The sequence below is a fragment of the Balaenoptera borealis genome (genome assembly GCF_965194805.1).
Source record: "Balaenoptera borealis genome assembly, chromosome: 8".
In the NCBI taxonomy this organism is placed as follows: Eukaryota; Metazoa; Chordata; class Mammalia; order Artiodactyla; family Balaenopteridae; genus Balaenoptera; species Balaenoptera borealis.
This window is the reverse complement of record NC_138865.1, coordinates 99,777,836-100,048,480: the sequence shown is the minus strand read 5'-3', so window position 1 is coordinate 100,048,480 and position 270,645 is coordinate 99,777,836. Positions and strand designations below refer to the sequence as shown.

Here is a 270,645-nt window from a genome sequence, read left to right as displayed (position 1 = left end):
TCTCTGCCTCACCGGTCAGCAGACAGTGGTTCAGAAATGCCACATGGATTGCCCTCTCCAGAAAATTCCTGGGAAGTCAAAGGGATATTCTGGAGTTCTATTTTTACAAATGGATTTAATGTCTGATTAAATATTAGGATGGCAATTAGAGATGCATCAATATTCTGGGAACATATACCTTGTAAAATTGGGAGGGACTCTTAAAATGTTTATTCAATGAATGAATGAATTATATTAACTACCTACTGTTTGCTGAACATTCAGCAGGGATCAATGGAGCAAGAAACAATGTCTGGTGATAGAGTGAATATTATACAATAACATTAATAATTAACTAAATTATAATCTGGAGAGATACATTGTACTGTGAAATTATATAAGAACTGAGCCTGACCTAGTCTGAGGGCTCAAGAAATGCATCTCTGAGAAGACGCTAGTGAGGCTTAAACCCTGCAGGATAAGTAAATCCAGACAACTAAACTCGGGAGGTCTGGGAGTGGACCATAACAGGTAGTGGGAGAAGAACGTGGAAATGACCCAGAACATGAAGGATGTGATGTGATGGAAAGAAAGCGGGTCAGTGTGTTTGGAGTATAGAAAGTGAGGGTAAAACCTACAGAGGCAGGTAGAGGAGGTCATTCAGGATCTTGTATATTTCAGTAAGCACTTCATTCTAAGAGCAGGAATAACTCATGGGAATGTAGATCACAAATAAAGCTATAAAAGTGAATCAGCTATGCTAAGGGGAGAGTGTAGAAGGACAGGAAGCCCTAGAACTGAGCCATGAAACATCCCACCCTTTAAAATTCAGTAGAAGATAAAGAGCCAGAGAAAGAGATTGACAAGGAGCAGCTAGCGAGATAGAAAAAAAACTGATAGAGTGTCACAAAAGGGAAGGGAAGGGAAGGGAGCGTTTCCAGAAGGAGAGCCTACTTTCCAGGACTGTTCTGAATGCTACCGAGAGGTCGAGTAAGAAGGAACGGAAAGGTTTCCATTGAATTTAGCAACATAGAAGTAATTAATGACGTTGGCAAAGGGTAGTCTCAGGAAACAGTGGAGAATGAGGTGAGAAATCAGAGTGGTATAGAGAGATGGAAGAGTGAATAAGAGGTGTGAAAATGGAGACAGTATGGAAATATGATTCTCTCAAGAAGAGTGACTATGAAGGGATAGAGAAAGTTAAGCAGCTGGAGGGAGAGGTTGGATGAAGACAGAATTGATTTTTCATTTACTTTGAAGGTGTGCTGTGAAGGATCCTGTAGAAAGAAAGAGGTTAAAGACACAGGAGAGAAAAGAGATAATAGACAATTCACGGTCTCAAGGAAACCAGGTGGATAGGATCTTGTAGTAGAAGATGATGAGGAAGAGATAAGTAGGGAAATTTTTGGAAGGAATGGCAAAGAGTTTACTGAGCCCTCATCTGATGACTTCTATCATCTCTATCAAGTAGAAGATGAGGTCGGAGAAGATTTAAAACAGTTACTCTGGAGAAGAAGAGAACACACTGCTGAGATTGTTCAGTATAGAGTCATACTGATTCTCATATACCCTGGTGTAATTTTCTTTCTCTACCAATTCTCAGCTTTCCACATAACAGATGTTGAATTGTTAGGTTTATTTGGGGGATGGGGGAAGGAAAGGGTATTTGTCAGTGATACATTAACCCAAGGAAACAGCATTCCAGAAGAGAGAATGAAGTGTAATGATAGGAAGCAAAGTGGATGTATTGAGTTAGAGATAGTCAATAAACCAGTGATGATACTGGCAGGACAAAGAAGGTAGGAAATGGACAATGGGAGCAAGCAATGAAAAGGGTGAATTCAGGGATGGGGGTAGGTTTAAACCAGTTTAGGAGTTCATATTGGGAACACAGCCCATGACCCAGGGCCATTTTGCTTATGTGTAGTTAAGCTCATTTCTCAGAGTGGAGACCAGCTCTGTAGCTGTTGCTATTCACACGAGGGGCAATGAGATTGTAACAGTGTAGATGGAGAGAAAAGGACAGATTTAGGACAAGTATGGAAAGGTGAATCAGAAGGATTTGTTCATAAAGACAGATTTCCAACTGGAAAAACTGAGTGAATATAGAAAATGGAGTATTGTATGCTAGCAGGAATTTCCAACAGGTATATGTATATCTTATATATCTCAGGATGCTGTTTGGGTCCCAAAACAAAATAGATGGCCAAATCAAACAGACTACAGGAAGATGTACAAAGGTGTAAGGTATTGGGAAACTACAAGAATTAGTGTGGAAACTGTAAACCACTAACAGTCGCCCTTTGCCATTTCTAGGCCTAAGGGTTTAAAGGGCAGAAAAACATTTACTGGAACCTAGAGGCAGAGATGACTCTGTTGAGAGAGAGCTTCCTAATAGGAGCGAAGACCTTTGGTTGAGGGATTCCGCCAGCTCGTGAGAGTGCCTTTGATTTCTGCAGATTCTCACCATTAGCCAAACCCAACAGGAAACAAGAGGGCAAGAAAGTCCATTGGTAGAATTCAAAGAAGTCAGTTTCCACAGCCACAGAACAGGGGAGAAATTGGTCTGGAGAACAAATGGAAGGACACCCCAGGAGGCCTCTTTAGGAATTCCAGCTTCACCTGGAGCACAAATGAGATGACAGATAAGAGAGGCATACCAGTATTCCCATTCGTTGTAACAATTTCTTTTTGAATCATTCAATCATTATGTCATACTTCACCCACCTCTCTAATTGTTCCCAAAGATTGATTACACTGCTTCTATATCAACCACTATTTGCCCCTTTGAAATACATCTTCGATACTACAGTGTGTTACAGGGGCTTTTCCAGACTATGGGTCTACTTCTCTGGCTTTTCTAGACTATGGAACAAAAGTATTCTCTGAGGCCTCTAACCTGTTCATATCCCTGAATTTAGCACTTCTTCCTGGTTCATCGAACCCCTCTGGCAGCATCAAGAGATCAGTCTGAAAATCCAATGCAAAATTCTAATATGGTTACAGTTCAAAGACTCTGAAGTTCCTACATCTGGCTTAAATAGCACTGAGGGAAGAAGTCCTCCACCCTGCCTACTGGGAATGCCAATTTCATCAGCCACCTGCTAGAGAAATGTTTGGAGCTGCCATTACTCTCCAGGTTTCGTCAACCTTGCCTCAATCTTCTGCCACAGGCTGTTCAGCCCCTTAATGCTGCTGCCAGTGGGATTTTCAAGTAATTAAAAAAATTGTCCACTACACGCCTATTAGAATGGCCAAAATCTGGAGCACTGACAACACCAAATGCTTGGGAGGATGTGGAGCAACAGGAACTCACATCCATTGTTGATGGGAATGCAAAATGGTACAGCCATTTCAGAAGACAGTTTGTGGTTTCTTACAAAACTAAACATACTCTTACCATCTGATCCAGCAATGGCACTCCCTGGTATTTACCCAAAGGAGTTGAAAACTTATGTCCACACAAAAATTTGCACACAGATGATTATAGCAGCTCTATTCATAATTGTCAAAACTCGGAAGCAACCAAGTTGTTCTTCAGTAGGTGAGTGGATAAATAAACTGTGGTACATCCAAATGATGGAATATTATTCAGTGCTAAAAAGAAATGAGCTATCAAGTCATGAAAAGACATGGAGGAAACATAAATGCATATTACTAAGAGAAAGAAGTCAATCTGAAATGGCTACATATTGTATGATCCAACTATATGACATTCTAGAAAAGGCACAGCTATAGAGATGGTAAAAAGATCAGTGGTTTTGAGGGGCAGGGAAAGGAGGGAAAAGATGAGTAGGCAGAGCACAGAGGAATTTTAGGGCAGTGAAAATACTCTGTATGATATAATCATGATGGATATATGTCATTATACATCTGTCCAAACCCATATAATGTATGACACCAAGATTGAACCCTAAGGTAAACTATGAACTTCGGATCATCATGATGTGTCAGTGTAAGCATCCTTGCTAAAAAACATACCATTCTGGTGAGTGATGTTGATAATGAGACAGGTATGCATGGGTGGGGCAGGGGGTGTATGGGAAATCTCTGGACCTCCTTCTCAATTTTGTTGTAAACCTAAAACTGCTTTAAAAATATAAAGTCTTTTTTAAAAAAGAATTTATGTAAAGAGTCAAGTACAATGATAGTATTCATGCTTTTATAAAAGTTTTATTATAAATATTGAAAAATTATGACAACTACAGATGTCCTTTTATGACCAAGAACTAGTCATAAAAACATCTTTGCAAGGAAGGCATTATACTCTATAGTGAAGTTGTTTTGTTTTGTTTTGTTTTAATTCAGTATTTGAAATTCCTCCTATGGTTGTGTGAGTTTTGGTAGGAGGAAAGTCTATGCTGTCCCCACAAAAGCTAAGAAAAGTGAACACTTACTCTTGTGAACCTGCTAGCTGGGTATGGTAAGTGACCTAAGCTCAGACAATCAGACGCCTTTGCCGGGACTGTGAATCTGGAGCAAGTGTCACAAAGAAAGAGGTAGTTAGAATTCATGCCAGTGGTGGTGGCATCAAGTGTTCAGTGGCAGTGGTGCCAAGGGCAGCATGCGCCCATAGCAGTGCCTTAGCAGTATCCAATGTCTAGCGATGGTGGTGCCAGTGCCCAGCGTTCAGCTGCAGAGCTGTGTCATCCTGACCTGGCTGTTCCTCTGTTGAGATCATGGCCCAAGTGCTTGCCACCTTAGGTTCCTGCCTGGCTCTTCAGTGTTCCCCAGGATTCCATAAGCTACCCAATATCCTTCCCCCAAGTTCCCTTTCTCCTAAATAAACCAGTCATTTGTTGTTGATTTCAACAATAAATGTCTATTTTGCAGAAAAGAAAATTAAAGCTTTGAAAGGTTGAAAATGTGTCCAAAGTTTCTTTTGTTTTTTTTTTTTTTTTTAATTATTTATTTATTTATTTACTTATTTATTTTTGGCTGTGTTGGGTCTTCGTTTCTGTGCGAGGGGCTTTCTCTAGTTGCGGCAAGCGGGGGCCACTCTTCATCGCGGTGCGCGGGCCTCTCACTATCGCAGCCTCTCTTGTTGTGGAGCACAGGCTCTAGATGCGCAGGCTCAGTAGTTGTGGCTCACGGGTCCAGTCGCTCCGCGGCATGTGGGATCTTCCCAGACCAGGGCTCGAACCCGCGTCCCCTGCATTAGCAGGCAGATTCTCAACCACTGCGCCACCAGGGAAGCCCTGTCCAAAGTTTTATAACTAGTAAATGATGGAGGCAGAATTCTAATACAGGTCTGTCTGGCTTCTAAATATGATTCCCACCCATCCCAGCCCCCAAACCACTGCATCTACAATGCGGATACAGTATACGCTTCATACGATAGGTGGGTGTTTTCATGGCCAAACAAGCGTAGAGGTTGAACTAGTCAAGGTAAGTGGTGATTTTATCTTCTCTGATGAATACAAACTGAGAAATCAGGGAAATAGCAAACATGGTTATACAGTAACTCTGGAAGAAGGATGGGGATGGCAAATGCTGTCCCAAGATCACATTGGACATGTCCTGCCGTATGGAGGTGAGTCATCTGGGGTTCTTTACAAATTGGTGTGAACAGTCATAGTAAGCAGGCTGGTTTAGAAGGTGACCCAAGATGTATACATGACTACAGATGAGATCAGTCAGGTTTTTGGTGGAACTTAGCCAATAAACTTGGGAGGCAGGTAAGTACATGCTTCCTCCCCTTTGGGACCAAAACTAACTTCCTCAGCAGGCAAAACTTAAATATTCCCGAACTTCTAGGAGACCAGACGGTTCATGCAGGGCTTTCCTCCTAGTCACTGCTTCCCTTCTACTTCCTGGTGCCTATTAAAACCAAACCAAACCAACCAACCAACAAACCCCAAAACCTCAGTACTTACTGCCTTCAAACTTAATCTCATCCTGCAAAGTATTCCAGTTTTCTATGGAGATGCAGGAGGTAATGACTTATCTGTAAGAGCCAGAGATGATAGCATCAGGAATGACTGGCCCTAGAAACCTGGAGTTTCTCCACCGAATTACTATCATTTGTGTTCACCCATTGCTTTTTGCCACTCACAGGACTGTGAATGGGAGACTTAATTATTGGATTTTAACTACTTAGCCTACTGTCATCAATATTGACTATGAATTTCTTGTGCGTCTACCTATCTTGGTGTATGAGTGAAACCAAGGGCAATTATCAGTTAGTTAGCCATTAATAAATAATAAACTGTGACCTGCCTTCACTGGATCAAGCTTGCTTTAATTTGGTTTTTTACAAAAACTCCCATTTCCTCCAAGCCTCACGTAGCCTAAACAACGAGATGTTTGCCCAAGTTGTTTTTTTGGAAACTTGGAGTCAGCTGTGTCCCGTTTGCGCTTAAGCCAGAGAAAACTGGTTGGGACCACTGACCCTCCAACTGGGCATGCGCGGGTGTCCGCTCAGTGACCTTTTGACGTCAGCGGGCCAGGAGCTCCACCCTCAGAACATGCTGGTGCCACTTTTCTGGAGGTGCGGCCAGTGAAGAAGCCGGTAGCTTAGTTGCGCCTGTGCAGAACTAGAAGTGCCTCAGCTGTTTATTATCTCCAATCACTTTTCCCCACTTTCCCCACGCCCCAGCTTTATCCCATAAATATCCCGAGCCCTTCAACTTTGCCAACGCGGATTTGAGATTCGTTCACCCGTTTCCTCGTTTGGCTGCCTCGTGAATAAACCCTTTCTCTGCTGCAAACTTTGGCATCTCAGGGTCTGGCTTGCTGCACCCCCGGTGAGTGAACCTGGTTCGGTGACATTAACACCTAAGATGTCAGGCAAGTAAGTGTACAAACGATGGAGAGGTTTGGGCGTTTGTTTTCTTCTTAGTGTATAGAAGCGTGTATTTCCCCCTCCACCGGGACCTCAGTTTTACATTAATCCTATGTATGTACCCTTAGTTCAGGTAATCTTGCTTAGAGCTAGAGATCTAGACCCTAAAGGAGAACTACCTGTAATAGTGTTTCATTTACTCCTAACGGCAGTTTGTGAAGAAGAAAAAGAGCAAGGCACAGTTTTAGCAGAACTGTTGCCCCCCGAGATAATGTGTGGTCTCTACATTTAAGGTAAACCCAGTGAAATTCCAGTAGTATTTTTGGAAGTAGGAGAACTGATTTTAGGATGCATATATGGAAACTAAATAAAAAAAATGATCAAGGAAAGTTGTTGAAAAAATAGACTAACAAGGGGTAATTTGCCTAGCAAATGTTGAAACACATTGTAAAAGCTATAATAATTAAAATAGTGTAGTACTAGGCTATAAATAGATCAATGGAAATTGAATAAATGATAGATGACATTTTAAATCAGTGGGAAAAGATAACTTCTATCAACTGGGTAGCCATCTAAAAAATTAATTATATATATATACCTCATAGATTACACCAAAGTAAAAAATTATGTATGTTCCTCATATATTACACCAAAGTAAAATTCTAAAACAATTAAAAGTAGTAGAAGAACGCATGAAAAAAATACATGTGTATATTCTTGTGGGAAAAGTCATATGATACAAAACCTACAAGTCATATAAGGATGAATACATTGGACTACATAAAGTTTTCACGTCTACCTTGGAAAACATATTGCCAAAAGGCAAATATCAAAAAGGAAAAAGATAAAAACTTCCAAAGCTAATAGATATCTCAGTATGTATCTTACTTGAATTTTCCTCAGCATATGACAATATTGGCCAGTTGTTTTTACTCGAAGTTCTTTTTCACTTGGCTTTTCTGCATAGTGCTCTTTCTTGTTATTTTTTGTTGTCACCCTCATAAAACCGTTTCTTTCCCATGTAGAATTAAAATTTTTTTTTTCCCCAACATTAAGTCCTTGGCATTCCTCTTTTGCACACACATTCTAAGAGTGGTTTTAGCCATTTTACAGCATTAGACAACATCTATACATGTATGAATCCTACACCTGTATCTTTGAATTAAATCTCTCTTTTGGAGACACCTGCATATGTGGTCACCTTCCTGGCTGCCCCACAGCAACTGAAACTTGACAGTTGAGATATAATATTTTTAATCTTAAAACCATTTAATATTCAACTAGAATTAACAGTGAGATCAGAGAGGACAGAAAACCTTCAAACTTTGCTTTTTCTCCTCATCACTGCAAGGGGCTCTTTAAGATGAAAATGTCATTTACAGACCATATCTCCATAATGGCTTTCTACTGTTCTCATTTGAGCTAAAATAGTTCTGGAAACCCACATATCTCCAGAAACTAGACCTAGTTCCAAACTCGTAAGTGAAGGTGCCAGTGGGAAAGTTGGAGAAAACGTGTTTCCTCTTATTGGTGAGTTCTATGAAGGCAAGTATTTTAGAATAGTGACTGACGTATGAAATGTGTTTAATAAATAAGAGTTGAACATAAATTAATAATTTTTTCAAGTTGATGTGGCTCTAAATTACCTGTAAAACGTGATTTTCAATGTTAAAGTTTCCTTAGAGTAAGTTAGTTACAGACCAAGAGCTAGTCCTGTACAGCTGTCTGTATCTTTAAGTAAGACAGTCTCGGTTGTTTGTCCCCTATATGCCCCAATCCCTGTATGGTAGTGGGAAGTTATTTTGGGGAGTTGTGGGAGACAGCTTGGGAAGGTGTTATGATTTCAGAGCTGATTAAATCTGATACAAAACCTTTTCCCAAAGCTCTCAAGACCTGGAGTCTAAATTTCTACCGACCAAAAGATCTGTCTTCATTTAAATGAATCCAAGATCCTAGTAACAGAGGAAATTGGTCCAAAGTCCCTACAGCATCAGTATGTCCAATACTAAACTCATCATCTTCCCTGAAATGTGGGAATTCCTTTATCTCTTGTTTCAGTCAATATCACCATCTTCTACTCAGCTTCTCAAGCCATTAAGCTGTGAATCATCCCTGACACCCTTTTTTCCCCCTTAACCTTAAATTGAATGTGAATCTTATCAGATTTACATTCTGAAGGCCTTTCTAGTTTGTCCCTTTCTCAATGCCCTCACTGCCTTACTTTAAGCCCTCTTTAATTTATTGTCTGTTCGCTACAGCAGCCCCCTAATGGGTCTGCCAATCATTTCTCTCCACCAATGTCAGAGTTCCTTCTAGTATACAAATTTGGCCACTTTGTTCTCCTGCCCAGAATGTTTTATGGCTTCCCACTGTTTTGGGGGTAAACTCCACACTCCCTAGCATGGCAAACCTCTGTTCACCTCTCCTCCCTCTTCTCTCATCCTCCCTTCCTCACACTCTTTGAGGAGTAACTGTAGTGCCTTGAAATCACCACATTCTTTCTGGCCTCTCTGCCTTTTAACATGGCTTCCTTTCTGCTGAAATGTTACTCTTCTGCTTTTTTTTTCTAGCCAATCACGGCTTGTCCTTCAAGATTCCACCTGGTTCTTACCTCCCTAAGAAGCCTCGTTTGATGCCTCGACCTAGGTAGGATGCCCTCTTCTTTGTTCTCATCAGTGCTCCGACCCTGTGCTCCCGTCTCTCTATATCACCACACACTGTACAATAGGATTCTTACCTGCTCTTGAGTGTGAGCTTATCGAAGGCTGAGTTTTGTATCTTTTATCTTTGTGATTCCTGTGCCTAGCAGAGTTCCTGACGTATTGTACCCCTGGTAACTATTTTATGATGAGAGAGGAATAAATGAAACAATATCCTCCTTTCTCCCTAGGAATTTTAGGCCTTGGCGGTGGATTCTTTTGACATGGGACTGAAGCATTAAAAGGGATTCCCTTGGCTTACTTTCATAGGTTGTATTTTTTTCCTTTCCTCCAGAGGAGCATTTGGAGTGTTAGGTCATGCAGAATTGCCTTTTGCAGCTTGGGGAAATGTTGGTTTGAAGGCATACTCAACACTGGAGAAAAAACAGGACTGGAGTCATAGGGCTGGATGCTTGAAGTCTATGCTTTTGGTAGAGAAGAAAGATAATCTATGTTACTGTATTTACCCAGATCATTAGGGAAAAAAATGGCAGGCAGGAATTCTGGGCATATCCTGTGTGCAGGGAAAGAGTGAATTTGATTTGGGCATTCTCTGGCCTTTATCATTTGGGAACCTGAGGGTAGTGGTAAGCAAATGTCCTCCTTCAGTTCCTCTTGTAATAAAACTAGTACCTGAGTGCTCTGTAAGCTGCCCCTCTGTGTTGTCATCTCTTCTGCTTTCCTCAATCTTAAACTTCATCCAGAGTTTCCTGAGACAGAGAGGCACAGGGAAGACCATAAACCATCATTTAAGCCCCTTACAAGGCTGACAGAGTCATCCCTGTTTCTCACCACCTGTCTCCTTCCTTCTTCCTCATCATCATAACTGGTGTGTTCCAGATTCCTACCACATATTCCTCAAAAACATTAGATCTATTTTCAGGGGACTGTGGAAAAGATTGGAAAACCCTGAACTAGACCACCTCCAAAGGAAACATCCCATTTTAAGAGCTTTATTTCTCAATTTAGTTCCAACCATCAGCACTGTTTACATATTCTTACCATGCTTTAGAGACGTACAATTCAATTCAGTTCAACAGGTCATTGCGAGGCCTCATGCCAGGCACTGGAATCCAAAAGAAACATCGACAACTGCTTCCACTAGGCCATGTGGCATTGTAAGGAGAGAAGCTCTTGGCAGGGCTGGGAGCACTGCCCGAACAGTGGGGGAGTGTTTTGACAGCCTCTTAGATAGGCCCCAAACGTGGAATGCCCTTTTGTAATCCCCTTTCCTTGAGTGTGGTCTGGATTTAATGACTCACTTCTAATGAATAAAACACAGCAGAAGCAATGGTATGTCACCTCCGATATTAGGTTGTAAAAAGACTGCTCCTTCATCTGGGATATTAGAACATCAGGACTTGGTGAGGTAGTCCTTCAAAAGTGATGTTCAGGGTTTTAGATTGAATACCTGGATGGACGGGGTGTCATTTACTAAGATGCTGAAGACTGGATTTTTTTTAGAAAGGGAAAAAAAAAAACAGCTTAAGAAGGAAAATGTTCTTAACCATGATTTTGGTTCTGGATGTGAAGTTTGAGAAGTCTGTGTGACACACAAATAAAAATGTCTGCTAAACAGGTTAGATTTAGGGCTGAAGCTCAGAAGAAAAGCTTGGGCTTCCATGTAAATTCGGGAGTTTTCAGCATGTTGATGTTGTTTAATCATAAGACAGCAGAGATCGTCATGGAAAAGTGTAGCTGGAGCAAATTTGAGACCCCAGGACTGAGCTCTTAGGAATGCCAACTTTTAGAGGCTGTACTGAGAAGAGTAAGTTAATAAGGCAGAAGAGAGTGAGAAACAATTGCCAGACAAGTTGGAAAAGCAGGTGTGTGCATTCTTGTGGGAAGAAGGAAACTCCTCAAGCAGGAGGGAGTGGTTAATTCGGTCAAATGCTGCTGAGGGGTGGTGGAGTTTAGGGATGGGAGGTGTCCATCTGATTTCGCCACATGGTGGTTGGTGGTGACCTTGTCAGGAATATTTCAAACACGCACGGTTAAGGGCTAACGTGAGCACGGAAGAAAATCGCAGACCACAATTCACATGCTGAATTCTTAGATCTCTGTGTTTATTAAATTTCAGTTTGATTTAATTTGATTTATGAAATCCTCATTTCCAAAAACGAAAGCATAATATATTTGAACTGTTGACACCATAGTGAAAGTAGCTTTGTCATTTGCTTGCCGAAATTGCTAGCTTTCATTTTTGCCAGGTGACTAAACAATGAGAAAACGAATATAGTCAGCACTCCCTTCTCCTTGCCTGGCAATAGTTGCTAGTTGCACACACAGACTATGACAGTGCTTCTTTATATGGTTGAATTCAGTCATCTTAAACAGATTGGACAAGGTGCTAGATACATCTTCTAGCATTTTCTATAAACAGCGCAGTACCCTTATAGTGACGTGCTGGATAAATAAGGGCTCAGGAAGTGTGTACTAATGGCCAAATGGCCTGGAAAGAATTTTCCAGTTTTGAAAGACATACCATCTCAGGGACAGAGAAGGCTTCATTTAGCCCCTCAACAGCTTAGCAGGACCAAATAACGCTCAGAAGATTACGCTGCACACTGAATCAGTATGACAGGGTCAGTGTATTCACAGCCTGTTTTTGCACTGATCTCTTTGAGCTGTTGCAAGGATTAGTAAATGCGGTTTTTGCATAACTCTGACACCCTCAGGAGATTTAATTTAATAAAAATATAAACCCACGGATAAGTCTTATTTTGTAATGTCCCGGTAATCACCAGGATTAGGGTAGGCAGACCAACCAGCCATACCTCTGGCCCTTTTGCAAAGCCTGGATGTGTGTGGCCTATGGGCCAGAGGACAGGTTGCTTTTGGTTAGCCCAGGGCAAGGGCCAGACTGAACTGTGCAGACTAGGGAAAGTTCTGGAGATTTTGAGTAGCGGTTTACATAGGGCTTTAGAAATTATTACAGTACATACTCAAGGAGACATTTTCTGTGATTTTCTAGCTTTGCGAGTGAAGTAATATTTTTGAGATGTTTCTTTGTCAGTGGTCTAATAAAACTGTTTTTAGTTGTACTTCTCTGAATTAGGAAATATTTGAAGACTGCAATAGTCTGATGTGATTTTTAGGCACTCTTTGTTTGCTGACATTTTCTTTTTAAAAATCTTTTTCTGTTTTTAACCATTCATAGTAAAAAATATATAAGAAAAAGAAAACAATCATAAAACATTAAGAACAATAAAAAACAGTAGTCAATCATTTAATAGTAGTGTCCAGACTTAGCAAACAAACATTATTGCCATGTTTGTACATTTATTTCTCAACTTCTTTCATGTTACACATAGAATATATGTTAAAGTTTGAAGAACACTGCACATTGGTTTGTGTACATTTCTACCAACATTGATTATTACGGATTTTATTCTAACTTACAGATATACTATTAATACCATCTGTGCAATCGTTCACCCATTTTAGTTATTTCCAATTCCTAACCTTAGAAGTAAAATATCAGCACCTCATCCATTCTTGTTCATGTGATCCTCTGACCGTTAGATAAATATAGGAACGGAATTACTGAGTGTAAGTATGTGAATATTTATGAAGCCCTTGATATATGTTTCCAAATTTCCTTCCAGATATTTTTACCAGTGTCACCAATTTTCACTCTATCATGATATCATTTTTGAACTATCTATGATAATTTTTTTCTTCCAGTTTTGTTGAGGTATAGTTTACATACAGCACTGTGTAAGTTTAAGGTGTACAGCAGAGTGATTTGACTTACGTACACCATGAAATGATTATCACAATAAGTTTAGTGAACATTCATCATTTCATACAAATGAAAGGAAAACAATTTTTTTTCCTTATGATGAGAACTCAAGATTTACTGTCTTAACAACATTCGTATAGAACATAACAGCAGTGTTAATTATATTAATCATGCTGTACATGTCATCCCTAGTACTTATTTATGTTATAACTGGAAGTTCGTACCTTTTGACCACCTTGATCCAATTCCCTCTCCCCCACCCCTGCCTCTGGTAAGCACAAATCTGTTCTTCTTTTCCATAAGATTTTTTTGTTTGCTTGTTTGTTTTTGAAGAATAATTGACCTACAACACTACATTAGTTCCTGGTGCACAGCAAAGTGATTCGCTATTTCTATACATTGCAAGATGATCACGAAGCTAATGCTAGTTAGCATCTGTCACCGTACAAAGATATTACGTTATTGTTGACTGTATTCCCCACACTGTACATTTCGTACCCATGACTCATGTATTTTGTAGCTGGAAGTTTGTACCTCTTAATCTCCCTCACCTATTTTTCTCATCCCCCCACTCCCCTCCCCTCTGGCAACCATCTGTTTGTTCTCTGTATCTATGACTCTGTTTCCGTTTCGTTATGTTTGTTCATTTGTTTTTTACATTCCACATGTAAGTGAAATCATATAATCTTTGGCTTTCTGTCTGTGATAATTTGATGGGTAAAATAGGTATCTTGTGTTGTTTTATGTGTGAAATGTAACCTTTTGCAATATGTGTATTGGCTGTTAATACTTCTTCTATTGTAAATAATGTGAGCTTGTTCTTAGTCTCTTTTTCCTCTAAGATGCTTGTCTTTTTCTTATTTAATTTATAAGATCTGTATATATTAAGAACTTAAAGTATTATATGCATTGTCGATCTATTCCTCATTTATTCAGTTTGCCTTTTATGACTGAAAAAATTTTTTTAAATTTTTATAAAACTTAAATCTATCAGACTTTTTCCTTGTGCCCGCTACCCAGGCCCTGCTTTTATGTTTATAAAAGCTCTCTGGATTCCAAGAAAAGATAATAACAACCTACATTCTTTTCTAGACCAACTAAGAGTTTATTATCTTTATATTAAATTTTTCAGTCAATCCAGAATTTTCCTTAGCATCATGGAAAGTAGAAATATGACATTATTTTTTAAAGTATCAATTATTAAATAATCTCTTTATTAACTAATCCATGTATTAAATAATCTCCATTTATTAAATTAAATTTAATAATTGATCAGATAATAAATAATAATCTCCATTTATTAAAAAGTAATCTCTTATTTATCCCATTTACCTGAGATCTCATCTTTTTAGTGTATTAAATTCTTGAGGACAATAAGATGGTAAGGAAGGGAAAGGCAAAAAGGAATTACCTTGAAGGGTGACTAAGATGATTGCACGGAGCACTATGTTAAACATATTCTGGAACAACTTTAGCATCAGAATGGAGTGCCATGATTGATTACTAAGGACTCCCATGAGCACATATGTGAGGGGGTAACAGGAAAGATGCTTTATATTTGTACATTGTGTTTCATTGATGTCTATCTATTCTTCACCCACTATCATATATGTAGCTTCATGCACCTAATATATGTATATGTATATAAAGAATATATATAGCAAAAAATTATAGAATTATAATTTATATAAAATTATAGAAATATAATTATAATTTATAATAAAAATTATAGAATTACTATGAGAAATTGGCAAATCCACAGCCATTATAGAACCATTTCAACCATTGTGGAAGATTTTAACACACCTCTTTGTAATTGATAATTCAAGTGGAAAAATTGTAGGTTTTTTCCAGTTTTATTGAGATATAATTGACAAATTGTAATCTATTTAAAGTATATAACGTGATGATTTGATATGTGTATACATTGTGAAATGATTTCCACTACCAAGGTAATTAACGTATCCATCCCTTCGCATAGTTACCTTTTTTTTTTTTTTTCTGATGAGGAAGCGTAAGACTTACTCTCTTAGTACATTTCAAGTATGCAATACAGCATTGTTAACTGTGGTCATCATGCTGTACATTAGATCCTCGGAACTTACTCATCTTATAACTAAAAGTTTGTACTGTTTTACCAACCTCTCCCCATTTTTTCCACCCCCACAAATACAGTGTTTGTCTTTCTCTGTCTCACTTACTTTGCTTACCGTAATGTCCTCCAGGTTCATCCAGGTTGTCAAAAATGTCTGTATTTCCTTCTTTTTTTTTTAATTGACAAGCTGGAATTTATTAAAATTAAAGCCTGCTCTGCAAAAGACAATGTTTTTTAGGGCAGTGAAAATATTATGTATTATATTATAATGATGGATACATGTCATTATACATTTGTCCAAATCCTTGGTCCACAGCACCAAGAGTGAACCCTAAGGTAAACTGTGGACTTTGGGTGATTATGATTCGTCAATATCGATTCATCCTTGTTAAAGAATGTATCATTCTGGTGAGTGATGTTGGTAATGGGGGAAGTTATGCGCATGTAGGGACAGAAGGTATTTGGAAAATCTCTTTACCTTCTTCTCAATTTTGATGTAAACCACAAACTGCTCTAAAAAATAGTCTTAAAAAAAAGATGGTAATGAAACTTTCTCATGGAGTGATGAAGTTAAAAGGGGATGATGTATTTTGTGAACAAGGGCAATATCTAGCTCATAATAAACTAGCATTCATAATTGTTAATTCCTTTCCCCAGCTTTATTCTCCAAATAGGATGAACAAGCATTGTACCAGTTCTCTTTTCTAGTTTACTAATTCTATATTCCAGGTATAATGAAATGTATAAGTGATGAACATTAATGTTCACATATTTCAAAAAAAGAGTGCAAATTATTTTACAATTAGCATGGTATAAAATAGATTAATGGAAGAATACTATAAATAATAAAGCTTCCTCTAATTTCACTACCTAAAAAAAAAAAGACAATGTCAAGATAATGAGAAGACAAGCCACAAAGTGTTAGAAAATATTTGCAAAGGACACATCTGACGAAGGACTGCTACCCAAAATACACAAAGAGCTCCTAAAACTCAATGACAAGAAAACAAACAACCCAATCCAAAGGTGGGCCAAAGACCCTAACAGACACCTCAGCAAAGAGGATACACAGATGGCAAATTAAGCATATGAATAATCTGTTTTACATAATATGTTTTCAGAGAAATGCAAGTTAAAACAACAGTGAGATGCCACTACACACCTATTAAAATGTCCTAAGTCCTGGACACTGACAGCACCAAATGCTGGCAAGGATTCCTTCTTCTTTTAAGGCTGAATAATGTTCCATTGTACGTGTATACCACATTTTCTTTATCGACTCATCCGTTGATGGATACTTAAATTGTTTCCATATGTTGACTATTTTGAATAATGCTGCGATGAACATGGGAGTACAGATATCTCTCTGAGATTATGATTTCATTTCTTTTGGGTAAATACCCAGAAGTGGGACTGCTGGATCATAAGGTAGTTCTATTTTGAATATTTTGAGGAACCTCCACAGTGGCTGCACCAATTTATATTCTTACCAACGGTGAAAAATGGTTCTGTTTTCTCCACATCCTTGTCAGAACTTGCTATTGCTTGGTTTTGGCTGATAGCCATTTTAATAGGTAGGAGGTGATATCTGATTGTGGTTTTGATTTGCATTTCCCAGATGGCTAGTGATGTTGAGCACATTTTTATGTACCTGTTAGCCATTTGTATGTCTTCTTTGGAAAAGTGTCTACTCAGTTCCTCCTCCAATTTTTCAATTTGTTGGCTTTTTTTTTTTTAATTTATTTTATTTATCTTTGGCTGCATTGGGTCTTTGCTGCTGTGTGCGGGCTTTCTCTAGTTGCGGCGAGCGGGGGCTACTCTTTGTTGGGCTGCATGGGCTTCTCATTGCGGTGGCTTCTCTTGTTGCGGAGCATGGGCTCTAGGCGCATGGGCTTCAGTAGTTGTGGCACGCGGGCTCAGTAGTTGCGGCGCACAGGCTCTAGAGCGCAGGCTCAGTAGTTATGGCGCATGGACTTAGTTGCTCCGAGGCACGTGGGATCTTCCCAGACCAGGGCTCGAACCCGTGTCCTCTACATTGGCAGGCAGATTCTTAACCACTATGCCACCAGGGAAGCCCCGTTTGTTTGTTTTTACTGAGTTGTATGAGTTCTTGATATATTTTGGATATTAACCCCTTATCAGATATATGATTTGCAGATATTTTCTCCCATTCAGTAGGTTGCCTTCCCATTTTGTTGTTGGTTTCCTTTGCTGTGCAGAAGCTTTTTAGTTTGATGTAGTCCCACTTATTTATTTTTGCTTTTATTGCCTTTACTTTTGGTGTCAAATCTAAAAAATCACTGTCAAGATGGATGTCAAGGAGATTTTCTCCCATGTTTTCCTCTACGAGTTTTACCGTTTCAGGTCATTCATTTAAGTCTTACTCCACTTTGGGTTGATTTCTGTGTATGTTGTAAGACAGATGTCTAATTTCATTCTCTTGCATGAGAATATCCAATTTTCCCAACACCATTTATTGAAGAAACTATCCTTCCCTCATTGTGTTTTCATGTCTCCTTTCTCAAAAATTATAGTTGACTATATGTATATGGATTTATTTCTTATCTGTCTATCACCGGTGGATCGGCCGTTTCCTCAGTTCTTGCCCTCTTGAGGGAAAGAATTCAGTTGAGAGGCATAGAGCATTTTTAAGCAGCCAGAGTTTTATTAAGCAGAGCAAAAGTACAGTCCCGAGAAAGGATGAGAATGGGCTGTTGGAAACCAGAAGCAGCCCTGCAGTGGGGTAGGGTTGGGTTTTTTTTTAGAGTGGTGGCCCCTCCCTGTGTCCTGTGTCATTTGACTGACAAGTTGATTGACCCCTTGAGGTTATGTAACTTTTCTCCTAGTGTCCAGGCGCTTACCCATAAGCACCCAAGTGAAACCCACAGGGGGCGGCAGGGGGGCAAAAACTGCAATGCTAGTTCATTGCAAATATGGTGCATGCCCCATAGTGTTTATCAGTAAAGCGTTTAAAACAAATGAATACAATAATGATTACCTCTGTTCTTACAGAATTTTGTGTGCTTATTGTGTTCTTCTTCTTTCCTTACTAAATTTTATAAAATATCCACCTTGAGTATTGTCCGTAATTCATTGTTACAGAGGTGGTCGTCCCAAAAACTCAGAAATGAGGATAATACAGCTGCCATTAGAGTTAAGCTCTGTCGCCCATGCACAGTGGATCAGTACATAGACACAAAACATCATGAGAAGATAAAGTGAATTCTAGGCTGGAAGGGCTTGAGTATGACTTGTTTCAATATATCCACATATTTAATAATAAAGGATTTTTTAATCAAAAAGATGGTCTGCTAAACCATGGGAGCATAAATAAATATCTTCAGAGATTAGTATTGATGTTACTCATCCTAATAATTCCCAGGGAAATTGAGTTTTAGCAATCAGGCTTTCAATTTTTCTTGGAATTATGCTTTGAAAGAAACTATTAAGATCTAACTCTGCTTGAGTGATTACTGTGCCAGTCAGTGTTTCAAGTATTTTCCATCTATTATCTTATTTAATCCTCATTAGAATGCTGTGAGGCAGGCACTATCAGTGTCCTCCCTTATCGTAAGATAAGGGATCTTATTCTGTAATTTGCTCAGGCTCCCATAGTTATTAAGAGGCAGAGCCAGAATTTCAATCTGGGGAGCCTGAATCCAGCACCTGTGCTCTTAGCCACTACTCCAGGCAGCTTCTGGATGAACATTCATTTAACAAATATGTACTGAATGCTTGCAGAGGTGCCAGGTGCTGTGGTTGGTACTGAAAACCTGGTGGGACTCAAAACAAACATGATGCCCGCTCTCCTGGAACTTAGAGTCTGCAGGTAGACAGGACTTGAAGCAACAAATAAGTATATAAGTACAAATCGAGGTAAGTGCTATAAAGAGAAATTACAGAGTGCTCTGGAGTGTACAGTGGGGACCCTTTCTTAGATAAGAAGACCAGAAAAGGTCTCTCTAAGAAAGTGATAATTAAGCTAAGATTAGATGGATTAGTAAAAGTTAATGAAGAATGGGGGAAGAATGTACCAGGCTTTGGGAAGAGCATGGCAGAGTGTTTCTAATCCCCTTAACAAGACCTCATAGGGATATGGACATATCAGGCCCTCATTGCCATTAAAAATCAACTTCCCCCTGTCCCTTTGTTCTGACTTTATGTTCACTAAACAATCTTGTTATAATTTGGCTTCACATAGAGTTTAACGATAAGAAGAGAGTGCACTGATAGGCAGACTTATAGTATTTTGGTTATTATGAGAGTCCTTTCTCCTTGTAAATTAATAAATTCACATTTATATCAGTCTTCAGTACATTCTCCTCTTGTTGCCTAATTTGTCAGCCTCAGACCCTGAGCCTTCACAGCAAAAGCCCAAAACCTCAAATGGAATGATCTAGAGTCCACGTTGAGTTCCTGCCCAGCTTCCTGCCTCTCCTTTGACAATTCAAATGTATATATCTTGTCTCTCTCATTGTGAAGTTTTGTTAATATTCAATATTTGGTAAAGTAAAAGAAAGATGAATGCTTTAAGAAAAAAAAAGAAGAAAGTGGGTCCATGATCCATGATTATCCTGATTAGTTTTACTGAAGAGAAAATCCATCTGGGAAATGGTCTGAATGAAATCATGTTTTGAATATTTAGAGAATAAAACAAACACCATCTTGTCTTAGCAGTCATGTGCTGAGTGAGTAATGCTGGTATTCTTTTACGAGATTGTTTGAGTATAAAGCTGTAGTAAACCGTGCTAGTAAGTGTTTCTCCACTATAAGCCTGGAAACGAGACTTACTCATAATATTTATTTCTTCTCCAGAGTGCTTTTACAGACCTGAAACATCTGAACTAACAAAAGGCCTCCAACTTATAATATAACACAGCTGCTCTGAGGATTGCGTGCGCGCATATGTGTGTGCACGATGTATTTATTCATTTATGTGCCCTCTGGAGCAAGGGCAAGTTCAGTCCAACTGGAATTCGAAGTGTCTTTTACTGGGCATTTGTTAGACGTCAAAAGTTGGCTCACGTCTAAAGCATCTTCCAGGCAGGGTGCAGCTGAGAGCCATAAAAGACGAGATTGTATATTGCTTAGGAGCTGTGAGGGTGATGGGTAGCTCTTCCACAGTGGACAATTCGTTTTTCTAATGATAAATGCAGAATAGGGCATTCATTAGAAAGAAATGGGAATTATATAGAAACTGTTATCCAAAGCTATGTTTATATACTTTATTTGCTGTTAGTAATTATTTACATTGTTAGCCTCTAACACACGCACTATGCTTTTAGCAGAATAAACAGAAATGGTTATCAGCCCCATAATCTAGCTCTTTCTTCACATTTGTCCTCCCAAATGGGTTGAACAAAGTGTGAGAGATCTTAGATGTTACCAATTTAGGAACAACCTAGAGGTTCTAAGAAAAGTTTTCTTCTTGTCTTTTCTATCTCTTTCCCAAACCTGTTCGTTCATTTCACAAACTCCACTTGACCTTGGGGATCCAGTGACGGGTAACTATCAGGGAGTTCACAGTCTGGCTAGGGAGATGCTATGAGTGCATGGACAATGATGGAAGAGTACAATAGGTGTGAGAGAGGCATGTTTAGAGCCCTGTGGGGGGGGGGCACTCTGGGTGCTGATGTGGGTCCCGCAATGGTGAGGCCGGTCTGAGATGACCGCCACAGAGAGGAGAGCATTTGAGCTGAGCCGCTGTTAACTAGGTAAATGTGAGAGCAGGGAGAGAAGTAGAGCTCAAGGGAAACCACCTGTCCACGATGTGTGGGGTATGAGAGAAATGTGCTACTTCTTTTCTCGCCTAATTCATTTTTGCCTCATACCTTTTTATGAATGCCAAGAGAAAGCAATGAGACAGGAACGCAAAGGAAGAGGTGAAATAAAAAGAACAAACGCAGATCTCGTTGCCATCTGTGGGAAGGTAGCTACTTGACAACAGATGTTTAATATTTCTCTTCCCAGTGGCTAGTGAAATCAGCCAAGAAATGGAGAAACAGCTACATTCATATAGGAAACCAGGGAAGGGTACCATCCAAATGCTAGAATTTCTTTTCATTACAGGGCACATGGGATCTGCTTAAAGAAGGTTAATCAGGATTGACTTGCAAACTCTTGCCTTAGAAATTAGAGGCTTTCAAAAATTAAGAAGAAATTGTGAATGCCATAAATATACATTAGTTTATATGGTCTAGGGCTTGAGTTGGAAATGAACCATCAGATCATAAGAAAACCCTCCTCCTCGAGGGTCTTGGGCAGCTGCTCCTCGCCAGATTCACTGGTATAAGTGCCTTGGGGGAATCCAGCCAGATTTGAGAGTTGGTAAGCTGAGAGGTCTGAGCCCTGGATGGCTTTGTCAAGCCACTGGCTGCTGGCAAAGGTGATATTGGAAAACTTTTGCCTAAGCCCAGGGCGCTAACTGTTCAGAGTGCTAAAATGGGGGTAGGTGGAGGTGGGGAACAGTCTTCTGTAGGTGGCACATTTACATCAGGTTTCCGTGGCTTATGCTGCGCCAGGAAAGATGTGGTATCTGACATGTAAGTTTTGAGAGAGAGAGAGATGAGATTTACTTCAGAAATGAGACTTACCTGCCAAGGCTGCCCAATGCCCTAGGTCCCTCTGCACTCAGTTTGGGCTACTGGATCAAGGAGCTGGAGACCAGCCTTCCTTATGAAGACCCAAGTGACCTTTAGGGAGATCCAGGGGGCGCTGTAAGCACCGTATTACTGGGGAGATATACCAGGACCCGATCAAAAGAAAGAGTAAAGAAAAAATATTCCTTTCACAAAAAGTGGAAAAAAAAACAGACCTTACGCATTAGACTTTTAAGAACAAATTATTGCAGAAAACAGAAACAGATTTTTATAAGTAACAAATATTCAAAATGTTAAAATTTCAGGTATAGAAATCCATTGCTGATATATTATATTTGTGTTTGTGGGGTTTTTTTCTTTTGTTTTGTTTCACTACCCAACACCCAGACTCCCTCCCCTCCCAGTCTCAACAGTCTTGCTAAGGAGTCAAGGCCCAGCCTTACATAAAGAAGCCCAAGTTTCCAGATTCTCCCCCACTTGCCTCCAAACCCGGGTGGGCACACGACCAGGATCAGCCAATCAGATGTTCCTGACCACTACTTCCAGTCTTAAGTGAGTCAGCAAAAGCCAAAGTCACGTGAGAATCATTCACTGACATGGCGCAGGGCAGCCATGGTAGAGGGTAGAGGTGCTGGTGCCAAGACGTCACCAGAGCCCAACTGCTCCTGGGGCATGGCCTTGACGTAGTGCCTCCTGCCTAACTTTCCTTGGTTTTTACCCATTTTTCAAGTTCGATTCACTAGCCTTTCCGTTGATTCTGTGAGCTTCACAATATTCTTCCAGTAATTGCTTTTCTGCCTAAATTAAGCAGAGCTGGTGTTAACTGATGGCATCTAATACAACAGTTAGGAAATTTTTTTTTTAAAACAAAGCTTTGCCTGAAGAAGAGGTCCATTTGCACCCTCACATGGCCTTTAGGGTTTTCACAAATATAAAAAAGTGAAAACTTTCTTTTTTTTATTGAAGTATAGTTGATTTACGATGTTGTGTTAGTTTCTGGTGTACAGCGAGGTGATTCAGTTATATATTTATATTCTTTTTCATATTCTTTTGTATTATGGTTTATTACAGGATACTGAATATAATTCCCTGTGCTATACAGTAGGACCTTGTTGTTTATCCATTCTATATATAATAGTTTGCATCTGCTAATCCCAAACTCCCAATCCATCCCTCCCCTCCCCGCCCCTGCCTTGGCAACTGCATGTCTGTTCTTTACATCTGTGATTCTGTTTCTGTTTCGTAGATAAGTTCATTTGTGTCATATTTTAGATTCCACATATAAGTGATATCATATGGTATTTGTCTTTCTCTTTCTGACTTACTTCACTTAATATGATAATCTCTAGGTCCATCCATGTAACTGCAAATGGCATTATTTCAGTTCTTTTTTGTGGCTGAGTAGTATTCCATTGTAGTATTCCATTGTATACTATGGCTGAGTAGTATTCCATAGTATTCCATCTTCTTTATCCATTCATCTGTTGATGGACATCGAGGTTGTTTCCACATCTTAACTATTGTAAGTAGTGCTGCTATGAACATAGGGGTGCATGTATCATTGCGAATTATAGTTTTGTCTGGATATTTGCCCAGGAGTAGGATTGCTGGATCATATGGCAACTCTATTTTTAGTTGTTTGAGGAACCTCCTTACTGTTTTCCATAGTGGCTGCACCAAGTTATATTCTGGACAACAGTGTAGGAGGGTTCCCTTGAAAACTTCTTGTTATAACCCACGAAGTTCAGTACTGGGATCTCCCCCAAGGTGATGTCCTACTGGTGTTTTGCTCAGCTACCCTGTATTGTTCGTGCCCATCCTGATCGATGTCTCACTACCCACAAACACATCTCCTGGATCATAGCTGCTCTCCCAACATGTTCTTTGGTATCAGCCACGTTCTGCACTCTTAGTAGGTGCTATATTCCTCTTACCTGGCTGGCAATCCTAGTTCCAATAGTTTTCGTCACCATGACTTAAATGCTAGGCCCTGTGCTACACCTCGCAGCTCAATCAGGTTAAAAATGCAACCTAATTAACTGTGTGGAACAAGCAGATCTAAATTCTGTCTTTGAATGCAAGCCAGTCTCTCACAAATGGGTGTCATAAAAGCTGTAGCAAGATCTTCTCATGGCTCAAAGAGAGACATGCCTGATTTATGATTTCTTGATAGCACTTAACATTTTATTTGGATTTAGAGATAACTCTAGACACATCAGTCAAGCAAGCTGTTTTCAAATCTTTCCTCTCAGCTGTTCCTGGTGCCAGATTGTCTAACAAATAGAGGCACAAACAGATGTAATTTGTGACTGGTGGAGACCATTCTCGGTCGTGCGGCAGGCCAGCTGGGAGCACAGGCCACGGTCCAGTCCGTGCCTGACTCACAGGCATGCACAATGTGTAGAGATCACACTTACAAAATGATAAAAGTTTATTGCAGAAAGTTAATTAATGTTTGCTTGCAAAACTTGATAGCCAAAAATGGTATTTTATTATAACATGTATTCATACGATGAATTGTGCAAGGTAGAACCTCCCTTACCTGATTAAAAAAAAATATGAAGCCATCGTAACTGAAAAAGAGAACTTTGGCAAAAGAATCAACGGTATATAATTGACAGTCCAGAGACATGACTGTGTGTATATGTAATATGTATGTAAACACACAGATACATGTATATATGCATATATACATAACATCTATATGTGGGGGGGGGGGTTATTGTTTCCCTCAGTTGCTTTACTGCATGTGGCAAAGATCACCAGTCCAGTCTCGTAATGCCAAAGAAACTCAGCATCCCCACACCACACGTCACCACTACCACCTGCCCCCCATCCCTGGGGGAAAAAAAAAGACCAAATAAAAGGACCCGGAGTCGGGACAACAGGGGCAAGCCCCTCAGTACGTGATCTGGTACATCAAGAGCAGCCCCTGGACCCCAGGAACCATCAGGCAGCTGTGGGGGACACATCCCAGCACACGATGGAGGAGGTCTCGGGTGCCTGGGACACCTTGGTCACCACGGGCATGCAGTAGATGCTAACCAGGTGGTCTGTCCCAACACTCACCCACCCCTGGCGGAGGGAAGAGAAGTTGAGACGAAGGATGGTGCTGTCCTTACACCCCACCGTGTACTTCGGGCTCCCACAGATGTGCTGCAGCTACCGCTGGCTATTGGCTGTGCCCACCAGTACCCGGTCCTCTCGGAGGCGGGGTACAGGCTCATTATCTGAGACATGAATTGGTATTCCTGGGGCTCCCCGGCTGTCCCTGGGTCTCAGCGCCGCTGGCAGGAGTCCAGACTGTCAGGTCTGGCTGTTCTGGTCTTTGACAACGATGGTCTTGGTTCCGTTAGGGTGACCCGGCAGGGCCCTGACCACGCCCTGGTCCTGCAGCTCCCAGATCCTGACGGTCGGTGAAGCCACGTGTACATATTTGGTAGTAAATGAGAAGGTTATTACAATTTTGTGCGTAATAAGGATTATTCAAAAAAGGTGTGCCAAGGTGTTTTCTTAATTATTTGGAAAAGAAATCTTCACTTTACATCATGTTCATAAGCTAATTTCAAATAGATTTAAATAACAAAAAGCCAAAGTACATAAGAGCTGGATGAAAATATAGATAAATCTGAATGATCTTAGCATGGGGATAGATTTTCTAAGAATAAAAGCAATGTAAGGAACAAAGGAAAGCAGCAATAAATTTGACTTTACAAAAATTAAACTATTTTATATTATTTAAAAAACCATATCATTAAGAAACAAATTACTGGAATTCAAAGATTCGATAAATAGTATCTGTCTCCCCCGTCCAACTTCTGAACCAATTGAAATATAAAAGAGATAAGTCAATAGACAGAGGCCAAAATATCACCTTTATTATTATCAAGCTCATGTTGGAGAATGTTGCCGAACAGTGACAGACGGGTGAGTTTGCTACCATAGAGCCCCTGAGTTAGGCTTATGTACCCGTCAACTCACAGGCAGCCTTGGAGCAACCCAAGCGTTCACATTAGGGGTCTGCGCCTGTTGAACTTACGACATGAGAAAGCAGAATAGAACTTGTCCCTCTTGTCTCACTGGGAGGAAGTTTGCTCTCAAATTAGAAAACACTTGAAAAGGGTACTGAGCTGTGTATGCACAGATTTTGCTCCCAAACTCAGCAATTGGATCATGATGCTGCTTCTCCCTCGAAAAGAAGTGATAACAAGGTCAGAATATGTCCAGGAATCTCATGCACGTAGAATTCACACATAGACATCAGGAATGAGGCAGGACCATTCTCTACCTAAGACAAATTAAGGGTAAATATTTGTTACAGAAATTGCATTGATTACTAACTATAGTGTGCAAAGAGTTCATATAAACTAATAAGAAAAAAATTCCAACCTGAATTTCAACAAAGGACATGAACAAATCAGAGAATTACAAAAACCTAACAGCATGAAAATTCTCAAGCTAATCAGTATTCAACAAAATAACAAATAGTAAATGTTAATGTGTATATGAGATTTCTTAGAGTTATCATTCCACCTTGGAGAGAAAAGCAGGGTCCATTAGCTTCTGTGCAACTGGTATTGTGATAATGAAGTACAAGCAATGGCCGTGTACCAATCAGCCACTGGTGACTGCAAGAATGATTTAATTCCTGATGTTATTAAGGTCTATCTTATCAAAGAGTTAAATCAAATGCACCAGTAAGAATTGGTTCCCCATTTCTAAATAGCAAGTTGTAGGAGAATGTTAGTCAATGGGCAGCATGTAATACACATGCTCCTACCTCCAGCCCTAACTTGTTTTGCTTCCATCTGTATGGTGGATGATGCAACGATAGGACATTAGCTCAGGGCTAGAAGGACAGACAGTGTAGTGGGAGAGGAGTGGATGGGATGGTAGAAAGTGGGGCTGGTGTGGTTGAGGGGTGTGTGCAGTCAGGATATAGACACAGTTTGTTGAGATAACGTATCAGACAGAACATGATTCCTTGACTCCTTGGCCAGTCACATTTACCCAGGGAAAATACCCCGATTTGAATTTCTGCGAAAAACATTAGGACCTAAATAGAATAAAATATGTCATTGTTTGCCTTTCAAATTGGGAAGTTATACTTTCTAAGGATGATTGTTGCTATTGATGACATAGACCAATATTCTCCTACACAGATGGTGGTTGTATAAATTAATGGGAAATTTTTATCCAGAGCTTTATAAAGATAATACATTTTGACTCACTAATTTCATGTTCAGGACTCTATCCAATGCAGAGATTAAAAGACATTTACATCTATGTTATACACAATAGCCCAAAAAAGTAGAAATGATCTAATGGCCCCCAAAAGGAAATCTTTTGAAATTATAGGATTTTTGTAGAATGTAATATTATGCAAAAATATTAAAAATCGTGTTTTCAGAAATTCAGCCTATTAGATTTTATCCGTTATTAAGTTTTAAAATGTAAGAATAAAATTTGCCATTTATAGTTGGCTTGCAACATGCATATATGTAGCAGGAGGAAATACACTGAAATGTTAAGATTTTTTTTTCATAGGCAGAATTACAAATGATTATTTCTCCATACTTTTTTTTTTTTTTTTTTTAAATACTGGGTTTTATAGTTGACATTTATTTATTTATTTATTTGGCTGTGTTGGGTCTTCGTTTCTGTGCGAGGGCTTTCTCTAGTTGCGGCAAGTGGGGGCCACTCTTCATCGCGGTGCGCGGGCCTCTCACTGTCGTGGCCTCTCTTGTTGCGGAGCACAGGCTCCAGACGTGCAGGCTCAGTAGTTGTGGCTCACGGGCCTAGTTGCTCCGCGGCATGTGGGATCTTCCCAGACCAGGGCTCGAACCCGTGTCCCCTGCATTAGCAGGCAGATTCTCAACCACTGCGCCACCAGGGAAGCCCACTCCATACTTTTTTGACTCCTTAAATTACCCACCATAATTTTGTATTACCTTTTTAAAAAATTTATTTTATTGATGTATAGTTTATTTACAATGTTGTATTAATTTCTGCTGTATTACTTTTAAATATACATATGCATTACAAATTCATAAACACAATTTTCATATTTGTACTCATTTTTGTAGCTATACTTAACAAGACTCTTTAGATAATTCTATATATTATTCACGAGCTTATCAGTTCTATGTGTCTCAGAATCATCTTGTGAATTTTGATTCATTTTTCGATGGAGTTAAATATTTTTCTTCTTTTCGAGAAGGGTACATAGGAGGTGTGTTTGCTGAGGCCTTGTATAATCAAAGAATATCTACTGAAGGCTCTCGGGTAAAAGGCAATGGATTTGACTGTAGACTTTTCTTCAGTGTTGTCTGACATCCAATATTACATAGAAGTTTGAGGTAAATCTAATTTTTGTGTCATTCAAAGTTACCTGTTTTGTTTTATTTTGTTTTTGCCTAGTTACTCTAACAGAATTTCATTTCATTATCATCAAAATTCAAAAACCTTTGGCTCCATTGGTCACTAATTTTACCCCTAAGAGAGAGGCTTGTTTTAATTTGAGGGTCAGTGTCACTTGGAATATGGGAAGTTTGGTACATCCTTGGTGGATGTACCAAGGCTCTCAGATGTATACTTTCCCTAAGATCACACAAATCTCAGGGCAGTTGACAGAGCTAGGGCTTCAGCTCTGCAGGTGAAATGGTAGATGTTCACTCTGACTTGTTTAGTAATCATTCATAAAAAACTATCATGTGTAACCCATGGGTGCTTCTTTTTAAATCCTACGTTAGCTGCTCTTAATCATACGCAGATACTTTAGTGAAAAGACTTCTAGACTCAGGATCAGGATAATAGGATCTAAGGCATCACAAAGCATTGCGGACCAGGTGTGAACCATGGCTGTGCAAACCAATCTTTTGATTTTGCAAATGTAATTCCTGCCAAGTGGGTTACACTGCCTTTGCTCTGTCAATATAGCTGCCCCTCCCACCCCCAGCCCATAGAAGGATCCTGTATTTCCTAGGCCATACTAGCAGACAGGTAGAAGTACGGCAATTTGTCAAGAAATAAGCAACATTTTCTGCTTTCAACTTCATCCCCTCCTGTGGCATCAGGTCTTTTCTGGACTCTGTCATGTTCATTGCAAGTCCCCAGGGGGTGGGGAGGGGGCGTGCACTTGAATTCACAACTGAGTCCTGACCTGCTCCATCTCTGCTTCTGTCTTGCTCTTTGGCGCCAGCCCCTTCCATTGGCATCTTGCCAAGCCTGTTGTAAGTGCGCTTCATCACTGTCCTTCCATTGCTCACTATAATACTGTCGCCAGGCCTGCCAAAGGGACCGTCTTCTAATACTCCCGAAGCTGTGGAAACAACCTCCACTGTGGTTGCCCAGGTGCTGCCACCAGGCACCAGCAGTCTTGTGCCGTACACCATCATCCTACAAAGTCGTAAATAAAATCATCACTTGCAGTTTTTGCTCGCAGGCCTCTCTCTCTCTGGCTTGGTTGTGGAAATAAAACCACTAACTCAGATGTTTTTGTTGTGTGGGTTTGGATCCTGGTTATCTTACCTTGGGCAATAACTTAATCTCTCTGTTCCTCATTTCTAAAATGTTACAGTAATAATACAATAACGATAATAATAATACCTACTTCATGTAGATGTTTTGATGAGTTAAATACACCTATCCTGAAAACCCTGTCAGAGTGAATGCCATTATTTTTAAAAATCCGTTGATTTACATGAGAAATACTCTATTCCAGTTAGGCAGCTCCCTAAACATTAAGTGCATAAGAGATAGTCACATCCTCTTTTAAAGCATTTATATTATGGAATTCAAATTCTATTAATTTATAATATGGAATGACATAGACCTGTGGGACAGTTTGAAGGAACCCATTGAAAAAACAGGAAACATTATGAGTAAAATGTTTAAAGCTACTGAAAAGATCAAACTTTTCAACCACTTGAGAAGCATCTCTTAACTGATATGTTAATAATATACAATTGATACATTAATTAGGGAGTACACCAAGTATAATTTGATTTTTTTTAAACAGACAACTGAAATAGGGTAGAGGGCTTTCTTTAAGCTAAAATGCAAAATCCACACTAAAAATATGAGTTATAAGCTTTAATGCATCAAATAATATAATGATAAAACGTAAAAAGAAAAAACAAATGTGAGTAAAGAGAAACATAATTGTTGAAAATTTTAGCATCTCTTCTCCATGAGAAATCAAATGGTCAAAAATAAATAACATATAGAGAATTAGAGAAATATAACAGGATTGTAAAATTTGAATTCTAGAGCATACAAATATAGACTAAGCCTTTTCGTAACCCCTGGGGACATTTATTAAAATTAATTATAAAATAATACTCAAAACAAGTTAATAAACTTTACAAAGAAGAAATATATTCTTTCTAAAATAAAATAATGCTCTCTTAAATAACTCTTGGGTTAATGGTATTGGGATATTTTGTGACAATGATAACCTTAATGTATACAGAGTGCTTACAGAATAAGCAGAGAAATCATGACTTACTCTATTTTTAAAAAGGGGTAAAAGACCTGAATACAAATTTCACAAAAATCAAGCAGATCATAAACCTATTAGAAGTTACAAATATTTAATAAAAGACAGACATTTGCTTTAAAGTTAACTTTTGTTCCCATTTTGAAGCAAATACTTTTTAATATTATATTCAGTGTATGTAAATCAAAGCAAAAAGGAGTGTGTAAATTAGTATAGCCTTTCTTGTGACCAATTTGAAAACAGTGCTTTAAACATATAGATATATTTTGAAACAGAAGTTGTTCTTCTAAAAATTTATCCTGTTGGGAGACAATTAAGTATGTGATGCTTATAACTAAGGAATTAGGCACAAGGATGTTCACGACAGTGTTATTTATGAGAATAAGGAATTGGAAGTAGCCTAAGTTTCAGACAACATGTTATTAGTTAAGCAAATTATGATATAGTTTTATAGGCAGAAAAAATCATGTTGCTGAGAAAGATGACATAGCAATTTGTTTATAATACATTATTCATTTAAAAAACCTAGTCACTAAGCTCTTGTGGGATATATTCCATTTTTGTTTCCATGTGACCATAAAACCTGGCGCTGCACTAAAATATTCATAGTGAATTTACCTGTTATTTATCTGATTTTAAAATTTCTTCCATCTGCTTAACTTTATTTTCTCATTATTCTTCAATACACTTGTGTAATGAAAAAATAGTGACTGTTAATAGTTTTAAAAAGTCACATCTCCAAATTTTAGTTCATCTGGAATTGGTTCCTCAAGTTAGCAGTGCCATCTGCTGATCGTCTTGGGAGTGTTTCCTCAGAACAACACCACCAGCAAAATGTTTAGAACTTAGGGAAGGCGGTAGTTATCAAAATTAAACATTATAAAATTTTAAGAAAAAGAGGGATATATAAGGAAAAATCTTGTGGAATTTCCTTAATGTAGCATATATATGGTACCGTTAAAACAGTTTTCAGAATCTGAATTATGAACTTTATCATTCTTTTATCCCTTCATTTTATTTATAGTTTTATCATCTTTAATTTATATTCATCCCTTTTCATAGAAGTAATCAAAGAGAGAATATGAATTCCAGCCAAGCGTAGCTGCTAGCCAGCAACTTGTAATGAGCAATAGTTCCAAGGCTCAAGTTAAAGTCATAAATGGGAAAATGAATCAGGTCAGAAGTTGGGGTAAAATAAACACGAAACAAGCAAGGGAAAATTGTTTACAATATGGTAGTAAAACTAATGTGTTCTTGGACCTCTTTTATATGGTGGAGTGAGCACCTGACACAAAGATAGGCCCAATAGCTTAGAGGAAGCAAGAAAGAGATGATATTATAATACAGCTTATGTTTTTCCATTTTGCCCAAAAGGATATAATAAAAGATTTGTCAAATGTCTTCTCAATTCCAGATACATTATATTCACATAATTCCCAAATCTACCCATACTTTCAAAAAAAAGGAGTCTAGCTAACCTGATAGTACTTCTTCACAAGGAACCCACGTTCAACCTGAGCTTCATCTGAGTAACTCCAAACGACCTCTTAAATAACCATCCTAGAACACTATTTAGGCTCAAAGTCAAAATTGCTATAGTTATCTTACATAATCCATCTTTCACATTGTGAAAATTTCAACAGGATTTACCCATTTGCAATATCCTCGCAACTGTTCCATGTCTCTTTGGTATCTCAAAGATCATTAGTAGTGATTCCAGTATCTCAGTAGCAATTCTTTTTGGAGCACAGGCTTGAAGACTTAGATATGTCTTTCCTGTGAAGCGTCTCATGCAACTTTGTAGGATTTTTTTTTTTTTTGCTTTAAAAAATACTCATTTTTGAAGTTACTTTTAATTGACAATAATATATTAAAATCTACCACTTAAAATAAAATTGGGGGAACTTAGGGAAGCTAAAGCAATGGCAGGGAAGCTAAAGCAAAGGAAACTATCACACAGTGTTCCAAACTGAATTAAGTATTCTCAAACAAGTATTTGGAAATATTTTTTTTAAGATTTATTTATGTATTTTTGTCTGCGTCAGGTCTTAGTTGCGGCACGTGGGATTTTCATTGAGGCATTCAGTAAATTCAAATCTCCCAACATATCCTCTTAAGAAAAGTCAGAACAACAAGAACAAATAAAACTATGCAAAATTCTAGTAGTAGAGAACATCCAGACTTCCAATTACTTGTAAAACTGGAAAAATCAAAACAAAATACTAGTGAACTACTCACATTCCTGACAGAAGTGTCCACGGAGAGCAAAAGCAGTCTATTAAAAACTGCATGAAAGAAGAGGGAAACTGGCAGTGGGCCTAAGGTTAATCTCGAAATTACTTCCAGAGAAAGAAAACCAAACCTAAGTGTAAAAATATTGAAAAAGAGTACTGATCTCATGGAAGGGACTGAGAAATGTACAGAGGATGCAAGGAGGCAATTAGAAAAGAGTGTTTGCGGGGATGTAGGGGTTAAACAGATGGGAGAAACACAACTTGGAAAATTCAGAGTGAATGAGAAAAAAAAGCGAGAGAGGGAAATTTGAGATCTTGAAAACAAAAGGAAATTAAAATATCAAAGAGCACATAATCATTCTCCTTACCCCCTACAGAAAAAACAAAAGCCATCTAGAGAGAAGTTATATTTTGCTCTACAGCCTGAAGAAGATAAGTTTGAATTAAGAATCTGGTAATCTACCCCAAGCAGGGATACAGTCTTTGTCTGTATAGATTACTATTAAAATAAAGCAAATGAAAATCAAAACAGTTTTCTAATGAACTTTCCCTTAAACAGAAGAAAAGCAAAGGAAAAGGAAACTATCACACAATGTTCCAAACTGAATTAAGTATTGTCAAACAAGTATTTGGGATTTTTCTTTTAAAGATTTACTTACTATTTATTTAGTTTATTTATTTTTGGCTGCGTCAGGTCTTAGTTGCAGCACGCGGGATCTTCGTTGAGGCATGCAGGATCTTTGTTGTGGTGCAAAGGCTTCTCTCTGGTGTGGCATGCAGGCTCCAGGGTGCGTGAGCTCTGTAGTTTGCAGCACGCAGGCTCTCTAGTTGAGGCATGCAAGCTCAGTAGTTATGGCACGTGGGCTTAGTTGCCCCGCAGCATGTGGGATCCTAGTTCCCCAACCAGGAATCGAACCCACAGTCCCTGCATTGTAAGGCAGATTCTTTACCACTGGACCACCAGGGAAGTCCCTTGGGAATTTTTAAAACAGCATTTTGCATCAAAAATTCAAAAGTCAAGAATAAGAAGAAATGAAATAGGAGTTGATTGAATTCAGTGGGGGAGGAGGGAATCATGGAAGAAAAAATACGAGTGAAAAATTAATAAAGTGCAATGAATAAAAGTAAGAAAACAACCATGGGAATGAAAAAATAGAGTTTTTAAAAGGCCAAAGAAAAGTGATTTAAATGGTATTCAAGCAAAAAAGAACTAATTTATGTATTATTGGAGTTTCAGAAGGAGAAAAATTAAACAGAACTAATACTAAAATGTATAATCTAAGTAAAGTTTCTAGAAATAAACAAAACCCATATTTACATATTGAAATGATCTACCAGGTACCAGGGAAAATTGACCTACAATGATCAATGCTGTGACATATTCTAGTAAAACTATTAGACTTTAAAGATGAAGAAAAAAATTCTCAGGGCCATCAGGTTAAAAAAAAAAGTCACAAGGACAAAATTAGACTAGCATCAAATTTCTTAGAAAAACATACATAAAGCAAGGCATCAATGAAGCAGAGTTTTCAAATCCTTTCAGGAAAGGATGTGCAAACCAAGAATTTTATAAAGCCAAGTTGTCTTTGATAGCAATGCTTTAAATATGCAAGAGATCAGGACATTCTGTACTCAGTAGCCTTTCTTGAGGAATTCACTAGAGAATGAGCATCTTCTAACCAAGATCTGACTGCTGAAACCAGAATAAAAGACTATTGGTATACATTTCATACATTCAGTTGTATATAGATCTAAGTAAGACTATAGTACTATAAAAATGAGGACAATGGTGGTAAAATAATGTTATACACAATATCAGTTATGTGTTGTATCTTTTACAAGTATAAATAACACAACCAACATATCAGAGGAGAATGGAGAACAAAAGAGGAAAGTAGAATAATTTTACTAATTTTTTTATACATATAGTGAACAGGTGAGAATTAATGGATACCAGAATAAAACAACAGAGTATTGAGTAAAAGTTTAAATAAGGAAACAGGACTAAGGGTGTTAAAAAATATATAAGGATAAAGTTAATCACTTTGTAAATAGCAAAGTTTAAAAGGTAGAAGAGCAAAACATATCTATAGTGTGTAGAAAAAACTCAGCAAATATAACATAATAATAATTATAAAATAAAATAATATGATAGACTTGAGACCACAAATATCAGACTTATGGTAAGACAGATCTTAAGGATATATAAAGCTTCAGACTCTGATAATAGAGTGTACCTACTTAAGGGCACATGGAAGTCATGAGAATTGATCATATAGAATGTCACAAAGAAAAGATCAATAAGTACCATGAATAAGAAATAGTATACATTTATCACAAAGCCAAAAAATGAAAAATTATTAACAATAAATAAATAAATGTATGTCCAACTGGCAATTTAAAAGCCTTCCATTAAACAATTTCTGCTTAATGGGTGAAAGGGGAAATACAAATTACAGAATTATTGAAAACCAGTGACAAAACACTGTATTCCAGTCTTTTGAAGATATTTAAAGTACTGGTGAGAGGAAAACTCAAAACCTTAAACACTTTCATGAATAAAAATGAAAGAATGAAGATAAATGAATTGAATGGCCAGCTCAAAATGCAAAAACAAACCAAAAATAAAAACAAAGAAAAAAATAAAGGTAAACAACAAAATAAACCAAAGAAATAAATAATCAAAGATATAGTAAGGGTAAAAGCAGGAATTGTTGAGGTTCAGAATAGAAAACAATAAATCTAATTCACAAATAAAGTCCTTATTTTGAGGTGAAATAAAACAATAGACAAAATACCCCTAACTTAAGAGAGAAAGTAAAAAATGAAGAATTGAGTGAAAACAAAATGAAGCAGAAGCAATTACAAATCCTAAGAGACTGCTTTATAGACTTCTATACAAATAAAATTTTAAAACCTTGATAAAATGGATAATTTCCTAAGGAAATTGTATTAGTTTCCTAGGAGTGCCATAACGAAGTACCACAAACCTGTCTTAAAACAATTTCTCACTATGTTCTTGGTTCGCTTTTCTTGTAACAAGAATGGAAAGCATCCCAGTTTGGCTGTTTTCTTTTATTTTTGTGCCTGTATCTCCATAAAATTTTTGGAAGTGTTTAGAAAATTATATTAAAGTATATGTTGAAGTTTAAGGCACATTAGGTTAAAGGCCTCATGAAGAATAAGGAGAGTTGGGACATTTTTGGTTATAGATTCTTATGATAACAACCACACCACAGATAAAATCACTGTTAGTAGCTTAGAGTATATTCTTTCAGACATTTATGTGTGCATATATGTAACATATACACACACACTCACAATACATCCATGCACATCCATTTCTAAAAACGGAAAAAAATACTTTTTTGTATTTTAATTCACAAAATGTCCTGTAATTTTAACTTGTTATTTTATGGACTTGTAACAAGCAAATAAATACTTAAAGAAAACATAATTTTAATTAGTGACTATTATTGCATTTTATGATGTCACTGTAATTTATATAACACATCTCCTCTTAATGGACATTTATTTCAGTTTACTTATTCTTTTTAAATGCTTCACTGTTATAAAAATGCTTTGGTGAGAAAATATTCTTAGGATTAGTTCTAAAAATAATTTTTCTTTTATAATGTTCCCAATATATTATTAACTGAAAACAAGTTGCAAAATTACAGTGAAGTAAAAAGTAGAAAAATTACACAATTGTTAAATAAACCCAAGAGCTTATGAAAACATCAATAAAATACACAAAATTCTAATAATCTAATTGATAATAAGAAAAACACAAGTATTATTACGAAGGATAAATGGGACATACATATTACAGAAAAGGAAGAAATAACGTTTAAGTAAGAGACATAAAGTAAGAGACTATGATTCAAGATGATAGATTGTAGGTGAGCAAAAAATGGAAACAATCACACCACCTAGAGGTATGGTGGCAGACTAGGAAGGAATTTAGAGACTTCCTTGGCTAAAACTGAAAGGAAATTCCAGAAGAACTATAATAACAAGGGAAGGTAAACATTTAGAGAAGTCATCTAGAAGATAAATCAGTTGGAGATCGTTATCTAAAACCCCAGGATGAGGCCTGAAGCACAGGAGATCTGGCAGTTAGCTCCTAGCCAATGTCAAAAACTCCATTTTTTTGGAAACAAAAGTTTTCTCCTGCATCTACTCTAGTAACCGGTTGAATTCAGGATATAACTCTCACAGACCAGGGCAATACAAAAATACAGTTCTGTAGTTCACCCGATTGCAGAACTGATATTTGTAATGGTATTTGCTGCTAAGTTAACATTTTTCTATAGTACTACTTTTAGATTACATGTAAATTTAGCGTCCCAGGCTGCTCACAGGGTATGTCATTTATGTGAACCCTCATGCCTAATAGCACATGGCAAAACTATCACCTACTTTTTATAGTAACAAGAGGCCAGAGCTATTTCTAATAAAACAGTTGCAGTTGTCGTCGTCATTGACACCACTATTTCTTACAAGGAGTTTTATGTGATGACACAAATGAAAAATCTCTATAAACTGTGAACATACAAATGTTAGTGTTTATTGACACCACCTATTACTACTGCTGAAGTTTAACCTGCAAATGGGAAGAGATGGGTAATGCATTTGATCTTGGGGATTTAGTCTTGATCCACCAAGGTAATATTTCAGAGAACAAATACAAAACTGTCCACGAAAAATACCAAGTCCCCAAACCTGAACATTCATACTCCTCTCAAATAAGGATCTGAAAATGAAATGCAGAAAATGAAGTCTTTCAGAGTTTAGCCTTTGAGCCACTGGAGGGCAGCAGAGACAGGATTTTAATACACAAACTTCATTTAACATTCATTGACCAGTTCATAGATTTATTTGTTTAACAGTTAATGAGTGCTCACTATGTGCAAGGCATTTACCTTTTATTGTGACTAAAGTCATATGTGAACTTTTTCATTAATTATTTCTATCATGATAGAACATTTCACAGACATTTCTAGTTGAATCCCTACTGTATCTAGTATGGATTAAAATCTACATATTTTTGCATAGTACAATTGAGAAGCCATAAAATTATAGAATTTTAAAGGTAGCAAGAAAGTCACAGATCACCCATATTACTAATGTGTCTTTTGTACAATGTAATTATCTTTCCTGTTCTTTCCTGTGTGTAAAATATTTATTGGTTTCCTTTTTGACCTGCCCATTGTCAATGTTTAGGAAAACATGGGAGAGTAAAAAATGTAAGTAAAAGTCAACCAGAAATAACTATTGTTAGTGCAATTCCTTCTTACCCTGCTTTAAAAAGAAACAAAAAAGAGAAAAAATTTAAGTTGATTTTGGAGTTGCTTTGTATTTTGACTCATCATAATACATCAAAGCAAGATTAAGCCACTTAATCTTCTCAGTCGGGAAGACGGGGGCATTACTGATTTCAGTACAAAACACTTAATAATAAATTAAAATTAAAACGTGAAAAAGGAGACTGTGCTTAAGTGTGTGCATTTACCATCAAATATTTCAATCCACGTAGTCAAGTAGTGAGACCAAGGATAATTTCCCTTACTTCACACACATGCCACTGTAAAATGGCCTCACCAAAATAAATGGGAAAAATGTATTTCAATTTTCCGTTTACTCATTCAGCCAATTATCACCAAGGCCCTATTTCACGTAACGAGATTTCCAGAGCAAACAATTGTCCTTGAGGGGTAGCCAGTCCAGTAGAAGAGGCAGACAAGTGAATAACTTGCTGTGTTAGGTGCTAAAAGGTGGAAGGCATGGCATGTTAAATGTGGTTCATAAGAGACACACCTGATGGAGAGAGCTCAGGTGTAGAGTATTTGACTGCATAAGAGGCTCACCCGACCAGGCTTTATTCCTTAGAGAAGTTTTAGCCAAGAAGATATTTAGGCCAGAAACTAAAAAGCAAGGAAAAAGAGTCAGAAAAGGAGAGGAAGAAAATTATCTGGGCAGTGGAAATGCATGCAAAGGCCTGACTTCTGTGAATGCTTAGTCGTTCAGTGTGGCCGGAGGGCAAGGGCGAGCGCAAGGCCAGAGAGGTAGCAAGCGTGAAACCATCAAGTTTCTGTAAACCACATTAAGGAGTTTGAACTTTATTATATAATATAATTTTAACTTTACAAAGTTAATTCTGGTTAGTATGTGGAAAATGGACCAGAGAAGAAAATACAGGAGGAAGGGAGTCCAGTTCTATCTATAAGATGATGAATCAATTTCATTTAAAATTATTTAGAAAATTATTGATTCATTACAGAAACTTGTATAGAATCTAGACACAGCAGGTGTTTGATGTATATTGAATAATGATTGAAAGGTTGAATGTATTTGTAAACAATTGAACATCCATATTTAGACTTCCCCGAGGAAACTGTTGGCCTATTGCTATTTCTTCTACCACAATTTCAACATCACTGTTTTAATACCACTTATTTCTATTTCTAAATCAATATCAGACTTGAGTTGTACACAGTGCAAAAGTGAGCCACTTAATCTTCCATTACTGCTGTCCCAAACTGGAAAAGTCAGATTTTTTTTTTTTTTAATTTATAAAGGTTTTACTCTTTTTTTTTTAAATTTATTTATTTATTTATTTGTTTGTTTGTTTATTTATTTTTATTTATTTATGGCTGTGCTGGGTCTTCGTTTCTGTGAGAGGGCTTTCTCTAGTTGCGGCAAGCGGGAGCCACTCTTCATCGCGGTGCGCGGGCCTCTCACTGTCGCGGCCTCTCTTGTTGCGGAGCACAGGCTCCAGACGCGCAGGCTCAGCAATTGTGGCTCATGGGCCTAGTCGCTCCGCGGCATGTGGGATCTTCCCAGACCAGGGCTCGAACCCGTATCCCCTGCATTAGCAAGCAGATTCTCAACCACTGCGCCACCAGGGAAGCCCGAAAAGTCTGATTTTTATCTAAACGTGTGCTTTAATTTCATCGAGGAAGAGTCTATTTACTTTATCGGATTTCTTTTACTGGTATTATTGCTTCAGTCCATCAATGTCCCTTGGAGAATTTATTTTGGTAATCTAGTCATCTGTTAAATGTTTATCTATAAAATGAATGAGAGTATATGGAAATTCATCATATTTAATGGTACAGATTATAAAACCAGATCTGCATATTTTAAAGAAAAATTATTGCACAAGTTGTGTACATAGCACATAAAATACTGTTTCCTCAGGCACAACATGGTCATAAGGTCAGAGGGAAAATCAGAAGGGAAGTGTCTGATTGTGACAAAAATTATGCAGCTCTCTGTTTCTTGAGCAATTTGTCTGCTATTTGTTAAGAAACAAGCTAGGAGGAATGGAAATTCTTTTTCCAATTTATTTCCTTTACGAAACTTTCATGGAGGTATTTCAAGACTGCAGAGTCTGGGAATGAAATTTTTAAAGCATGACAAAGTATTATAGAAGCAGACGGTGCTAAAGGATTTTTTTAAATGTGGAGGAAAAATTACATAAAAACAAGACAGTGAAGTCAAGGAAACATTTGAGTCATCTACAGCTATTAATGTTTTAGTTTGATCGTTTGATATCTGTGATGTTCACTTGAAATTGCTTAAATATAAGCCTTTCCAAATTTTTCTTTTGAATTGCAAGTTAGTTGTAATACACTCAGAAAAACAGAAAGGGAAAGAAATTTAGCAAATAGCATTCCTAAAGTAATTTTTAAAGATCAAAATCAGTTTCCACATATAATTATCAAAAACACACGACATCTCCAAGACCCAGATGGCTTGAGTAAAAATATTAATGCTTTCTAAGCCAAAAGTTACAAACTTACAAAGGTGAAACATTTTGCATTGTATATGTAAATACATTAAAAGATAGTCCATCATTTTAAATTCACAAAAATATATTTGAAAAGGCCTTAAAATAATTATAAAACCACTGCTGAGATAAGTAGATGTTATTCTTCCTACTCATATATGCAGAAGATGGTGATTAATGAGTGAAAACACCACATGGATCAAAGAATGTAGGCGCTTCTGAATTTCACATGGATAAATTAATACCAGTGATTATTATGGGGTGGTGAGAAACGTCGGAAGGTAATGTTTTGGGGAGGTGAACGATGGGAGAGAAATGGATAGGGAGAGAGATTGAAGGATTTTTGAGGATGATAACTTCATTTGGACATGTTGAGTTTGAAATGCCCATGGAAACCTGGATGGATGGATCCAGGTTGTACGTGATTGAACAAGTTGAGTTTGGAGGGAGGTCTGGACTGGAAATGGAGATTCGCATGGCATGAATACTTGAGAGTGGATGAGGTCACCAAGGAGAATATGTAGAGATGAAAGTATGTGGCCAAAACCAGGAATATGCATAAAAGAAGCTTTTAAAAAATGATGGAAGGAGAAGGCAGAAGCCTAGAAAACTAAAAAGAGAAAGCAGATGATCACAGTGTGAGCAGTTTCCACTACCTATTGACATTAATTTTTCATTACCCATTGACATTCATGACAAACATTTACCAAATAAGTTTGGACGTGTCGGTCTTTACCAAAATTGTGTTCTTTTCTTCACAACCTTGCAGTGAACATTTTAAAGTGGTAATTTTCTAGCTAGTTTCATATTCAGCATGAAACCAGGATGAATGGAAAACAAAGTACGCAGGTCTACAACATAAAATAAGGTTCAGTTTATAACCCACGTAGCAGGTTCTTGGGAAAACCCAAAGATAAGAAGGAAGCCAAATGGCAACGTTGGAGCTATGTCAGGGAGATGACAGTTCTGGTCAGAATGGCTGGTGGAAGTCTAACGTGGTCTCCGGCTAGCCGCCCCTAGTTTCCCCTGTCCAGAGTTCCCATTAAAATATTGACAAAACCCAGACAATAGTGACAATCCAAAATAACAAACAGTAAAAATTAATATTAAGAGAGTGTTGCTAGAATCTGGAAGAAATTTTTAGTAATTATTGGGCCAATGAACGTAAATTTGTTTTTAAAAAATGGTTTGTGTTCTACATGTTCTTCACTGCATGAAACCAATCTGTTCCTTTCTGGGAACAGTCTTTGGGGCTCTTGGGAGCTACCTGAAGTCTCAGCTCCTTCATTAGTAAAATCTTTTTATTGGGATTTGTTTGGATGAAATGAGCTAATGCAGACTAATTGCTTATCAGAGTGCTTGGTACAAAACAATTAATAAATAGTAGCTCCAAAATGGATCCTCTCCCAAGTTGGCAAAAAATACTGATTAAAGCAAAAAAGAATGAACATTCCAAATAACAAACACTGATAATGAATATTGACAGACAGCCGGTTGCCAGAATCTGGGAGGAATTTTCACTAATCACTAACCTGAATGTAAGTCCATTTTTTTAAACATTTATTTATTTTTGTTTATGATTTTTGGCTGTGTTGGGTCTTCGTTGCTGCACGTGGACTTTCTCTAGTTGTGGCGAGTGGGGGCTACTCTTCGTTTGCGGTGTGCGGGCTTCTCTTTGCTGTGGCTTCTCTTGTTGCAGAGCACGGGCTCTAGAGTGCATGGGCTTCAGTAGATGCGGCGCGTGGGCTCAGTAGTTGTGGCTTGCGAGCTCTAGAGTGCAGGCTCAGTAGTTGTGGAGTACGGGCTTAGTTGTTCCGCAGCATGTGGGATCTTCCCGGACCAGGGCTCGAACCTGTGTCCCGTGCATTGGCAGGCGGATTCTTAACCAATACGCCACAGGGAAGCCCTGAAACTCCTTTTTTTTAAAAAAAATTAATTAATTAATTATTTATTTATTTTATTTTTGGCTGTGTTGGGTCTTCGTTTCTGTGCGAGGGCTTTTTCTAGCTGTGGCAAGAGGGGGCCACTCTTCATCGCAGTGCGCGGGCCTCTCACTATCGCGGCCTCTCTTGTTGTGGAGCACAGGCTCCAGACGCGCAGGCTCAGTAGTTGTGGCTCACAGGCCTAGTTGCTCTGCAGCATGTGGGATCTTCCCAGACCAGGGCTCGAACCTGTGTCCCCTACATTGGCAGGCGGATTCTCAACCACTACGCCACTAGGGAAGCCCGAAACTCCATTTTTAAAGTGTCTTTTTTTCCTCATTCTTCAACTCATGACACAAAGCTATTTATTATCATCATCACCACATTTATAACTCATGACATGCCAAGTACTGTGGGGGCTCTAGGGATCCTTACCCATTAGTCATCCTCAAGGCATCTGGAATCTATGGAAATGGTATGCAAAATTCTGAATTTTTCTGGAGAGAGGATCCATAGCTTTCATAAGCTTCTCAAAGCATTTTGTGCTCCCCCCGACCCAAACAGACTAAGAAACAGTCTAGTAAAAACTTCTCGTTTTACAGAGCCCAAATGGGCTGTCACCACATCATGCCATGTTCACTTGTGTTAGTCACCACCCATAGCTTCTTATGCCTTCAGATATGAGCTCTCAGATTGGCGAGAATAATTCTAATTTGGAAGAAACAAATGTACATATTACTGATTTTATTATTTTTTACTAAAATCTGCTAAATAAGTTATTCCTAATTTTGGAAGATGACCTTATCAAATTCTTTAATATTTTCTGATATTTTCTCTCTCTTGTCATTTTTCATATCTGTCACTTCCTTTAAAACCTAGCATCTTAAATCTAGGGTTTAGCTCTCACACTAAAGTGCCATTTTGTTTGGTTATTTGCATATTGTCTTAGAATTTGGAAATGTCACATTCTGATGTTTCAAAAAATTCAGGAGTTTTTGAAACTGAAGCCATTGCTTTAACGTGTGTATGAGTGCTTGATGGGAACCAAATGTTCTCTCTCCACCTTATCATAAGACCCTCATCACCCAAGGCATAGAAAGAAAGTACTAAACAAACTTCAGAAACTGATTTGTCATTTGTGTAAAAATGGATAAGCACTTGCAAAGTAAAAAGAGTATAAAAATTATTAACCCTAAGTTTAAGCCTAGAAATTAAAAAATATAAGGTGGTCAGCAGAAACAAAATTGTTATATTAGAACTCTTTTGTGGAAATTACCCCCAAAACAATTATTCATGACCCTGGTGTTTCCAATTCTTACTCTAACAGGCAATTTTCAGACACTGATTTTTTTTTTTTTTTTTACAAACTACCATTAAAGTTATATTATTATTTCAAGATTCTTGGCATTTGGTTTTCCCTTCCAAATGAACTTACTTGATAGTGGATCATCAGAAAACTGTCAGGCCTTAATAGAGATCGTGTTATATTTTAGAGGGGCTAGTTGTACATTTTCAAGTTCAACAAAAGGCACTTACAGTCACATAACCTTGTCACCCCAGGTAAGAAAATTGGGAAGCTCCACCAGTATGTTAGCAAACCAGTTACATCACAAACAGAGTCTTTATGTGTTCTTCTTAGTTTTCAGAACAGAGTCAAATCTGAGACTGGTTATTATATACTTAAAAGCAGAAATGTGAGTTAGTAGTTTACTTTTACATTCTTGGTTAGGACTGATCGTTTGCACTTGCAAAAAAAAAAGATGTAAAAACTGAACATTATTTTTTAAATATCACCAGAAAAAAAACTATATATGTATTGATATAATGCTGATAGGATTCTATAATAGAGGACAGACATGATGCTAAATGAAAGAAGCCAAACACAGAAGACCACATATTGTGTGATCCCATTTGTCTGAAATGTTCCGAGTAGGCAAGTTATAGAGATAGAAAGTCAATGAGTGATCGCCTGGAGCTGGGAGAGTAAGGGAGATGGGGAGAGACTACCCATGGGTATGGGGTTTGTATTTGGAATGATGAAAATGTTCTAAAATTAGATTAGGCTGATGGTTGCACAACTCTGTAAATATACTAAAAACCGTTGAATTGTACACTTTAAATAGATGAACTTTATGGTGAGTAAATTATATCTCAATAAAGCTGTTAAAAACAAATATTCATTCAATACTGTTTTTTCTGGAGGTGGCATTCTTGAACATTAGACACTTTTGCCTTAAAAATACTCAGGGTAATTTTGAATTTCGCATTATATGACATTATCCATTTCAGGGGTAAGTTCTCAAAGATCACGAAATTTTTCTCATGTATCTGTATAATGATACTGAAATTACTGTTGAAAACTTCCTTCAGATCGGTGCTTTGGTACTAAATTTTTTTCTCACTCTTTTCACGGAATCATATTTATTTAATGAATATTCTTAATAGTTGACTTCCTGTACTCTAATCTTTTGCTGTAAAAGTATGGTCCAGGGATCAGCAACATTGGTATCACCTGAGAGCATATTAGAAATGCAGAATCTTAGGTCCGATCCCACACCTACTAAAGCAGGCCTGCCTTTTCACAGACTCCTGGGCACAGAAAAGTGATTCTGATGCAAAGGAAAGTGCTCTGAAGCAGCGGTTCTCAAAGTAAGGCCTCCAGGACAACATCATCAGCTTCAGCTGGGAATTCATTAGACACGGAAAGTCTCAGGCCCCCATCCAAACCAACTGAATCAGAAACTCTAGCCATCGATATTTTATCAAACTCTCCCAGGGATTCTGATCCTGCTGAAATTTCCTACACGATAGAGCCCCTTTGGTGCACAGTACAGTCACCCGGGGAAATTTTTTAAATCTTGGTGCCCAGGCTGCAACTCATACAAGTTAAATCAGTCTTTGTGGATGGGATCTATGTATCAGTATTCTAAAAAAAATTTCTCAGGTGATTCCAATGGGTACTCAAATTTGAAAACCAGTGTTCTAAAGGAGAAGAACTAAGCACATTCATGTTATTGGTTACCCCAACTGGCTACAGTTCTCAGAGTCACTTTAAGCTATGGGATGACATTACGTTTTATCTGAAAATAATTGATCTGTCACAGGAGAGTATTTTTCATTCTTCATTCCTCTCACACTCCATTTTTTTCCCTTCACTTAATCTAATATAAATCCTCTAGTGACAGTGACGCTACAAGTGTGGGAAACATTTCAAAGTGAAAATCAAGCCCTAGCTTTTACACTCCTAGCTACTTAAGGGAAACAAGAGAACAAAAAGAAAAATACCTGTTTAGAGAAGGGGCAGAGCATAAAGAAAGAGGTAATTATGTGAAAGAGGGGATGGTAAGCAGGGCCTGCTGCTGCCAAAAGGGAAGAGGTGAGTAGGAGTTATATTTGCTTAGAAAGCAAGATGAGCCCTTGCCGATTCTGGTTCTGAAAAACAAACGGAAACAAAGATGGGGCAAGGGCTCAGCTCAGAGAGGCGTTGGTGGCAGCATTCAGGTGTTTCTGCAAAGGTGAGGAATCACTTCAATGAGAAATTGGTCAACATGTAACCAGGAGGAAAAGTCCAGTTTTGTTGAGACCATAAACACCATGTCCTGCTGGTCTTAAGGGAAGGTCTTGGATGAGAGTTAACATTCCCAGGGAGTGTGCGAGAGGAACGAGGCCCAGCTCTGGTGGTTTAAAGAAATCCATATTAATTATGGGGGGTGGCTCTTGGGAAGTTCAAACATTATAACTTCTTGGCTTAACTGTTGAATCTCTTGCACACTCCATTGCTTTTGTATTCTCTCAAAATGTTGCCAGGAATGCACCTTGTCACGCCTGTCAAGATGCTGGCAAATGCTGCCTGGAAGTATATATTTGTCCCTCACAGGCAATGTTAGTTTGGGAACACCACTCCAAAATTGTAAGAAATGGGTAAAAACTACTTCATCACTTTCAGACAGAGTTGAGAACTATGCTTTTGATGTGTGTGTTTTCCATTTTATAAACGAACAAAAACTAACTGGAAACCTGACAAGAGAGGAAGGACCCTAGATGTTAATTCATAAACCATAAATCTACAGACATAAGCTGTAAAAAAACATATTGAGTTCTCCCTTAAATTACAATGAAGAGCTGGAGTAGATGTACTTTTAGGGTCCTAACCTTGCAACAGTTACTGGAGCAAATAACAGTTAGTTCCTCTGAGGACTCTGTTGGTCCTTAAAAGCAGGAAATAAAGCTCATGAGAAAAGCCACATACTACTGAAAACTAGGTGATTTGAGGAGGAGTGTTGCTGGATGAAGACAGCCCCTTGACAGAGGGTTTGGCCATGTAGAGAGTAGCAGGCAAGTGCTTTGAACCTTCCTGAATGTGCACTAATACAGAGTACACACATGCTGCTGAGAAAGTTTTGGCAGAGGGCAGTGGGGACAGGGGCTCCTAAGAGAGGCTAATCAGATTCTTCAAATTTTTCTGCAAAACCTAAGCTATCCAAGTTTCCTAAAGATTGTATTAATTCTCCTCTCAATATAGATATTCTGGGAAGGGGAGAGGGATGGAATTAGAGGTTTATAGCAAAAAGGGTGGACTAATGAAACAATGACCAAGATTCAGGACTAAGCTTTGATGGTAGCTGGAGTTATGGAGATGAGAACTCAGCCTGAGGCTGGAGAAACAGCATACTGGGAGCAGGCAGTGGTCCTGAATAAAGCCTGGAGAGTCTCCTGAGATAGATACCTCTATTCCCCCCAGATTTAGTTTGGGTGACTTTTGGTAGTTTGTAGTTTTCAAAGAATTGGTCCATCTCATAAAAGTTGTTGAATTTGTGTGATAGACTTGTTTGTAGTATTCCTATGTTGTCCTTGTAATGTGTGTGCGGTCTGTAGTGATATCTCTCCTTTTAGTCCTGATATTGGTAATTTGAATCTTTTCTTCCCCCATGGTCTGTCTGGTTAGTTTTAATCAGAGAACCATTCCTTGGTTTCATTGATTTTTCCCTACTGTTTTTCTGTTTTCCACTTCATTTATTTCTGTTTATTTAGGGAGTATACTCCCCTAATAATGCATTCATTATTTTCTTCCTTCTACTTGTTTTGGGTTGAATTTGTTCTTTACTAGTCTCTTAATATGAGGTTAGAAAATCAACTTGAGACCATCCTTCTTTTAAAATACAAGCATTTAATGCTATAAATTTCGCTCTAAATACTGCTTTAACCACATTCCATAAATTATGATATGATGTATTTTCATTTTCATTCAGTTAAGAATATTTTCTAATTTCCCTTGAGATTTTTTCTTTGGTCCATGGGTTGTTTCATTTCCAAATGTTTGGGGCTTCTCCAGATGTTTCTCTGTTTAATTTCTGATTTCTAGTTTAATTCCATTATAGTGAGCACATACTTCATATGGTTTCAATTCTTGTAAATTGATTAAGGCTCATTTTATGGCTCACGATATCATCTATCTTGGTGAGTGTTCTATGAACACTTGAAAAGAATATGTATTCTGCTCTAATTGTACAGAGTGTTCTATAAATGGCAATTAGTGTTGCTTAAGTCTTCTATATCCTTGCTGATTTTCTATCAAGTTCTTCTATTAATTACTGACTAGAGATATCTCCCACTATATTTGTTAATTTGTCTATTTATTCTTTCTTCTTTCAGTTCTGTCAGTTTTTGCTTCATGTAGTTTGATGTCTGTTGTTAGGAGCATACACATTTAGGATTATTATATCTTCTTCTAGAATTCACCCCTTTATCAGTATTTAATGTCCTTTGCTATCCCTGATAATATTTCCCTGTTCTAAAGTCTACTCTGACTGTGATAATATAGCCACTGAGGTATCCTTTTGATTGGTAATTTCATAGTGTATCTCTTACCTTCCTTTTACTTTTATCAATTACTATATTTACATTTAAAATGGGTTAACATATAATTGAGTCCTTTTGAAAATCTAACCTAAAAGTCTCTGTCTTCTTATTGAAACATGTGGAAATTTAGAAGCCTTACATCCACATAGGTTCCTTATATCACTTTCTTTATATTATAGTTGTAATTCATATTCATATACTCACATTAAAAATACCATCAGACAATGTTGTAATTTTTGCATTTGATAGTTATACTTATTTGAAGAGAATGTGTAACAGGAGAAAAATTGTCTATTTACCTTGATATTTACCTTTTCTGTTGCGCCTCCTTTATTTCTGGAGTTACATTTTACCCCTTGTATCATTTTTCTCCATCTTTAAGAGCGTCCTTCAGCATTTTTTTTAGAGCAGGTATGGTGGTTTCTAGTTCTTCTAATTTTCCATCAGCTGAAAATGTCTTTATTTTGCTATTATTCCTGAGGGACATTTCATTGGCTATTGAATTTGAGGTTGACAATTCCTTTCTTTGAGCTCTTGAATGTTATTTAACTACTTTGGCCTCCATGATTTTTGATGAGAAATCCTTAGTTATTCAAACTGTTGTTTCCCTGTATGTAATATGTGATTTGTCTCTGACTGCTATATGTATAATTTATATATGTGTGTATATATATAGATAGATAGATATAGATTTAAAAATACATATAATTTAATCTTTGGTTTTTGATAGTTTGATTATGATGTGTCTGGGCATTTTTCTTTTTTAGTTTGTCCTGTGATGGGTCTCAGAACTTCTTGAATCTGTACATTTATGTCTTTTACTATATTTAAGAAGTGTTCACCTGTTATTTCTTAAAAATATATATATATATTTGCACCAATCTATTTTTTCTCTCTTCTGGGACTCTAATGACACAAAGTTAGAACTTTGATACTGTCCCACAGGTACCAGAGATTTTGTTCTTTTTCCCCCCTAATCTTTTTTTGACTCTTTGTTCTTCAGATTGGCTAATTTCTATTTATCTATTTTCAAGTTCACTGAATATTTCCTTTGTCATCATCATCCCCTTCTGCCATTGAGCCCATCCAGTAATTTTTTTTTTTTAATTTCAGATATTGCATTTTTCAGTTTTTAAATTTCTATTTGGTTCATTTTTACAGTTTCTCTGCTCAAAACTTCTTTTTTTATACATTTTTAGAGTGTTCACCTTTACCTTATGGGACATGTTTATAATAGCTGTTTTAATATCTTTGTCTGATAATTCAGATATCTAGACAGTCTTGGGGTTTGCATTTGTTGATTGTCTCTTCCTGATAAAAAGTGATCAGATTCTTCTTTTTTCCGTTTTTTTTTTTGAAGTACTTTTGAGATGTATCCTGGACATTTTGAATATTATACTGTGAGATTCTAGGTCGTGTTAAAATCCTCTGGATTTTAGAGGAGACACCAATTTCTTGTCTTCTGTTTTGTTTTAACAGTGAATAAACCCAGTTAGGTTGAGACCACACATTCTGTCTCTCCTTCTGTGGCAAGTCTAATGTAAGTTCAATTTTCAAAGCCCTTTCTGTGCTGTTTAGGTCTGCTCCACACACACACCTCATATGGGTTAGTCTAGAATAATGGATACAGGTTTATATTGTAGTCTAGTTCTCAAAGCTTTGGTTCTTTGTGTCTGTCCCTGAATTTGCAGCTCATGACTGAGGACTTGTCTCAGTTCATACACAGAATTGGAGGATCTCTTTCTCCAGATCTCTTCTCCCTAGAATTTCCCCTACACACTCTGTCCCTTATGGTTCCTTTCCCTGGTTTTTGGACCAGAAAGCCAGAGTTTCTTTCAAGTTGTACAGTCCATGCTACTGAGATGGCCATCAGGATGAAGTAGCAAGAGAAAACATAGGGGGAAAATAATGGTGATTCCCTCCAAAGTCTTTGAACCACAGGGGCCCTTTTATTTGCTCTTCTAGTCAGATACATGAGTTTTCTTTATGGGCTTTAGGTGCCCACATTGCTGCTGCCATAGTAAATTACCCTAAAATGCAGTGGCTTAACACAACAAACATTTCGTATCTGACATTTTCTATTCATATCTGACATTTCGTATCTGACATTCGTATCTGACATTTCCAGGTGTTGCTAAGCTGGGTTATCTGGCTCAAAGTGTCTTGCAAAAAACTACAGCCACGATGTTGCCCAGGGCTACGGTCATCTTAGGGCTTGACAGTGGCGGCTCTGCTTCCACACTCACTCATATGGCTGTTGAAAGGCTTCAGAAGCCCCACTTCGAAGCATACTACTTGGCTGTTGACAGACTGCAGGCACTTGTTGGCTCTTGGCCAGAGACATCAGTTCCCTGCCCTGTGGGCCTCTCCATCAGGCATCTCACGACATGGCAACTGGCTTTCCTCAGAGCAAGAGAGGGGGAGAGTGAGCAAAATGGAAAACAGAGTCTTTTGTAACTTAATCTTGAAAGTGACATCCCAACATTTTTGCCATATTTTATTGTTGGAAGTCAGTCATTAAGGACAACCCACATTCAAGGGGAAAGAATTACAAAGACACGAATATCAGGAGGCAAGGGGTCATTAGAGGCCGTTTCAAAGGTTGTCTACCACACTTTCTTAAATCAAATGCCCAGTGTGCCCAGATTTTTTTAAATTGCAGTATAATTGACTTACACCATTAGTTTCAGGTGTATAGCATAGTGACTCAATATTTTTCTAGATTATACTCCATGTAAAGTTATTATAAAATATTGGCTATATTCCCATGTGTACATTATATCCTTATAACTTATTTATTTTATATCTATTTGTCTATATCTCTTAATCCCCTTCACCTATCTTCTCCCCTCTAGTTAGTTTTCTATATCTGTGAATCTGTTTCTGTTTTGTTATATTTATTCATTTTATTTTTTAGATTCTGCATATAAGTGAAAACATACAGTATTTGTCTTTTTCTGTCTGACTTATTTCACTAAGCATAATACCCTCCAGGTCCATCCATGTTATTGCAAATGGCAGAAATTCATTCTTTTGTATGGCTGAGTAGTATTCCGTTGTGTGTGTGTGTGTGTGTGTGTGTGTGTGTGTGTGTGTGTGTGTGTGTGTATTACAACCATTCATCTGTTGATAGATACTTAGGTTGCTTCCATATCTTGTCTATTATAAATAATGTTGCTGTGAACATTGGGGCAAATATATCTTTCTGTATTAGTGTTTTCATTTTTTTCAGATATATACCTAGGTGTGGAATTTCTGGATCATATGGTAGTTCTATCTTTAACATTTTGAGGAACCTCCATACTGTTTTCCATAGTTGCTGTAACAATTTACATTCCCACCAACAGTGTATGAGGGTTCCCTCCCTTTTCCCCACATCATAACCACCACTTGTTATTTCTGGTCTTTTTGATGATAGCCATTCTGACAGGTGTGAGATGATATCTCATTGTAGTTTTAATTTGCATCTCCCTGATGATTAGTGATATTGAGCATCTTTTCATATGCCTGTTGGCCATCTGTATATGTCTTTGGGAAAATGCCTATTCAGCTCTTCTGCCCATTTTTTAATCGGGTTGTTAGTTTTTTTGATATGGAGTTGTATGAGTTCTTTATACATTTTGGATATTAACCCCTTATCAGATATGTCGTTTGAAAATGTCTTCTCTTATTCAGTAGGTTGCCTTTTTGTTTTGTTGATGGTTTCCTTCACTGTGCAAAAGTTTTTAAGTTTGCTGAGGTCCCATTTGCTTATTTTTGCTTTTGTTTCTCTTCCCTAAGGAGACATACCCAAAAATATGTTTCTAAGACCTACGTCACTGAGTGTACTGCCTATGTTTTCTTCTAGGAGTATTATGGTTTCAAGTCTGAAGATATAATATACTCTTAAAAATCATGCACACCAGCATGATTTTTAAGACTATATTATGTCTTTAAGCTTTTTCCATACGACACGGAAAAATATAAAATGCCGTCACATGTTTTGTTTTCTTTCTTTCCTGGCAAACATAGATTCCATCTGAGTTCAATAGAAATTAAGGATGTTGAAAAATGCAAGGCAGATCTAGAAAGAGCCAAGGATATGGAAAATTAATGTGGGTATGTTTGGTGCATCATTTTAATGCTAGAATGGTTTTCTAGTCTGAATATTGTTAGGCAAATTAAGTATAAGAAACATCTGGCTGGAGGAAAACAATGCACAAGTTAACAGGATAAACAGAAATTAGTGGAGTATGTTGCTTCATTTTAAACTGTGCAAGTTTGCAAACACTGTAAGTCTGAGATCACATCACATTCCACAAGGGATAAATTATGCCACTGCAAATTGTTTCTTTATAAAGTAGTGAAATAAGGGAGAAGTTCCTATTTTTTAGACTTTACATCAGCTGAAGACCCACTGAATATATTAAAGCTCTCTGAAGAGTTAGAATTCTCAAGTATGAGACTGGCAAGTTGAAGAGCAGGTAGGAGATTCCCAAAAGTGACAGATTCGCTTCTAATATTGAGTGGCAGAATGTATTTTCCAAAGAGGTCCACAATAATATTTTTCTTCCACATGATCTTCTGCCATGTGATCTCGCTACTCCCCTATCAAGAGGTAGAGTCTATTTCTCTACCCTCTCAACATATAATGAATGAAATAAGAATTGATAGTTATTGTTCTACCTAAGATAAACATTATTACATATTTGTATGTTTCCTTTTATCATGGTTTTCTATGTGCATATTTTTTAAAACAATTCACATGACACCAGTGGGTTTTTTGCCTCCCCCATCCCAATTTAACAGGATGTACTGAGTATTTTTATAGCATTAAATTTTTTGAAACTATAAGCATAATGACTAAATTTTCTTTTTATGTATTTAATATGCTTCATCTAACCATTCTCTTATTTTTTAAAATTAATTAATTAATTAATTTATTTTTGGCCGCGTTGGGTCTTCATTGCTGCAGGCGGGCTTTCTCTAGTTGCGGTGAGCGGGGGCTACTCTTCGTTGCAGGCTTCTCATTGCGGTAGCTTCTCTTGTTGCAAAGCATGGGCTCTAGGTGCGTGGGCTTCAGTAGTTGTGGCATGCGGGCTCAGTAGTTGTGGCTCACGGGCTCTAGAGCACAGGCTGAGTAGTTGTGGCGCAGGGGCTTAGTTGCTCTGCAGCATGTGGGATCTTCCTGGACCAGGGCTCGAACCCTTGTCCCCTGCATTGGCAGGCGGATTCTTAACCATTGCGCCACCAGGGAAGTTCCCATTCTCTTATTATTATACGTTAAGATTATTTCCAATGTTCCCAACATTTTACTTTTAAAATTAGTACCGTAAATTCCAGCCTTGTACATAAATGTGTGCACTTGTCTCTGATTTTCTCCTTAGAAAGGATTCCTAGCTAAAGGATATGATCATTATCATACCTTTAAAAAAATCATATTATTGAATTAGGCTGCCAAAGCCTAGCCATGTAGAGTAGCTCCACTTTCATTAAACTTCAGGAATGGCAAATACATTCCATTGGAGTACCAGCATCAATTAGTTAGTAGTGGTGACTTGGTATTCCTTGATGGGAAGGACTGCAAGACCACATCTGGGTCCATCAGCAGAGAATGCTAAGATAAATTAGTGGTGTTTAACCTCAACGAGGGATTGAAGAATGGAAGCACATGTGCTTTGTTTCTGCTAACCCAGCCTTAGCCACTTCCAGGGTAGAATATATATTCATTAATTTTTGCCAACATGAAATGCAGAAAAAAAAAAGTTTCTTGTTTCTGTTATAATGCATATTTCCATAATTATAAATGTGGTTCAATAGTTATTCATATGCTTGGTGTCCATCTGAGTTTATTCTTCTCAGAATTGCTTTTCCATTACCCTTTGTCTATATTTTCAGTTGTCTTGCTAATGTAGAGTTAACGAGAATGCTTTTTATACATCAGGATGATAAAATTTTTTCTGCCATTTTCCAGTTTGTCATTGTTCTTTTAATTTGTTTATGATATTTTATGATGATAAGAGTGTTCATTGCTATGTGGTCAAATTAATGTTTCTCTTTGTGATTTCTTCCTTCGTTTACATGATTAAAACCTTCCACACACTACAATCTTATAAATGTTCATCTGTATATTCTTCTGGTTTCTTTATGATTTAATTCATATTTGTCTCTTTAATCCATCAGAAATCTAATATCCTCCTCCTAAGACATTTCAAAGAGAGACAGACTAAAGAAGGAGATAAAAAAGACTGAGTAAGGAAATATCAAGCAAATTAAAAACAGTGATATTGATAATGATCATGATAATATAGTTGTAGTAAAGCTGAGGTGCCATCCAGACATAGTAAAATTCAAGGTAAATATAATAAATGAATAAAGCTGATTTTATGTTGTTGAAGTTATGAAGTTAGCTTGTTAATGAGTATTTATTCACAGAGAATATAACTATTACAAACATTTATGCATAAAATTTAATATATCACAAAAATATAAAGCAAACCCTAAAAACATAAGTAAAAAGTGTCAAAAAATGACTGTACCAGATTTTAACATACTTTCAGTCTTGAACAGATGGAACAGATTAAAGTGAATGCGGATATGGAGTATTTGAATAATGTATACAATAAAGTTGATTTATAAGATAGAAGAATTTATATCTTACAATCAAAAATGCTTATTTTTTTTCCAAAATTTAATGTATGTTTTACTGTATCCTAAGAAATTTCAATAAGAACAAAAAATGTACAGTCCTGTTCTCAGACCTCAATGAAATAAACTTGAAAATTAGTTTAAAAATAGTTTAACAAAACATACAAACACTCAGAGTTAAAATAATAACAAAATAAAATAAAATAAATTTCCCACTTCAATAATTTATGGGCCAACGAGGCAATAAAAGTCTAATTATATGTTGTTTAGAGAACAATAATGACACTACACATGAGACTGAGCTAAAGTGATACTCAGTGGAAATGATATCTGCAAGAGCTCTATTTAAAAAACAGAATAAATGAAAATAAAGAAAGGACTCAAGTTAAGGAACTACAAAAAAAATTATTCAGGATAAAAGCGTAAATTAATGTATCAAAAAGCAGAGTCCAAGTGTTTGTTCTCTAAAAGGCACCACAAAATAGATAAAATGTTTGTGAGAGTAATCAAGAGAAAAAAAGTCAAATTACCAATATATAACAATGGAAAGAAACTAATACCATACATACGGAGGAGAATATAATAATTGAAAATGTGTGCTACTTAAATCTTTACGTTGATAAATTTTAAGTCTACATTTAAATTAAGAACAATTGCCTAACAGAATGTAAATTACTAAGACTTTCTTAAGAAGAAGTATAAAAATTTAAATGAACAGATAACCTTGGAAGAGTAATGAAGGAAAATAAAATTGTTATTCAAATATAAAGTAATGGTACTAGTTCTAAGTAAGATGGTGTAAATACATTCCACCCTGTCTAATGACAACTATAAAATCTATAGGGTGTGTGGAGCCACTATTTGAGGACTCAGAAAGTTAACGGTAGCAGGTAGCTTGGGGAAGAAGACCAGAATTTAAAATACCACTGAACCAGCAGTGAGTTTACCATTTTCTTCCCCGTCTAGGATCCTCTGGGCCTCCGTGCATTAGTCTGAAGCCCACAGGTAGGCACAGGTGCAGAAGAGTGGGAAAGAGAGAGTGTGTGTTTGTTTTTCCTCTCCCTGTTTTTGTACAGTATTTCCCAAATCTCAGGCAATGTCTTGGCAGCAGCAGTGATAGCAGAGGCTGCAAAGCAACAGCAGGACCCAAAACTTGGAGGAAGAACCTTCCTCTCTTATCAGTGGATTTGTAAACTCAGGAGGATGGGGCAGAACCGCACTGTCCTCCTGCCATTTGGCCCAAATGCAAAACATAGTCACAGAAGTAAACAGGAGAGTGAGGCAACTAAAGTCTCAGTTTTTCGGGGCAAAGGACTGAAAAGGGGGAACCCCCAGAAAAGTGGAATGTAATGGGGGAGATCATGAGGAGCCGATGGCTTGGGAACTTCTGAGCTGCCCACGCATGTATCTGATCTTAGTTAGTAGCTGAACTATAAAAGAGAACACCACCCGGATCCCAGATTGACCACGGGGCTCATACACAGGAAAAATCTCAATAGCATTGCAAAAACTTTGAAATCTGAACTAACACTGGAGCCAGCTCCCACAGAAGGATGGTTGGATCTTGTGACCAGAACCTCCCTTGGTTAACTTCCAGCTCAAAAAAAAAAAAAAAAAAAAAAAAAAATCAATACTTTCTATAGGACTTCAATAAGACCCAGAATTTCATAACATAATATTCAAAATACTCTGGAAACAATTCAATTTGCCCTCCAAAAAAAAAAAAAAAACTCACAACTTGTGTGGGAAAAGACAATGCCAGCTGACAGATATTGGAATTATATCACAAAGCAGCTATCATACAAATGCTTCAACAAGCAATTATAAACTCTCTTGAACAAATGGAGAAATAGAAATGTTCTTCCAACAAATAGAAGATATAAAGAATCAAATTAAAATTGTAGAACTGAAAAATAAAATAACTGAAATTTAAAATTTGCTGAATGGGCTCAATAGTGGACTCAAGATGACAGAGAAAGAGGAGGACTATCAATCTAGAATTATATATATTATATATATATTATATATCTGTACCCACACAAATATATGTGTACACACACACAGACACACAGTACCAGGTGCTGCGTGGGATGCAGAACCACTAGAACTGATACATTTCTATTGTGAATGAGCAGTGGTACACGCACCACTCTGAAAAACATTTTGGCAGTTTCTTAAAACATTAAACATACTTTACCATATGATTTAGTAATCCTATCTCTGGGTATTTATTCTAAGTCAATAAAAATATAAGTTCATATAAACACCTGTACACAAACTTAGATGAATTTCAAAGTTATTTTGCTGAGTGAAAAAAGCTAGTCTCAGAAAATTACATACTGTATAATTCCGTTTATATGATTCTTGAAAAGACAAAACTGTAGTGATGGAGAACAGATCAGTGGGTTGCCAGGGATTAGGAGTGAGAGGAGGGGGTAACTGCAAAGGGAGTTTTTTGGAGTGATGGAACTGTTTTGTAGCCTGATTGTGGGTATGGTTACATGAATCTGTATATGTGTTTGAATTCATGGAACTGTACACCCACAAAAAGTTAATTTTACTGCATGATAATTTAAAAATAAATTTTATAAAGTAACTATAGTTATAGCTGCCTCCAGATGGGAGTGGTGGTGTCATAATTTGTCAACAGGAAATTAATTATCTTTAGTGATCTCTTTGTATTCCACACACTTGTGGGAGAAAGAAAAGAGATAAAGATAAAAAGAATATGCCTTTTAAAAACTTCTATGATTATTATTATTTGTTTTTAGCAGAGCAACCTCAAGAATTACGGTGAAAATCACAAATGGAGTTTGGTTCAAGCCTTGACCTTGGATATAATATCTAGAAACATAAATGATGCTATTTTACTTTTTACAGGTTGAAGATGATGAAAGATGAACACACTATGCTGCTACTTCTAAGTGGACATGAGCGCTGGTCCTGTCACTGAATATAAAGAGTCCTTCAATGCGTGTCCTTCTGGAAGAGAGCACCTTTGGAAGGCTGGTTCACAAATTCAAGACCACAGGCAATGTTTTGGGCACACTGTTTTGTGGATGACTGTTTCTGAAGAGGTAAAAGAAATGGTCACTGTGGACATAATAGCCAGCTCAAAGAGCATTCTAGAAACTGGGGGTACTTTTCAGTACCACATGAAAAATTCTCAATCCATGTGCCTTTCACCAGTTCAAGATGTAAGTCCTACAAAGTTTAGCTGAGGATAATCCCAATTGTTGTTTGGAAATGTGCTCAAGGCGCTCAGATCTCCTGGATAAGAATGCCAAAGACTGAGACCAAGCTACTTTTTATGTAAAAGGGTAGGCAACAGTAGATGCAGTGCTGGGTCAGGAGACAATCAAGAAAACCCACGCTGTACTTCAGCCACTCAAACGCAAGGCAAAGGTGATGGTGTGGTGTGACCTGTGGAAAGCACGTGTCTTGGGACCATTTTTCTTTGAAGTAACGTGTCTGAAAAGATGTATTTTATCATGTAAAGTAACCAGTTAATGCCGGCATATGACAGGCTTGGGGAAGGGTGCCAGGAGTGGTTCCAACAGGCTGGCACACTCAGCACCCCATTAAGCCAGAAGGTGAGGGATTGGTTGGATAATTTCCAAAACTGGTTTGGCTGACATGGTTGTGTGGAGGAAACTGCCAGATCTGAACCCCCTTGATTCCTTCCTCCGGGGTTTGTTAAAGGCTCAGGTTTTGTCCACAGAAATCAGAGACCAAAATTATCCGAGGCAGTGCACTGTACGTACAAATGCAGGGATGGACACACGTGCTGTGTTAATTACCACCTTCACTGCAAGCTTGTGCTGCTAGCAAGGGACGACACGTTAAACACACCATGCACTGCAATGTAATAGCAATAAACCATTTTTACTTCCAGACTTTATGGCCACCTCATATAGCTCTATTTCTTCACCCATAAAAATGGAGTACCCACTATATTTCAGGATTTAGGGCAGGATTGAATGAAATAAGACACATAAAATGATATGTATTTAAAATTTTTTATCTGTATCTAGTGTTATAACATTTATTTATGCTTACTACTTTTTAATTGTTTCCAGTGTCCCCTGCTAAGACTTTTCCATCATGAACTCCATCTTCAGATAATTCTACTTAAAGAAACAATCTGTGCAGGGGAGAATGTCTTTGTTAAATTCACAACTGAGAGTCTTATAAAATACAGTCACAAGGTGGCATCTTCCTACTGTCCCTACTGCCTGTCGCTGTGATTCACTAACACTGTGTGATAGATTTTAAAACAAAACGAGACACTATGCCCAACATGCATGGAAACTGAAACTTTTCCTGCCTCTGCTTCCACTTACTGGCCTTGATTCTTGACATCTCAGAAGGACCTTTGCCGGCACCACTCTCTGCTTTCTTCCTCACTTCCCCTTCTATCTCTCCCCCCCTACAAATCTGTCCTGTCTTTTTACAGCACCTGCTTTAATGCAGGAAGGTGGTTGCAGTGAAGGGTGGGGTGAAGGTGGGTGTCCTTTACACAAGTCCCATTGGATAGACAGGGATTGAGGTTCAGTTTCTTGTTGATCAGGGTGCCGGTGGTGAGAAAAATATAAGGCATCCCCCATCCCTTACACCACCAACACACTTTTTTTTTTTTTTCCACGTATGTCTTTATGTCATGAGATGAATCCCAGGTAGTTTCTTCTCAGTCTGGCTCCATGTTGTCATTTCAGTACCTTTAGGTTGCTTCTCAGTCTTAGTCTTTGCTATAGTGAAAGTTTTTTTTTTTTAATTGAAGTACAGTCGATTTACAACGTTGTGTTAATTACTGCTGTACAGCAAAGTGATTGTTATACACACACACATATATATATACATGTTCTTTTTTTATATCCTTTTCCATTATGGTTTATCATAGGATACTGAATATAGTTCTCTATGCTATATGGTAGGACCTTGTTGTTTATCCATTCTATATATAAAAGCTCACATCTGCTCACCCCAACCTCCCACTCCATCCCTCCCCTAACCCCCTTCCCCTTGGCAACCACCAGTCTGTTCTCTATGTCCGTGAGTCTGTTTCTGTTTCATAGATAAGTTCATTTGTGTCGTATTTTAGATTCCACATGTAAGTGATATCATATGGTATTTGTCTTTCTCTTTCTGACTTACATCCCTATAGTGAAAGTTTATCTTTTTTTGTGTCTGTTATTTATTGTCCTATAGGCCAGGGTTTCTGAACCTCAGCACTGCTGACGGGTTGGGCTGAATGATTCTTTATTGTGGAGGCTGTCCCATGCATCGTAGGATGTTTAGTTGCATCCCTGCCTCTACACTAGATGCCAGTAGCACTGTTCCCCCCACAGATACCTCCAAACATTGCCTAATGTTCCCTGGTGATGGGGATGGCGAAGTCAGTGGGGTGCAGAATCACCCCATGGAGAACCACTGCTTTAGACCAGAGAGTTTAATACACTAGAGAGCTCTGGGGAGCAGTGCCAAGCTTGGAGCAGCAGTCTTAATAATGTACAGGCAAGATTTCTCTAAGTCTCCAACTCCTTACCACTGGGACAGTTAACATAGGCCTGACTGTTCAACCCACTGGAAATACACAATGCCAGAGTATGTTGGCCTTATGCTCTCACTGCTAGGGCATGTGTCAGAATTATCCAGGGAGCTTTAAATGCACCTAGATCCACAGCAGAATATCGTTACTTCATCAATACTTTGAAAACAAGGCATTTATTAGAACAGTGGATAGGTGATGTTATTTAACGTGGTCACGAAAAAGTACACGTATTACTATATGACAAATTCAGTTTTAAAGAACATTTTGTTAACTGTATTTTAGTATAATTGGGTTTTTTTGTGCCAAAAGGACAAAAATTCCAAGAAGAGCTGGGATGAAAAATGTAGAAAAGAAGAATTTAATCAAATGCCCACAGCTGCTCAATTACAAACTCCTGCTAGAGTCAGCCACTGCTACGTAATTCATCACGGTTATATGTAATATAGCAGGCATCAGGTGAATTTACTATCCCAAACTGAAGATCAGAAAGTCCTTGCAGAAACTGATTTATAACTTTCCTATAGGAACCTCCTCAATTTTAGGGCAGACTAAACTTCCCAGGGTTTTGTCTCTACTTTGCTTTTTGAACTCAACTGTCTTCCCAATTCAGGTGACTCAATATGGTAATTATTTGCTCTGTTCACTAAATATTTCTACTTTCTGCTTTCTAGGACTATGGTAGGATTGTACTTCCCGACCTTTGGAATTGGACATGGCCATGCATCTTTTTTTGGCCAATGAAATGAAGCAGAAGTGATGTGTGTCACTTTTGGGGGGTAGTGAGTAATTCACTATGTATGTCCTCTTTTCTCTGCCATAGCATTTATGAAAGCATATTTTGAGAGGATAGCTTCCATGGCTACAGGTTTGAGTTTATTATACAGGATCAAGTTCAGCTGAATGTAACAGGAAAACTCAATTAAAAGGGGTAGATAGGCAGTCTGAGATGACTGTGGTGGTTTTGCTCTGTGATGTCTGCAGGGACCCAGGCTCGTTCTAGATTACTACTCAGCTGTCGCTATAATGTGACCATTCTTCTCATGATCCAAGATGGCTGCTAGAGGTCTGACACCATATTCATGTTCCAGGCAGAAAATGGAATAAGGGATGAAAGGAGACAACCAACAAAAGAAGCAGCTGTCTTTTAAAGAGGTTTTCTGGAAGCTGCCACACAGAACCAGGATTTATATATCATTACCCAGATCCTAGCTTCATGGCCGCATTCATCTGTAAGGGAGGCTGGGATATGTAATCTTTATTTTGGGTACCTTTGTGCCCAGCTAAAACTCAAGAGCTCTATTGCCGTTCAAGAAGGGGAGACCAGATATGGTAGGTAGGTGACAGGAGTCTCTGCCACAGTGAGCATATGACCTAAGTTAGGACAATTATAATGGCCCATCCCCTTCATCACAGTGCTGGGCTAAGGAATGGGCATATAACCCATGCTTGCTTCAGTGGAGTCTTTCTTTAGGGTCATGGGGGTGGTGGTTTTTCTTGATTTTTTTTTTTTTAGCTTGAGCTTAGGGGGAAGAGTCTTTCCTTCTCAGGTCATAAATCCAAAGCCAGAAACTTAATCCAACATGCAAAGAGAAGCAGAAGAGAGAGGAAAATGGAAGACTTACGTAGTTCTTGATTTCCTTTTCCAAGCCTTTTTGAGACCAGTCCACCACTGCCTTTTGTCCAGTTCAGTTACTGAGCGAAGCAATCCCTTCTTGTTTACAGCAAGGAGAAGTTGGGTGCCTATTGCTTGCAACCAGAAAGTCCTAAAGCAATCGTCTACATCCCTGGGTTTCTTTGGGAGCATATGAGCAAATACACATAGTAGTTGCCATGGTGCCTGGCACATAAAGGTCCTAAAATGTTAGCTCTTAATGATGTATTTGAAATAACACCGAGTAGATGAAATTTGGACAGACTTTCTCTTTTTTTAAAGTCTCAGCTCAAATGAGGTCTTGCTTATTCCCGGGGAAGATTGAGAACTTTCTCTTCTTGCTCTTTCTTCTCCATCCTTGAAATCGTCCTACTGCTCTGTAATTGTTTGCAAGTCTGTGTTCTCTTCTGATATCCTTTGAACTTCTGGAAGACTGGAACTGAGTCTTATTCAGCTTTAAATCCTCAGTATCTAATATTCTGGCACGGTAGATGGTCAAATGGAAAAATCCTAGAAAAATGAGGATTTGAAGAGTATTTATGGTTAAATGTGGCAATAGTAGCAATCAGCATTTGTAGAGTACATGCTATAGTCTAAGCACTAGCCTAAGAACTTTGTTTTTATGATTATATCCTCACAATAACCTCTAATATGCTATTATTATTACTCCATTTTACAGATGAGCAAACTAATGTCAAGGTCATACAACTACTGAATGGCAGAGCCAAGACTTCATTCTGGGCAAACAGACTCCAAGAGCCCTAACATTTCAACCAATATACTGTGAAGGTATTTCATTAAATATAGATGGAATTAAATCATCTGATATTAGAGACAAAGGAAACTCTGAGATCATTGAATTCCATCATGAAACAGATGTGGAAATTGAAGCCAAGAGTTGGAAGTGTCTTGGTTCAGGGGATTTATATAATTGCAGAGGCATATCTACACAGGGCTCCTGACTCCTAGCTAGAATCATTTTTGCAAAGTTTACTCCACCTCTTATGCAAAGTTTACTCCTTCTTTGCACTTGCACCATCCCTTTCGAGGTTTTGTTTTGGAAAAACTACCCCCAGGTGGCAACTTGTGTTTCAAAGTAGCTATGTGCCAGGTACCATTCAAAGCCAAGGAAATAGCCCTCTATGGGTCTCACCTGTTGAAACAGACCACCGGGTACATGAAAGAGGACTGGGGAAAAGGGACCCTTGCTCATCATCAGATTTCAGCTCAAACTTCATGTCCTCTGCAAAGGCTTCCCTGGTCTTCTAAGGTCAAATCTATCTGCCTAAGATCTGCTTCATAGCCTTAGCATGGTCAGCTGTAATTATATACATTATTTGTGAAATATCTGGTTAATGGTCACGTCACTTGTTACCCTATAAGTTCCTTGGGGACAAGATCTATGTCAATTTGTGTTCCTCCTTATATTCCAGGTGTCCTGGCACACAGTAGGTGCTCAAAAATATTTGTTGAATGAATGAAGGAGTGACCAAATGGATGAATAAATAAATGCATGAATGCAGCACCATGACAAATCATCCCTATGGGCTGCATAGGGGTAGATGCAGCCCCTATATGGTGTGATCTGAGGCGACCCTCAAGAGGACACACTCACACACACCACTGACCAGAAAGCCCCACCAGGAAAGTCAAATAAACATCCACTTGGTGAGGGCTTTGAGGAACCGGAGGGGGAAAAAGAGACACAAAAGGTGAGCAAGCAGTTTTCAAAGGATGCTTTCAACTCCCTGGCCAGTCCGTGTGTTTCCTCTACGAAGTGTTTCCAATTACTGTGGCACTCTCGGTATCTGGATCCATCTCCAGTGAATTCCTCTGCAGCTCCTGCCAGACATATGGGATCAATCAGGGCTTCGGCGCTGGTGCGCTTGCTGCGGGAATGTTGACAGCCTGACAGACGCGGGGTTCTGGTGTCATGGAATCTCCGAGAGTCTTTGGCTTGAACTCGGGAGGAGAATGAGAAGGGGGAGGAGAGAGATAGAGGCAGAGATAGAGGAAGGAGAGGGGAGAGGGAGAGAGAGAGATAGGAGGGAGAGAAGGAGGGAAGCGGGAGATTTTTCTTGACTGCCCCCTTTCCTTCAAACATTTTATAGGCTTCAGGGAGAGCGAGGAGGAGGAGAGAGGGGAGAGAAAAGACGAGAGCGAGAGGGGTAGCGAGCGCGCGCCGTTCCATCCCTTGTCCCCGGGCTGCCGGAGGAGGTTGGACTCTGTCCCCAGTGTCAGATGAGAGGGCGCTGAGGCTCGCGGCCGCCGTCCCGTGCCCCGCGCCCCGCGCCGCGCACGCCCCTCGGCGAGCCCGGCGGCTGAGCATCTCTCCGCGCCGGGCCGACGCCTGCGCCCCGGGCGGCCGCTCCGTCTCCAGCGCAATGTGGGCGCGCCTGGCCTTTTGTTGCTGGGGTCTGGCGCTCGTTTCGGGCTGGGCGACCTTTCAGCAGCTGTCTCCGTCTCGCAATTTCAGCTTCCGCCTCTTCCCCGAGGCCGCACCCGAGACCCCGGGGCGGCTGCCCGCGCCGCCCGCGCCCGGCGAGGACGCGGCGGCGGCGGAGAGCAAAGTGGAGCGGCTGGGCCAGGCTTTCCGGCGACGCGTGCGGCGGCTGCGGGAGCTCAGCGAGCGCCTGGAGCTTGTCTTCCTGGTGGACGAGTCGTCCAGCGTGGGCCAAGCCAACTTCCTCAGCGAGCTCAAGTTCGTCCGTAAGCTGCTGTCCGACTTCCCCGTGGTGCCCACGGCCACGCGCGTGGCCATCGTGACCTTCTCGTCCAAGAACAACGTGGTGCCGCGCGTCGATTACATCTCCTCCCGCCGCGCGCACCAGCACAAGTGCGCGCTGCTCAGCCGCGAGATCCCGGCCATCACCTACCGCGGTGGCGGCACCTACACCAAGGGCGCCTTCCAGCAAGCCGCGGTAAGGTGCCCGCCCCTCCCGGCCCCGGCCCCGGCCCCAGCCCGCGCCCCGGCCCTGCCCACCCCCCGCTGCCTGTCCGGCTCAAAGCCGGGCTCAGCCTAGGGCAAGCCACAGCACCCTGAGTCAAGCGTCCCCATCCCCAAAGTCAGAATCATACCTACCCTTCTATTGTTGGTGGGTGGGGTCCCTTGGGATGTTGGATTTTAAAGGCTTAAGAAGATGTCAGACTCCTTATTAAGTGGTCTTTGAGGACCCTCTTAGGAAGAGGTCCTTGAGATGCTCTTCACAATTCACGCTCGTAGGGACAAACCATGGCCAAACTGGAACAGGTGAGTACGTTTTATGAAGTGTCTCTAAAGGTAAGAGGTGAAGTGACCTGAACATTTCCCCAATTCTCTGGTACGTGATTTTATGCTTTCAACATGAATTTCGTTGCTCTGAGTCCTTTACAAGATTCTTAGCACCTGGAAGAGGAAGTCAGTTTAAGATTCTGGACTTTTACTTTTCCAAAATTTAACTTTTTCTGATTACAATGTGACACATATTCAGTTGAAGAAAATTTGGAGCATATAGAAATGTCAGACACATGATAGCAAGCCAATTTTTGTGAAATGAATGAAATCAGAGGAGGAAAAGGGGGGGGGGAAGAAGCCTCTAATCCCATCACCCTTATAAAGCCACTGTTTACATGTTGTTGAACATTTGCCCAGGATGCACATCTGCACATACTTTAAACCAAACTGGTGTCTTGCTCTTTTGTAGCCTACATTTTTCATTTGTTATATCCTGAAATGATCTACATCATTATATATGTAGTATAATATAGTTATTATATACCTACCTAACTCGCATACTAGTCTAATGGGTGCATATACTATGATCTATTTTACCTGTCACCAGTTGTTGGACACTTAGGTTTTTCTTGTCATGGTAAACACAAATATTTATGGACCCCTTTGATTACTTCTGTAGGAAGAATTTCTGTACAGTTGCTGAATTAAAGATACAGACATTTGTAAACTACTTGATACATATTTCCAGTTCTCCCTTGGAGGCTTGTATAGATTTACATTCCCACCAGCAGAGTTATCACAGCAGTAAGTTTGCCACATGGTCACCAATAACATGCACTCATATTTTTAATGTCTTTGCCAATTTGGTAGGTGAATAGAGGTATCATTTTAGCAAATTCAATTGTTTTAGTTTTACTGGGGAATGAACATTTTCTGATACATTTACTGGGCATTTGTATTTTTCCTTTGATAATTACCTGGTCATAATTTTTGCCCATTTTGCAATTATGGTGTGTGTTTGTTGGTTTATTTTAATGATTTGTAAAAGCTCTTTACATAGTAAGACTGGTAACTCTTTTTCATACATGCTGCAAATGTTTCTCCAGTTCACTGCCTTTTACTTTTCTTTATCACAGTGTTGTTAGATGGATGATTTAAATTTGTATATAGCCAAATCCATCAAACTTTGTCTTTAAGATCCTACATTTGCTTATATTCTTAGAATGGCTTTCTCATTTCCCAAATCAGAGAAATATTTTCCCATCTAACAGTTTTATCTATCAGGAGCTTGTTTTAGTGTATGGTATGACAAAGATGTCTAACTTTATTTTTTAATAAATAGTTAACCAGTTGTCCCAGCATCATTTGTTTACTAGCCATTCATCCTTTTCCAATTTAATTGAATGCCACTTTTATCATACACTAAAAGCTTATGGGTATTTGATCTCCTCCTGGCTTTCTATGAATTTTTTATTATCCTGGATGATAGGATAGTCCATCCTATTATCTATCTATTATTTTTAAGCTTTCAAAAAGTAATTTAATTATTATAACCTTACAATATATTTAAATATCTGGTAATGCAAATTCTCCTTTTTCTTATCTTTTCTCTTTAAATCAGTTCTTATATATTTATAACTTAATATGAATTTTTAATTCACTTTCACATATTCCAAATGAAACCAGCCAGGATTTTGATTTCAATATAGAAAATATAGAATTAAATTGGGGATTATTTACATTTTATAATAATAGTCCTTCCAAGTCAAAAATATGGTATGTCCATTTATAACCAGTTCTTTTTGTATCCTTCAGTAAAGTCGTAGATTTCTAGTAATTAAGTCCTGCATATATTTTTCAAATTTAGACCTAAATGTATTCTATTCAATACTGCTATCATGAATAGCATCTTTTCAAATTAAATTTTAAACGTTTAAAATTTTACTTTTTAAAAATTTTAAAAATTTTATTGAAGTATAGTCAATTTACAGTGTTGTGTTAATTTCTGCTGTACATCAAAGTGACTTATATACAAAGTTATACATATATATCCTTTTTCATATTTTTTGCATTATGGTTTATCACAAGATATTGAATATAGTTCCCTGTGCTATACAGTAGGACCTCGTTGTTTATCCATCCTATATATACTAGTTTGCATTTGCTAATTGCAAACTCCCAATCCTTCCCTTCCCCACTCCCCCTCCCCCTCAGCAACCACAGTCTGTTCTCTATGTCTGTGAGTCTGTTTCTGTTTCATAGATATGTTCATTTGTGTTGTATTTTAGATTCCACATATAAGTGATGTCACATGGTATTTGTCTTTCTCTTTCTGACTTCGCTTAGTATGATAATCTCTAGGTCCATCCATGTTGCCGCAAATGGCATTATTTCATTCTTTTTTATGGCTGAGTAATAGTCCATCTATTTAGGTCTTATTCCCACTTTTTGATTGGGTTGTTTGTTTTTTTGTTATTGAGTAGTATGAGCTGTTAGACAATTATTCTTTTTTTAAATTAATTAATTAATTAATTAATTTATGTCTGTGTTGGGTCTTCATTTCTGTGCAAGGGCTTTCTCTAGTTGTGGCAAGCGGGGGCCACTCTTCATCGTGGTGCACGGACCTCTCACTATCGCGGCCTCTCTTGTTGCAGAGCACAGGCTCCAGACGCGCAGGCTCAGTAATTTTGGCTCACGGGCCCAGCTGTTCCGCGGCATGTGGGATCTTCCCAGACCAGGGCTCGAACCCGTGTCCCCTGCATTGGCAGGCAGATTCTCAACCACTGCGCCACCAGGGAAGCCCCTAGACAATTATTCTTGATGTAAAGAAACGTTGATTTTTTAAACATGACTTATGTATCTGAATTCTTGTCAAAGTCTCTTTGATTCATTTTTTAAAAATACATTTTATTTTACTGATAGTGTTTATTGTAGAAGATCAAATAATCAGAAAATTTTTCTGTAAATACACTGTAATATTTTGGTGCATATCCTTCTTTTTGCAGTTGTCAAGGTAGTAGGTATGTTTTCATACGTATATCATGCATAAATAATGTTTACTCAAAAAAGGATTGTATTGTATGTTCTCGTCTTTAACTTGACTTTTCCATCATATTTTGCAGTCTTCTTTTCATAATAAGAAATACACTTCTACTTTATCATTTTTCATGGTCACACAGTATTCCATTACAGGATGTGCTTTTATTTTTATCACGTAATTACCTATTATTGTATATTTAGGCTGTTACAGACAATACTGTGTGAGCAAATCTTTGCTCATATTTCTAATAATTTCCTTAATACAAATTTCTGAAGTGGTAGGTATTATTCCTTCAAAGAGGATGCCTATTTTTTAAGGCCTTTGATACGTGTGCCAAGTGGCTCTGTAGAAAATGGGTACCAAATTGCATGCCTACATGTAGTGCCTGGGTCCGTATATAGGACACGGCCAACACAGGTTAGTATCATTTGAACATGACACTCCTAATTTATATGTGAAAAGTAGAATCCTATTTTTTTTTTTTTTTTTTTTGGCTGCGTTGGGTCTTCGTTGCTGCGCGTGGGCTTTTCTGTAGTTGCGGTGAGCAGGGGCTACTCTTCATTGCTGTGCGTGGGCTTCTCATTGCAGTGGCTTCTCTTGCTGCAGAGCACGGGCTCTAGGCACGTGGGCTTCAGTAGTTGTGGCACATGGGCTCAGTAGTTGTGGCTTGTGGGTTCTAGAGCGCAGGCTCAGTAGTTGTGGCTCAGGGGCTTAGTTGCTCCGTGGCATGTGGGATCTTCCTAGACCAGGATCAAACCTATGTCCCCTGCATTGGCAGGCGGATTCTTAACCACTGTGCCACCAGAGAACTCCCTAGAATCCCATTTTATATTGCATTTCCTCACTAGTGAGGCTGAACACCTTTTTCATGTACTGTTGGCCATATATAGCTCTTTTTTTGAATACCTCTTAAAATATTTTGGGATTATTATCCATTTTTCATTTGAGGGTGCTTCTTTTTCTTAGTGATTTGTAAATGCATTTTAAATATTAATGATATTAACCCTCCTGCTGCCAAGTCTGCGGCAAGTATTTTTTTCTCTGTGTTTCACTTGCCTTTGAATTTTGTTTATGATGCTAGCATCTACCATTTTATCAATCTGTTGAATCTACTTTTAATTTGTGCTTTTTTTCCCTTTCCTATGAAGTTTGAAAGGCTTTTGGCTTTAAGAGACAAAAGAACTCCCTAAAGATATCCTCTCTTAATTGAAGTAGTTACGCCAGGCAGGGTTCAGTTTTGTAGACTCAGTCCTCTGTTGGCCTCCACTCCGAGTTCTCATGAGGTCCCAGAGGCTGGCCTTATTCCTCATGTCACTGCCCACTCCATCAGGGAAGAAGCCCTCTGCATCAGGGAAAAACTTGCCATAGACCAGCTCCTCTGTTTGGCTTGGCCAGGTCTGCCCAGGGCCTCTCAGTACTGTTGATCCAAATCAGTTCAATGGGTAATGAGTTGAGTATGAACTGCTTTCCTCAAGACCTACTCTGTCTTCAGCTTTCTCCTTCCAAATACTACATCCTGTCTTGGAAAGTGGAATTGCCAATAGGGGTCCCAGTGCCTTTCTTCAGTCTGGGTCCGTTTGTAATCTAACAAGCAGAAATTTCTCAAAAGTTTGTTTTAACTGAACTTTCCCTTTATTTTCCTTTTCTCATTTTGGTTGGGTTATGAGAAGGTACAGCAGAGGGTCAGCTGGACTCAGTTCCTGTCTAACCTGGAAACCTACATGTCTGTATTGTAACTTTGCCAAGCCTCTGATGAGTATGCTTAGGTATAATTAAAATATGATATTTATGGAGAAAGTTGATAGAAGATGACCGCTGTTTAGAAATGGCATTAGTAGAAGTTTGAATGGGAATTTTGGCAAAGAGATCAAGCAAGCCTGTTTTATCACAGGATTAGTTTGAAAATGATAAACTGTGTGGTTCTGTTTGGAAATTTAGACATTTCTTCATGGATGAAACAGTTCATCAGATTCCCATGTGTGCGTAGAATGGTAATATTGGAACTGATTGTGATCTGGCCTTTATGTGAAACTGAAAATCATGGGGACATTTTTGAGGTTACTCATTACTTTCCCCAGAAAACTGAGTTTTTCAAACCTTTTCCATTTGACACTGAATGACCTCACAGCTGTCCACAGCCACAAACACAGGCAGACAAATATGCAAACACATAGATACACACTTGCAAGTACATGGCTACCCCCCCCCCCCCAATTCAGACATCTTCTCCTCTTATGTAAAATTTCAAGATAGAGAATTTCCTTTACCAACGTGAAATTTGCTGTTATCTCTCAGCACATATGATTGACGAAACAAAAAGGGTAACAGTGTTGCTTCATTTTTTATAGGGTGTCAGAATTGTACCGCTTGATGGGGGGAGTATATGCACAGACACACTTTATTTGAATGGATGAACTGCAGTGTAGATGTTTTCTTTTGGGGCACCATCCCCGACTGTCATCAAAGAGTATAGGGCAAAAGCAGTGAAATCTGTAGTTAGTACAGTTCCCTCCAGAGACACAATCAATAGAATGGGGGAAAGATTTAGCACCTTGAACTTAATTACATGAAAGCCTTTGACAAAACAAACGAAAAGCTCTTCAGCTTTTCCTTTCCAAGAGATGACTTTCACAGTGACCTTTCTTTTGGTTTTTCTCCCTGCCATGTATTTATAAATTGCCTTTCCTAAAGTGCATATTTTGGATTGGCCCCTCTATGAATGCAGAACTCTTCAACTCCTAAGCATTTCACATCATAATAAAATCAGAGCCCCTCATCCCACTTCACTTTTGCTAAATCTCTCTTACACAAACATAGCATGGAGCTTCCTTTGGAAAAAACTACTGCTTTCTTTATTGTTCCAGAGTTCCAGAAATATGATCCGATGGTGGGGAACGTGCTGCCTTGCCAAAAATCTGAGCTTTAGGTGTGGCCCGAAGACTGGGAAGAGACAGGTGGAGACTCTTCCTAGCTTCAAGGGAAGGGCATCGTCGTTATGTGTCCTCGCTGCTACACGTTCACACCTTTACCTTTTAAGTGTTCTGATAAAACCTGGAGTTGTGTGAGATGCCACCAGATTAAAACCCTGATGAATAAAATTAAGGCTATTTTATTTCTATACAATGAGCCAATAATAGCCTATGCAGCAGTCTTTCTGATGGCCCAGATGCTGAAGGAATAAGCAAAGTTTGGGTTCTCCTTCCCTGTTGGAAGAGGTAGAGGGGAGTCATACAATCTGCAGTGGATTCAGCTGTTCCAAACTCAGAGCATGATTTAGATGTCAAGAATTACTCACCGTTGAAGGAGCTAAGTTCTTTTTTGATGCTGGAAAGATGATCTTTCTACATACACCTCTGGAAGTGTTCTCTCTTTTGTGCTTCTTAAACTTTAAAACAATTCTCATGTTGCCTTGGTCTTCTGTAGGCAGTTCTTTTGTAATCCCATCTGTCCTTTAGAAGTGTGAATGAAGGAATGAATGAATGAATGAATCCTCAGTGCAGAAAATAGATCCAGACCTCTTGTATATTTCCCAGGCAAAGATGGTACTGAAATTTATTTGGAGAGAGAGCAAATAATTGTCAAATATTGAATTCTAATTTCTTCTTAGTCTGGTATCTGTGTATTTTATTTATTAGTTTTGTTATGCCCAGCATACAGGACACTGTGATATGTATTAAGAGGGTGCACGTATGCTACTGTTAAAGACACTTATCCCTGTTGGCTGCCAGTATTATATGATGTTTGGTTGAAATCCATCATGAGGGTACTTGGTCAAAGACGGACTGCTTAAACACAGAGGAATGGCAGACTGCTCTGTCCTACTTCACTTCTGTGGTCAGAGGATAGAAAAGCCTTCCCCAGTGTCCTCTTGGTACAATGTGCTAGAGAGGATTTCTCTTAACAGCAACCATGAAGTAGAATTATTAAATGTATTCATTCTTGACCAGATACACCTTTAATTTGTAAAGTGATCTGTGATTTATGAAGCACTTTCATGTTATGATTTTCCAGAATCAAGTTTTACAGAAAAGGCCTGGATACTAGGAGAGGTTAGGTAACTAAATGGTACTCACAGGGCTGAATAAATGCCAAAGGTAGAGTCAATCCAGTGTCCGAATTGTCATCTGGTCTTTCTCCTCCCCACCGCCCCTCACCCCACCCACATCTTACTGTATTACCTCCATTTGTTGAGTTGTATCAAAAGCCAGGGAGAAGTAGGGAATTCCATCTCCAGAGCTTCTAAAGGGTTACATAAGATATAATGCCAATCTAACCCAGAAGACAAAAACCATGGCTTTAAGGCCACAGTCATTCCATGGGTGCTTTTCAATTGGCCCTTAATGTGTGTGATATATATATGGCCTATGTGTGTGTGTGCAGGTGCATATATATGTGTGTGTGTGTGTATGTATTTGTGTATTTTAAAATATATATGTATAGTTAATGTATGTTTTAATTTTGGCAGGCATTTTAAAATCAGGAGATAGCATTTTTTAAAAATCTGAGTTTGGGGCTTACTTTTTTTTTTTTTAACATCTTTATTGGAGTATAATTGCTTTACAATGGTGTGCCAGTTTCCGCCCTACAACAAAGTGAATCAGCTATACATTTACATATATCCCCATATCTCCTCCCTCTTGTGTCTCCCTCCCACCCTCCCTATCCCACCCCTCTAGGTGATCTAGAGAGACCGAGCTGATCTCCCTGTGCTATGCGGCTGCTTCCCACTAGCTATCTGTTTTACATTTGGTAGTGTGTATATGTCCATGTGGGGCCTACTCTTGACAGATCGGGGTGTGTAACAATTCTGGGTGTGATTTCTCTCAACTCCTCAGCATCCCCACCTGGCACTTAGAGTTTCATTTTGTGATCCTTGATTGTGTTCCACGCTCTAACAGGGACCAATCATTGGCAGAGCCTGAGATAGTATAAGCCCTTCTAGTTTGTCCTCTGAGCTTCCTTTTTAACCCAATATATTAGCTAAGATTAAATTTAGCTGGATGTAGTAGAAAAATCTAAAGTACCACTAGCTTAAACATGATAAACAGTTGTGTCTCTCTCAAATTAAGTCTTGAGTAGAAAAGTCAGAGCTAATATGGCAGCTGTCTGATGTCTTCAGGGACCCAGAGTCCTCTCTTTCAGACCTCTGTTCTATCATCTTCGGGTCACCTCATGGTCCAAGATAGCTGTTGGAGCTCCTACCATCAGGGGCTCATTCCAGGAGGCAAGAAAGGATAAAGACAGTCATATTGCTGTTTAAGAAGACTCTGTAGCAATTCACACAATAGTTCCACGTAGATCTCACTGAGGGGGACTTGGTCTATATCCCATCCTTAGTTTTACAGAGTTTTGTTACTGAAGAGGAAGGAGAGTGTGGATACTGAGGAAGTGATGAGTGGTCTTTACCAAACCAGTGTGTCAGGAAGAGTGTATGTCTAACCAGAGAAACATCTGGAAATCCCATTTCATTTCTTCCTCAAATGGCCCAGCTCAAGATGGAAGAGTCAGGCCTTGCCTAACTAAAAAATACCTTTGTCCTTGTGCTAGATCATGCTTTTGTTTTAGAAAAACTATCAAAGTTCCTGAGCAATCTATTTAAATTTTGGCAACAGAAACTTCCTATGTTAGTTTCCCAGAAGCTTCTAAATAATATGGCATTCACTCCCAAATAAAAGATTATACTGAGAGTGATGGGGGGAAAAAATGCATCCCACAAAATATAATCAATATTTTATTATCAGTTAGTAAATCCAAATGAACCTTTCTCAGGAAAACATGGTTCTTCTTTGGCTCTTCAGAGGAAGCTGTCAGGTTAAGAGACTTCTACATTAAAAGGAATTTCCTGTTCTGTATTATCTCTGCTTTTCCCGTAGATTTTTAACACTATTCTCTAAATCTCCCCCGGCCATATGAAGAATGTATTTCTGGCATAGAATCTGCTTACATACAGTAACCTGCTTTGGTTTGGAGGCCAATTGTGGATAGGAAACATTCTGTGAGATGTTGTAGCCCATGAATGTTGTTACAACACTTCATTTGAAATGAATGGTAGTGAGAAGGAACTGAGATATGCAGTGCGTTAGTAGGTGCATTTTCTTATCAATCTTGATGAAAAGATTTTTTAAATAGTCATCTTCTTTGCTATCTGCCTTTGTCATTAGGTCATTCAACCAGTTGCGTTTTATTTGTGTAAAGTGTCAAGCAATAACAGTGTTTCAAATTCAGAGCATTCTTTCTTTCTAGTTGCAGTGAACCTGAAAACTATAAACTTGAGGAGCGAGTCTAGTTGCTACATATGTTGCAATAGTGATGGCTACCTTGTTTTGTGTGAATAGATGTCATTCAAAATTAAGGACAAAACTTCCTGCAAGAGTAATAGAGAAAAAAATTTTAAAGAAAGTTCTTAGCAGGGTTTATTACAAAGATTGAATCATTTACAGAGTAAAATCAGTTTACTTAGTAAATTTACTTAGTCATTTACTAAGTAGAGTCCAAGTTGGATATTTTTCCAGGTGTAAGTTACCGCTAGAGTGTATAAAATATATTTTGAGGTACGTGAGTTCAATGCACTATTTTCTTAATTCCCTCTGAAACGCTCCTGATAGCCTTCATTGTTTAATGCCCATCCTACTGCACCTGGTTATAGGATATACTGGTTGCTAATGTAAAATATAGTTTTATAAAATATCAAAGGTGATCTTTAAAATGTATATATGTGTATATGGTTAAAATACATACACTTCTAATTTTCTCAGATATGAACTCTCTCAAATTTCCACTAGTTCCACCTCCAAACTTACATGCATCTGTATTTAACCATACTTCCTCACCTTTATTAGAGTAAGGGTCTCTTCCCGCAGCCAAGGAAGACCTTCTACCGAATATTTCTCCTTCTTTCTTCTATCTTCAAGGTCTTCCTCTTAATAGCCTCCTTTCTCTTAATGTAGAGCATTCACAATACATCTGTGTATTTAAAATTGGGAGCATGTTTCCAGAATAATATGGTAAATTGTCAGTATGTTTGCAGTCTTAAAAGTATAAATAGTAAAACTAAATTACCCATCAAGGAGCGTCTCATAAGAAATAATACAAGAAACACACAAAGATTCCTGTAAAAGGATGTTCATCCCATCATTCCTTGGAATAGGAATTTAGAAACAATTTGGCTATGGTTTGGGAGGGCTTAATAAATGACACCTTTCTTCACCTCTTCTGAGTACTAAATCGGTTGAATTATAATACAACAGAGAAGTCAGGTGGAGAATCAAGCATGCCCGCATCTCCTGCTTAATGCAGGCTTAGGTGCACAGCAACCTAATACTGAATCTCTAAATTAGATTGACTTGCATCCCCCGGAACAGGCAGTGCTGGGCACATGGAGCCTATCTCTATAAACCACAGACGGGCAGCCCAAGGCCAAAGAAAAGGGGAGAGGGAGGAGATGAGGAAGCCTTCCTCCCCAGGGGCAGGGTGAGAATGGGGGTGTCGGGGGACCAGAGGATAACTCTGATGGCTGACACTCCACCCAGAAACTAGAGGCAGCAACAACCAAGTTCCAAGGTTAACAAAATAAAAACACATCCACAGTGAAATATATTCAGTAAAATCATATCTTTAAAGACTATTTAATGACATCGTAAATTGGCCAAATAGCATATTAAATGAGCCAAAACTCTCTGTGTGTTTACCATCACTGTATAAAACTGTATATATAAAAGTCCAATTTCATAAAATATATGCACTCAGGAAAACAACTGGGAAGAAAAATTTCAAAATGTTAACAGTAGTTATCTATAGGCAGTATATTTACCTGTTTAAATAAATCCATTTCTTCTGCCTTTGAAAATCTAGTTATAACGAACATGTATTATTTACTAGGAAGTGAAATATTATTGCTCACCTGGGTACAGATGATTGAAGACATGCCTTTGGGGCATCTGGAGGCATAGCCTGAAGCGGTTGGTCTCAAGTATAAAATCCTTTTGAATCTCAGCTTTTATCTAAATTGTCATGAGAACTTTGTATACTATCCCACAAAACAGCTCTGCTTTAAGAAATAAAATAATGCTTTAGCTGATTATCAGGAAATCGAGGTGAAACAATTCCAACTTTTTTTTTTTTTTCCCCCCGAATGCCAAATGCTGTTGTACGGAGTCCATCAGGACTGGAGAATTGTCCTGGGTTGAAAGCACTGACCCTACAGATCCTCTTATGCCCTCCAGCTGTCCCTTTCCTCCCTCCTAGCGTCACATTGCGTCTTGAGGATCCAAACTCCCATAAAAATCTGCACGCAGATGACAGTGGTTGTTTCACCACTTGGCAAGCTCCCTGTGGGTATTCATTCAGGAGAGGAGCCCTGATGGCTGGCCACAGTGTGACACAGAGGAGAGCATTGAGGCTGCAGATGGTGGAAACAACTGACTCCATCACCTTGCTGAGAGGCTGGGGAACGTGACCTTCCTTTGGCTGCTCGCACGTGGAGAGGGAGGCCGACCCACTGCCCTGTCAGTCCCTCTTACTCTCACTGATCAAAGACATTCTCATAGCAGAAAGGTATTCTCTAACCCGTTAATATCGTCACACGTACATGAAATAATTGCCTCAAAGGACCCATTTTCCACAATCCATTCTTCTCTAGCTCTCAAGGTTCATTTTGTTTTGCGTGTGTGCTTTTTGTCCTGTGCGGAAACAGGCAGCCTATTTGCCTGCTGTTGTTGGTGGAGAGGGTTCAGGCACATTCAGCTGTGTTGTTTGATAGTGTATTTTGATAATGGTACCTCTGTCAACTTGGCTCACTCATCTTGACCTGCACCAATCAAGTCATATCTGCAAATAAGCCCTCATTGTCTTAACCCTATTTTATAGGCTTTACCTTTCCAGATGAATCTGCAGTTGACTTAGAAAAAGTTAAGCAATTTTTATTTGCTTGTTTGTGTTTTTCACAGCACTGTTTCTAGCCAAGATTTCTCTCTTTTTAGTCACAATTTCCTTCAAAATATGCATGCTTGGCTTTTAAATGTTGCTCCCAAAGTGGTGATTTCAGGCAGTTATTGTTGGAAGTTTCTAGCAATAAAGATACCAAAGTTTAGGCTATTTGTAGCTAATCAGTAGTAAAAATCTGCATTTTAAGTACTCATCGGCAGCAGGGCGTGATGTAGGACTTTCACTGTGGTCTCAGATTTGGCACTGGGACCTGTGGCTTAAACTAATGAGCGCTGAATATTCCACATTTTAAAGAGCGCCACCAACAACTTTGATACATTCCCTCAGAGGAAATGGACGGATACTGTGCAGAGTGGGCCCTACACCATCAGCCGTCCCGCTCAGCCCCCGCCTGGCACCCTACTCTAGTTTATACCATCAGAGGGCTGAGAAACAAGGGAAAAACTGAGACCCAGAAACAGAGCAGGCATTGGGATCTTTGCCTTTGGGGAGAGCAGAGTTCCTACTGAAAGGCTGATCTCTCCTGGCCCTCGTAGAGGACTCTCCCCTTCCAACAGCTAAGTGAAGGGGAGACCAGCATTCTCTGTACTGGTTGGAAATTTACTTGGGCAGAAGCCTTGATCTGCTCCTGTGCCGATTGAATGGAGACAAAGCAAGCCAGAGACAGAGCCAGTGTCTCCGTTTGGGCTCTGCCTGAAGCGGAACTGAGATGAGGATTCGAGTGCAAGTAGCTTGTTTGGGAGGTAAACAAACCTAGTAAACATTGCTAGGAGAGTCAGGATGTGAGACGGGAAGGGAACCAACAATTACAGGAAAGGTAATTTGTGCTTAATCCCACTAGGAGCCGGGGGTGGAATTCAAGCCTTTGAATGAGCACAGCAGAGAGGGATCTGGGGGCATTTATAGACCTACTCTCATCAGTCACTGTTGAGGGCCGCTCTCTGGAGAGCATTAATTCTCTGCCACTCTCACCTCCCCTGCAAGTGAATAGAGTGGTCTCCAAAGGAAGCCCTCAGACAAAGAGATACAGATGCTGGGATATGGGCCGGGGGCGTTATTGACAGGGGCGAGTGTTGCAGGCAGAAAGGGGCCTCAGAGGAACAGCCTGCCCTGCTAACATTTGGCAAAGCAAGGGTGCGTGACTTTTCCATAGGGGAAAGAGAACAAGGAAAAGAACTGGGCTTGCGTCACTTTATTGCCTGCTAAACAGACAACTGGCATAGGGAGAAGTTACTGGGTGTACTACCAGAGGTGGGATCTGAACATGGGCCAGAGATTGTCAGTCCACAAACACAGGAAGCACCAATGACTTTTTCTCTATCACCTTTCACTTTTTCCTCTTTTGAAATTTCCTGTTTCTCCTGTGGTTTCAAGGTATGAGGCCCAATATCAGAATCTAGGGGGCAGAGGTAGCTGAAGTCCCAGCACTACAGTTCTTTTCGGAAATTTTGCAGAGTAATCTGTATTCACCTATTTGATATTTTCCCAAATGTGGGGAAATACTGGCGGGAGTTACCTAATTATGTTGGGAAATTACAGGGAAACATGGTACATACTCTTTTGTAGCACTTGTTGTCTGGGTGATGTCTGTCTACCCTCTGCTTGTTGAGGACAGAGATCACATCTTATTTGACTTTATATCTCCTGTAGGACCTAGAAAATGATATTTATTATAACCTTAGTATTCAATATTTTTAACTTTAGTATATCAAAGATAGTATTGTGCTTCTATGATTTCTAACTAAAACAAGGATGGCTGTGACATCTTCTTAAAGGAATATCCAGTGGATGCTTGGCTTCTTAAATGATAGGTTATAATAATTTTAGCAAATTCACCCTTTAGACCACTTTTCCCAGGGGAGAAATATAAAGTGCTGAGTAGAATCTTAGGCGTGAATTCTTACCTTTTTCCCCTAAATCTGGTCCAGGAGGCAAACCCCACAGCACCTCTAGAGAGAACATCCAATGAGTTCAAAAGAGAACGTGCAGGCATCTGAGGTTTTAAATTCATGTCTTCTCTCCATATCACTGTCAGCACCGCCCTTTAACCACTTCTGTAATGGCATCCTCACAACAGGACAGGTTCAAGTGGTTCTTTTTCTGTTCCTCTACCTGGGGCATCATCACCCCCTTCTCGGCTCAGGTGGAATTGTATGGGTTTTGGTTATAGAGTCATAATTTTCCCTAATCCCCTGACGTATCTTGTCAGCCTTCACAAATATGATGACTTATTTTCATTCACCACTTCAAATGAAATATTGGTTTCATTGTCATTGGTTTACCTACTTGATGGATATATTCTAGCAACACGTTAAAAGTTTCTTTTACGAATAATGGTAGTGAGTAACTGCTAATTGTCAGGTCCCACACTAAGTACTCCCCCTATATGAATTCATTAAACCCTTGCAACAGAAAAGTGTCCTCAGTTAGGTTGTTATTATTATTTCCCGAGTACGGATGAGGAAACTGAGACACAGAGAACGTAAGTAACTTGACCGAAGTGACACTGCTGATAAGTCAAGGTGTACTGGATTTCAAATCCAGGCAGTCTGGGCCAAAGTCTAAACTTTTAACCCCCATGTAATACTGCCTCTGTGCTCTATTAGAGGATCCAGTAAGCGCAAGACCCACTGATACATACTCAGCAATGAAGTTCATTGCAAAGACGAGGCAGAGAGGGCAGCCGTGAGGGGGACTTGAGTATGTGGGTGCCCACGCAGAAGACCAAGTAGAACAGACACAGGACTAAGAGGAGGGAACATTTGGGGAATGTCATTTGAGTGGACACTCTGTAAAGCATCTGATAATCCCAAGTGATGATCTTTAGCCCCCATCCCCTTCACCCCCACTCAGTACAGGGAATTGCCTCTCAGATGCCATTTTTTAAAAATTTATTTTATTGAAGTGTAGTTGATTTACAATGTTGTATTAATTTCTGCTGTACAGCGAAGTGATTCAGTTATGCATATATATACCTTCTTTTCATATTCTTTTCCATTATGGCTTATTACAGGACATGGAATACAGTTCCCTGTGCTATACAGTAGGACCTTGTTGTTTATGCCATTTTTATACAGTATAATTACACTGGCCAGCGTCTCCCACCTCGGGTATCTTAACAGATGTCTCCACCAATCCTTGCAGAGACCAAGCCACTGAAGCAGTGGGAGATTGTATCTCCTGTTTGCAACACATCTGCCTCTGTCCTCTTTATTTATCTACTTTTCTGAGTTTTTCAGTTCCTCTAATCCAAGGTCAACACTCAGCCTCACATCTTTTGTTGAAATGAAAATGTGACTCAAGCAAAATTACTATTTTTTAGTCCTAGGTACTTCTCGTCCATGTCTCAAAATGTCATACAGTGTAAACTTAAGTTTATAAATTTACATGCCAAACCTCGGTATAAAACTTGGTCTTCCAACTAAATTCAGTTTATCCTGATCTGGGATACTCAGTGTTCCCCTGCATCATAACATTCCTGTTTTTATATATGCCACTCCATTTCACAAAAGAAAAATATCTCCATTATGGCTATTTTAGTATTTTCTTCAGATAAGAAAATCTCACTTTAGCAATCGGCTCCATGATCCTCAATGCTTAGAAAAATCTTTCTTCAAGTACCTTAGGTAATGAACTAGATTCATTTATATATCCAGTGCATATTTAAGGAACACTGTCACTGTTCTAGGTGTAAGCATGTATTTAAATGATAAGAATTGTTTAATTCACTAGAGACTGTATTATAGTAATTTTAAAAGTCAGCATGTTTGAATGATGATGGATGTAAATATTACTACAGTCATTGATTGATAATTTAAGTATATACATATAATAAGTCTTCTAATCTGTGCAAACTCAACCCTAAATTGTTTGGGGTCTAATTTCAGTTTTTTTAAAAAACATGATACACAGAATCTTTTGCCCTATAATGGCAATTAATATAGTCATTCATAGAAACTAAAATACAAAACAAAACAAAGGAAACAAAAGGAAAACAAAATAAACTTCCAAGTGTCATTTATTTGGAATGCTAATAAATGTCACAATTAAATGTGGTTTTTGATAAATTTAGGATAATTATAACAACATACACAATAAGTTCATGAACTGAGAACCTCCACTCAACCTCCACCCTCTTTGAATCTCCCCTGTGTCAGTACACTTGATTTGAAATACATCCGGCTTTTTGAAAAGTTGTGTTGTTCCTGAATCCCAAATATTTACAATATAATGGTTAGATTCTCTGTGTCTTGTATATTCTAAACTCCTGCTAAACTTTTCCTTCAGAGTTACTATTGAAATACCTGGTAAGAAGACATAGTTTCTTTCCTGACAGCTTTGAATCATCAATAATGTGTTTCTCTACCAAACATAAAACAGATAGCTAGTGGGAAGCAGCCGCATAGCACAGGGAGATCAGCTCGGTGCTTTGTGACCACCTAGAGGGGTGGGATAGGGAGGGTGGGAGGGAGAAGCAAGAGGGAGGAGATATGGGGATATATGTATATGTATAACTGATTCACTTTGTTATAAAGCAGAAACTAACACACCATTGTAAAGCAATTATACTCCAATAAAGATGTTAAAAAAAATAATAATATAAATAAATAAATACAAAGAAAAAAAAATAATGTGTTTCTACTTTCTCAGTTATATTTTTACACTTGAATTCTTCCAGTCTATACACCATGTTTCCTAACATTTGGTGCTTTTTTGGAAGGACAGTTTGACCTGATAAGTTTCCAAAGCAGTTTTTCTGCTGGATAAGTCTAGGCATAGCATTAAATTCTTCCCTTCTGTTGTAGCTCATTTCTTCTGTGGTCCATGTCAATCAACAACCATTTTCCCCAAGAGCCACACCCATCCTCCTTCTCAATCGTTTGCCCACCTGTAGAGGTTGTCCCATTCTGGATGGACTGAGGGTGGTGATCCAGTAGTTGAGATGGATCATTTATATTCTGTCTCCTGGAAATTTGGACTCAGGCACAGAGAGCTCTGAGAGAGTAGAATTTTTTTCCCAGTGGGTAGGGAATAGAGGTAGGACTATACAAGGGAACCAGAGGAATCCCATCAGTGTGAGGAGGAGTTTGCATGTGTTTCTTTAAAAATAACTTTTGCTTCTTTTCCTTATTTAAATAATAGACCAATTAATAGTTTTAGGTGAAACAAAAATATAACTATTCTAGTTTTTGTTTTTTACTCTTTTTTTCTATGTGTGAGTACATATATAATTATGTATAAATATGTAGTAAAAGTATGTTTTTTAAGTTTTATTTTTAAAGCTTCATATTGAAAATTTCCCCATACAATAAAATTCTCCTGAAATTACCCTTCAAGTTTATCACAATTGAATTTTTAAATATTACCAGTCAGTTGTCGCTACAGAACTTTGCAATTAAAACATTTACCCTTGTGCGTACCTCTTTCTCAACATCTCTCAGTATTTCCTTTTTATTTAATTCTGTTTCATCGGAAATTTTTGGATTATTCATTTCCATTCCTTGCCTCATCATATTAGCTAGACTTTCCACATAGAAGTGATGGGACAGTCTAGCTTTGTTATTAAATTTAATGAGACTGTTTCAAGCATGTTTTTGCCCATTGGTTTACAATAGCTCTTTCTGTCATATTAAGGAAGTGCCCCTGTATTCTTTGCCTAAGTCATTTGTAAAACCGTATACTGATACCCAAGTATCATTTGAGGTTACTTTCTCCTTTGACCACTTGATGTGAAGCACCTGAGCAGACTCCCTAATACCTTTGACTTTATGGGCTGCTACTCGGTCATACTGTATAGACATTTAACATGTTAGCTGAAATCATTTTATAAATGGATTGATAACAATATTAATCATAAATTTGAATTTTATTTTATTATTTTGTTGTAAATTAGCAGTTTGAGTGACATGTCGTTTAGCCTTCTTTCATTGTCATTTGGATTCCGATGACTTCACTTTTTGCTCTCCAGATTTTCTTTATTCCTGGCATGTTTCTAGAACGGATGGTGGAACTTGGCATTATTGGAAGACTGTTTGGTCTTTTGCATGTTTATTCTGTTGTTTTTTTACAGTCTGGATTAAGTCTGCTACTCATCAACTCCCGTGCACATCATTTCCCAATTTGATGTACTGTTCCAGTGGGTCCACTTCAGAATGTTTTGTGTCTTGTGTTTAATAACTAAAGCATGTACGTGGGTGGAGAAACTCTGTGACCATAAATCTGAGATTAAGTTTTTTTTCGACCCTCTGGTTCTTTTCTGATTTGGCTAGACTGTAAAAAATAGCCCAAATGTTACTCAAGCCAACATTCTTTTTTCATTCTAGAATTTCAGTCTAGAAAGCCTGAGTAAATGCTTAAAATAAATAAGACATACTAAATATAATTGATTTGATATTACAATATAAATAGGAAAGCTGAGTTACTGCAGAATACTCTTTCCAGTTGTACTTTTGTCATTGTTTTACTTCTTGCTTGTTTGTTTTTAGTGAATGTTTCTGTTGTATCATCAAGTAGTACGATTAAAAATCCCTAGCACAATGCTTGGTATATAATAGAAGCTCAATATAGGTTTGGTGAAATAAGTTTAAATATAACATTTATAAGATTTTTTCATTTCACAATTGCATAACGAGATTACTGCAACAAAAGTTTTGGCCTAGAATTTATTAGTTTATTCTGCATGTTGGACACATATCTAATGAAAATTAAGGCATTTACTTGTTTATTCTTTCATCCACTTATTTCATAGTTATTTTTTGATCTTCACTAGAATAAAAATATGAGTCAACCTTGCCATTGAGTATCTTGCTAGCTTGGGATATGGCCAGATATGTAAGTGTCAACTATAAGTATGATGGGGTTGGTGTGTAGTGGGGGGCATTGAGGTGGATTTAATACTTGGGAAAGTTTCAATGAGGAGATGAACTTTGATCTGGATTTTGAAGAACTGGTAAAAGTGGAGGTAGACATAGTGGGAGATAAGAAAGAGTTGTTAATTTCCAGGTAGAGCAAACAGAAGGAAAGCATGGTGTGTTTCAAAACCTCTGAATAGAATGGTGTAGGGAGCATATGGTGTAAGAAGTAGGTTGGGGAAGTAGGAGATAGGGATGGAATAAGGGATGTGACTGGAAGTGTTATTTAGGACGAGGTGATAAAAGGGCTTGTAAAGAAATTTAGGCTTTATTTTGTAGATGGAGGGGAAATCGTGGAAATTTTAAACATGATTAGATCAGTATTTCAGAAAGATAAGTTGGATGGCAGGTCAGACAATGGATTTGAAAGAAGAGCAGCTTCAGCTAGAGATGCTTAAAACAACTGGTGTTTTTCAATAATCCAGACAGAACCAATATCCTGTACCTAAACCAAGGCTGGGGCAATACAATCGTGAGACTCGTAGATAGTTCAGAGGTGAAATGTATAGGTCTGGATCGGTTACTGAAGGTGATAGATTAGAAAGAAGGCATCAGATTACTACGAGATTGCAGATTTATAAGGTGGGATAGATTATGGTACCATAGTTGACCTGTTTTAAAAACAGAACGAAGGAAACCTTACTTGTGCATGGTGAGGATAAATTGAGTTTGAGGGACATATGGCACATTTAGGCAGAGGTGTCCACTGGGCTGCTGGAACTTCACATTGGGAGTTTGAGTTTATTTGGCATAGATTTAGGAGTCATTAGTTTATAGGTGAGACTCAAAGTTCTGAGTTCACGTGACGTTTCGTAGAGGAAGAATAGATGAAGGAGAAAGAGAAAATTTGGAAATGATATAAAAGGACAAAATAGAGGTAAATAAAACCCTGTAAATATACTACCAAGAGATAGTCAACATTTTGAGGTACATGCTGTTAGTCATACTCATACACACGTGCACATACATGTAGTATTGAATACATTTACACACACATGCACACTAATGTAAAAAAATCATTGTTTTTGGTTACCTACTTTTTACATTTAATATTATTCAGTATTATTATTATAAGGATATTTCATGATTGCCCTGTAATTTATTTAACCAGTAACCTATTGTTGCAATTTTATATTGTTTCCATTTTCTATTTTACAAATTATTCTAGGATATTCATCCTTTTGATCACTTTTTATGTGTATCCATGGTTATTTCCTTAAGATATTCTTAGATGTAGAATTGTAGTTCAAATCACATGAAATTTTTGAGGCTATGGTCACTTTGTCACACTGCACTCCCAAATATTAACAGTCCAGGTGGCATTTCCAGTAGAGGTAACTGTTTCCCCACATATTTTACAACTTTTACCTTAAAAAAAAAACTTTGACCATTTGAGAAGTGAAAAAATAGTATTTCTATTATTGAACTTACATTATTTTGGTTGTTAGTGAAGTTAAATGTTTTTCATATTTTCTGACAAATAGAATTCCTTTTTTTTTGTCTTTGTTTTGTTCAAACATCTATGTTTCTGTTGTTTTTCTCATTCTTTTCCTTTAGAGATATGTAAGAGTTCTTTATATTTTAAGGACCTTAATACTCTATTTGACAAGCATGATGAATATATTTTCCAGTTTGTCCCTTGCTTTCTAATTTTGATTTTTTGAGACAGAGCAGAAACTTTAAGGAATGCAGTACTAATTATGGTTTTGTCTTATTGCCGTGGCTAGAAATTGCAAAAGGATTTTAAGTAAGAGTGAAAATACTTAGAATTGCTGATTTGCTCCTTATCTAATTGGGAATTATGCTGAGTCTTCACAGTTGAGCATGATTTTGCAGTGTTGCTTTGAGATAGATACTCTATCATATTACTGAGTATCTTTTTATTTCTAATTTTCATTCATAAAAAAGCAAAACTTAATTTTATTGAATGCCTTTTTAGTACTTGGATTATTATTTTCTTTTAATTGGCACAACGATTGTGTTGTGTTATAGCAAAAGACAATTTTAATCTACTTTTGCATATGAGGAATGAACCTTATTGAATAAAGGAGAAAGATTTTTGGATCTTATTTTTTTATTTAGATTCACATTATTTTTATTTTTTATTGAAATATGGTTGATTTACAGTGTTTCAGGTGTACAGCAAAGTGATTCAGTTTTATATATATATATATATATATATATATATATATATATATATATATATATTTATTCTTTTTCAGATTCTTTTCCATTATAGGTTATTACAAGATATTGAATATAGTTCCCTGTGCTATACAGTAGGACCTTGTTGTTCACCGATTTTGTATATAGTCGTTTGTATCTGCTAGTCCCAAACTCGTAATTTATTCTTCCCCCCTTTCCACTTTGGTAACCATAAGTTTGTTTTCTATGTCTGTGAGTCTATTTCTGTTTTGTAAATAAGTTCATTTGTATCATTTTTTTAGATTTCACATGTAAGTGATATCGTATGATATTTGTCTTTCTCTGTTTTGAATATCATTTGAATTCAGTTTGGGAGTATTTATTTGGGATTGTGCATTTATGTTTATAAATGAGGTTAGTCAGCAGCTTTTTACTATAAATTTGTACTAATAAACTTTTTAAGTTTGGATTTCTGACATTTTATCTCACTACCACCAAGGTGTATTTCTGTCTTTCATTGCCTTTTTGGTTTCCTGGAATTTTTTCTTCTTATCCAGTCCCTCTCCTCCTGCACATCTCTGTTTTCTTCTTAGCCTGCTCTCTTTCTGTGGCTTTCAGTTTCTGTTTTCATAGACGCTATGGCTTTCTAAATCCTAGTGATGCAAGTACCATTCTATTGCATTACTTTCTTCTTATTTCAGTATTAAATTCTGTATTCTTCCAAATCTTCAAGTTGATTTTGCAGTTCTTGAGTTGACAGAATATTTTTATGGGCCTGCTTAGACTTTCTGTGTTTTTCCCTCCAGGGACAAGGCTATATCTAGTTTGATCTGCATGGTCCAGTATGGTAGACACTAGCTAGATGTGGCTATTTAAATTTAAATTAATTAAAATTACACATAGTTATGAATTCACTTCCTTAGTTGCAATAGCTTCCTTTCATGTGTTCAGTAGCCACATGTGCCTAGAGGCTACTCTATTGAACAGAGCAGATAACATGTCACTTATCACAGAAAGTTCTATTGGACAATGCTTACTTAGACCCTCTGTTTCCAGACACAGTGTGTGGTTTATTTTTAACCCTCTTCACTGATCACTTGGGTAGGTTTTCGATTTGTTTTATCAATAATAATAATAGCAAATGTTATAGCCATGTATTCCAACACTAATTTTACCCACTTGTTGATTGTTTGCTGCAAACACTTTCACTGGATATACCATTTCATTCATGGGTGAGGAAAAAGGAAGACACAAAACTCCTATCTGGCTTCTTTGAAATTTTTTTGCTAAATAAAGTAAAGATAGAATGTAAGGTACAGATAAAGTTTAGGAATTCACTGTGAAAAACAGAACTAAATCCTAGAAAGCATTTATTATGTGCACTTACCATAGGTAAATAAAACACTGAAATGGTGATGAGAAATGAAGTAAACAAAGGACTGAAAGGAAAACAAAACTGGCTGAGAAGCTAAAGGGAATAAAGAGAAAACTGTGTGAAACAAAGAAGTATTGTAAAAAGAAAAATAAATGCAATGCCAGGATTAATTCTCTTTTTTTTAAGGTGACAATTTTTAGGCGATTTTTAAGGTGCTTTTTTTTTTTTTTTAAATTAATTAATTAATTTATTTATTATTTTTGGCTGTGTTGGGTCTTCGTTTCTGTGCGAGGGCTTTCTCTAGTTGTGGCAAGCGGGGGCCACTCTTCATCGCGGTGCGCGGGCCTCTCACTATCGTGGTCTCTCTTGTTGCGGAGCACAGGCTCCAGACGCGCAGGCTCAGTAGTTGTGGCTCACGGGCCTAGTTGCTCTGCAGCATGTGGGATCTTCCCAGACCAGGGCTCAAACCCGTGTCCCCTGCATTGGCAGGCAGACTCTCAACCACTGCGCCACCAGGGAAGCCCTAAGGTGCTTTTTTTAAATAGGAACTATAGTCGATTTACAATGTTGTGTTAGTTTCTGGTATACAACAAAGTGATTCTGTTATATATCTATTCTTTTTCAGATTCTCTTCCATTATAGGTTATTACAAGTTGTTGAATATAGTTCCCTGTGCTATACAGTAGGTCCTTGTTGTTTATCTGTTTTATATATAGTAGTGTGTATATTTTAATCCCAAACTCCTAATTTATCCCTTCCCCCCTCCCCTTTGGTAACCATAAGTTTGTTTTCTATGTGTGTGAGTCTGTTTCTGTTTTGTAAATAAATACATTTGTATCATGTTTTTAGATCCCACATATAAGTGATATCATATGGTATTTGTCTTTCTCTGTCTCCTTACTTCACTTAGTATATAATCTCTAGGTCCAGGATTAATTCTTAATTGGAAGTAGAAGGGAAGAGAAACACTGTGTAAAACCAGTGATATGGAAGAAAAGCTTGAGACATTTCCACCCAATTCGGAAGGAAGTAGAATGAGATAAAAATGAAAAAAGAATAGAATATGTCCAGAAAATGATGAACCAACAGATGAATATATATATATATATTCATCTGAATATATAAGAATATGAATATATTCTTTTCCCAGATATACTAGTCACAAATGTAAAGCAATAAACATTCCTTGAACTGAAGAATATTTGAGTATTCAAATTAAAAATATTAACTAAATAGCAGATGAAGCTTGGTGAAATTTTGGAATTTGAAGAATGAGGAAAGTATTACAAGTAGCTTATTGTGTCTCTTTTTAAATTGAAGTATAGTTGATTTACAATGTTGTATTAATTTCTGCTGTGCAGCAAAACTATTCAGTTATACATATATATATACATATTCTTTTAAAAATTCTTTTCCATTATGGTTTATCACAGGATATTGAATATACTTCCCTGTGCTATTCAGTAGGACCTTGTTGTTTATCCATTCTATATATAATGGTTTGCATCTGCTAACCCCAAACTTCCAGTCCATCCCTCCCCCACCCCTCATCCCCCTTGGCAACCACAAGTCTGTTCTCTGTGTCTGTGAGTCTGTTTCTGTTTCATAGATAGGTTCACTTGTGTTGTATTTTAGATTCCACATATAAGTGATATCCTGTGGTATTTGTCTTTCTCTTTCTGACTTACTTTGCTTAGTATGATAATCTCTTGGTCCATCCATGTTGCTACAAATGGCATTATTTCATTCTTTTTTATGGCTGAGTAGTATTCCATTGTATGTGATATATACACACCACATCTTCTTTGTCCATTCATCTATTGATGGACATTTAGATTGTTTCCATGTCTTGGCTATTGTAGATAGTGCTGCTGTGAAGATACGGATGCATGTATCTTTTTGAATTATAGTTTTGTCTGGAAATATGCCCAGGAGTGGGATTGCTTGATCATATGGCAACTCTATTTTTAGTTTTTTGAGGAATATCCATACTGTTTTCCATAGTGGCTGTACCAACTTACATTCCCTATGGTGAATTGTTTGTACTTAATGTTCCCTAACATGAAAAAAAACATTTGTGGGAAACAAGTTGAAACACTGGCATAATTCACTAGTTTTCTGCCTCCTGGAGGAAAGTGGCTCTGATAGAGTCACAATAGGTATCAGTTCACAAAATCAAAAATGTTAAAAGATGACTTATGAGTTTCTGTAGTTACTATCCTCATTCGAAGTTGTCCACAGTGGGTAATTGCAGCTAAGGTTGTGCTGAGGTTGGTATTATATCTACATGTAGTTTAATTAATGGAGCCCAAGGGCAAATATTGTCCCTATGTCAGCTTTCTTGTAACCTCTGTTTTTCTTTCAAGATCATTTTTCAAAACAGTTCCCTTGTGGCCTGACTTGGAGGGTGTGGGGAGGGGGATTGCAGTCTTGTGTAATGGTGATGGATCTCGGGTGTTAGAACAATGTTACACAACCCTGCATTTTTATCATTCTAATGACTCTTACTGGACAAGGGGAGCTTACTCCTCTGCCAGATATTTATACAAGCTAATCAGAGGCTTGATGCAATACAGATGGTGATAACCTTTTGCTATACAAAGTTCATGTCAAGTTTTTTGTTGGCCACAAAGGGTTTGCCTCATTCAGTATTCTGGACCAAAAAATTCTATTTCTTAAATGCCTTTCAAAGGATTGCAGATGATGTAAACTATTTCAGGAACAGTAAGAGGAGAATCAAGAGTTGGTCCTCTACCACATTCCACCAACATTACCACAGCTCTATTTACTTCTTAGATCTGTGGGATGAAAAAAATGTTTTTATTGAATTATGTTCTTATTCAAGTATGATGAAGCACAGAGATTGGGGGAGGGGGGTAGATTATTTTCAGTAAATTATCCATTCCCTGCTCTATCCTTAAAGTGCATTCCAAACCCAGATCTTGTGTAATTCTTTGCTTGGACTACTAGTCCTGCTATTCTTCTTACTATTTTAAGCTTAATATATTGTCTTGCCAACAGATATAATGGTTCCTGTAAATACTCAGTAGTTCTCTGCAAGAAGAGAAGAAAAATAGAATCACAGCTTAAAGTGTTTTGTACATAATGAGTAGTACAACCAGAAATCTCTGCAAATCCTAACCTGGATGTTAAGGAATGTTATTGACAGGAGTGAAGATTAATATTCCAAAATGGTATTTGTTTGTGTCTGAAGGACAATAAAGGCACAAAAAGAAAACTTAATCTTTTTTTGTGCAAAACTATACAACATACAGCACACACACACATTCTGTATATTCCCACTGCTCACTTAAGACCAACATACTCAAGCAACTCTCCAGTGTATCCTAGAGTTTATCCGCTCTAGATTTCTAGATGTGGAATTGCTGGATCAAATGGTTAGATAGAAAAAAAAAATTAATGAAGAATTTGATAAGCTGACTCTCAAGCTCAATTGGAAAGGAGAATGTTCAAGGTTAACTACAAACATTTTAAAAGAGAAAATAAAAGGATGTTAGAGTTTCCCTACCAGATATGAAAAAAAATACTATGACGGTATGGTAACCAAACTATGTGGCGTTGGCCATGAATCAGCAAGTAAGTCAGTAAAACAGAATGAAGAGACTTTAACCAGGGAAGAAAATTGCTTATGAAGTTGGATAAAAGTAAAGGGAGTATCTATTTCACATCAAAGAAAAATGTATGGATTTAATAATTTTTAAAAAACAGAAGTATTAAAGAAAATAATATTTTAATAGACTTGGGGAGGGGAAGCTTTCTAAAGCAGTATACAAGAAGAGAGAGAGATAAGGGTGACTCCAAGGTTTTTGGCCTGAGCACTGGCTGCATTATGGGCTGCTATTTATTGGCTAATATTTATTGAGTGTGTACTGTTTCCCAAGTGCTGTGCTAAACTTTGAGAATTAAGAATTGAAGAACTAGACAAAAATATCTGCCTTCAAGGAAGTTACATGTGGGGAGAAGACTAGGTTTCTGTCTGAAGTTGTCCTTGCCTTTGTCACCTCGGAATATCTTTGAGCTGTGTTGCAAAGAGGTTGAATCAAGTGACCGCCTTCTCTCTCCCCCTGCCCTTCATCTCTAGCCTTTGCCTCTCCCTCTAAATAAGGTGGGGTTGTCGGAGTTCCAAAAGACTTTTTTCTACCTGTTTTCCAAGATATCACAAGGTTCCATCAGTAAGAGAAGCTGTGTTTGTAAAAAAAGAACATATTTCACTATCTGCCAATTAAGATATTTTAAAAATTCTTTATTTTTCTAATACTAACTGTCATTTCTATTTTGAGGCTCCAATCCACCCGATGAGAGAAAACTCCATCCAGGTACTTCCAAGCAAATTCAAAATCAGAAATTTCTCAAGTGCTTCACTTTTGAAAACTGAGCCACCTTCAGGAATGTTTCCCTCTTCCGTTTCTCCCTCTAGTTGAGTCTAAACTTTGGAGCTTCTGCAAAGCTGCAGCAAGGGAGTGGATGTCCACCTCTCAGCTCTGACATTCCCTGCATGTCCATCATCTGGAATTGTCTCAGTTCTCTCATCAGTGGTCATGATGATCATCCTTGGTCATCTGCATATGGTTTTGTCAGCTTTGCCACCCTTGGTGCAGCAATCTCCTGGGGCTTCCAGGATTTCTTCATGTTGCTATTGCCTGAGAGAGACATAGCTCTCATGGTCCATGCTGTCAGCCACTCCCACATCCTTAATATTGCAAAACTCCCTAGGAGTCTTCATATTGCACCAACTCTCTCTCCTAAGCCTCTCCAGGAATACACAAGACTCATCAGGTCTTGTACTTCCCACTCCCCTTGAACATCCCACATAGTTATATTCTATTGCCCCATGTCACTGTGACCAGCAGCACTTCTGTGGGACTTACCATTATCCCAAATATCCACATGGAAAGAGGACTCATGGATCCCTCTACCCATCCCTATAAAGGAATGTCAGTCATCGCTCCTACAGTGACTGAGTTGGGGGGTGTGGAGGGATTGGTGTAGAGCACAGCGCCTCACAGCAACATCTAAAATCTCTCCTTCTCCCCTAACTCCTCTTTCTCTCCCTCTCCTCAGAGGTTCTTTTTTTTATTATTTTTTTAGTTTTTAAACAATTTTTAAAGGTTACACTCCATTTACAGTTATTACAAAATATTGGCTATATTCCCCATGTTGTACAATACATCCTTGTAGCCTATCTTGTACCCAATAGTTTGTACTTCCCACTCCCTCACCCGTATATTGTCCCTCCCCTCTCTCTCCCCACTGGTAACCACTGGTTTGTTCTCTATATTTATGAGTCTGCTTCTTTTTTGTTATATTCACTAGTTTGTTGTACATTTTAGATTCCACATAATAAGTGATACTATACAGTATTTGTCTTTCTCTGTCTGACTTACTTCACTTAGCATAATGCCCTCCAAATCCATCCATATTACTGCAAATGGCAAAATTTCGTTCTTTTTTATGGATGAGTAGTATTCCATTGTGTATATACCACATCCTCTTTATCCATTCATCTTTTGATGGACACTTAGGTTGCTTCCATATCTTGGCATTTGTAAATAATGCTGCTGTGAACGTTGGTGTTCAGGTATCTTTTCAAATTAGTGTTCTTGTTTTCTTCAGATATATACCCAGGAGTGGGATTGCTGGGTCATATGTAATTCTATTTTTAGATTTTTGAGCAACCTCCATACTGTTCTCCACAGTGGCTGTACCAATTTATATTCCCACCAACAATGTACAAGGGTTCCCTTTTCTCCACATCATCACCAGCATTAGTTACTTCTGTTCTTTTTGATGATAGCCATTCAGAGGTTCTTTTCTTGTCTGGAGTGAGGAAATATCTCACATGTACCAAGTATTCATCCCAGATCTTCTTGTCATTCATCAAGAGGGTGGCTTTTTAAGCTTTAAGAGCCATTAGTATCTCATGTTATTCTGCCACATACACCTGCCCTCCGTTCCTGTCTTCAGTACGGTCCTTCCACACTGTTTGTTTTCCTTTATTTCACTTGGTTTTCGAGAAGAAGTGGAATGAAGTGTTTGAATACCTTTTCTCAAATTGCTGTCTTTCCACATGTTTTCCAGAGTAACTTTCAGTTTAATTTAATTGTCTTTAAATTCGGATTTAACAACTTTATCTTTAGCTCACAAACTCTGAAACTAATTGGCAGGAATTATTGAATTAGAATAAATACCTATTATATACTAATGAAATATGCTTGCTACAGACATGAATCTTATGAGAGAATCTGGGTCTTATAGCTGAGCCTGTCCCCTAAAATGAATTGAGGCAAAGTTATTTTTAAAATCATAATATCTCCTTTTAACTTTAACAGAATGTAGGTTACAATGTTGCTCTTCTTCTGAATGTAGTATTTCTTGAATCATTGCTTAAGAAACATTGGATTCCTTCTACGAACTTGCCAGAAAATATACCCTGGTGCTTCTTTACCTTTCCTACCCATTTCTAATGAAAAGCAACAACAGCAAATTTAATTATAAGCCAGACTCACCATTGGATCTCTTGTGCCTTTACAGTATGACATTACAAAGCTTAGTGGCAATGAATATACACTTTTTTTTAAAAAAAGGTTTCATCTTTTTCCTTTTATCTATAGAGAAGGAACAGCATATAACATTATAGAGGATAACTCACTTGTCCTAAAACAGTAAAGCCGAATTGTCAAATTGAGTGAATCAGTATTTTCTCATGAAGATAGGACACCACCAAAAAAACAGCTGATTTTGTGCTAATACTGGGTGGTCCAAAAAAGATGAAGTATTGAATCAATTCTCCAATTTTGGAGGAGCAGTGGAAAAACAAATAGAGGAGGCAAGTGAGTCATTATTAACTCTGGAAAAGACATGTTCTGTTAAATTTTCTTCTCGTCCAGCTTTTAGTGTATGATCATGAGGTGGTTCAGCTAGGTAGGTAAGTGGGTAGCTAGCTAAATATGATAGGAAGTAGATACATAAGACTCAGATTTGGTCCATATTTTGAGCCTGAAAATCAATACAAATAGTTTAACAATAATTGATAATATTAATACAAATTCATTCCATAAACTTTTTTTTTTTTGGCTGTGCTGGGTCTTTGTTGCGGCGCGTGGGCTCTTCATTGCGGTGCGCAGGCTTCTCTAGTTGCGGTGTGCGGGCTTAGTTGCCTCACAGCATGTGGGATCTTCGTTCCCTGACCAGGGATTGAACCTGCATCCCCTGCATTGGGAGGTGGATTCTTTACACTGGACCACCAGGGAAGTCCCCATAAACATTTGTTGCTCTCAATTAGCAAGCTCTATGGCGATGATGATGATGATACATTTTAAATGCTTTTGAGGTTTATTGTGGTTCTTTGAGAAGACCATTGTAGGCTCTCCTCTGTGCCTGTTTGTGTTTTACCCTCACTGATCAGTGTTCCATTCCTCACTCTTGTGAAATGTTAATGATCTTCACAAGCACTCCCTTACCTAATAAGGGAGGCACAGAGTAGGCCAACACGATACATACTCATTCTAACTTGCCCTATTTCATTACAGCAAATTCTTCGTCATTCTAGAGAAAACTCAACAAAAGTTATATTTCTCATTACGGATGGATATTCCAACGGGGGAGATCCAAGACCCATTGCAGCATCACTGCGAGATTTTGGAGTGGAAATCTTCACTTTTGGCATATGGCAAGGAAACATTCGAGAACTGAATGACATGGCTTCCACCCCAAAGGAGGAGCACTGCTACCTGCTCCACAGTTTTGAAGAATTTGAGGCTTTAGCCCGCCGAGCGTTGCATGAAGGTAATGGAAGCCTACTGGCATAACGCAGTGCCTTTAAACAGGGTTTCCTTCTTGCTGATTTCTTGAAACCCACTGTGGGGATAATACCAAGCCCTATGAGGTCTTCGCTGGGCGTGATGCCCATGTGTTCTTTGTGTATTATGAGCTGCGTTGAACTTCATAAGTAGAGATGACATTCTGGCCTTGCAACAGGAGTATTTGTTTTGTTTTGTTTTTTAATAACTGTGATATATTTTCACTAAAATATCCATATGCTCCCACCTGGAACCATTAGAATCAGTGGAATGAACTGAGGTGTGTTTTGAGGCCACCACACGGAGTCGGAAGCCTTGACTTACATCTCATCTTCAGTTATCTGGAAGGATGAAGTAAACATTCAGAGACATGCTTAGTGAATCTCACCAGAATGTTTCCAGAATATACATGAAGATTATAGGGACAATAAATACTTAACACATACTTCTTGACCTGACAGTTTGAGTATAGATATGCTTATGGATAAACTGAAGAGCAGTGACAGCGACAGGGAATAGCATCAGTAAATCCATTCATTAGAGTTCTTTGTGCACCATTTATAAGGATGTTTAGTTGGGTGACTTAAGTCACATGAACTTCCAGGTGTAGTATGGGCATGTATCTTGCAGTGATCCAGGAGAGAAAGTGCAGATTGGGAGGAGGAGATGGGGATCTAGCCTCAGACCAAAGCCATGGAGCAAATTAGGCTTGATCTTTGCAGGTATCCACATGAAAGATTCAGTTTGATGGGCAAATCATGGCAACATGAGGTTTCCTCACAATTAGTGATGTTCAAAATAAGTGGGTCAGCCTTACTGTAGTTCCAACAGAAGAGTTTAGAGCAGCATCTCAGGCTACCTATGGATAGAGCAAAAATTCCCAATTAGTCAACCTACTAACTGGGTGGCTTTGGGCAAATTATTTAACTTTTGCACTCCCTAGATTTCTTGTTAATAGAATAGGGTACAAGAATAGTACCTACTTCATAGGCCTATTCCAAGGATTAAATGGATTAATACATATAAAGTGATTAGAAAAGTCACTGAGAGCTTATTATACTAAGCTCTCAATAACTGTCCATTGGCTATTACCTTAGCCAATTTATCTAACATCTATGAGCTTCAGTTTCCTCTACTTTTAAAATAGAGATATTATAACATGTACCGAATAGCTTTGTCAGGAGGATTAAATAAAATATTTAAATTTCACCAGCACAGTGTTTGGCATATGACGGAAGTTCAGTAACTGGGGATTTTTTTGTTTCTCCTTTTCTCTGGGAAAAGTGATATGCTGAGTAGGAAGACAGAGGGGCTGTTGCACTAGATGGGATTATGAAATTGTGGGTGTTATTAGCTGTGTCGTAGAGGACTCATTTCCAGTCCTACCAACCTTCTGTCTTGTAGGATGGGGGCCTTCTGCCCAATGCAAGTTGAGTCAGAAACTGGATGGGACAGAGTCTTCAAGGAAAGGATTTTGGTTACCCTATCACAACAGAGTTTTGGAAGACATCACTTTAATTACAAAATACTAAAATCTAAAATGTGTAATATTCTAATCAAGTTTCCAGGTTCCATAAGAAAAAATCCTGTTTTTACTGAAGAGAAACGATGGGGGCAAAGGAAGTGAACCTCATTTCTCCTGCCTCCATGTTCTCTGAAGCAACTTTCTTTTTTTATATATAGTTTTTTATTTTTATACAATTTTTAAAGGTTACTTCCAATTTACAGTTATTACAAAATATTGCCTGTATTCCCTGTGTTGTACAATACATCCTTGAGCCCATCTTATACCCAAGAGTTTGTACCTTCCACTCCCTCACCCCCATACTGCCCCTCCCCTCACTGGTAACCACTAGTTTGTTCTCTCTATCTGTGGTCTGCAGAAACTACTTTCAATTTGGATGGATCCACTTTTGGTCTCAAGGCTGTCCATGTTTGTGGCCATTCTCAATAGATGTAGGTTCCAGAATAATAGCTTTCCACATATGCAGCTTGTTCACTTGTCTCTCTCCCCGACCTAAATGCCAGTGCATCGGTCTTATAGCTATGTTTTTCTTGCTCCCTCAACTGCCAAATAAACCTGTGTCTCAGAGCTAAGTCCAAGATGCCCATGTTGCAGACCTTGTACCCACACCAGTCTATTAGATGGGGCTTTAATAGGGTACTTGGTTGTACAAGTCTCTTTCTCTTAGGGCTGGGGTCTTCCCTTTATGTTGTCCCTGTCTATTGTTCAGGGTCTTAATGCATAGAGACAGATGTTCCATAACTGAGGCCATCACCAATCTCCTTTCTGAATATTCAATGGCAGTTCATGTGTCTTGCTGAAACTCACTCATTTGAGTTTCTACTGTGGGCCTATCACTGTATCTGGGCCTAGAACTGTGGACCTAGTGCTGGAATTTAGGCTAAGACTTTTGAACTTCCTCAGCAGGGTAAATGGAACTTACTGTGTGCCTGATTCTAGGCCATCATTCCTGATAAGCCATAGTCAACCTTACCCTGCCCCGTTAAGTCACTTTCAGAACAGGACAGCTCTGCCTGTGTTGTTGAATTCCCAGCATGGCTCACTTCAGAGCATGGCTCAAATAATCTGTATGGTCTCCTTTTACATAAGTGAAAATTTATTTAAAATTGAGAGAGAAACTAGATCCTGGTTCTATTATTCAACTTGTGTGGTGCCATTGTTTCAGTTTTTAATCAAATCATTATAGAAGTAATGGTATTCTTAAATCAGTAACTCACCATCAGCCCCCTTTGACAGCAGTCAAGATTGCAGCTTTATTTATTTATCTGAACAAGGATTCTAGAAATCTGGTTACTGCTGCCTGACCTCATGCTGGTGTGGAAGCCAGGGGACTGACCTGGAGAACCGACTACATTACTTCCTGCTGCATCTGGAGATTCCTCGCTGAAACTACTTAATTTCTGCCTGACCCTGCCTGGCCTTGAGAACTTATGATGAGGTCCCAGACTGAAATAGCTTAACCAGCTGAATCAAATTCCCAGTCTGTGGTCCTGCAAATCACACACCTTCATATTTGGATGGGAGTGGGGAGCAGTTGGGAATTTGACGGAAATGAAAAGATATTTTCTCTGTCTTGAGCTTCAATTGTGGTAATGAGAGAATGTAACATTCAACTGCTTATTCATTTTTTTTAATGACCCCCTGTCATATGTGCTTGGTAGATCTGCCTTCTGGGAGTTTTATTCAAGAGGATATGTCCCATTGCTCATATCTGTGTGAAGCCGGCAAAGACTGCTGTGACCAGATGGCAAGCTGCAAATGTGGGACACACACAGGTCAATTTGAGTGCATCTGTGAGAAGGGGTATTACGGGAAAGGTCTACAGTACGAATGCACAGGTGAGTGCCCGGTCTGTGTGTAACTGTATCAGTTGTCTGTTCCTGTGCAGGAATCAGTCCACATACTCAGTGGGTAAACACTAAGTATTTGGTACTGCTCATGAGTCTGTGGATTGGTTGGGCAGCACTTTTGGTCTCAGCTGTGTTGGCTCAAGCATTTGTCGTTGGCTGTGAGTAGGGTTGGCTGCTCCGCTGATCTTACCTGAGTTCTCTCACCTGTTTGGGGATCAGCTAGCTGGAGGCTGGTCTAAAATGGCTTGTCTAGGACTACTAGGTTGTCTTTTATATGGCCTCTCAGACCCCATGAAGCCAGCCCAGCCTTGTTTACATGGTAGGGGCAGAGCTCCAAGAGGAAGAATGGCCTCTTGAAGCCTAGGTTCAGATCCAGGAAGGGGGAAGATTTGGGGCCTTTTATTTGTAATCAGTCAATAGCCAAATCGCCAAAATATGCCTCAGCCTCTGTAAGAGATTGCAGCCAGTGGGATTCTGGTCCTCAGGCCACATGTAACTTGTAGGATCGTCACCAAAAAAATGTAACTGATGGTCTTTTAGCTCTTCACAAGTCTCCACGAAGGGACATTAGAAAGCTCTAAAAGTGACATCACTTCAAAATGGAATTCACTTCTTCGACATTTATAATTTTATCTCCTCTAGGTTTTCTTACCACAGGATCTTCATGTTTTTTTTTTTTTTGATCTTCATGTTTTTAATACTATATTAGAAAGACAAGAAGAACAACTTAGGATTCTTGGGTTCTAAATTATATTTTAGCTGTTTTAAAAAAATAAATTATATTTTAGGAAATATCAAATATGTAGAAGTACTATATGGTTTTTCTGTGATAGCATTTTGTTTGCTCTGTTTTACTTAAAAGGTAACCCGTTTTTTAGAACTTACAACTCTTCCATGGTTTGCTGTTTGGGAAAAATGTATTCCCATGGAAATTAATACCCACCAGGAGAATTTTGGGGCAGTAGGTTTACTTTATACTGTCCGGTGTGGTCTTTCACTCCTCGTTTCACATGAACATTATTTCATTCTGCTATTTGGAAGGTAGGTGGGTCTGCTCTATAACACAGAAATGTGGTTCTCCCAGGGGTGAACCTCCCAGGTCTTTGACCTGACCTGCTTTCTCTCTTTTCTTCTCCTAGTGGGACATTTCTTCTCATGTTCTTCTTTTACTCACTTTTACTTTGTTTTTTAAATTGAAGTATAGTTGATTTACGGTGTTGCGTTAGTTTCTGCTGTACAGCAAAGTGGTTCAGTTATACATATATATACATTCTTTTTTTATGTTCTTTTCCATTATGGTTTCTCACAGGATACTGAATATAGTTTCCTGTGCTATACGGTAGGACCTTGTTGATCTATGCTGTATATAATCGTTGGCATGTGCTAATCCCAGCCTCTGACACTTGCTTTCATTCTTGCTGCTCCTCATCTCCCTTCCCTCGATTTCTCCTCCCCCCACCACTGGCCCTGATCCCAGCTGGCGGACATCCTTCCTGGGTCCGAGCATCCCATGCTCGCCCAGCAGAATCATTCCTTTCTTGGCCCTGCTCCCACTCCATCAAGCAGGATTTCTCATTTAAGCAGAAAAAAAAGGGAGGGTGGGATCTGCCCAACTGCCTCTGAGTTGGCCAAATGCCTCCCCTTGAATCTTCCCACACTTTCATGAACAGCCCAGCTTGGCACTCTTCCCCGACGCCCCCTCCTTCCCTCTCCCGTCCAAGCCCACCGAACAGAGGCAGAAGCTCTCGTTTTCTTTGCTGCATGCCGTAGTCAGCATGTCTGCTTTCCGTGTGGTCCTAGACTGAGCTCGTGGCCAACAAGCCACTGTTGTGCGGCCCCAACAGCCTCAGCCGTGCTGTACCCAGCCTGCACCGCTCCCGGACACTGTCATCTTGCGTCCCAGGGGATAAGCTGCAGGAAGAGAGGGGGGCGGTTCACAAACCCACTGCCCCCAGTTACCCAGGTCGCTGTGGCTGCTACCAGTCGTGCATTCCAGGCAGAGAGGCACAGCCGTCCGTCTGTAAAATGTACACAGTTGGGTGGGCCTGTCAGTGGAGCTGCAGTAGAGGGGACAACAGCACTTTGGCTGCTGGTTCCAGCCAAGAACACCAAGCACAAAAGGATTCGTTTTTCCATCCCTTCTCTTAAATTAGTAAGCCTTCCTTACGTGCAGGATTGCAGTTAGATCCAGTTCATTTATGTAAATGTTTTTGTTTTTTTTTTTTTTGGCCGTGCCACACAGCACGTGGGATCTTAGTTCCCCGAGCAGAGATCCAACCCGCACTCCCTGCAGTGGAAGCACAGAGTCTTAACCACTGGACCACCAGGGAAGTCCCTGATATAAATGTTGATATCATCATCTTCAATATTTGTTTCTCAGGGGTTAGAGAAAGTGGTATTGGAACTCTGAGCTGTGATTTTCACACTTTCGGGAGGCAGTGTTCATCGCTGGCTTCTCCTGCATGGTACCAGCTAAGAGAAAATAAGTAAATTATAGCCTTCCGATGACATGAAAGACTCGTTACTAGACTCTTATCTTTTGGAAAGGCAGAAAGAAATATTTGCTCTAAATCACTCAATACTGAAAACCTAGCAGCTGTGAGCCCCTTTTAAAATCCATTTAGCTGACAAATGTCCCTGAGCACTTTCTCTGTGCCAGTGGTTCAGTGATTCAATGTGCAGGTGTTCAGTGGTGAACAGACAGACATGGTGCCTACCTTCTTAGAACTTACAATCTAACTACACAAATCAATTTGTAATCACAGACTGTGAAGTGCAGTATGAAGAAGGGACTCCAGAGAAGGTTAGACTAATATTGTACTCTCTAAACCAAGATCTGAAGGATGACTAGAAGATAGTTATTTTGTTGCTTCAGGAGAGGATGTTACCTTTCATTAAGAAGAGTTGGCATTCTGGGTATTTATCCTCATTGTAGAAACAATGCCTTTCCGAAGCAAATCATTTCTCTTTCGAGCCAAAAGAAACGTTAGGGATTATCTGCTCTAAACCCTTCATTCTACAAGAGGAAATTGAGGTCTCAGGGAAAGACGAGTATTTTGCTCAAGATGGCATATCCCACCATCAAATCAGCAGGACCAGGAAGGGACCCAGGACACTTTTCTCTAAATCCTGTTTTCAAGGTATCAAACTGCTTATTTTGCACTTTTGAAAAAAGCTTCTTGGGTACATTGTTTTTTGGAGACCATAAACACTGAACTGAAAGTGTTTAAAAATGCAGAAGGGTCTAGCTAAAATTCAGCCTCTGACATAAACTATGTGGCTTTGGATGATTAATTCTTTCTGATTCTCAGTTTCTTCTGTAAAATGGGCTTAATAATGGTATAGTTTTATGTGTATATATATGTATAGTTTTAAGTATATATATATTTTTGGTATAGTTTTATGTATATATATACACATACATATATGTATATAGAAGTGTACCTATAGATATGTGTGTGTGTATACAGTCATGTATATATGCGTAGATAGATGATTGGGTAATTGAGAGAATATACTTAGAATGCTTAGGACAATATCTGGCACATCAATTCTTGATCAATGGTAGCTTTTATTATTAATCATTATTGTGAGATAATATAAATATTATGAGAAAGCTAATGAATGAACATTAAAATAATTATCTCAAGAATGAGATACTTGAAGACAAGCGATACCATCTATTTTGTAAATTCCACTCTTCTGGGCTAGACTAGTGGCCCTAACCTGAGGAATTGTGCTATGGGGAGGATAAGGAAGATCCCTGCATGCAGGTGAATACCATCAAGAAGCTTTGCCGCTACTAAAGGTGGATACCATATTGACATGATGAGTATCCAGTGAAAATCAAGAATCCTGTGTGAGAAAAGGTGGTGGGATAATGTGCCATTGGATTTTGAAGTAGAGGTTGTTTGCTTGATTAGGGAAAAGTTATATGCTGAGGCAAATTGTATTTGTTAATTTCATAGAAAAGTAGAATACTAAAGCTAGCTGTAAGGGTTTTTCTCACAATTCACTTGGGAAATGAGGAAACTGCATCCCATATAGGAAGTGTTTTTTTTTTTTTTTGGTTGTAAATCAGTACTTTATGAAAGGCTGTTGATATTTTGTTTTTGTTTTTGTTTTTAAAAAAAAACCTACATAACTCGCTTTTATTTACTGGAGGTATTTTGTATAATTCAGAAGTTCAGGTATGGGACTTTAATACTACATGAGCAGGTTTCAAGGGCTGAGAAAACATCCTGCTAGGATTAGTTATTGAACTTAAGGGAAGAGGACTAAAAAACTGTGGAATCTAATGAAAGGGAGTCGCTTCCAATTTCTAGCTCTAGGATTACTTTCCTCATTCTTCACATTTAACATAGACATTTGGAAGTGGTGATGATGCTGATGACAGCAGTAATAACTGATGACGATGATGATAATAATAATAATAGCTAATATTTGAGTAGCACTTACTACATCCCAGACACCATTTCAATCATCGATATATATTAACTCATGTAATGGTCACAATAACTCTCTGGAGTATTGTGAGACAAGGAAACAAAGTCTGAGAGGTAAAGTAACTGGTCCAGGGTCACACAGCTAATAGAGCTGATTTATGAACCCAAGTTTTCTGGCTCTGGAGTCTACCATCTAGCCATAGAGATAGACATTCAACAAATAAACACAATTGAAAATATAATTTCAAATTCTGTTAAGTATCAGTTTGATCCTTATGAGATCATCAATATTTGATTACTTTCAACCCACAAGGTAGCAGCTTCATGCAGCTCAACGTAATATTAGGCAGGAAAAGAAGAGAATGAGTTATATAAACCCAATCATGCCACACCCCTGCTTACAGTTTTTTAATTATGACTCATTTGTGCAATAAACTTCAAGCTCTTTAGCAGAGCATTAAGGTTGTATGATTTGACCTATCTTTACCCTTTGACCTAAAAGCTGGAGCTAGTTATAGTTTCCCCCAAATACCACTCTATTTCATTCCTCAGACATTTCTTCATGCTTCTGCAGGTTCCCTTTCCCACCACACCCAACTATTCGCTTTTTTTTTTTTAAACATTTTTATTGGAGTATAATTGCTTTACAATGATGTGTTAATTTCTGCTGTATAACAAAGTGAATCAGCTATACATATACATATATCCCCATATCTCCTTCCTCTTGCGTCTCCCTCCCACCCTCCCTATCCCACCCCTCTAGGTGGACACAAAGCACAGAGCTGATCTCCCTGTGCTGTGCGGCTGCTTCCCACTAGCTATCTATTTTACATTTGGTCCAACCATTTGCTTTGTTCCTGCTTCATCAGACTAGTGATTTAATGGGCAGTGATTTTCTAGCTCATTCTGTATCCCCACTGCCTGCCTTCAGAGCCCATCAAGGAAAAGGATATGGGCTTCCCTGGTGGTGCAGTGGTTGAGAATCTGCCTGCCAATGCAGGGGACACGAGTTCGAGCCCTGGTCCAGGAAGATCCCACATGACGCGGAGCAACTAAGCCCGTGCACCACAACTACTGAGCCTGCACTCTGGAGCCCACGAGACACAACTACTGAAGCCCGCACGCCTAGAGCCCGCGCTCTGCAACAAGAGAAGCCACCGCAGTGAGAAGCCCATGCACTGAAACGAAGAGTAGACCCCCTCGCCGCAACTAGAGAAAGCCCGCGCAGCAAGGAAGACGCAATGCAGCCATAAACAAACAAATAAATTTATTTTAAAAAAAAGGAAAAGAAAACGGATGTAGATAAGAGGCCAGGTTTAATACCAGAATCTTAAATGGACGAGAACTCATTATTGAAATCTTAGGCAATTGCCTGGTTTCCACCTCTGCCTTGGGCACCACAGGGTCCTTAGCACAAAGGCATGTGGTAAGACATTTTTAAGAATGTACTCAATTTGTTTGAATGCAAAATATTTACATTTGGTTAAATTTTGTCAGCAATAAATCAAATAGAGTATGGTTAATTCACTAGATGAGTCATTTTGACATGGCTAGATCATCATAATCAGTTGTGAATAGCCAGTGAACTCCTGTTGTAAATCCAAGCAGTTGCAGCTGTTCTGAATTTCGCCTGAAGGGATTTGAGAGACACAGAGACAATAGACATCTTGAGACACTGCTTTGCAGGCATTGACTCCATTTCAGTGAGTTTGGAATGATTAGCAGATTTAAAATTATAACTGGATGAAGGTCAAGGCTGAGGAACAGATAATGAGGCAAAGCCCCGGTTATATTATTTTTCATTAAAGGAGGATACACAATAGAAATGGTAACAATGGAAGATTTATGTGGGAATATCTTATTACACATGTAAATATATACACACAGTTCCCCACCCCCACCCTGCACACACCTGCGTACTCACACACACACACACACACACACGCACACACGCACATTTTCCTGTCTAACATTTTGGAAAGAGAAAGGACAGAAAGCTCTAGAAATTCTTGAATAGAAACCAGAACATTTGGAAATCTTGTTCTCTGAGCAGAACGTAGCTGGTTTTTTTCCCCAAAAAACATCCCCAGCGGTGCCTAATAATGGATTTGTAAGGTGTAAGGAATTTGTACAGTGTATCCCTATTCGCTTTTTTATGAGGGAATATTGCTGGCGTGTTGACCCTGGTTCCCATCAGCTTGAGGAGGATGGGTCACTGCTGCCTGCCCTGGGCTAGTTTGTTCAGTTTGCCACTGAATGTGGTAGGTATTCAGTCCTGATGGTGCATTTTCCAGTCTATCATAATTTTTATAACAGGAAAATGCATATCATTAGACCGTAGGTGTGAAACATCACCAAACTCCAAAGCCAGAATATTGTATTTCAGTGCAGTCATTGTATTCTTCAGCTCTGTACCTTCTGTTTGGTACTTGACTATATTTTCTGTTTCTTTGTTGAAGTTCTCACTGTATTCAGTCTTCTCCCAAGTTTGGTGAGCATCTTTATGACCATGACTTTGAACTCTTTATCAGGTGAATTACTTATCTCTATTTAATTAAGGTTTTTTCCTGAGGTTTTGTCTTGTTCTTTTGTTTGGAACAGCCGTTTCTTCATTCTCCTTGACTCTCCGCGTTGCTTTCTGTGCATTAGATAAAACAGACACCTCTCTCAGTCTTGAAGGAGCGGCCCCGTGTAGGAGATGACCCTTATCGTTCACCCTTCCCCTAGCTCTTGGTTGTCTCTTGAACCTTTGGGATTGTCCACGCAGCCTATTTTACTTTTAATTTATTTTCGTTGAGGCTGTGCCAGGACCTGTCAGTGTCCCAAAGGGGAGGATCTCAGTCAGCACCTAGATTCAGGCTGTTTGGAATTCACACCTTCGGGTAGCAGCTTTTAAAGTATGCAGGTATTTAAAGTATGCGATATATACGGTCCTCTGGGACCGCAAGTGTAAAAGACCTGTTGGCTGCCAGAGCCGGGTGATCTGGAGGTGTACCCTGGGTGGCAGTCACAAAAACTGGGGCTCCAGATGAGTGTATAAAGTCCTTTCCAGGAGGTATCAGGAAGGTGTGGCATGGCAGAGAGAACATGCGTAGATGGCACCCAACTGCCTGGGTTCCCTGAGAGCACCTCCGTGGGCCTCTATTTGCTTGGCAAAGCTGAAGCCACCCCTCAGGCTCCAGAAGAAGAAAATAGGCCTCTTTCACAGAAGCAGGGGGGCGGTGGTTGGTTTCAGTCTATTGTCTGTGCAGTGCCCTGGTGGGGAGTAGCCTGCCTGGAACTGTCTCTCCGATCGTTCCAGGGGACCCAAGAACACTAGCCGCCCCCCAGCCCCGGCCTCCAGAGCCAGGCAATCCAGGGACATCTCCTGGGAGGCAGTCGCAAAAACCAGGGCACCAGACACGTGGGAAAGCCCCCCTCTGGGAGATATTGGCGTTTCGGAGCATGGCCAGGGAGAGCATGAAGATAGCACCTCCTCTTGGAGATCTCTGGAAAGGATCGTAGTTAGCACTTACGCGTGTGTTTAATTAGAAACCTGGCCCTCAGGCTGCAGCTGTGATGATTTGCTAACTGGCCACTTTCACAGAGAGTCTGAGCTCCTGTGTCTGTTGCCTCTTCCTGTCTCTTGGGGGCGGAAGCTGTTTAAGAACTCTTTCTCCATTGGTTACGTCCTGCGGGACCCACAAGCATAAGCCCTGCCGGCCTCCAGAGCCAGGCAATCAAGGGACATCTCCTGGGAGGCAGTCGCAAAAGCCAGGGCACCAGCCAGGTGTGAAAGCTCCCCTTCGGGAGATACTATGGCTCTAGAGCACAGCAGAGGGAGAGAGTATAGATGGCATCTGCTGGAAACAGAAGAAGAAGAAAAAAAGATGCTACCCGCTGGCTAGAGTGAAGAAGAGGAAGGGGGTGAAGATGGTGTCCGCCAGCCAGCAGGCCCCTAGGTGTGTGCTAAACTCAGATGCTTTAAGATGAGCAAATGAGCTTGAATCACATCAAGTCTGGATGCCCCCTGGACCCACTGCCTCTGCGCTGAGCCCTGGGGCAGGTGAGTCATGAAAGAGCCCATTAAGAGGCGTTTCTCAGTTCCTTATGGTCTGTGGGTCTCGCGAACTGGAGCCCTGTTGATTTTCAAAGCTAGATGTTTTGGGGTCTCTTCTCTCAGATGCAGGTCTTACAAGTTGGGTGCTCACGGTGGGGTTCAAACTCCTCCCGCCTCAGGGAGCAGCTTCGGGTTTTGAGTTCTCTCTGGATTGTGGGTGGCCACGCTGTGATGGGGTTTGTGGCTAGGTTGTGTCCCAGCCCCTCCTGCCTGTTTCGACGTGGGCCTTCTGTCATTTGCGCAATGTGTAGGGGTCGCTCAGACAGCTTTTAGTTTTTTTCAGAGGACGTTGTCCCATATGTAGCTGCAGATTCAGTGTGTCGGGGGAGGTGGTGAGCCCAGGATCCTCCTCCATCACCATCTTGAACGGAACCTCTCAAAGTCAGAATGTTGTTTCCTTTAGAGATACTCATAAGTATACCCAATATTTTAAAATTGTCAAAAGAAGGATTATGACCAATTTCTGCTTCTCACTGTAAAATCTTCCTCTCTCCCTACTTCTTTTCCCCAGCCCCATTATAAGTAACTCTTTCCAATAACAATGAAAAGGAGACAAAGGGAAAACAATTAACATCTGTGAAATCAGTAATCTTCAAATGTGTTTGCTCAGGTAACCCCTAAAGACTGAAAACCCACGTGCCCCTCATTGATTTTTAAGAGGCCCCGTAAACTTTTCAACGGGGTTCGTAAAGATGGCATTTCTATAGTACTGTATTGATGTTTTGAAATAAAACTGTTGCAGCACTATTAAATGTACCCACCGAAATCTAAGTACTACAGCAAATTTGATTCCTTCTAGTAGTATCCATTGATGAACAAGCACCTTTTTAAAAAAAGTTTTATTGAGGTATAGTTGATACAATGTTGTGTTAGTTTCAGGTGTGCAGCAAAGTGATTCGGTTTTATATATATATATATTTTTTCTTTTTCAGATTCTGTTTCCCATATAGGTTATCACAAAATATTGAGTGTAGTTCCCTGTGCTATACAGTAGGTCCTTGTTGGTTATCTATTTTATATACAGTAATGTGTATATGTTAATCCCAAACTCCTAATTTATCCCTCCTCCCCCCCTTGCCCCTTTGGTAAACATAAGTTTGTTTTCTATGTCTGCAAGCGCCTTTTTTTAATGCCGAAACTTTGCATGTTTTCTTAGGTCTCTTTACTCCACTTCTACCACATAATTCTATTCTTTTTTTTTTATAGTTCTTTTTTAAAAAATATTTATTGTATTTATTTATTTGGTTGCGCTGGGTCTTAAGTTGCAGCAGGCAGGCTCCTTAGTTGCGGCTCACGGGCTCCTTAGTTGTGGCTCGCCAGCTCCTTAGTTGTGGCATGCAAACTTTTAGTTGCGGCATGCATGTGGGATCTAGTTCCCTGACCAGGGATTGAACCCAGGCCCCCTGCATTGGGAGAGTGGAGTCTTAACCACTGTGCCACCAGGGGGAAGTCCCCACATAATTCTCTTCTAATGCAACATATTTTTATGTCCTAAAGCCTTTTATTGATTGCAAAATTCTACTTCTCTACTACAAAAATTGTTGATATCAATTGAAATTTTTACATTTTCTGTGACCAAAATTGCTAACAGATTGAGTTATTATTGCAGTTGTTACTTGTCTATAACTTGTCAAACATTATTACACATTTTGATACTTGTTACATATAAAAAGTAAGATACTATTGGAGATTCATCTCTTAATCAGATGGGTTGTTCATTAATTCATGGACCCATGGATTTCTGTTGTTCACTATTAGAATAAGAGAGTGTTGTACAGCATTCATTTCAGTGCTGTTTTTCATTTTTATAGGTTTTAGTGCTGAAAACCTTCTTCATACAAATATGTAGATGGCACTTGAAAGAGTTGTGTTAAATTGATGTCACTCAGTTCTTGGAGTTCCTCCTGAGTTACATGCCAAAAATAACATGAGTTATCTATTGTCAAAAAAGGATTGTAAATGATCTCTCAGCTGACAATTCCCTTAGGTCCTCTTTCAATTTTATTGAAACTAAGGAATTGGAAAACTTTTCACCAGCAAAAGGAGTTTTTAACCCATCATTCCAATCATTCACTTTCTCAAATTTCTGGGAAGCGCCCCCAAAGACTAGAACTTTACCAGGACTTATTAAAAGACTACCTGTTACTATTTCATTTGGAAGCATTTTGTTTAAAGTTGATTTTGGGAAAAACAAAATAGTATGAATTTTAATAAACTTTTTTAAAAAATAAATTTATTTTTGAAATTTATATATTTTTGGCTGCGTTGGGCCTTTGTTGCTGCGCGCGGGCTTTCTCTAGTTGCGGTTTGCGGGGGCTACTCTTTGTTGCAGTGCGTGGGCTTCTCATTACGGTGGCTTCTCTTGTTACGGAGCACAGGCTCTAGGCGTGCAGTCTTCAGTAGTTGTGACACGCAGGCTCAGTAGTTGTGGCGCACAGGCTTAGTTGCTCTGCGGTATGTGGGATCTTCCCGGACCAGGGCTCAAACCTGTGTCCCCTGCATTGGCAGGTGGATTCTTAACTACTGCACCACCAGGGAAGTCCCTGAATTTTAATAAACTTTTAACAATTCAATAGTCTTTGATAAAATTATTTTACCCTAAAATGTGCATTAATATCTTCTTATCAAAATCTTGGAGCCATAGATTTAGCTTATTTAATTTCTGCACAAATATCTACCATATCACCTATTTGTGAAAATGTTTCTCACAGTCAAACCTATCCTCCAAATCAGATTTATTTTCTGAGAGAAAAAGGCCTAAATAAGCCAATGCACATTCCAGTGGCAATCATATTACTTTAGAATTCTACAATTGATAAACGAGGCAGAGAGCCTGCCCTGAATTTGTCATCTGGGTGAAATAAGCTGCTGCCACCTTCAATATTTCTTACGGACATTTTCTTCCTTGCTTTGCCCTCATGCAACTCTTCTAAAGAAGTGGCATGTGCTTTGACAGTAGTCAGGGGGTTGAAAAGGAAAGGCGGTAAATGAACGATGCCTTCCGTCCCCCGTCCCCACCCTACAATGTATCTGAATTCAAAACATCCCAGAAGTGAGCCAAAATACTCCATTTCCAATGTCAAGAAATATTGAAAGATACTTAACTGAAATATGTGAAAGACTAGAAAAGTTTCTTAGAGGACCTGCTTATTGTGCCTTAATCTGAAGGGTCTCCAGATACCAAGATTTTGACTTGTGCTGGAGATTTATTGCCTTGGGGCAATGCATCAAGATTTAGAAGGGGTGAAAAGTACACATTTCTTTTGAAAAATGAACAAAGGGCAATTGTGTAAAGGTGCCGTAGATGCTTTCTCTGGCACATCAGTTTAGCTAAGAGGACAAAGGAATGTTGAGGTCCTGGAAATTGGCTCTCTAAAATGAGTCATGCCACATCCACACGCATCTTGCAAAGTCTTTGCCCGCTTATGTGCCTCTTTGGCAGAAGAGGAAACAGTGTGAAAGGATTTTTAAGTTTTCCTAATGGCATTCATCTCTAAAGAAGTTAGTGAGCAGACCCAGCTCTCTCGGAGCCCAGAATCCGCGCTGTCTCTGCGCCATTTTATTGCCTCCAGTGATTCCATAGCACTCGTTGCACCGTCCTTATCCATCAAGGAAATGATCCAGAAATATTTTGCTGCTCTTTCCAGACTACCTTTAAAATAAACAGTTGCTTCTCAGCTGTAGCTTAGCATCTCAAGTGTTTGGTTCCATGGACTCTGCATGGAGTTGGTGCTTACTAAATATGAGATGATTAGCCAAGTTTGGATGGTAGCCAAGGTTAGCAATTTGAAAATGATAGCCCAAGCTAGAGAAAAATCAGGCTCAGTAAAATGATGGGCGCCGTGAGTGGGCGAAAGGCTGGTAATGCCGAGATACATGATTCAATCCTTATACAACCTTGTAAATCCATAAATAAATCTATAAATAAATAGTTATGGATTACAGTTAGTGGCATGAATGCTAGTGATGAATCCTAGTTCTGTCACTTCCTCACTGTGTTTTTCTGGGCAAGTTCTTTGACCTCTGTGGGCCTTAGTTTCTTAGTCTATGAAATGGGGTTAATACCAGTAGGATTGTTATAAAAAGGCAGTGAGATAATATGTGTGAAAAGCTTGCTATGGTGCTTGGCATATAGTAAGTCCTTGATTAATTTAAATTGTTACGCTCTACCAGTGGTGGTTCTCAACAAGGAGAGATTTTGCCCCCTTGGGGACATTTGGCAACGTCTGAAGATGTTATTGGTTGTCACAGTGGAAGGAGCTATTGTCATCTAGTGGCCAGAGGCCAGGGAAGCTGCTAAATAGCCTACGATACACCAAACAGCTGTGACAAGTTCCAAACGTCACCCTCTACTGAGGATGAGACACCTGCTCTATATTGACAAACTGAATTAATGCTTTAACGTAAGATTCAGAAAACATTACTGTGTCTCTGTTTAAAGTTTGAGAATAAATATCAAAGCCATGAGACTCTACTAGGCTTAAATGATCTCTTGGGTATGAACATTGCAGCATCTTATGCTCTGGCCACCCCAGGGTGCTGGTGGCCGCTCAGACACTGCAAGCTCTTTCACGGCTCCACACTTGTGCATTTTTGTCCTCCTTTGCTTAGAATATTCCACATTTTGTCTGTCTGTTCAGTTCTTACCTATCCATCAGGATTCGTAACAAACTCACTTCTCTTATGAAACTTTCCCTTTCATTCCTTCTTGCCCTGGCACAGATAGATCTAGATTTTTTGGTTCTCATAAATATCTTTTTTTTCTGTTAACATTTACCACACAGCATCATCATTTTTGTTAGGTTTCTTCCTCCTCTGGTGTTCTATGAATCCCTTTAGGGCAGGATTATGTCTATGTCTCTCTCTCTCCCTTTCTCTGTTTTCATCGCCTCTGCTACATGGCCATGAACTTAGAGTAAGCCTTAATAAACTTTGAGTGAATGAATGAATGAGTAAATAAATAAAGCAAATTTCTTGTTTAGATATTAGAATACAGCATATGGAAACTCTGCTTGGTTCCCAACTTCCTGAGAATTTTCCATTCCTTTTTTAGAGAAATGAAGGTGAACAAGTCTACTGACCCTTAGAAGCACTGGCTTAGAATCAAAGTCAGCCATCTGGAAGGCCGAGTTCAACAGTAGGAAGTGGCTAATCACACATTTATCTCTTTCATGTTATCTAGTTACTGAGATTATTTTCCAAATTTTGTTCTAAAACCACGGTATTTTGTGTGTGTGTATGTGTTTGTATGTATGTGTAAAGCTATTTACACATATTGATGATTGATGGTTTGGGGTAGTGTTTTAATTCATATCACAGTCAAGACAGCATTCCAGGATATTGTGGGTTTTTACCATTTAAACAATCATTTAACAAATATAAAACAAACCATTATCACTATATGCAGCATAGTGTTAGTGGTTGGGAAATTTTTCATAAAACCTTGAAATGTATAGATTTTGTCAAAATATGGAAGCAGTTGTATTAAAATAAGTCATAAACTATAGAATAAGTTATGAGACAAAAGTAATCAAATACACATTATGCGTGAAACGTGAAATATGTAAAGACATAACCATAAAGATTAATAGGGCAAGGTTACTCTTTTTCACCATCAATATTTAATATGTTAAACAAAAAAAAAGAGCCGTTTTACTATTTTCATATGATGTTATTGTTAACCTAGAAAAACCAGTAGAATTAATAGACTTGTAAGGTAGCAAGATAAAGACTTCAAATCAATGAAACATTAAGTTTTAAAAATGTGATGAAATCCCATTTACAATAATAAGGGAAAAATGTGTTTCCTAAGATTAATTTGAAAGAGAAATGTGTGACCCTCATTAGGAACCGTAAAATTTCAAAGAAACTGATATATGAGTAAGAGGGTCAATTTGTGAATTTCTGCAGGAGGAATACCCTCTCCGGTCTTGCTAATACCACGCATACTCTTCATCATATTCTGTTCCATGTATAAAGCAATGGTTAGGTATGAAGAAATATCCCTGACCTCCAACCAACTGCACCTCTGTAGTGACGCAGATACCCCAGGCTCCAAGATACAGTTTCTCTATATTGCATGTTTCTGGATACACCTTGAAATTTTGCTTCTCTGCCTTTTGCTTTTTAAATTTTTATTACATGTTTTCTTTTGAGATAATATTGTCACGTGCAGTTTTAAGAACTAATACAGAGAGGTCCCCTATACCATTTTCCTAGTTTTTCTCAATGGTATCATTTTGCAAAACTACAGTAGAATATCACAATCAGGATATTGACATTGATACAGACAAGATATAGAACAGCTCTACCACCACGAGAATCTATAACATGCTTTTTTAGAACAACAAACACTTCCCTCCTACCCTTGGCTGCCCCTACTTTAACCTCTTGAAACCTCTAATCTGTCCTCCATTTCTACAATTTTGTGATTTCACGAGTGTTAGATAAACATTCCTCCAGCAGAGGAGGAGGGATGAGGAGCACTGCCAGGTGAACATAGAAATCCAGGTTCCTCATTTTGCCCTGTTGATTGACACTGATGTGTATGTGTGTGGTGAGGGGATCCTCATTACTGCTGGATGTGGATGGAAGTCCATGCTCTTTGTTAAGCCTTCACTGATACCACCCTGGATGGAAGGGGTAGGGATGCCTGATGATTGCTCCCCATGTGGCCTCCGCTGACACTGCAAGGAAGGAAGCTCTTTACTGCTTGGTGGTGGTGCAAGTCCTCACTCTCCACTGAACCTACTCCGAGACACCACTCCAGTGGGGCGGGGAGGGACCCCTTGGTACTTCTGGGTGAGTATGGAAGAGAGACATCATCCTCGCCTCTGTGTTCTTCATTGGCATGAAAGACCCATCTCTCTACTTGGCCTTCTCCCATACCAACTCTGGCAGAGGTGTGGGAGTGCTTTTCTAGAGCTTTGCAAGAGTGGAAGTCTAGGCTCTCCACTTGGCCTCTGCCTGGTATGGCTGGGCTTGGGTCACAGGTCTTTTTCTGTGGAGTTTGGCTAGAATAGAGGAGTCAATTGTTGACTGTCCACAAGTGTTCCATCTTGCTAGACTGCCCTTTTCTTCATCCTTTGGCTGAGAGAACTGTATTTTGTTGTTTTGGGGTTTTTTTGTCCATCCCCATTGGTGTTTTTGGGGATGCCAGCTTCTTCAGGTATATGTCTAGGATACATGAGGAAAAAGGAAGTGCAAGGAACTGACTACCATGTTGTTCTTTGAATCTCAAGGTCCCTAGTTGGTCTGCCTTCTTATCAGTTCATTTCTTGTTTATTTTATATATAACGTCTGGGGGTTTTAGTTGTACTTTAGCAGAAGGACTAAGGAAAAATACATCTACTCCATCTTCCCAGAAAAATGTTCCTCTGCTTTTTGTGTGCATCATTTCTTCTCTGTTGACAGGTTTTTCCATGATGGTTGTATCAATCCAACAGTGATATTGTTCTTTATGTGTTATGTCTTTAGGGTCACTCTTTGTAGAAGTGGTGATGTCAGTTTTTCTCATATCTTATGCCTGATGATGACTTTTATTTCTGGAAAACCAAAAGTAACCAAAAAGACAATGGAAAAAAAATGGTTAATGGCCAATCAATAAAGGATAACAATTTTAGCAAGAATTATGGAGAAAAAGACATTAAAGCAATTAAGCAAAAAAAAAAAAAAAAAGCATTAATTAACTATAGCTCAAAGTTCTTAAATCATCCTTATGTATAGAGGTAGATGGGGGTGAGTGAATCTTTCCATGTGTTTGAGAATGAAATGTTATTCACATTCAAAATCATTCTCCAAAAGGCATCCAAAGTGATCTTTTCACACACCCTAACTTAACATGTTGTCATTGTTCTCATTGTCTTAAGAATAAACTCCTAGCTTTTGAAAGTGACCTGTCCAGCCCCAGTGGTTCTGGCACTCACCTTTCTAAGCCTCACCCCTCTGTCCTCCAGCCAGTGTGAACTCTTATATTTTCAGGATTGCCCTCTCTTGCCTCTGGGTCTGCACATGTTGTTCCCTCTGTCCGGAATGCTATCACCCTGTTTCTACACCCCTCTCCTCACTTCTATGCTTGGTCTTGGTCTCACCTCTGAAATCACTTTGACCAACAGAGCTTTCCTGACCACCCCACCCCTGCCTCAAGTCTGGATAACATCCCTCTCATGTGTTGTCACGTAACATGGTACTTTGCCCCTTTTTAATCCTCTGTTGAAGACCACAGGCAAAGTTCTGTCTTATCCTTCTGTCTATCCCAAGTATCCCATTACCTGTCATATCCTTTTCATCCCTACAGAGGGTGAAGACATTTTAGTTTTACAACTACTTGGCTATAAACTTGATCACCCATGCATTGTGATGGAAAAACAGTTCTCCAATTGGTTACATCAAGTAGAGAAGGTCAGACAGTGTCACAACCCGTAGTAATTAGTAGAATTCTCATCCGAGGATTCTCCCTTGATGCTTTGCACCACACCCTCCTTTAAGGGATGAACTGGGAGAAAGGTGGTGAGGTGGTGAAATTTAACGTGTCGAAAGCATTGTAATTGCCAAAGTAAAATACTTGCAATTTTATTTACACACAGATTATTCAGAAAATAATCCAAACATTTGAATATGGGAATATGGAAGGGAAAAATTGACTAGATGAGTAGAGTATTTCAAGGTGCAGTAGAGGAGACCACACAGATCATCAGAATGAATGAATGCCAGGCAGAACGGGTCACTCTGAATCGGGTTTTATGGAAACTACAGAAGGAAATCATTTAAATCTGTCCACTGACTCCTTTAATATTTATCGAATTATCTTTTAGGTACTTCAGAAGATATGATTCTTGCACAGTACTTGCCTTAAAGTAGCTTAATATAAAGTAGAGCTATAATTACTGCAAACAAGTCAGAATGTGTGCCATGAACCAAGAATTATGGTTAATCCAGTTCTAAGCAACTGAGATTGAATAAAAATAAAAAAGATGTGACATATGTGATATGCAAAATGCTATGGCTGTTCAAAAAATATTTATTATTAGTTATGGAGATGATGGGATTTGAACTGGGTTTGAAAGATAGAATGAGGACAGTTAGAAATAGGGGTACTGTTGTGGACAATGAAAAGTACAGGCTTGTGATGGGGACTGAAGTTAGCTTGTATGGGTGGGTAAGTAGCCAAAATCTATGGGGAAAAGTGGGATTCATGGAAAGAATGGTAAGGAGCAGTGCACTAGATTGTACTGGGACTTGAATTCCAGGCTACAGAGATGGCCTTTGGTCAATTGGCAACTGTAAGCCATTGAAGATTTTTGAGCAGGAAAGTGGCATGATGAAAGACATGTTACAGGAATATTAATTCAGCATCTGTGGCAGAAATCACGGAATCTGAAGTAACCTAGAACAAGAGATGTATGTATAGAGGTTACAGATCAATCAAGTCATAAAATAATAAGGTCCTAAATTAGCACAGCAACCAATGGGCATAGAAACTGATATTATCCATATTACCAAGCCCTCAAAGACCTTAAAGTCTTATTGAACTGAGGTAGAAGAGATGAGGAAAGAAAAATATCAAAGGCAACTATGGCCTGAGACTTTACTCAAAACTTACCACTCTTTATATGACCCAAAGGGAAACAAATTTGACAACAAACACCAAACTATACTCAGAATCTTTCTCCTTTCTGACTGCTAAAGTCAAGTGTTACCAGATCCAGCATGTGCCATTTCTCTTGTTCCTTAGGCCAGGCTAATTCATCAGATATGCATCAGTACAGTTGTAAAAATTGTTAAAATTTTGAAATACAAATGTATTGGTTGGTAAATAGCTGCTGTCCCCAAGTCCCTAAATGTCCCCTTACTGATCTCACCCTCTCTCCAGCCTCACTGGTCTATCCCACAATCCAGCACCTACAGAGGTAACATCTGGCAGATTAGTGGGCATGCAGAACTCTGCTTGATGCTACAGCTCATGTCTGCTCTCATTGATCAGTGATCATGCCATTATGGTAACATTTTATTTATTTATTTATTTTTAGTACTCTTTATTTATTTATTTTTGTTTATCTTTGGCTGTGTCGGGTCTTAGTTGTGGCACGCGGGATCTTCATTGAGGCGTGCAGGATCTTTCGTTGCAGCGTGCAGGCTCTTGGTTGTGGCACGTGGGCTTCTCTCTAGTCATGGCGTGTGGGTTTTTCTCTCTCTAGTTGTGGCGCGCAGGCTCCAGGGCACGTGGGCTCTGTAGTTTGCAGCATGCAGGCTCTCTAGTTGAGGCACGCGAGCTCAGTAGTTGCGGCACACAGGCTTAGTTGCCTCACAGCATGTGGGATCTTAGTTCCCTGACCAGGGATCGAACCCGCGTCCCCTGCCTTATAAGGCTGATTCTTTACCACTGGACCACCAGGGAAGTCCCTCTGGTAACATTTTAAATATTACCCCTACCAGGGATAGAGTTTTCTCCCAGAAGTTTCTCAAGTTCCGTAAGAAAATAGACTTCTCTTGGGCCTACACATGTCTGAATCTCAGAGATAGATTCACCCTAGATTCGAGTTGAAAATCTGTTGCATTGGAATTCATGGGACTTCACATTTAAATAATGATTAATTGGTAATTTTAAAAACTCATGAGAGTACAGTAAGATATATACTTTTATTCCTGATAATGGGAATATACAATAACTTGACAGTAGGCTAATGAAAAGTTAATATTATTTTGCCTAAGGAAAAAAAATGTTAATGGGTGAAAGATATAAGGGAAAAAGATGATTATAGGAACCTTGTTTTTAATTGTAAAAAATTGGAATCAACCTAAGTATTAAACATTAAAAGAATAGTTAAACCAGAGTAGTCAAGCTTATGGTAAATTTTATTTTCTTCTTTATACAATTCTGAGTTATTAGCTATTTTAGAAGGAATAAATAAGTTGAAGATAATTCTAAAATCTCCACAGGCCTTTCCTAAAAGTGCTTGTCCGTGAAGTTTTAATTGTAAAACTCGGGATGATCTCACATTTCTCACCCAGACAGTAAACACCTTAAGACAATTAAGAGTTTTCAGGGAATTCCCTGGTGGTCCAGGGGCCCGGGTTTGATCCCTGGTCGGGGAACTAAGATCCCACAAGCCGCGTGGCACAGCCAAAAAAAAAAAAGAGAGAACACAGAGTTTTCAACTAAAAAGACTTTGCCTAAGTGTTCTATACTCAGCCAGGTTATATTTGTGTGTAATATATGTGTTTATGTGTGATATATGTATTTATGTCTATATGTGTATGTATGTGTGTACACATATATTCTTAACATATGACGCTTACTTCACTGATGCATCTTCTTTTGGGCACAGTCTTTTGAGAGTTTTGTCCTTTCTTTTTTGATAGACTCATCCTAATCCATCAGTAATTTCCTTTCTAGTTGGAGCAGATGTTTACATTTGAAACATGGTGTCCTGCAGCTTGGGTGCTATTTGCTGCTCTGGCACCACACAGTTGCCTACATTCACAATTTTGCCCAAATAGTCTGTATTCCAGCCAGATGAGCTAACCAATCACAGGGAGGTTGGCAGGATGCTAATACATTTTACACAGATTCAGATGTGCAGAATCCAGGTCAGTTAAAAGTCTCCTCTTCTAATTCCTTGATGAAAATAGAAAGAATCTTGTCTGTCTACTAAAAAGAAAGTCCCTCATATGTATACCTAGGTCCTTGTCTTGTACTTGTGACAAGGATTGACTTAGCCTCGGGGAAAGCTGGTTCTTTTCTAGTGCAGTGGACCCCTGTGCTCAAAATCCTAGCACAACTATTTGTAGGAACAGATTCCTTATTCAGAATGAATCCATAAAGTTGAGAAGAACCATGATATTGTAATAATAAAGAGCCTTTTTGGGGGGCCCAGATAACTTGTTTGATGTCCTACCCAGGGCTTTTGATTTGCACAACTCCTGGGTCCCATTATCATCTACATGCATGGGCACACTTGGAGTTGTGTACTTCACAGCCTGAATGCAGCTGATGCAACTTCCCTAAAACTATGTTCTTTAAAGAGTTTCATTAACCTTTAAAGGTGAATTGTGCAAAGAACAGAGGCTCTTAGTATTTATAGAGATTTTTAAAACATTAATCTTTGATTATGTATAAGAAGGAATTTTGTAAAGTATACGTTACTGTATAATAAATATTATTAACTAAAATAGTCATCTAAAGGATTGATATTTAGAGAACAGAGACTTCTTTATATTCTACAAATTCCAAACTGGTTGATATTTTTATTTACTTGAGTCAAAAAATTGTGTTGGCAGTTGAAGAAAAATCTAATGTTAGCACATGATAATGTCAAGAATCACAGTTCCAATAATAGTAGCTGATAACTGCTAAGATGTTTCTGAAAAGAGAAAGTGCTTATTTTAACAACAACAAGAAGAGCAATTAAGAAACATTATTTGGTACATTTCCAGGAAGGGAATCATTTCATATGATAAAGAAAAAAATTATACCCTAGCCCTTTACCATCACTTGTGGAACTTTTTCAAACCACAGTTAATTTCATCTTTTCAACTTTTGCTTGGTTTTAGATGAGGAATTTTCCCCCTTGGGAATCAAAGAAGTTGATTACACCTCTCCCACTAGAGTTGTGCAATGCCTTTAAATAGTTCTCCTGAAGTCTGTTTTCCATTACCATTATGAATTTCACAATACATTTCCAAATGTAGTTTTGGATATTTTTATCCAAAACACTGTTCTCCAATGTTGTAAATTCTTGATTACTCAAAAGGTTTTGGAGAGTAATGGTGTAAGATTAGCTCCTTTTTATGTAATATTTTTTTTAAATAAATTATAAAATCTGTAGATAAAATCTGACTGTTCATATGAAAAGTTTATTTAACTTTTTAGTATTATTCTATTTATAGAATCATCAAATGTTAGCATTGGAAAGGTCATAGCCATCATTAAATGTAACCTCTGTATTTTGTAGGAAAATTTAAAAAAAAATCACTTGCCAGTGACCCCGTAGCTTGTTAGTGGAGCAGCCAAGATAGCAGCTCAGTTGTCTTGACTTCTAGTCTAACGTCCTTTCACTCCGCCCTGTTGTTAGTCCCTCCGGCTTTGGTCCTTCCTCCACACTAACCCATCCTCCACTTCCAATAGAGCTTGTTTTCTCCTGCCCTCCTTTGACTGAGTGACTGCTGGTTCAGGCAATGGGATGGGCAATGGCTGGGTCAGATGACTGGAAGACTCCCTGAACTTACAAGAGTGTGTTCCCCATGGAGAGAAAGAGGCAAGTGCGTATGTTACACACAGTGTGATATGTGCCAGAGCAGAGGTGGGGGTAACGTGCTCTGGGGCACAGAAATGAAGTTAACAGTATCTGTCTGAAAAAGTTAGAGAAGCTTTGAAGAACAAGTTAGTCTTGAAGGATACTGGAGGTTCATTTAGAGAAAGGAAAGCATATGCCAAGGCAGAAGCTAAGTGGAAGATAGGAAAGGGAAAGAGAGGGAGATAATATTTACCAAGCTCTAAAGCATCTACTGGGCACAACAAGCCATAAAAGAAGTATAACTGTCTCTTTTATAGTTGAGAAAATTACGAGTTGGGGACATTATTCTAACATTTACTGAATGCCAACTACGTGCCTGGCGTTGTTGCTTTACTCACATTATTTCAATTAATCCTAACAACAAATTTATAAGGCAAGTACTACTAATATTACACGCGAAGAAACAAAGTCTCAGAAAAATTAAGTAAATTGGTCAAACTCCCAAGTCCAGTAAACTGAGGTGGGGGAGGTGTGGTGCAAAACTAGTCTGTGCTTGATTCTGAAGCAGCTTCTGATCACGATATGGAGTTCACTGGTTCATTGTAGCAGACAGGCAGGAAAGTTATAGATGGATCAAAGAATTACTGAGAAACCCAAAAGAACTTTTTGGCCAACCCAATAGATCAGAGTAAAGACAGGGGGCCTCATCCTGTTGTTGCAGTTTTTGGTAGAAAGTGCTTTGATCACATTTATATTTTAGAAAGATGTTCAGACAGCAACATCTAAGATGGATTAAAGAGTAGAGATGAAGGTTGAGAGAACCAGTGAAAGGACTTTGTAAAAACCTGGAAGAGAGGTAATGAGTTCCTGTCTAAGATAAGAGCGATGCAGATGGAGGGATAGGCGAAATGCAGAGGGTTTTTAAGGAGTAAAACCCAAACAACATGATTTCAATTTGGATATTGAAGGAGATGGAGGGAGAAGTAGGAATCAAAGTGATCTCTGAAGTCAGAGAACCAATAACTGTGAAATGAAATACAGCATTTGAGACAATGACTTTCTTTTATGTATAATTTTTATTTACTTTTAATGTTTTTGCACAATACCTATTCAGTATAACAAAACAAAATGTAAATCAGCAAAAATAAACAAACTTGGAAGCCTCATAATTCTACCATGAATATATGACATGTATTCATAACATTATAGAATTTTACGCATTCATTAGCCAGAAGATCATACAATACATATGGTGTTTGAAACATGCTTTTTTTTTTTACACTCAACTACACAATTTGATTGACCTTCCATGTCAAGAATTCCATTTTTATGGCTAATATACCGTTTGATGGATTTGTCATAAGAATTTAACAAACCCCCCATCTCTTGACATTTGTCTTGGTTTCCAGTGCTGTGTAATGACAGACAATAATTATACATACTTATATGTGTAGGTAAAAAATGTTTCCTTTCACTTGGACAAATTATTAGAAATGAAATGCTATATCAAAGGGAAAGCTCCACTTGAGGCTTTTGGTGTCTACCCTCAGGTTGCCCTACAGAGTGGGAGAGAGCCTGTTTGCCCACATGCCTGCCAACAATGGGTACTAACATCCATTAAAAATGTTTCCAAAGTAAAACGTCATCAATTTGCATTTTTCATTATAAGTGAGGTTAGACAGTGTATCCTACGATTATAGGTCATTTTCATTTCTTCTTTAGTAAATTTCCAGCTTTTGTTCTTTGTCAACTTTTCTATTGAAGTATTCCTATCTTTTTCATATATTAGAAAATGCTCTTTATGTGTTAAGCTTTTATTTCTCCCTAAGGTAGTAATTTGTTTGCTTCCTGAAAATTTTTTGAAATATTTAACATATATTTTTACATCCAACTATCTTTAACCTGTATCTCTGGCTTGTTTTTAAGTTTATATCTTATCAGCAGGGTTAAATTAACCCATTACTATTATTGATGATAACTGATATATTTGGTTTTATTTCCATTACCTTAGTTAAGGACATTTTGTTATAAATTCTTTCTGCTATTTATCTTCTTGTTCTGTTTTTCTTTTTTTAATTTTTAAAAATTTTTAACTTTTTTTTTTTTTACGGTAGGTCCTTGTTGGTTATCTATTTTAAATATAGCAGTGTGTACATGTCAGTCCCAAACTCCCAGTCTATCCCTTCCCCCTACCTTTCCCCCCTGGTAACCATAAGTTCATTCTCTAAGTCTGTGAGTCTGTTTCTGTTATGTAAATAAGTTCATTTGTATCATTTTTTTTAGATTCTGCATATAAGCGATATCATATGATATTTGTCTTTCTCTGTCTGACTTATTTCACTTAGTATGATAATCTCCAGGTCCATCCATGTTGCTATAAATGGCATTATTTCGTTCTTTTTAATGGCTGAGTAATATTCCATTGTACATATGTACCACGTCTTCTTTATCCATTCATCTGTTGATGGACATTTAGGTTGCATCCATGTCTTGGCTATTGTAAACAGTGCTGCAATGAACATTGGGGTGCATGTATCCTTTCGAACCATGTTTTTCTCCAGATAAATGCCCAGGAGTGGGATTGCTGGATCATATGGTAACTCTGTTTTTAGTTTTTTAAGAAACCGCCATACTGTTCTCCATAGTGGCTGTACCAATTTACATTCCCACCAACAGTGTAGGAGGGTTCCCTTTTCTCCACACCCTCTCCAGCATTTACTGTCCATTTGATGATGGCCATTCTGACTGGTGTGAGGTAATCTCACTGTAGTTTTGATTTGCATTTCTCTAATAATTAGTGATGTTGAGCATCTTTTCTTGTCCCTCTTGGCCATCTGTATATCTTCTTAGGAGAAATGTCTATTTAGGTCTTCTGACCATTTTTTGATTGGGTTGTTTGATTTTTGGATATTGAGCCACTTGAGCTGTTTGTAAATTTTGGAGACTAATCCCTTGTCAGTCACATCATTTGCGAATACTTTCTTCCGTTCTGTGGGTTGTCTTTTTGTTTTGTTGTGGTTTCCTTTGCTGTGCAAAAGCTTTCAAGCTTTTAATTTGGTCCCATTTGTTTATTTTTGTTTTTACTTCCATTACTCTGGGAGACAGATCGAAAACGATATTGCTGTGATTTATGTCAAATAGTGTTCTGCCTGTGTTTTTCTCTAAGAGTTTTATACTATCTGGTCTTACATTTAGGGCTTTTGAGTTTATTTTTATGTATAGTGTTAAAGAATGTTCTAGTTTTGTTTTTTTACATGTAGCTGTTCAGTTTTCCCAGCACCGTTTATTGAAGAGACTGTCTTTTCTCCATTGTAGTCTTGCCTCCTTTGTCGTAGATTAAATGACCATAGGTGCGTGGGTTTATTTCTGGCTTTCTGTCCTGTTCCATTGGTCTATATTTCTGTTTTTGTGCCAGTACCATTGCTGTTTTGATGACTGTGGCTTTGTAGTATAATCTGAAGTCAGGGAGCCTGATTCCTCCAGCTCTGTTTTTCTTTGTCAAGATTGCTTTGGCTATTTGGGGTCTTTTGTGTCTCTATGCAAATTTTAAGATTTTTGGATCTAGTTCTGTGAAAAATGCCATTGGTAATTTGATAGGGATTGCATTGAATCTGTAGATTGCCTTGGGTAGTACAGTCATTTTAACAATATTGATTCTTCCAATCCAAGAACATGGTATATGTTTCCATCTGTTTGTGTCGTCTTCAGTTTCTTTCATCAGCATCGTATAGTTTTCAGAGTACAAGTCTTTTATCTCCTTAGGTAGGTTTATCCTAGGTATTTTATTGTTTTTGATGCAATGGTAAATAGGATTTTAAAAAAAATTTCTCTTTCTGATCTTCTGTTGTTAGTGTATAGAAATGCAACAGATTTCTGTATATTAATTTTGTATCCTGCAACTTTACCAAATTCATTGATGAGCTCTAGTAATTTTCTGGTAGCATTTTTAGGATTTTCTATGTATAGTATCATGTCATCTGCAAACAGTGACAGTTTTATGTCTTCTTTTCCAATTTGGATTCCTTTTATTTCTTTTTCTTCTCTGATTGCCATGGCTAGGACTTCCAAAACTATGTTGAATAAAAGTGGTGAGAGTGGACATCCTTGTCTTGTTCCTGATCTTAGAGGAAATGCTTTCAGCTTTTCACCACTGAGTATGATGTTAGCTGTAGGTTTGTCATATATGGCCTTTATTATGTTGAGGTATGTTCCCTCTGTGCCCATTTTCTGGAGAGTTTTTATCATAAATGGGGGTTGAATTTTGTCAAAAGCTTTTTCTGCATCTGTTGAGATGATCATATGGTTTTTATTTTTCAATTTGTTGATGTGGTATAGCACATTGTTTGATTTGCGGATATCGAAAAATCCTTGCATCCCTGGGATAAATCCCACTCACTCATGGTGTATGATCCTTTTAATGTATTGTTGGATTTGGATTGCTGGTATTTCGTTGAGGATTTCGGCGTCTATATTCATCAGTGATATTGGCCTATAATTTTCTTTTTTTGTGGTATCTTTATCTAGTTTTGGTATCAGGGTGATGGTGGCCTCATAGAATGAGTTCAGGAGTGTTCCTTCCTCTGCAGTTTTTTGGAATAGTTTCAGAAGGATAGGTGTTAACTCTTCTCTAAATGTTTGATAGAATTCACCTGTGAAGCCATCTGGTCCTAGACTTTTGCTTGTTGGGAGTTTTTTAATCACGGTTTCAATTTCAGTACTTGTGGTTGGTCTGTTCATATTTTCTGTTGCTTCCTGGTTCAGTCTTGGGAGATTGTACATTTCTAAGAATTTGTCCATTTCTTCTAAGTTGTCCATTTTATTGGCATACAGTTGCTTGTAGTAGTCTCTTATGATCCTTTGTATTTCTGTGTTGTCCCTTGTAACTTCTCCTTTTTCATTCCTAATTTTATTGATTTGAGCCCTCTCCTTTTTTTTTTCTTGATGAGTCTTGCTAAAGGTTTATCCATTTTGTTTATCTTTTCAAAGAACCAGCTTTTAGTTTCATTGATCATTTCTACTGTTTTCTTGCTCTCTAATCCATTTATTTCTGCTCTGATCTTTATAATTTCTTCCCCTCTGCTAACTTTGGGTTTTGTTTGTTCTTCTTTCTCTAGTTGCTTTAGGTGTAAGGTTAGGTTGTTTATTTGTGATTTTTCTTGTTTCCTGAGGTAAGATTGTATTGCTATGGACTTGCCTCTTTGAACTGCTTTTGCTGCATCCCATGGGTTTTTGGATCATTGTGATTTTTGTTTTCATTTGTCTCTAGGTATTTTTTGATTTCCTCTTGGATTTCTTCAGTGATCCATTGGTTGTTTAGTAGCTATGTTTTTCTACCTTTGTTATTTGGGTTTTTTTCTCTTCCACTGATTTGGAGGTTATGCATTCTTTTTCTATTCATAGTTATGTGAATTTTTTGTGTACAAATTTGAGCCTATGTTTTTCTTTCAGTTTTTTCATATTGATTTGTATGAAAGGAAATGAGAGCTTTATCTTTTCCTCTTCCCAACCATCCCCTGTTTCCCTCAGACTTTAAACGTTTTTTCTTTATAATATGTAAAGATTATTATATTTTTCCCTTAGATCATATGTCTTTCTTTTTAAGGAGGGGCTTTATTTGCTATTTAATAATTTTTACAATTATTTTAGCAAGATACTTAGCAATATATGGTATGTTCCACTACTTTCTTAATCTCAAGCAATTTATTGAATACCAGTTTTTTTCCTCATACTTGAGTTCTTTATGTTGATTTCTTTTCAATCAGTGAAATACATCTTGATTTCCAGAAGTCATGCACATTCTCAAATGTCTTTCTCTTCCCTCATATTTACCAGTAGCTTGCCCAGATATAGAGTTTTGGGTTCATAATATTTTTTCCAAATAGCTGTGTATCTTATTTCATTCTTTTTTCATGGCATTTGTTTCTGCACAGGAGAAATGAAATGTCAATTTGATTTTCCCATTTATTCTGTTTTTCTTTCCTAGACACTTGTCATACTTTTCCTTTGTTTTGGGTGTTAATCACTTTTTATTAATTTTGCTGGGAACTTGATGAGTTTTTATTGCTCTGAAACTTCAAGTAAGGAATATTTTCTTGCATTAATATCACAGCTTTTACTTGTGTTGTTCTGGAATTTTCTGGCTTCTTTTTACTGCCTCCAACAACAGCTTTAATCTTGCTGTTACAGTTTATGTTTTCTTTTCCATTTGTGTATTTATCTTAATCATTTTCTCCTATAGCTGCTGCCTTCTGTTCAAAGGATACAGTGTTGTCTTGCATCTTCTTGAAGATCTGTGCCAATATTTACTGAACTTTTTATAAAAAAGGAATATTCAGAAATATGAATAATTCAATAATAATTCAATATTTAATGCTATGATGCTTTGAAGTAATGTTCCCTTTTTTTCTGCTGAAGTATTTTTCATAAGTCACACATCATTATAACTTTCCTACAAATGTTTCTCTCATTCTTAAATAGCTACAGCTTTATCAATTCTGGAATTTTCTACTATATACATGGGAAAATGTTCTCTTCTGTTTTTAAATATAATCAAGAATGTTAGAAGCATGCTTTTTTTCTAAAAATTACATTATATTACGAGTCTTCTCTCTCAATAATGATTTCTTCTGTTTTTAGCATATTTTAGTGTTAAAACAAGGACTTTTGCATCCAAGAGACCTGGGTTTGAGACATAGAACCTGTAGTGGTAAAGAACATGGCCTCTGGATCCCAATTCTCTTGGTTCAAACCCCAGCTTTGTCACTTACTGTGTAACTTTGGCAAGTTAGTTAACCTCTTAGTGCCTTAGTTTTCTCATCTGTAAAATGAGATTAATAATATTTGTTACTTCATAGGTTCTTAAATGGATAAACAGATAATATTTATAAAATATGTAGAACAGTCCCTGGGACATAGTGAATGCTATGTAAATATCTGCTTTAAAATTCCAGCTCTAATCTTCATCTCAATTTTGTTGTAAACCTAAAAAAAAAGTCTTTAAAAAAGATAAACAAGCCAGAGCTTGTCTACCTAGAAACAGGCCTTAAACAAATGACAATAGGAAGAAGAAAGGAGTGTACTACCATTTAAAAATATTTGACTTACTAATTGCAAACAAGATAAATGTGATTTTGAATTTCAGCATAAAAATGTAATAAACCAATGTTAAATGCTAAAAAAATCTCCTAGCGCTATCACCTGTTAACTGAGTAACTTTAGTCAAATCATCAAATTACTCTAAGCCTCCATTCTCTCTTTAAAATGGACACAATACTAATAAAAATAATGTACCTATTAATAAAAATATTAGTAATTATTAATACTACTTATTAATACTGTGAGGATTAAAGGAGATAATTTATATCAAATATCACCACATAAGTGCACATTACTTGGTTGCTACTATTTTTTTAAATAATCTAATGCATACTTGACTACACTACATTTATTTGGCTTTATTAAGCATTGCAAGTCTCTTTATTCCACAATTTCTCTGTTATTGAATTCTTAATTGTGAGTTACTTTACAGATGTGTAACTCCAGGGAGAGTAAATACAGATTCAAAGCTGCATTGTCAGTGCAGAGGGAAGATAAGAAGCAAGGTCAATCAGGTCCTGCTTTTCATCTTTTTTTTTTTTTTTTTCTTGAGCCTGGGAAAAGCAGGGTCTGTGATTCTTTTTTCTTCAAAAGGCTTATTTCCCGTCAGTAGGATCATTTCCCTCAAGCCCTTTACTTTCTCCTCACCCTTTGTCCAGTGCTTTGAACTGAAACAAGGGGCCCAGTGCTTTTTGCATATCTACAGTTATTCTATTCTGCTGCGAGTGAGTGTTGGGGGACACAGTGGGGGAGGTGCAGCTGCACAGGTTGGGGGGGTTGATGGAATATGGGGTATACTGTCTTTAGCAAGATTTTTTTACGCATTGAGTATCATTGATTCCTTTTAGTCCCTTTACGTACATTGCTGTTTTGAATTTTCCCATAAATAAGCCCAGCCATATCATGCCATGATGTGTTGTGATTGTAACTAATTGTGGGACATCAAAGAGGCCACTTCATTACCTGCAAATAGCCAACTATATCACTCTTTTAAAAAAATCTTGGTTTCTCTCCTTGCTTGAATTATACGATTATTTCTATGAAAAGCTATTGTTTGGGATTTTCCCCCCTAATCAGTTTCCAAAATGTTGTTAACTGTCCATTGATGTACCCCACATAAAATGGGCTTCCCTGGCTTACCCACAGCTTGCCCATCCGGGACATACAAACCAGAAGGTTCACCAGGAGGAATCAGCACTTGCCTTCCATGTCCTGATGAAAATCACACTTCTCCACCTGGAAGTACTTCCCCTGAAGACTGTGTCTGCAAGGAGGGGTACCGGGCATCTGGCCAGACCTGCAAAGGTAAGGATCCCACCACTGGCAGAGAGGAAATATAAAAGCTGATCTCTTTTAGGGAAGTAATGCCGGTGTTTTCATCCAATTAATTGGGCATGGTCTTTAATATTCCTTCCTCTAATCTTATTTGGGGGGAATTCTTTGTTTTTATTATCTAGCATTCCTTATCACTGAACATATCCATATCTTGCTCCAGAGAAAGGAGATCTGAGACTCCACAAGTAATGTGACTATGAAAACAGCTTTAGTATCGGAAAAGATCTAAAATGAATCTAAGAGAGAGAAGTCACAAATTTAACAGCAAATTTGAATAACAAATGAGCTAGTTTGGGCTCTGGTGATGTTTAAGTCCATTTAAAGAAAATATTTTTATAAGTAAAGTACTTTGATATTATTCATATCAAAAATTAAAAATATTTAATTAGCCAAAGCTGTGGCTCTTGGGATTTGTGGCAGACGTGCTTTGCTGGACTTATTTGTTCTTTATTTTATGCCACTCTAACTGAGAAGGAAAATAGCTAATGACATATGAAGGTCAAGAACTAGAAAATTTCGTATCCACATAGATATCAAGATTTTAAAATTTCTAAGCTTAAACCATAATATTTAGTCTGTTTTTAAACTTAACTGGAAGCAAATACCTAATAAGCATGAGCCAGAAGTGTTCTTCTTCCAAATGTGCACTTATGAATTCATATGCAGTAAATGGGAATGCTGTTGATAATTTAGCTCTGTGTATACAATGTCCTCTTGACCAGAAAAGAAAAAGCGGGGGGAGGATGCTTTATGGACAGAGACTCACTTTGCTTTTTACTCTTATCCCTGTAAATGTTAGTTGTCCGCTGCCCTGCCCTGAAGCCTCCTGAAAATGGTTACTTTATCCAGAACACTTGCAACAGCCACTTCAATGCAGCCTGTGGGGTCCGATGTCACCCCGGGTTCGACCTCGTGGGAAGCAGCATCTTCCTGTGTCTGCCCGATGGTTCGTGGTCCGGTTCTGAGAGCTCCTGCAGAGGTATGCAGACTGCCAGTTCACATTGTTTATTGATTGTCTTGCTCGACATCCTCAACTTAAACTCTAATGGACTAGTAGATTCTTTGTTTCTTTTGATTTCATAGACCATAGACCACAGAAAGAGAAAAAATTATAGGAGGTTTGAAGTCAGAACTGCTAAGTTCAGTTGACCACATCATCATAAACTATGCCCTTTGTGTTTCTTTTATGAACAAGCAAAGGAAAAGCCTGCCTGGGAAAGAAATGGACAGGTTACCTTAAACCTCAGATTTCAAGCAACCAAGACAGGGTCCAGGGAAAGTTTGGGGATGATCAGTGTGCGGCTTTGATGTCTACTTTGATTGTAGAACTCCAAGGACCACACCAGTATCCTGTGACAAGAGTAGTTAGCCAATGTATACATCCCCAGCCTTCACTTTGAGTAGACAGCATGCCAATAGAAAGTGGGAGTTTGCTAAAGTGAGATCCCAAAGAGCCTCATCAGGCCAACAGAAAAGGGGGCAGTACCATAGGTAGAACCTGAGGCTCTCACATCAGATACAGAGAAACAACAAGCAAAATTGAGAGTACCTTAATTCACTTCCACTCTTGCCGTCCCCAAGACCTACTTTCCTACTTCTTACGACCACTGCATGGCCAGCTACCTGGGGTTTCACAAATTGGGTTGAAAGAGAAGGCTCTCTAAGAAGAGAGGGGAACAAGCCAAAGGACTTGAGAATCCCTGCCCATGAAGCTTCTGAATACAGTATTCCCCCCCCTCACCTCGGGTTGCCAGATGAAATACAGGACACCCGTTTAGATTCAAATTTTAGATAAACAACAAATAACTTTTTAGTACAATATAAGTAAGTCCCATACAAGATTAGAGACCTTCTTATACAAAAAATTATTTGTTGCTTTTCTGAAATTCAGATTTAACTGGATATCCTCATTTGTTTGTTTTTATGCTAAATCTGGCAACATTACCCCCAACACATCCCCTAGGCGTCCTTTGGCAATACAGTTTGCTGAGGCTTTGACTGCTCCAAGACCCTGTATCACCCAGCTCACTGGAGTAGGGTAAGAAGTTCTGTCTTCTAGTCTTCTCTTGGCTCCCACACCCATAAGGGAAGCCAACCTACTCACAACTTCAAGGTCATTTGTGAACCCCAGGAGACATTCACTGTTTGCATTCATCGGCTACCAATACTGAACTCATCTATGAATATGAATTTGCTTAAATCAGGTCCCAGTCCAGACCCTTATCTCTACTTACAAAAAGAGAAGGAATCAGCAAATTGAACAAAGGAGACCTGAAAGAAGAGGGGAGAAAAATGGAATCACTGAGATGCAAAGGCAATTACATTGGTAAAATAAGATTAGGATTCCAAGAAATGGGAGAAATCTGAGAGGAGAAAGATATCTTAGGGAGAAGAAAAAGGTTGCTGACACCATGAACAGACATAGTCAAAAGCCAGATTAATAAGTTAGAAAATCAACGCTAGAAATCCTTCTGAAAGTAGAGCAACATTTGAAAGATTAGAAAAAAGATGAAAGAATAAAATGACACGAGAATAGTCACAGGAAATAGACTCTTCACAGATTAGGAATCCAGCGAGAGAATGGAGTGGAGGAGAGGCACTAATAGAAGATCAAAGAATATAACCACAAGCTGAAATCTGGAAAATACACATGACTGAAATCTTTGATAGTCAACTTAAAATCACTTACTGAGTGCCAGAAAACAAATTATTGAAAACAGATCCATGTCTGGAAATAATCTTATTGAAACTTCTGAAAGCCCTGGAAAAATTAGAAAATGGGGCCTGTTTCACAGTTAGAAATAATATTACCTATAAAGGAAAGGGAATCAGACTTGCCTTGAGCCCATTATTAGCCATTCTAAATATTAGAAGATAAGAGTATGTTTCCTGAATTCTGAAAGAAAAGAATTAGACCCTAGGTTTCTAAACTCCGGCAAGCTATTGTTTATGTGGGAAAGCAAAGCAAAGACATTCTTAGTCATACAGTCTCAAATGGTAAAAAGCCTATTACTGGAAAGGTTGATCATGGGAACCTCTTAGAAATATTCCTGTAAAGTTACATAGTTATTAAGTTCTTTGTAAAACCTCTACCCCTTCTTCCAAATACCTCATGGCGGAAGGTAGAAAACATGACATTTTAACTTTCCACTTACTGACCTTCCAAAGAAGAGTGAGAAAATCAGGCAGACAACCCCTTTAGGATAAGGTCTGGCCCCTGCCTCTTTAACTCTCTACAGTCTCCATCCTGAGCCTCGAACCCTACACTAAAGCCTTAAGAAATGGCCATGCCCTCTCAGGAAGCCATCCGTTTGCAAGTTGTTTCAACAGCCATGATTGTCCAGTCATTCCTTTGGTCCCTGTGTATAAGCCCTCCCTGTCGCTGACCTTCTCAGCTGGATTGAGATGACCCCTAACCTCTGTATGTGCATCCACAAACCTGTCCTGCCCTCATTCTAGCCCCTGTGCTTTGTGTGTCAGGGTCAGTCAGGGAAGCCCAGGAAATACACCATCTGTGCTATGGGATAAGGAACTTATTTTAAGAATCAGACTTTACACGATTTTGGAAGGAGCTGGGAAGTGGAAGGTCCAGGAGAGAAATTGGAGCATTGGAGGAGTTACTACCGGTTCAGTCTGAGAATGCAAGCCCACCCAGCTGCTGAAGTGGAACCACAAGGGAGAAGTGTGTTGGGAAGTCTAAGAGAAGCTTTATCTCTGTGTAACCATGCCCTGACGCTCTACAGCCAAGAACCCAGCAGTGAGCTTGGGGCCACTTTGGGTCAAACAGGGTCAGCAATTGGGATGTGGGGTGGAGGTGACCAAAGACAAGCTGGAACCTACTGTGCATGTCTGCATTTGTCCATCACTGATTCTGCCTGCAGTGATCACTGCCTCTCTTCCGCCTTCCAAAATCAAGTGCAGGTTCTTCTTTTGATCAACCCTAAACTGGCCCACAATAAGGGGATTCTGACAGTGTTTCCCAGCTTAACCAACTTGTTACAATACAAACCACTGTACTTACTTTAATTAATTAACTTGTCGATCACCTCTGCTAGTCTGTGAGCTCATTATGAGCACAGAATGTATCTTCCCCCACCCCAGCTAATCCTTGGTTATATTTCTGGTAAATGATATGGATAAGTACATTGACAAATAGATACACTGACAGTCTGCTTGTGTCACTTCCCATTATGCAGTCCCATTTTTAAAAAGCAGGCTTGTTGTCTTTTATGCAATTTGCATTGATGTCCCCGTATGAGTAAAATAACTTTAATCAAAATAAGAGCGATGCTCCAGGATGTGAACTTTTCTAAGCTCCCTTGAATTTCACCTCCAAAAAACTACTCCCTAACTTACCAGTGAACAAAGTTGTCCTGAATGAAGGTACTAAGTCAGGCTCTTCCTCTGGCTCCTCATGAATTGTTTTGGTTACAGGCATACTTCGTTTTACTGAGCTTTGCTTTATTTTGCTTTGCTGACGTTGCAGTTTTTACAAATTGAAGGTTTGTATTGATAGCAACCCCACGTTGTCAGATGATGGTTAGCATTTTTCAGCAGTAAACTATTTTTAAGTAATGGATGTATATTGGTTTTTAGAATAATTCTAATTTGCACACTTAATAGACTACAGTATAGTGTAAACATAACTTTTGTATGCACTGGGAAACCAAAAAAATCGTGGGACTTGCTTTACTGCAATAGTCACTGTATTTGGTGGTCTGGAACCGAGCCTGCAATATCTCTGAGGTCTGCCTGTACTTGAGGTATTCTTCTATGAAACATATACCATAATTCCTTAATTCAAAAACACTTTTTCCCCACATCTTAACATCCTAAAACTGAGATGTACCTCAACAACCATGGCGTTAAATCCTTTCACAGACATTATTGTTTCTTTATTCGCAGCTTATAAAATAACGTTGTGCCTTACAATTGGGGCGTCTGGGATTCGGTGAAATATGGCAGTTATGTGGGAATTCATTTCTGTTTCAGGAAGGGTAGTATGGAGAAAGTAGCATTTTACAGATCTAATTTAAATCTAATTATAAAGACAGAGGATAAGTTTATTTTTTTCTTGAAAATCTTTCTAAAAGTGAGGCAGAAATGAAAGACCAGTGTAAAATATAAAACCTTTTACAAATTCCATGTTACATCCTAAATGTTTTGTAGTGTTAAATAATAACTAATAGGCTTGATTCTTATTCCTCCTATACATTCTTCATTAAAACACTTACACTCTGAATTTTATCTGAATTACACATTCCTTTCTAAACTAGTACGGATTCCTTTGTGGTTTCTCAATGATAACCGGCTAAACCACAACATGAAAGTAAAGTAAATTTTGTGATAGTATTTTTCCTGAGAAAAACGTTCAGGCAACAGTGAGAACCCTACATTTAACATCAGATTTATTTTATTTTCAGTATAGAAGCTGTCAAAATTGGGAGAGTGACAGAAGTGTAAATCTGAGAAAAAAATCTGAGTCTTCCCATTGAGAACCAGATCAAGTTCTCACATTGTCTGCTACCTAGTAGACCATTCTCTTGAAAGACTAAATTGCTGTTTTCTAAAAAGACTAAATAAATATTTAAGGATTGCTTTAACATGAATGTCAGTCAAAAGTTTATTGCAGAGTTGTTCAGCTTATTGAAATAAAAATATTTTTGAAGTTGAAACTCATAAATAAGCATGTTCCTGTCAAAAATGATAAAAATGGTCATTCTTGGTTGAAAAGGAGTATAAAATGTTTAAGAACTAAATAGGAATTATTACATATGCTTTGTTTTCCCTGAGGAGCAATGAAAGTTGATTAAAACCAACACTTGAGAAGCAATGTAATTTACATGTGTATGAAACACCAGCTCTAATTTACTATCAGTTCCCTTGAGAGATGCTGCAAGTTCATTTCGTCTGAAGTTGGAAAGCTGGAGTCATTTCAGCAGTTTATTGGATCAAAAGCGGTTGTTTAATATGGTTTTCTAGATTTTCTATATCTTGATCATAGTAATTTGTCTCATTCACTTTTAATCCTACCTGGCTCTTGGCATTGTGCTACGCCTGATGAGTGCCCTCAAGAAAAGTCAAAATATGGGAGGCAAAATATTTCTACACCCTTGATGGATACACTCAGTAAAGATTCTACTTACATGGTGGACACACTCAATAAAAATCAAAACATGGAAGGCAAAATAATTCTACTCATTTGTCATTAATAGTTGACTTTGGTCCAAACTATCCCAGTGATTGAAAGGCGAGGGCTTATGGTTTAACTTCTAATCTAATTCTTGAGTTTTCTCTAAGGAGTAATCAATCCTAAATGAATATTTCATGCACCCAATATTTATGTTCTGCCAACTAATATAATTTGAATGGGTTCCTTCAGAGTAGATTCTGTGAAACCGCGACTTCAGTTGAATATGCACTGAATATTTTACCCCAACTTCCTTTCCTATTATTTTAAAGTTAAGCTTTCATCATGAGTAACTGCATGCTTCATATGAAAAATTGGCAAATGCATAAAAGAAGGCAAAAGACATCTTACCCAGAGTCTCAACAAAGTTCTTGAGTCCCAAATGATTTTGTTCAAAAATATTTAGAGCTTGCTCTGTTGTCTTGTGGCCTTTAGTGTTGCAGGAGTGTTATCTGAGAGAAAAGTGAGATTTGTTCTTTGGCAGGGGTTGTTTTTGCTTTTTGTACAATGCCTGATGCTTATTGGATTATATCTGTAAACTATTAAATTGAATATCCACGCCCATCTGTTGGCATATTCAACAAGAATCCACTCTCTTGTGCTCTCCATATCTCTGTTTATGACCAGGATGTACGTGCCATCTGACTGAAAGGGTGCACGGCCATGGGTCTGTGCAGCCCCCCACCTCTCCCTTCCCTTCCCTGCACTCTCCTTTCCCCATCCTCTTCCATGTCTCCCCCTCCCCTCCTCTTCCTCTCTATCGCCTGCCTTTCTCCTCCCCTTCTCTTCCCTTTCTTCTCCCCTCTCCTTATTCTCCCCCTTTCTTTCCTCCTTTACTGTCCTTCCTCCTTCTCCTGATTTGAAATCCTGATTGGAGTGGGTCTAAGCTAGAACTGGAGAAAAAGAAGTGTAGAAAGAGCATAAACTCTTTAGAGATAATTTTACCTAAAGAAGAACACATAATAGATTGGAGGCTCCAGTAGGGTATAGAATTTGATGGAGTTGAAGCTCTTGAGGGAATAATCTAGGAAGATAGGAGGTCGTTGTTAGAGGAGGGTGCTTGGACTGGTGCTGGCAAGGTCTAGAGGATAAGGCAGTGGAGGGGAGGCTGAAATAAGGTGAAGGATGTGGTTATTGGTGAAGAAGAGGTGAGGAATATGACTCTGGGGTATTGGAATGATCATCTACATAGATCATGAAATCACCAGCTTGAGTGTGTGTGTGTGTGGGTGTGTGTGTGCGTGTGTGCGCATGTGCCAGAGAGAGAAAGAGAGAGAGAGAAATATAAAATCATTAAAGAATGAGAAGTGGCCAAAAGGTCAGCAGGCAACTGGGGAGCGGGGTGGGGGAGGGGGAAGGGACGTTCTTCCTCCCTCCAGGAAGCTGGAGGTGTTTAGGAAGAAGAAAGAGAATGATCTGGGAAGGCAATAAGAGCAGGTCCTGTCTATAAGAGACAATAAGATTTTTTACGAGGATGAGAAAGTAAGGAAAAGTTCATAAGAGAAGTTTAGGATAGGACGGGATTTATTGAGGACTGATCATGTATTCCAGAGGGCAGGTGCATGAGTTTGTGAGTTAGATTTGGATCAGAACTGTGTGGGGATGACCCTGGTAGATGAAGCGATTGTCATGAACAAGAATATAGGGCCTGACGGAATTGACTGAGCTGTACTCTAAGGCACTTTATGGGATTTGGGTGGGCTAGGCGGTGGTAGACTCTTGCCGGAACTCAGAGCACAGATGTCATTTGGGAGCCTGCAGGAGCAGTCCGAGTACCTTCCTGTAGATTCTCAGTTCTCTGGACAACCCATGGCACTTCTGCTGCTGGTGGTGCTGAGGCTGGCTGAGGCACAGGGCCCTTTCCAGCCTCCAGAGCTTAGTAAATACTCTTCTAGCTCCTTTTTCATGGTGGTTTCAAAGTCAATAGAGAAAGGAAGTATATCACCAGTTGTAACCTGGTCACTTCTCAGACCAGGGGAATGTGATCCGGGCTCACACGCTCTACCCCTGAGCAAGGTTGGAGCACACACAAATCCCATGAGCTGAAAGAGGCGAAAGAGCTTCCCCTGGAAAATTAACAAAGGGAAAATGAATGGATGCTGGGCAGAGGGAATTAGGGTTTGCATATACCTACTGGTATCAGTGACCCAAATAACTAGGTCATAAGCCAATTAAGGGTTTGTTTTTCTCTAACCTGAAAGGACAGAAGTAGGTAATCCAAAGCTGCTGTGATAGCTCACTGTCATCAGAGACCCAGGCTTCTTTTATTTTTTTGCTCTACCATCTTAGTGCATGAGACTTACCCTGTAATATGCTGGGGCCCTATCCTTCATGTCTGTATTTCAGGACAAAGAAGGAGGAAGAGGGGAAGGCAAAAAAGTACTCTCTCAACTGAGACAGTCCCCACTCTAAAGCTTTTCCAGAAGTCCCATACAACCTTAGCGTATATGTCACTGGCTCTCATTTGTTCTGATGGAGGTGGAGAATTGTTATCTTCTAGCTGTGCATGTTACTATGCTGAATAAAACTGGGAAGAGTGGTTATTGGGTGGGCAACTAGCAGTCTCTGCCACAGCAGCAAAAACAAACAAAACAATGATAATGCATAAGTCAATATTATCATCATGAGCTAGGATTTGCAGGAAGCGTCTGGGAAGAAAGGGGTGAAAAAGCTAAAAGGACCAGAATTGTGGCTAGAGTAGAATGCTGGAGTTCAAGATTGCAGAGGCTGAGCAGCTGTCAAGAGTCTGGGATCATTAAAAAGCCCAGGATATGCCCATGATGTCTGAAAACTGAATTGAACCTGATCTCCGTCCTGGAAAAGACCCCTTCCTTTTGTTAGAACGTAGCCTGGAGAATCACAGCAAAGGCCCAGCTGAGGGCTGCAGGGACCTCCCTTTGTAAACCATTCCCAATCTCCAGCCATCATTGTCCATTTAGGGCCAGACTCCTTAAACAGCTTAAGTTTCGCACCTATAGGCAGAGGTGGAGCACAGCGATGTGGTTTAGGCCATGCATTTGATGAAACATAGGCTTTTAATTATCCCATTCTAACTCCAAATATAATGGTGTGTTATTCACTGTTTGTAATGTGTAGGCCTTATTAAATTTATAATTATTATCTTTGTCCTCATTGAGTAGAATATGATCTAATTGTTTTCATTTCACATAGTGAGAACATGCCCTCGTCTCCGCCAACCCAAACATGGCCGCCTCAGCTGTTCTACCGGGGAACTGTCCTATAGGACAGTGTGTTTGGTCACCTGTGATGAAGGGTACAGACTAGAAGGAAGTGCTAGGCTTACCTGCCAAGTAAACGCCCAGTGGGATGGGCTAGAACCCCGGTGTGTGGGTAAGTTCTTAGAAGGCATGGTGCCTTCGATGGGTCATTTCTCTTGCTCTCTGGTTTCTCCTGTTTTCTGTGAAGACCTAGAACTAAAAACCGACTCATTATGGGTATAAATACACGTCCATATGTATAGGTATATGGCGCTGTAGATACACGAACAAATATGTGGTTTTATTCCCCTCCACTGGTAAAACGACTTCTCACCACAATCCAGTTTTCCGAATCCCTAAAGTTTACAGCTTCCAATGGTAATGATTTTTGTTTTAATTGGGGCAAATTTGGATGGATTTCTTTAACAGCAAATGCTGTGCAATTCCCTCAATTTTTAAAACACAATTTACCTTTACCTTGTTGATGAAAGGACAAAATTATGAACCAGTGAATGTTAAGATGGGCCGTAAAATTCTTTCATCAGAAGATTTTCTGCCTTGTCCTTCACTAAGAGTTGTGACATCTCATGCCTGAAATTGGGTCCAGAATGAATAAACTCAGTAGCTCTTCCAGTTTGCTGCATCTTATACACTGCTGAAACATTAACAATGGTAATAACGATGATGATGAACTGATAATAACTACCATTAGTGAACCCTTACTATGTGTCAGATACAGTATACCTGGGAGTGCTAACAGGTATGTCATTAAATAACCAACTTCCAAAATAGGAAGAAGAACTATATGTAGGAAATAAATTGAGGTATTCCAGAATCCTAGATGGGAAAACTAGGTACTATAACTATCTCTATTCTTTATAAATTGATTTACAGGTTTATTCTAGTATAATCTAGTATTGGATCCAGGGCTGATAATAAGGGAGGGTGTCACCAGAAAGGATATTGGGCTTTACTGAGGGGTTCAATAACTGTCCTAGAGTTGACCCTCATGGTGCAGGCTCAGAAAACTTATAGGGGGGGTATTAAATATTTAAATAATAATTTAATAATAAAAATAACAAGTAAAGTTTATTAACAATGAGATACTTGTCATGACTACTGAAAGACATAGGCCTGACAGGCATTATATTTCCCTGGAGGCAGAAGCTACAAGGATTCCCAAACCACAAACAGACTTAGTTGGCATAAAACCAAAACAAAGGGAGCTAGCTTCTCCAGATAGTTCACAGAATTAAATGAAGATGATGGATCTATCCACCATAAAAAGGCTGCTTTGGCAATGGAACATTAAATCTCAATAAATCCCTTTAGTTGGAACGTTGTCTCCCAAGATTAGAATTTGTATCTAGATATTAATGGTTACTCCTGAGAATCATCTATTTCACTGGCTCCATGGATGAGCAGCTTTTCTTGTGAGGGACCCAGTCTTTTATTAAAAATGTAATACATTTAATAAGGTTACTCTGGAGTTATTCTTTAAAGAATTTAAATTTAATTATTAAGTTTAACTTAAAATTTTAAAATTCTTCAAACTTTAAGAATTCTCTTTAAAATTATTGTGCACATCTCTGTAACGATTTAAAGTATATGTCAATCTTGGTAGATTTGAAGTATAACCATCAAAAGGAAATTATATCCTTATTTACAATTTATTGGGGAGCAACTCACCGTAGCCCTCAAATTCTGACAATAACCATAATTACTATGAAATTTTCCACTTAAAAAATTGATAGACATGAATGGAAAGCGTATTGAAGAATAGTTGCAAAACAGGAAAATTTTGAACATGAGGTACACTGAGGGAGAACTTATTCTCGCCATCATAAGACAGATTATGAACCCACAGTGATTAAAATGGTACATTAATGGCACAAGGATGCACAGAACAATGGAAGCAAACATGGCTCAGAAACAAACATTATTTTTTGTAGAAGAATATAATATTCAATAAGGGAAATTATAGGGAAATCAATGGGGGAAAGAAGCTTATCTAAAAATTAGTCAGTTTTGACTCACCTCATTTTTAAAAATCTCTAAGTTAATTTAACTAATTAATTAAATGAGGCAAATTAAGCAGTGAAATGTAAGAAATAATATGGGGAAAATATGGATTTTAATGGAGAAGAACTTCATAAAAATAAAAAGGACAATAGATTTGAATACATAAAGATGTAAATTTCTGTACTTCAAATGAATTCTCTGCATTATTAAAATGCAAACAAGAAAAAGTTATTTGAAACACATAAAAAAAAAGTCAATGTCCTTAACATTTTCTGACATATGAAACTAGACCAAAACACAAAAATGTGAAGACTCCAATACAAAGAGAGATAAAGGAAATGAATTAAATGAACAAAGGAGACATTTTAAAAAATACAATTAAAAAATAAACAATGAAATTGAGAAAATTCTAGAACCAAAGTTATGAGATATGGGTTAAATTATACACTGATAAAATTTCACAGATATAAATATTTTCATTATTAAACAGGAAGAATGAAAATAACTAAACATTAAATTCAAAAGCTAGGAAAATAATGATTGTAAGAGAAGTTGAAAGAAGTACATAATAATAATAAAGGAAGATGAATTATAAAAGGAGATGGAATGCAGTAGAGTGGATAAGAGGAAAATCTTTGATTAAAGTAATAAAATAAATTTTAAAAAGAAGAAAGAAAAATGCAAAACTAGAATTTTTCCAGGAAGCTATCACAAAGGAATATATAAGGTCTGAGGTTTTTATTTTATTTTTTTAAAATATATTTATTATTTTTGGCTGCGCTGGGTCTTCGTTGCTGCGCACGGGCTTTCTCTAGTTGTGGCGAGAGGGGGCTACTCTTCATTGCTGTGCGTGGGCTTCTCATTGCTGTGGCTTCTCTTGTTGCGGAGCACGAGCTCTAGGCACGTGGGTTTCAGTAGCTGTGGCACGTGGGCTCAGTAGTTGTGGCTTACGGGCTCTAGAGCGCAGGCTCAGTAATTGTGGCGCACGGGCTTAGCTGCTCCGCAGCATGTGGGGTCTTCCTGGACCAGGGCTCGAACCCGCGTCCCCTGCATTGGCAGGCGGATTCTTAACCACTGTGCCACCAGGGAAGTCCCAGAGGTCTGAGGTTTTTAGAAGAATAATAAGATACCATACAATACATTTATTATGCATGATTTTCTAAGAAAATGAAAATTATTAAATGAATCAAGGAAAAAAGTAGAAAAGCAAGTATATAGTTACCTATGGGTAATTTACAAAGAAATGGAAGTGTTATCAGAGTTTAATTACTCCTCCCCAAATGACTGAGGGATCAGTGAAACTCTTTCAAACTTTTAAAAAGCAGTAATTCTCATACCATGTAATTTGGCCCAATTAGTGGAAAGTTAATCAGTTCATACTATCAAACTATTATTATTCTATTGCCAACCTGACAACTTTTACCAAGAAAAAAAAAAAAAAGATAGAAAACTACGACAGCAAATATACTAACAATCCACATTCAAAAGAATGGTCTGCCAAAACGAGTAAAGGTTTATCCTAGGAATGTAAGGAGGGTTTAAAATTAGGTACTCTATCAACATAATAAATTACTTCATTATAAAAAAATAGGAAAAATTCATATGGTTGCTCAGTATAAAAGTGTTTTATTATCATTTAAAACACATTTTTGATAGAACTCTAAGAAACTCATTTTGATTACTGACATAATAAAAAATTCCATCTTAAATCTGCATCCACTTATGGAAACAATGTAGACAGTCTTACTAAATCTGGAAAAACAAAAGGATTCCAGAATCATCCGTATTATTTAGCATTGTTCTCTAAGCTTTAGCTCTTGTAATAAATCATAAGGTTAGAGCTTAAGAGGATTCAGAATCATCATTTGTAAACTACGTGTCTACCTCCAAAAAAGAATGAACCTACTAAAAGACTGAGAGTTCATTAAAGTCATAAGAATATCAAATAAACAACTCTTCTATATAAATGATAAACAGAATATATAGAGAAAAATCACATTCAAAAGTTCTATAGAAAATATAAAATATATAAGAATAACCTTAAACAGAAATGTGTGGAACCTGTGTTACACAAACTACAAAATTACTGAAAGACAAAAAGAACACCTTAATGTTTTTATAAAATTTTATCAAAATGTAAGTTCTCTCCAAATATATGTATATGTAAAATGCAATGTCATCCAATAGCCCAAAAAGGTTGTTCTTTTTTGCCCCCTTTTTGGAGTTGGGGATTGACTCCAGGATTCATCTGGAAGAATGTGTAGGCAAAACTCACTGAAATAAGATTGAAAGGGAAGAGTAATAAAGAGTAGTAAAAAGAAAGTAGCTCTACCGGGTTTTAAAATATATACTAAAACTGCAAAAATGAAGAGTGTGCAAGAATTGCCATCAGATCAATGGGACTGAATACATTCCAAAACTTATGAGTTTCACGTATTATTAGGGAAGCATCATAGCTCAGTTGAGAAGATAAGATTTATTCAACTGATAATATAGGAAAATTGGCTAGCTCCTTGGGAAAAACAAAATGAAATTTTCATATGTTTTTAATACACACCAGACACTGACATAAATTCTTCATAGTTTTAAAAATATAAATTAAAAATAAAACCATTAAAAGCTAGAAGAGAGTATAGTTAATATATGTAAGTGAATATTAACCCATCTTAGAATGTATTAGGCATAAAAGCAATGGGAAAAGATTTTCCATTAGATTAGAAAAGATTAGATTAGACTATATAAAAACTAAAGACATTCATTCAAAAGGTCATAAACAATAAGAAAGAGAATATTAACAGGGAATAAAATCTTCAACAGTTATGACAGCTAAAATAATAATTTTCTTAATTTATAAACAGCCATACCTAAATAAACGATTTAGAGTCCCATATAGTTGTTATATTTGAACCACAAATTTGGCTCTGATTTTCCTCTTGGTCAAAGCAAAATAGGAAGTCTGGGCAACCACGTGGTACATACTGTGCAAAAATAAAGAAACATGCCAATTTCTCAGGAAAATTTGCTTTTGCTGACAGAGAGGTTTGAAAGCAGTCATTTCAGGGAGGAGGCATGGTTGTGGAATATTTTAGGAGCACACAGGTTCTGCTACTTACCCATCGGGTAGCCTCAGGAAAGATAACTATGAGAGCTACTATTATGTTCCAGCACTCTTGTTTGTAAGTGGGAATAATAACAACAGCCCTTACTGCATATGTTTAAATGAGTCTATCCTTGTAAAGCACTTAGAATAATGCCTGGCATATCACATGGGAAATACAGACTAAAGACACCAGCAGTGCTCCCAGTAGAATCACTACTACAACAAACAAATGCGTATATGGGGTCCTGTGTGTGTGTGTGACACACACACAGACACACACCCTGCATTAAGTCCTAGTCTGATTTTCCATTCTATCTCCAGTCTACCTAATTCTACCTAATTCATCTGCTGTTCTTCATCTGTGCTGAAAATAACATCATTAAGAGTCAAGGCCCTAATTATGACACAGTGATTCTAGGGAGAGTATAAAAACTATTCTCATTATGTGCTTGCTTAAAGATGGCACAAAAAAATTCATAAAATGGAGACTGATTGCTGAATTATCACTTATTCCATGAAAGATAGAATCTAATTCACTATTTTATACTTTGTAGCCATAATGTAATATTCTGCAAACTGAATGAAGGTGCTCTAAGCAAATGATAAAAGTCACAGTCGGCATTGATTTAAGTACTAGTTAGAAATCTTTCAAGATTTTGATGCACCGGCAAAATACCATGAGGTAACTAAAGAGATATGGTTGAGCATTATTTACAATACAGCATTTGTTTAGTGTCACATACAGACCTCATTTAGTGACTTATGTCAGTCCCACAGCAGACCAATTGTATTTTTCTCTAGTAAAGCGAATCTGTGACATTTGCAATTTGTGGGAACGCAAATAACATTTTCTTGCTCTCCTACAATAGAGCGCCACTGCTCCACCTTTCAGAAGCCCAAAGGTGTCATCGTGTCACCCCCCAACTGTGGCAAGCATCCAGCCAAACCTGGGACGATTTGTCAGCTAAGTTGCCACCAAGGATTCATTTTATCAGGAGGCAGAGAAGAAGTGAGGTGTACCACCTCCGGAAAATGGAGTGCCAAAGTTCAGACAGCTGCTTGTGAAGGTAGGTCCATACAATGGTCAGTTTAAAAACCAAATTCTATATAATGACACATTGGTGCAGTGTGGGACTGTCCCTCTTTGCAACTTTTGCTGCAAATCTATGGTAAAAGGATAGATGTAACCCTAAAAAATGCTATGAAGATGTCTGTTATAAAATCATGGGCTCACAAAATCCATTTTCAATATACCAGGCAATAATAGAAGAAATAGAAAACTAAGGATGATATTAGAGCTGGAAGTCAGGCTAAGTTTTCCATTGGGAGTTGAAGATCTTTGGGAAATTTCTGGTTCCTATAAAGCAGGTGAGATTAAAATAATTTTTTTTTAAAATGCAAGTCATCAGCCCTTTGAAACCTGCATCTCAGTACATTCACAAGAGAACATTGCCATCTTCCTAGCAACAAGAGCCGACTGCTATGAAAAGGAGCTATTGAGAGCAAGAAAGGGTTCTTAGAAGTAAAAATATAAATATCTCTAAGAGAAGGGCCAAAAAGTGGAGTGGATGTTGTTGAAAACAATATTAGTGATTTGACGAAGCAAACTGAGAATTCCTTCAGAATGGAGAACTGATAAACAAGGAACTTGAATATCCCAATGGATCAAGCCCAAAAGATGGAAGTTAAGAGATACCCGTGATAAATCGAGAAACCCCAGTAAAGAGTTCCAGAAGCAGAGAGAGGATAAGGGATGGAGGAGAAGAATTTCCTACCAGTAGAAGAAAGTTTCCCTGAGCTTCAGAAAGGCTTGAATTTTTTGATCAAAATAGCCTCAGACCTTGTTTATCTATTTTATATAAAGTAGTATATATCTGTTAACCCCAAGCTCTTAACCTGTCCCTTCTCCCCAACAACAAGGTCCTACCGAGTAGCTTAGGGAACTATATTCAATATCTTGTAATAACCTATAATGGAAAAATATATATACATATATATGTGTATATATATGTATGTATGTATAACTGAATCACTTTGCTGTACACCTGAAACTAACGCAACATTGTAAATCAACTATACTTCAATAAAAAATAAAGTACCATTACCAGAGACATAGAGTTTATTGATCCATGTTCAAGAAAACAGTGAGTAATGTGACTCCAAAAAAAAAACATAGGGGCTTCCCTGGTGGCTCAGGGGTTGGGAGTCCGCTTGCTAATGCAGGGGACACGGGTTCAAGCCCTGGTCCAGGAGGATCCCACATGCCGCGGAGCAGCTAGGCCAGTGCGCCACAACTACTGAGCCTGTGCTCTAGAGCCTGCGCTCCACAACTACTGAGCCTGCGTGCCACAACTACTGAAGCCCGCATACTGCAATACTGAAGCCTGCGTGCCTAGAGCCTGTGCTCCGCAAGAGGAGAGGCCACCGCAATGAAAGGTCCGTGCACCGCAACGAAGAGTAGCCCCTGCTTGCCACAACTAGAGAAAGCCCACGTGCAGCAACAAAGACCCAACTCAGTCAAAAATAAATAAATTAATTAAAAAAAAATAGCCTCTGAATGTTGGGCAGGCATACTTTCACTACTCCCGGTGAAATTTCCAAGGTCCAAAGTTAAGGAGAAAATCTGAAGTTTCCAGAGAGAAAAGAGAAATTTCACAAAGGAAATAAGGATCAGACTCACACTACACTTCTCATTTATAACTCTAAATGCCAGAAGGAAATGTAGCAGTGTTCTAAGAATACAGAGGGAAAATAGATATAAACTTTAAATTCCAAATCCATTCAAGCTAATATTCAAGTGTAAAGGAAAAATAAAATACTGCTTTAGATTTTAAGAGTTAATATGCTAATGCATCTTTGTGGGGAAAAATCGTCTAAGTATTAGCCCCTCTGAGAAAAGGAAAATATAAATTGAATAAAATTTTAAAGAAACAAGAAAGTGATCTTGTTAGATCAATTCGGATATATTCAGCTGCAAGTTACGGAAGACCTAATTTAACGTAACGTAAGAGGATTTATTATACCATGTAATAAGAACTTAGCTCTACGGTGACTGATGTGGCTATGTGGAATGTTACCACATCTAATTCAGTATCTGTACTGCAGAGTTTCACACTGCAAAAAATATCACTGGCTTTAATTTGTTGTTTGTTTTGCCAGTACATTTTAGCACACTAATTAATTCCACTTGACAGCATTGTTTTGCAGTGCACTTCCTTCCTGCCACAGTCAACATTCATTTTTTCTGTCTCTTTATTTCATTCCAAAAATATTTATCAAACTCCTGTTATATGCCAGGAACTATATAATACAATGGGACAAGAGATATCCTGGCATTCAAAGAACTTAAATTCTTTGGGGGGAGAAAATATAATTTCAAAATGGCAAAACGAGTTATGGTTGGGAAGGACAGAGGGCCATGGGAACTTCTGCAGTGAGCACCTAAAATGGACCAGTGGGGTCAGAGAAGCTTCCTGAGGAGCTTGTGTCTAAGCTGAGAATTAAAGGACAAGTAGGGGTTACCTGGGTACAGGGGGAAGAGAGCATTGATTCAGGCAAATAAAAGAACATGGACAAAGACCCAGGTATAAGAAGAACCATGGTGCTCTCGTGGGACTGAGGGTATTCGATGTGGAGACTGAGTTCTGGTAGGGGATTTGTCAGAGAGGAGGCAAAGAGGGGAGCAGGTACCAGTTCAGGAAGGGCTTCGAAAGTCATCCTGAGATACATTATCCTGAAGGCAGTTGTAAATTCCATATCAGTCAGGAATTGGGATGTAAAAAGCGAGTCACAGAGTATTAATATCTTTTTACCTCTCTCTTAGACGACTTAGAATTACACATTGATATGTTAACTGATTTGTTTATTTTCTGAATCAGACGTGGAAGCTCCTCAAATCACCTGTCCTGCGGACATAGAGGCTGAGACTCAGGAACAGCAAGACTCTGCTAATATCACTTGGCAAATCCCAACAGCTAAAGACAACTCTGGGGAAAAGGTAAGGTTTGAGCAAATATTTGCATCCTTTGTCAGATGGATTCTAAATGCACTGCAAATATGTGTGCTGTTGAAAACTTACTAATACTCTAATGATAGTGCTCTCTCTAGCTGTACTCCTAAATGTTAATGCCCCATCCGATAGAAGAATGATCAGCCTTGAATTTTTCATTAGAAATTTCAGATGAAAATCTAAAAACGGAAACCCTTCATTCTGCGGATCCGTTGGCTGAGAATTCTTTGCCCCTTCCTAGGCTCTGAAGATCTTTTAAGAAAAAGAAAGATGGGGAATCAATCTTAGTTCCTATTTTTAACCATATGTTTTAAAATATGATCCTGAAATGATTGCCTATTGGCCAATCTGAAGAAGATAACGTCAGTGTTTCTTACTCAGCTTTTTTAAAACCAGCGTTATTCAGAACACAGTATTTTAGTATTGTATATACAGTAGCTTGAGATAATTATCCATCAGATGCTAGGAAAGGAATTAGGAATTTAACACCCTCTTAAATCTATACTTTTACTGTTCACATACATGAAGATGCCCTTAAATAGTATATAGTTTTTACACCTGCATGTAAATATGTATGTAAGTTGTGTCATTCAAGGACATGTGCCATTCAAGGACACACAAACAAACACACACAATATGTTCTGATAATTGTGTTGAATAAACACAATATACTTTAAAAAATCAAGATAACTTTTTTAAAGTGTATTATTAAATATAGTCATCACTCTGTATATTACATCTCCAGGACTTATTTATTTTATAAGTGGAAGTTTGTACATTTTGTCCACCTTCACCCATTTTGAGCACCCCCATACCCCTCTTCTGGCAACCACCAAACTGTTCTCTGTATCTGTGATCCTTTTTTTTTTCCTGCCACTTATTAGCGAGATCATATGGTATTTATCTTTAGGTAACCAAAGACAAGGTAACTTTTAAATCTGATTTTAAAAGTGTAAATGTAAATTATAGTACTTACTGTACTGTAGCTGATGTGTGCATTGAGTGCTCCCTCGTGTGTAGTTTCCACATTCTATTAAGAGGCCCATGAAAACATGCATTACCATCATTATCATCATCATCCTGGTCATTGTCATCAAATACTAAGAAGAGTGCAGGGACATACTTCAGGATCCATGAGAATTTAGACTAAATGTAGCATCTGTGTGTTGAAGTATTTTTTAAAAATACAATGGAAAAAACCAATGGATTTGACCTCCAAAGTATTTCTCAATTTTTTAAAATAAATTTATTTTTTTAATTATTTATTTTTGGCTGCGTTGGGTCTTCGTTGCTGTGCGCAGGCTTTCTCTAGTTGTGGAGAGTGGGGGCTACTCTCCGTTGTGGGCGGGCTTCTCCTTATGGTGGCTTCTCTTGTTGTGGAGCATGGGCTCTAGGTGCACAGGCTTCAGTAGTTGTGGCGCCTGGGCTCAGTAGTTGTGGCTTGTGGACTCTAGAGCGCAGGCTCAGTAGTTGTGGCACACGGGCTTAGTTGCTCCACAGCATGTGGGATCTTTCCACACCAGAGATCGAACCCACGTCCCCTGCATTGGCAGGTGGATTCTTAACTACTGTGCCACCAGGGAAGTCCCTCAATTTGTATTTTTAATAGTTCTCTAGCAAACTAGAGAAAAATGCTTCAAATATGTCAAATGTTAGAATGTTTATTATATCACATATTAATATAAATTTATCTTTATCACATTATAATTTTCAAATGGACTGAAAAGGCAAACATATGGTTCAAAAAGGGAAGAATATATCTATATCATGCAATCATATGAGAATTTAATCTTATCATAAGACATTAAGAAACTGCAAATTAAAACAATGACCTCATGCCATATTTTTGATTTACCTAAAGGTAATGATATTTAATATAGATCAGAGAACTTTGAATGGGAACTTTGACAATGATACTATCAAATACTAACAATGGGAATGCAAATGTTTACCATGATCTGGGAAGTAAATTTTGTATTATCTGTCAATAAAATGCTAATGACTTTGAGGTTAACAATTCTGTTTCTGGAAATTTATTATAAGTACGTAATAAAAATATTTTAAAATTATCTGTACAAAACTCTTCATCGTAGTGCTGCTTACAACATTAAAATTTGGGACCAATTTAAATGTCCTTGAATAGATTTTTCTTTTAAAAAATTGCCATGTATTTATTATATAGGTTATAAAGGTATTTAAGAGTCATAAGTTCTAAAAACTATGTAAGAGCATAAAAAATGTTTTAAGATATTATGTTTAATAAAAAAGGAACAACATTTCATATGTATCCCAACTCTATAAACTATATAGATAAATAGTCTAGAAAGAAGTATACCAAAGGCTATGTCTGATTTTTTTTTTCCTTTTTGCTATACATAAAATATTGTGTCTTTTTGACTTCACTTTGCTAATAATATATAAAACAAAAAATAATAAAAGTACTATTAATATTAACTTTAACTTTCCAAATATTTCTCTCCAATAGGTGTCAATCCACGTTCATCCAGCTTTTACCCCACCTTATCTTTTCCCAATTGGAGATGTTGCTGTCACGTACACAGCAACTGACCTATCCAGCAACCAAGCCAGCTGCACTTTCCATATCAAGGTTATTGGTAAGTCTTCAAATTACTTGGGTAGGTTTGTGAAAATAATCCAGTACCCCCAAAGACTTTGCTTCTCCTTTATCTTCAACAACTCCTTTCTCACTGATTCTTCCTTCTGTCATTGAAGCCTACTGAAGCCACTTCCTCTTTGAAACCTACGTACCCTTTAATTATCACTCTATCTCTTTGACCCCGTCCTATATGTGAGCCTTTTGAAAAGTTCCCAATGGTTGCCATCTCTTTTGGCTTAACTGCCATTTATTCTCAAAGTCACTCAAGTCTGGCTTCTGTCTCCTTCACTCATAGAAACTACTTTCATCAAGGTTATGGTGATCTCTAGAGCTAATCCTACTGCACACTTTTCAGTCCTTATTTGACATGTTTCCATAGATTTTACATTATTAACAATGCTCTCTTTATCAAAACTGCCTCCTTCCGTAGCTTCTCTGATACCAGTCTTTCTGGGATTTTTCCCCCATTATTCTCATTTTTCCTCCTTGATTGCTTTTTTAGGCTTCTCTTCCTCAGACCAACTCTCAAGTGTGGATCATCCCCAGGATTCCGGCCTTGGCCCTCTTCTCTTTCTTTCTCTCTAGTTTTCCTGGTAATTTTGTTAACTGACAGCTCCCAGATTTCTATCTCCAGCTCAGATTTCTCTTCTGAAATTCAGAGCAATATATAATACTGCCTACCGACTTTCCCATGTGGATGCCCCACAGGCACTTCAAACTCACCCAAACCTAAAATATTTCTTAGCTTAGAAAATGGAGTGAAGACCTAGCTACCATTGCAGAAATCTGGAAGTCATTCTTGATTCCTCTCCCTCCATCACCAACATCCAATACCTCATCAGGTTCTACTGGTTTCACCTCCTTAATATCTCTGAAATCTGTCCCAGTCTCTCCATCCTCACATCCCACTGCTATACATCACTCCTTCTTTTTTATTTTACTTTATTTTTTTGGTTTGGTTTACTCCATCATCTCCCAGTTGGTGTTTGTGCTTTCAATCAATTCAGTAGATACCAGATACCCACCAGCAAGACTTAAGACGTGGAGAGTATTTGAAGTGGTCTGTAGCACTCAAGAGCACAGACTCTGAACCCAAACCACTTGACTCCATAGCCAGCTCTCCCACTTAAGGCAGTGTAACCAGTCACCTCTCTGTGCCTCAGTTTCTTCATCCAGAAATAGAATTAATAAATATATTACCTTATAGGGTTATTGTGAGATTTTTTGATTAGTTAAGATATACAAACTGCTCAAGGTAGTGCCTGACACATTAAGCTCTGTGTAAATATACTAACATTTTTGTATTTTGGTCTCAGATATATTTTTAATGTTTATTTTAAAATTCAGTACATTAAATTCATTTTATTTTAAGACTTTTACATAACCTCTTGAAATAACTAATGTGTATCAAACTGGCTTCTTACCCTAGAAATGATAGGTTTTGGTGAAAGTAGATAAAAAGACTCATATAAAAGTCAGTCTAGTTCATGTCATAGTGCTTAGTTGTTTTTAATTGCTTTTTCAAGGTTGTTTTAAGCATGAACTTTTATCAGTCACATGAAAAATATGTTGGGTTTGTTTTTATGGCGCTGTGATTTTAACCATGAAAATGTGATTCGAGAGTTTGCCAAGTTTCATTTTTTACAATGAAGAGTCAGCATGATGAAATGTAAAAAGTGTGCTCGAGTGCCTAGCTAGACACTAGCTGAATTTTCAAATTATGAAAGAGAGAGAGGAAATGGGAGGGAGGAGGGGACAGGAGAAGGAGGGGGAAAGAGAGAGTGGGGGAGAAAGGGAGGGGGAGAGAGAGACACAGAAAATATTCCAAAGCCTACATTTTCTTGTTTTCCTCAGATGACGGGGGTGTTGGTGTCTTCATGATAAATGAGAGGAAATAGGAACGCTTTTGCTTAACATTCCGCAGAGTGCTGCCTCACTTGCTTTGAAAGGACTTTCTCTCCCTCTTGGAGACAATGCATCTGCTGGTACCTCCAATTCTTTGACAGTCATTGGCCTCGTCTTGTCTTACTGCTCTCCTGTCCCTGAACTTCAACTTTAAACTGTTTGGCTAAAATCAGATAAATTTAGAAAATCTTGGAACTATTTCATTTGCAATTTCTTTTGGGAAAATAATAAATACTGTTGGATTTGTAAATTTAACTATGAATTGGCTTGATTCAGCATTCTCAAAGTGCACTGACCTCCTGCGAGCATTCCTTCATTCTTTTCTTTATTCAGCAACTTTTTCTGAGCATCTGTTATGGGCCAGGTGCCGTGCTAGGCCGTGGAGACCTAACTGTGAGCAAAAGAGGCTCCATTGCTGGTTGACAGAGTTTACAGCCTAGGAAAGTAGTAACCCAAAGATCCTGTACTAAGGAAATGACAAACATGAGGAAAAGAGAAAAACTGAACATTTATTCATAAGACTTAGCTTAAAACAAAAATCTGTATATTCTCCAGAGGTAGAGCTCGTTTAATTTCAGAATTATATGTTTCCATATGTCACTGATAGTATATCATCCTAGTCTTGAGGCCTATGACTATAATTTACCAGCTTAATGACCTAAGGCAAGTCTCTTAAATTTGCCTGGTTTAAGTTTCCTTACCTATATAATTAGAAAAGTAGTATTCGTCCAGTCTCCCTCAAAGGCATGTTATTACAGACAGAAGGACATTTCAAAAGTGTAAACATTAATAGTTATGTTAAAATTTCCTCCTTTACACCTTCTTTATTGTCCTTTACTGACATCTAAAAATTCCACCACATTCCGTCAGAGCTTTGAAACCTGGCTCATCCGCGCCGCCACCTCAAACCCCTCCTTCAGTGTAGATTACAGTGCCCAGCAACAGACTCACAGTTCTTTCATTTCTACCATGGCTTTCACCCCCTCTCCACTGTAGCCCCCCATTCCCATGTCCACACCCTGTTCTTTGTCTTTACCTGGAATTTATCAACCTTAGGAATCTTAGACTCTGGTGTCCCATCTGTGGACATAACCTCCTGGCCTTCCAACAATACAGCATCCTCACTTACATCTTCGTATTCTACAGCATGACTCGGATCTCTGCCCATTGGTCCTTCCATTTAGCATCTATCAGCCTTTCCATTAAGAGGAGGATCGTGGGAGTGATCCCAGTGAAATGACTGCTTTGGTCATTTCACGCCTTCCGATTATCTGGGAAGGTTTTCTACACTTCTAGGTGGATCAGCTCAACTACCAGTGGCAAAACTCACAAATTAAATGCTCTCCGTATCCTGAATTTGCCTTTCATACTGCGGTACTCATGGTGATTGTAGCAATCTGGTATTTCTTCTTCAACAGGCAGAGGGACGTATAGCAAGAATCAGCTTTTTCTTTTGATGTTGAGGTCATGGATGAAACATACCTCATCATCAAAGGGACCCCAGGGCCAGCCTTGTGTCTAACAAGGTCAAGGTTCTCTGTCAGCACAAGTAGACTTCAGTTCTCTCTCGCAACCTTCCTCATCGGTTTTGAACATCAATTGTGACTTCATTCTCTGATTTCATGTTCTTTAGATGTAGAACCACCTAGCATAGACTGGTGCAGATCCCCACCTCCAGTCCAGGTCTCCGAGAAGGAGCATGCTGCCACCTGGGATGAGCCTCAGTTCTCGGACAACTCAGGTGAGAACGCAGAGGTTGTGTTGTCAGTATGTTACCGCCGAATTATGCTTTATTTTAAAAAGCTTTTAAAAAGATAAAAGAGAAATGAAAAGCAAATTACATCTAAATAGAAGGAATAATTATATAAGGTAATACGTTTTAATGCTAGGATAATTATATATAATTTAACATTATTAATCTTACCTATCCATGGCTTTTCCTTTCATTCAGTATTCAGTGGACATTATTAAACGTGTACAAGATGTTTTATTTGAAAGTGTTCTAATAAATTCATTGAGTCTCTAAGCTTCCAGTGTCCTAAAGACATAAACTATGCATCCTATTGGTAAATCTAATGCAGTTCTCTGTTTTCATACTCAGTTCTTAAACATTTGTCAAAAAAGTTATAAAAATTCATGGGAAAACAGAAAAAAATGAGCTAATATAGCTGAAGTTCACTTTAAAGCTTTGACCAAAACCCCCAAAACAATAAGAATGCAAGTGAAATAGATTTCTTAATTAAATTTCCAGTATTCACAGAGACTGACCTATTCAAGGAAAATAATTTATTTAGTAAGAATACCTTAATTTAATAGGTTTTGAGTCAACAATTTCTGTGTTATAGCATAAGATTATATCTTTTATTTTCTACTAGCGGCCAAATCAGTACAAATAGAATGCCCAGCTGGTTTGTATAAATAGAAAATGAAAATTCAAATCAAATAAAGTGACTGCACACAATAACCCCCAAATTGGATTCCTTCTTTCCCCTTCTTTCCTTTCTAGGGGCTGTGTTGGCCATCACCAGAAGTCATACACCAGGAGACCTTTTCCCTCACGGGGAGACGGTAGTGCGGTACACAGCCACTGATCCCTCAGGCAATAACAGAACATGTGACATCCACATTATCATAAAAGGTATACTCTGCATAAGCCTCCAAAAATCTAGTTGAACTTGATATATGTAATCGCTGTTGCACTCTATTTTGTGAAAGAAAATAGGCTATGAGCAGTAGATGTTTAAAGTTAGAATACTGACAGATTTTATCGAGATTTCTGATGATTATTCCTTCACTTCATGGTAAATAGAAATATTGTCTTCCGAGGTAGTCTTTAATTAATGACTTACTAACATTTTTTTCCAAAGTTGTAAAGTATTGTTGTCATGATACTATTTTGAATGCTTGAGGAGACAGATTCAGAAAATGTATTTCCTATGTAATGTTATCTGGTTTTCATTTTTCTTAAAGGAATGCCAAAAAATAACTCGCAAATCAGAAGTACTTTATCTTTTCATAAAATATGCACAGTTACACATAGGTAATTAATTACCCATAATTACACATAGGTACAGTTTTTTAACTATACCCACCTAGGAATCAAAAAGCAGACTTTGCAACAATCCCACACTAAGGATTTACTGTGAGAGTTTTTCTAGGAGTAGTGGCGGACAGGAGGAATCCTTTTCAAAATTCAGCTTAGACTCCTGGATTTTAATTTGTATTTCTTATACCACTGTATATGAGTAATACAATTTTTTTTACACAGGTTCCCCCTGTGAAGTTCCATTTACACCTGTAAATGGGGATTTTATATGTACTCAAGATAGTGCTGGAGTTAACTGCACATTAAGTTGCTTAGAGGGCTATGATTTCACAGAAGGGTCTACTGACAAGTATTATTGTGCTTATGAAGATGGTATCTGGAAACCACCATATTCCACTGAATGGCCAGACTGTGCTAGTAAGTTCTAATTATTTTCTGGACTCCTTTCATATGTGTGAATATGTATTTGTCTGCCTATGTGTATAAATTTCTAAACATTAAAGGGAAAAATTGCTTCAATATAGGGATTAGGTTTGGTGAGTGGAAAATGGTGCCGTGAATTTGAAGCGTTTGCAGATAAGAGAAATGCTTGTCCCTTGACTTAAGATATTAGCCCCCCAGAGTCTTGCTATTCATCGGATTGCTATAGGATAAGACTCAGTTTATGGCAAAACCATCTTGGCGCTCTCATTTTTATTTACCAGAATTATCCGAAGAGACTTGTCAGCATGTCATTCTTGACTTGTAAACTTCAACTTATAAAGTATAGTCTTAGAGTCTTTAGAAGAGCTTATGTTTAAAGTAAGAGCCAATATACGTGATGTAGTGAGAGATCAGTCGCATTCTCTTTAGAAGTGATTTAGATTTAGAGCTATTCTGTAATCTTATATATTATTATAAAAATAACCCAATATCCTTGTCTAGTGTAAATAATATTTTCTGGAGTGAATCTTTGATCTAGTACTGTAGATGAAGTTTAAATGCCAATGTCTTAGAAGAAGAGTAAAGCCCACTTACTTGAGCTATTTTTTTCCCCAAATTTGGGAAGCAAATAAAAGTGATATCACTCACCTCTATCAAAGATTTAGACAGTAGGATTTTAATGGTGACGCTATTAGGAGACATCGTCTCTGAATATTCCAAGACATCTTGCTGAGTCTAAATTCTAAGCTTCTGATCCAAGGAAAAATTTATCTTTGTGAAATTACACTTTCAAGAAATAGAATTTCACATAATATTCAGAAAATTTTCAATGTCTATTGGTTGAAAATATAATAAACATATAAGTTATAAGTTTACATAAATATAAATTATAATATCTTTGATGCAGCTAGGATTTTTCAAAGATTCCCAGGAATATAATGAGGAGAATTTTTATATCTCTTTTTCTCTTAAATGCTCCTTTTTTTATATGATTGGAAGGTAAAGAATAATATATCAAAGCAAACTTATCACCGGGTAACTGGGTACAGAGCTGCTCGGCTCATGGTTTATTATGATCAGTTAATGCCTGGAAACGTTCCTTAACTGTCATCTTTTGTTTTTATAACAGTCCCACAAATCATGTCAGGATTAAAATACCAAGTTACAGTTAATTGCACAGAAAATTAAATCGTTGTTTTGAAAACACTAACCAACTGGAGCTGTTTTTTCCAACATTTTCCAGTAAAACGTTTTGCAAATCATGGGTTCAAGTCCTTTGAGATGCTGTACAAAGCAACTCGTTGTGATGACACGGATCTGTTGAAGAAGTTTTCTGAAGCATTTGAGACCACCCTGGGGAAAATGGTATGTCAGTAGCATTCCTTTGTTGCTTGCCATATTTGAAAGGATACTTGCTGTTGAGTTTTTTGTAACCTCTCTGGGTCACCTGCAACAAAAATTCTTTGTCCTGATGATTCCCTTCTTCTTTGTGACCCAAACTTGCTCCTCATATTTAGAATTATTCATAGGTTTTTGGACTTCTGGAGTGAATTATATGTAAATCTGTGTTAAAGCACTTTGAATTTTTTAAAACACTCCAAGTCAGCAAGGAAAGCTTAGGGTCCATGTGGTTTGAGAATGTCTGCTTTGTTATTTAAAGTATGACAAAAATGCCATTGTAGACTATATTTCTTTTATGATGAGGAGATCATTGAACATTTAAAGGATTTTCTTTTTCATGCGTTTTTGTTTAGGACTCTTTCAGTGATTCCAGGAAAGCAAAACAATGTATTTAACTGTGTTGAATGTCTTGAAGGCAGGAAATGATGACATATATATATATATATATATATATATATTTGTATCCGTAACAGAGTTGAGTGGCTTAGATTTTGGATAGATTCTGAAAGTAGATGTAGTAGTAGTAGTAGATTTGATACAGAGTGTGAGAGAAAGAGAGGCATCAAGGAGGCGGAGTGTACAGAAGCATAGATACAGGGGTGAGTCCACATGGTGATGTAAGTGTGTGAAGGAAGGGTCTTTTGTGACTATTTGATCTGTGAAAAAAGATGCGGAATGATCAGCCTGGAGTGTGGATGGGGAGGAGTTGCTGGAGGTTTGAGAAAACAGAACATGGTATAAAATAATTTTCTAGGAGAGCATAAATGAATATACTAGGGAAATGTAGTAGGATTGGCAGTAAGCAGCATTGTGTTTTCTCCTAAGCTATAGTTGAGGATGTGGGCGCTAATGTGGAGAAAGCAGAGCAATGAATTTAACCAGGGTTAAAGGTTCTCCAGGCAAACAAATTGAGGAGGGTGCACGCACGGGAGTAATTCATGGCGGTAGACCATGGGATCCAAGATGGGCAAACAAGGAAGTGGAGACATCAGGAGCTGAGAGACAGTGAGGAGGTGGGTAGCATCAGTGGATTATAGATTCTGATGAAGTCAAAGAATTGTTGGATTCTTGGGAGTAGGAGAAGGTGCAGTTACTGGTAACGACGAGGTCTGAGGGTATGATCGTGAGACATACCCTCAAGTGTATGTCTCATGTATGTCAAGTGACAAAGTAGAGCTGGAAGACGGAAGAGGAAGTGAGACTCTAAGGTGATAGAAGGATCAGCTGGGTGGATGCAGAAATCACCGAGGGCTGTGACAGGGACGGTTACCAAGCGTTCTCGGAATGAGAGGGTAACTCAGAGTGGGGGAGGGCTGTAGGTGATGGCCACAAGGAGGGTCAGTGTGTGGTATAGTTGACTGCAGGAACTTCAAAACTCTGAGGCTTCAAGGAGGTTCATGGGAGCGTGATCTGGAAACATCAATAAAGAGTGAGGAGGACACTTCCTCCATGCCCACCACCTAAGAAAACTAGGAAGTCAGGTTTCATTGAGAGCAAAAATGAAGAGAATATAAAGAGAGGAGGTTAAAAATAATAATAATAATAATAATAATAGGAGATTGGCTGATTACTGACTGTGCATTTCAGAGGGCATCAAGGAGGGTTTTGAGGACTTGGAGAAGGGTGGGAGATAGGGTCAGAGAAAAGGGATCTAAAGAGCCATTAATAAAATGTTGTAGATCAACTGCACTTCAATTTAAAAAAAGCCAAATGGGGTGAAAGTTAAGAGACAAGAGATAATCCCAAGAGTCCTGGGTTTCTTGCGGTAAGTGATACAAACCGCAAGAAAAGGCATGAGGCTAATCCTGGTGGTCCACAGGCACTTAGAGGAGGTAGGGGAGGGCATGGAGGAGGGTCAGGAACCTTTTTAAGAACAGACAGAGCTCTAGGGCCCTCCCCTCCCTCCTGCTGATGGAGATGTGAAGGCCAGAGGAGCAAAGGGCTTATCCAAGGCACACCCAGATGTGAAGTATATTTTGTCCTCTTCATTTTTTATTTGCAGGTCCCATCATTTTGTAGTGATGCTGATGACATTGACTGCAGACTGGAGGACCTGACCAAAAAATACTGCCTCGAATATAATTATGAGTATGAAAATGGCTTTGCAATTGGTAATGAAATTATTTAGTGTGGGTAGTTGGCAAAACTGATCTGCAGACTAAGAAAATCATTCCAGAAGAGTGGGGCAAACTGGAAAAATGATCTTTCATTCATTTATTCATCAAGTATTTTAGGATGACTGGATAACTTGATACTGTGCTTAATGATCTTTATAAATATATTACATTTGGGGTATCAAATGAATTCTTTCAAAATATTAGCCAAAATGCCTCAGGATGATAAAAACTAAGAAAACTAAGTCACATTATGATTGTAAAATTCAAGTATTCATATGAGATCTTAGAAGAGAATAGTAATAACTATAAAGTACTAACAGCAATTTTTATATGGAATTTAACTTAAATTGCAAGTAAGCCATTTATTCAAGTCTAATATACCTTCAAGTGGAATTCTGATGTTTTCTTCATGTAGAGTCTGAACACTTTTTTCTTGTTTTTTTTTTTTTTTGAGATATAATTGACATATAACTTTTATTAAAGCTACTCCAAAGTGTGCTATGTGATTTTTTTTGGCTGGTCCATCTGGCCATTTAGCTTACTGTCTTCAGATTTCTAGATTTCAATTGTGTCTCTCAATTAACAAAATTGTCCTTTCCAGTAATTATTTTTATTTCATTCTTATAAAACTGTCCAGAACTTGCAGAGTAATGTTTTAAAATGTAATAGTGATAACAAAATAGTGTTGTGTTTAAAGCACATGAACTCTACAAGCAACTAGTAAGGTCCGAATCCTGGCTTCCCCACCAACTAGGTGTGTGGTCTTGAGCCCAAGTTCTCAAACCACTCTGTGCCTCCATTTTCTCACCTGTAAATTGGGTGTATAAGAGTACTGAACTCATAGAGCCATTGTAAGGATTGAATGAGGAAGTACAAGTATAAATAAAGTGCTTAGAAGGTTGAGATAGTATTAATTCACATGACAGCAGACATCCTTTTTGTTTCTGACACTAGTCATGTTTTTAGTGATTCAGCATTGAGTGATGTTGAATGTTGCTTTAGATTTTTAAATTAAAAAATATTATTTGTGCATATATGTTTATTGCAAAAATTTGAAAAATGCTAAAGAACAAAGAATGATATTGAGATAACCTGCAATCCCAGAAATAATTCTGTTAATATATTAATGAATATGTAACCGTACGTGCATATGTATGCTGACCCATACTATTTTGTAAACGTGAATTTTTAGGTTAGATTTTATTCAGGACATTTTTATGTCATAAATATTATACTTCAATACAATTTTAATGTCTACATATTATTTTATCAGTTTGCCATAATTTATATAAACAATTTCCTATTGTTAGGCTTTAGGTTGTTTTCCAATTTTAACTATTATGTACAACTTCTCAGTGAACATATTGGACATTAAAATTTTAGACAGAAAAACACAAGGTGACATTGGCAGGGGAGCTGGCAGTGGCACATCTAGAATAACAATGCCTCTTCTGTCACACATGACCCAGGTTTCCCTCAACCCCCAGATTGTTGAGGTAGGTTGCAGGGGTGCAGGGATACACACAGAGGGAGTCAGTTGTCATCATGATGCTTTGAGATGGGTGATGTTTGTCATCCTAGAAGGATCCAGATGGCATGTGGTACAAGTGATCCTAAGAGACAACCCTTCCTCCTTGAGTGTCCTCACAACAGAGTCACAAGATCAGCGTAATAGTTATAACACCTTGGCAAGTCATAATGTATGGAAAATAAAGGGCCAATAAATATATTAAAATTGTTTGATCTTATAATAATCATGTAATTCAAATGAAAACTAAAATGAGATGCCATTTTTGACCTGTCAGATTAACGAATTTGAATAAGAATCATAATACCCAGAGTTGGCAAGGGTGTCAGGAGAAAAAAATCATATTCCTATATTGTGTGTAGAGGAGACATTGAAGGGCATTTGACGATATGTATCTAAAGGATTAAAAATGCTCGGACCCAGAAATTCCACTTCTAAGGATATTTCTCAAGATAAAAGTCATGCTAATGTACAAACATGTACCACATTTTATAAATTCTAAGATGTACACTTTTCATTTGGACATCTGTGAAATTGGGATGTGTCTTCTCATTGATGGTGTCTTATACTTTATGAAATAGTGTATGTACAAGGATGTTCTAAAATTTTGAAATAACCTAAGAGTCTGAAGATAGAAACCTGCTTAGTTTCTAGTATAGCTATAGAAGAGAATATTATGAAAACGTTTGACACAGAAATATTATAATATATTTTTGAAAAAATTTGAAAAACAATTACCAAATAATATACATATAGTATGATCTCGTTTTGTTAAAAGTGCGGTACGTTTATTTTTATTCTAGCTATATATATATATATATATATATATATATATATATATGCATAAATGTGTATGTGTGTGTTTATATATTCATAGAAAAAATTCTTGTCTAAAATGTTATGGTCATTATTTCTATGTGATGGAATTATAAGTAATCTTTTATATTTTTCTCTTTGCTAATCTGTTTTTTTTTTCCTATCAACGTAATGGCTACATGACACTTGTGGGACAAATGTTTAAGTGAAAAACAAAAATATTGATCCCAGTTCTTTTTAATGGCCCGAAACATGAATTAAGTTAAAAAAAAAAAAAAAACCTCAAAAACCAACTTACTTAAGTGGACAAGCCTGTATAAATAGAATTTGATGTTTAAAGCACCTAACTAAGCAACAACAGTATGCCTAGATCAATATTAATATCATTTACTATCACTGAGGTTTTAGAATGAGTCAAATATGAGCTAGATAGTTTGCATAAATTAGTTCAATTATTCCACAGGCAAACCTATGAGGAAAGCACAATTATCTCAGTGTAGACACAAAGAAACTAAGATTCAGAGAGATGAAAGGAGCTTGACTAAGATTGTGCAGCCGTACAACATATATGAGAAGCCATCACAACGATATGGAGGGCATCTAAAGAATCACGTGCAGCCACGCTGCCTCCAGCGTAGTTTCCTAACTACGCAATCATTTAACTTACATGCTGCCCTCAGAAACTACCCCCACCTTTGAAATATAATGCAGATATGCAGATATTTGAACAGTCTTCACAAAAGGAAATCTGTTTACATGCATTAAGTTTATAACGCTGATATAAAAAAGCAAGAATGGAGCAAACCCTGAAGGGAAATAGGAATTGATTAAAATCTGTACCTCCTCCCATTTCCTCCAAAGTTAAGGTAATTTATTATTAGGTCAAGGATAGAATGTTTTAAATGCCTATATAGCTCTACAGAGATTTTGCTTTATACTTTTTACGGAATTCATTGGCAATCTAAACTTAACATGAAGCGCCTGAAGCTACAATATGGTATTACAGACGAAACCTCGTATATGGTATATTATGGGCAATTTAAGCAATGATCAAGGACAGTTTGATTTGTGGCCTAACATTAGAACCTAAACGCTGATAAAGGTGCAAGTGTAACTTCTTTTGTCTCTCTGCCCCAACTGTCCAGGACCTGGCGGCTGGGCTGCAGCTAACAGGCTGGATTACTCTTACGATGACTTCCTGGACACTGTGCGAGAAACACCCACGGGCGCTGGCAAAGCCAGATCTTCACGGATTAAAAGAAGTGCCCCATTATCTGACCACAAAATTAAGTTAATTTTTAACATCACAGGTAAGGATAGACTATCTATTTGAAAAGGTTAATATAGCGGGGAATTCTTGGTTGGAGACCTGTTTTTCAGATTTTCTATTTGTTATCATTATTAGGAAATGACCCTGGCACTGAAAATTAGGGCAAGCACAATCAACCAAGTTTCGTCACTTTTTTCTTAATATCACAGATGTATTTTATAGTTCCCATAGCAACAAGCCCCCTGCTTTGTGCTCATCTTGACATGATGAACTACGGTGTGTTTTTAAAAAGCGAGAGTTTGCAGGAATTTAATATGTAATCATGAAGAACTCCACAAAAGGGTGATGTAGATCCAGCATAGGAGAGAAAGATTAAAACCAATCGTGTTGTTCTTAATATTCTCCAGGTACTAGTTGCTCAGTAAGTGGTGTTTAAGTTTCAGTTTATTTTTCCTGGAAGATTTTTTTTTTTTTTTAAATAAACAATTTTATTTATTTATTTATTTATTTAAAGAGTGGTAACTATTTTTTTTAATTTATTTATTTTTGGCTGTGTTGGGTCTTCATTTCTGTGCAAGGGCTTTCTCTAGTTGTGGCGAGTGGGGGCCACTCTTCATCGCGGTGCACGGGCCTCTCACCGTCGCGGCCTCTCTTGTTGCGGAGCACAGGCTCCAGACGCACAGGCTCAGTAGTTGTGGCTCACGGGCCTAGTTGCTCCATGGCATATGGGATCTTCCCAGACCAGGGCTCGAACCCGTGTCCCCTGCATTGGCAGGCAGACTCTCAACCACTGCGCCACCAGGGAAGCCCCCTGGAAGATTTTTAATACGCTATTTCTCTTTGGTAAAAACTCACTACAAATGGCTTCCTGCAGCACCATGTGTGTGTGTTATGTTTTCTCTTGTTTCGTTTTTATCTCAGCTAGTGTGCCCTTACCCGATGAAAGAAATGATACCCTTGAATTGGAAAATCAGCAACGACTCATTAAGACGTTGGAAACTATCACAAATCGACTGAAAAGGACCCTTACTAAGGAGCCCATGTATTCCTTTCATCTTGCATCTGAAATGCTTGTAGCTGACAGCAATTCCTTAGAAACCGAAAAGGCTTTCCTCTTCTGCAGACCAGGCTCCATGCTGAGAGGGCGTATGTGTGGTAAGACTTCTCCCTGTAATCAAAAATATTCGGTGCCTATTGGGTCAAATGACATGGATAGAGTCGTTTTACAACTCTAAAGGGATATTGTGATGAAAGCTACATTTTCTTATTGTTACATGCTTAGTGTCTCAAAAGTCTAGATAACCACTATTGGTCACGACAAGAAAATTATTTTAGGTGAGCGACTCAAATCTTAGTTTTATTTATAGATCTTTAGACCTCACAGCTTTCAGCAGAAACTCATACTTTCTGACCGCTCATGTGTGCTGGCTGAGCCCGTCTCATGTGTTTAATCCTGTTTAGCTACTGTACGAGATACCATTCTTATTAAGTACATTTTATACATGAGAAAACTGAAGCCAGGGAGGCTAAGAACTTACCCAGTAAGTCTTACCGTTTAAGACAGTAAGTGTTGTAGCTGAGATTCCCACCCAGTCAGCCAACATGAAATTCACATAGCATAAACTGAACCATTTTAAAGTATACAGTTCAGGGACTTCCCTGGTGGCGCAGTGGTTAAGAATCCGCCTGCCAATGCAGGGGACACGGGTTCGATCCCTGGTCTGGGAAGATCCCACATGCCGCAGATCAACTAAGCCCATGCGCCACAACTACTGAGCCTGTGCTCTAGAGCCCGCAAGCCACCACTACTGAACCCACATGCCACAACTACTGAAGCCCACGTGCCTAGAGCCCGTGCTCCGCAACAAGAGAAGCCACCGCATTGAGAAGCCCGCGCACAGCAAAGAGTAGCCCCCACTCGCTGCAACTAGAGGAAGCCCGTGCACAGCAACAAAGACCCAACACAGCCAAAAATAAATAAATAAAATAAATAAATTTATTTTAAAAAGTATACAGTTCAGTGGTATTTAGTACAATCGCAATGTCATTCAACTGTCACCTCTATCACAATTCCAGAACATTTTCATCACCCCCAAAGGAGACCTCAGACCCATTAAACTTCCATTCCCCATTCTCCCTCCCCTGAGTCCCTTAGCTTTTACCCCTATTTTAGACTGTCACTATCTGGATCAGTTCCAGTCTCTTTCCCAAATAAGTCATTATTTATAGATGGTGGGATCTCCTCTAACCAAACTCTGTACGCTCAATGGAACCCACTGACATGAGTCTTCTGTTAACCTCTCTGTAGGTTGGGGCTCTTGTGTCCTGGTCGGAAAACCTTCCTCAACAGTTCTTACTGCTATTCCCAGAGCTCAGTTGAGTTTTTCACAGTGTGATAAACCCAGCCCATCAAAAGCACATTAACGTTGTCTTTCTGAGCCTCCTCTTGTTTTTTCTCAACTTGTGAGTGAAAATCAGGAATTGCCTTGGCCAACATTTTGCATTTCTCAGTGTGGTCTTCAGACTACCTGTGTCAGCATACCCTGAAGTGCTTTCAAAATGCAGCTTGATTAAGGCCCCATCCCAAAACGGATGCATCTGACCCCTTGGGGTCAGGGCATTGGAATCTGAAATTTAATAAGTTGCCAGGTAATTCTTACATACCTTAACACCTCAGAATCACCCAAGTGATTCTTTCAGGTGTCCTCTCTATAAAAATACTAACTTCGATAGCAGGCTTTCAGTGAATTTAACATCCCACTTTGGTCTCAGAAATTCTGCACTCCAGGCCTCCAAATAGTAGACCAAATCTTCCAGGAAGGAAGGTTCTAAAATTGTCCTGTTTCCTCGGAGCCTTTGGGTCTGAGGATGCCTCAGACTTGCCTTCAGTGGGCAGTAACTCCTGCAATCAGAGACAAGGGTTGACTTAAGTCACTTGTTTTAGGCTCACCACCTTTGCCTGTTTTTATTTCTAGAAATAATGCTATAACGGACACTCAATTTCGTAAGGGAAACCATTCAGAAGAACAGCTATGAAATCATTTTTAATATCTCAAAGCCCCAAATTAACCTAAATATTCATTGTTTTATCTTCTTCTTCCATGAACTGTGTGTTTCCAGAATAATCTGGTTTATTAGAGCTTTAACCCACACTTCAAAGCCCCCATCATATAAACACTAAGCTTGGTCAACAAGAATTTGCATTTTCTCAAAAAAAAAAAAAGAGTCTACTGTTGGTTTAGAGGAATACATTTCTGGAAGGTTTATCATGTGAGTAAGCCTCTGGCAGTAAAATTTAACCCATAAACAATAGTATCTGGAAGCAGGCTTTATTACTCTCATGCCTTAGGGAAAAAGCACATTCCATACTATATTCAGTGTTTCCTGCTTGTTTTCTCTTCAGTTAATTGCCCTTTGGGAACCTACTATTCTCTGGAGAATTCTGTCTGTGAAAGCTGCTTGATGGGTTCCTATCAAGATGAAGAAGGGCAGCTTGAGTGCAAACCCTGTCCAACTGGAACTTACACTGAATATCTCCATTCAAGAAGCAGCTCGGAATGTAAAGGTAGGGGCTTAGTGCTCATTTTAACCAGAAGCCTAAATTTTGTTTCCAGTTATAAAATCTCAATGGCAAATAGGATGAAATACGAGCATTACCAAAAGCAATTTCATTAATTGCTTTTTTCTTTCTTTTAATTGCAAACTGTTACTCACTTTAGAGAAGTCCATTTATCTTTCCTTTTGCAGCAGTCCATTGCTCTAGGTCAAACTCCACTGTCAAGAACTCTAATCCACATTCATCAGTTAACCTGGGTGTTTTATAGTGAATCTCACTTTAATTGGTGGAAAGGACTTTCATGGCTCTTAGCAAGCATTAGGCTGCTTTTTGTTAGAATAATATTTGATATGATGAGATTCACTCTCCATTTACTTGGAAATGAATAACTACAGGCCCATATGCACCTATTCTTGCTACTGAAGTATCCAGTCCTTTCAAAATATTGTTACTGTTATTCTCAATGAACATTCCTGATGGAAACATTTCCTTTCACATTTAAAGTTACAGTAAGACACACCTGAAAGAAGGAATTGCAAAATTGTTCCTCCTTGCCTGTTGTTGCCAATGCAGGTGTGGGTACTTCATGACACATGTAAACTTGAGAGCAGCGCTAGGTGATTGCAAATGCACTAAAAATGTTAGCAGCGCTGAAAATGAGAGTCATCCGGAGGAGAAGGGCAGAAGGAAAGGACAGTGCACTGGGAATTGGGGAATCTGGCCTTAAGCCCGCTCTACTACAAAACCATTGCTATGAGTTTGGGAAAGTTGCTTAATTAACTTCTCTGGGCCTGATGCTAAGACTACTTTTACTTCTTCTCTGCCAACCCTCACATGAAATGGTGTCTGTAGGGAGGACGAGGTAAGAGGGCCAGTTCTTATTTAGAGTGAAAAAGGTGCCAGCCTAGTCATGAGACTCTAGCTTAATCGGGGGTTTTGTTTCAGTCACTCAAGAGAACAGTGTACAAGCTGAGAACTTGTACAAAAACAAGCTTCCCCGTGACAGCTTGATCTTATGAGAGTGACTTTCTGAGATGCAGATTTCTAACTTCACCCAAAAACTGTTTGTCGACATTTTCTACGTGTCAAACACCGTGCTAGGTCATAATACAAGTCACTGGAAATGAGCCTAAGACTTAGTATACAGAAGTATGGGGAGTCTAAAATATAACATGTATGCTTGGAGTTCTTCGTGACCCTCATTCTATCCTAAATAAATTCAAATGTGGAAAATCCTATTGTACACAGTGCTAATTTTGTATAGCTGATGTCATCGTTATTAACCATGTTACATTTTTCGTTTTAGCTCAGTGTAAACAAGGCACCTACTCATCAAATGGGCTTGAGACCTGCGAATCTTGTCCACTGGGCAGCTATCAGCCAGCATTTGGTTCCCAGGGATGCCTCGTATGTCCAGAAAATACTTCAACTGTGAAGAGAGGAGCCGTGGACATTTCTGCTTGTGGAGGTTAAGTCTTAGACATTGCTTTTTTTTTTTAAGCCTCCTAGGTTCTATGCATGGAGGAGTGGAATCTTTTCAGCAAAACCATATGTCTACTGCATGCAAAGAATGTAAATAACTGTCTCTTCATAGAGAGTTTCCTTCTATTCGGCCAGTCAATACTTAAGTGTAAACACCCATAATATAAACACTGTGCTGGTACCGTTAGGAACACACAAGAAGCACAAGACTTGGTCCCAGCCCTCAACATTTGTAACCATGTGGCCACATGATATGATAGAAATACATCTCAACTAGGAACTTAGATTCCTCGGGTATAAAATGAGGTCTTATCTAATGTTCCTTGAAACTCTAAAAATACCACCTCTGAATTGTAACGTTCATTCCCTACAGTTTGAAGATTTTCATGAGTGATTATCCACTCTGGCTGCATACTAGAATCATTGCACATTTACATCAGTATTTTAAAAATACTGAAACCCAATCTCTGCCCCCCCCAGATATTCTGATTTAAGTTTTCTGGTTTTCTTCTGAAGTTCCCCCAGGTGATTCTAAAGTATGACTAATTTTGGTTCTCAAATGTCACCATGGAGAGTTTGTTAAAACACAGAGTGCTGGGCCCCAGCCCCAGAGTTTTTAATTCAGCAGGTCAGGTGTGGGGCCTGAGAATTTGCATTTCTAACTAATTCTCAAGTGATGCTGATTCTGCTTGGTCCAGGGACCACACATTGAGAACCACTGGTTTAAATAGAAATATAAAGATTAGAGTTCTATTTTTCCAGTAGTTCTAACATCCCTACCAAGTACAGTTTTCCAGCAGTGAAAAAACTGGAAGCCATAAACAAAAGTAAAAGATGAAAACTTAGAATGACGGTGAAACTAGGTCTGACAGTCAAGGTCAGTCTATTGCCAGAAACTCCAATAAACTGCAATGACTTTGCAAATTCAGTGGAACTTTGCAAAAAATAAAAAGTTGTTGGCCTCCCTCTGCTACATCACTGGGAACAGAACAAGCATGCCTGGCTAAAAGATGACTTTTTAAAAAAATTGTGTGTCCTCCCCATTCTTTTTTTTTTTTTTTTTCCCTTGATCTAGTTTCTTTTTTTTTAATCAGTCATCAGTTTTATACACATCAGTGTATACATGTCAATCCCAATCGCCCAATTCAGCACACCACCATCCCCAGCCCACCGCGGTTTTCCCCCCTTGGTGTCCAGACGTCTGTTCTCTACATCTGTGTCTCAACTTCTGCCCTGCAAACCGGTTCATCTGTACCATTTTTCTAGGTTCCACATACATGCGTTAATATACGATATTTGTTTTTCTCTTTCTGACTTACTTCACTCTGTATGACAGTCTCCCCATTCTTAATACCCTTATTGAAAAACCTAAGGTCTATGGCAATCTGAAAGTTTAAACTCTTCCCTTACTGATGAGTGATGTTTTTAAGAAGCCAGTCTGCTGGTTCCCCATTCCCTCAAGCTACACACACACACACACACACACACATCCCATGCTCATTGCACCCCAATCATATATACATCTGCATCCAGTTAGAGGCTGAGATTCCTAGAAAACAAATGCTTAGGCTGTTTGAGTGTAGTGGTGGGGAGAGGACGGGGAGTGTCCAGCATTGCATCCTGGGAGTCGTAGTCCTCATAACTTAAGTGCTACAGGAAATACATACTATGAGTAATAGGTTTTATATGCTCCATCGGTTTGAATCTCAGAATTTCACAGTAGATGAAAGCCTCTGAGACTTGAGGAATTGGGCGAGCAGTGTTCATCAACCTAATGTTTCACTGATGAGAAGAGAATTTAACTAGGACCTATTTGAAACTCATAAACCATGTGTGTTGTGTAATACCAGCTGTGGATTTTTTTTTTTTAATTAAAAGTCAAACAAAACCTCACATTATGGTTGAAAGAGATCTGCCAAAGACTCTATTATTTTGTCAGTATACAAGCTAACTATGGAAGAAAGTCTGCAGGGAAAAATCCGCGCCCCCCCCCCGCCCCTCCCTCTCCCTCCCGTCTCCCTCTCTCCCTCCCTCCCTCCCTCCTTCCTTCCTTCCTTCCTTCCTTCCAACCACAAAAGCAACTAGGATTTTTACGGTGAAACAAGTTCATATTTGACAAATTTTTATCCTTTAACTTTCCAAATAAGCCTTGAGGTTTTCTAATACCAAATTACTGCAATTAAGTAATTATAATTCCCAGAAAATCTCTAAACTTCTGGTAACTGTTCCATTTCTCCTAATATTCCTAGCATATGTTTAACCACAGTCTACTTGTCCTGAGTAGGAATTGGTAATATTTGGTAATGACACTTTCCCCTGAGGTGCTGGATAAACACCATTTTACTTTTACTTTAAATTTAAATGTGTGTGACTTCTAAAACAGTCCCTTATATATTTTCCTTAGTTTTCAGCCAACCCCTTTTCTCTCCCTCTCTCCCCCTCCCCTTCTTACTTTCTCTCCTTCTCCTCTTCTCTCTTTCTGTACTGATTTATGTTTTATGGGCATGTTGTACAGTTTATCTTATTTTTTGCTGACATATCACTTTTTGCCTTCTTTGGCCTGTTGAACTTAAAATATTAATAAATATAGCAGTTCTCTTTAAGTATATTACTATGTTAGCATAATGTAACATTCTTTATACATTTCACCTATTGTCACTTATTAGGATATTAAATAGTCTTGAGTCCTTGGTTACAGAAGAGTCTGAAATTTTCCATTTTTTAAAAATGATTTTTATCAAAATAATTAATCCCACAAATGAGTTTTTGGTGATGGTGTTGTTTACATATGGTCCCAACAGAAGGAAAGATTATTTGTGGAACAGGATGGTAACACTTCTTAGCCCAACCCTGTAGGATGAAGTTAAAAGGAGGCTCAGAATACAAGGCTTTGACTTCTGGCTTTGTCATAGGAAACCAATGGCTCCAAGGCTGTATTTATTCCTTTACACTATCAGGGGACAGACATGTGAGGTTACATTTTTCCCTGGTCATTTCAGTGCTTTATTTTTAATTCTATTTTTGATATCCCTTTTGGCATATTTGGATACTTCTTTTCTCTTTCTCTACAGTAGAAGAGGTGAGAAGAATTTTGTTCCATTTGTCTTGATTTAGAAACCACAGTTTCTCTGGCCAAGGTTCAGAATGAAACTTTCTCACATCTTTTCTTATGACATTAGTCCATTAGGAACTGTGTCATGTGTGTATGCATGTGTGTGTATTTAATACTGTACTGTGTACTAGATAGTGCTATTATTATGTATATGTGTATGTTTATACATTCATATATGTGTGTGTATGTATATGTGTGTGTGTATATATATATATGTACTGCATATATAAATTATATATTAAATGCTGATTATTCACTCTTGGAAAGTATATTTGTGATGACAACTGTCTGCCCTTGGAACGTAATTTAAACTAATTTCCACATGAAAGTTTATTTTACACTTTCTAGGTCAAAAAGCAAAGTATAGCCATCACAACACCATGTTTGCTATTTTGAGATGCTAATTGGCTTATTGATTTTTAATCTTAAGATTTTATTATTACTATATCTTAGTATAATTTTTGACAATTATAGTATAATTATGTGCTACAACTGACAGTATAATTCTGTCAGTTTTTAGGGGCACAGTCTTTTTTTCTTTTTAAGGGTAAGATTGTACTGAAAAAAGTTATATGGAAAAAAACAGTTTAATTCATTATAGCATCTTTGGTTTAAGTGGCAGCATTTATATTTCTAGCATATCATGCACATTCATAGATATCCTCTCAAACAGAAAATTTATACTTTGATCAGTGGAAGATTTATGCTTCCAATTAACTAATTAGCTATTTGGAAGGTACCTTTTCCAAATAGACAATCATTTTTGGAAACTTGGGAATCAGAAAACCCATTTTAAACTCCTATAGGTTTATAATATGTTTGTGCAAAGCCCTGTCTACATCTAGTTAACAGAGTAGATTATTTTATTCTTGGTGAAACAAAGATACTTGTAGTTTAAAACTCTCCTTGAATATAGCAAATGTAGCCACCAGAAATTTTTTTTTCTAAATATGCATTAATATCTATGTTATCTTCTGTCATCTCTTGATTCAATTCTCTACTTTTTGTCAGTTGGGTACGTAAAAGAGCTCTTTTGCAAAAGATTTGCCTAGCTGTTTTTGCTTAAGAAATTTGATAAAAGCGTCTTGAGATTACGACAGATGTGTTGTCATTTACTTAATGTTTATTGTCATACCAATAAAAAAGAGATGCCATCACTTGGAGTATCCTGCTCCCTTGAGCCTCAAGTGTATCTCTAAAATTTTCAACTATATTGGTAATTATTTCTGCTATACTAATTTTTATTATCAAGAATCCAAAACCTAAATGATAAGTATGCTGATATCCTGAGTAGCTGTTTCCCTGTGTCCTGTCTCCTATACTTAATTTTATGCAGACGAGTCTTAATAGTTTTAGTAGTTTTCAGCATTTATAATGGTTTTAGGGCTCACCCAAATGACTCCAGATCACACACTCTGCCTGAATTTGTCTATGGATCACAGTCTAAAACCCCAACCCAAGGATTTAGTCATGGGTACTCTACCCCACTATCCCTCTGCCAAATGTAACCAAAATTTATGTTTGGGGCTGTTTTCTTATATTCCACCAAATCTTGGCAAGAGAATTTCCAATTTGGTTAAAAGATAATATTCAACTGCATGTTGTTTACGAAAAGCATGTCTAACCCAAAATGACATTAAAAGTTTTAAAAATAAAAGACCCCCCAATAAATAATAGACAACTCTACAGGGGAAATAAAAATTTCTGCCAATGGGACTGTAAATTACATTATTTAAAGATTTGGGCATGACATATTTATGGCTTTAAATTGTCATATCTTTAGCTCTAACTACTCAACTACTCAAAGTCAAATGTTATCCCAAGGAAGTAATCAGAGCTATATTAAAAAATTTATATAGAAAATTTCACATCAGCATTATTTATAATAGCAAACTAGTAGAAACAACCTGAGTGTTCCATAGGAGAGGAAATGTGAGATCAATTATGGTCTGCCAATGAGATGTAATATTTTTCATTTATTAAACACCATGTTACTGAATGATTTGGGGAATGATTTGCTTATGATACAAAGTTAAGTGGAAAAATCATAACACAGTATTATATGGCCAATTCTGATTTTTACTGAGTTGCTGTGTGTTGTTGTGTTGTTAAAGATGGAAAGGAAACAACAAAACATTTATCTAGGTGATAAAATGGTCTGGGTATTAAGTAAGTGCAAGAGAAAATATTAGCAATGCGATAGCTTTCTTATAACCAAAGGTTAATGCACTTCTTTTAGAGGTAGGGTATACTGCTCTGAAGCACCAATGATTTGTTCTTACTTTTGCAGTGCCTTGTCCAGTAGGAGAGTTCTCTCGTTCTGGGTTAATGCCCTGTTATCCATGTCCTCAAGACTACTACCAACCCAACCCAGGGAAGTCCTTCTGCTTATCTTGTCCCTTTTATGGAACTACAACCATCACTGGTGCCAGATCCATCACAGATTGTTCCAGTAAGATGATATACTTCACTTCTCATGTAATCCTGTGTTGGAGACTTTTGTTCATCTCTGTGGTAGCTTCGATTCTGAATATTACTATTTTCAGTGCCTTTGGGTGTCTGGATGTGTTAAACTATCCTTTTGAAGGTCTTTTTGATGACAGTGACTCAAAGGTTCTTATTTTGGGAATGTCGAACTTGATAAATTCCAAATTTCTAAAAGTCTAGAATTTAATGACATAATTCCATCCATCTCTATGCTCTCTTTATATTACTGAAACAAAATATATGTGGCTTTACCCACTCTGAGAATCAGAATCTTGACCATGGTATTTAAATAGAGTCTGCTCCTAGAGAACAGACTTGCGGTTGCCAAGGGGGAGGGGGTTTTGGAGGAGGGGTGGAGTGGGAGGCTGAGATTAACAGATGTCAGCTGTTATATATAGAATGGACAAACAAGGCCCTACTGTATAGCACAGGGAACTATATTCAATATCCTATGATAAACCGTAATGGAAAAGAATTTTTAAAAAGAATGTATATATTTGTATAACTGAATCACTTTGCTGTACAGCAGAAATTAGCAGTAAAACAACTATACTTCAATTTTAAAAAAGAAACAGAAAAAAATAAATAGAGTCTGTTTATTGGCAATATCTACTACACACAAATACGTTTTTCAGTTGTTTTCCCATTAATTTTATTAGGTTTTAGTTCAACTTTCTCAGCAGCAGAGGAAAGTATAGTGCCTGTTGCTTCTCCTGGACACATCAAAAAGAAGTATGAAGTCAGCAGTCAGGCAAGTCCATTTTATATTTATAAAATTTTCTCTAATGGAATGCTTGGAAAACAATTTGTCATTGTACATGTCCCACAGAGGAAAACTACCAGAGTTGAAACTTCAAGTAATCAAGGCTCATGAATATTATCAATGAATAATTACATTTGCCTATGACTTATAAAATGAACTTGCCAAAAATGCAACATTGGAAGTTCTAAGTACCAGAAATGGGAATTGTTCCCAGCAATGTCTGGCACAGAGAATTGTAGATGTGGCGCGTCTTTTGATTTGCTAATAATTAACATGTACCATGTACCATGAGCATAACCCATCATTTGAGTAAGAGCGTTTGGATTAACCAAAGCCCTTTTCCGATTAGCAGGAAGAGTTACTCAACTTTCATGAAAGTTATTTAAATATTTTGCCAGCAAAAATAAAAATCATTTATTGGAGTAAGTTGTGGGTTTTTAAAAAAATAGGAAACATAACTCATAAAACTTTTCCATTTATTTTTTTGAAGACGAGTTAAGAATCATTCTTTTGGGTGATTCAGCCATGACTCTGAATGCACCTTGCCCAATGTCATAATAAATTCCTTGGCTTTAAGTATTTTTAAGGAGGATAATGAAGTTATATTTCTTATTTTAACTTCCTACATCCAAACATACTCACTTATAAGGGCTTCATAAGTCATATTTGAAACTGCATGTAATGGACACAGACATATTAGAATCCACTGGCTTACTTTTAAAAATGATGCACAGATACCACTTCCAGAGATTCCTGATTTAGCTGGTCTGGGTTGGGGCCTGTCCTTAGAATACTTTTTAAAATGCCTTAAATGGAGCCAGCATTTAGCAACACTGCCTGGGTTTATCAGAACATCACTCAAGAATAATATATAGCATTTGTGCCCATATATGGCAGGTACCAGCGTTATGCAGGCAGCCGTCCAGCTGGACTCACCTGGAAACCGAAACCTGATGTAAACCTTCTAACTCCCTACTCAGAATTGCTTTGAAACAAATAGTGTTTTGTCTCTGATAAATTTCTTTTCTGCCACTGGTAGGTTTTCCATGAATGTTTCTTAAACCCCTGCCACAGTGGTGGAACCTGCCAACAACTTGGGCGTGGTTATGTGTGTCTGTGTCCAACTGGATATACAGGTAACACAGGAATGCAAATTTTCATGTGTTTTTCATACAGTATCATTGTGACTTGCGGTATCAAACTTTGAAACATTAAAAATAAACACCATAAGATACATTAGACTGTATAATTGCACAAAAGTTTGGTTGAACAAGACAAACCAATAAGTGAAAAAAGCATACATATCTTACGAATGACAGTTTTCTTTGCACATTTTGGGGGAAGAATAAAGAATCATCTTCTCTATGAAAAGTCACATCATAACTCACGATTTAAATTGGAATACGGTTCCAGAGGCCATGTCCAAGGTTGCATTCTAACACAAATTAAATGCATGACACTCAACATAGAACAGATTGTCCAGCATAAACATTTTTAAACAAACTCCAGTTTCTCTCATTTGCTTCACATGAATGGAAGTTCTTATGAATGGCCATGATTTGTTGCTTTATTTCTTTCTGGAAGCTGTGCTTAGAAAAACAGCGTGGCTTTGAACTTGATTATGTAGGAATTATGTAAGAATTATGTTTTCTTGCAGTTTGGTTCAAATCCAGCTCAGTCCAGAAATATAATTTTTGAGGAGAAATGAACTATATCTTAAAAAATTGCAGTTTATTTAAAATAATTTCCTGTTTTCTTCCAGAAATGCAGTTTTTACATTTTTTTTTCGAGTTTTATGCCACCAACATGAAGTGTTTTTAATGAGAAAGTGGTATTTAAATAATTCATCACAAAATAAGCAAAAGAGAAGTTGGAAAACAAAATACAGAATGTTGTCATTCCACTTATTTCAACATGTGCATATGTGCATGTGTGTGTGTTTCAATTCTTATAAAAATTTTTGTCCCGACATTCCACAAGAAATAATGAACTTGTCCTAGAATTTTATAAATGAGAGGTGGTTGAGAAAAGCATAATATAGGACAGTGATTCTCAAATTTTGACGTGCATCAGAATCATCTGGAGGACTTCTTAAAACACAGATTGCTGGACCCCAATCCCAGAACTTCTGATTCAGTAGGTCTAGGGAAGTTGTGAGAATTTGCATTTCTATCATATTCCCAGGGGATTACTCATGCTGTTGGTCCAGGGACCACACTTTGAGACCCCCTGGTGTAGAAGAACCTGGGTTTCGGCAGAGCTAGCCCATAGAAAGCCTGTGTGCACCCTATGGGAAGGTGCACCCCATTCTAGGATACCTGACATATGAGCTGAGATCTGGCAGGATTTAGTCCCGCCCCCACTTCCTCCGCCAAGTGGCCTTGGTAGCAAGTATATATGACTCTGTATTTTTCACTTTGGAATTAAACTAATTCCTGGCTCTATTTTATGCTTCCAGATTTCCCTTTTTCCCCCTCTACTTCTAACTTAGGATCTTTTGCTATCTTTTATGTATCCTTATAAGGATACCTTAAAGCTGTTTAGAGAGAGGTAATACCTTCATTAAATACTTAACTAGATGGTAGCTCTTAACAAATATTGCCCTTTCCTTCACCACCACCACTCCCTATAAATTCAGATTATTGGGATAATTATGTTTAAATGATCATGGTTCTGTCTCTGTTAATCCGCTCTTTGACTGACCTTCAGTGTCTGGTTTGCATTTTAGGCTTAAAATGTGAAACAGACATTGATGAATGCAGCTCACTGCCATGCTACAACAATGGAATTTGTAAAGACCGAGTTGGGGAGTTCATTTGTGAATGCCCATCTGGTTACACAGGTAAGGGGAAAGTTTCTCGTTCTTAGAATATTAACCCTGGAATCCTTAAAATAATGAGTTACCACCTCACACCTGTTAGAATGGCTATTATCAAAATATAAATGTCCATCAGCGGAGGAATGGATAAAGAAGATGTGGGGGGGAGGTGTGTACACACACACACACACACACACACACACACACACACACACACACAAAATGGAATATTAGCCATGAAAAAGAATGAAGTAATGCTATTTGCAGCGACATGGATAGACCTAGAGATTATTGTACTAAGTGAAGTAAGTCAGAAAGAGAAAGACAGATATCATATGATATTGCTTATATGTGGGATCTAAAAAATATGGTACAAATGAACCTATTTACAAAACAGAAATAGAGTCACAGATGTAGAAAACAAACTTACGGTTACCAAAGGGAAAAGGAGGGGGAGGGATAAATTGGGAGATTGGGATTGACTTATAAACACTACTATATTTAAAATAGATAACTAATAAGGACCTACTGTATAGCACAGGGAACTCTACTCAATACTCTGTAATGACCTATATGGGAATAGAATCTAAAAAGAGTGGATATATGTATAACTGATTCACTTTGCTGTACAGTAGAAACTTACACAATGTTGTAAATCAACTATACTCCAATAAAAATTAATTAAAAATTAAGAAAGATAAGAGATAACAGTGCTGGCAAGGACATGGAGAAAAGGGGACCATTGTGAGCTGTTGGTGGGAATGTAAATTGGTGCAGCCATTATGGAAAACAGCATGGAGGTTCCTCAAAAAATTAAAAATAGAATTACCATACAATCCAGCATTCCCTCATCTGGGTATGCATCCAAAGGAAATGAAATCACTATCTCAAAGAGATATCTGTATTTTCATGTTCATTGCAGCATTATTCACAATAGCCAATGGCCAAGATATGGAAACAAGCTAAATATAAATCAAGGGATGAATGGATAAAGAAAATGTGAGATAGGTAGGTAGGTAGATAGATAGATACATACATACATAGATACATATAGATACATAGATAGATAAATAGATATCATATATATAATATATATTGGAATATTATTCAGCAAATAATTGTATTTGGCAAAGAGCAAAATTTTTCACAAACATGTTAGCCATGATTTCCAATCGTTTTGCTCTTACACCTGAACAACTTGCTTGAAAACCGATTAGTCTTAAATTCCTTTCAGTTTTCTCCAGCTCAAATATTCTGTGATTCTTTGCAGGTCAACTCTGTGAAGAAAACATAAATGAGTGTAGCTCCAGTCCTTGTTCAAATAAAGGAACTTGTGTTGATGGCTTGGCTGGTTATCGCTGCACGTGTGTGAAAGGATACATGGGTAAGATGTTTCCATTCTTCCTAGTTGTCATAGAGTTCTGTAAAGCACCAGAAATCATTACATTTACGAACATTACATATATATATATATATATATATATGTATGTATGTATATATATATGTAATATTATATAAGTTAATATTAATTTTCTGATTTTACAACTGTGCTGTGATTTCATAAGAGAGAGTCCTTATTTTTGAGGAAATTCACACTGAAGTATTTAGGGGTAAAAGGGCATCATTTCTACAATTTACTCTAAAACAGTTCAGAAAAAATAATATGTTCCTGTACATGTGTGTATATATATGTGTGTATAGAGACAGAAAGAGAGAGAGAAGACATGAGTTTATATGCTAAGACAAACACTCAAGAAGGAACTGGAGTTACATTATATATAAAATCATATTGCGAATGGATGCTAAATAATAGAGTTAAAATATCTATCTATCTACACTTAACTGATAAAGAAGAAGTCTAAAACAGAAAATGATCAGTGAAGAAAAGAGGCAAGGTCAAAGAAACAGAGGAATATATTGAACTAAATTTGCTAGTTCCATTTTTTAACATTATCTCAATTAGATATTCATTGCTAATGTTAGTTTCAGAAAGAGGTAAGATTGAAAGAGCAGATTTTCAAAAACACAGTCCTAAAATGATTTAGAAAAGCCAGAGCTTGTTGAAGAATGGCTCTGAAACCAGTTTGGCAGGCCAGTGGCTCTGCAGCCTCCATTCCCATCCTTTAGAAGCAGCATGCTCTAAGGAGTCGGCACCTTGATCCCAGTTTTCCCAAGGGGTTAACATGTGGGCTTGTTCTCGTCCTCATCCATCCCCAGGCCTACACTGTGAAACAGAAGTCAATGAATGCCAGTCAAACCCATGCTTAAATAATGCAGTCTGTGAAGATCAGCTTGGGGGGTTCTTGTGCAAGTGCCCACCTGGATTTTTGGGCAGCCGGTGTGAAATAAACATGGATGAGTGTTTCAGCCAACCGTGCAAAAATGGAGCTACCTGCAAGGATGGTGCCAATAGCTTCAGGTAAAAGACTAAGTCTGGCTCCTTTCGCTATTATTATTATTATCTGAACTGTTCAGTCATTCTGCAGTCTTTACAGAGTATTACTTTGAATTCCAAATCAGCCCTTCACAAATCCTAGCCCAAGGATAAGCTATGGTAGAATCGGTCTACCACCTGATGTTCTGATTTCCTAAGTCTTGGGTGAAGTCTATAATTTTAAAATAGACAACCTGTATGTTTTAAGTTCCCCAGTGATTCTGATGCACAGCCAGACTTGGAAACCACTGCTCTATACTTGGGAAGTCATAAAAGATGAAAGGGGGGCTTCCCTGGTGGCGCAGGGGTTGAGAATCTGCCTGCTAATGCAGGGGACACGGGTTCGAGCCCTGGTCTGGGAGGATCCCACATGCCGCGGAGCAACTAAGCCCGTGAGCCACAACTACTGAGCCTGCGCGTCTGGAGCCTGTGCCCCGCAGCAAGAGAGGCCGCGATAGTGAGAGGCCCGCGCACCGCGATGAAGAGTGGCCCCCGCTTGCCACAACTAGAGAAAGCCCTCGCACAGAAACGAAGACCAAACACAGCCATAAATAAACAAACAAATAAATAAATAAATAAAATTTAAAAAAAAAAAAAAAAGATGAAAGGAAGCACATTTATTCAGAAGCAAATACAGAGGCACTGTACAAAACCCAGTTTTAAATGTTTTATATTTTAGCTGGAGTTTTCCCACTAGCTGAAATAGGAATTGTGCAATTCTACTGTCACAGCGCCATTCTACATTCTATAACCATGGTTTTCAAACTTTTATTTTTTAGTTTAGTAACCCTCGTTTCAGGAGAAATCTGAGTGTAAACAAATAAAACAATAAAAGCTAAACTTTTGGGGTTGAAAATAGTGGTGTTTTGGGGGAGAAAGACTCTGTCTTCCTGAGGCAGCTCTTAGGGAGCCAGTAGAAAACAGTTTGAAAACCAACACTTTTTTTTTTTTATTACTATCAAGTCTGCCCTATTCCATCCCCTTCCTCTTGCAGGATCTGTGGCTTCTGCAGTGCAAAAGACAGACTGGTCTTGCTTGCAAAATTTTAGGAAACTTTATTGCCCTCAACAAGCAACTGGTTCTGTAAGTTTTCAAAAGTTAAAAGCAAAAAAAAAAAAAAAAAAATTCTACCCCAGTTGCAACATTTCCCAGTACTTTTCCGGTTCAGCCCCCTTCCATTACCGTCCCCTAACAGAGCTAGGATACTATCTGGAAGAAATAGGAAGCCAGTTCTGCCAGTGAGACTTTCACTCTTAATACGGAAATGAGGTCTTAGCAGGGTAGCATCATCTTTTCATAGGCTTTTTTATATCTTCTGGCATACAGCCCCTAACCATAGGCAATGAGAAATTTCCAGATGAACAGCAAGAGTTCCAAACTCTCCCCAGGGTCCAAAACAATTGATGCATACCAAATTTGTCTAATCCTAACTAGAGGAAAGGTGAAGGTAAACCCTCCTAATTCAAAAGGAATGTTAGTTGCCACCAAAGTGAATCTGTTTCATAGACAAAGATATTGAACTGCCATAATGATATCACACATGTACATATAAAGATGAGTGAAATTCTAGCCAAAATAGATTTACCCTCAACTACACAGAACTCCATGAAGATGCACGCCAATTGCAACTGAGATTTTCTTTTAAACCCCCAAATACCATTTATTCATATTATTGCCAGTATCAGAGAGGTCCCCATATAAACATGCTGGTAACAATATTAACTACATTTATTGGGCAGTTCCTTTTTAATTAAAAATATTTCAGACATACAGAAAATTACAAAGAATAATAAAAGTCATACACTCATCACAGTAATTATCAAACCTTAGCCTTTTGCCGTATTTGATTTATATCTTTTGTTTTTAAAACATCAGATTCTAAAGATAGATTTGGAGTCCCTCCAAATATGCACACATACACACGCACATGCACAACACCCACACATATTCCTCTTCTTCCCCAATAGTAATCACTGTCCTGAAGTTGGTTTATATCTTTCTCATTCAGACTTTGTGTTTTACTACGTATATGCCTTCATAAACAGTATATAGTATAGTTCTACACGTTACGTTAAGTGGTATCATATCATATGTATATATATCCTTTTGTATTTTGGGTTTTGTTTTTTCACTCAGCACTCTGTATTTTCAAGACTGATATATTTGGCTCTAGTTTGCTCACTTCACCTGCTGATTAGTATTCCACTGAATGATTATACCGTGGTTTATTTTCCCATTCGCTTCTCCGTGAGCGTGTAGAATGATGCTGTTGTGAACATTTGTTATGTGTGTCCTTGTGCACCTGGGCAGTAATCTCCTAGAGTTCACACTAGAAATGGACATACAGGGCTCTGGGAATACAAACTCTCCACTTCCCTTGACATTGCCAAATGGTAGTTCTAGTCACTGAGATTTCCCACTTCATGACACCTTTGTCAGCATTTGACATCATTAGATGTGTTCTCCATTCTGAGGGGTTTAAATCGTTTGTTGCATAACTCAGAGACTGTATGGCATACTGATTAAGAATAAGCCACTAGACTGAGGTCAAAGTCCTCTTCCACCACTTAGTAAAAAGAGGACTCAGGCAAATTAACCTCTCTGAGCCACGGTTTACTCATCTGTAAAGTACCTCATTGTTATAAAGATTGGATTAACATATGTGGATTTTTGTTTCTTCTAGCACTTCTGTGGGGAGAGAAATTCCCAATGTATGAATAATACTTCACCTTGACCAGAACTGCTTTATACTCTATTTTTGCTACTACAATATCTCAAATATACGTTGTCTTAAATAGGTTTATTTGAATGAACTAAAAAAAGTAACAGTTAAAGCACTGTTTTAATGTGGAAAATATGTTTCAGCATTTCAGGGTTTTTTAAAAATTCAATTTAGTTAAACTGAAAAAAAAGAAAAACAAAAAGGATTCACCTATTTCTCCCACCTCCCACCCCCTGTCTCTGGCTTATGTTCTATAAGCTTGGTGTGTGTGTACACATATATTTAGATTCCACATATAAGAGAGATCATAATAGCACTTCAGCTTTTCAGAGTCTTTTGAGACAATGTTGTCATTGGAGACTGCTTCTAACGCCCTTTCTGCAACTATTCTGTTACAATATTTTGTTTTCTTTCAGGTGCCAGTGTGCAGTGGGCTTCACAGGGCCACACTGTGATTTGAACATCAACGAATGTCAGTCTAACCCCTGTAGAAATCAGGCCACCTGTGTGGATGAATTAAACTCATACAGTTGTAAATGTCAGCCAGGATTTTCAGGCAGCAGGTGTGAAACAGGTATATATGAACTTAATGTTATTAGTAACGATACTAACAATAATGATATAATAACAGTGTCAATGTTTACCTGCACCGAGCACCACCTATATACCAAAAACTATGCGAAGCATTTTGTACTCATTCTTCACAGCCACCCACTAGACTGGTTCATGTTATCTCCAGTAACACAGGAGGCTGAAGCTTAGAGATGTAAGGGAGAAATGGAGAAAATCGAATTTAGCAGAACTCTTCATGTTCTGCGTGTTTAGAAAGGATGCTTTGATAAGTCAGTTGATTTAGAAGGTCAGAATCCATGGATATGTTTGAGAGTCAATGCTAAACTGCTTTCTCAGAGCACTGGAGTCTTTCAGCTGTAGGACTTTTGTTCTGTTGAGTGGGATATGCCGGATTGGGGCTCATAAAATGGAGAAGAGCCAGAGCCCTGAGCAGGGATGGAGGGTTGCCCTTGCAGTGACCCCCTCCTTCTCTCCTGCAGTATCAGTCACTCCACACATGTGCTTAGAGTCTCTCATCTTTAATGACTCCCCAACCCCACCTCTCCTTCCAACTATTCCCTGTTTCTCAGCTTCCTTTCACTGCTGAGTGCGTTTCCTGTCTTAGATACTCACTGATGATTTTATTTGAAAGAATTTGTTAGGGACTGGCGGTCCAGTGGTTAAGCCTTTGGCCTCCAACACAGGGGGTGTGGGTTCGACCCCTGGTTGGGGAGCTAAGATCCCACATGCCTCATGGGCAAACAAAACAAAACAGAAAACAGAAACAATATTGTAACAGATTCAATAAAGCCTTTAAAAATGGTCCACATCAAAAAAGTCTTTAAAAAAAACAATTTGTTAAGAAGAAAACAGACTTCACAGATGCAGAGAACAAACTAGTGATTACCAGTGGGAAGAGGGAAGAGGGGAGGGGTAAGTTGGGCATAGGGGATTAAGAGGTACAAACTACTATGTATAAAATAAATAAGCTACAAGTGTAAGCATAGGGAAGTTAGCCAATATTTTATAATAACTATAAATGGAGTATAACCTATAAAAATTTTGAATCACTATGTTGTACACCTGAAACTTATGTAATATTGTAAATCAACTATATCTCAATAAAAAATAATAGTAATAAAAGACATACAAAATACAAAAGGAATATGTTATATATTTTGTAAACAATATGTATTTATTTTGAAACTGCTTCTCAGATCGTCATATTTACTGAAATGAGCTTCTTTGACAATAGTATTGCTTACTTCCTGCTTACCTTAGACAATTGAAAAATGCCTCACAAGTGCCTCATGATTTTCTTTTTATTGAAATATAGTTGATTTACAGTGTTTTGTTAGTTTCTGGTATATACAAAGTGATTCAGTTATATATATTCTTTTTCATATTCTTTTCCCTACAGTATATTACAAGATATTGAATATAGTTCCCTGTGCTATATAGTAGGACCTTGTTGTTTATCTATTTTATTTATAGTAGTTTGTATCTCCTAATCCCAAACTCCTAATTTATTCCTCCCCCCCCTTCCCGTTTGGTAACTATAAGTTTGTTTTCTGTGTCTGTGAATCTGTTTCTGTTTTGCAAATAAGTTCATTTGTATCATTTCTTAGATTCCACATATAAGTGATATCATATGATATTTGTCTTTCTCTGTATGACTTACTTCACTTAGTATGATAATCTCTAGGTCCATCCATGTTGCTGCAAATGGCATTGTTTCATTTGTTTTCATGGCTGAGTAGTATTCCACTTTATATTTATATATATATATATATATACATGCCACATCTTCTTTATCCATTCATCTGTTGATGGACATTTAGGTTGCTTCCATGTCTTGGCTATTGTAAATAGTGCTGCTGTGAACATCGGGGTGCATCTATCTTTTAAAATTAGAGTTTTCTCCAGATATATGCCCAGTAGTGGGATTGCTGGATCATATGGTAATTCTATTTTTACTTTTTTGAGGAACCTCCATACTGTTTTCCATAGTAGCTGCACCAATTTACATTCCCAACAGTACAGGAGGGTTCCCTTTTCTCCACACCGTCTCCAACATTTATTATTTGTAGACTTTTTAATGATGGCTCTTCTAACTGGTGTGAGGTGATACCTCATGGTAGTTTTGATTTACATTTCTCTAATAGTCAGCGATGTTGAATATCTTTTCACGTGTCTATTGGCCATGTGTATGTGTGCTCATACTTTCTTATTTGTTGCAGAACAGTCTGCAGGTTTTAACCTGGATTTTGAAGTTTCCGGCATCTATGGTTACGTCATGCTGGATGGTGTACTTCCATCCCTCCGTGCTGTAACCTGCACGTTCTGGATGAAATCCTCTGACACCACCAACTATGGGACGCCAATCTCCTATGCACTTGAGAATGGCAGTGACAATACCTTCCTTCTAACCGATTATAATGGGTAAGCAGAGGTGTCAGGAAGGCTGTGCTAGGACTTATCCTGGCACCAAGTTAGAACTGACAAGGGGGTTGGAGTGGTGGTGGGGGGCGGTCAGGTGTTCCAGCAGAACAGCAGGGTGACAGTAATCAAACAGAGCATCTGGACAAGTCCTATAAGAAGGCAGAGTTGCAGTGGTAATGCCTTATACATGTATTGTATTTTGCTATTTGCTAAGTGTTTTCATATGTATTATTTCATTTGAGCTTCACAATGACTTGAGGAACTGACGCCCCTTAAAAGGTAAAATGAAGTTTCAGAGAAGCTAAATGCTTTGCCCCCAAATCTCACACCCTGGGAGTGGCAGAGTTAAGTGTCAAACTCTGACTTTTCAGACCAGTGCTCCTTTATTTACATATCAGAGCGGCCAAGAGTCAAGAGATTTCAGTGGCACTGTTGACCCCTGGGAGACACTTGTATTGAATACGAATCCGTCTGTAATCTCAGGTGTGCAAGATGACGTTCCTTTATGTCTTTTTGGATCAATTCATTCCAAATGCAGAACCCCATCCCTCTGGGAAAGTCAGCCCTGGTTGTTTCTCTGATTTCTTTCTACTGACTGCTTCTCCTGTCTTAGATGGTGACAGATCATCTAAAACCCACAGAGTTTTGCTAAAGAGCCACAGACTCAGGCAGGACTCCCGCCATTGGTCATCTGTCTACCCTGCTGACCACTGAGCTATCCACTGCCTCAGCCTCTGTGGTCCTTGCAGAACTACTGCTCTTCGCCACATGTGGAGTCCTTGTCAAGGCTGAGAGTTTATGCCTTCAGTCTAGAGAGATTCTGTGGTGTACCACATGGCCTTTTCCTCCCAGATCCGCCCAAATTTGTGGCCTTTTGCTAGTGAGCAGGTTGCAGCCTTCAGGGACCCACTGAGCTCTCTTTCCTCTCATCAATCCATGAGATTCTCACTATTCTGGTGGAAATCTTCCCGTCCTCAAACCCCGTTCTTCTTAATGGACTTGAACGTTCAGAAGCAAAATCCAAAAAATTTGCAAAATCCTCCCCTGAGGCAGGATGTATAGAAAGAGAAAACCTGTTGCCTGCTTGAATTGGGGGAGGAAAGTGGGAAAACACAGAGGGGAAACGATTCATGTTTTATCAATAAAAATATTTTTTCATAAACATCTTTGAATAGGGGCTCAGAAGATGCTGGGAGAGTTATTCAATGAATTCTTAACCTTCTTTATCAATTTTCCCTAGTCTTTTCTTTTTCTCCATGTGCTTTTGAAGATATTTTACTTTTAACTGCTTGTTAACTTTGACAGTCCTCTAAGTGACATGGTTGTTAGAAACCTCTTGTGTCTGGTCACCTCCGTTTAGTTCCAATTATTCTTTTCTTTGGATCGATATACTTCGCCTGCCATGTGACTGTTTTGGCAACAGAAAGAAAGGATTGACTTCCTATGAGATCTCTGAAGTCTGTTCTGAGGTGTAGGAACATGCATCCTAGAGGAAGGAAACCAGACTGACATTTACATAACTCTCATTCCTTCCATTCTTGACTCAGTCTCTCCAGAATAGACAGTTGGTGAATTATCTCAAGTTGGACTGACTTCTTTCAGCTCATCCTAAGACTTTTTCCTACCCCTCAGTGTTTCACACAAACCAGTTTTCCGTGAGCTACAGTAAAGAGTAATTAGTAATCAAATCTGCTTCTATGAAACATGGCTGAAATGGAGAAAAAGAAGTAACGGTTTTACCCGAAGTGCTTTACCCACAAAAAAGGAAAAGAAGGAAAAAAAGAAAGATAGTAACATGCCCCACAGATGGGATTATGACATAGGACTGATGACTGTATCCCCTGGAATCTTTCTGCAGCTGGGTTCTTTATGTGAATGGCAAGGAAAAAATAACAGACTGTCCCTCGGTGAATGACGGCAGTTGGCATCATATTGCAATCACTTGGACGAGTGCTGATGGAGCCTGGAAAGTCTACATCGATGGGAAATTATCTGACGGTGGTATGGGCCTCTCTGTTGGTTCGCCCATCCCTGGTATGTCTTAGCAAAAGGAATATAATTCCATTTGATGCTAGAGGCGGTGGTGCTTTGATGAACATCAACTTTGCTAAGTTATCTCTCCCATTTACCACCCTCTGATTATCCTGACTGTGAATTATTAGAAGCTTTTCCTAGGTGAGCTGTGTGACTCTGTAAGAAATGCCTTTGGGATGTACATTAAGACTACCAAGATGCGTGCTGAAGTAACAGTGGGTGGTTACTAAACTATCTTCCAAGGAGGAGATTAATTGCTGGTGTTTTTTTTGTTGGTTGGTTTTGTTTGTTGTTTTTATTTTAGGTTTGGTTCGTGATCAGTATGCAGAGTATACAAGTAGATCCAGAATACAGGCTGGGGCCCTGCTAATAGCTATCCATCTTTTAGGCCCTTCTTCTGATAGAACTCAAACTCTCTTCTAAAAATACTTTTAAACAAATATTTAGAGAGTTTTGTTTGAAGGAATGCAAAAGTATTAAATGTTCCAGTGTTCTCAGCCTTGTACCTGGCAATAAGCCTGCACTATCTAGGTCCTTCTGTGACGTATGTCATATGAGGGGGAATGGCTGGAGGTTCCCTGTAGTAAATAAGGAAACATTAAAAGTGTTTCTGCAGGAAGTGGCATTATCCTGTGAAGTGGGGTGGTGGCTCCTTTTTGTGTTTAATTTAGAGTATTCTTGTTTTTAACTCTCCCTTCTCTGGGTGGTAGGATTGCAGGTGGCTTTTATTTTTCTTCTTTATTCTTTTCTGATATTTTCATAATGAGCATTTATTTCATTGATGGTAAAAAAAAAAAAAAAGGAATATTTCTATCTCAAAAAAAAAGGAATACTTCTATCTCAAAAAAAAAAATTACATCCTAATAGAAGAGTGAAAAGTAAGTTAAAGGAATAGGAAAATAAAACAAGGGAACTATAATAGTAGCCACCCAAGGAGAGGGTTGTCTGACCATAACAATAAGAATGAATTACAGTCCATAAATATTGCAGAGCTCCAACTGACAGACCCTAGTGAATGACTGACTACAGTTTAGGTGACCAGATTTATTGAAGAGTCTGTTGGCTGAGATAGGAATTCTCTCAGGAAAGGACAATTATCAGAGCAGGAATCAGGGGTGGGGGAAGATTCTGTATTTGGTTTTAGGCATATTGAGTTTGAATTTAATCCCAGGAATATGTGCAGCTACAAACATAGGTTGATACCACTTTATATCAAATTGAGAGTTGCTTTTTAGTGGTAAGATATGCTTGGCAAGGATTCAGCATGGTGAATGTTCTTATAGAGTCCTGAAGAGTGTGAAAATTGATCCAGACTTTCTGGGAAACAATTCAGAAACTTTCATCAACAACCTTAGAGAAACCCTTTGCACGCAACCAACACTTCACTAACAGGAATCAATCAAAAGGAAAGAATCAATGATCTGAACAAATATCTATGTATCAATATATTTATCTCAATGTTATCTTAGTACCAAACCTGGAAACAACCCCAATACCCAATAAGGAGTGGTTGTTAGTTAATGAAGAAAATTATCGATTGTTGCGCATTCACGTGATAAAATAGCTATTAAAACTCATGAAATGAGAACATGTTCAAGAAGAAAAGCAAGCTTCCAACATCACATGTAGTAGGCTCCTGTGTTTTGTGTTTCAAAATCTCTCTCACACACCCATACTAAAGAAAATAATTAAAAGAATATAGAACCTAGAAAGAAATACACAAAACTGTTAAATGATTGTTTCTGGGTAGAAGGAATTCTTTATACTTTTCTTTTTTCAAATTTCCTTCTACGTGTATGTATTAATTTTAATGATTAATTTTGTAAGAAAGAGATGTAGGTTGGGAAATCATGAATGAGGGCTCTATAGACATGGATTGGCAGGAGTGAGGTCAGATAGCAGGAACAGCTGAAGGAAGAAGAAAGGAGGCTAGGGTGGAATCCTGGACGCATCAGAGTCTAAGAGGCAGGCAGAGAAGGGAGACTGAGAATGAGCAGAAAGGTTCAGGGAGAACCAGGAGAGGATACTGTCATGGAAACCAAGTGGAATCAGTCGGGCTCCTGGCAGGAAACACACAAGGAGGGTAGCTGAAGCGTTTCATGAAGAGATTGTTTGCAAAGGTGTGGGCATGCTTGAGAACCAAGATGTGGTAGTAAAACACACCATGACTAGCAACAATGGAAAATCACAAGAGATGGACACGAATTGACAAGGATGGGGAGTTGTCGCCAGAAAGCAGGCAAACCTGCAGTGATGGGGAGAAATCACCCAGCGGGAGCAATGATGTGAGAGAGAGGAAAGCAACCCCTACCATCTGTTGCCTGGGAGAAAGGTATCCGGGAAGTTAAACTTCTCTCTCATCCCACTTTCTTACCTCTAATTGGTCTTTCCATTAGCCAAACGGAAGCCAGAGGACCGAGGAAACCAGGTGGTGTAGTCCATAGGTGTCAACCTAGGGGACACAAAGCAGAGCGGAGAACGGGGGAGGGTAGTTCTGGAGGGGCAAACACAGACCATCAAGTATGCCAGGAAGGGCAGTTTAATAGAATGAAATGGTTAATAGAAACAGGGGATATAGAGAAGTCACCAGAGGTGAATATTGAAGAGTTCCCATTAGATTTTGCAATTAGGTGGTCACTGGAATGTTCCTTGGAATTGATGATAGAACTTTAATCATTGTAAGCTGAAGAATAAAAAGATGAAGAGCAGCTACTGGTCATCTGTCACGGAGGGTAATTTCCTAGAACAAAGGAGGCGAAATAGGACTTAGCTATTCTGTTGACATAAAATATTATATGCTTATATATGTATATATCTAGTTTTATAGTTAAATATATATAAATCCAATATAATATTCGAAATCCTCTTTGACCATTTTTTAAGTTGGTATATAAAATATTGAATTCATCTTACTGATAAATCGTGCAGCAAATGTAGATAATTTAGCTTTTCAATAACTTTCCCGGATACATTTATATAGGCTGTGCCTTCATTAAGTTATCATTTTAGAAATAACAATCAGGCCAGTTTTCCTCCTTTTTTCTCTCCTTTCTCTTTAGGTGGTGGTGCATTAGTTCTTGGGCAAGAACAAGACAAAAAAGGAGAGGGATTCAACCCAGCGGAGTCTTTTGTGGGCTCCATAAGCCAGCTCAACCTCTGGGACTATGTCCTGTCTCCACAGCAGGTCAATTCCATTTTCAGTGTATGACAGTAATGAGATGCAAAGGTACCAAACTGGTACAAATGTGCACAGCCTAACGATGCCATATCTTATTGACACCTCTGAGTTTCCAGAACTTACCACCGATATCATTTGATGTTATGGTCGTAGACTAAGCCAGGCAGAGATTATCTACAGTAACTTTCAGTGAATCTCCTTTTCAGTCTCTTGGTGATGTTTTACAATTTTATTGGACATGATTGTTTCATAAAATCTTGTGGTTTCTGAGCTAGAAAGAATCATAGAGAAGACTACTTCCAATCCCTCTGACTAAAGAAGCAGAAATTTAGGGCTGGCGCAAGATTACACGCAAAGAGTAACAGCTGGGCTAGTGGTTAAAGCCAGTCTGCAGTCCAATGGCCTGGGTTCAAATTCCAGTTTTACCACGAACGCACTCTGATGATTTTGAACGTGTTACCCCATCTCTCTAAGCTTTAGTTTTCTAATCTATGAAAGATAAACAAATAGAACTGCATACTGGAGTTTGGCAGGATGGAACAAAATCCTGCATGTAAGATAGAGACGCTGTTTGGCACATAGTAAGAGCCTGATAAATGTTTGCTCTTATTATTATAGTGGCAGAACTTGCCTAAACCTCAGCTTTCTCAACTCCAGATGAGAGATAGAAGACAGGAGACTGGAAAGGGAGAACCCCTATAACACCTGAACACACTGCAAAGTTTTAGACAAGAAATTCTATAGGTAGAATTTCAGAATTCCAGTTACAAGGAAATATTTGGGAAAAGGAATGATGGGGTGGAGGAGAGAGAGGGAAGGAAGAGAATTGTCCTTTGCCCCTGAAATCACACTACATCCAAAAGTCTGCTTCCCACCACTGCCCTCCACACTTCTGTGAAGGTTTTCAGTAGGAGATACAATAACTCTGTCTTCGTGAAAAAAGTGAGGTTTATCTAAAGATGTGTTTTTAAACTTTCAGGTGAAATCGCTGGCTTCCTCATGCCCAGAGGAACTCAGTAAAGGAAATGTGCTAGCCTGGCCTGATTTCCTGTCAGGAATTGTGGGGAGAGTGAAGATCGATTCCAAGAGCTTATTCTGTTCTGGTTAGTTTCCTTCTTCCATAGACTCTGCTGTCTCTTGACTACTCTGGGATTTTCTAGCAAAAGGAGACATTTGATTCTCTATTGGTCAAATAGTATATGTCTGTCAGTTTCTTGTTTACCTAGTAATTCATTTTACCCTACCTTCATCCGAAGGATCTATTATTTTTTAATAGTTAAATACATTCTGAGTAACAGGGTACAAAATAATTGTGCAGGAAACTTAAACAAAGGTAAAATAAGATAAGGAAAATAGAATGAGAGGAGGGATATAGTTAATTTTTTAAATGCCCCCCGAAGTCCCATCCTCCTGTTTGAGATGGGGTACTCTCTCGGCTCTGTACTTCCTAGCTGTCATCTAGGGGCAGGTGGCACAGAGAGAAAAGAAATGGATGTTATGACCCACATACTGAATAGTCAAACTCTGAATGATCAAAAATGCCTCCTAAAATTCAGTGTATTTAAACAAGTTTCCGAAGGTATCCTAGAATTCATGGTTTTTGATAACTCATAAGAACATTTTATTAATTCTAAAATACTATTTTTTCCTTAAAAAATATTCAGCAGACTTCTGCTGGAAGAGGGAAAGTTGTTTGTTGACTCCAATAGTTTTTTTTTTTCCAGAAATTTTGCCTGCCAGTGATCTGGTTACATGTCATCTTGTTTTAATATCAATAGAGTGGCGCTCAAACGCTGGTACAACATATGATTTGAAACCCTTAACTTGGTGCTGCTGCCACTGTGTTACTGACAAGCTCTGAACCTGCATTCTCTGCCCTCAGATTGCCCACCTTTAGAAGGATCAGTACCTCATCTGCGAACTGCATCAGGAGACGTAAAGCCAGGCTCCAAAATCAGTCTGTTCTGTGATCCAGGCTTCCAGATGGTCGGGAACCCCGTGCAGTATTGCCTGAATCAAGGACAGTGGACACAGCCACTGCCCCTCTGTGAACGTGAGCTGCCTTCATTGAAGGCGTTTCAGTAAATTCTTGAAAAATGCTGGAACCCTAAGAACACTTCTCAGGAATGCTAGATAAAAGTGAAATACTGCATATGCATAGTAGCCAATATAGCAGATATTCACTGAATACTTCCCTTGTGTAATGAAGTGTGCTGGGCACCATGAGGGAGGTGGGAGATGAGGATCCAAAGAGCCCACCACCTGTGAAGGCACCCAGGTGACCCAAGGAACTGGATGGAGGGAAAGACAGGTGTGAGGGCTGGAGCCCAAAGGGAGATGAGTCACTGCTGGGTGGGAAAACAGGAATAGATCTCTTAAGTTGGATACACCCAGTCATTCATTTATTCAACAATTTTGAAAGTACCTAGTGTGAGTGTGTGCTAGACACTGAGCTAAGTTCTGGAGATGCAGCAGTTGGGGAAAAAAGTCTCTCTTCTTTTGGAGTTTACATTGTAGTAGGAGAGGCAGAAAGTAACAAGTAAATATAATATTATTTATTTATAGTAAATAAGAACAGCAAGGGCCAGAAGTAAAGGCTCTGAAGAAAACTAAAGCAGGATAGGGAGATAAAAGTGAGAGGGTGGGGTGGAAGCAGGACTGCTGTTGTAGATAGGGTGATCAGAGAAGTTCCTCCAGTGCATCTCTTTCCACCTGATATGTCATATATATATCTATCTGTTTCTTGTGTCTCTTCTCTGACTAGATAGTACACTTTATAAGGCAGGGATTTTGTCTGTTTGGTTCATTACTGCAACCTCAGCATCAGGACAGTGTGTAGCAGGTAGCAGGCTCTCCATAAATATTTTTTTAAATGAATGAATTGCATGCCTACTGTGAGCCAGACGCTCTGGGCACAGGTATGGCTGTAGCCTGTCACCACTCCTAAGCATTCTCAGTCTAATGTTTGTGTGCAATGAAAAGTTCATGCTTAACTCAACTACAAGTTTAATATAAGTAAAATGGGACTTCCCTGGTGGCGCAGTGGTTGAGAATCCGCCTGCCAATGCAGGGGCCACGGGTTCGAGCCCTGGTCCGGGAAGATCCCACATGCCGCGGAGCAACTAAGCCCGTGCGCCACAACTACTGAGCCTGCGCTCTAGAGCCCGCGAGCCACAACTACTGAGCCCACATGCCACAACTACTGAGCCCGCGCGCTTAGAGCCCGTGCTCCACAACAAGAGAAGCCACTGCAACGAGAAACCCATGCACCCCAACGAAGAGTAGCCCCCGCTCACCACAACTAGAGAAAGCCCGCACGCAGTAATGAAGACCCAGTGCAGCCAAAAATAAAATAAATAAATAAATTTATAAAAAAAAATAATAAATATAAGTAAAATGTTCATTGAGTATGTTGCTCCTAATGTAGTTGTCACATTACAGGCATTAGCTGTGGGGTGCCACCCCCTTTGGAGAATGGCTTTTATTCAGCCGAGGACTTCCATGCTGGCAGCACAGTGACCTACCAGTGCAACAATGGCTACTATTTGTTGGGTGATTCAAGGATGTTCTGTACAGATAATGGGAGCTGGAATGGCATTTCACCATCGTGTCTCGGTGAGATAAATCTTGGCAATTACTGTGTGCATTTAATTACTGCATGCATTTAATTACTGTGTGCATTTACTCTAACTCTGTGGGAGACAATTATCCCAAATTCCTGAGGCTTTTATGGCATGCCTTTGTTAATTTCATCTCATCCTAGTGCGCTCTGGGCAAGCCATAGTGACAAAGCAGCTATCCATAGACATGCCAAACATGTTTTAAATTTTTACCAGGCTCAATGTTAAGAATATTTATTTCTGTTCTACTTATTCACCTATAAACTGGGGAAATAATAGCTTTTATTGTAGATCTGCAGTGTGATTATGACTATCATATCTAAATTTCATAAAAATATATATCAATATATAGTGTGATGCATTAAATGATATGTAATGATTTAAAAGTAAAATCAAGTGTTTGCTACATAAGACAGATCCATCAACTTTACTATCTGTAAACTGTCTTCATTTTAGATGTTGATGAATGTGCAGTTGGGTCAGATTGCAGTGAGCACGCTTCCTGCCTGAATACAAATGGATCCTACATCTGCTCGTGTGTCCCACCCTACACAGGAGATGGTAAAAACTGTGCAGGTAACTAGGCTATGTGTAATTGGGAAGTCTATTTCAATTTTTTAGTTCAAGTATATATTGTAAATGTATGTTATTTAAAAGTAAGACGAATTTTTAACTTCAAGGGGGAGATGGAAAAGAAAAACCACCTTTAAAAGGATACATAAGCAGAGAAAGACAAATATTATATGATATTACTTATATGTGGAATCTAAAAAAATGTTACAAATGAACTTATTTACAAAACAGAAATAGACTCACAGACAGAAAACAAACTTATGGTTACCAAAGAGGAAAGCAGGGGGAGGGATAAATTGGGAGTTTGGGATTAACAGATACACACTGCTGTATATAAAATAGATAAGTAACAAGGACCTACTGTACAGCACAGGGAACTATATTCAATATCTTGTAATAACCTATAATGGAAAAGAATCTGAAAAAGAATGGATATATATATATATATGTATAAGTGAATCACTTTGCTGTACATGTAAAACTAACACAGCATTGTAAATCAACTATACTTCAATAAAAAAAATTTTTTAATGATACATAAGCAACAATTAAAGGTGCTTTAAACTAGCATTGTGCTTTTGCTAACTTCCCAATTTCTGAAAAAAGAAACTGAGATCCAGCTTTATCACCAGACTGTTTAAGAAATATCTACATAATAGAAGAATAATAGAGTGGATTTAGAAATATAAGCAATGGCCTCTACTGCCTCAGTCAGAGCAAATAGGATGCTTCATCACCTCTTCACCTTCAGTATCTTTCCTCTGCCTCAGGCACACAAAATTATATCATTGAAAAAACACAGACAATCCTGCCTTACACATCTCTATGTTTTGTGATAACCCTTATATATCTTTCTACATTAGTTATGAGAAAGCAACTACCAGAAAACAATTAGACAGAAATTAAAGAGGAATTCTCAAAATCAATCTTATAATTGCTTTTACTTTTTGCAAGGGTTTCAGTTAAGGTCCTTGGCTTATAAGCCAAAAGGATCTTCAGAAAGATTAAATCAGTATATCTTCCCTTTTTGAGAATTTAAGTATTTATTCACTCCTCTTGTTCAGCTCTAGCCCTAAATCTCCCTTTAACTTTTTTCCTTCCCTAGAAGTAGTGACTGACCCCAGATCGACACATAGGAGGCTTAGGATCTGTAGGCTGTTTGGAAGGGGCGGCTGAGAACTTCTCCTAAATGTGCTTTGGAACAGCCTTCACATCAGCTTGAGAGAAGGTCCATTGCTCTTAAAAAGTGGGTATGAGGTTGGGAGAAGGAGGAAGAGCTGAAGCCCTTATGAGCCATGCCCAGGCACCACCACTGCTTCCTCGATAAACAGCTTCCTTTTGGGACTGATAAATTTAGTTTCTTTTTCTTATACATTGCTGTTTCAAAATGCTGTTTTTAAAACGCCTATTAAATGTATGTTCTGGTCTAATCGGCTAGTGTGTCCCTGGACTTCATGCCTTTCCCTTCAAAAGCTTTTTTTTTCTCCTCAGGATTTAACTGGTACCTTAACTGTAGTGGAATTCTTTTGCTATGAGACCTTGCATGGTTGTGTGAAAGCCACCTATTGACCCACAAAAACTGTTTCTCTCTTTCAAGAACCTATAAAATGCAAGGCTCCAGGAAATCCAGAAAACGGCCACTCTTCCGGGGAGATCTATACTGTGGGTGCTGAAGTCACATTTTCATGTGATGAAGGACACCAGCTGATGGGGGTAGCCAAAATAACATGTTTGGAGTCTGGAGAATGGAGTCATCTAATACCGTCTTGTGAACGTATGTTGAGTAAATTCCCCCATGTTTATGGTGTTTGGCAATTCTAGAAAGTCAAGGTGGAGAAATGCCAAGTGTTATGTTGTCTCAGTGTTCTCTGTATTTAAAGCCCAGTATCGGGCTTTTATTTAAATGTGACCAAAAACCTAGAGCTGCCCTTGAGCTTTTAGAGATTTTTACACATACTGGCTAAGAAAAGCAATGCCTTTTGCTTCTCCTCCCTTAAGCCGTTTCCTGTGGTGCACCAGCTGGCCCAGAAAATGGTGGCATTGATGGATCTTCATTTACCTATGGCAGTAAAGTAACATATAGGTGAGTGTCTAAGATTAACACTGCATTGTAGAGTTTGTTGATTACACGCTGGTAGTGATAGAATACTGGAAGAAAAGACAAAGAGTAATCCCAGAGGATGTTTTCAAATTAATATGGAATTAGTTGAATTACATGTTTGGGTTTGGACCCAGAGCTCCAGCTTATAGCCAAAAATATTCATTAGCTTGCAGGGCCTTCTTCCATGGCATCCTAGAGACTCATTCTAGACAGGACCACTCTCAAACCAAGAATTTTCTGTTTGCCAGAAGCAGACTCACAGACATAGAAAACAGACTTGTGGTTGCCAAGGGGAAGGCGGGTGGGGGAGGGAAGGATTGGGAGTTTGGGATAGTAGATGCAAACTATTATATAGAGAATGGATAAACAACAAGGTCCTACTGTATAGCACAGAGATCTGTATTCAATATCCTGTGATAAACCGTGATGGAAAAGAATATGAAAAAAGTATGTATATACATACGTATAACCGAATCACTGTGCTGTACAGCAGAAATTGACACAACGTTGTAAATCAACTCCAATAAAATAAATTCTAAAAAAAGAATTTTCTGTTTGCAGCTACTAATCCATGACACAAACTGGAGACAAGCCAAATCCTAAATCCGTCCTTCTATTTATCACCCAGCAGGATCCCTGTGAGCAAGATGCATAGTATTCAACCCTGAAAAAATTTTTTCAAAGCATTATTTCAGTAGGAAAAGAAAGTGCTCTACAATATGTGTAAATTCTTGATCTTTTTGGAAGTTTTGGCACAGATAAACTTATGCAAAATAAGACATTCTGTTCTGTCATTTTCTTTTCTCTTCATTAGGTGTAACAAAGGATATACTCTGGAGGGTGAGAAGGAATCATCCTGCCTTGCTAGCAGTTCTTGGAGTCATTCTCCTCCCTTGTGTGAACTGGTCAAGTGTTCCAGCCCCGAAGACATAAATAATGGGAAATATATTTTGAGTGGGCTTACCTATCTTTCTACTGCATCGTATTCGTGTGAGAATGGATACAGGTACAGTCCTAGACACCAGCCAAGCTTCCTACAATACCCTGTTCCTCATTATTTACTCAGTGGGTTTCACTTGCATGTGACTGGCTGGCTTGAAATACAAGTTTTTAAATGAAAAAGATATTCTCAAATGTGTGTGCTTCTTGAGGCTCAGCCTATAGTAAATGCCCAGGGAAATATTCCATCTAATTTTGACTCTGGGACCTCTAATTCAATGTTATAAACATTCAGACATTAAACAGGAAAGCAAAAAATGTTTATGAAGCATAACACAACACCTAATAAAATGCTTTAGTGATGGATATTTTGGCAAATGAAATATTGCATAGGATGTCGTAAAAATCATGTCAAGATAAGGACCAGGGTCTTTAATACTGTTAAGAGGTTAATTTGATTAATGGGGTGTGTGTGTGTGTGTTCAAAAAGAAGGGACAGTATCTCTGGTGGTCCTGTAGTTAAGACTTCACCTTCCAGTGCCGCGGGTGTGGGTTCAATCCCTGGTCAAGGAACTAAAGAATTTGTTAATATTGTAACAAATTCAATAAAGATTTTAAAAATGGTCCACATCAAAAAAATCTTTAAAAAAAAAAAAAAAAAGGGCTTCCCTGGTGGCACAGTGATTAAGAATCCGCCTGCCAATGCAGGGGACACAGGTTCAAGCCCGGGTCTGGGAAGATCCCACATGCCGCAGGGCAACTAAGCCTGTGCGCCACAACTACTGAGCCTGAGAGCCACAACTACGGAAGCCCACGCACCTAGAGCCCGTGCTCTGCAACAAGAGAAGCCACCGCAATGAGAAGCCCACGCACCGCAACGTAGAGAAGCCCACGCACCGCAACGTAGAGTAGCCCCCGCTCACCGCAACTAGAGAAAGCCCGCACACAGCAACAAAGACCCAACACAGCCAAAAATAAAATAAATAAAAACAAAACAAAACAAAAAGAAGGGACAATAAAGAGTCGGGCTGTGATCAAAAACTTGGCCAACAGGATCTGACATGAAACAGATCAAGTGAACAGAAAATGGAGTGAGTTGTACAATCAAAAGCTGGTTGGCAAGTGAAGGTGGATAAGCCATGCCGTAGGCCTGCGAGGTTTTTAAATTCAAAGGAAGACCAGAGGTCAGAGTGATGAGCAACACGGTTCAGATGCCCAGGCTAATGGCAGGGGCAGTGCCCTCTGACCTCAGTTACCCTGACTTCCTGGGTGTCTGTCTTCCTTATCACTGGATCCTAACCAGCATGTTACCCCTTCTCATCCAAGTAATCTGCTAATCACAGCACCACCAATGAGCACATTGAACCATTTTATTTTGCACCCCAGTTATGTTGTTTTAGCCTACTCATAGTTTTTAATGAATCTATAGCCAGCTGAGATTTCCCTTTAAAAAAAAAAAAAGTGATTGATTGACTGATTGATTGCCACGTGGGATCTTAGTTCCCTGACCAGGGATTGAACCTGTGCCTCCTGCAGTGGAAGCGCAGTGTCTTAACCACTGGACTGCCAGGGAAGTCCCAGATTTCCCTTGTTTTTATATAAAGCAATAAAATGGGAAGAAACTTTATTTTTATGTATTAAAATTCCTCAAGTGTCCCCTATTCTCTCCTAAGTCCTTCCTAGTTCACCTCCAGAGCAATAAGTAAATAGCCAACAAAAGAGGTGGCACCATTCTTTCCTGTAGCTTGCAGGGCCCTCTGGTCATCGAATGCTCGGCCTCAGGCAGCTGGGACAGAGCGCCACCTACCTGCCATCTCGTCTTCTGTGGAGAGCCACCGGCCATCAAAGATGCTGTCACCACCGGGAGTAACTTCACTTTTGGGAACACTGTCACTTACACTTGCAAAGAAGGGTGAGTAAACCCAATGAAGGAAAGGAATTTTGGGAGAGGATGGGCCCAACCGCAGATGGGCTCCATTGAATACTAAATTAAATTTCCTGGCAGCCAAAGCCGAAGAGAGCTTTATGTTCTTTTCTTACAACAGAAAGGGAGCATATTCCCCTGTGGAAACAATGTTTTCCTGGAATTAGAGTAATTTATCAAATTAGGCCTTGAATAATGGACATTGGGCAATGCAGTGGAAAATATCTCTATACTTTAATTAAAGATGCAAAAAGCATATTTAAATAGGTATTTGTGTATTTATCCTCTGCCAAACCAAATGCAAGACGTAGGTCACAACATAAAAATGCCACATCTGCATGAAAAAAATATTTAATGCTGAATTTAAAGCATATTTAAAAGTTCAGATTTAAAAATTTTTAATGATCTCATTTAATTCAGAGGTAAAATGTAAAAAAACAGGAACAGATTACAAAGTGCTTTCATACTCATTGTCTCATTTTATCCTCACAAAAACCGTGTAAGACACAGAGAAAGGAGAGGCTCCCTCTGGGATGGTGATCTGCTTAGGGTCTCAGGCAGGCAGTAAAGAATTGAGGGGTGATTAAATCCCAGATCATCTGACTGGCATTACATTGCTCATTTTTTTCCGTGCTTCCTCAATAAATGTTTTCACCAGTAATAGTTTATAACTTTCACACTCCGGATTTACCACATATGCTTTTCATACAGTTGGAACGAGTGGCAGCAGAGGGGCTGCCATTTTCTGGATTTGTGTCTCAGCTCTATCATTCACTCACTGTGCAGCCCGGGGAAAATGGTATAACCTCTCTCTGCTTCTATGAGTTCATTAAAGGTTGATACTCCTTATGGATATTGTGAGGAGTAAAATGATATACTGCATGGACTAGCCAGAAAATAATAACTCAACAAGCTGTGCCACTATTATGATGTTAGGACAGTAGAGAGGACACAGTTTCATGAAAGTAACATGAAAGTTGAAGTTGTTTTCACCTAGATAGAAGACCGTTCCACTAATACAGGCCACCAGCAGGTGGCAACAATATTTTCTTGCAAAAAGCTCTTGAGAGTCAAATACTCACGTAAATGACAGAAATCCCGTATCTTAACACCTTCTTAAATGAGAATAGAAATCTTGAATATTAAAGTGTCAGTGTAAGAATTAGCTTTTTAAAATTTATTTTGTTGAAGTATAGTTGCTTTACAATGTTGTATCAATTTGTAGGAATTAGCTTCTGATGGCCCCATCTCTCCCCTGTGGATTGACTCATTTAAAAATTGCTTCGTAACGAGCTACATAGTACTATTTAAGATTAGTCATTTAAATGTTTGTGAAACCTTATCGATATAAATGTTCCAAATAATAACTAGATATTGACAACTTCTGGGTTTTTTTCTGATTAAGAAGTAATGTATTATCACCATATAAAACTAGAAAATAAAAATATATTTTTTAAAATTGCCCAAAGATAAATGATACTTTACTGTATCTCCTACTAGAATTTTGTCTTTGCATATACTTTTAAAGATCATGCTCTTATAAAAATTCCCATTTTTCTTTTTTTCTCTATAAATCATTCACTTATATCATAAGAAGAGTTCTATATCTGCCTAATGTTATCTACGTATTATATAAAAAGGGTTTGTTAAAAGAAGCAATAAAGACAATAATGAAAATCACAACAAATCCCTGCATTCGTAGAGGGTTTTACATTCTTCAAAGGACATGCCTGTGAATTGTCTCATCTGCTCCCTTCAACAAAGAGGGGGATTTTGAAGAAGATATATTATTCCCACTTTATAGTTAAAACATAAAGGTATTGGGCCACGTTATCGTACAGATCCCTTCTGCTCTAAGCAAATAGACACTCTGTGGGAGCTTTCTTCTCATTGAAAAGATGGAAACCATCTGTCACCTCAGTCATATAGCTTTTAAAGGGTATGAGGCCATTTTTATAAAAGTGCTTTATATGTGCATGAAGGTACTATATCAATATGGCTTTATTAATATTTTCTGTGTCATCATTATTGTTATATAAAGTGATGACGTTTTAATAATATAGGGGAAACTATCTTAAGTAGTTAATCAAATTAATAGAAAGTACACATGGTCACAAATCACTACCACTCCTGTTTTTTTCCTAAAAGAAAAATATCAGTAGCTATTAGGAGATAGTTTCATTTTTCTGAAAGTAAAAATTTTGGTGAGAGGAAGAACACTTTGCCCCTTTACATACACTTACTCTTAGAGTGTTATGAGGGTGGCCAGACTGGAGAGCTCTGTCTTATTCCTTTTTTCTGGACAAATGCCTAATGAAACATTTAAATATACAAAAGAGCACAAAACCAAATTAATCTCTATTTAAAATTACCTGTGTATCCACTGCTGAGATAAAAGTACATGTTAAATTTTTGCCATAGTTATTGTAGATCTCTCTTTATAAAAGAAATACAGTATTACAAAAATAACTAGAAGCCATTCTCATCACTTACTCTTCTCAGAGTAAATGTGCATTTTTTTCTATGTTACATATGTATGTCCTCATAAACAAATATTCTGTTGATTTAAATGTTTTAATTTTCGTGTACGTTGTTTCATACTCTGAGTATCCTTTTGAAGCTTGATTTTCATTTAACGTCATGTTTTTTGCCTTTGTTGATAAATGTAAATCAACAGAATTCATTGTAACTGCTGTATAGTGCTTCCTTGTCCAAATGAGCAATCTCTAAGTTACCCATTTCCCTGCTGGTAGAGGGTTAGTTGATTTCCACTTTATCTGATGATACAGCAGTGCTGAAGTAAACATCGTTGCACATCTCCCTGTCCATAGAAAGAAGAATACCTCTGGCCTAGACACCAAAAGTGAGAATTGTTGGGTCATGAGGCATGCATATTTTTAACTTTATACTAGATAGTCCTTAATATTTATCAATTGTTTCCTTTAGAGTTTGTTTTTTGTATGTGTCAAATTTAAGAAGTTTTTCCTACTCTGAGATCATACTCAATTTCTTTGCCTTTCTGCTGAACAACTCAAAGATCTTAGAAAATATTTGTTTCTGTCACCCCTCTCATCTTAAATGTCTTATCACTATCTACATTTTACTTCCCTCTTATGTTACAACTTTCCAAATTAGTCATTTTTTTAATATACTCAATGCTTATTTAGATTTACTAACATTTTTATGAATCTTTCATAAAAAGCATTCATTTTTATGAATTGCTTTTTCCATCCCACTCCTTCCTTTGGGTTTAATGCTTCTACTTCCTGAAGTACATCCTTTATATCTTTCTTTTGGCAAGAGTCAGTATGTTACCCAGTCTTTGTCTGAAAATAATAGTATTTTACCCTTGCTCCTGAATTATAGTTTAGCTGGGTATACAAGTCTACATTAATAGTTTGCTTCCATAAACATTTTTGAAAGATGTTTCCATTGCCCTATGACTTCTAGTGTTTCTACTGAGGATTCCATCAGTCTAGTTTAGTATCCCTCAAACAGGGGCAATATTGCCCTCCAGGAATATTTGACAATGTCTGGAGACGTTTTTCGTTGTCCCCGTTGAGGGAAAGGTGCTATAGGAACTAGTGAATAGAGTCTGGGGATGCTGCTAAAACATCCTACAATGCATAGGACAGACCCCCACAACAAAGAATTGTCTGGTCCAAAATGTAAGTAGTGCTGAGGTTGAGAAACTGGTTGACTTGTTGTTCCTTTATAAGTAATGTGTTTTCCCTTTATTTATTTTTTTAATTTGTCTTCGTTGTTTTGGTGTTTCTCTATGGTATGACTAAAGTGGTACTAATTGCCATTCATCTTGTTCAGGGCTCATTGTACTTCTTACATCTGAGAATTTGTATCTTTCACCAATTTTAGAATAAGCTATTTTCACTTTAAATATTCTTTCTTCTTAACTTTCACTTTTCTCTATTTCTGTAAGTTTTATTAGATAAATATTGGAGCTTTTATTTCTACTTTACATGTTTATTAACCTGTCACATTTTCCATCTCTTTAAAAACTTGGGTTGCATTTGGATAATCTCCTCACATATATCTTCCAGTTCACTAATTTTCCTTTCTACTATCTATAATCTGCTTTTGAAACGTGTCCCCTTTTTTTGAATTTTTATTTTCTATATTTTTATTTTTAGGATTTCTCTTTATTTTTCAACTATTTCTTTTTACATAGTCTCTTCTTTTTAAATAGGATTTTAAGGGTTTTTGTCCTTAATTATTTGAACATATTTCTTTCTTTTTTTTTTTTAGATTTTAGACCACTTTTTCTATTATCTCAATTTATTGGTGCCCTCATCTTGCTGTTTGTTCTGTCTACTGACCCATTCATGATGGAAAGCGTGCATGTGTATTTTGTAATTTCAGATTCTGTCCTTATAGTGTTTGGGACTTGTTTGATCTGTGACAGTCCTTTAATGATCTGAGTATAAGGATTATTTTTTCTTCTAGGTGCCCCAGGAGTATCACCATCCAAAAACCTAATTTTACATTTATTTATCAGTTCAAAGGCTTTCCATACAAAATGAGTGGTATAAACCCTACCCTCAAGTCCACATGACGTGCAGTCCTGGGTTCTGCTACCTTAGCCGGGACTTTGTTTTTCCAGCCAGATTCCCAGCAAATACAGAGATCTCACTTGTCATCTCACTAGGCCTCTAGGTGGAATTTTTCTGGTGAATATCCTTTCAGTGTATGTCCTTCTAGGACATAGATTCTTGCCAGAGACTCAGCTATTACTCTCTATTTCCCCTTTCCTGTCCAATCCAAGGGCAACCATAGCATTCATTCACAGGCTTACTTTTCTGTTTTTAATTTCCTCTTCATTTCTGGCACATGGAGATATCCTTTCTGGTCAGCTAAGCTATGCATTTAAAATAATTTCTGTTGTATTTCATCAAGTGTTATATAGGGAGGGTGTTCAGACAATATTATAGCCAGAACTAGAAGTCAGTGCTTGTCCTCTCTCTCTTCACTCCTTTTCTATCTCTTCCCACCAAGGGATTGATGAGCATAGGTCAACATGCATTATGTCTGTTCTATTCCAGGATGGAATCACTGTGTTCATGTCATGGCTTTTGTGTAATGACTTTGGCATCCTGCTGTCTCCTTCTACTTCCTAAGATGCTGTTGGCCTGATAAGAATGTTAGGGCCTATTTCCCTCCCTAACCCTCTCAATCCCGTCTTCTCCCTTGGGGCTGCCTAACACAGACCACTGAGCTACACACCGTTTAAGCTACCCACTCCTGTTTATTGGGTGCACATACACACATTCTTGTTTTGGTCTCAATATTTTTGTCTTCTCTTAATTGGTGTTGTGCTTTGCATGGGCCTTTCCTTGGGTTAAGAAAAGAAGGCATTCTCTCAAGATTAGGATAGAAGAACAGAGACTTTAGGAGACTGGAGTAGTAAGATGAATGCCAGAGAAGAAAAGGAATAAGTCTGATTTCTGTCTCCTGCCCTGAAATTGGCCTTCCAAATTCACCTTTTATCAAAACATTACACTGGTGGTTTTCAGCTTTTTGCCTCAATTAATAAAATGGTCACTTGTTTCCCATTTTCCTTTTCATCCTCATGTATACTCTCTTGGTGAGAAATTCAGTAGGAAGGAAGGGTCATTGACATCCTAACATCCTGATAGAATGTTTTCCTTTTGAGTCTTCTCAAATATAGACTTTTAAATGCAATTACTGAATATACTACGATAACATTTTTGTAATCTTTTTCAATTGGAAACAGAACTAATTACTGATACAGATTTATACTTTCTATTGCTCTTATTAAATTGCAGCCCTTTAAATATCTAGTATGCTGCTCTTTTAAGACTCTTTTAAGGTTCTTTTTCTCAGAAGAGAAGAGCTAATAACCCACTGGGGAGCCTTCTCACAAAGCTTCCCAAGCCCATGCCCGTTAGTAGGCATTCACTCCATGAATCAAATCACTGAAAATTGCATCTGGAGATTACTCTGCCCATTTTCAAAGGATTTTTTGTTATCATTCCAGAAGTATGATAATGTATTACAGCCAGTGTATCCTAAAATGTGTCATTCTATGACATCACTGTAATATTGATGGGACATTTTTCCTTGGAATTACGGAGGAAAACAACTTGTTTTATAATACGTATGGCCTGATTTTAAATAACAGACTGCAAGGGTGTCCCCAGTGTCTCTTGAATGAGAATACAAAAGGTCACACAGAGTAAAATTAAATATTTCAATGTTTTAGATTTGTACCAATTCCAATTTTTCCTGTTTTAGTAGCCAACGTATATAGGATGTATCTTATCATCTGTACAAAACTTTATCATTTTTTTGGCATTCAGAGAATATATCCTTCTTTAGCGTCTTAAAAGACTAACTGATATATATGTTTCAGAAGACAGTTATTTTTGATAAGCCTCTGTCCCCATCTTCACTGAATATGCTATCTAGTCTAAAGCACTGGCTTTATTTATTTATTTTTGAAGCCACTCAATGTAAATTCCTCTGCTCCTCTGAAATGCCAGCCATTCAAGTATTGATAGCTTGGCCCCAGGGTTCTACAAATGGATCATTAGAACTAATTGAGAGGTTTCAGTAAGGGGTCCCAGCCCCTTCATAACATTTCCGTGACTGAAAAATGATCCTACGCTCTGGTTAAGATGCCAAGCTTGCAGCTTTGGAAGTGAAGGTGTAGGGAGACAGACGTTTCAGCCAGCTCAACCTCAAATCTGCCTTTCTCTTTCTCATCAATGGGCATGATTCCAAGTCTGTTCACTCTCAGAGTCACTCTCCTCTGAGCCTATTCCAATAGGTCTATAGCCCTTTTTGAACTGTGATACCCAGAGCTGAATGTGCAAATTAGAATGTAACTGCAAGAGAGAGAAAAACACCAAGTCTAGGGACTGACACGTGGTACTTAAAACATAACAATTTATTTCATTTCTCTTCTTGTCTTTCTGGATAAATGAGTTTCTAAAGATGCAGTAACCCTTTTAAGGATGTCACCATTGACTCATTCAACTCATTCGAGGAAACTAAAGTCTTTCACATTGGCTGCCACTAAGCCAGTTTTCCCTTTGTGCAGTTTTTCTTTATTATCTATATATAGGAACTCCCATTTTATCTTTGTTAAATATTACCTAGTAAGATTAGAAACACTGAACTGCCCTGTTAAAACCCTTATCCTTCACCCTACAGTTATGTGTTGCTTATAAACTGATAGGCTAAGGACAGAGTTTTGTGGCATTCAGAAGATACGAAACACCCAACTAGCTTGCTTCTATTAACCAATACTCTTTGGGTCATCCAGTTAATAAACCACTTAACTATCTTTCTGTTCTAGCAGCATTTCTTCTGCTAAAATCTTATGAGAATCCTTGTCAAAGGAACTGTCAAAAACCATTTCCAGTTCATCTGTGCCTGCCACATCTTCACCCATTAACCATCACAACTGTCAAAAACACACAAGATCCTAGTGACCACTGCTTCCTTTTCCAGATGTTCATAGGCCATTCCTAACTATTTGTAAGTCCCCAGAAGTCCCCAGCTATATCACACTCCCATTTCTTTGCTCCTGTTACTTGCCTTCCTTTCCTGCTTCTTTCACGACTCCCCTCAAAAGCTGTTTCATCTGGGACACAAAGTACATGCACTGACATTGCCTTGTACACTAAGGAAGGGATTCTAGCACATAGCATGGCCGAATTGCCTAATGAAGAACTAAATGTTGATTGAGAATCATAAAGAAAAGTCAAGTTTTTAAGTCAGAGAAAGGGATGGTGTCAGTTCTAGGAAAGTATGGATAGTATTGAAAATGCATTCTTTAAATTCATTTATTCAAAATACATATATTTAGTGGTAATCTTCCGTTATATTACAGAAGAGCTTTTTGCTATGATTTTCCATTAGGGAAGAGTCATTGGTGGAGATTTTCCAGCAGATCAGGGGTCAGAGGCCTAACAAAGTGCTGCCAGATTACAAAACTCTGTTCTTGTGTCCTCAAGAGGCTTTGAGGAATAAGGAAGATTCTGGAGGCAGAGGCTTCTGCCTCAAAGCAGCCAGTCCCATTACCTAAAGGAAGCACTCTATAGATGGCACAATGGATCCTAATAAATCAGGGATGTCTCAGGTGATGTCTATAAACTTCAGCCAATGAAATATGGTAGCAATATCAAAGGACCCCATGAAAATAATGATGCATGGTTCAAAGTGTGCAAAGGATGTAAATTGTGCTATAAAAATATAAAACATCAAGAGCCTCTATAGGAAGCATCCTAAATGCCCATTGACAGACGAATGGATAAAGAAGATGTGGTACATATATACAATGATAAAATGGAACGAAACTGAGTTATTTGCAGTGAGGTGGATGGACCTAGAATCTGTCATACAGAGTGAAGTAAGTCAGAAAGGGAAAAACAAATATCGTATATTAACGCATATATGGGCAATCTAGAAAAATGGTACAGATGAACCGGTTTGCAAGGCAGAAATAGAGACACAGATGTAGAGAACAAACGTATGGACACCAAGGGGGGAAAGCTGGCCGGGGGGTGGGGTGGGGATGAATTGGGGATTGGGATTGACATATATACACTAATATGTATAAAATAGATAACTCATAAAAACCTGCTGTATAAAAAAAAAGTAGATTAAACCAAGGATGTGAAAAATCTGTACATTGAAACTACAAAACATTGATAAAATAAATTGAAGAAGACCCAAAAAAAAGAGCCTCTGTAAATGGAACACATTCTACCCAGGAATAGCAGAGTCCAGGCACTCAGACCTAGGGCAATGTATTTTTAATAATAAAATTATGCTTGTAACATACTGCCTTTGTATATCTTCCTGGATCCTTTAAGACAGAAGCCATCCAAAAATTTATTCAGCTCAGATTCTTATACAAAGAACTGAGCTTTTCCACAACAATGAACTGCAGACCCTAACTGGAGACTGTGCTCAGCTATTGGGGAAGGCTATGAGTATTCGCTTTGAGACCACTTCTATCCATAGCATGATATATGACTGTAGGTAGGGTAGGAACACACATCTCTGATGATGCTCTATCATTTTTTCCTTGATCTTTCTGTTTCCTATAGATTTCCTAAATCTTGCCAGAGTGGGTGAAGGAATTCCAATCCCTGTATAAGAGCCGATTCCTTATAAAACGAAAAGGGACCTCAGGAGAAATGTTTGCTAGCTAATGACTCAAGAATCTTTGCTGAAGGGCAGGTCAGATAAGTTGTACTAATGACACTGCCATACAGTTTCCACAGGACACCCACCGATTGCGATCTAACTGACCTCCTTTTAAAAAGAGAGAGGACATTGCAGCACTATTTACAATAGCCAGGACATGGAAGCAACCTAAGTGTCTATCGACAGATGAATGGATAAAGAAGATGTGGCACATATATACAATGGAATATTACTCAGCCATGAAAAGAAACAAAATTGAGTTATTTGTAGTGAGGTGGATGGACCTAGAGTCTGTCTAACAGAGTGAAGTAAGTCAGAAAAAGAAAAACAAATACTCTATGCTAACACATATATAAGGAATCTGAAAAAAAAAATGGTTCTGATGAACCTAGGGGCAGGACAGAAATAAAGATGCAGACGTAGAGAATGGACTTGAGGACACAGGGAGGGGGAAGGGTAAGCTGGGACGAAGTGAGAGTAGCATTGACATGTATACACTACCAAATGTAAAATAGATAGCTAGTGGGAAGCAGTTGCATGGCACAGGGAGATCAGCTCGGTGCTTTGTGACCACCTAGATGGGTGGGATAGGGAGGGTGGGAGGGAGACGCAAGAGGGAGGGGATATGGGGATATATGTATAGGTATAGCTGATTCACTTTGTTGTACAGCAGAAACTAACACAACATTGTAAAGCAATTATACTCCAATAAAGATGTTAAAAATAAATACATACATACATACATACAAAGGGAGAGTCATCTCCTAAAAAAAATAAATAAAAGGAAGAGAGATAGAGCAACATCATGGGAAAGATAGAAGGGTTGGAATCCAGTAAACCGAATTCAGATCCTAACTCTGCTGCTTGCATCCATGTGACTCTCAGCAGATTTCCTAGCCTGTCTGAACGACCATTCACTCATCTGCAAAATGAAAAAATTAATATTTCTAAACAGGATTCAATTGGTGCCAAATTATTTTAGTCCCCTTACGCTTCATTATCATCAAGACGACGGACTGATCGGGTGTTAGACAGTCCTTTCAAACTCCCTGTCCTCTTTCTCTTCAGTACGGAAGTGAGAATGAAAATCAGAATGACTCAAATGTAATTATTCTAATACTGCGTATCCTAATATTTTGTTCTGCTTCATTGAGAGAGCACTTGAGCATAATTTAAGATTTTTGTAAGTCATCAATCTAGCATCATATATGGGGAAATACCTATGCATAAAGAAAGCAAAATTTATTCATGCTGGTTGAATAGCAGAGCCATATGCAGACACAGCTTTTAATGCCAACCACATGGTTAAGGGTTTAGGAAACAATGGAGACTGAAATTATAATCCCTCCTTTAAAGTGCATTGATTATAAGCAAGTGGATAACTAGGAGTTATATGCAGGCTACCTGTGGTTCATCAGAGCTTTTGTTTCAAAGACTGGTGATCAGATTAAGCAACGGAAATCATCTATAGATAGATGAAGTTCCAACTTTGAATTGAGTCAGACAGGACCATAGCTTAGTCCTCATTTTTATTTTTAAAGAAATGTGTAACAATTTTTAGAGTTTCTTCTTTTTTTTTTAACATCTTTATTGGAGTATAATTGCTTTACAATGGTGTGTTAGTTTCTGCTGTATAACAAAGTGAATCAGCTATACATACACATATATCCCCATATCTCTTCCCTCTTGCGTCTCCCTCCCTCCCACCCTCCCTATCCCACCCCTCTAGGTGGTCGCAAAGCACTGAGCCGATCTCCCTGTGCTATGCGGCTGCTTCCCACTAGCTATCTATTTTACATTTGGTAGTATAAATAGCAAAATCCACTTCCCTTTCTGAACAAGCCCTAATATTAATAACAAGATGTATATCTTAAATGAAGGTCATTTGATCAATAAGCTCAAATTCAAATCGTAAATATTGTTTTAAAGGATAAAGGGTAAAAGTAAAGTCATTGGTGGAAAGATTTAAAAACTAAAAGCAGAATAAGAAGATGCAAACACCTTTTCTCAGATAATGTGCTTAGTTACTGTTCCTTTCTCCCTCATCTCATAGCTACACCCTTGCCGGTCCTGACACCATTGAGTGCCTGGCCAATGGCAAGTGGAGCAGAAGCGACCAGCAGTGTCTGGCTGTCTCCTGTGACGAGCCCCCCATTGTGGAACATGCCTCTCCAGAGACTGCCCATCGGTTATTTGGAGACATTGCATTCTACTATTGTTCAGACGGTTACAGCCTGGCAGACAACTCCCAGCTCCTCTGCAATGCCCAGGGCAAGTGGGTTCCCCCCGAAGGTCAGGCCATGCCCCGTTGTATAGCTCATTTTTGTGAAAAACCCCCTGCTGTTTCCTACAGCATCTTGGAATCTGTGAGCAAAGCAAAATTTGCCGCAGGCTCAGTTGTGAGCTTCAAATGCACGGAGGGTTTCGTGCTGAACACCTCAGCAAAGATTGAATGTCTGAGAGGTGGGCAGTGGAGTCCTTCCCCCATGTCCTTCCAGTGCATCCCCGTGCGCTGCGGAGAGCCACCCCGCATCATGAACGGCTATGCGATTGGATCAAACTACAGTTTCGGAGCCGTGGTGGCTTATAGCTGCAGCAGGGGCTTCTACATCAAAGGGGAGAAGAAGAGCGCCTGCGAAGCCACGGGACAGTGGAGTAGCCCCATACCCACATGCCACCCTGTATCTTGCAATGAACCACCAAAGGTTGAGAATGGCTTTCTGGAGGTAAGAGACTGATTCACTAGTGTCCATGGCTTTCATCGTTTACAGGGCCAGCCCACTGTGGCTTATTCAGAAGCAGGGACATGAACAGACTAATAGGTGAATAACAGAAGCCGCTAAATCTATTGGTGGTAAATATTGGAGAGAATTTGATAGAGGTCATGAATCCTTTTAATCTATAGCTTTCTACCTTCTACTAGCATATAAGCACTTGAAACACTTTATAGCAATATCTTAGCCCAGCTATGAAGTTAGAATAAAATAGTTTTAAGAGATACTATTTTGATTTACAAAAAGTTATTCCAAGATGGATGTATTGTTTATAGAAATCAAGGTCTAAATGGAACCTAGAGAAATCTATTATCATTTCTTATTTTTAGACAAAAGATGGGGGTAAACCATCCATTCACCATAAGGTGGTTTTTGCAGTTTTCTTTTAGGGAACCTAAAGGTAATTTCATCAGGACAAAGGGTTTTGTCAGATCCACACATATCCTCCTTTCTCGTTACTATGTGTCTTCTCATTAAATCTATCAAGAAAACAGGAATAACAATCTATTCCCCCAAATCAAGAGTCATTTTAAAGACAGTATTCTAATTAAACACTTTTTTAAAACCCACGCATACATAGTGCCTTTTCTCCTTTATATTCTAAAACAACAGTGAATGCCTTTTATTTAAGACTTTTGCTCAGATGTATTAGCTTTCCATTGGAAGAAGGTGTCTAGTATATGTAAGGAGGCTTTCTTCATTTATTCATTTAACAAATATTTCTGAAGCTCCTACTAGGTGCCAGGTAAGCACTGGAGATCTAGTATTTAATAACACGGATTAGGTCTGTGATGGCATGGTGTTTACATGCATGTGGGGTACCCAAGAAATAGATAAATAAACAAAACAAATAATCATGTCCAAATACCAAGAAGTTCACTGCACCACGGAAGCTAGACGTACCATTAACAAAAGAACCATTGCAATCTTTTTAAAGTTTTCAGAAGTAATTCATCTTTGTACTGCCTAAAAATGACCTCTTACTATGTTATTCACTTATATATTTGAATGTTGAGAGTATGAATATTAAATTTTTTGTTTAAAAGGTAAAATATTACTTTTTATTTTCCACCCTTATCTTATGGCAGCAATTTTTTAAAGTTATATTAAGAATGAACACAAAACTCTGACAGTAGGTCCATATCCATAAAAAAATTTGTTTTTCTTATTATCTAAGCGTAAACAAATGTATGTTTGTGTATGTTTCCTTTTCTGTGAGTAAAGCAACAAACTATAGCACTGCTTTGGTCAGTGAGATTTTTTTAATTTACCAAGTAATTTATAATTTTTGGTATTGCTTCATCAACTCATCAATCGATTTAGAGACTATTGATCTTTACTTATTATGGGCTTACCACTGTGGCCAACATTTCTGCTGTAGGGATTACCTAATTTGACCTTCTGCCATCCTTTTTGTTTCTTTAAATAAAAAAAATAGAGTGGACCTATTGGAAAAATACAAGTCCTCATTTGCTTATGTCTTAATTGATCCATTTTAACATAGGCATTTTAGTTTAGTTCTTCTTTACTGTGATTTGCTGTATTTTGTCAGTTATATTACGTGTTATACAAATTGTACTTCATTGTTTTCTCCCTGTTATCCAGCATACAACTGGCAGGACCTTTGAGAGTGAAGTGAGATACCGGTGTAACCCAGGCTATAAGTCAGTCGGAAGTCCTATGTTTGTCTGCCAAGCCAATCGCCACTGGCACAGTGAATCCCCTCTGTCGTGCATCCCTCTCAACTGTGGAAAACCTCCCCCGATCCAGAATGGCTACAGGAAAGGAGAAAATTTTGAAGTAGGGTCCAAGGTTCAGTTTTTCTGCAATGAGGGTTACGAGCTTATTGGCGATCATTCTTGGACATGCCTGAAATCTGGCAAATGGAATAAGAAGCCAAACCAAAAGTGTGTGCCCGCCAAGTGCCCAGAGCCACCCCTCTTGGAGAACCAACTGGTTTTGAAGGAGTTGACCACCGAGGTGGGAGTGGTGACATTTTCCTGTAAAGAAGGGAACGCCCTCCAGGGCCCCTCTGTCCTGAAATGCTTGCCATCCCAGCAGTGGAATGATTCTTTTCCTGTGTGTAAGATGGTTCTTTGCCTCCCGCCTCCGCTGATCTCCTTTGGGGTCCCTGCTCCTTCTCCTGCTCTTCATTTTGGAAGTACTGTCAAGTATTCTTGTGTGGATGGGTTTTTCTTAAGAGGAGATCCTACCACCTTCTGCCAGGCTGATGGTACCTGGAGCTCGCCACTGCCAGAATGTGTGCCAGTAGAATGCCCCCAACCTGAGGAAATCCTCAATGGTATCATTGACGTGCAAGGTCTTGCCTATCTGAGCACAGCTCTCTATACCTGCAAGCCAGGCTTTGAGTTGGTGGGCAATTCTACCACTCTTTGTGGGGAAAATGGTCACTGGCTTGGAAGAAAACCAACCTGTAAACCCATTGAGTGCCCAAAGCCCAAGGAGATCTCGAATGGCAAATTTTCTTACACAAACCTACACTATGGGCAGACCATCACCTACTCTTGTGACCGGGGCTTCAGGCTCAAAGGTCCCAAAGCCTTGACTTGTTTAGAGACAGGTGATTGGGATGTGGATGTCCCATCTTGCAGTGCCATCCACTGTGATCCCCCACATCCCATTGAAAACGGTTTCGTAGAAGGTGCAGATTACAGCTATGGTGCCATGATCATCTACAGCTGCTTCCCTGGGTTCCAGGTAGCTGGTCACGCCATGCAGACCTGTGAAGAGTCGGGATGGTCAAGCTCCATCCCAACATGTGTACTCATAGACTGTGGTCTCCCCCCTCACATTGATTTTGGAGACTGTACTAAGGTCAGAGATGGTCAGGAATATTTTAACCAAGAAGAAGACATGATGGAAGTTCCATATCTGACTCCTCACCCGCCTCATCATCTGGGAACAGTGGCTAAAACCTGGGGAAACACAAAGGGATCTCCTGCTACACATTCAGCAAAATTCCGATACAACACCCTGGTTTCATACACCTGTAATCCAGGATATGAACTCTTGGGGAACCCTGTGCTGATCTGCCAGGAGGATGGAACTTGGAATGGCAGTGCGCCCTCATGCATTTCAGTTGAATGTGACCTGCCTGTTGCTCCTGAAAACGGCTTTTTGCATTTTACAGACACTACCATGGGCAGTGCCATACAGTATAGCTGCAAACCTGGGCACACTCTGGTGGGCTCCGACGTAAGACTTTGTCTACAGAATAGAGAATGGAGTGGTACTTCCCCACGCTGTGAGGCCATCTCATGCCCCAAACCAAATCTAGTTATGAATGGCTCCATCAAAGGAAGCAACTACACATTCCTGAGCATATTGTACTATGAGTGTAATCCTGGGTATGTGTTGAATGGCACTGACAGGAGAACGTGTCAAGAAAATAAAAATTGGGATAGGAATGAGCCAATCTGTATTCCTGTGAACTGCGGTTCACCTCCAGTCTCAGCAAATGGCCAGGTAAAGGGAGAGGAGTATACATTCCAAAAAGAGGTTGAGTACACTTGCGATGAAGGGTTCTTGCTGGAGGGGGCCAGCAGTCGTGTTTGTCTTGCTGATGGAAGTTGGAGTGGGACGACTCCCATCTGTGTGCCTGTCAGGTGTGCCCCCCCACTACAGGTGGCAAATGGGGTGATGGATGGCCTGGACTATGGCTTCGGGAAGAAAGTGGTGTTCCATTGTCAAGACGGCTACGTGTTGCACGGTGCCCCCAAACTCATCTGTCAGTCAGATGGTAACTGGGATGCCCAGGTTCCTCTCTGTAAACCTGTCAACTGTGGCCCTCCTGAAGATCTTGCCCATGGCTTCCCTAATGGCTTTTCCTTTTATCATGGGGGGCATATACAGTATCAGTGCTTTCCCGGTTATAAGCTCCATGGAAGTCCTTCAAGAAAGTGTCTCTCCAATAGTTCCTGGAGTGGCAGCCCACCTTCCTGCCTGCCTTGCACGTGTTCCCCACCAGTCATTCAAAATGGAGCAGTCAACGGGACAGATTTTGCTTGCGGACAGGCAGCTCGGATTCAGTGCTTCAAAGGCTTCCAGCTCCTGGGACTTTCTGAAATCACCTGCGAAGCCAATGGCCAATGGAGCTCTGGCTTCCCACGCTGTGAACACACTTCTTGCGGTTCTCCCCCAACGATACCAAATGCATTCACCAGTGAGAGTGGCTCTTTGGAGGAAAATGTGATAACTTACAACTGCAGATCTGGGTATGTCATCCGAGGCAGTTCAGATCTGATTTGTACAGAGAAAGGGACGTGGAGCCAGCCTTATCCTGTCTGCGAGCCCCTGTCCTGTGGACCCCCACCACCTGTCTCCAGTGCAGTGGCAACTGGAGAGGTACACACCTATGGGAGTAAAGTGAAACTCAGGTAAGACCATGGCTCTAGAGTCTCCAAGGGGCACAGGCAGGAGGGTTGTAAAATGAAAAGTGATAGGTCAAAAATTTAGCTAACTGGGAAGAAAACACCCTCTCTGGACTGCAGTCCAAAAACTGAAGCTTTTAACACTTGGCTTTATTCTATCCACAATTATGCAGAAATCCATTGACTTCGTCTAGAGTTTCTTGAACTGTTAGATATTTTCATAATAAAAATGAATTTACTAATGATATTATCCAGAACAAAGGTAAATCATGTCAACAACATTTAAAGCAACTTTAGACTTGGCTAATCCTTAATGTGGATAACTAAGGATTCATCTGGTTGTCATTGTTTTCTTGGTGTTTTTTCAAGGCAGCTCCATCCCCCTGACATTTGAGTTATTTTTAATACATCATATAAAATGTCTACTAAGCTTTATAACAGCTTCTTGAATCCAAGAATAAGTCACCAACTATATTGCACTCCCTTTAAGGCACTCATTTTTACTTTCCCATTGCAGGTGTCTAGAAGGTTATATGATGGATACAGAGATAGACACATTCACCTGTCAGAAAGATGGTCGTTGGTTCCCAGAGAGAATCTCTTGCAGTCCTAAAAAATGTCCTTTGCCAGCAAGCATAACACACATACTTGTTCATGGGGATGATTTCAGTGTGAATAAGCAAGTTTCTGTGTCATGTGCAAAAGGGTATACCTATGAGGGAGTTAATATATCAACATGTCAGGTAAGATTCTCTGTCTTAATTAGAACATGTAGGATATAACTCATTTATATATATTATACTATGTGTGTGTGTGTGTGTGTGTGTGTGTGTGTGTGGATATATATGTAAGTGTATATTATACTATATATATGTGTGTGTGTATATAGATATATGTATATGTAAGTGTGTGGATATAGATATACATATACATATATCCACACAGGCAGTATCTTGCTGTCCTGAAAAGAGAAAATGTCTCGTTTCCAATCATGTCAAAGAATTTGAGAAGTTTTTTGGTAGAAATATAATAAAATATATCTTTCTTTCCAATGGTCCCATTTTAAAAAATAAGAAAGTGCCAAGGGCAGGTGAAAAGTCCCAAAGGTAAATAAAATGTTAAAATATCTATAACAAGAGATTCATGACAAATCAACTATGTGTATGGTCTACACATAGACTCTCTATGTGTAGAAATGGGGCCTAATTGTTACCAAATATGTTTCCAGGTTTAGTAGAAGAGCAAAGGTAGCAGAAACAAAAATTGGAGTCAAATTCTGCCTCTGCTTACTACTTGTGTCACTTTAATAAAGCTACTTAGAATTGCCAAGCTCCTATCAGTGTGGTATTAGTGTAAAATTCGGTAGAAGAGGAAATGAATGGAATGGAAGAAATAAGTCAAAAGTAGATCCTGATAAAGGAATCATCACAAGTCAGTGAAGAAAGGAATCATTAATAAACAAATCATTCTGATACAATGAAGTAACCACTAGGGAAAAAATTAATATATACCAAAATAAACTCCAGATGTATCAAAAGAAAACAATACTATGTAGCTTTTAAAAGTTAATAGTAATACCCAGAATATCATTTGTGCAAAAAATATATTTATTGAAGCATTATTTACAGTATTGAAAAATTAGATACAATGTATATTTCTGACATTAGGGGAATGGTTAATTATGAGGCAGTCATATATATATCTATAATTATTTCTGGCTCATCTGTAGAATAAAGGGCTTAGCCTCAAGTCTTGTTTTAGACTGCTATTCAACTCATATGCTATTTCCTCAAAGAAAACAAAACAACATTAGCAAGAGAATAACAGTCTTCAAGGGAAACATCTGTGTACGCCTCACTATACCTGAAAAGAAGGCTGGAAAATGTTAATTCTAACTGTGCTGGTGAGGAAATAAAGTAAATGTATGTGTGTCTTTTTTTTTTCTGTAACTATGTGACTTGCTCACAATATATGATAGAATGTTTTCAAGTATTCATGTTGGGAAGGGAGAAAAAGGAAGCCATCTTTTTAAACTTTGGATCGTATGCCTGAAAGTTGCTGTTTCTCATCAACTTCAGATTAAAACGCAGAATTATGTAAAATATAAGGGTGTGTTACTACAAGTCATGGAATATTGGTATCTATCATCCAGTCCTCATGCATCATAATGAAAACATACTTCTTGGTGTTCTTGATTTTTTAAAGGATTCTATTAGGAAGAAAATGCTTGTTTTGTGAGTTTCAGAAATGTCTAAAATTGTTTAGTGATGAGTGTTAAAGCCATCTGATAATTAATGTGTGTTTTTTAAGGCCAAAGATAATAAGTGGCAGAAGTAGGACCAAGTTCTAGGTCCTCTGACTATCATTTGGGGATTATTCTGTTATACAACCAATATTTGCAGACTTCTTCATTCATGGGTACTAATTTCTAAATGTAACTTATAACTTGTTATTTAGATTGATGGCACCTGGGAGCCACCATTTTCTGATGAATCCTGCAGTCCAGTTTCTTGTGGGAAACCTGAAAGTCCAGAACATGGGTTTGTGTTCGGCAGTGAATACAGCTTTGAAAGCATGATTGTTTATCACTGTGAAACTGGTTATGAATTAGAGGTAAGCGAACAAATTGTTTAACTAGCATTAATTTGTTTTTCCAATATAGTTAGGAATATTTTTAGTGTTACGCCATTTTGTTTCACCGATTTGGGTCCTAAAAGACTTTTCTATACTTTGTTGCCTTATATTTTAGCACTCTCTGAGAAATATTTAAAGTGACTTACAATTTTAAAAAGCAAAGTAAGTCTCAAATTAAAGAATCAAAGCCATGAAAAAAAGAGGAACTTTGTATACCAGCCACAAGACTTTAGTTGGTCATTTAAACCTGTGTTTTCGCCTCCTGTTAATTGTATTCTGCACAGTCCCTCTGTCACTGTGGGGAGGCAACCATAAGGATTTAGTTATACAGAGCTAGGGTTTCCTCAAGCAATGGGCCCAAATACCTTGGAGGGTTTTTGATTGAGATGCCAGGTTCCCACCAGGCAGGTATGGCCTGAAAAAAATCCCCAGAGCAGTTCTAACCAAATACCATGATAGGTCTCAAGACCACGCTTGCCTGGTTTGTAATGTTAAAATCCCATCAGCAGCACCTATTTACTTTGGTGCGAATGCTGCAGTCAATTTTGCTAAAAGCATGATCACATCATCAAATTTGAACTTTAAGAGGCCTGTTTTATATTACATAATGTTGTCCTTTGGTTTTTCGGGAAACTTCTTTCCTGTTTTGCTGTTATAATGGTATTAAATGTAGGTTTTGCAGACGTATGCATTGACAGTGATTTGTTAAATGTGTATAGCATGTTCCATTTTTTTTCTACTGACCATAGAACCAGAGAACTTTCATAAGATAGGTCCATGAAAGCTGGAACTAGGCTTAGGTGGATCTTGTTTTATTTCCTCAAAAGATTTTTTTTTTAAAAAAGGTGGGGGGAAAGAAGGATGATAATGTAATGGTTATTGCAATTGAAGAGTTTTTCTGTTTTTGAAACTCAGTTGCTCTTCATGTGAGAGTACTAATCTTGCAATTTGTTAAGTAGAAAAGTGGTGTAAAATCTAAACAAATATATAGCAAACTGATGGGTCATTAAATTTGAGGAAGTAGATAATTTACCTTAAAAATTTTGGAAATATCCCAGTGTTAACCACAAAATTGAGAGAGATGCTATAACAATTGTTCTTATTCCAAGATACATGTTTGAATCACCTGAGAAAGTTTTTCTAAATATTAATGTCCAGTTACTTACAGAAATAACCAAGTCCAGGTCTGGAACATGAAATGTAAAAGATTAGCCTAGAAAAGCTTATCCTATGAATTAGGAGGGAACCTATCAAAGGCGAGATGTTAAAAAAAAAAACTCAGGAGCCAATTGGATGAGGCTTCCACAGGCCAAGATGAGACCATTTTAGCATCAATAAGGGTAATAAGTTTAATGGACTGAAACACATCAAATACGTCATGAATGACAGTAGACTCACAATGATACTAGAAGAAAATTAGTTGGTAACTTTTAGGGGATACCCATGAGCAAATTCATTATTTTGCAAACACAACGAAAGGGGGAAAAGTATCTTTTCAATGCTAACTGGATGACTAAGTAACCAAGTAGTAGATGAAATCAGTCAATAATGATAGAATTTAAATCTCAGAATTTGCAGCTCTTATGAATTAATGGATTTAGGTTATCATCATCATGGCTACTGATGTCAGAAAAAAAAATAGAGGCACCCAGACATTATAATGCCTCTGGATGGAAAAACACACCATTAGGGAAAAGTCTTACCAAAAAAAGAACTGTTGAATTTGAATTTTTGCATTTTTAACAAGTGCCCCAGATACCAAAGGTCAATGGCTGGAAAAGTGGTTAAGAACAGGGACTTGGTCCCAGCAGACTTCTGTTAGAGGCTCTCTGCTCTTGCTGGATGAAAGATGTTGGGGAACTGACTGAACCTCTCTGAGCCTCTGTTTCATCCCATCTGTAGTAGAAAGGCCATAACCACCTTTGCAAAGTTACTGCAAGGACTGGAGATAAAAGAAAGTGGCAAGCACCACCCTTTATGCATTGACTGAGTTCAGTAGAGGGTAGTTATTATCATTACTCCTAGTATGCATATTATTACCAAAATCAGACAAAGCAATTAAGACAGCTAATGTAAATCATGTTAAAATTTTCTAATATGTAAATAAATTATCATTTTTATGTAAGGTAAACAACTTCTTTGAGCCATCTAAATCTCAAAAATTTTACTACACATTCAGTCTTCTCGAAATAAAAATCACTACAGGCAACTGAGGAATAAATCAAAGTAACTCAAAAATGGGACAGTCATGTTCTAAAATCACTGGTAGTGAGCAATAAAGTGGTTTCTATGATTCTAAAACTTACTATAACTATCTAACTTAATTGTTGATTAAGCAGATACGTTATGTCAAAAATAGTAACTTGATGCTAATCTGGATCTAAAACTCCAGATAAAAAACAAAACAAAAACAAAAACAAGGTAAGTAAAGGGATAGAGAGAGAAAAAGAAAGAAGGAAAAGCATGATAAAATTTGCAACTTACTAAGGAGGGAACCAACAGACGGTGTTTGATTTTTTTTTTTTTTACAGCAATAGTTACAGAAAATAGAGTTGAGTTCTTATTGGAACAAAAATTGACATAATTGAAACAGAATATTATGTGAATTATTGGAAGAAAAAGGAAAATATCTTAGTGGGAAAAATGCTAACCTATTGACTAAAATTAGCTACTTGAGTGTAGTCCACTCTGGAAGTACCCAAATAGGGAGCTGGCTTTGATGGCTTGTCACATACTTCCTCAAAAGTAATAAAAAATAATTCACAGACTAGAATAGTATATTTTTCTGTGCATACATAAGTATATAAACACAAAGAAAGTACAGCAAATGTTAACAGGGTTTATCTCTGAATGAAGAATCCTAGAAAACTTTGTACTTTTCTTTCATGTTTTCCAACCTTTCTGTAGTCAAAACATATTGTTTTTTCAATAAGAAGAAAATAATGAATATATATTTTTTAAAAATTTAATTTTATTGGTTCAATTATTTTCTTGGAAAGTCAGGAGAGTATCCTTCCATCAAAGTCAATGGAATTTTTATATGTAAAGATCTGTCAGTAATTAAACTGATAGCTCAAAGAAAATACCTTTGAATAGAAGATTAAGGATAAAAGACATCAGTCAATCAGATAAAAACCAAAGTAGAGGTGATTGCTCCTTTTCAGACATTTTGCTAATTTAGAGCACAGCTTCAAGAGAATATGTATCCAAAGAGCTCTGAGGACTGAAAAGCCATGAGACAAAATCCATGTGCTAAGGTTCATATACTTGACTTAGAGTCAAGCCCCTTAATACATTACTTGGAACCTAATCTTTTTTTTTTTTTTAACATATAATGTTAGAGAATTTTATTTATCTAATTATTCCATAGTAAATTAGGAGTTTAAAACATGGGAAAAGGTTATCATTAGGAACACTGATGATTACAGTAAAAAATAAACAACAAAAAAAGAGGAAGCAAGGACGCATAAAAATTATATCCAGAAATAAAAACCCAGTAATCTTAGCCTAGCTCAGCCTATAATGACTCTGGGGGGGCAAACAGCCTGTATAGCCCCCAAGGGCTATGAGATATTGGAAAATATACCAAAAGTGCATTGAGAATAACAACTATAAATATATTTTTAAGTAAATTACATTATTTTTACTCTATTTCTGAAGGCAGGGAAATAAATTTTAGAAAGATTTTTACTCAAAATATATAAAATTTTACTTGCTCGGGCCCTTAATGGGGTAAGTTTATCTTTAATGGATACATTACATTGTCAAAAAGTCAATCCTGATAGCAATAAGATATCTTGACATGTTTCATGTCCAAGGGTATAAATAAACTAATTCACCTTCTTTGCTGTACCTCTCAGATATTAAAAAATAAATTTAATTCAAAATATTTTTAAGTATCCTAAGCAAATATACCTCGCTGACATTTCAGACACATTCTTCATCAGTCTTTGCTATTGGTTATAATTAGTTATCATTTAAACAAAAAGTGAAACAAAGTCTGTACCTTAATTACACTCATCAGCCAGAATACGTATTTTGAGGTAATTTGATGAAAACATTTTTGAAAGGTTAAACCTACCTCTTAAACTATATTTATTTAATGAATTTATTTAGCATTCCAGTGCCAAGAGTTTCAAGTTCACATCTGAGATGACTTTGTATTCCCTTAGTTTTTCATTATAGAGGTACCATCTTGTCAATGACCTGTTTTCATTGATTCACAGGGGAACAGGGAACGGGTCTGTCAGGAGAACGGACTGTGGAGTGGAGGGGTGGCAACGTGCAAAAGTAAGTCAAATGACACTTAGTCCCCAAAACGATACTAAGGACACAAAATAACAATGTGGCCACATTTTCTTTATAAGTCATTTTTGTAATTAAAAAAAAAAAGAAATTGACTCCGTGAACTGCATGAGAACATTTTACGGGCTTTTGCTCAAGGGCACCAAACCAATAGAAGGGTGAAACACTGTGGTAGAGATTAATGATTAAACTGGAATAGAGCACAAGATTGCTGACACTGGAATGGCAAACATTTTGTTTAGAAACTAGTTAATTATTGAGTTTACCTGCCTTCTTTTTATGGGTTTTTCCGCAAAATAATGATAAATTAGAAGGCTTAGAGCTGTTGCGTTGGTAACAGTCCTGGGCAATACTGACATCTTCTTAAAATGATGTTGGTACCACTGTCCAATAAATGAATATTCACACTGTTTGTGGAACTCTCATTAACTCATTGTATGAGAACGGCCAAGTGTATTTAGCAGGATGCGGGTGAATACAGGTGACTCTGTTCCTAGGACATGGCTCATATTACTCCTCTGCGGAAAGACAATGTATTTAAATACAGTAGTTACAAACCAATCAAAACGGCAGGCTTAAAAATGTTTTTCTCTTAATAATTCTGGAGGAGTCATCAAATTTTCAAACTAGAAGGGGCCTCTTGAATAATCTAGTCCAGACCCTTGAGTTGACCAATGAGTGAAAATGGGCTGGGAGAGGGGAAGTGACTTGCCCAGTATCAGAAATGAAGTTAGTGGCGGAGCTAACACTAGGACTTGGGGTACCTGAATCTTTGTTCACTGTTGTTTCAACCATACTGTCTAGTATAGATTAATGAGCTGATTTTGTGTGCAGTAGGAATCTTAAGTCTTTTAAGCAATATTATATGGCTGAAATTCAATGGGGAATATGACTTTTTAGTTCTAAAAAAGAACCGTGTGTGCGTGTGTGTGTATACATAAACACGTACATAAACATTGAGTAACATCTCAAGTCGCAGAAAGGCATCATTGGGCATTCCCAGTAATAGCATTTTTTTAATCTCAGTTGTTCATTATCAAAAAGTGTGTGAATGTACGTGCAGGGTGAAAGGCGAGGAGAATGAAAAGGAAACACCTATGTCTGGAATAGGAAACTGCTATGGTGTCAGTGAGGGGATTGTTTCCGTTTTGCAGCAGGTTTAATTCAAACTACAGTGATAATGGTTTGAATAGTTTCTATCTCTGAAATGCAAGATAGTGAGAAAATGCTCTGTATGTATCCTGTTACTCTGTGGTTTTCTTTTCTTTTTCTTTCTAAATTATTAAATAAGTGATACAAGTTCTTTGCAGAAGAAGGAAAGAGGATTGGGAGAATCACTTAAGATGAAGCTTTTCTTTTTCTTTTTAGAGACCAAGTGTGAAGCTCCACTTGGGTTCCTGAACGGGAAAGCTGAAGTTGAAAACAGTACTGCTGGGCCCAGCGTGGTGTATTCCTGCAACAGAGGCTACAGCCTTGAAGGGGCACCCGAGGCCTCCTGCACGGAAAATGGGACTTGGAGCTACCCAGTTCCTCTCTGCAAACGTGTGTGTTGACCTTAGGAGGGGATTAAATCAGATTCAGTTTTCTAATTAGTTTCCCAAATGTCTAAACCATGGTGGAAAATTCACCTATAGGTGAGATTGGCCCAGAGAAAGACATCTGTGCATATCCAAACCAAATACTATGGGGTATTTCTTTTTTTTTTAACATCTTTATTGGAATATAATTGCTTTATAATGTTGTGTTAGTTTCTGCTGTATAACAAAGTGAATCAGCTATATGCATACATATATCCCCATATCCCCTCCCTCTTGCGTCTCCCTCCCACCCTCCCTATCCCACCCCTCTAGGTGGTCACAAAGCATAGAGCTGATCTCCCTGTGCTATGCAGCTGCTTCCCACTAGCTATCTATTTTACATTTGGTAGTGTATATATGTCAATATTACTCTCTCACTTCGTCCCAGCCTACCCTTCTCCCTCCCTGTGTCCTCCAGTCCATTCTCCAAATCTGTGTCTTTATTTCTGTCCTGCCCCTATGTTCATCAGAACCATTTTTTTTTTTTTAGATTCCATGTATTTGTGTTAGAATACGGTATTTGTTTTTCTCTTTCTGACTTACTTCACTCTGTGTGACCAACTCTAGGTCCATCCACCTCAGTACAAATAACTCAATTTCATTTCCTTTTATGGCTGAGTAATATTCCATTGTATATATGTGCCACATCTTCTTTATCCATTCATCTGTTGATGGACACTTAGGTTGCTTCCATGTCCTAGCTACTGTAAATAGTGCTGCAGTGAACATTGTGGTACATGACTCTTTTTGAATTATGGTTTTCTCAGGGTATATGCTCAGTAGTGGGATTGCTGGGTCATATGGTAGTTCTATTTTTAGTTTTTTAAGGAACCTCCATACTGTTCTCCATAGTGGCTGTATCAATTTACATTCCCACCAACAGTGCAAGAGGGTTCCCTTTTCTCCACACCCTCTCCAGCATTTATTATTTGTAGATTTTTTGATGATGGCCATTCTGACTGGTGTGAGGTGATACCTCATTTTTGTTTTGATTTTCATTTCTCTAATAATTAGTGATGTTGAGCATTCTTTCATGTGTTTGTTGGCAATCTGTATATCTTCTTTGGAGAAATGTCTGTTTAGGTTTTCTGCCCATTTTTGGATTGGGCTGTTTGATTTTTGATGTTGAGCTGCATGAACTGCTTGTATATTTTGGAGATTAATCCTTTGTCAGTTACTTCATTTGCAAATATTTTCTCCCATTCTGAGGGTTGTCTTTTCATCTTTTTTATAGTTTCCTTTGCTGTGCAAAAGCTTTTAAGTTTCATTAGGTCCCATTTTTTTATTTTTGTTTTTATTTCCATTTCTCTAGGAGGTGGGTCAAAAAGGTTGTTGCTGTGATTTATGTCATAGAATGTTCTGCCTATGTTTTCCTCTAAGAGTTTGATAGTGTCTGGCCTTACATTTAGGTCTTCAATCCATTTTGAGTTTACTTTTGTGTATGGTGCTAGAAAGTCTTCTAATTTCATTCTTTTACATGTAGCTGTCCAGTTTTCCCAGCACCACTTATTGAAGAGCCTGTCTTTCCTCCATTGTATACTCTTGCCTCCTTTATCAAAGATAAGGTGACCATATGTGCGTGGGTTTATTTCTGGGCTTTCTATCCTGTTCCATTGATCTATATTTCTGTTTTTGTGCCAGTACTGTACTGTCTTGATTACTGTAGTTTTGTAGTATAGTCTGAAGTCAGGGAGCCTGATTCCTCCAGCTCCATTTTTCTTTCTCAAGATTGCTTTGGCTATTTGGGGTCTTGTGTGCTTCCATACAAATTGTGAAATTTTTTGTCCTAGTTCTGTGAAAATGGCCGTTGGTAGTTTGATAGGGATTGCATTGAATCTGTAGATTGTTTTGGGTCATTTTTCATTTTCACAATGTTGATTCTTCCAATCCAAGAACATGGTATATCTCTCTATCTGTTTGTATCATCTTTAATTTCTTTCATCAGTGTCTTGTAGTTTTCTGCATACAGGTCTTTTGTCTCCTTAGGTAGGTTTATTCCTAGGTATTTTATTCTTTTTGTTGCATTGGTAAATGGGAGTGTTTCCTTAATTTCTCTTTCACATTTTTCGTTGTTAGTGCATAGGAATGCAAGAGATTTCTGTGCATTAATTTTGTATCCTGCTACTCTACCAAATTCATTAATTAGCTCTAGTAGTTTTCTGATAGCATCTTTAGGATTCTCTGTGTATAGTATCCTGTCATCTGCAAACAGTGACAGTTTTACTTCTTTTCTGATTTGGATTCCTTTTATATCTTTTTCTTCTCTGATAGCCATGGCTAAAACTTCCAAAACTATGTTGAATAATAGTGGTGAGAGTGGGCAACCTTGTGTTGTTCCTGATCTTAGAGGAAATGGTTTCATTTTTTCACCATTGAGAACGATGTTGGCTGTGGGTGTGTCATATATGACCTTTATTATGTTGAGGTAGTTTCCCTCTATGCCTAGTTTCTGGAGAATTTTTATCATAAATGGGTGTTGAATTTTGTTAAAAGCTTTTTCTGCATCTATTGAGATGATCATATGGTTTTCCTCCTTCAATTTGTTAATGTGGTGTATCACATTGATTGATTTACGTATATTGAAGAATCCTTGCATTCCTGGGATAAACCTCACTTGATCATGGTGTATGATCCTTTTAATGTGCTGTTGGATTCTGTTTGCTAGTATTTTGTTGAGGATTTTGGCATCTATGTTCATCAGAGATATTGGCCTGTAGTTTTCTTTTTTTGTGACATCTTTGTCTGGTTTTGGTATCAGGGTGATGGTGTGAAGTTCTATATTTTTAAGCCTTATATTATCATCACTGAGAACCCAGCTCCAGCAGGGCTAATGCTCCGCCTTCAAAGAAACAAACTCAGAAAAGAGGGAAAATACCAGTACACGTTTTCTTTTATTTTTAACAGCAAATCCATGCCCTGTCCCTTTTGTGATCCCTGAGAATGCTGTGCTTTCTGAAAAGGAGTTTTATGTCGATCAGAACGTATCTATCAAGTGTAGGGAAGGCTTCCTGCTCCAGGGCCAAAGCATCATCACCTGCAACCCTGACGAGACGTGGACACAGACAAGTGCCAGATGTGAAAGTAAGTCAGCACATGGGATCCAGTGAATTTCATTAGTGGGAACTGTTTTCTCATCTTTGGGAGATTATTTTCAATCAGGCACCTTACATGTAGATATTTAGAACTCTGTCTTATCATGGTCATCAACTTCTGTCTTGCTACTTTAAAATTTTTTTTTTTTAACTTGAAATGCAAACATAAAAACACAATCCAGAACTAGACTAAAACCTGCCTGACCAGAATTTACTGAACAGGTTTTCAAAACGTGCTCTTCTAAGAATGAGCAGGATATTAAACCTAAAATACCTATTTTTCTCCACGCTGTCAGAGTCCCTAAACTCTCCTTTAATGGGCTATGCATGCTTTGCAATACAAAACTTATTTCACCGTGGTTCTCCAGCTTGAGCAGATATCAGAACCACCTAGAGGGCTTGTTAAAAACATTGCTGGGAGACTTCCCTGGTGGTCCAGCAATTAAGACTCTGTGCTCCCAATGCAGCGGGCCCGGGTTCAATCCCTGGTCAGGGAACTAGATCCCACATGCTGTACCTAAGACCCGGCGCAGCATGCATGCATACATATGTAAATAAATAAATATTTAAAAAAATTTTTAAAAAGCAGATTGCTGGGCCCATCCTAGAGTATCTGATTCAATAGGTCTGGAGTGAGCCCTGAGAATTTGCATCTTTAACAGTTTCCCAGGTGTTGCTGATGGCAGTACTGCTGGTCCTGGAACCACATCTGGAAAACCTCTGGGCTAGCACCATGCTGATACCTACCACACAGTCTGGCAGCCTCTCTTGCTGCCTTGTGATAACTCTTGACATTATTCTGCTTTTTTTAATATTTTAATTTACATAAGCATATGCTATTTTATTTTTTTCTTTTATTGAAGTATAGTAGATATACAATGTTGTGTTAGTTTCAGGTGGACAGCAAAGTGATTCAGTTACAAATATCTATATATATATTCTTTTTCAGATTCTTTTCCAGTATAGGTTATTACAAGATATTGAATATAGTACCCTGTGCTATTTTATATATAGTAGTGTGTATCTGTTAATCCCAAATTCCTAAGTTATCCCTCCCCCTCCTTTCCCTTTAGTAACCATAAGATTGTTTTATATGTCTGTGGGTCTGTTTCTGTTGTATAAATAAGTTCACTTGTATCATTTCTTAGATTCCACATATAAGTGATATCATATGATATTTGTCTTTCTCTGTCGGACTTAACTTCACTTAGGGTGATAATCTCTAGTGCTGCAAATGGCATTATTTCATTCTTTTTTATAGAGCTCTTGACATTTCTTAACACACATAAAGCATCTTTCCTGCCCAATATCCTGCCCTCCTTTGTGGTCCAGGCAACTCCCTCTACAGCAGTCAACTAACAAATATTCATTGAGTCTAACCAGATGCGAGGTAATGGGCTACATAGTATAAAAATATATTATGCCTACAGTGGTCTTCATCTCCGGAACACTTGCACTTTAATTAATGAGATGAAAAATGTGCATATGAAGGCCATGGGGATTCTGAAATCAGAGAAAACCTGGGTTTGAGTTCTGTCCTCAAAACTTTCTAATTCTAAACTTATGCTAGTGCCCTAACTTCTCAGAACTTTGGAGTTCTCATTTGTAAATAGCACCAATAATGCCTATCTTATAGGTTTGTTTTGAAAAATGAATTGGTGTATATTTGTGATATGTCCTGATAGGAAGAGCTGTAAAATAGCCCCAAATCCTTGAATTTTCAGCTAGCAGCCTACTGCAGCATTAGAATTTTGATTTTACTCCAGAAAAGTGTGTATCATACTTTTAGCTGGGATTTGGGTCCCAACTCCTTATGAAATCTACCCCTAGTGAAGTGGGACGAACTAAGTATGTATAAGCCTTGACTGTCTAGGCTCCTTTAAAGCCATCAGCCTGAACTAAAGCAGGCCAAGTGGCCCGATTCTGCCCACATATCCTCACGTTGGCCTTAGCTCCCAGAGGCTTACCACTCGGGGCACTGGAAGCAAGAGCCAGGAGAGACATGCATTTATTACAAATGTCCCTTCAGTGCATGCTTAATTATTCCTCAGTATTCTTGAGAAGATCCGGGGTTGCCTAGGAGAGGAGACAGTTTCCACACTTGTTGTCCTCAATCCCCCTTTTGCATTTTCTGTTAGACAGGAAGTCTTTGGCTTAGAACAAATATCCTTCCTGAGGGACCAAAGCAGCCACCTTCCTCATCCTTTTCACCTCATCCTGCTATTTATCACTACAAATCAGTGATTAAAATTTAGTGTGTATGAGAATCCTCTGGGGAGAGTATGTAAGATGCAGACTCAAAAGCTAGAAAACCCAGAAGTTTGCATTTTTAATAAGAACCCAAGCTGATTCCCACACAGGTGGCCTGAAATCCGTGCTTTGACAACCACGTCTGTGAACCATCAAGCTCACTGGTATCTTTTTACATGCTGTTCTCCCAACCTGGAAGCAATAGTCCTCCTATCCACTCGAGGTTTATAGCCTGGTCCAAAGGCCACTGTCGTTGTGATTCATACCCTGACAATCCTAAGCATAATTAGTTACATTCACCTCAATTTTTCTACAGTATGGCATCCGGACCTCTAATATAGCTCTTTTTAAGTTGTACAATAGTATTTCTCTGTCTATCTTCACCCATTTGTCTGAGCAAAGGTACAGCATTTTTTCCATTTATTTCCTTCCAGTTTCTGGTACACAGTATGCATTGATACCTATTGGATATCTGACTGATTGAATTAATGTTTTTAACTACCTTAGAAGGAAAAGAAAATTTAGAAGAATCAGACAAATTGATCATCCCCTCTGGCAAGATTTTAATAGTATTATGACCACAAAGTGACCTTTTAGAAGCCAGTTCGTGAAGACTCATCTAAACGTTAGCCTTATACAAACTGGATACTAATGAGAGTCCTGACTCCAAACCAGTCCTTGTCTTGTGAGACACCACAGAAAAGCTCTAGTTATCTAGTTTATTCTCTTGTAAAATTCTCAAAGCAAAATTAGTTATAAACATTTTTATTTAAATATTCAGTACATGCGCGTTTAAAAGAGAGGATTCTCCTTCAATCTTACACTTTCCAAAAGAAGAGAGTCACTGCTTTACAGTCTTGGAAAGAGGGAAGCTAATGTGAAACCTTGAATTTCATAAACCTCATCAAGCTGTGTAAATGGAGTATCTTTAGGCTAGAGACAGTATTCATTCATTTACTCATTTTTCAAACATGTATCGAGAGCCCATTGTACGCCAGGCACTGTTCTAGGCACTAATAAAACAACCATGATGGAATCTGCAGTACTACAATTCATGATCTTTACTCTAAAGTGATAGACTATAAATAATCCCCATGCTTCTTCTCTTCTTATTTGATAAGCATGCTGCATTGAAGTTCTTATACCTCTTTGACGAGGTATAAGAAGGCAAGACTTATTGCCTTGAGTATAAAATAGCCCAGCTTCAACATATGAATCAGAAGACAAAACCTTTGATTGTACATCTAATTTTTCTAGAGAGCAGCAGGTGATGCTTTTAGTTTCTGGTGTCTTTTAGATATTATGTAGGTGAAAAGGTTACCTTTGTGTATTTTGTCTTTCCTCTTTAAGTCTTGGAGGTGAAACTGTGTCCTCTCCCAACCACTGGCTGGGTTAGTAGCACAAGCTTAATTATATTTTTGGTTTTCCTATAGAAATCTCATGTGGTCCACCAACTCATGTAGAAAATGCAATTGCCCGAGGTGTACATTATCAATATGGGGACATGATCACCTACTCGTGTTACAGTGGATACATGTTGGAGGGTTCCCTGAGGAGTGTTTGCCTAGAGAATGGAACCTGGACATCACCTCCTGTCTGCAGAGGTAAGGAAATATTTGAATGGTTAGTTCTTAGTGAAGCTGTAGGAAAATGTATATGGCAGTCTGATATGGCCAACAACTAGTATGCATGCTATTTTATCTTTCCTTGGCTTTCAGTCTTCTTTTAACATGTGTGTCATTTTCCTTAACTTTATGAGTTTGATTTTTGAAGGCTTGCACACAGACCTCCGGCCCAGCACATGGCCCCTTTCTGAGTCAATCATGGCTCCTTACGCAAGTCTTCTCTCCAAATCTTGGAAGTGTTCTCCAGCTGCTAAGGGGAGCTGTGTCATATCTGGGCCATGAGGGCACCTCCTGGACACTCAGGTGTTTCAACACAGATTCCAGTTCTACTCGTCCATCCTGAGCAGACCCCTGAGCCCCATAAGGGATGAGGCAGCCCACCCAGAGGGCAGAGTATGAGACAAGAGGTACTGGGCGGCCCCAGGGAAGCAGAGCCCACCACTTGGTCTCCCTGGACATGCTGGGGGCTGGTGGCGAGCATTCCATGTTTACACGAGCTGTCTCTTTACTTGCTGGATTGAATTTGCAAACCTAAGGATGAATTTTGTGAGTGCATTCAATAATATCTTCTCGGGGACTTCCCTGGTAGTGCAGTGGTTAAGAATCTGCTTGCCAATGCAGGGGACACGGGTTCGAGCCCTGGTCCAGGAAGATCCCACATGCCGTGGAGCAACTAAGCCTGTGAGCCACAACTACTGAAGCCCACATGCGCCTAGAGCCCAGGCTCCACAACAAGAGAAGCCACCGCAATGAGAAGCCCACGCACCGCAATGAAGAGTAGCCCCCACTTGCCACAACTAGAGAAAGCCTGTGCGCAGCAACAAAGACCCAACGCAGCCAAAAATAAATAAATAAATAAAACTAAAAAAAATAATAATAATAATATCTTCTCGGGGGGGAGGTTTCTATGTTGAAAATTCTGCAAAATGGAATGAGGTAGATAATGAGACATCCTAGTATGTCCTTCTAAAACTTACATTTCTCTAATAAGATAGGCTACTGTTTTTTACAAATCATAATAATTATTCCATTCATTCTACAAATACTTACTGAAAGTGAGGAATTCTGCTACCGAACAAGACAGACATCACCAAGGATCTAAAAGAATAATCACGTTGTTAGATGGGTTGTCCACATGGCCATGAGGACAGTGGTCAGATTTGGATTTGGGGTGAAAAAAGGCCAAAGTCTTTTTTTTATTATTTTATTATTATTATTATTTTATTATTTATTATTTTATTATTTTATTGTTGATTTTTCAGTTTTATAGTTGATTTACAATACTGTGTTAGTTTCAGGTGTACAGCAAAGTGATTCGGATATATATTCTTTTCCAGATTCTTTTCCATTATAGGTTATTACAAGATATTGAGGCAATTCCCTGCCGATCCAGTGGTTAGGACTCTGCACTTTCACTGCCGAGGGCCCGGGTTCAATATCTGGTTGGCAAACTAAGATCCTGCAAGCCCGCATGGTGCGGCCCCCCGCCAAAAAAAAAAAGATATTGAATATAGTTCCCTATGCTATACAATAAATCCTTTTTATTTATTTTATATATAGTATTGTTTATCTGTTAGTCCCATACTCCTCTTCCTTTCCCCTTTGGTAACCATAATTTTGTTTTCTTTATCTGTGAGTCTGTTTCTGTTTTGTAAATAAGTTCATTTGTATTATTTTTTAGTTTCCACATATAAGTGATATCATATAATATTTGTCTTTCTCTGACGTACTTCACTTAGTATGATAATCTCTAGGTCCATCCATGTTGCTGCAAATGGCAATATTTCATTCTTCTTTATGGCTGAGTAATATTCCATTGTGTATATGTGTGTGTGTGTGTGTGTGTGTGCATATATATATGGACACTTAGGTTGGTGGACACTTAGGTTGCTTCTTGGCTATTGTCTGTTGTCTGCTATTAGCTATTGGCTATTAGCAGCTATTGTCTGCTAATAGCTATTGTCTGTTGTCTGCTACAAACACTGGGGTGCGTGTATCTTTTCGTATTACAGTTTTTGTCTTTTCTGGATATATGCCCAGGAGTAGGATTGCTGGATCATACGGTAACTAATATGGTAAATTTTTAAAAATTTTTAAGGGACCTCCATACTGTTCTCCTTAGTGGCTGCACCAATTTACATTCCCACCAACAGTGTAGGAGGGTTTTTTCTACACCCTGTCCAGTGTTTATTATTTGTAGACTTTTTGATGATGGCCACTCTGACCAGTGTGAGGTGATAACTCATTGTAGTTTTGGTTTGCATTTCTCTAATAACTAGTGATGTTGAGCATCTTTTCATGTGCCTGTTGGCCATCTGTATGTCTTCTTTGGAGAAATGTCTATTTAGATCTTCTGCCCATTTTTAAATTAGGTTGTTGATTTTTTTGATATTGAGTTGTATGGGCTGTTTGTATATTTTGGAAATTAAGCCCTTGTCGGTAGCATCATTTGCAAATATTTTCTCCCAGCCCATAGGTTGTCTTTTCATTTTGTTTATGGTTTCCTTTGCTATGCAAAAGCTTATAGGTTTGACTAGGTCCCATTTGTTTATTTTTGCTTTTATTTCTTTTGCCTTGGGAAACCGACCTGAGAAAATAGTGCTACAATTTATGTCAGAGAATGTTTTGCCAGTGTTCTCTTCTAGGAGTTTTATGGTGTCATGTCTTAAGTCAAAAATGCCAAAGTCTTCAGTGACTTTGGGGACAGGGAGAATTGAGGAAATCAGTGAATGAAAGGCATGAGCCTCAAAAGAGGCAAGGGTTATTGCAAGAGAAAGGAGATTAATTGTCTGGAAGCAGCAATGAGAAGTGAGATCACCAGCACATGGGTTGTAAGAGTATGTGCAAACTCCTCTTGAGAGGGTTGCTGAGGAGGTGGTATCCTCAAGGAATAGCCCAAGTGTCACTTAAAGTCAGAAGTCAAATGAAAGTTGTGTGTTTGTTTACTTGTTTGTTTGTTTCTTCACTTGTTTAAGATAGTGTGGGACAGTGGTATCACCAAAGAGCTACCGGCCATCAAAGGCCTCCTTTGGAAGAGAATTTTCGCATCTTCTAGAAGGGCACTTCCCCTGGTCCAGATCAAAAGAGACTATCTTTTTATATAAACCACCTTGTTCCCTCCTGCCCTGAATCCTCAAATTATGAAAACGTTGATAGTTACAGTCTCAGAACTACCCAAGCTTGTTTATGCCCCTCCTGAGCCCCTCATGCTCATCCCCAACCGAATCTTGAGGTTGGGTTTTGTTTCTCTTCCTTAAAACTCGATTCAAGGAAATAGCATGAAATGTAAATAATCAATCCTATTTTCTGACAACCACTCTTCCATAATTCCCTAGATTTATGGCTCATCCTGCTTGTTTTCCAGCTGTCTGTCGGTTCCCATGTCAGAATGGAGGTATCTGCCAACGCCCAAATGCTTGTTCCTGTCCAGACGGCTGGATGGGGCGTCTCTGTGAAGAGCGTGAGTCTGTCCTCAAATCTTACTTTGAGTCCCAGTGGTTAGCCTAGAAGTTGCCAGCTCAGGGGAGTTACTAGGAGCTGGCTTTACCAGTGGCAGAAATTCACTTGCTTAAATCCCATAGCAGACCAGACAGAGGGCCAAGGGCTGATTTACATATGTCATTTAGTTGCAGAACATCTAGAATATCAGTGATCTTGAAAAATACAGTTATCAAGATCCATCCAAAGCTGTCTTCATCTGCCTCCTGGCACAGATTTCCAAGAATCTTCTTGGGAAGGAGCTTATAATAGAGGGTTCCACAACCTTGGTCTTCCTTTATCTCACTTCTGTTTATGTTCTGTGCCACTCATTGCTACAGTTGGTATAAATTCATGGCATTGCATAACATTGTACTTTTCAGGTAAGATTTGGAGCCCACCATTAATTAAGGGTAGCTCTTCCCAATTAAGAAAGTAAGGAAAGTTGGTACTCTCATATCTATACAGTGCTTGATAAATTAACATAGAATTTCGATCCTCATGGAAATGCATTTAAATTTGAATTTCCGAAAGAACGTAAATGAATGGTTTTAATTTTTTTTAATGTCTAAACTATACTTTGTTTCAATATCTTAAAAAATATATATGTATGGATAAAATGATTTCATGTTTCATTGGGAGTGTGTAAATCACATTGAGTCACTAACGTGATGGCCATTGGTCTATATCAGTTCTTTTTAAGGCCAGACATTTTATAAGAGATTCTAAAGTGTAACTATTTCAACTAATCTAGAAAGGAAAATATAGGATGGAAATCAATTTAGGCTGCTAACAACTTGCCAAAGCAAGTGTTCTCACAGTGATTCAGAAAGAAGAGAATTGCATTTTTCCTTCTTCTTCTCTCCAATCCTGCCTTCCCACTTAGGGCTCCCACACATGGCCTGCTATAATGCTAAGGATCCAAAGACTGGGGAAACATTTACCCTGGGGTAACAACAGGCTTGGCTTAGTTCACTGAACATGTGCCGGTAATGCATTAGAGCAGGCCTTCCCAAGCTTTACTGTGCATACAAAACACCTGGGAGAAGTTAAATGCAGATTCTGATTTGGTAGATATGGGTTGGGACCTGAGATTCTGCATTTCTAGCCAAGTCCTACATAATACCAACGTTTTGGGTTTGAGAACCGTGCTTTGAGTACCAAGCCAGTAGACAATCTCACTCCTTTTAAACAGACTACACCTCTTTACAGAGCTCAGTAATTTCTAGTAGGAGAAGTGATTGCCATGGAGGGTGTAGGGGAGGCCTCATTCAGTCACCATCAGGCCTCAGCTCCAAGAAAATAAAGGCTGAGCTGTCCCATCACTACTAATGTGTTGCCAACACCAGCCCACGGAAGAGCTTATCTGACTCCCATTCTCACATTTAATTAAAGGCAAGAAGAGAATCTCGAGGTAGCCAAACCCTCTTAGAGCATTTTATGTAATTTGTAATGGAAATTTGAAACGATAACAAATGGAGAACATTCTGCTTAGTTTGTGAATAGAAAGCAAAGCACTTAGCAGGCATCGATTACAGTGTGTCCTCTCGGAAAGAGTGCATTTGGCATTAGAGTCATTACATCAGGTTGAGGGTTCAGACTGACTTTCTGGATTGTGTTTTCCCAATGATACTGATTAATAAACAGAGCATATGGAAGATTATCTAGTGGGTCATCCAAGGTTTTACTCCTCCTGGAAAATGTTTTTTGGACACTTGAACATATCTGAGTGTGTGTGTTTTGATCAAATCCTTTTTGATCTCCTTTCTAGCAATCTGCATTCTTCCCTGTCTGAACGGCGGTCGCTGTGTGGCACCGTATCAGTGTGACTGTCCATCTGGCTGGACAGGGTCCCGCTGTCACACAGGTAGGCCTCCTCTCATGGTTTGTTTTCTTGGTGACTTGACTCCGTGGAGCCCTAGAGGACACTGATGAGTGTGACTCAAATTCAGAGGTGTCAGCGAAACAAAAGGGTATCAGAATGTCTCAAGAATTCCTCAAGGGACTTCCGTGGTGGTCCAGTGGTTAAGATTCCATGCTTCCAATGCAGGGGGCATGGGTTCATTGGTCGGGGAACTAAGATCCCACATGGGATCTTGGTTGAAAAGATCCAAAAAATAAAAATAAAAATAAAAAAAATCATTCCTCAAGGTGGTCCCTTGAATGGTGGTCTCAATGCTGAACCTATGGCTGCCTCAGAGACACCTCTCGGGGTCGTGTGACAAAAAAGAGCATCTGAGTCGACTCAGTTGTCAGCCTTCTTCATGTCATTTGCTCTATTTTGCAGAATGTAGAGGAAACATAATGCAGAAGTTTGGAAGAATATTTATTTTAATCTCTATGAAGCTAAATCACTAAATTCGGAGTACCTATCTAGAAAGAACAAGACTCTAAATAAATACAATTTAAGTTAAAGTGAAAAAACTCAACAAGAGATGGTTCCTTATCATGGAAGACAGTAACAAACTGTTGTTGGTTGGTTAGTGACAAACATGTCCCCTTAGTAACCCTTGTCTATCTCAAATACGGGCGTTTATCCCACTGTACTTTGATATCTGTTTAATTGCTTGGTTATTGATCTTTCCCTGCCCTCACTAGATTATATGCCACCTGAGGGCAGGGATATTCCTTTGTGATCTTTATATCTTCAGTACCTAGCATAGTGCCTGCATATGATAGGATTTTCAGTAATTGTCTAATAAATCAATCAGTTTAAAATGATAGATTTTTTACCTTTTTAATGTCCTAATTTTCAGGCAACTATTAAAAGCAAAGAACTTGCTATATTTATTTAACACTCCACTGTTCCTCCTGTAAATAATATGTATACCACCTCCTAGTGAGGTTAATTGTAAAGTAGAACAGGCTAGCTGACACCAGAGCTTATCATGAGCTCTGAGGCTGGGGTGACCATGTAATTAAGCCTCCAGACTGGGACGTTTTTGAGAATGAAAGGGGCACTATTAATAGGTAAGCCAGGGAAATGGTAGTGAAAGGCAAAAAGGCAAAATCAGATGTGCAGCCATCCCACATAAAGCCAAAAGTGAGGCATCCATGAGTGTAGGAATGGAAAAATGTAATTCCGGAGGCTAAATTTGAAGCTTTTATTTGAAACTCTTACAGCAATCTATTTGGTATTTCTTTATTACAAATCAGCCTTGGTATTTATCTATATTTCTCATGCATACAAAATTGAAGCTACCTGCAAACCAGCCTTGCCCTTTCCCAGGCATCTTATCTTCGCAGGTGGTGGCATCATGCTTCCAGATGGAGACATCCTCCACTCTCCCTCCCCTTCATCTGAGATTACCAGTATCAGCACTCCTTCTCTTCCTTCCTGCACAGTATCTCTTGCATCTTACTCTATCCCCACTATCACCAGCTAGTAAAAGACCCCTCCTTTGGATCACCGCCAGAGTCTACTACTTGACCTTCCCATCTCCTTTTCCAAAACAACACCATTACACACTACCTTGGGCATGAATTGCCCTTTTTAAGAACCTAAGATGGTTGCCTATTTTCTTCACATCCAACCCAAATTCTTCTGACTCTCAGAAGACTGGCGTCAGCACACCTGATACACCTTAATTCCCATCCTGCCAGTCACATCCTGTCCCCCGCAGACGTGGCTTCCTCTACCTATTGAAACTTGACCCAACCTCCAAAGCCCTGGCCAAGTTTCCTCTTGTCCCTAAACTTGCTCTCTACCACGGTAATCTATCTTCTAACATTCCGTGTCTATAGATATTACACAATTAGCTAGAACCATGCCATTTAAAGCTCAGTTGATCTGATTTATTTGTATTTCTTTTAGCTCCTTAGCTCCCTAACTGACATTAAGCACCTTCATGACGTGAGCCGTATAGTCTTTATGTTTTTTCAATCTTGCTGCAGCTACCTCAGCCCATATCCCACTTATACCCACTAAGTATTGATATTCAATATACAAAACAGGAACTCCTGCCCTCCAGAATCCAGTGTAGAAAATAAGAAGGGATACAGAGTGGCCTATAAGTAGGTGACTAGAGGCTAACTGAATTCTCTAAAAGGACAACAGTGAAGATGGGTAAACTACCCAAGTGCAGACATTCAGAAAAGGCTTTCCAAGCATAGAATCAAAGGAAGAGGAGTCACCAGGAGGAGCTCGTTCTAGCCAAAGGCATGGAAGAGTAGCACAAACGTGATCAGCAAAACAGAGCTGAAGCCACAGAGGCCGTGTAGGGGTGTGGCTGGAAATGAAGCTGTAAAGATGGGCAGAGCCAGATTAGGAAGCGCGTTGCATGCCAAGTTCAAGATGCTGGATTATGTCTTCTGAGCCACAGAAGCCACTACAGGGTCTTAAGCAGGAAAAGCATGTGATCAGATTTTCTTTTTGAAAAATGATTTTGGCAGCAGTACGGAGAAGGGCAGAAAGCAAGACTTCAATTAGGGAGACTTGTTAGGGAGTTATCAAAGCAGAATTGGCAGGAGGTTATGAAGTCTAGAGAAATAAGGACGACCAAAAAGGATGGACTGGAGAGAAGTTAGGGAGATGAATCAACACTACTTGCTTATAGATGTACTGTAGGTGTAAAAGTCTGAAGAGAGCCAAGACTGATATTTCCAGTTTGGGCCCCTGAGTGGAAGGTGGTGCCACTTCTACCCTTGAGATAGAGAACCCAAGAGGAACAGGTTTGAAGGTACAGATAAGGAGTTAAGTAAGTAAGGACATGCTGAGTTTGAGGGGCCAGTGGAACATAAAAGGGAGCGGTCTGACAGGCAATTGGATGATGGTTTAGGTTCCCAGAAGCCTCATCTACTTTGAAGATAGAAACATGTCAGTCATCATTGGGAAACATTCACGGGGGAGAAAAAATAAGTCTTTGCAGAAGACACGTAGCATGAGAAGGTGGCCTGGAATAGAACGTTGGGGGCACCCATGTTATAGGGAAGGAGGAAGGTGTTAGGCTTTTAGACAGAGAAGTGAACATAATAAAAAATTTGTTAGTACAGTCAAGTACCACTAAATCATCATGCTCTTGAAAAAGAGTAATTTTTTTTATATATATTAGCAAGCAGATATGGAGAATTAGTTGCGGATTATTGGGTTTTATTTTTGCTATTTTTAATCCTGCTTTATTTCATAATTTCCTTTTTGTTATATTGCAAATACGCTCATTCTGTTAGCTTGCTCGTCAAGAAAGCTAAGGGCAAAGACTGGTGTTTTCCTTCTTGTCCTCTCTCAGCGCTTATCCAGTACCTGGATTGCTGACGTTTTCCCCATATTTTATGAATGAGTGATTAGAGAAGTGACATTTCTTTCTCTCTCACCAAAGATGAGTTTTTCCTCTGGGGAAGCCTGCCCTTTCCAAGCTATAATGAGGCTGAAATCATGAGACTTAAATGTTTCTCATTCCCAGCTTTCTCCCAACAGACATTTTATTTTTTCTTTGATACGTTAAACTGACTGGTCTTCATCAGTTTTTAGTGTCCTTAGGTTTTTTAACAGATAGATTCATGCAGGTGAAGTGTTTGACTCTGAGACTAAGGACTTGTGAGAAAGATGTCTGCATAGTAAATCTCTGGGTGTTCACTCAGGGTTTCACCTGTGGCTAATTTTTAACTCTACCCCAGTTTGTGTAATTCCAATGGTAAAAGCCATGAAATACGTTTCCTAGCAAACACAAAGGGCTTTTGAATCATCTGTCATGTTAGACAATCTGCGTGTCTGATCCGTTGTCGTAAGAGTTGATGTCTGATGTAATGACTTCATCAGTCATAGAGTTCAGTGCTGGCTCCCTCCAGAGACTTACAGTCTCATCGAGTATTTGAATAATTTACAGTTCAAAACAGTATGTGTCAAATTGGTTGAACAAATAAAAAGATTAAAGAGAAAAATCAGTCGACTCTGAGTTATCAGCAAAGGTTTCAGTATGTAGGTAGAACTTAACCTGGGACTTAAATATGAAAATTGACTCGGCTGGAAGGAAAAAGGGAGGTGGTACCACATAATGACATGAGGTTGAGCAAAGTAGCAGGATGCAGTCCATGAGGAATGTTGGCGGCTGGAGCAGAAAGCAGAGTCAAATCTTATTCTGCCTGCCTTCATGAGCATCTTCACAATTGCTCAGTATTCATTAAATAAACACATGAATTTTTCATCCCAGCTGTTTGCCAGTCTCCCTGCTTAAATGGTGGAAAATGCGTAAGACCAAACCGATGCCATTGTCTCTCGGCTTGGACAGGACATGACTGTTCCAGGTAAGACAACCAAAAACTACTCTTTATCTATAACATAAGGAGACTGAAATTCAAGTCAGTTAAGTTGTCTCAAGAGCCAGAAGGTACCTCTAGTTTGAATGTAAGCATTTTGTATCCAAAACTATCCATTTTGAGATATTCCCTAAATTTGAACTAAAGCCAAACGAAGAAGTATTAGTTAAGGACTGACAAATAAAACAATGACTTCTCAAAAACACATATGTGTTACAGCACATATACTAAAATTGGAACAACACAGAGAAGATTAGCATAGCCCCTGCATAAGGAGGACTTGCAAATTTGTGAAGTGTTCCATATTTTTCCACAAAAAAAAAAAAAAGGGAAAAAAGGGTTAATTAAACAAATAAATTAACTGCCTTCTTGAACAGAAGATTGCACCCTTCATATGCAAGGATGCAAATAAATAACAAACTCAAATGTTTTATTGATGTTCATTTCTATTCCTGTTTATAATAAAAAATAGAATTGAAATTGTTGATAAGGAATGTTTGTTTTTAAAGTCAAAATTTTTGTTTCATATTTTTTATGGTATATATAGTCAGTATTTAATGGACTACAAGAAAATTTATGTAAAAATATGTTCTAGCAATTGGTTTTTCATTTCTAACCAGATAAATATCATAGTTGAGAAAAGATTATCACAAAAATAAATCAAAGGAGAAATAGTTTGAAATAATTTTTAAAAAATAATTATAATTTAAACTTTTTTATTGAGGTGTAATGGACATACAGCATTATATTAGTTTAGTATATTAGTACAACATAGTGATTCAATATTTGTATGTACATATTGCACAGTGAACACCACAATAAGTCTAGTTAACTATGTAAGTCCATGTACATAGTTATAAAATTTTTTTCTTGTGATGAGAACCTTTAAGATCTACTGTCTTAGCAATATCAAATGTGCTATACAGCATTATTAATTATAATTGCCATGTTATACATTACATCCGCATGACATTTATTTTATAACTGGAAGTTTGTACCTTTTGACTCCTTTCACCCATTTTGCTCACCCACTACCCCCACCGCTACCTCTGGCGACCACCCACCTGTTCTGTGTATCTATAAGTTTGGTTTGGGTTTTGGTTGTAAATTCTACATACAAGCGAGATCATACGGTACTTGTCTTTCTTTGACTCATTTCACTTAGCATAATGCCCTCAAGGTCCATCCATGTTGTCAGAGTTGGCAAGATTTCATTCTTTTTATGGCTTAATAATATTCCATTGTGGTGTGTGGGCGTGTGTGTGTGTACACACACACATATTTTCTTTATCCATTTATCCATTGATGGACACTTAGGTTGTTTCCATGTCTTGGCTGTTGTAAATAATGCTGAAATGAACATGGGGGTGCAGATATCTTTTAGAGTTAGTGTTTTTGTTTTCTTCAGTTAAATACCCAGAAGCGGAATTGCAGGATCATATGGTAGTTTTATTTTAAATTTTTTGAGGAGCCTCCATACTGTTTTGTACAGTGTCTGTACCAATTTACATTCCCACCAATAGTGCACAAGGGTTTCCTTTTCTCTACATCCTCAACAATGCTTGTTATTTCTTGTCTTTTTGATAATAGCCATTCTAATAGGTGTGAGATGATGTCTAATTGTAGTTTTAATTTGTGTTTCCCGATGATTAGTGATGTTGAGCATCTTTTCATGTACCTACCTGTTGGCCTTCTGTATGTCTTCTATGGAAAAATGTCTGTTTGGATCCTCTGCCCATTCTTTAATCAGATGGAGTTTTTTTTGCTTTTGAGTTGTATGAGTTCTTTATATTTTTTGGATGTTAACCCCTTACAAGATATATGGTTGCCAAATATTTTCTCCCGTTCAGTAGATTGACTTTTCATTTTGCTGATGCTTTTCTGTGCTGTGCAAAATCTTTTTAGTTGGATGTAGTCCCACTTGTTTATTTTTGCTTCTGTTGCCTTTGTTTTTGGTGTCAAACCCAAAAAAAATCATGCCAAGGCTGACGTCAAGGAGCCTACCACCTATGTTTTCTTCTAGGAGTTTTAAGGTTTCAAGTCTTACATTCAAATCTTTAATTCATTTTGAGTTGATTTTTGTGTATGGTGTAAGATAATGGTCTACTTTCATCCTTTTGCACGTGGCTGTCCAGTTTTCCCGGTACCATTCATCGAAGAGACTGTCCTTTCCCCATTGTATATTCTTGGCTCTTTTGTCATAAGTTAACTGACCATATATGTGTGGATTTATTTCTGGGTTCTCTATTCTGCTTCATTGATCTATGTATCTGTTTTTATGCCAGTAACATACCATTCTGATTACATATTGCGTCATACCATTGCCAAAATATTTTCAATATTAAAACATTGTCCTCACAAATATTGCAATGTTGGAACATCACCAGCTCTATTTTAAAACTTTTAATATACATCATTGTATTACATCACTTAGATTTGTATTTTGTATATTTACTTCCATCTTACAGGAATCATTAAAAACAAATGGATATTTCCATATTGATTTTTAAAAGTTAACTGAAAAGAGCTTTTATTTTTCCATTTCCTTTTATTTCATTTCGATTGGAATATCAAAGTCAACTTGCAAAGACAAAAATCTATCTAAATACAAACTTAATTAACAAAAAAAAAATCTCATGCCCATGAATTTCTTCATATCACCTCAAATATATGCCACCTCTGCAGAAAGAAAAAAAACTGAACCCCAAAGAACAAATTTGGATTGTACAAGTATATTTAGACGTTTCCAAGATAAAGATGATCATTTTACCTGAGAGCAGAGTCGAAAGAACTTGAGAGTCAAACTGGAGAGAATTGCTGGGAAAAAAGAGAGCAAAGAATAGAAGAGAGAGAGAGAGAAAAAATAAAAGGAGTAAGAATGACAGTGACTCAAAAAGGAACAAGAAGTATTTGTAACATTCTTATAATTTTAGACTTAATGTTTCAACTACTTCATTTTACAGATAAGAAAAGGAAACTCAGAGTTTGCGTGATTCCCTAATATCAAAATACAGTTGACCCTTGAACAACATGGATTTGTTTACCTGTAGATTTACCTGTAGATTTGTATGTAGATTTTTTGTTTACCTGTAGATTTACCTGTAGATTTGTATGTAGATTTTTTGCAATAAATCCATAGTACAGTACACACGATCTGGTTGACTCTGTGGATACAGAGCCACACAACAGAGGACTGACCAAATGTAAAGTTGTACACCAATTTTTGACTGCTGAGAGGGTCAGCGCCCCTAACCCTGACATTGTTCAAGGGTCAAAGGAGCTTTTTCTTGACCAGGGGAAGGGTAGTTATCAGCTTATGTTAAAATACTGTCTATTAATAAAGATAACACAGTCTTCTAGATTTTTTTTACGCAAAAGGTTGATAATGGAATCCAAAAAAATGATGGCAAATTCACCTTAGAGGCATTTCCCACATTCAAGGAAAGGTCAACCCAGAGGCCTCAGCAGCCCCCCTGCCCATCCTTATGCTGTGATGGATTTTTCTAGGAGACCTGAATTAGCGAGGACTCTCTTACTGCAACTCTAACTGGCTTAAGCAAAGAAAGGAATCTGTTATCACAATAATGGGATCCTGTATGGAACCGGAAGATGTGGGTTGGCTCAACATCAAGACAACCAGACTGAGTTCTTGAAAGCCATCTGAAGTCTCTCACCTCCCGTCTCACCTCCTCTCTCCAGCATCTTCTCCATGTTCTCTTGCTGCAGAGTGCTTTCCTCTGCTGTTCAGTTCGCATGGAAGGACAGAACTGCTTATAGAGCCCACATTTTACCTGTCACACCCCAGTATCTACAGAAATAGTGTGCTGACCCAGTATAAAATTCCAGGAGAAGAACTCACGAGTCCAGATTGATTCAAGGGCCCACCATGGATCGATCAGTCAATGGTGATCCTAGGTTAGGTCATGTTATACTAACGTGAAAAGTCATTTTGCTAAAACTTTTACCATACCTTTGGGTAAAGGGCAGAAGAGACTGGCAATTCACTGAAGAAAGAAAAGTGGAGTATAATTCCATGAAATGGGACGGGGAGAAAGCTTTTCTGAAAAACCAAAATGATAAATGTTTACAAATAATATTTATTTCCTTCTCTCCCACGAGATTGAGTGCCTTAAAGATTGTCTCCCTCATACTTAGTATAGGCACAAAAATTGATGCTCAATGAATGCTGGTTGACAGAGCAGTTTCTGGGCATCTGTGACAGCTGGTGGAGAAACACCCTGTGGCATTCATTAAATCCCTCAACCTGCATCCTTCTCTGATGATGAATAAGACTGACCCAGTATTCTTCCCAGATAGCTCAATCCTTAAGGAAGAGACTGTTTCCTCTGATCTTTGTGTGCAGAAAATGAATCCTAAACAAATGCGATAAATAAAAACCATAGACGGGGGCTTCCCTGGTGGCGCAGTGGTTAAGAATCCACCTGCCAATTCAGGGGACACGGCTTTGAGCCCTAGTCTGGGAAGATCCCACATGCCGCAGAGCAACTAAGCCCATGCGCCGCAACTACTGAGCCTGCGCTCTAGAGCCCACGAGCCACAACTACTGAAGCCCGCACACCACAACTACTGAAGCCCGCGCTCCTAGAGCCCATGCTCTGCAACAAGAGAAGCCACCACAATGAGAAGCCCATGCACCGCAATGAAGAGTAGACCCCGCTCGCCGCAACTAGAGAAAGCCCGTGCACAGCAATGAAGACCCAGCGCAGCCAAAAATAAATTTTAAAATTTATTAAAAAAAAAAAAACCCCACAGATGGTTCACGCTGTAAGAGCCCTTCAGGTTCACCAAGTCCAAACCCCTCATTGTACAGATGAGCGGATTATCAAACAGGAAACTAGTGACAGAGCCAGGACTAAAACTCCAGTGTGCTGATTCTCACATCTTTTCATATGTTAGCGCTTTTTCTCCATGTCCCTTTGTTTTCTCAAGGAATGGCCCCCATCCATCCAAACAACATCACAGATGATGCCCAGGTATCTAAGGCTTTCAATTGCATTTTAATCAGCCCCCAAATCGCTGTTCCCCCTTCAATTCAGTCTTTTCTGTTGAATCTCTTTTTTTTTTTTTTTTTGTTCCAGGAAAAGGAGGACTGGCTTTTAACCACTGCACAACCAACCAGCTCTCCTAAAATGCAGGATCATCTCTTCCTGGCAGTCCTGGACGTCCCAGAATTTATGCAAAGACATTCCAACACGGTGCTGGGTCTTGTCTTGTTTTAGTCAACTTGTTACTTTTGGTTTACCTTTTTATTTTGTGTTATATTTTGTTATTTCTTGTGACATACTTTCTTTTTTTAAATATGCCTGTATTTTCTATATAAAAATATATTAAATAGATGCTGCTCCACTCTCACAAAATGTACATATTCTCCTGTCTATAGGGAAAGTTCCTGATACACATTTTTATTCAGTTACTTAAAATGATTTTTCAATTAAAATATATTTTGCTACTAAATAATGTTTTGCTGGATAGTGCCATTTTGTGAGGTGGCCCGGGAATAATGAAGAGGATTCATGATCTATGCCACTAGCATGTTATGGAATTCCACGCAGTGTACTGAGAAATTACAATAAAGGAGACCCCTTCATGCTATTTCCATCTTCTCTACCATATGTGTAACAGTAAAGGTTTCCTTTTATTTAATCGGAAAGTAACTATTGGACCTGCTACCCTCCACACAAGATGCTGTCCTGGTGCTGAGGGCAGCCTGGCTAATTCCTTCACCAACATTTGGAAAGCTATAGGCATCAACTTAGTGGATGGAGGAAGAAAGCATAATGACCATGGTTCACAAAATAAAGTGCTCCCCTTCCTTCTCACAGCTGGAATAAGAAATGCAAGTACTGGAAGATTAACAGACAGCCCATTTCTGGGTCATAATCCCACAACTCACTGCTTTGGGAGAAAGGAGATTGGAATAAAAGAACAGGGAAAGGTAAGGAAAAAGGCAAATGAGGAAAATTCCCAGACCTGTGCTCCTGGCTCCACCTGCAAAGAAAGAATGGAGTTTGCCCAAGGCAGAGCTGAGCTGCTCGTCAGACTCCAATGCTTCCCCTAACTCCATCACTATCCTTCTACCAGGATAAAGACTTCCTCAGGCTTCTGGGGGGGAAAAAAAGCCAGAACACTAGATTTTCTTTCAAGTAGGAAAATCCCAATCAACTCACCTCCATCCTCTGGGAGAACTGCTTCCACACAGGGCACGGGGCACACTGTAGCACTCTGAAGAAACACAGGAACAATGAAAAAGATCTTGATTGTCCGAGTGTTTCTCTTCACCGCCTTCACTTCCCTCAGCCATTGACTCCTCTTCCTTCTTTCTTCTGACATTCACACTTTTGACCAATCTTCCACGCTTATGAGTATTCCTTTTATTTAATTTATACCCCATCAACTTCCAAATTATGTTGATTTTTGTCATTTATAATCATAGAACTATAAAATAAAGCTCAAAATCTAAATAATAAAAAGAAAGATGGTACCAGACATTTTTAGCTAGGAAAAGCTACTGCAGTTGAAAACAAAACACAGTTCTGGAAGTGTACCTACTATGTAGAATTTGTATTGGGTTACTTTGAATAGATTAAAAGATCTATACTGCACAGTAAGTCAAATTAGTTGCATTATGCAGACAGAATAAGGAAGTAAAGCACCATACGAGTGGGGTTTGCAAATGATATGAGGTTCTACATATCTAGAAATGTGATTCACAGGGAAGTAATACTAAAAGTAGTTGAAGAATTTTTTTTAATTTTATTGAAGTATAGTTGATTTACAATCTTGTGCAAATTTCTGCTGCACAGCAAAGTGATTCAGTTTTATATATATGTATACATATATATGTATATATTCTTTTTCATATTCTTTTCCATTGTGGGTTATTACAGGATATTGAATATAGTTCCCTGTGCTATACAGTAGGACCTTGTTGTTTATCCATTCTATATATAATAGTTTGCATCTGTTAACCCAAACTCCCAATCCATCCCTCTCCCACCCCCCTCCCCTTTGGCAACCACAAGTCTGTTCGCTATGTCAGTGAGTCTGTTTCTGTTCATTTGTGTCATATTTTAGATTTTGCATATAAGTGATATATGATATTTGTCTTTCTTTGTCTGACTTACTTCAATTAGTATGATAAGTATGATAATCTCTAGGTTCATCCGTGTTGCTGCAGTGGCATTATTTCATTCTTTTTTTATGGCTGAGTAGTATTCCATTGTACATATACCACATCTTCTTTATCCATTCATCTGTTGATGGATATTTAGGTTGTTCCCAGGTCTTGGCTATTATAAATAGGCTGCTATGAGCATAGAGGTGCATGTATCTTTTCAAATTATAGTTTTTTCCAGATATATGCCCAGGAATGGGATTGCTGGATCAGATGGCAACTCTGTTTTTAGTTTTTTGAGGAACCTCCATACTGTTTTCCATAGTGGCTGTACTAATTTACAGAACAATGTTATTTTTTAAATCTCCAGTACTAAATATATTCATAATGAATTCTTAAATTTCTAAAAAAAGAAATAAGGGTGTTTGTCCAGCATTACTAAAGCATATCTGTTTCAAACCAACTATAACCAGTTCTGTAGTGAACCATTAAACGCTTCCCTTTAAACCAGAAACAAAGCAGAAAGGCTATCCCCATTGATCTTGAACATTATTCTGTGAGTTCTAGCCAAAGTAATAATACATAAATTTATAAATAAAGGGTATAAAAAGAAAATTAAGAGTCACAATTTTCATTTTGGCAGAAAACACGAAGATATACCTTATAAGATAAAAACCAAAGGCGTGAAAATCTATTAGAAACACTCAGTCTCGTAAACTGGATGGTTACAAGATAGAAAAATAGTTTTCCTGCTTGTCATTTATAAATAGAAAGTACAGTGAAAAAGATCCTATTCACAATATATATACATATATAAGTAAGAAATCTATGTGACCTCAAGGAAGAATATTATAAAATTGTATCTATAAACATTTATAAATGCTAAAATAATGAGAAGCATGCCATCTCCTGGATGAGAGAACAGCATGTCTTAAAGATGTTGATTTTTCCCAAATAAAATTATAGTCGTAATGTAATTCCAACCACCCTTAATATATTGGATTTTGGGGGGGAACATGACCAAATTATTTACTCTAATGTTCATTAAGAAGAAAAAAAATGGAAAATTAAAATATTTTAAAGAAAAATAATGAAAAGGACCATCTTTACTAAAAATCAAAGCATAATAAAAAGCTGCAGTAATTAAAATAGTGCATGCTGGATCAAGAAACAGGAAAGCATCAATATGGAAGTCTGTACCTACAAATTTAAATATTCTACTTAAAAACTCAGAAGTCATGAAGAAAACATCAACAACCAGTGGAATTTTTGTTGTAAAATATTAGAAAGTAAGAGAGTGACTGGCATTAGACAATTGGTAAAAATTTGAAAATCTTTTAATTTGTATTCTCACCACATAAAAATCAAGGTGGATTGGGGAGTTAAATATTGATATTAAAACCATAAGATGGTTTTTAGAATTAATTTTTCTCAAAAATTTAAAGGCTTAAAAGAACCTTCTAAGGACTTCCCTGGTGGTGCAGTGGTTGGGAATCCGCCTGCCAATGCAGGGGACACGGGTTTGAGCCCTGGTCTGGGAGGATCCCACGTGCCACAGAACAACTAAGCCTGTGCACCACAACTACTGAGCCTGCTCTCTAGAGCCCGTGAGCCACAACTACTGAGCCCACGTGCCACAACTGCTGAAGCCCGCATGCCTACAGCCCGTGCTCCGCAACAAGCAAGGCCACCGCAATGAGAGGCCCACGCACCTCAATGAAGAGTAGCCCACGCTCGCCGCAACTAGGGAAAGCCTGCACGCAGCAGCAAAGATCCAACGCAACCATAAATAAATAAATAAATAAATGTATCAAAAAATAAAAAAAAAGAACCTTCTAAACCTAGACGTTACAGAGAAATTACAGTAGGAATAATAAACAGATTTGATAGCATAAATAGAAAGTTTGGGCTGTCATTCAGAAGATCATAATCAAAATGGAAAGATAGGGAATTCCCTGGTGGTCCAGTGGTTAGGACCCTGCACTTTCACTGCCAAGAGTGTGGGTTTGATCAATGAGGAGCTAAGATCCCACAAGCCGCGCAGCCAAAAAAAAAAAGAAGATATACAAAATGGAAAGAAAAATTTTTATGACAGACCAAGTACGAATATTTTTATTATAATGTCTTTATTATATAAATTGAAAAAAAAACTTATGGAACTCCAGAACACAGACGACTCAACAAAGAAATGCCATATATTCATATTTGTGTGAGAAAAAGTACAACCTCACAAACAGGGAGAAAACATTTTGTTTACCAGATTAGCAGTGACTTTTTTTTTTTTTTTTTTTTTTTTATGGCTGTGTTGGGTCTTCGTTTCTGTGCTAGGGCTTTCTCTAGTTGTTGCAAGCGGGGGCCAATCTTCATCGCGGTGCGCGGGCCTCTCACCACCGCGGCCTCTCCTGCTGCGGAGCACAGGCTCCAGACGCGCAGGCTCAGTAATTGTGGCTCACGGGCCCAGTTGCTCCGCGGCATGTGGGATCTTCCCAGACCAGGGCTCGAACCTGTGTCCCCTGCATTGGCAGGCAGACTCTCAACCACTGCACCACCAGGGAAGCCCCAGCAGTGACTTTTTTTTAATGTTAATAAACAATGCTGGAAAGTATGCAGTAAAATAGGAAATTTTATATATCGTCAGTGAGAGTGTAAATTGGTATAATAATTTTAGAAAGCACTATGATGATCTATATCCCTAAAAGTATTTTTATATGCTTTGAGCTAATATACACAAGTTTTAGACATAATAAATTTCATCACAACATTATTATTGGTGAAAATGTGGACATGGATGAAAGGTCCAACAATAAAGAACTCTAAACTATGCTACCTCAAGCACATTTCTAAATCATATATTATACCAACCTTCAAAAAGATAATGCAGTAACATGGAAAATGTATGTGGTGTAAAGTTAAGTGAGGGGAAAAAAACAGGATATAAAATTTTCCATACTCATATGATTGAAAATCTACAAAAATAATGCAAAGTGAGGATGAGAAGGAAAATGCCCAAGGTCACAGGATTATGAGTATTGGAACTTAAATTAAAACTCAGATATGCTGGCTCCAAATATCTGTGTTTTCACTGTATTCAAACACTTATTCTCAACTTTGGAATATCCATGTGGCAAACATAAAATAGTTAATGATAACAGATACAAACAAATTCAACAATCCATGACAATCCATGGTTTTTTACCACAAGAATGAAAAAATTGTCCAACTCCTACTGTATATCATAGGAATGTCAAGTACTAAAAGCCATATGATCATTTCAGTAGATGTAGGAAGAGCTTTCAGAAAAATTTAATATCTATTCTTAATAAAATCTCTAAAACTCAGACTAGAAGGATACTTCTCTACTGTCGTAAAGCTTTTCCTTTTCAAACAAATACCCATCATGCTTAATGCTCTGATGTAAGAAGCAGTAGAAGCTGAATGGCAAATTAACTACAGCCAGTGGGTTAAGGTGTACTATGGCCAAATAGATTTTAAGTTCCTGTGGTTCCTCAAAAAAGACAAAGGATGTAGCAAAACCAAACAGGGTCAAAAGGAGACAAAAAAGACAAAGACTGACATGAACCCTGGGAACCTTGAAAACATTATGCTAAGTGAAAGAAGCCAGACACAAAAAGCCATGTATTATATGCTTCCATCTATATGAAATGCCCAGAATAGGCAAATCTATAGAGACAGAAGATGAGAGAGGAGAGAATGAAGAGTAATTGCTAATAGGTACAGGACTGATGAAGTATTCTACAATTTGATAGTGGTGATAGTTGCACAACTTTATAAATTGTATGCTAAAAACCACTGACGTATACACTTTAAATTTTTTTTAATAAAATTTTAAAGGACCCACAAAAGAAATATATTTAACTACAAAAATGTGGAAGCTTCTCTCACAAGTTGAAATTTAACACAGGGCTTCCGTGGTGGCACAGTGGTTAAGAATCTGCCTGCCAATGCAGCGGACACGGGTTCGAGCCCTGGTCCGGGAAGATCCCACATACCGTGGAGCAACTAAGCCCGTGCGCCACAAATACTGAGCCTGTGCTCTAGAGCCCGTGAGCCACAACTACTGAGCCCATATGCCACAACTACTGAAGCCCGCACGCCTAGAGCCAGTGCTCCACGACAAGAAAAGCCACCCATTGAGAAGCCCGCGCACCGCAACGAAGAGTAGCCCCCGCTTGCAACAACTAGAGAAAGCCCGCGTGCAGCAACAAAGGCCCATAAATAAATAAATTTATTTAAAAAAAAAATTTAACACAAACTGCATTGTAAAACCAAGCAGAATCATGCATGACAAAATAATAATGTTCTAAAATATCATGATTTAACAGCCATAAGAAAACATTTTATTTTGGGCAGAGATATGAACAGACAACTCACTAGAGGAGAAATATGGGTAGAAAATGAGCAGTTTCACTAATGATAAAAGAAATGATGTAAATTTTTCACCTACCCACTTGGCGGGGTTTTGGTAGTGGTGGTAGCAGTGATGGTAGTGTTTGTTTTAATGACTATATGCAGCTGGCTACTAGATAAAACCATTTTCTTGAACATTTGTAGGGAGTATAAACTAGTACAACCTTTCTTCCAAACAACTGGCAACTTGAAAAATTTTTAAATGTGAACGCATGCCTTTTACTTCAGTAATTCCTTGCCCGAAACACAATCTCATTTAAAAAAAAAAAAAAATCTAACCTAGGGGCAAATATTTATGCACAAAGGTAATTATCACAGCATTTTTAATATTAAAAATCAGCAACAAATTATATGATGAAAAATCCTGGAATTCGTTGTGGAATTCATGGTATTGGTTATGGAATTCATAGGGTTAAATATTATGAAGCCATTAAATATTACATTTACAAAGAGTTTTAATAACAGAAAAAATCATTATGGCATAATGTTCAGTGGAAAACAGTATATAAAATGTATTTATAATGTGCTCTTAATTGCCTAGAAATGCATATGCAATATGCATAGAAAGAGATTTACCTAACTTTGTTAATAATGATTTTCCCTAAGACATGGAACTATGGGTGATTTTTATCTCATCCAAATTTTCCCTTTATTTCTGACAATTTTCAATGAAAATATATTAGTTTTACATTCATAAATATACTTTCATATTCATACAAAATAACCTTAAATTTGTAAAAATGAGTTGAAGTAAAAGCCCCACATGAATGAGTATATCATCTTTCTGTTTACCCTAATTAATCTGGCATATGCATTGGCATGTTTAAAGATTGTGCCTCCATATAATTTTGTTTAAACACTCCTTCAGGAATCTTTAGAGAAGAGTTCAGATCAAGATGATTAATAGTTTAACATAACAGTGGAAACTGTTACCAAGAGGAAATATCAATCGTGAGCTACTTGTATACACCAAAGGAAAATATTCACTGATGATCAAATTAAGGAACCTAAATTAATTATTGAAACTCTCAGTGTATTTATACAGTATATCCTTGTGCTTTATGCTCCAGTGAACATAAGAGCAGGACACTTAGAATACCTGAAATTTACCAGCCAGGTTACATCAGAATTACTTTCTTATGCTTCCTTAACAACCAACCTAGCAGCCTCAGTACTTTTTTTGTTTGAAGGGATTATACCTAATTACTCATGATTCTCTCCTAACTCTGACCTAAAAGTAGTGACAGTAACTTCAGACCTTTTTCCCCTAATTATCTTATCAACCAGCCATTCAAGGTCACCTGGGCCCAAAGTGTCGCATTGGATGGAGCCTGAAAGAAAATGCACTGTTTTGAAAATAATAAAAAAGCCACAAACATATTGTAAGGTCCACATGTCTTCAGCTGGTCTACAGCTACATATTCCAGCCACAGTAATCAGCAGGCAAAGTCACTTAAAATATATGATCCTTGGTGGAATACTTCTGGGCTGTTAAATTTTGTGCACGCGGCCAAGCTGCTTTAAATAGACACACATAGACCAAGGCTGTTGTGATGTCTGTAAGCGTTACGGTACAGACTGCTGTCCCCTTCTCTTCAGAGGAAATGCTGATCACACCCACTCCTCATAGAAACCACTTTCTAGTGTGTTCGCTCCACCCACACGAGTCCTGACTTGTCTAATTACACACCTGATCCTTGCCCTCCTAAATCATTAAGATTCTTCCTTTCATTATGTCCACTGGATATTTTACTTTCCCAGCAGAGTGTTCAAGCTTGTTTATACTTCTCTAAGTTAAAGTGTATTCAATCAGCAAGGGTAATAAAGACTAACTGACAAACTGGAAAAACCTGAAATAATGGAGTAACGTGAGGACCACAAAAAAGGTAGCAAAAACCACCCATATGCATTTCTCAATTATACCACATTCTTCAAAAGAATCTGAATCCTTTATTGAGAATCTCTGAAATATACAAAGGGGAAATATTTCCAAACTGCTTTTGCACACCTTATAGTTTGTATTGTGCTTTGTAATTTAAAATGTATTTTCTCCTACATTGTCTCATCAAGTTGTGAGTATTGAAAGTCATGTGGATGCCTAGCCTTTAGCAATGGCTGGATAAATATCAGCGTCCCTCCTCTTCTCAGCCCCTCCCCAGCCCATCTCAGCTAATTCTGCAAAGCTCCCTCATTACACTTAAGAAAACTGAGGGAGGGAAGCAATGCCTACAAGATCTAGAAATTACTGCCTAACACCTGAAGTCCAAGGGTAAGGTTCAGAGTAACCAACCACAGCACACTTTCTAGAAAACAAACCTTAGCTAGAATATGGCTGGCATTCTCAACCCTTAGTAAGCTTTATTGACTATGGTCCTTTATTATTACAGCCTACGTTTCTGAGGTTTGCAAAAGGAAATGTTCCTAATCACAAAGCAGCCTTGGTTTTTCTAAGTGTCCCATCAAATAACTCCAGGCTGTGTTTAAAGGACGGCCCGAAATGTTCCATAAGTCATAACTGCAACATTGAGAGGACCTCATGACGAATGGCTTTCAGCTCTCTGAATATCCACGGGCTCATCTTGAAGCCTTTGCACAAGCCATTTCCTCTACCTGAGTCACTTTCCTCTACTCCTTGTTCTCCCCTCACCCCACCATCATCATCACCACTTGTTCTGAGTCCTCAGATGCTGTTGACTTTGTTCTAAACCCCTCTGCCTCCACCCCAAGGTCAACTTATATAGGACATGAGGAGAATGAGCTCTGCCCTTTCTCATTCCAAGATTCCTTCTAGTCAACAATGCCAATGAGTAGAACAGACAGGGTGTTTGTGGGTGTGGGTGTGAAAGAAGTGTTAAGATTCAGAAGGAGAAGCAACAGGTGAGATATATCTGGAAGCTGTATTACACACACACATACACACACCCCACAGAACTTTTTATCCGTATCAAAATAGTTCATGATCTTGGTCTTAAGTCACTGCCCAGCTTGCTACACTTGAACCTTGAGTAGACCCCAAAATTCAGAAATGGACCCCAGAAGCCTGTAAGCATGGTATCACAGGAACATGCATACACTTTAACAGTGTAGACTCTTGCCTGCTCAGGTGTCTCCTATCAAACTAAAAATAGAACAGGCACTGAGCTCCAGTTGATTCCTCACTGCACAGGCTGCCAAGATGATCAAACTCTGATAACCGCAACAAGTGGAATGAGGGGGGCAACTGGAAGGCCCACCCACTCATCTGTATTCTTGGTCTCATGTACATCATTATATGAATATTTGGCTAGTTTTACAGTAAACTGAAGGAAAACAAATCTAGCCAAGTCACAGTCACAATCGTCCTTCTCCCTAAGAAACAGAACCAGTCCTTGTGTGTTCTCTCCTCATTTCACCTTCTGATATATAGCACACTTTAATCTACTAACTCAGCTCCTTTTCTGTATACTGCTAAACTTGATGCTTTTTCTCTCTCCTGTGGAGTAGATCCCCCTTCTTATTTTTCCCGTGACCAATAGTTGCCCCCCACTGTGGTTCTGAGGTTAGCCCGTAGCACATAGTTATCATTTGTCTGCCTCCCTCCCTCCGTGAAGACAGAAGTTATATCTTATTTATCAATATATCCTTGGTGATAGTTGCCATATAGTAGGTGCTCAATAAATACTAAGGAAAGAATGCAATAGTAAATACTTGTGGGGAAGAAACAAAAAACGTATTTAGGGGGATACAATATTTTAGATAAAGTGTGTGTATGTGTTTGTGTGTGTGTATATAGATATAAAATACATATATATCTACATATATACATATATATACACACACACACATATATAATTTTTCCTCAGAGGCAAACAACCAAATTTCTCAATCCTGTTTTCATAATCTGCCTTTCCAAAGTCAAAGACAAAAGAAATCTAAAAGGTGAAAATGATGATAGTTACCTTGAATACTGGATTGATTCAGAGCATGCTGAGAGGGGCTCAGCATCCTGAACAGTTGGTGTCCTGATGAGGTTTTGGAAGACATTTGATAGTGACAAAAGTTCTTCCATTAAAAGCATGTTTATTAATCAGGAAAAATTAGACATAAACTAGGTATTAGGTGAATATTTGGAATTGTTCATTTCATTGGTTGGCATAATGACATTTTAATTATTTTTTAAGGCTTGGTAGTTTATATACTCACACCAACGTATTTACCAATAAATTATATGCATGCTTGGATTTGGTTTCAAATACTCCAGGAAAAAAAAAGAAGTGGGGAGGTGGAGGAGAGGTAGGTATAGCTAAGGCAAGAACAGCAGAATGTTGCTAATAGCTGAAGCTGAGTTAGGGGTACTTGGGAGTTCATTATAATCATTATACTCTCCTCTCTACTTTTGTGTGTGTTTTAAATTTTCCATAGTCAAAAAATGTGTTTATATCACATTTATTGGCTATTATCTGATGAATCTTGTGTTTGATATTCAGGAGTCTTGGAGTAAATGCATTGCTCTTCGATCCACAAACAAACAAATGCATGGTATTTTAGAAACCCAAGGTCTGAAATTATAGAGTAAGATGTGTCCCTTCTTTAAAAAAGAAAATGTAGCTGACTAATTCTCAGGCTCAGTTTTCTTATTAATATGTAAGATGCATGAACTTAATTGCTTCATCCTTTGGGCTGTGTAGCACTTCGTAAACATGTCTATTAAAGCACTTTTATCTTTATATCATGGCTAATTTATGTCTGACTCTCCTTAATGGCAAGATTTAGTTCTTATTTATGGGTGCAATGATTAAAAGCACAAGCTCTGGAATTCAACTACCCACGTTCAAATGCTGGCCCCTTCCCTTATGAGCCACGTGAGTTGGACAAGGTTCCTCGCTGTCCTCATCTGCATAATGAAAACGATAAGACCTACTCCAATTGTTGTGAAGATTGAGTCTCACAAATAAGTAGGTACTCACACAATTTACTGAGTCCATTTTTCTCAATCAAGTACATTTCCTTGTGAGTTTCATTACTATGCTAATAGTCCGTGAGACTGTAATCCAGGCTCTTTTATCTCCTAATCCCATATTCTCTCCAGGCAACTGGGCTAGACTAGAGGAAACCTCACAACAATACTGAAAGCCGGGCCCTTCAGAGGAAAGTGCAGGCAATGTTAACCCCAGTGCAACATTGCTGATGCTTTAGACAGGTGAATGAGACATTCTGTGGATCTTATGGATTTGATGCCTAGATGGCCCCAAATCTCTTCCACTAAAGAAAGGACAATATTAGGACGTATGTATATGTATATGTGTGTGTGTATATATATATGTGTGTATATATATATGTGTGTGTGTGTGTGTGTGTGTGTGTGTAACTGAATCACTTTGCTGTACAGCAGAAATTAATACAATGTAAATCAACTATACTTCAATGAAATAATTTTTTTTTAAAAAAAGAAGGGACAATACTAAGATAAGGGCACTGTCAGCACTTGGGAGTGGAGTTGAAAGGCACTCTTATAAATAAAATAAAATTTAAAACTTGAAAAAAAAAAAGCACTGTTATCCTTGGTCTCTTGTGCTATGCTATCAATTTGCCAAGACAATCAGTTTTCCTATTACCACCCGGCACCCCTGCTACCAACACACCACCAGTGACCCTCCCCACTTAATTCTGCCAGCTTGGTGTTCAGGATTCTGAGCCAGGTATCATAACAAGGCCCTGAGAATTAATAAACTCTTGGCCAGAGTTGCCTTACCACATCCCCGTATAGTATACCAGTGTTTGGGTAGCAGTTAAAGTTAGACTTACATAGAAACCACAGTATTCAACAGGATATTAAACATGCTTCATTCATTCAAAATATATATTTTTTAATATCTCCATAATAGGAATGCCTCTTAACAATGGCATTGCATGACACAGTTGGCAGTTTAGTAGTACACCTTGCCATCATCGTATCTTAGATTCATGATCAATTGAAATCTTCAGCTCCTGGCATTGTATCAATATAACGTTTGACGTATGGAAACTTACAGGCTTAGGTGAATTACCACCCAAAGCTCTAGAGGTATTGTCTGAGTCTATGAAATTTCTTATTGAGTCTCTGTGTTCTCTAAACCCTGGTATTTCTAATATAAAATAAACATCAAGATAGAAGGAAAACATGTGAGCTCTTTGAAACCCTGAACTTTGATTTGAGAGAGGCTCTTTCCTAAGCACCATTGTTTGTGTGAGTCATCGTGGAAGGTCTCTCTAGGTCCTGACCGCCCCCCAACCCTGGCACCCTCCCCCAACAATTTCTGTCGGTTTTCCTAACAGCTGAGTGGAGACTATGGGGAAAAGGAGTTGGCTAAATCCACCGTCTTTCCCCCTAAGATGCCACTTACAAAGTCATTCCCTTTCACATACTTAAAGTACCTTCTCCGCCCAGTATCAGCCTTGTCACCAAGTTCCTGGGTGATTCACATAAGCATACACTGGAGGGCTTGGCTATTTGGCAGCAGTGCCTGGACTCCACCCCTCCGCCCTGAATAGGAACACTTGGTCTTCCGGTTGCTGATGCGATCATTTTCCCCCTTTCTCTCGGTGGGCTGACCTTCGACTTCATATTCCTCTTTCCCAGAGAAAGTGCCTTTCCTTAAATCAGCTTCTGCAGTAATAATCACAACCAATCTGTCCTCTTAACAGCACAACTCTCCACAATGTCGTTGTCACTGGAAGGGATAAGGACCTTAGTGAAGTTCTTAAGGTCCTTAGGGGATCTCTTTATTTTTAGACTTTAAAAATGAAGCTCAGGGCTTCCCTGGTGGCGCAGTGGTTGAGAATCTGCCTGCCAATGCAGGGGACACGGGTTCGAGCCCTGGTCTGGGAAGATCCCACATGCCACGGAGCGACTAAGCCCGTGAGCCACAACTACTGAGCCTGCGCGTCTGGAGCCTGTGCTCCGCAACAAGAGAGGCCGCGATAGTGAGAGGCCCGTGCACCTCAATGAAGAGTGGCCCCCACTTGCCGCAACTAGAGAAAGCCCTCGCACAGAAACGAAGACCCAACACAGCCAAAAATAAATATAAATAAATAAATAAATTTATTAAAAAAAAAAAAAAATGAAGCTCAGGGCTGAGGGACTTACCCAGAGTGACATCATCATTGGCAATAGAGTGAAGAATAGAATCTTGGCCACTGCCACTAGGGAATATGTACTTCTGCCCTCTGTTTAGATTCTCTACAACTGCAGTCTTCTTTTTTTTTTTTTAATTTTTTTGAAGTTTTTTTGGCCATGCCATGCAGCTTGAGGGATCTTACTTCCCCTGCCTGGGATTGAACCCTGGCCCTCGGCAGTGAAAACAGAGTCCTAACCACTGGACAGCCAGGGAATTCCCTCTCCAACTGCAGTCTTTTTTTTTTTTTTTTTTGAAATTAGAAAAATATTTATAGTAATGTGGTAAAGGATTCATACACTTGATATATAAAAATGTTCACACTAATCAATAAGAAAACCCTAAAACTCTAGTGAAGGCAGTGAGAAATTCACTGAAGAGTAAATACAAGTGGCCAATAAACAAATAAAGCAAGCTAGCCATACTAAAGTTAATTAAAACAACAAGGTGAGTATTTGTTTAACCTGTTAAATAAACAAAGATTAAAGATAAAAATATTAGCCAGAGCTATGAGGCTCCAACTGCAGTCTTAAGAAGAGCAGATAGATTGCAGAACTGGAGAGCCATCATCCTCTTCATAATCTTTCTGGATTATAATAAAAGGGTGTGAGAATGCAGTGGGCATCACTATTATCACCCGGACTGTGGTGGCTTAATAGATCAGCAATGTGGTTGGAAAATGGAGCTTGGCTTGCGTTTGACTTTATGTAAGATCAAGAACGAATCGATTGTCCACATCAAAGAGTGGAGGGTGTGTGGGAAGGGTTAAAGCATGTCCCACACTATCGCCTTGGCACCCTTACCTCAACCAGGCAGTAGGTCCCTAATCTTTGGCCCCTTAAATGCCTTTGCCATTTGAGGATCTTCCCTGGCTGGATTCGTTCATCAGCATTCTTTCATTACAGTAAAATTATATAACATGAACTTGGGAATGTATTCTCCTCCCCGTGCTGTTGAAGATCTTGGCTACATTCCTTCCTGAGCAAAAATACACAAGAACACACACACACAAACACAAACACACAAACACACACACACACACGCACGCACGCGCTTGCGATCCAAAAAGATTCAGTACTTTTGTCTCAAATAAAGGTGATAAAATCAAAACTTAACAGACTTAGTGATAAGAGATCGGGGTAAAAAGAATCAGGCATTTGTGTCTCTTAGTCTAACTATCTGGTCCCCTTATCTAGAGAAGTGTAAGGCCTCCCCGCCCAGACCTTCATGAGCTCCCCTCTTAGATGTTCCCTAACATGGTGGAGAGAGGCCCAATCTAAACCTTCCCTTCTCTCCTTTTATCATTTTTTTCCTCCAGAAGTCCTACCTCTCTGTCCCCATTGCCAGACACTCTCCCTTCTCCAGAAGGTGTAAAGTCCTAAGACTCTTCATGTGTATTGTGAATTATCACAGTCGCCAGCTTAGCTGTTTTCTCCTCCATCTTTTGAAACTGCTGGATATAGCAGTAGGAGAAGCTTTCAGCTTCCAAGTAGGGAAGGAGGACATCTTGACTAAAAGCCTAATTTCCTTTGCGGTTTCTTTTTCTCTGGATTGCCCCTGACTACTTGCAAGGGTTAACTCCCTGCTGATAACACTGACTTGGAGAAAAGGTGATAAATCTGATCTCACTCTATCTAGCCAACATAAAAGAACTAATTTAACCTGGTGCTGTGGTCAGATTATGGAGGGACATTAAAGAGAGGAGTTTGAGGTCAATAAGCAACTTAGAAGAAACACTAAAGGCTCTTGAGCAGGGACAGTGATGGGGGAAAGACATGCATTGGGATGGATTGGTAACAAACGCTGTACAGGCTAGAGGCAGACACTGATTCAGAGAAGCATGTTGGGAATTGCAGAAATTCATCCATGATAGAATGAGGAGTTTTACAAGAGTGACAACAGAGCAGAAGACAACATTTTCTCCATATGTAAAATCGAAAAGATGGAACTGGCTCAATAGATATTTGTCATTTCTATATACTCTAGGTCTATAAGGAACAAGAAAGAGTAAGAGAATGCCACCGTTGTGAGCCTTATACTAGAAGAAATAGTAATACCACTGGTCAAAATGGGAACATTTTCTCGTACTGTGTGGACTGCAGGATAACCTTTTTCCACTCAACTCACCATAACTAACACCCAAGAGACTCTGTCCTCATCATTTTTCTCTACACTAACTCCCAAGGGGAATCCAAGCATTGTTGTTGTTGTTGTTTTTGGTCCATCAATCCTTGGATGGGGAGTTCAGTTGTGATTATCGTTCACGCGCTCTGACTTACAGGTGGTCTTAGCTTCCTTCCACTCTCCCCAAGTTCCGTGCAGGACCAACTCTAATAGGGGCTCTTCACATGGGAGGTCCCTAAGATCAGTTTATGTAAAAGGAGGAAAAGGGTCAAACCTCCCTTACCCTTCATCTAGGTCTCAGAGAAGAGCCCTCCAGCATGATTCAGCCCATCTCATCAGAGTATAAGGTGACTTTGGCTAATTTTGGTTCTCTGAACATCACGAAACCAACAGGAACCCATGTTTTCATGCCTGTAACTCTGAACCTCTTGCATTGCCTAGCTTAGGTTCCTCATCTTGCTCCTTGAATTTATCCCTAAAACGCCTTCAGATCACCTCAGTAGAAAAGTCCCTGCTTTTGCCTTCCAGCCCCATTCTGCTTCCCCCACCACCTACTCCACCAACAGCCCACGTGGCTTCTGCCTGGCCTATAGTCAGACATTGCTGCCCAGAATCTACAATCAGTTACTATGTAATTTAAAATGTCAGTAGCTCACATGATTCCTCAGAGGGCACCATGACCTCTGATTGCTCCAAACCTACACAAGTTTGAGAACTGCCGATCTATAAAATGAGCCTAAGACAACTTGGTCTGCCTGCCTTACTGAGTTGTTGTGAGGATCCAATGAGATTATATGTGGAATCTGGCTTTGAAAGCTATGAATTGCTCTGCAAATCCATGAGATTGTTATTGCCATTCATTTAACACTGAGCAAACATTACTGAGCACCTATACTGGGGCATAAATGTTTCTCGTTTCTTAAGGTAGGATTGTATTGCTATAAACTTCCCTCTTAGACCTGCTTTTGCTGCATCCCATAGCTTTTCGGTCGTCGTGTTTACATTGTCATTTGTTTCTAGGTATTTTTTGATTTCCTCTTTGATTTCTTCAGTCATCTCTTGGTTATTAAGTAGTGTATTGTTTAGCCTCCATGTGTTTGTACTTTTGACAGATTTTTTCCTGTAATTGATATCGAGTCTCATAGCGCTGTGGTCAGAAAAGATACTTGGTACGATTTCAACTTTCTTAAATTTACCAAGGCTTGATTTGTGACCCAAGATATGATCTATCCTGGAGAATGTTCCATGAGCACTTGAGAAGAATGTGTATTCTGCTGTTTTTGGATGGAATGTCCTATAAATATCAACTAAGTCCATCTTATTTAATGTATCATTTAAAGCTTGTGTTTCCTTATTTATTTTCATTTTGGATGATCTGTCCATTGGTGAAAGTGAGGTGTTAAAGTCCCCTACTATGATTGTGTTACTGTTGATTTCCCCTTTTATGGCTGTTAGCATTTGCCTTATGTATTGAGGTGCTCCTATGTTGGGTGCATAAATATTTTCCATTGTTATATCTTCTTCTTGGATTCATCCCTTTATCATTATGTAGTGTCCTTCTTTGTCTCTTGTAATAGTCTTTGTTTTAAAGTCTATTTTGTCTAATATGAGAATAGCTACTCCAGCTTTCTTTTGATTTCCATTTGCATGGAATATCTTTTTCCATCCCCTCACTTTCAGTCTGTATGTGTCCCTAGGTCTGAAGTGGGTCTCTTGTAGACAGCATGTACATGGGTCTTGTTTTTATATCCATTCAGCCAGTCTATGTCTTTTGGTTGGAGCATTTAATCCATTTACATTTAAGATAATTATTGATATGTATGTTCCTATTACCATTTTCTTAATTGTTTTGGGTTTGTTATTGTAGGTCTTTTCCTTCTCTTCTGTTTCCTGCCTAGAGAAGTTTCTTTAGCATTTGTTGTAAAGCTAGTTTGGTGGTGCTGAATTCTCTTAGGTTCTGCTTGTCTGTAAAGGTTTTAATTTCTCCATCAAATCTGAATGAGATCCTTGCTGGGTAGAGTAATCTTGGTTATAGGTTTTTCTCCTTCATCACTTTAAATATGTCCTGCCACTCCCTTCTGGCTTGCAGAGTTTCTGCTGAAAGATCAGCTGTTAACCTTATGGGGATTCCCTTGTATGTTATTTGTTGTTTTTCCCTTGCTGCTTTTGATATTTTTTCTTTGTATTTAATTCTTGATAGTTTGATTAATATGTGTCTTGGCATGTTTCTCCTTGGACTTATCCTCTATGGGACTCTCTGTGCTTCCTGGACTTGATTAACTATTTCCTTTCCCATATTAGGGAAGTTTTCAACTATAATCTCTTCAAATATTTTCTTAATCCCTTTCTTTTTCTCTTCTTCTTCTGGGACCCCTATAATTTGAATGTTGGTGCATTTAATGTTGTCCCAGAGGTCTCTGAGACTGTCCTCAATTCTTTTCATTCTTTTTTCTTTATTCTGCTCCCTGGCAGTTATTTCCACATTTTATCTTCCAGCTCACTTCATTCTTCTGCCTCAGTTATTCTGTTATTGATTCCTTCTAGAGTATTTTTCATTTCAGTTATGTGTTGTTCATCACTGTTTGTTTGGTCTTTAGTTCTTCTAGATCCTTGTTAAATGTTTCTTGTGTTTTCTCCATTCTTTTTCCGAGATTTTGGGTCATCTTTACTATCATTACTCTGAATTCTTTTTCAGGTAGGTTGCCTATTTTGTCTTCATTTATTTTGGTCTGTTAAGTTTGTACCTTGCTTCTTCGTCTATAACATTTTTTTTGTCGTTTCACTTTTTTTTTTTTTTTTTTGATGGGTTGGGCTGTATTCCTGTCTTACTGGTTGTTGGCCTTTGACATCCAGCACTGGAGTTTGCAAGCAGTTGGATAGAGCTGGGTCTTGGTGCTGAGATTAGGACCTCCAGGAGGCCTCACTCTGATTAATATTCCCTGGAGTCTGAGGTTCTCTGTTATCTATTTTATATATAGTAGTGTGCTTATGTTAATCCCGAACTCCTAATTTATCTCTCCCCCACCCCTTTCCCCTTTGGTAACCAAAATTTGTTGTGTTTGTGGGTCTGTTTCTCTTTTGTATATAAGTTCATTTGTATCATTTTTGTTTTATAGTTCATATATAAGTGATATCATATTGTAACAGGGAAGAGCCAAATTTGACTACATGTTGGATCTGTTTCTTTCACTTTAATGTTTGCTTTCAGCTGCTTTTGTTCACTCAGAGGATACTGTCTATACATAATGGCCTACCTTGGGGAACCCTGCCCCTCTGCCTGAATGTTAAACCAAAGTGCCTTTGTTCAGGGAAACATCCAGACCCTGTCCACCTGTGGATGGCTACAAGAAAGAAGAAATTAACCCATCCCCTCCCCGAGGCTGGCTATTCCAAGTGATATTTGCCAAACTTATGGCCTTTTTATTTTACTTCCTCATCTCCTCCCCATCTCTGTGCTATAAAAGAAACTGGCATCCAAACCCCAATAAGATGGTTATTTTGAGACTTTAGTGTGCCTTCTTCTCAGTCTGCTGGCTTTCCAAATACAGTCGTATTCCTTGCCTCGACACCTTGTCTCCAATTTATTGGCCTGTCATGCAGCAAGCAGAGTGAGCTTGTGCTCCATAACAATATGATATTTGTCTTTCTCTGTCTGGGTAACTTCACAAAGTATGATAATCTCAGACTTCCCTGGGGCCACAGTGGTTAAGAATCCGCCTACCAGTGCAGGGGACACGGGTTCGATCCCTGGTCCGGAAAGATCCCACATGCCATGGAGCAACAAAGCCCGTGCACCACAACTACTGAGCCTACGCTCTAGAGCCCATGAGCCACAAGTACAGAGCCCGCATGCCACAACTACTGGAGACCACGTGCCTAGAGCCCATGCTCTGCAGCAAGAGAAGCCACTGAATGAGAAGCCCGTGCGCCACAACAAAGAGTAGCCCCTGCTCACTGCAACTAGAGAAAGCCTGTGCACAGCAACAAAGACCCAACGCAGCCAAAAATAAATTTATGAATTTATTTTTTAAAAGTCTTAAAAAAAAGAGTATGATAATCTCTAGGTCCATCCATGTTGCTACAGATGGCATTATTTCATTCTTTTTATGGCTGAGTAATATTCCATTGTATATATGTACCACATCTTCTTTATCCATTCATTTGTTGATGGACATTTAGGTTGCTTCCATGTCTTGGCTGTGGTAAATAGTGCTGCAGTGAACATTGGGGTGGATGTATCCTTTCAAATTATGGTTTTCTCTGGATATATGCCCAGGAGTGGGATTGCTGGGTCATATGGTAGCTCTATTTTTAGTTTTTTAAGGAGCTATTTTTTATATAACTTAACAGCAATGATTTTTTTCCAGACTTTTTTCTTTTTTTTTCTTTTTCTTATTGAAGTATAGTTGATTTACAATGTTGTGTTAGGTTCAAGTGAACAGCAAAGTGATTCATTGATATATATATGTATATATGTATGTATATATATATTCTTTTTCAGATTCTTTTCCATTATAGGTTATTAGAAGATATTGAATATAGTTCCCTGTTCTATACAGTAAGTCCTTTATCTATTTCATATATAGTAGTGTGTATCTGTTAATCCCAAATTCCTAATCTATCCCTACCCCCCCTTTTTTTCATACCTAAGAAAAGTTTCCAGTGGACAAGTAATATTAGCTTTTATATTTTAATTAAATGTGTAATAAACAAAAGTGGGTCTGGTGCAAGAATAAACACACAAATCACTGGGTGAAAAACAGAAATGCTTAAACATTGCCATGTCAGGTATTATCTCAACAGGTTGTGTAGGAAACATCACAAAGCAACAGAGATAGATTGATGTCCCATAAACTGAATCGAGGAAAATGTACGTATATCCTCATCTCTTCCCTCAACAACAAAATAAATATTGAAAATATTAAAGAGTAAAATGTTCATGGATACAATGGGGGAGGAATATATGTAATATTTTATTTGTTGGGGGGGTACATCCTTTATCCTTTCTGTATTTTGATTGTCCTAGGTTTTTATAATGTGTTTTGATCATTACAGAAAAGGTTTAAAAAGTAAAGTTACTTTTTGTTATTAGGAAAAATATGACTATACACTAATAACCATAAAAGGAGAGGATCTTTTCAAGTATGCAATCAATGGAAAAATGACAAAAGACATGATCAACGGATTTGACAAAAAAACTATTAATTACCAAAAAACTTAAAATATAAAGAGACTCTCACAAATTAAAAATCAGACCTCCTAATAAAAAATTAAATACTAAGTAATTTTATAAAAAATAGAAATATGTTCAACCATATTAGTAATCAAGGAGATACAAATTAAAACTATAATAATATAACAGCTTTCCTATCAGTTTAACAAAGAATAATTAAAGTCATAAAAATCAATGCTAACGCTGGTGATGGTATGGCAAGGTGAGCAAGTTCACAGATGTGCTGGTGTCTGTAAATTGGTGCAAGCACTCAAGAAGGATATTGGCATCAAGATCACTAAAAATAGTAAATTCCTAGGAAGTTACTCTCAGAAAATAAGAGTTTCCACAATTACTTATTGGAGAGACACTCATCACAGTTTTCTGTGATGTTGTTTTGTGACTGTAAGTTTGTAAAGAGCATGAGAAAAAAGCCAGTTAAAACACAATGCACCCAAATGATAGAATGGTATGCAACAATTATAAATCAAGTGAGTCTGAGTTCATTAGATAATGGGAAAATGCCCCTGGCATAACATTAAGGGAGAAAGCAAAATGCAAAATCACATAGTAATAAAATGGTGATTTGCTTAAACTAAATTACATCTGTGTGTGTATAACATCAAAATATAAACGGTGGTGATAATACAGTCTTGGAAATAATATCTCAGTTAATTATTTTTCTACTTTCCTGTTCTCAGTATTTTGAAATGTTTTTATAATAAAAGCAATCAGGAAGACACAATTAACTATAGATTTTTTACAAGAAGCCTTGGAGGCTTTTGGGGGACTGTAAGCCACCTGTGGCCAGGAGAGAAGTAAATGAAGACTCCAGTGTTTTCTAATATAAAGAAAACAAAGGGACCTTTCGGTAGGAAAGAAGCAATGACGCGGCTTTAGTCAATTCTCCTCCTTGGTGCTTCCCTGAGCCTCAGTTTATTCGAGGGCACGCTGAGGTCTTTTTGTGTGTTTACAGAATGTTTGCTGATTCCAGCAGATCATTTTCTAAACTGACTCACAGGTAACATCTCCCTCACTCCAAGTGACAGGCATTTCTCTGACCTCAGTCTGTGTTCCAGCTCTTTCCATGCCTGAAGGAAAATCCAAGGACTTTTAGGATCTGAATCTAAGAAGTCTGGGGTAATGATGTACATGTTTTTCTTTACTATTACCACAGTGCATACGTATCTCACAGCCGTGCACTGCGGCCACAGCCCACAAAAGCCAGAGGCACGAGTTTGCCCCAGGCTGGCAGAAATTGCCCCATGATGGTTATAATTGCCATAATACTAAATAACTTACCTTTTGTAAACACTTTGCCCTTGGCACAGTTTTTGATACATACAGTTTCAGTCACTTCCCTGAAGGCGTGTTGTAGGGATTGGGTGATGGTTGAGAATGGCCCTTTTCTATTTGGGTCTTTCTGTGAGTCCTTGGCCTCTTGCCTTTCTTTTTCTCCCCACTCTCTGAGCTGTGTACTATTCATACTACACGCCATTGTGACTGCTGCCCCATAACCTTGAGCCAATGCCAAGTGCCTTTCAAATAATAGAGCTCCTTCCTGCTCTGTCCCCTAGACTAGCCGTCGGCCCAGGGACCTAGCAGAGTTTTGCTTCCTACTAGTAAAGGGATCACTGAAGGTTATATTCCCATCTCAATGCTGAAATTCCAAGCAAATGTGCTTGTTTATTTTGAATAAGCATTTTTCCTGGTAAATGACCCACTTCTGAATGTTGCAGTTGCCCTTGATGTCTTGGAAGAGCAGTTGTTGCATTTTTCATCAATATCACAAGGCTCATCTTTAGCCGATACGTGCAGGTATGGCCCGTTGAACCAGCTGTTAAATTATGGGAAAGTATAATGGCTGAAAAGTAGCCTCTGCCCTCATGTCCCACCTCATTGAGGCTGTCCCAGTCCTTCCCCTTGGACACCCTGGATCTCCCCCAATCTAGCAACTGAAAGGGTTACTACCTGGCCAGGCACCCAGCTGAGCTGATGCACAGCTGTTATCCATTTGGACTGATTGGTGCCCAAGTCACTCAGGGTGTGAGTTGGTTTTGGTTTTTTGGTTTTGGCCGCGCCGCACGGCTTGTGGGAGGTTAGTTCCCCGACCAGGGATTGAACCGGGGCCCTCAGCAGTGAAAGCGCAGAGTCCTAACTACTGGACCGCCAGGGAATTCCCAGTGTGTGAGATATTTTGATCGATGCTCCTGCATCATTATGGTGTTGAAGGCGTGATACACCAGACTGACATAAATCAATCCGACATAAATCAATCCGGTTGTTAGCAAAAAACTTCTAGCCTAGCGGTTCTCTAACTTGAACGCCCAGCAGAATCACCTGGAGGGCTAGTTTACACGCACATCTGGGCCCCGCCCTCAGAGATTCTGATTCATTAGGTCCTGGATGGGGCCTGAGAATTTGCATTTCTCACAATTCCCAGGCAAGGCTGAAGCTGGAGCTCCCAGTCCTCTGTTGCACAGGCAGCTCCCTGATAGAAACGGATCTCTAGAGCAGCACTTCTCAAACACCAGTACGCATAAGCATCACCTGGGGAATCTTGTAATACAGACTCTTATTCAGTGCATCTGGGATAGAGCCTGAAATTCTGCTTTTCTCTCAAGCCCCCAGGTGATTCCACTGTCTATGACCTTGAATAGCAAGGTCTTCTAAAGGGAATTCCCACTTCTCATCCACATAATGAAAGTCTTCCTTATAAATCCTTTATTCTCTCTGTATACAATTCCCTTCTCGTCCTCCTTCTTTCGTTTCTTATTCTTTGTTGTTGTTGTAGTTCCCGTAGCTTCTTTCATTTTTTTCTTTTAACAAATTCGCAGGTTGATGCTGATACTGTTAGTCTGTGAGCATACTAAGTAGTAACACCTCATAGTGGCTGTAATTCTTTCTAGACCTTGGTTGCAGAGCACTTCAGATCAGCCCCTTCTTCCTCGCGTACGTATCCTCGAACTTCCCCCACTCACCACTCAACTAAAGCCTAAACTGACACGAAGAGGAAGATATCACCCACCGGAGTCTTTGGTAAGAGAGAATAAACTGGCTTTTTTTCCTTAGGATAAGACTAATAAAGATCTGAGTTTTGTACTAAATAGCTCTCTATCTGCTTCTGTGGTCCTTCACATTTTGGCGTGCGTGTCTCTGTAAGCTCTGAGGTGGATTACAAGTCACGTATGTGAATGATTTATCTCTTTATTCTTATTTTTTAGTTATTCTTTTAAAAATTCTTTTCACTTGGCCCTATTTTGCTCTTCCTCTCTCCCGCTTTCTTTTCTCCCTCTCTTTACTTTTCTTCCCACTCTCTGTTTTTTTCTTGCCAATGTCTTCAAGATTTCAAATTCCCAACCCACTCTCCGGATTCCACCCCTGAATAATTTTTTTTTTTTTTTTTAATGCAACCCTGACTTCTCAAAAGGAGACTCCACCCAGACTGTTTTGGAGCTTCACGATTCCAACAATGAGGTCAGAAATGAGTCTAGGAAAATTACATGTGAGTGCGTGTCGGGGAAACAAAGAAGGCAGTCAAGTGTAAAAGGAAAGGCTCGAGTGCCCTTT

General features: G+C 38.3%; 1 protein-coding gene across 1 annotated transcript; it reads left to right on the top strand.

The window, feature by feature from the left end:
• The first annotated feature begins 63,951 nt into the window (after positions 1-63,951).
• SVEP1 (sushi, von Willebrand factor type A, EGF and pentraxin domain containing 1) lies at positions 63,952-259,991 on the top strand. Its single transcript, XM_082403710.1, has 48 exons — positions 63,952-64,961; positions 95,219-95,474; positions 98,675-98,851; positions 128,884-129,042; positions 129,872-130,051; positions 138,434-138,613; positions 144,472-144,669; positions 147,481-147,599; positions 150,097-150,226; positions 153,767-153,874; positions 154,640-154,771; positions 155,402-155,596; positions 156,846-156,967; positions 159,006-159,114; positions 162,610-162,774; positions 163,656-163,889; positions 166,138-166,299; positions 167,597-167,758; positions 173,175-173,336; positions 174,031-174,122; positions 175,174-175,270; positions 176,863-176,976; positions 178,223-178,336; positions 179,170-179,371; positions 182,525-182,682; positions 184,901-185,102; positions 186,961-187,136; positions 190,196-190,320; positions 191,294-191,417; positions 192,197-192,367; positions 193,756-193,929; positions 194,391-194,510; positions 196,105-196,281; positions 196,506-196,590; positions 197,423-197,614; positions 199,292-199,459; positions 210,720-211,392; positions 213,046-215,837; positions 216,349-216,574; positions 218,289-218,444; positions 222,692-222,755; positions 224,139-224,312; positions 227,252-227,428; positions 231,123-231,293; positions 234,679-234,774; positions 236,563-236,658; positions 240,938-241,031; positions 246,143-259,991. The coding sequence occupies exons 1-48, from the start codon at positions 64,425-64,427 to the stop codon at positions 246,162-246,164; spliced, it is 10,719 nt and encodes a 3,572-aa protein (XP_082259836.1). The 5' UTR covers positions 63,952-64,424; the 3' UTR covers positions 246,165-259,991.
• Positions 259,992-270,645: the final 10,654 nt, after the last annotated feature.

Excerpts from the sequence above, each read along its gene's own strand:
- SVEP1 (XM_082403710.1), top strand. The coding sequence starts at position 64,425 with ATGTGGGCGCGCCTGGCCTTTTGTTGCTGGGGTCTGGCGCTCGTTTCG. Across the intron at positions 95,475-98,674 it reads CCGCCGAGCGTTGCATGAAG|ATCTGCCTTCTGGGAGTTTT; the intron begins GTAATGGAAGCC and ends TGTGCTTGGTAG. Across the intron at positions 231,294-234,678 it reads ATCACCTCCTGTCTGCAGAG|CTGTCTGTCGGTTCCCATGT; the intron begins GTAAGGAAATAT and ends CTTGTTTTCCAG.